Raw genomic sequence first — 246,490 nt, 5'->3', positions numbered from 1 at the left:
GAAACTACACAATATTTGCAGGGGCACACATTTTTTCTGTGCATATCGCACGATCAGAGTCATATTTTATCACAAATTGTGCCAAAAACTGACAGTTTTTCCTGAAATCTTGCAATTTCCTATACCAAAATTACAGTTTTGAAGTGAAGAATCTTCAGGGCTCATTTACTGATTGGATTTTGTTAATTCCTTACATTCTTAATATGATCATTTATACGCAGAAGTGCAAACTAGGGCACATTAATGTTGGAATTGAGCTTTTTCCCACCGAAAATCTGTGTCCCATTTGAGATTAAAAATTTAAAAAACTGCTCCGTATGTGGCCCCTGAAAGAAAATTATAGGTATAAATGGTCTTCAAGCAAAACACCAAGTCCAATGGCCTTGAGTAAACTACCAGAATCAAAGAGAATCCTAGTATAATGAGAGCTAAACGTAATCTATTTACACATATTTACACAGTGTACTTTATTGCCTCAAGTCTGAATTCATGTGACCAATGAAAGTATCTACATGACAATCAAATTATTACCAGGATTACCAGTCAGTAAGGTTAAAACCCCATTTTTTGTTGGTTTAACAATAATCTAGGAACTGATCTTAAAATCACTCGACACATTTTAAAATGACCTGCTGTCTGTGCAGTTCACAGATGATTGGAGCAGACAGACCCTGGGAAACTGTGGGCCGCGACACTTTCAGGGGGCTTCTGTTAGAATGTCTGGAATTCAGCCGTAGTTATCCTGCTCCAGCTGGGGTCATCTTTAGGCTTTGCCCCCTCCACCTCCTCCCCTCTTTAGGTTCACATTACACACCCAACTGTACCCTGACAACAAGGAAAGCAGTGTCCACTTATAGCATGGGAAGCAACTGCCTCCAATCCCTTAACTTATATTTTTGTCCTAATTCAACTCAGCTGACCCCCTGCTCAAGTAAATAGCCGCCTCTCATTAAAAACCACCCCTAATTTGTCCCATTGCCAGGCAGCAGCTGGGCTCCATTTCCCAAACAGCTTTAACTGTATTTACCCACAGATCATGTGTGTTAAAGGGGCTGCTGTCATTTTAGCTCCATACACAACCATATGTTATATGGACTTTATCACTATTAGTAATGATCCACCATGTATCCTCCATGCATGTTTACTTTTGCTGATCCTTTACTGGGATTCTAATGATACCTGCATCCAAGTTGTGTCTATGTAAAAACACAGTAAACTGTAATTTACAGTTTAACTGGATAGAAAAATATAATAACCTAATACCTTCATGTTTACCATTCTATGCCCAGCTGCTTCCGTCTTCCTGTGTGATGGATTAAAACAAATACATATACGGTTAATCTTCTTTATTTAAGAAAATGTTAGGGAATATATTCAAAACATGTGATAAAACACAAGTGAACGGGTACAAAAAACTATAGATCAGTTCAAATATCGGTCAATAAATGATAAAGAAGGAGGCAGTGGTTAGGCTGTCAATAAATAACTTACCTAATGTTTACCTTAACATAGAGCACAATGATATGGGATTTTTAGGGCCAAATCCAATATTGGGAGGTTTAAAAAGATGATTTCTGTATATCTGTCTATAGCCAATATATGAAATAAGAGCTTCGATATACAAATATACGTGTACATAAACACAAATTCTTATCATACCCAAAATATGATTGACAAAGAAGAAAAACTAAGATTGACAAAGAAGAAAAACTACTGAATTAAGATACATAACTTTAATCAGTGAGTCTGTCAACAAAGGATTGTAAACTTATAGATAAAGAAAGGCAATCTGTATTTCCAAAATGCAACGTAAAAAATAATATTCACAAATGAAGTTGACCAAATCTCAAATAGTGAACATGGATCAATTAAAAAAAACGTTAAATATAAACAATGAACCAGTGTAAATCTCCCAGCGTTGTCATTCTGTCATCATTACTGCTGAATCAAAAGTGTCAGCGTATAATGCAGAAAGCATAGCTCAGAGCCACAGAATCTCCACACAGCAAAAAAAAAGTCAATACATCAGTTAAATTACATATTAGAGTCTGATTAACTGATGAATCGACTGTTAGTTATTCAGCGATAGCTAAAATCAGCCGCACCAATTAATCGATTGGGCTCTGCCTTAATATCACATCAAATAACATGTATTTCGATTGGTATGTGGTATCATGTAGTATATTTATTACTGGATTTATTTTTTAATCATCAAGTTGCAACTCTGTATTTGCTATCTTTTTTTTTAGCACAGACTAGTTATCCTATGGTTTACACAGGTATATGATTTACAGTATAGGTGCTAGGGCTGGGCGATATAGACAAGATGCCGATATACGATATAAATCTTTACATTTTTAACTCAAAAAGCCAATTCTTGGTTAAATTTGCTGATACAAAATGCATCACAGGCACATTTATTAACAAATAGCTCCACAATATGAGCCACTTTAGCCTTTTTCTCCTCTAAGGGACAGCATGTGTGAGTGAGTTCTGTAGTTTCACTTTGTTTAGGGGTAAGTCTGGGATAGGAACCACTCAGAAATCTATCTAACTGTGATTTTTATGCTGTTCTCAGAAGTAGCAAAAGCAGTGACTCCTAAAATGAGCAATTTAATGAAAAAATAAGCTAAAAAAATTGTTTAATAGGTAATATTGTAATTTTCTACATTGCCAAAACAAAAATTGCGATATATCTTGACTCGATATATTGCCCAGGCTTAGTTGGTTCCATTTTCTTTATTTGAAATTGCATGTTGGCAACATTATGTCATTTAAAACAATTAATCAAAAATAGTAATGTCAATATTTCTCCATGTTTGCCATAAACCGAGGGGGTTATTTGTTCCTATGATATTATCTGAAGCTGTAATAAACCTTCACTAAAGTTAATTTGTTCTTGAAAATAGTGCAAGGTAAACAGAGGATGCATTAGATATTTGCTTGAATATTTGCTTCAGTGTATTTCAGCTTTTGTGTCTCAGTATATGGAATAAAATTCTGGAATAGATTGCCAATGGGAATTAAAGAGTGTACATATCAAGCAATTTAAAAGAAAATATTAAGAAAATATCTTTATGTTGTATGACAATTTTGAAAGTGTGTAATACGTTTTTTTTTGGTGTCGTTTATTTTAATCAAAATCCTATAAAGATGAGACAAAATTCATTTATTCAAAACAGGATGCTGAAAATCGAATGATTTGTTTAATGTAATGTAGGAAAAGGGGCGGGGCTAATACGTTTACTAATACTTAAACCCACTCTCTACACAAAAAGTATGTGTATGTAATTGTTTGTTTGTTTGTTTTTTTCCTGGAGGGAATCAATCTGCATCAAATCTTTTATTTATTGTACTATTATTTTTCGTTTTATTGCATTCAAATAAAACAGAATGAACATATATATATATATATATATATCAATAAGTATAACAAAAACATATCATATTATTTAAAATATTTTAAGTTTCTCCAGCGATATCGATCTGAAACATTGGACTACAAAACGTTTTGGTCCTTTAATAATGACGTATTTCCTCTCTTCCCCACAGTAGGATTATCTCCCCCTCCTCTTTTACGCACACACCACACGCACAGCAGTGTTTCTGCTCACACTCCGTTCGGCCACTTGGAGATTTCCTCTAACAAACACGCAGGATATTTGCTGCTGTGGACTGTGGGCTGATGCGCGTCTTCTCCGGGCTGAGCTGCTAGAAATGCCCCTGATCCTGGAGGTAGGGTTACACCACTTTAATCGGCTTATTCCGGTGCCCATCTCAGATCCGTCTGACCTTCTATCCGACCAAAGCTTTGTAATCAAACTGCATGTTCTTCTTATCTGTGAGTGGGAGTCCCAGTCTGTGGGAATGGCTCACGTCTGTTAAATTGCAGCACTGGTGATGCTGGTTTAGACCAGAAAACTTGCAGACTCTTAGAGCTGGGTTTACTCCACGCCTCGGGGCTGCTGCAGGGGGTCTGTGTGTGTGTGTGTGTGTGTGTGTGTGTGTGTGTGTCTGTGTGTGTTTGGCTCTGTGTTCAAACAAGCCTCTAAACATCTTTCCCGGCGTGCGGACCAGGGCTTTGTCGGCGCTTGTGCGCACGGACTGAAGGAGGCACCGGGAGTTCACGGATGGGGCTGCAAGTTGCATTGCACCGGCCATAGAAACGCAGCCTCCGCCATGTTTCCATACCAGTCCAGCCTCCACCACAGGGATTTGTTTCCAACTTTTTTCCTACTGTTCTTTACGCGCTGCTGGAAACGCGCCGATGACGCAGCCGCTTTAACGCGTGATCGAACTGTAATGGATGAATGGAGAGATCGGATCATGATTGGCTCATGTCTCCATGCTACCTGGACATCCTTCGGCACAGCACAGCACAGGGTGGACGTGGGCTCTGAGCCGTGGGCGTGTGCTTCCCCACGGATCGGTGCATGTGATCCAATAAAAAAAACCAGAAAAAAAAAAAAAAAACACGACATGTGGAGTAAATGTGTAGATCCACCGCAGCAGCAGCAGCAGCAGGCTGAGGATCTGTGTCTGTGTGCCACACCCCTTCTTTTTTAGAAAGACTATGGCTCCATCCTTTAAAACACGCTGATCACATGATATCCTCAAATGCCTCCTATTAAGCAAGTTTGTGCGCAAAGGATCAGTATCGCCCTTAGCGTGGCAGTGAGTGGAGCCATCAGCAGGTTATGCATTTACAGTGAGTCAGTGCAGCTGGTTAGGAGTCCCAACATGACAGGTCATATGAGAAGGATAGAAGGAAGGTGGTGCAGCAAGAAGAAAGAAAAGCCTGTGATGTGTGATACAGTGAGTTTTTCTGATTGTAGTAGATGTTTCTCCTTTACACACCTGCACACACTCTCTAGAGCTTGAAGATGCATGACCTTATAGGCTCGTGTGTGTTAGAGCTGGGCGATATGGACCAAAACTTATATCTCGATGTTTTTTTATTAAAATGGTGATATACAATATAAATCGGGGCGACCGTGGCTCAGTGGTAGAGTGGGTCGTCCAATAACCGAAGGATTGGACATTCAAATCCTGCTTTATCCAAGTCATTGTCGTTGTGCCTTTGGGCAAGGCGCTTTAAACGCATTGCCTTGTATGAATGTGGCGTGTGAGCGAGTGTTGGTGGTGGTCAGAAGGGCCGATGGTGCACTATCGCAGCTTTGCTTCTGTGGCGGTAAGCTAGAGTGTGTAGAGTGAAAGATTAATACACATCAATGTAAAGTGCTCTGAGAGTCTATGACAGGTGTCACCAACATGGTGCCCGCGGGCACCATGGACTATGTGAGGTGCCCTCAGGGCTGTTCGGGAACTCTCATCACCAATGAGCTCCATCTGAAAGGCTTCAAACCCACACAGATAAATACAGATGACAGATGTAGGCATTGCCTTGGTAGTGTTACACACTGTTTCACTTGACAAGTTTTGGATTCAATTCACTAAATAAATGTTTATTTGCATGTAAAACATTGTGACAAATGTTTTTAGATTTTGGGTTGTGATACGATATGTTTTTTAAAAAACGACAAAGTGTATTTTTGTAAAATATTACATAATGGTTCAACTGTACATGTGACATGTTTTATGATTATTTCAAGTAGTTAGTGAAATAGGAACGTGATGATTTCCTGTGTAGTTGAATAGAAATGAATCAAATGCTTTAATTAAGAGAAATAAAGTGTAGCACGTTAAAACCTAAAGTGAAAACGTGATTATTTAGTGGTTTTTAATAGGGGTGTATTAAGGAATATTTTTCCGTCATTTGTCTACAGTCCCATTTTGTGAAACAAATCGTGAGTGAATCGTATCGTGAACCCAGTATCGTGAATCGAATCATATCGGGAGTTGAGTGAATCGTTACATCCCTAGTATCGGGACGTCCCTAGTTTTAAAATGGATGGCCCTTTGGACTATTCACTAGGTTTGAAGTCGCTCACAGATTCAGAAAGACTTGTGACCCCTGGTCTATGAAAAAGTGCTATATGAAATCTAATGCATCATTATTATTAAATCTTGATCATTTTGATTCAAATGAAGTCTTACCAGAAAGACAATTCAGAGTTAAATTTGCTGATACAAAATGCCACACACACAGGCACAATTATTAACAAACAGAGCCAAAAGTGGCACATATTCTGTGAATTCTTCTTTTATTTATTGTTATTATATTGCAATGTTGTATTAATGTCTCCAGGGTTCACGAGCAGACTTTTGGACCCAAAAACTGAAAAGAGGTACAAGAAGAAGATGATATAAAAATGCATCCGTGTGGATTTATATGGTGATCGTCGCGCAAAGACAATTCACCCACGTTTACGATCACAATAATAACCACTTATTGTTGAAGCTGCTTTTGTGCATGACTTTAGTACCGTCATCTTTTTGCGTGTGAGTGAGTTCTGAGGTGTGGCTTGTTTAATGGTAGATGATCTGGGTTAGGACACAATCACCAAACCATCCAACTGTGCTTCTCATGCTGTTCTGAGAAGTAGAGAAAGTAGCGACTCCTAAAACTGGTATTTTGATGCAAAATAAGATATAAATATATACAGTATATCGATATTGTAATTTTCTATATTGCCAAAATAGAAAACTCGATATATCACCCAGCCCTAGTGTGTGTGTGTGTGTGTGTGTGTGTGTAATGCCTCAGGAGTGGGTCCTATCCTCTGCCTCTTCTTCTTGTTACACACCCCAAAGGTATGTGTGACATCACTCTGTGTGAGTCTCCCTTTGGGCTGGTAAGGATATCACTCCTGGTGTGAACTCTTGGCAGTTATCGAATATGTTCCTCCTAAAATCCATACTTGATAAAGGCGCGAGGAATATTTTAGCTCGAGGAGAATGCCATCACACCTTTTCAAGTTGGCCCGTGTTAAAGTCTGTCCTTTCAAAATGGCAGCGGCGATGTAATGAGCCGAGGCTGTTGTTCTCCTGACGCCGATCAGCTCTGCCTCAGTTTAAATCACAGTGAAATGTCATCTGCCCAATCCTCATGGTGAACTGTCACTATCAGCTGCTGTCTGTGGCTGTTTGGTATGCAGCTCTGCCACTCGCCACACTGCCCAACGTTTTATTAAAGAGCCCAAACTCCATCAAGCTTTCATTACGGAAATCACCAACCTGCTGGGTGTTTATTATATGGTTAACGTGCTGACCTTTTAAAGAAAGTGTTTATGTATCTGATTCATGTAACCCCTGTGTCTATGTTGCTTTATGCTGGTTTCCTAGTACGACAGTATAAAAACATAGATTTAAAAGGTGTATTTGGTTCATAAGTTGAATAAATAATCAGCCATCGTCTATTTTAGTTGTTAGCACTTTGTCAACATAGAGAACATTTGGGATTCATTTGAGAGATTAACTGGTAATTGTCCCGGCATTGAATGTTGACCGAATGGGACCATGTGCAGTGGTAGTTGGGGCAGGGCAATATAACGTTATTAGATATATTACGATTTCTATTTTGGCGATATAGAAAATGACAATATTGCCTATATCGATATATATATATATATATATATATATATATGTTTTTAAACTTTTTTTATTTATACAATCACAGTAAAAATCACATCATAGAAATATTTAATATTATTCATAGAGTACATTGAGTGTCCATTTAGGGCTGGACAAAATAATCGATTAATCAAATTTGTAGATAAAAACAATTTTTATTTTGAAAATTTTATTTTTTTATTTTTTTATTGTTTTTTTTTTAGGACAATCACAGCAATAAAGTTGCACTTTGACAATATATCTGATGCCTGCAGTCATTTTTAAGTGCATTGAAGAAAAAAAAACTCGAATCGAAACTCAATTTTTTCTTTAAAAAATCTGAGATTTTACGATTTTCCCACATTTTTTAGATATACATTTTTATAGCTTATTTTGTATTCAAATACTCATTTTAGAACTCACTCACACATGCTGTCCCTTAGAGAAGTGTCAAACTCAAGCAGAAAGCAAAAGAGTCAGAGAAACCATGAATCATTGTGTAAATGACCAACTGATTCATTTGTAAATACCTCTGCTGGATATTTCCAGAATAATACAGTAATTCAATGAAACTACACAATAGTAGTCACTTTTAATCTCAAATAGTTAAATTAACTCTCAATTTGTCCAGAATCCTGTAATTTTTCCACAAAATCTCCCAAAATTACCTACAAACATGACCACAAAATTTAAAAAATGAATTGAAAGTGAGGATTCTGTGGAAGTGTAAATCAAAGCACAATAATGATTTGTTTATTTGAGCAGTTAAAGTTCTGCTCAAAAGGAGTGGGCCGAAGCAAAAGCTTATAAGCGCCCACCCCCGAAATCATTACAATGAAAATAACATATCACATAGTACAAGGGAACAAATTACAAGGAATAATGTACAAGAGCGTAGGAACACAGTATGCACACAACACACAACAATGAATAAAATTCCTGCCTAAAATCTGAGGCCTACTTAAGATAAACTGCTCCGTATTTGGCCCCTGAACTAAATCGAGTTTGACACCCCTGATAATAAATAAAATAAAGCACCTTTACATTGAGATAAAGGTCAAATGTAGATTTACTCATGTGAACTCGTCCCTTTATTTCCTAATGATCATGTGGTTGGGCTTCCCCTGTCCATTAGCTTAAGTTGATGGTTACACATCAGTCTCACTAATTGGCTGATTTATGGTTTGGGCTTTGTTCTGCATTATAGAAGACCTCGGCTGTCACACGTTACCACAGCAGAGGTAATTAGTAACCTGTACTGTCCTTTTCATTACAGTGGAAGTGCAGTAGGACCTTTGCAATGTTCATGTGTCAACAGTTAGCTCAGTAGAACAAAAAGAGCCAAGTGCCAACATCACCAGGCAATTACCAGTAGTGATCCAACTATAGTTAGCATGTCCCCCTTTCACTTATTCTCATGTCCTCTACAAACCTGCCAGTGTCCATGTAGCTGAGAAAGGAAAACTTATTTAAAAGGTCCCATGTCATGCTATTTTTCACCCATCGCCAATTGTCCTAAGAACCCCAACACCATAGTATTTGAGGTTCATTTTCCCAAATGTGCCTGTTTTCCGGAGTTTTAGTCCTCCTTTCATGACGCTTCTAAAAACAGGCTGTTTTGGGGTCTGCATGCATGAGTGGGCGTGTCTGTAGATGCAGACTTTACACTTCGCTCTTACAGAGGGCTTGGCTTGCACTAATATTATACTGCGTATGTTTGGTATGTGGGATTCCAACAGTTGATCACCATAGAGGTTGTCTTTTGCTATCCACACACTGCACATTACAGTTAAACACATGGCTATGTAAGAGGATATTGTGATTAAATCTGGGTGATTTTGCCTAAAAAAAATGTTGGATTTTTTTGAAAGGAAAATTCAAGTTTCGATTCGATTTTCAATTTTTTTTTTTCAATGCACTTAAAAATGACTGCAGACATCAGTTATATTGTCAAAAGTGCAACTTTATTGCTGTGATTGTCCTCAACAGTTAAAATACATAGAACAATCCCAAAATAAAAAGTAAATGGGGTTCTGTCATTCAACAATTTCAAGCTTTAACTCAGGTTTAAGCAGAAGTGCAACAGTAACTTCACAGTTCTGAGTAAGAAATCAGATAACTACATATTTTATAACATTACAATTAAAAAATAATAAACTCTTCCCTGCACATATATAGCCTACTCACAGGGTAAACAAATGTATACAAAGAGGGGGCTGTTTCACATCGCACTACGGTAACACACAAGGACGGAAAGCAAAAAAGTCCGAAAAAAAAACTGTGGTGGAAAAATAAAATAAAATTTAACAAAATAAATATAATTAAAACTTGAATATTCAAAATAAAAATAGTTTTTATCTACAAAATCGGTAAATCGATTTAATCCGACAAACGCTGCTTCAGGGTGCGTACATTCTCATAAGGTAGGAGGAGCCAGGATTGTCAGGAGGAGGAGGAGTTTCCACCCTATGAGTCCCAAGGTGAGAAAAAATCAACTTGCCCTTTTGCAGCTGACTTTTTACAAAATGTGGAATAACAAAGGAGGAAGGAAACTGAACTTTTTCAACTTTGGCCCTCTGAATGAGGCTAAATGTGTTTTTTTTCTCAAAATACTGCCTCTTTAAAAGCTGTGTATTAAAGAGGCTAGAGTTTGGTTTAAGTATTTGTCAAACGCCATTCTCTTGGGCACAAATTGGAAGAAACCCTCCACCCAACAACTAGCACATGCAAAAGGTAAAATATTTTTTTAGAGATGAAGTTCAAACCAGTTGCTTTCTTATCTTTTTACTGTGCTGCCTTTGATAAAGCTGGTGGTTTCTGTCTGACAGCGTCTGGTTTTGGAAGTGAAGCATACAGTGTATTCCTTATTATAGATGAAATGAGCTTTAGAGTCCTTCGCTCCTTTGCCTTTTCTCTGGGTGCAGTTCCCAGCTGATCATCTGGAACAAATTCTGTGGTTTTAATAAAGCTCAGGGCCTGAAACCTATCTTTGAAAGTAGCTTAGAATCCAGGTGTTAGTTTACAGCTACTTCACTGCTTATATTATTGTTGTTAGTTTTGTTTGAGGGACATTGGCCCAATATGAGAATTTAATTATAGTTTTCCCTGATACTTGAATTTGCTGCCTAAGTAATAAGAATCTAAAATGTTTGGTTATGAGCTTGGGACGGTCATATTTTTATTATAAGTATAGTTATATAACAGCCAAACAGGTTTTCCCAGAGTACCGGTAGTTTAATAATGTTTGCAGTATTCATTTGATATTTCCTTATTTCATCTTCTGTGGCAGCCCTTAGAGCAGTTTTCTGTTAAAGAAATAAAATAAATAAATAAATAAATCATGGTAAAATATACGTGTGCATGTATTTTGTGTGACTGTAACTGTGTTGTATACAAATGACCAGCTTCTCTATTATTGTATTACTGACACGCAGAGATAACTGTCCTATCACGGCCCTCATGCAGTTGGTTCATTACCCGCAAGAAGGTCAAATCTGCTTGGCCAGACTCGGACTATAGATTTGTGAGGCAATATAGCACAACTTAGTGGTAGCTCAGCGGTTTGTAAAAACCCATAAGTCATTGCGTGTTTAGTGTGCTTGCTTCCAGGATCTGAACGGAGGAATGTCGAACCCATAGTTCATGTTAACATTGTTGTAGAATTTCACACTTAGCTGTGACCCAGCCAGGTATCCACAGAGCTCAAACACAAGAGCCAAATCACAGGACTTTCACGGAACGGATATCATCCAACGAGACATTTCTGTGATCTTTTATCATGACTTCTTTCAGATAGGAATCATTTTTATGAAACATCTTTTATTGTCCAAATTGACATTAGAAAAAACTACAACGACAAACACAAACCAATCCGCTACGATGAGGTCACTAACAAGATTCATCCGAGATTTGCTCATACTTGTACCTATTTGTCATCGTGTGTGGTTGGATGGATGGAGCAAAAGCTGCATTCTTTGTACTTCCAATCTACCGTTTTTTTTTCCGCCTCCACCCACTGAGTTCTCATTTGTCGGCCTCCCACTCACTCCACCATCCCATGTAGATTGCATCACAAACTGGAGTTGGTACAGTGTGGTTGCCTGCTGGTCAAACAGGAGGCTATTTCTGTTCAAGTTGGCTATTCCAGTTGGTTGATTTTTAAAGTGAGTTTGATAGTCTTGCACACATTAACTGTCTTTTTAGATTAGCACTCATCAGAACAACTGGTGCGCTGCAGCAATTTCCATACCATCGTGTGTGTGTGTGTGTGTGTGTGTGTGTGTGTGTGTGTGTGTGTGTGTGTGTGTGTGTGTGTGTGTGTGTGTGTGTGTGTGTGTGTGTGTGTGTGTGTGTGTGTGTGTGTGTGTGTGTGTGTGTGTGTGTGTGTGTGTGTGTGTGTGTGTGTGTGTGTTAATGAATAGTCTGCCTCAAAAATACAAATACTCAAGATGCTGGGCAGTTTGCAGCAGCTGTACCACTGTGGTTGTCATAGATACAGAGGATGGATGGTCGTAGTCTTAACTGCTGCTGCTGCTCACATTTTTACCACACATCTGTATATCTGTTCTCAGGTGATAACTATGTAAGTGTATGTATTTCCATCGCTCTACACTTAATTATCCTGATTACAGTCACACCGTGTTTCAGCCCTACATAGCTTATTTAGAGCTGTGTATGTTAATTATGTCATGACTGGAATATCTTTGTCCTGCTGTATGTATTCTATTGTGTTTCGCACATTACCGGAATATTAAAGAAAACCATCAAAATGTTTGGTCAGATGAGAATTCAGCACCATTGTCTATACCAGTGTTTCTCAAATGGGGGTACATGATGCCATTTCAAGGGGTGAGAGAGAACCAAGAACACACAAAAAACGACAACAAAAACACACAAAATAGGAGAAAAATATACTGAGTAATAAAAAGAAACAAATCCAGTGTCAATCTAAATGATAAAATGCATACAGTAGAAATCAATCTATTATATCAGCAGCCTCTAAATCAGTGTTTTTCAACCTTGGGGTCAGGACCCATGTGGGGTCACCTGGAGTTGAAATAGAATCGCCTGAAATTTCTGAAAAACTAAAAGTGATTTTTGAAATTTGAAAATGATTATTCTTTCTTTAAAATGAAAGCGACACAATGTTAAACAACAGTTTTTTTTTTTTTTTTTCTATACTTTCACTTCACAAAGGCAGTTCTGAGCTCAAACATGATAAATTCTAGAATTTATTAAATACTGTTTCTTTCCATTTATTTACAAAATTAGATTCTTTAAAATGTGTGCTGTCGTTCATTCATTGTGGTTTTTTTCACAGAATTCTAAGCAAAATGTGGTGGTCGGACAAATGTGGTGCTTACATTCTGAGGTAGATAAAGGAAACGGATTTATACACACACACACGCACACACACACACACACACACGACACAAAATGTGTTGAGGGAGAAGCAGTAATTTGATGTCCTGTCAAGTTTCGTTTTTTCTTTGTTAAAGCGTTCTCATGAGAAAATGAAATGAAGGCCCAGAAAACTGCTTATCAGGAATCCCTGACGAGTGTGGGAAGAGCTTTCACACATGTGACACCAAACTTAACACCTCTTGTGATGTAACAGGGTGAAGTCTTTCTATTCCAGCACAACACTAAAGTTAATTACAGATGTTTGTGCAGCTGAACTCACAGTTTTTGGCTTCTCTAAAATGTGCATCAAGGGATCTGTTACAGTTGTTGGAGAACGAACATGTAAATCCAAACTATTGATCCAAGTTCATTCTCCAATCAGCATTATTTCTTGATTCGATTCCAATTATTATTATAAGTCCTGATTCAATTACAAACCAATTTCCGATTAATAACAAATATTGATACATTTTCTGGCTGCTGAATTCTTTCAATCAACTTTGAGCAACACTTCACAGCACCTTCAATATTTTAATTAAAATATCACCTGGTTTGTGTTACAGTTTGAAATATGGAAATAATACATTTTTGGAAATTTAAGAATTGATTCATAATTGTAAATAATAAAATAATGATGAATCAATTAGTTTTTTCTCCACACCGAGTTCCTCCAGGGTTGAGCAGTAGATTGCGAAGGCAGAGCGCGTCCATTGCGCGTTGGTGAAACCCTCGCCTATATTTTCACCACTGTTATGTAAATATGCAATCTCTGGGGCACAGTTTGATAAAATATTAACCTTTAAGTAATTCAGTAATAACTGTAATGGTCCAATCTATAATTTAGTAATGGTCATTACTGTGTAAACTCTTTTCATTTAATCTCTTATCACAGTTACATTATCTGTTAACTGAAATGTAAAACCACAATCTATTTAAGCTTCTCCAATCTTTTTAAAGATGTTATCAGTTATTAGTGTAATTTAGGTGAACTGCAGCCTGTAAATATAAATGTTGATCAAAGAAAAGCAGTCATTTCAACACCTGGAGGGAAGCGTATCGGCTCTCATATGTGCTTCAGGTTGCAGTTGAGCTCTTCAGCTGTTACTGGACTGCATCTCTGGCAGAAATCCATGCTTCCATGGTTGCTACCTCGAGGCCCACATCTCTTAGTCACAAGGGCAGAAATGTAACCTAAGCAGGTGCCTGGTGCTACTTGTACATCGGCACAGCGCAATGCGAAAAGTCTGTGTAGAAAAAACAAATTAAAATAAATGTATTAATTCTTGACATTTTAATCTAAGTATTTCAACCTGGCGTATTTCGTTGTAAAAATGTAAGTGACTGTCGTCTTTGGTTTGAAACTCAGCTATTGCAATTAAATTTGGCTATTGGCTGAGAATTGTTGTTTGTGATGTTTTGTAGGCAGTCTTTGTCACAAACCACCACTGTTGGCCCCACCCCTTCTATAAAAACGCTGCACCTGCCGCATACAGTAGTACCGGTAGTTTCCAGTAAAATCCTACATTCTGCTTCTCTGTAGTCCTTTAGGTCTTTTGGTGCCCCCCCCCCCCCCCCCCCACACCCCACTGCCAGCCCTTTTCAGAGCAGCCGACCCCAAATTGCCAGGCGTTTTAGATGATTTTCACTGATTTTTAAAAGACCCACAGAATATTTTGTACTATGACAATCAAAAATCTGAAAAGATCTGAAAGATTAAAGTCTCTAGTTTCATCAGAAAAAAAAATCATTTTGTTTTTAGCTTGTTTCGTTCTTCCATAATCAGCAGTTGGATAGAGGCAAGTTTCATACAAATCACCAGTTTGTGACAAAAAGTTGAGAAAAACGTCTTTTTCTGAAAAAACCTATTAGTGACTTTGAAGTAATTTTTTTTTTTTTGCTTTAGGGTCACCTCAACATTAGTTTCCTTCTATAAAACTACAGAAACACTGAACCTAGGCTTTTGATGGCTAAATTATTATTTTGCTATCTAGGTCAGAGTTGAATGGATTTCTTACTGTATTTTGGTCATCCTCCAAGTCTCTCCCCCGTCATTCTCCACACACTCAACTTCCTCCTCATCCCGGACATGCCGAGTCTCACCACTTGCCCCAGTTTTTGATCGTTTTCCCTCACCATCATGACACTCTCAATAGTCCACTTAGTTCCACACATGCTCTGGTTAAGTGTGCGCTGCTGTGAGCTTTAGCATCAACTCTGGTAGCGCCATTTTCTGTTTCGTAAACTCCTTTCCTCTCTCTCTGAGCTCTGCCCAACATGGGTGATCTCTCATCCAAAGGTGCGCTGCTGCCACCTACATGGCACCAGTTGGTCACTACATCATGGTACAAGCTTGATATTCACAGGAGAGCTTCGTCACACTGTCTCCTAGCAACCCCAGTCGAAAAACACAATTAACATCTTTAGACATCTTTGGCAGGCAATGAGTTAAGTGTAATATCAAGACAAAACAATGCAATTCTTCGACTCAACAAACAATTAAAAAGATGCAACCTTTTTTAAAATTTTAATAATATAGTAAATAATTGTGCAAATGTTGTGAGGGAGCAACAACAACAATGGTGCAAAATGATTTTTAAAATGGGGGATGAACTTATCGTATATGAACTCTACTCTGTGTGTCATCTAGTGTAGGAATTCCCCACCATGCGAGTACAGCTGGCCTGAGGAGTGTTGGCGAGCAGCACTGAGTGAACATCCCGGGATGTCTGAAAGCATACACTGCTACCACCCTTTGCTCCTTAGGCCTCCTGCAGTCTGGGGCTGCTATTCTTGGTTTTCCCATAAGGATACATTCTTGCCACAAATGTTAAGCAGCTAACTTGCATCAGGGACAACCCCCATGCAAAGGGGGGGGGGGGTGATAGCACATCTATCATTAGGGTTTGATGAATCTCTGAGCATTCAGGAATGTTTGTTTTTGACGCTTCTTGTTTGTTTTTTGTGGTACTTGAGTAAAGCGGATTATTCTGGATCAGACTCCAGGTTCCATATATATATATATATATATATCTGTATTTGTACACCATCTGTTAAGCCATGACAAAAGTGAATGTTAAAACTTGATTAGAAAAAAACCCTTTCAAACTTTGCACAGAATAATCCATTCGGTCACTGTGCTGAATAGACCACACACAGGCTTCCTAGCTCTCCAATGCACTGCTTAAACCAGCAGTGTTTTTAATTTGCATCGTCCAATCATCCAAGCAAGGATTACATAAATCCTTCATGGCGTTAGTCATTTTCATGGGGGGTACAATTTTGTCATTGTGCAAGGAACATTATTGTACTTCAGTTTTATAGTTTAATCCTATTTTTTTTTTTTGGAGTTTCCACTTCAACAGCAAAATTAACTTTTTTTATTTTTTTATTCTTTATATTAAACAATGGGCCAACACAATATAGCACAGAAAGCACACAGGTTTGTTTAGCTGTTTAAAGCACAATTATCAACTAATAATATATATTTTTTTAAACTGTGGATCATGTCTCAGTTGTTTTGTTTTAAATGTATTTTTATGGTACTACACTGACCCTGTGGTACTACACTAACCCTGTGGTACTACACTAACCCTGTGGTACTACACTGACCCTGTGGTACTACACTGACCCTGTGGTACTACACTAACCCTGTGGTACTACACTAACCCTGTGGTACTACACTGACCCTGTGGTACTACACTGACCCTGTGGTACTACACTGACCCTGTGGTACTACACTAACCCTGTGTTACTACACTGACCCTGTGGTACTACACTGACCCTGTGGTACTACACTGACCCTGTGGTACTACACTGACCCTGTGGTACTACACTGACCCTGTGGTACTACACTGACCCTGTGGTACTACACTGACCCTGTGGTACTACACTGACCCTGTGGTACTACACTGACCCTGTGGTACTACACTGACCCTGTGGTACTACACTGACCCTGTGGTACTACACTGACCCTGTGGTACTACACTGACCCCACATGCTGTGTTGAGCTGACATGGGATGCCTCTGTGGGGGGTCTGAGTGGTCCTGGCATTTGGTCAACTTTAACATTTATCAAGGGTCAGAGAGGACTCGCTTGTCTTCACTACACTTTCAGTCTGCGGTGTTTAAGCTATGATGTCATCACTTAAGTAAACGCATTCCCACTAGAGCCAATACCCAGTGATGTAAACAAATGAATGAGAAGCGTATTTCCTCCTCTGCGTGATTCATTAGATGTTTTTATTTTATGGCATCAGTAAGAGAGAAGCTGGGATTATTCCCCATTGTTTGCACAAAACACTGGTGGTAATATTTCATTGTAGAGTGGAACAAGTGACTGACTTCAATGTGTGAGGTATCTAACGTCGTCATAATTTATGTGTTTTTTTACTGGTCAAGATGACGGGGAAGGACCAGCATCTCTCCTCACCATATACTGTGGTTATACTGTGGTTTCCTTTTGGTTCAAAGTGCATGTTGATAATAATGGTGTCACAGTTCATGAGTGACATTTTACCACAAGTAGGTAAGGATGTTTTAACCAGGGTAGGGGTCAATTAAAAATTTCAAATACAATTCCATCTTCAATTATTAGAGGTGTCTCCATCCGATATCGGATATTGGTCCGATATTAGCCTGAAAGCGGATATCACATTCAAATTTCCTGATGTTCCAATTTTTATTTCATGTATTTTATTCAATTGTAGAATACTGTAGATATTATGTAACCAATTGGTTAATAATAAATGGGTCAGTTTTTCTCATACCTACAGTTGCTGACTATTGTTTTCTGTTTGAGTAACATCACTTGATCAAGCCTTTTCTAACAATCCACACCACAAAATAAGTATTTTTTTTATTATTAAAGAAAAGAGAAAAAAATAAATAATAAATAAAAAAAAATGTATGATTCATGCTGAAAAAGTAGTATCGGGACATCTCAATCAATTATACATGTTCTGTTCATTTACAACTCAATTATGATTACGGTGACCACCATTTTTTCCAATTAAAATAACAATTATTATTTTCCAGCTCAAAGTCAATTACAATTATGTTCTCAATTACTAAAGTTTAATTACAATTACTGAGCCTTTAATAAATAAGCTTATAAAACGTAACCTTCCTCTTTTGTTAGCTTTCTGTTAGCATCTATTATGATAACGGGTCAGTTGTTACCCAGCTGTAAAATACACTAAAAAAACATTATTTATCATCTAATTTTTTTTCTTCTCTGTGTTATCATAGGCTTTCTAATTCAATACAAATATTGATATTCATATTGTTGGTGTTGTGTCAGTACACTCCTAGATTTTTTTTTTTTTAAATTTGTAATATTAAAATAATCCTCAAGAGAACCGACGCGTAGAGGGAATAGTTGATATGAAACATTATGTAGTTATTGTTAACTACATACAGCATGTGTAAAAACTAGTTCAAATATGATGAGCACACTTAAACTTAGTCTTATGATAGCCTTATCTCAGGAAAAAATAAATCCAAAATGTTTCCATTTTATGCCTTGACACTGGCCTTTTTAATAGAATTTCCATGACAATTACAATTGCAGTCAATTATCTGAGCTCAACAGCGACATATTTTTGACCCCAGCCCTGGTTTTAACACAGGTTATTGCCTGACAAATGTCATATCTCATTCCTCATCAGGGAAAGTTCAGAAATCAATTTTTTTTTAAGCGAATAATTCTTGACATTCATTGAATTCCTCTGATATGCGTGGGATGTTTAGCTCTTTTCAACCTTAGCTTTGTATTGAATGCGTCTCCAGTCTGATGCTGCAAAATAGTGCAGATGGATGGCACCAGAAATAGCCCTTTAAGTGGCTGTTAATGTATGACTGTTACACAATCAGTGCTTCCTGCTCTTGGCTCAAGTCTTTCTCTGTGGATGAGACTTGCTTGCGCTCCCTGTAAAGCCCAAGACGTTTGCTCGTGGACGGTGCAACGTTTGAGTAAAGCTATATAAGGGAAAGCATTCTTTGTTTATTAGTTACGCGAGAGTACATGGGAGTGCTGCCAGGCCTCTTTGTGCAGAAACGAGGGACTCGGTAAAGAAGACGAAACACCACTCAAGCAGGTTGTGCTGGAGGTGCAGCTGTAAACATTGCTTCCATTTCTTTGTGGCGGTGATATGATCAAGGCAGCTGGCTTACATTACACGTGGAAAGCTCAGTGTTAATCAAGTGGCTCAAAATATCCTTTTATCTGTGGCCTAAGTTGCGAGCAGCTCATGGCAGTGTGGCTGTTAATTTATTGGCGTTCAAATGGTCCTGTCGACTGTCCAGGCATACACATTTTTTGTAAATCGGTACCACATCTAGGGCCTCCGATTTTCTGTGATGACTGCAAATGGACGGTTCTGAAACGGAGAAAGTAATATCACCTTTATTTAAAATTGGGCCCCAACATGACACGGAAATGCCTCGCGTTCATTTTTCAGGGCCTTAATGCAGAGCATACACACTATTTTTCACCAGAAAACAGGTGATTTAGTGTCTGGAAAGTGCAACTCCGCCCATAATTCCGTTCAAATTCTTGCGCTATGTGTTACGGTTTGACTAGTAACCATGTTATCTTGTGATTAAAAATGAATGCAGAGTAGAGCTTTATTTGAAGTGCATTTCTACTGTATTGTGATGAAGCTGTTCAGGTTAATATGATCTCATTCAAACCTGAAAATACACGAGTACATAGACAGGTTTAGCTGTTGGTGTATTAGTAGAAATGGTGGTGAGTTTACCTGGTGACACGTCACAGCAGAACCATCTACAAGCGTTCGGCTAAATAGGGTTTTGCGCAAAACATGAGGTTGACACAAGTAATGTTTTTGGACCATACCATGTTATTTTTCTAGCGTGATTTCAGCCCAACCATCCTAGCCCTCTGTAAATCATCTGAAGCTTATAAATGTTAAAAATGATAACAGTACTGTACTCTAATAGCCCTAATGATCATGTTTGGTATGATTTCAGGAAGTTTAATAGTCAGTGAAGTCATCTAAACCAAGAAAGATGAGGTTGATAGGTGCAAACTATCTATTATCTATTACTATCTAACTATGGTATGTATTACACATTGAACATGTATAAAATGTGCTGCAACGTTTGCATCGGCCAGCTATTTATGATGTGAATATTGTCAAATCTAAGATGTAAGTTTGCACTGGATGTTTTGAGCCCCTGTCTATTTTAACCCAAACCCATCTCTTTGGTGTACCAAGATAAATTGGACTTTTCACCGTTAAAGATTCACAAGTCTCACTGTAGCTTTGGAAATCAGTGCTCAAGGTTGTGCAGAGATTTAAGTTGTAATGCTGTTACTTTGCTTTGCTTCCTAATTTGCCCCAACCACTTGTTTTGGAAGAACTCGATATAAACCACATGCTTTCATTTGCCTTCAATTGGTCGGGACTTTTCTTTGAGAGTGTAATAAATAAAAAGAACTGGATTTTCAGCTTCACGGGAACTGTGTACTTTATTTGGTCACTGTTCACATACAGCAGGATAATCACTTCTTAAATTCAAATGATTTAAACCATTACAAGCATTTTCGGCGGTTCCAATACAGATTAATCTTATTTTGCAGTAATCTGCAAGCTTAAAGTTGCGATGCAGTGCATTCCATATCAACATGTTTATGTGGAGCTTCGTGTCCTGCTGGCAAAGATACAATTGTGGTATTGTCACATTCCTCCATTTATACGGACTCAAGCATTTTATCTTTTGCCTTCGGGGTAGAATGACACCCCTTGTCTTCAGCGGGTTACTTTTTTCTCAGAAAGCCAAGAGTAACCTCATGACATTGGCGTTCGGGGCGTCACCATCACCACCCACACAGTCCAATCTGTCAATGTAAATGGATGATTGCTTTTCTGTTAGACTGTACTATTCAAATTAGACGTCAATGTGTTCTACACTTTCCTTTTTGTGCCAGTGACTCTCAGGTAAACATCAGGTAGGGAGCAGCTGTCGGCTCACTTTGATGTAGGGTCTCCATGGTGACAGAAAGTTCAGTGACTGAATACAAATCACAGATGCTAGTAACGGAGACTTCTGACTTTTGTGTTACATCTAAATGTGTGATATTTTGCTTGGATATTGTCAAAGCCTTATATAGTACATATCATTTACACATGGAATAGCAAACTGGGGCACATTATTGTTGAAATGACTCATTTCCCCCACCTATAATCTGTGGTGAACTTAAGATCAAACTGGTCCGTATTTGTTGAGTTTGAGTTAGACATATACACTGTAGAGTTAGTATGATGGAACATGCTTTGAGTTCATATTAACAGAGTAGTTAATCTTTATGGAGGTGGACACAAAGATGCATTCTGCCCCCCCGCTCTGAGGTAACCGTCACCCACACCTTGTTCTCAAATTCTGCGATTATGCTTTTTTGAAAAATAGTGTTGTGTTCATTTTGTATACTCAGGCCTGTGGTTCAACTTCTTCAATTATAGAGGAAATCTGATAGGCTTAGGACCATCCGTGCGCGCCTTGCATTAAAAAAAAAATAGAAATGAGACACAGAGTTTTGTCGTCTTTAGAGGTGCTGCATCTTAAAAACACCGGATTCAGCTTGAGTTAACTTGGACAGACAGATTTTTAAAGCACACCATAGTACAATTGTAATACTGTAAAAGCATTTTGACACTTGGTTCCCTGAAATGGAACACAGCTCTAACAACTGGTCTGGACTTGTAATGATATTTGGTTACAGTCTGCCCAGTCCACCATTAAGTCCACTGTGTATATAAAAATGTGAGAGTGTTGTATAGCTTTTATCACATTTATTGAAGGATGGATATATACATTTATTTATATATATATATATATAATTTAAAAAAAAGTTTATACTCACAAACACATAAAATACTGTAAACCTACATCAATAAATTGGAAAAACATTCCTGGGTCATGGAAATTAGGTTCATTTGAAATAATATCTCAGTGTTGTTCAGTTCTCACTGTATGTGGTAGAAAGGAAATTCAAAATTTTACTTGTCATCAGGGCTGCACAATTGATTTAATTTAATCGTGATCATGATTTGGGATGCCACGATTAAATTAACCTGATCGACGGCAATATTTACAGTTAAAATGTGGGCTCTGCTGCATTAGTCAGCGGCAGCTTTGAGTAATTTGTTGGAATGATGACAGCTGTGAGCTGTAATTGTTTCCAGTAAGTTGCATTCTTTGAACGGAACGCATTCTGTAATAATAGTTTATTTATTTAGTTAGTTAAATGTTAGTTAAATGTCGGTGTATTTTAAATTCTTGGGTTAATTTTTTTTTTTCACTGTAAACTGTTCATATATATATATATATATATATATATATATATATATATATATATATTTTTTTAGTGCAAACTAAATACAGTTTTTTCCCTAACATAATAAATAAATGTGATTATAATTGTGATTACTATATTGATTAAAAAATCATTGTGATTATCATTTTAGCCCAACTTGTCACAGTATTTTTTTTATTATCTTTATTTATAATAGAATTTGCTATCAAGTTGTTGTTTTTTTTTTTTTTTAAGAGAGTAAATCATGCAAATTCTTACAATAACAAGCAGATAATTTATATAGTGTACCTCTAATATTTCTAATGTCGTGTGCACAATGTTATGCTATAGTTACTTGGATAAGTCTAGAATGAGGTTGTAACATTCTGTTGCTTGAGCACATACTGTAAGAGTAACGAAGGATTAATGTGTGACGTTCTGCTCGTCTCTAACCATTTTTTGTATTATAATTTAAAGTTAATGTGTCTTTAAAGATAAGTGGCCGTCTCCAAGTGTTCTACTGCACAGATTGAGTTCACACTGCTGGGGCGCCTCCATCCCCTCCCGTCTCTTGCCTTTGGTGTGGTTGTGGTGTTTCTGCTGAAAGATAAGCCTTCCCTGGAATTGGCCCCAGTCTGCTGACCTAGCAGCACACAGTAGCAGCACCAGCGCTCCTATACTGTCGATCCTCGGCTTCCTCACTTTCCCTCTCTACCTCACATTCTGTTTTTCTGACACCACCACTAAACCCTTCTCTGTATTTATCTCCACCCTGTCTGTGTTCCTCCACCTCGCTCATTCTTTTCTCAACCCTGTGGCTAACAAACATGTCAACACCTCAGCTGCAGCCCAGTCAGATGGATGAAATGACATAGGTTAAGCTTCGCAGGGTGTAAATCAGTGCACACATCTGGTACGTGGATGATTGATGACTGAGATATAGATGGAAGAAATGTTCACATTGTCTGCTGCTATAAATTTAAAATTTTTTTTTTTGTTGTTTAAAAACCAGTCTCTTGTGCTGTTTTGTGTGCTGTGAGGAATGTATTTAAAGCTAAGTTTGGTGTTACTGTCCCTTGTGAATTAAAACATTGATTTATTCAGAGTAGCGTGCATGACTGACATGCGTTCAATCGGTGCACGGTGACCAGACTTGAAGTTTCCTTGTTTGCAACCAAGCATCATCAGATTAAACTAATCGGATGCAAAGTAGTTTGTTTTGACGTGCATTTGTTCGTTCGTGAAGTCACAAGGCTTTAAAACCAGTTTTTGTGACAATAAAAAATTCCTGCTCAAGAACTTGTTTTAGGACAGAGTTCACACAAAGTGAACACATGGTACATGCAAGATATAATAGTGTATGGGTGATTATAGTCAAAACAGGAATTTAGATATTATTGTCATCGTTTAATATTATAAAAACATTTTAGTTTTGGGGAAACAGAAAAGCTGATTCATTTGTCCTTTTCCTCCACCCTTCAATCTCCTCTTTATTAAACACAGTCTTGTTGCTGTCAGACAAGCAGATGAATTGACTGATGACTTTGTCATTTTAAACTTGTTCAATCTGAAATTAAATGGATGGAAGAACTTATTAGAAGATAATTACTGTCATAAGCAGCAGATCTTGAGCACATCCTCTTCTCTACCTCTCATGAGGCAGAATACAAAGACTGTAATACGCTTGAAGCTCCTGCATTCAGGGTTGTGCTCGTAATTATCTTGGGGTTCAGACTTCCCAAACAACTCATGTAATGCAAAATATTTAAAGTCTATTAAATAAAGTGGGGGTCGGCTCTGATTATCTGTTAATATGACTTACAAGTGAATTGACAAACTCTCTTTGCCAACAGAATAGAAAAATTGGGCTGAAATTTGCTAAATTGTTCAACTGACACAGGCAATAACAGCCATGTAAGGCAGTCTACTTCCCATGACATGTTTTTCCCTCTGTTTAATGTCCCTGGGCCTCCCAGCAGCCACTGGCAGGCTTTTTAATTAGTTTTCCTGGTTGTTGGTTGGCTTACCTGTCTGGAATTGTTATCTCTTCACCTTGCCCTAGAATTGCTGTGGACCATTTTAAAAAGGGCTTTAGGATTGTGTCACACCTAGAAAGGCACTCATCCATTTAGAGCGCCATGACTGCAAGAAGCAACTAAATGGAAAAGATAAGGGGTGGCACTACTGTGCTTGTACCAATTAAAATGTGTGTCGATCCAAAGAGCTCTTGATTGTATTGGGTTTTGAAGGCCAAAGCAGCTGGAGCTACAGTAGCAGACTGGTAAATGTCTGCTTGCAGCTGTCCAACCAATGGGAGGATTAAAGGGCTCCAACATTTGTGAGGTTGAGATGCAAAGGCAGTTTAGGACGGCAACTCATGAAGAGGGATGTTCTTACTAGAGATGGGCGACATTATCGGACCACCAATATTTGCCATAAAAATGTAATAAGCCTCAGCAGACGTGTGCTGTTTGAGAAAACACATTAAACACAAATATGACACTTGTTTCTTATTTTGCACAGATGATGGTTATTCGTCGAAATACATTCATTGGGTCAAAGGTTAAAGGTAGCATTTATCTGTAATTTCCTTGGAAATATATTGTATATAGTGTGACCCAAAATTAGGTGGGGGGCGATAGGGTCAATCTTCATGTTTTATTGATGAATAACAAAAATCGGAAATTCAGTGTTGGACATTATCTGCATATTTGACAGCCCAAACAAACTCCAACAAAGATTATCTATATTATGCAAATATTTTAGGCTGTGGAAAATGTACGGTACTACTTATGATAATTAGTAAGGTAAGTAATACCACGTTACAGTTTGTGGCCATACCAGTCTGTCATTGCCCGATCTCGTTAGATCTCGGAAGCTAAGCAGGTCTGGGCCTGGATGGGAGAACACTGAGAATTCCAGGTGCCACAGTGGGGGACAGTCGCCTCAGTGGTATCTGTCATTGTATCCTTGGGCAAGGCACTTCACTCACATTGCCTAGTATGAATGTAGTGTGTGAGTGAGTCTTAGTGGTGGTTGGAGGGGCCGATGGCACACTATGGCAGCTTTGCCTCCGTCAGTCGGCCCCAGGGCAGCTGTGGCTACAATAGTAGCTTACCACCACTGAGTGTGGTGTGATAGAATAATGCCTTAATTCTGTGAAGCGTTTTGAGTGTCTATGATAAAGTGCTATATAAAATCCAATGCATTATTATTATTATTATTTGCAATTTCGAATACCAATACTTTTGTCACACACAGACACACACAAAACTATTAGGCGAAATGCAATGAATTGCAAGACAGATTTTATTTTCTTCTCTGCTCGTTACAACAAACTAGATTTTTTATTTATTTATTTATTTTTTAAAGCAATAAAACTGATATTTCAAGTGAAAAAAAGAAACATTTTCTATGAAATAAGGTCACCCTGTCAACCAGTCCCAAAAAATACAAAGCGAATGACGGGCCACCATTTAAAGCCATAGGATGCAATAGGTATCTGTTCACAAGGATATGTGCTGGAGCTACTTTGAGTGTGAAGTATGAAGCTGTTATTGCAAGCTGTTGTTGCAAATAGGAAGAGCCAAAGCCGAGGGGGGGGGGGTCAAGTCTGGAATGACATTGAAGTGATTTTGAGGAGGAAATTCTGCTAGAGAAGCACCCGTTGGTGCAGCCATTGGCACAGCTAATCGTAACATGATACCATTACTACGAGCATCTAGACTGAGCAAAAGGGAAGCGGCCATATTTCCCTGACGAGCAGGTTTTTTCTATTCCTGGCTGCTGTACAATAACTTTTAAAGACATTTTTTTTCTCTAAACTTCTAGTAATATTTATATATTTATAATCTCTCGATAGATCTTGCGATTAAAATTCACTTGTGGTACCCTTTAATGTAAGCTTACATTGGACACACACACGCGATAAACGCAACATGGTATTCTGTAAAGGTCGTCTGTTAGCATTCCAGGTGGGAAAAGCGCCGTTGATAACAGGAAGCCAGTTTATATAACCTCCTTAGGTGGGTGCAATCAGTGTGGGAGGAGGACTCATGGGTCCCTGAGGACAGAGGCAGATCAAAGGAGAAACGCCCATCGCTTTACATTGCTCCAGGCCGTGACAACAACAGGACAGTCAAAAAAAAAGTAATCAGTGGTTTCAGTAAAATAAAAAAAATGTATATTTAACCTACAACTGTGAAGCCAGCCCCAGTTTAACATTTCTTATCCACATCGGAGTCATGCCTCCAAGTGTTGTACATGGGTTAATAGTACCGTATTTTTCGGACTATAAGGCGCACCGGATTATAAGGCACACTATCAGTGAATGGGTCTGACTGGGTCTGTTTTCGTACATAAGGCACACCGGACTATAAGGCGCACCGGTTTATTATTATTATTATTATTATTATTATTATTATTATTATTAATAAGATGCATTAAGCAAAATAAAATAGTCAGATAAGTCAAACTTTATTCAACTCATTAACAATAACTCTCAACATTGTTCAGGTTTAACACATAAAATACAGAACAATACACTGACTTTTTCAGTTCAGTATGTTGAAGCACAGTAGTTAATTTCATACATAAGGCGCACCTGATTATAAGGCGCACTGTCGATTTTTGAGAAAATAAAGGATTTTAGTCCTTATAGTCCGAAAAATACGGTAGTTAAAGGGACTTGGGGCAGGATCAAGAAATTTTATTAGTGTAGCTGCAGCCATCAGCCAAGCGGGAGAACGCTTAAACTCTTCATAGCAGTGCAGTTGATGCTGTGACACGTGTATTTATTTACTCGCCGTTCACGTGACTGTTTACTGCAAGACTTCCACGCATGCCTCCGTGGAACCAAACGGTTGGTTCACCACGCTTGTCTTCTTTTGGTAGCGCATTTAGCGTTATTCGATGTCACGTCTGCAGGACAGCACGGAAAATTTGGACCATGAATTGCAGTACATCATGCAGCACAGAACCTGTTCAAGGCAATGGGGAGATATGTGTGTTGGTTCATTCTTTTTGGTTTTGAATGCTTCACCATCACCCATTAGCATTAAAAGGCTTCCAATGAATGTTTCTTTTTCAGAAATCCTGCCCTAAGTCCCTTTAACTTGTACTTGATTAAAGTTTTTCTAACTTTGAGTTGTTTAATCCACGCACATGCAAGCTCCTCCCCTTCGCCCCGCCCCTCTCAAAGCTAAAAAGCTAAAGCTAGCCTGCAGGCCAACACAAGGAAAGTTGTTGCTAGTGGTCTTGAAACATGGCAGGAGAAACGCAGCAACAACGCTTGTTTAACAAGTAGCAAGTCAAATTCTCTGATACGGGAACACTGTGGGTTTGATGATGAAGACCTAGAGCAAAGACACATCACGTGCAAGAAGTGTTTTGTTTTGTGCAAAAGTGAACATACTTGATTTTAGTGTTTTTAGAATTTTATTTATGTTTAAAGGATGTTTTTTATGTTTTTTTTTGTACATTAAATAAATAACTTTTTGGTTGACAAATAATCATTTGAATAATCATGATTTCAACTAAAATAATTGTGATTTTTTTTTTCTTTATAATTGAGCAGCCCTATTTTTAAGTAAAATTAGTTCCATGACTGAAATATTTTTAATCGAATCAAAAATCAAATTGAATCAAGCCTTTTTGAATCAAATCAATCTGGGGAATTTTGCTTATTTCTTAAACCTTTAAAGTTGTGCGTTTATCTGTGATCATTTATATAGTATATGTATATTTTTCTACAGGGGAAAACTATCAATGTGCTATGTGATGCTTTGGACAGGTGGCTCTCAGTGAGAAGGGTAATTCATTACTACAATACACCACATCATTCATCAAGCCCACAACCTGCTTTGTTGGGGCCCTGATACTGGTGCGGGGTTGATTGTGAGAGGACTAATTGTCTTACATCTACATCTTGCATCTCAGATTGGGCTGTCCCATTATGCCTCAGTAGCAGCCATCACACTGTCCACACCAGACAAGGAGGCTTGGCTTCTCTCTGGTTCATAAGATGTGATTTACCACCAGACTAAGTAAACAAAGGAGTAAAAGGTGACGTGTCTTTTTTCATCTGCACACATAGCAAGTTGCCGTGTTGATTTAGCATTGGTTAGATTATGCACCGTTCTTCAGTTGTCATGGTCTAATAGCAGGGTTGGTGTGTAAGGCACCATAAATAATGTTGAGGGGGTCACCCAACACTCGTATCCACCAGGGTCGCTAGGTTGCTTTATGTATGACTGTCATTACACATGAAAGTAGGTTTGCTTACTCCAAACTTTAAATGCAAACATAATAGCAAACCATCGCAGGTCTACGGAAAGAAAGCAACAGGACACCCACCACCACTACATGCTTGCTCAAACAGAGGCCTCTCACTAACATTCACTGGCATTAGAAAAAGGCACGTCGTGTAAACCACGTGTAAATCAGTAATGTAAACACATTGGACTTCCCCGCACCCACCGCCGGCACTCTTGGCTCGTGAGATTTGTTGCCTTTCATGGAACTAAGATTCACGTCAACAGGAACGAGGGTCTGTGTTATTGAATTAGTAGTTATGGTCGTCGTCTAGCAGCAGCAGCAGCAGCAGCCATCCCAGCACGCTGTGCAAAGGCAAGACTAATCATTGGGAATCTACCCTCCCAAGAGAGGGTTGAATGGATGCCTTGTATAGAAGAAAGATGAGACGGGGCCCTGTCTTGTGGATATATGTGTGTGTATGCGTGTGGGCTCGCATACCTATTTTTGTCTAAATGTGACCATGTGGTCTTTGATTTCCAGAGATTGTAATGTCCATACATTAGGCAGATAAAATGCTGTATGTGAACACTGGACTCCTGACATTTGATCCTTTTTTCATCGGAAGGCTAAGTAACATGTCTGCATGAGCTCTTGTATATGATACAAAGCGACAGCTGTTGTCCAGATGTCCCTCCTCCCACCAAAAAGGAAAAAAAAAAAGACAATAGTTCAGGCAGGAATGCAATTCTGCCATAATTTAATGTAATATATTTACAGTTTATTGTTGGTCACAGCCCCTTTCACTGACAATCACATGGTTACATCACATAGAAGAAAAGAACCAAAGTTGTCATGACAAAGTAACAATGTTTTAGGCCTAAATACAAGCGCACCAAAGACGTCAGGACTTAAACGCGTCACAAGATTACAAGAGATGGTAAACAAGATGTTCAGACGACATAACTAAAATGTTTCTTAAAATATCTTAGAACAGATCGACGTGACAAAAGGAAGGGAGAACCAGTGGTATGTTTCCACATGATCACAGACGAGCACCAAAAGGACACAGTGTTATTTACAAAGTGAACTGCAGTAATCTCTTCTCATGTTAAGTGTCATTTAGTAGGGCTGGGTAAAAAAAGATAAATCAATATATCTTATTTTTTTGGAATTGCTGTGTTTTTTGAACAATTTTATATTTTGTGATGAGGAGCACTATACGATGACTTATTGTTGTCTTTAGCATTATATAAATAAAGTTTAATTAAACTGATCAATGCCTGATATCGATTCATAAAATCTTAAAATCAATCATTTAATATGTCTTTTCTATAATACACTGCTGTGGGCTCAATTCTTAATGTAAACTTGAATATTTTTGTTTGTGCACCCTATGGTTGGAGTCAATTACATTTTTAAATTACAATAACAATCTTCAATTATCCATGCTCAATTATAATGCAATTACGATTACGCTGACCAGAAATTGTAAGTTTTTTATAGAATTTTCATTCCCGTTACAATTACAAAATCAATTATCTGAACTTAATTACAATTCAGTTACAATCACAACAGCAACAGCTTTTTTTTTCCAAAATATGATTACAAATGTCATCATTGTAATTGATTACCAATTACAATTATAATTGACCAACCCTGGTGCACACAGTTAACTTTCTACTATATACATTATTAGATTTTCAAGAACCTCTTCCATATTCAAGTAAAATTTATGCCATGACTGAAATATTCTTAACCAAATTGAAAATCAAATTGAATTGTTATTCGGATTGAATCGGGCTCTTTAGTGTCAAATCAATCTAGGAAATCTGAATCGGCACCCAGCTCTACGTGTCAGCTTATTTCTTTAACCTTTAAAGCTGTACGTTTTTACGTTTATCAGTAGTCGGGGTTCCATGACAGGTTTCCGCAAAATAAAATTCTCTTAACTCCCTTGAAAACTCATCTTGCCAGACTTTGCTGCAGAAAGACGGACGCTCAGTACCTCCTTATAACACTCCCAGTATTCCTTTGTTGTTTCACATCTACTGTGGCAATAATCATTTATAAGTATAATCCTAAGAAACGTCCCGGTCTCCACTTCTGTTTCCATTGCGCTTTTGCGACACATTTCGATATATCGAAACTTCTGAAATACATCCTCATGAAAGCGTCAAAACCTTTTAGCGATATTTGAATGTTTTTTCAAAATTCAGGTGTTTTTCCATTACCAGTTTTTATTGCGCTATTTAGATATTGCACATTTCCAAGGGTAATGGAAACCCAGCTAGTGATTGCTTCTAGTACAGCATATAGTTTTTTTTTTTCTACAGGAGAAAATGATCAATATACCATGTGATGCTTTGGACAGGTGGCTCTGAGTGAGAGAAGTAATGAGTCCTGCATTACTACAATACACCACAGCATTCATCACGCCCAGATCTGCGAGACCTATTTAGCTAATTGCATGTCAGGATGAACTACTTATCAAACGCAGTGCTGAGAGAAACATGGCTAGCAAGCACTTGTTCTGTTTCTAAAGAAATCAGCCATAACATTATAGTGTGGCAGATTTCTTCCTTCTCTCTGGGGTTTCCAGGAGTTCTCTTCTAACCACACAGGGGCCACTCTGCCTTTCCATTTTAGGACTTTTCACGTTGCAGTGTTGGGTGTCATTGATTCAGTGTTGTGAAGCTAATGGAGGAGAGCTCTGCTGGTGTCGGCGGGGCAAAATGATCTGATTGTCCTTGGTGCTACAATTTAATGCCCCGGGGACGTGGTTGCAGACGGTTATGTTCCATCTAAATGATACCGCAGAGCCCGTTTTAGAAATGATGTGAGAGGCTGTTGGAATCGTTGGATGAAATTCACAGGCTCACTTTAACTGAGAAAAGAAATGTTAATGGTTTGTGGTCGTGGCTCATTAGATTCATGATTTTCCTCACAAAAGAAATTCAATTGAAAGAGTTGGAATATTTGCCTTTGCCCCCACAATTTGTGACATTTGAGGAGGGAGTTGCTCTTTTCACATTTTTATTGCAAAGTTAACAGGGGTTTTGCTTCTTTCGTCTTTGAGCAATTCAAAGTATGAAGTCTCATCTCAATGCTGAATGATTTCTTTTCTTTTTTAGTACAGTTTGAACAAGCCAGCGGTAGAAAAATGTTGATGACAATGAGCAATGCGTGCTCTCAGTGAACAGCTGCCATTGATCTTTAAGGTGGCCTAAAGCAAGGAACCTGGCCCTCATTTGTTTGAATGGAGTTACACAGTGGCAACAACCATGTGCCATGAATCAGGTTTAAATCTAAATTTCTCTACCTGCTTTATGTTAAAAATGGATCGCAAACTGCCAGAATGTGCTTTTATTTGTCCTTGATAAACGTGTTCGCTAATAGATGATAAATGATAAGAGCAGACTCTTTAATCCATGCATGCCCCTGTATGGTTTGATGTATACACATCTTAGTGGGCTCCTTTATTAAAGCTTCATATTTAGGCCTGGAACAAGATGTTTCCCAGGCACCTCATTGTCTGACCTGTCCATACGTCGCCACAGCAATGATTAATGAAACTGCAGCACTGACTGAACAATGGATTCCCGAGTGCTTTTAAAGATTACCAGCAGAGATGTGACCCACTGGAAACCCCTGGGGGACCTGAGGAGTTTCTGCACTCTGGCAATTTTTCATCAGCTTTAGTTCTCATAAATATCTCGAGTTAAGTTTTTTTTTTCTGAGTTGCGGCTTTGGCCTCTGTGAAGACCCACGGGTTGTATTTCCTAAAGAAAGCACCGGGGGTTTTGTTCAAAGCTAATGGCCCTTAGGCCCTGGGGAGAGAATCACAGAATTAGAAATGTCTCCCTAGCAGTGCGAGATATGGTTTCTGTCCAACTTTGGGTAAATGATGAGCTCACATTTATCCTCTGAAGGATTTTCTTGGCTCCATTTATTAACTTTCTTCCATTTGGTTGTTAGTTGATCTATGAGAAGGTTTCTCTATAAACTTCTGCTGTGTTTAAAAAGGCCATGTTCATTGGCAAGGGATTACGTTGGAGAAATATAGTAAAGTAGACATGGGCAACTGGCGACATGGGCCACATAAAATCAGACCAAGGGCCGCATTTTGCCCCCAAGGTACTCGTAAAAATAACTCAGAAAATGGACAAATCCACAGAAAAATACACAAACGGACAACAGTAATTCACAAAATTACTCCAAAAAACACACAAGATGGCTATCAAAACAAATGATAATAATAGAAAGATACACCAAACAACAACAAAAAAACACAAATATGACTCCAAAAATACAATTCTAACAATAATACACAAAATGGCAACACATATACACAAAATAAATCCAAAAAACACCATATTAATGCTCAGCTTGGTCTAAATGCCTATATGAATGTTGCTAATGTGTAACAGTTCTGCGGCCCCCACCATAATAACATTTGCTCGTCCCAATAGTAAAGCATATTTGAAACATACACACAAAAAACAGACATTCACTCAGAACGACAGACGCCTTTTCAAAATGCCAGTAAATGACCTCGAAGTCAAACAATGAACTTCAAAAAGCAGGAGCAAATTCCAAACAAGATATTTTAAAATATTTACTTATTATGTTCATGTACCATCTTTTATTACCTCAGCTGAAGAATTTGCGTCATTGTGGGGAAACGGTTACCTCTGGCAAGCAATCTGAAACCAAAGCAGTAACACTGAAGTGATGGCATTTTAAATGCAGTGTATTTTACCAATAGTAGATCTTTAACTTGTTTTTTCCAAGCCTCCCTTTATATACACACACACACACACACACACACACACACACACACACACACATCAACGGTGTCAAAGCTGCCATCCATAGGTGCTAATTCTCCACTGGGAACAACCCACTGCAGAGTGTCTTGGCCCAAGGACACTTTGACATGATGGACAAACTATGATCTAAGAATGGCCGTCAGTCATGTTATTAGACATCATCTCATTGCTCCACTGCCCCAAGTCATCCCTGCACAGGTTATTGAGCTCGCCCTGCTGACACCACATTTGTTTTTAGTTCTCCACCATCGATTACGGGAAGAAAAATACCTGAAGGAAAACAGAAAGTTGTGTTTTTTTAAAGGGGGGGTGGGGTGGGATCATATTCTTTGGTTTGGCATAGTTTGCTTTGCTGACACACAACTGCTGTGTTCTGGAGTGTTTGTGAACATGCTTGTTCAATATTTATTGAGAGTAAGCACTCCACAGCTGCTTGGCTCTTTCTCCAACCCACCTTTGATGTGTCCTTGATGTGTCCCCCCCATCAGTCCTCCAACCTGCCAGGGCAGCGGCTGCAGCTCCTGGTATTAACTCTGCTAACTTATGGCACTTTACCACAGTGACTGGGACAGGTGTCATAATCCACACTGGTTTATGGGAAATGATCTGATGCAGCAGAAGGCTGCACATGGACTTCAACACTATAAGAAAGGGTCTCTGTTCATGCTGGGTTTATTCATTTTCCACAGTTTTTTTTCCTTTGAAAACTAAAGTAAACGTAAACAGATATTAAAGATATCTGTAACATAGAGTATAATTGTTTCACCCTGATAGTTTCATTTTACAAACAAAATTATGATTATTTTACTTTGTTGCACGCAAACTATTATTAAATGGTTAAAATTAAAAAATTGATGTCATTCTGTCACTGTACTCTGGGGTGGATTCACTAAAGGTTTAGTGGTATTAAAACATGAGCAAATGTCACTCCACGCGCTGATAAGGAGTACAAAGCCCAGAGAATCAGGAGTGTGCCGCCGCTGCGCTTCCCAATCTGCTTTCAATTCATTTAGTGCGTTTTCCCCTAATGAATATGGATAGGAGACTGATCTCCCAGGGGGAGCAAAAATATGGGAGGAGGAAATGCAAATAAATGTATGCAGGGGGAGCAATGCGATTTCATGAAATCTAGAACTATAGCTTTAGTACCAGAGTACAATAGTACGACTGAAAAGCAGGTGCACACTCAGAGATCATGAATGTCATGATATGAAAATATGCCAGAAATATGGAAAAAATGTAAAGAATAATGAATATTAAATATGTGTCAGATGTGATTTGTACTGTGTGACTGTATAAAGAAAAAAAAGACATATCTCGATATAGGCGATATTGTCATTTTCTGTTTCGCTGAAATAGAAAACTCGATATATTGCCCAGCTCTAATTCAAAGTAATGCTTTGTTTTTATTTGTATGATTTTTTATTTTTTTTTCTGATTAGATTAGATAGTGTGTGCGTGCGTGCGTTTGTGTCTTTCAGTTTCTGTTTCTTGGTGCTCATTCTTTAAATTTCTTTAGATCTGATACATATTATTTTCATTCTTTATGGTTTGCTTTCTTGGATTTTTATCTTAATGTGCTGCCAGATGTTGTATGGCTGATATATATATATATATATATATATATATATATATATATATATATATATATATAATTTCAAGCAATAATGTTGCTGTTTGGGATGTAAGCTTTAGTATATTTCCATCACGTCTTAAAAGTGTCCACTGTTTGTTTTTCAGCTGTGAAGATCAGCAGACATCCACGGCTGCGTTTCCCTCGGCAATAAGGTAAGAGATGTCTGCGTGCTGATTGGTCTGTGGTTGCACACGCTGGGAAATGTCATCGCAGATGGTGCGTGAGCACAGCTTACGTATGAAGCGAAAAATGTGTGATTCATTCAGTAGAATTAAAGTGTGAAATGACACGTTTGAGTTAGGGTAGAAGGAGCATTACATTTTGACTTCACGTTGATGACGTGCACATAGTGTTGGTGCTGCTGTAGCTGAAAGAACATTAGTTATTAAACATAGACAACTGATGCACCCACATCCATGGCAGGTTTTTGCATGCATCCAAGAGCGTGATTATCATTTGTTAGTCCTTGTTTAAAATTCATTTAACCCCCTCCCCCCCACCCCCCACAATGTAATTACAACTTACAGATCATTTGTATAACTTTAAATAACACACATGCACATCCAAAATCAAAGTTTGTTTGTTGTCAGTCAAGTGTCTTACTTTGCCACTTTAATAATATATGTATTTTTAAAAATGAATAACAATGTTTATTCTCTTCTTTGCTAAGACTAATTATTAGCAGATGTGTGAATGATCATCGCCTTAACCTTCCTCTTGTGTTAGCTTTCTGTTAGCGTCGTTTATGATAACAGGTCCTAAATCAGCTGTAAAATATACTAAAAACAAATATTTATCATATAATTTCTTTCTTATCTATTGATTACCTTGTTAGGCTCCCTAATCAATGAAAAAATTAGGTTTTAATATTTTTAGTGTGGGTGTCTGAGACTTTTTGTATCAGTATACCACCACGAAATGGTGAAATGTGGGGAAGCTTGATACGAAACATATTTTAATAATTCGTGTGTGTGTAGAACTATACATAGAACAGTAATATGGTTCTCCAGTTTAGCGTTAAATTACAATTGAACTTTTTTATTTTATATAGTATTTTCATCGCAATTACAGTTACAGTCAATTACAGTATCTCAATTCCAATGCAATAACGATTATGACAGCAACAGATCATTTTAAATTAAAATGACAATTATAATGAAGCCATAATTGTAATTAATTATCAATTACAATTATAACTGACCCCAGCCCTCATGTCAAAGCATTCACTCTGATATCACAAGTGTGCAGTGACTTCAGAGACATTTTTTTTCTTTTCTAGAACTAGTTTTTGATTATGTTTATTAAAGCATGTTACAAATACAGAGTAGCCACCACAGATATTTGTGTAATGCATTTTATTTGAACTAGATTTATATTTGACAAACACTGGTTTTGGTGATAACTGGGATGTAGACTACTGATTACGACTGTAGTGTATGTTGTGTTATTCGCTGATTGAATGCATAGAAAGTGTGATTTTATAGATATTTACATAGATAGACATTTAGAATTCACAGGATACAAATGAATTGTTTTAACTGAGGGTTAAAATACAAGCTCAGCTGGAAAAATGATATCAGTGACACCTCATCTTGTGAATGTTTAGTCATTTCTGTGTGGTGCTTACATGGGTTTTCTCAACCTGACTGTTAGGTTGATTGGAGTCTACGTTGCCTGTAGGAGTGAATGGAAGAGTGAGTGTTTGTGTGTCTGTGTGTGTTGCCCTGATATGGACTGGTGCTCTGTCCAGGTTGTACCCCTGCCTAGTGCTCAATGACAGATGGAGATGGGCACCAGCCAGGGGTGGACTGGGACCAAAATTCCGCCCTGGCAATTTGTGTCCAGACCAGCCAGATGCTCAACATGTGGCTCTTTATGTCTTCATTTTGATTATTATCTCCTCAGAAATCATTAAAATAGGGAAACTTGAACCCCTTTTGTGTCAGCTTTGTGTCAGGTGAGTCTGACGTACACACACACACACACACACACACACACACACACACTGACAACAGGAGGTTCTGAGCGTCCGTCTTCCTGCAGCGAAGCCTCGCGGAATGAGATTTCACGGGATTTACGAGGCTTCCGCCCAAAATAACGTTAAATGGAAACGCGTACTTTTGAGTATATTTCTAACGCATTTATGCTTTGTCGAATTTTAGAAATATGGCTTTTATTTTGTGAGAATCTGTAATGGAAACCCAGCTAGAGATGGCTTTCCTTGCTGGAGAGTTAGAAACACTGTTTCAAAGTCAGATGCCTTAAAAAGTATTGAGTTTGGAAGGAGAAATGTACTGAAGGAATAATTTCGCATTGTATTGGAAGGACTTAACGTAATTGACAAACTGTTATTATTCTGGTTCCAATAAAAGTTGTGATAACTTTGCTTTGAATGAGGCAAGTTTGAGCTTTCTTAATTAATTTCTTTGCTTGTTCTCTGATCAGTCTGTGAAGATACAATGGCTTTTGTCTCTTGTCAGTAAATAAATTGAATTGCTTAATCGTGTATGCATAATTTGATTGTTTAATTTCTTTAGATGGGTTTGAAGTTGAAGGGAAAGCTTTTATTCAGTGGGTATTTCACAGTTGCTTCACAACTGCCATTGTTCGCTCTGCTTTCAGAAGCTGCAAATCCAAATGAAAGACATTAATCATCCCGTTGTGCAAATCTTATTTTCCCACAGTAGCTTGAAACACTTTTGTTCAACTTTTGAGGATTTTTTTAAAAAGCGGAGCCTTTTATATTCAGCACAAAGTATAAGCTGGTCTGTATACAAAGTGAACTGCTGGAAGATGGTGATTTTGTTGGTTATTCAGGACCTTTAATAGTAATACCGTACTCTGTTTACAGGCTCTCCTGAAATGTTCACCTTTTTCCTGCCTTGTTCAGTCTGCAAGGTCGGGGTCAATTATAATTGGAATTGCGTAATTGGTGATTGATTACAGTTACGGCATAATTATAATTGTAATTGTAATTTTAAAAATCTGTTGCTGTCGTCATCATTATTGCAATCAATGCATTGTAATTGAGTTCAGATATTAGACTTTGTAATTGTAATTGCCTTGAAAGTTCTGTAAAAATTGTCAATTATAATTTAACGCTAAACTAGGGATCCATGTTACAGTTCTACACATATGTAGTTAACAGTTATTAAAATATGTTTCATATCGAGCTTTCGCACATTTTACCATTTAAAAAAAAAAATAATAATAAATAAATAAATCTAGGGGTACACTGACACAAAAAATGCCCAGACACCCACACCAAAAATATTAAAACCTATATTTTCATTGATTAGGAAGCATAACAAGGTAACCAATGGATATGAAAGAAAGACTTTCATTATGTTATTTATTTCAGGCTCAGTATTTGTGATTAATTGTAATAGAACTTTAGTTATTGAGAACGTAATTGTAATTCAATTGAAATTGGAAAAAATGCTGGTCACTGTAATTGTAATTGAATTGTAATCAAACATGGGTAATTGAAAACATAATTGTAACTGAAAAATGTAGTTGACCTCAACCCTGGGGATAGCCAACAGTCCCATGAAATGTAAATATCTATTGACAAAGTGTGGACGATTCAGTTTATGGAGGACTGCAGTCCTGCCTGTTAAATATTTTCCCCCAAATCCATGCACATATTGAGTTATTTAAGTACTGCAGTCCTAAAGGTAGTCCTAGATTACGTTGTTTTCTCAGTTTTTTTACTCACTTCTGCCTCTCAAAACAGGTCAAATCTTTATCCTGGTCCTTGTGACCATGGCAACCAGTGTTTGAACACATACTTGAGAAGCAGTAGAGGAGCTTAAAGGAACACAAAAGCCATCACTTTCAAAGGAAAACTCTGATGTGGGAGTAAATGATGGCTGTAATAAGTGGTGACTCGGAGATAAAGTCCGACATACTCGTGCTGGTTTTCTAGCAGCCAAGGCTGCTATCTGTGTGACAGATTGTGTCAAATGGTGGGAGGACTGTGGTTTGGTTTCATATTTCAAATTGATTTCCTCTGCCTGGTTAAGAGGCTAAATTGATTCAGGCCCGCTGTTCCAAGTTTTTATTACTCCAGGAAACATTCATCTTGGCTGGGACAGTTTTTCTATATTTTTATTCAGGAAATAAACAACAGCAAACAAGGTAAGAACGCTGAATTATGATGTCAAGGCTTTAAGTCATCTGTATTATGATAATTCAGGCATAGCCAACTGGCCTTGTGATTACATAGTGAGACTGTTTTACTTTGGTCGCGTCTACATGAAAATCAATACTTGCATTGAAGCCATCATCTGCTGGCCTCTGCTATTTACCAAACTCTCTCATGTAAGCATAAATGGGTCCAGGCAGAAAAACAGGCAGGCATGCAGTTTCAAGCCCCATCTATCAGGAGAATGTGTGCACCGTGTTGCCTATCACTAGTTCTTCCTATCCTCAATTGAACATTACAGTCTATTTACTTACTACGTGAACCAGTCATTTTATTCAGAAGTCAGTCAGACTGTTTTTTTTTTTGTTAACTCTGTTTCGTCCCAAAAAATGCGTAAGAATGTTATTATGCCATTAAAGGGTACCTGTAGGGAATTTTAACTGTAAGCTCATAGGATCATACAGTATATAATACCAGAGGTTTAGTCGTCTAACTTTCTTTAAAAAGCCAGGAGGAGAAAACAACCTGGATAAATTGTTTTTTCCAATATCAGCAAAAAACACAGTACATCAGCTTACATCTAAAATCTCCTATATAATAGATATTGTTTTAATTGTATTTATTGAGATACTTTTTTAAGGTTTTCTAATATTTTTCCCCCATTTTCTTCAATTGTAGATTATCCTTATGGTAATGGTTAACATGTATATATTCCCATTGGTTAATATTACATAGGTCAGTTTTTCTCATAACCATTCTCAAAAGTATGTATGATATCATATTAATATCAGTATCATCCAATACCCAAGGGTGCAATATTGATATTGTATTAGAAGTGAAAAAGTGGTATCCAAACACCCATTGGTGCTGCTGGTAGCTCCGAGACGGGTGCTCCTCTAGCAGGTTTTCTTCCTCTTAATCACTTGAATGTCCTCCCAGACTGGTCCCCCAGTAAGTCCACTCTCCTACTCACCCCGCCGCGTGTTGTTTTTAAACACTGGAGCTGACTGCCGGCTGTGGCTGCTACAATGTGCAACACGAGTTCCAAAAACAACTTCATATACGTTAGAAGTAGCTCCAGGCATCCTTGTGCTGTTCGTAGTAACTAATATAGTGATATATAGTGATACTATAAAAACCTAAATAAAGAGGAAATTTAGAGAAATTGGGTGAAATCAGGAGCCAATGTAAACACTGCACCAGAATCAACGACTTTACATCACTTTAAAGGTATTACTTTAGCTTTAGCAAAACCATTCTCCTAGAATGTGCATTTCTTTTTTTTTTTTTGCATGGTTCAGTTTTTTTTATAGTGCCAAATAATTTTAGTCTGTTAACAGTAAATATTACATTAAAAGGTCAAAAGCAACCCTTGTCATGTTAAAGCTTGTCCTTGAATCCAAAAATCAGTAATATTTTAATAAGTTTGGCTTTCAGAAAAGTTTTGGAGGCAATAAGATTACCATCAGTGGTCGTCACACGCATTGTATTAAACAAACATTTCTCTGCGTATTTTAGCTTCCCATCAAAACGAACGTCCGACATGTTTTCAAATGTAAACGCTCGAATACAGTCTGTGTGATTTGGTGTTTAAAAAAAACCAATTCACTCTGCGAGCGCGCGTGAACTTGGTGTCACATGGTGAGTTGAGTGCCAGCTGACTGAGTGAAATGAGTGGTGATATTTACTCCTAGAGCCGCGGCCTGCATTGACGTGTGGGCACTGTTTGACCTCATGGCTTGTCCGCCACCAACCCATCCAACCAGCTGGATGATGACATTGACCTCATTCTGAGAGGTCTTGGCTCAGTGCTGTGTGATTAAATCGCTAAGCTCGAGATCCATTTCAGCCTGATGATTGGTCACAGCAAACGTCGACACGTGTTGCTTTTAGATTCTCGTCGTTACGATGGCGGCAACAAAATAATGGCAGGTGAGGCTCATCAAAGTTCATCTGATCATGAACCATCACATACGGTTTGGGATAGCCAAAACTGTGGTTAACTGGAGCTGCTTTATTGCAGCTAAAGAGAATCAAATCCGAAGCTGGATACAATGGAATTTTCCTGTTTCAATTGTATTTTATGATACTTTTGTTTCTTTGTTTGACTTACTTAAGTTTGTTGTTTTATTGTGTTTTTATTCACTCTGCACAGCACCCTTGAGTACTGAGAAAGACGCTTTTAAAACTGTGTTTTGTTATAAATAAAAACTAAAAGACTAAACGAGCACTCGGAGAGAGCAAACCTCATCCTCTTTGTCAAATATTCACAGTTATCTGGATCAGTGATGGCACCATGTTCATTCACATTTTAAAGTAGTACAGAGTTGTTATTCACCTTATTGGAGGTACAGAACCCTGTAGTGAGAGTTTCATCAGTGCATTCACCAAACCCTTCTTACTTGGAAAAATACACTATGATTTCTTCAAAATATAGGTATATACTTTATTCAGACACACTCAAGCCTGGGGTGATTTTTTTGCTTTTTTGAAAATTATTTGAATTTAATTTATCATTATTGGAAATTAAAATGTAAATATTAATTAAAATTTGAGTGTGTGAGTGTGAGTGTGAGTGTGTGTGTGTGTGTGTGTGTGTGTGTGTGTGTGTGTGTGTGTGTGTGTGTGTGTGTGTGTGTGTGTGTGTGTGTGTGTGTGTGTGTGTGTGTGTGTGTGTGTGTGTGTGTGTGTGTGTGTGTGTGTGTGTGTGTGTGTGTGTGTGTGTGTGTGTGTGTGTGTGACGTTTGTCTTGACCCCTGCCAAACCCCTGAGACTGACTCCACAAACCCATGGGGTTCCACTGAACTCAGCTTAAGAACCACTGGCTCATTAATAACAATACAGTAGGTCCAAATGTATTGGCAGCCCATTTCTTTGAAAAATCCCAATAAAATCTGGAATCTGAATCCAGTCCAGATGAAACTTGTTGGGGCTATTGAGGAACCAATCTAGAGCTTATTTTAGTTTATTCATAATATTTGGCAGAGTACAGCCTGGGCAAGTTACCAGCACGCACTTTCACTTTAGGTCAACACCAATGTGGGCGCAATCACATGACACAGCTTTGAAGTAACCCTGTGCGGTTCATACTAGACCTGCAGTGAATACATTTGTTATGTTGACATGCTGCAAACCTAAAGACACTTTGAAAGAAAAAAAAATAAGTAAAATGACATGGGGCAAACACTAACTTACTGATTTTTATAGTGAAACTGTCCCACTATGTCCTTTTCCTCTAGGTTCAATTAATTTAGCTGCATTATTTAGTACAGATGTGAAAATATTGCTACGTCACAATACACTACCAATATATACAATATCATTTGTGGCAGTATGATATCGGTGAAAGTGACAGTAAACCTTTAAAGAACAATATTAGCAAAATGGTGTTTTATTAATCACAGCATCTGTATTTGCATCAATGGGTACTGGTATCAGTAATTGTTATCCCTAAGTACACAAACTGGAGATTTCATATATCTGCAGTCTTTGTTCTGGAGAAAGATGGCATCGGGCATCCGTGCTTTTTAGTCCATGAACACAAGATCTTACAAAATTAAAGAAAAAGCTACCGAAAGTTAATGAAGCCTGAAAACACATTTTAGCTTGATACACCCAAACACTCAGGGGCGCATTCACTAAAATTTGAAATTCAAGGTGGTAAACAAGGTGCATCCCTAATTCCTTTGGTGGTGCAGTTTTCTCACCTGCTGCGAGCATTTCATTAAGATTGCAGCAATGATTAGTGCTAAAGTGTAAAGATTAATTGTGAGGCAATTAAAAATCGATTCATAGGTGTCACAGTTCATATCAATACTCTGATAATTGAATCACAGTACTTTTATTTTATATATTTATCCTTCTCTTGTTTGAACTACGTCACTCACACGTGACGTGAGCGTCGGTGCCAGGCATGGCCGGCTCCGCCTATACGCAGACTAAGCGGCTGCTTAGGGCCCCCTGGCCACTAGAAGGCCCCCAACCTGGTAACCCCACTTGCACGTAACTGGTACTGCTGTGCATTGCGCGCATCAAAACGGCAGGGCACATTTCCTGGAATCTAGCCAGCCATGCATTTGTTTGTAATTACAAACTGACAACCTAGAGAGTGACGTTGGACCTGACCTTGCCACGATTTATCAGCTCATTGTAAGCAAGTAGCGTGGAAGAAAATGCCTGATACAAACAACAGCACTCCTCATGTCGAAGATACTTCATATAGCGCCATTACCACAAAGTCATCTCAATGCGCTTATCAAAATATAAAATTCATAATAAGAAAGAAAAATCCCAACAAGATCCACATGAACAAGCATTTAGTGACAGTGGGAAGAAACAACTCCCTTTTTACAGGAAGAAATCTCCAGCAGAACCAGGTTCAGAGGTGGCAACCATCTGCTGTGACTGGTTGGGGTTAGTGGACAGAAGGACCAACAGAACCGGATAGAGAGATAGAACATCAGAGTGTTCCAGACTAGTTGAGCCATGAACCACAGATCAGGAACTGCCATCATCAGCTTCACGACACCTGAAACAGAGAAGAGAGAGAAGGACGAGGAGAAGACACTGACTGCAGAAACACATGATACATTATTATCAAGTCAGCCTGCCTTGGCCTTGGGCCTCACTCCCAGTGGCCTAGTCAACACTTATTAGAAAGGTGATGAATCTCTTCCCGTTTATTGGCAAACTAGCAGCAACTCCAAGGTCTGTAAATGCGACAGTTCACAGACGAGCCCATATCCGCTCTAGAACGGACCGCGGTCCGTTTTCATTTTGTTACTGAAAATGCGATCCCTCGGTCGTCTTTCCTTTCGTCGCATTGTGATGCGCAGAAGACATGCAGTCCTGATTCCCTGGGGTTTGTACCTCTTATTAGCATGTGGAGTGATGTTTGCACACGTTTTAATACCCCTAAAACTTTAGTGAATCCGCCCCTCAGTGTCTTTTGTGTTTTCTGTTGATTAGTTTTACAGCATCAATAGTTTTTACAGGTTTTAAAAGCTGTAACTTTTGTTAAATCTCCTGCAGCTTTAGTAGAATAGCTGTCAAAGGTTAAGCATTGTACTAATAGATATATTCAATTGAAGAGGCCTTGCAGTAGCTAATGAAACCAGAAAGCCTTATTCAAATGGAGAAAAAAAAACAGTTTTTTTGGTCCTAACTTGTTTAAATCAGTTCGAATTCAGCCTAGTTACAGACATGCTTCAGCCTAACATTTAAAAATGTAATCATCCAAATCTTGGATTGGCCTGTTTGACTTGTGGGCTGTTCTATATTTGGATTAGAGGCCGTGTTACTGTAATGGGTTGTGGGTATTCCCAGCAGGTGCTGCTGTGCCACTGATCTATTGAACAATAGCAACATGATCCAGGGCTCGGCCTCCTTTTTCTTTTTTATTTCACAAGCTTTTTGTCCGACTCTGAAGGTGAAGCCGCAAGTTCTTGTCTGTGTGCACAAAAGAACTGTATCCTTCTGTCCTCTCACTCATGGCGCTCACTGACCTCCTTTCTTTAACGTCTTTAATGTGTCGAAGCCGATGTGTGGGTTTCTGAGACACAAGCTATGTGGACAGCTCACGTTTTGCAACATCTGTCAGCATTTGTTCTTTTGGCTGTGAAGTTCCTTGCCAGAGCTCAATGGGGCGGAACCAAGAGCTCAGTTCTAACAAGGCTGACATAATTCTTTTGATTAACTGTTTACTGTGTCAGCACCAAACCCATTGCAGGCTTATTTAAGCACTAAATCTGGTGAAGTTTAGTGTTAAAGTTGGATGATTCATCATAGAGAGACACTTTTATTTAAAGATGATGCAAATAGGAGTTTAATTGAGATTCAAAGCAGTCACCCTTAATGCTCACCTTCGTAATGCAGTGAAGACCATATTAGGTAATAGAAGCATATTTGACAGGTTGCTTCGACATCACAGGGTAAACATAGAATGACAGGCACTCTCTCACTTACTTCAACTAAAGTCATCCTAACCGAGGAGTTTGTTTTTTTGTTGGATTCAAATTCTAGTTTTCTAGCTTAGAGTCAGTGTCCAAAAATAAAGATTTATTGAATCCGATCCTATGAATATACCGATTCTGTGCATCTTCTAAAATCAGTACATTATTGTTTATTTTACAATAAACATTTAGAAATGATCCAAAATACAATTAGTAGGAAAATGACAAGGTTCTTGTTTTAGTGATTTGATTTTGATTGATTCGAGTGAGGATGGAGTGGTGGATTAATGCAGGTGTACATCTTATTTTTACCTCAAGGCAGGTAGTAAAACCACACTGTGCACACTTAGGAAAGTATTCTTTTACCCCTTTTGCATGCAAGTTTTCCAACTTCAAGCTCTGTAAACTTAAAGGGTACCTGTAGTGAACTTTAATTGAAATTTCAATCAAAATATCACATATAATACATAGGTTTAGTCAGGTAGGTCCCTGTCGTACATCTGTAATGTTCCTCCTTGGAATCACTATAATATTCTTTCTGTCTCCTCCGCTGGGCTTACTGCAGGTTTTTGCTGCTGGGATGTGCAACCGACATTTGCAACAACAGCTCCAGATATGTAAAAAATAATCAATAACTCTACATTGGTCATTGAATCATTCTAGGAAACATTTATTGTGAAATAAAGGGTGGTAATTTAGTTGTTTCCCAAAATCTTTTAGTGATGCAGTTTCCTCACCTGCTGCAAGGAATTCACTAAGATTGCAGCAATGATTAGTGCACGTGCAGAACTGGTGGGTTTTGTACATGTGCTGAACATGGAGGGCGCGAAAGCAAAAATAAAAATGTGAAGCAGCAGAATTGGAGGTGTTAGTAGAGGAAACGAATACAAAAAATGGATGAATTACAGCAGATAGATAGAAATTCTTTATTCATCCTGCAGTGGAGAAATGTGCATGGATGTGACTGAGAGTGACGGATGGGAGCATGCGCGCGGCCGATCGCGTGCGTGTGTGTGAGACAGTGACCCACGGAGGAGAGATGGACGCTCAAACGGGAGCTTTTTTCATCTCCGCTGTGTTTTCTGTCCACAGTTACTGCAGCGATGATGATCTCTGCGGGTGTGTTTGCACCTGCTTTTCAGTCATGCTATTTTCTGGTATCACCGCAAACAGTTCCAGATTTCATGAATTGCATTGCTCCCCCTGCATGAATGTATTTGCATTTCCTCCTCCCATATTTTTGCTCCCCCTGGGAGATCCGTCTACTATGCATATTCATTAGGGGAAAATGCGCTAAATGGATTGAAATCGGATTGGGAAGCGCAGCGGTGGCACACTTCTGATTCTCTGGGCTTTGTACTCCTTATTAGCGCGTTGAGAGACATTTGCACATGTTTTAATACCACTAAACCTTTAGTGAATCCACCCCAGAGTACAGTGACAGAATGACATCAATTTTCATTTTTTTAACCATTTAATAATAGTTTGCGTGCAACAAAGTAAAATAATCATAATTTTGTTTGTAAAATGAAACTAACAGGGTGAAACAATTATATTCTATCTTACAGATATCTTTAATATCTGTTTATGTTTACTTTAGTTTTCAGGGAAAAGAAAAGCTGTGCTGAAGTCCATGTGCAGCCTTCTGCTGCATCATTTCCCATAAACAAGTGTAGATTATGACACCTGTCCCAGTCACTGTGGTAAAGGGCCATAAGTTAGCAGAGTTAATACCAGGAGCTGCAGCCGCTGCCCTGGCAGGTTGGAGAAACACGCTAAATGGATTGAGGGCGCATTGGGAAGCGCACCGGCGGCACACTCCTGATTTCCTGGGCTTTGTACTCATTATTAGCACCTGGAGTGATGTTTGCTCACATTTTATTACCACTAAACCTTTAGTAAATCCACCCCTGAGTTGTTATATTATTCTCAGTTTAAGAAAGGAAAAAAAACTAGATGAGAAAATGTCTGTTTATTTAAATGAATGTCTGCATGCGAGTGGCTGACAAAATATTGTGTACAAATAATATCCTAATTAAAAAAAAAAAAACTGTTCGAAAACTGTTCATTGCTCTATTTAGCTTTAACATGATGCATAGTACAGTGCAATGATGGGAAATGGTACCTGTGAGGAAGACATCCCTTAGGCTAAACAGGAAGGATATGTTTATGATATATTAGAAACTACTTTACCCAATTTAAGATAAGAAGTGAAAATAAAACTCAATAATTTAGAACGGAAAAGCTCAGTTTTTCCCTTTGATGGCGTAAACGCTTTCATTAAAATAATTTCTTTCTGGGGGATCGGAATAAAAAAAAAAAGCAGTGCTGTAGTCGACAAGAGCTTAGATCTAGCTTACCTTGTGAATTTTGTTAAAATTGAAAAGGTTTTAAAATTTTGAATATTTGATATGTGGTATAAAACGCTCATGGCAAATATATATTGGCAATACACTGATACATTTTGGTGTTTATTTGCGGTAGTCATGTTAAGTTTGGATGATTAGGGGCCCAACAGTGTTTGTCTGTGACTACTATGAAACCTACTGGGTCCTTTCTTTTTTAAATCTACACACACTCACTATCGTTCCTATTTAATGACCTCATGCTTACATATAACATGAAAGAGGGATAGATTACTCCTTCAGGGACCGCTTACGTACTTATGTATAAATGATCTCATTGTTGCTGGTTTTCTTCACAGCACTGCAACTACAAGTCGAGTAAGATTTACACATCCTGATTCCTAAAATGATTTCCTTCTTTTGGCTGTTCACATTAACGATCAGCGCAACCAGTCTGTCATCTGCCCTCATCTCCTTCCATCAGGATGGATTAATATGTTTTTATGTTTTCACACACTTTATCAGTGCGAGTGTACAGTTTCATAGACATTTTTCAGGATTAAATTCTGTTCTGTAATGCTTTGGATCAATGCGTTATATGAATAAAGTTGCTAGTTGTTGAAGGGTTAGGTTTAATTTGATTTTACAGGTTTTATTTGGAACAAATTGCAAATGCAATAATACAAGAAAACAATAATGCAATAAAGAAAAGAAAAAAACTATAATTACACATATTACTCTATACACATACTTTTTTTTTTTTTTGAAAGAGTGCGTGGAAGTACAAACTTAGTCCCACCCCATTTCCTACATTCAATTCAATGTTCAATTCAATTCAACTTTATTTATATAGCGCCAGTTACAACAAAAGTCATTTTGTTGTAACATTGCAGTAAACAAATCAACTAATTTTCAGCATCCTATTGTCTCGTCTTTACATTGATTACAAAACACACAAAAAATATCTAATTTTTTAAAAATTGCTTGATATTTGTACACTTGAATTTCGGCAAACTGTTCCAGTCTAATTCCGCATTCTGAAACTCGAAAGCTTTTCCTTGTTGTCCGCACACTCACAGAAGGTTTTCCAGTAATAATGTATTCATTTCATTTATTTAAATACAACTTGAATTGTTTGCAAAAAACCACTAGGTTTGAATATTCTTTCCCCATTAAAACCTAAATATCACAGAACAATAATAATCCAATTACCCACAGTAGGTTTACCTGCACCTGCTTTCGTATTTTAGTTGACATCGGAGAGCAAACATGAAGGACAGGGAACCGAAACGGTGCTGACTGACACCACCTGTGTGCAGCAGGTGGATGTAGCAGCTAGCCAGGTAAATAACACACAGGCATGAGGCAGATGGAGAGGCGTGAAGACAGGCATAGTAACAGCAGTCATCACTGAACATGCAGCTCATTTATTTCATCTGTGGAGTACAAGACGCTGGTGGAGCTACTTAGGCTGTGCGTGCACAGAAATAAATCTGTCTACATTTACACGTTTTTCCCATGAACCATCATGCATTGTTATTATCAGGCTGTTATTGGAGTGATTTGTGGAGATAGTTTGGGTTCTAGTTTACGGTGCTAATTTTCATTTTAAAGTGGCAGTATTATGAAAAAAACACTTTATAATGGTTTTTCTATAGTGAGATACATCCCTTTAGCCTCATTTAGAAGGTCAACGTTGAAAAAGTTCTGTTTCCTCCTTTGCTATTCCACATTTTGTAAAAAGTCATCTCCAAACAGGCGAGTTGGATTTTTCTCCCAGTATGTGTCATAATGGGGAAACTCCTCCTCCTGACAATCCTGGCTCCTCCTACCCTATAAGAATGTGAGCCCCTTCCTCTCAAACTACCTTGTAGGTAAAACAAACATGGCAGGTTGATATTACAGTTAATATCACAGTTCATAGCTTTACTTTCAGTATGTAGATAATCCAGTATATTGATAAACCAAAGAGCACTCGCATTCCATTTTTAGTAGCAGTTATACCACCTCGTATTGCCTTTATGACAAGATCGACGTGTTTTTCACCCAACTCTACACAGCGGTTGGACAAAACAATGGACTATGGTCTTAAATGGACTATTTTTGCTTTCAGAAGAGGTGTGGAGGAGAAGAAAGACTGTTAAGGATGTATTGTTGCTGTTGATGTGATAAACACACATGACGAAGCAGCGTGTGTGTTTACGCCTACTGATGCGTATTAGGGATAGACCGATATGGATATTTTAGGGCTGATGCCGATAGTAATTTTTTTCTAATCAGCCTTAACCGATGACTGATATGGACTGCAGATTTTCTTGAGCCAATATTTGGAGCCGATACTACTTTTGCTCCCTCAACTTACATCAGAAAAATGACACAATGATGATAAAAAATGGTGTAAATTTTTTTTTAAAAAAAGGAACATTTATTGAAATGAACAAAGGTGAGGTAGAACGACACCAAGTAAAAAAATATTTAACAAATATTAACAACAGGTGATGTAAATATCGGTGAACGCAGCAGCCCGCATCGGCCGATGCCGATATACATAAAAAAATCAGTCGAAAACATTGGCCGGCCGATGTATCGGTCTCTCACTAATGCATATGCATGATGACCCAAAAAACAGCCTGAAAGTGACTGTTCAGAGGGCTAAAACTCAGGAAAACAGGCGATTTTGGGAAAATAAACCTAAAATACTATGTTGTTGGGGTTCTTAGAACAATAGGAGACGGGTGAAAAATAGTATAATGCTAAACCTATAATATAAAATCATATTAACCATATCACAAATGGTTGTATCATAATTTCTACTTTTATAAAAAGTTTTTACAATCATGTTTGATCCCAGCAAATCCTTCCTCATCACAGTGGAGAGAAATCGTAGGATGGATACTGGTAATCCAGCTCAGATGGCTCCTGTTTTGTTTCATGCAGGGTGAGGGAAAGACTTAGTTTTGTTCTTTGAAGATACGCCGAGAAATGAACTCTCAACCATGTTTGCTTTGCATCAGTTGTTTGTTGTTTTGGCCACATGTTTGGTGTGCGTAACTAAGAGAAGAGATTATAGGCTGTGCTTTTGGAGCTAATCAGTCAGAATCGTGTTTTTGTGTGGAGCAAAAATAAATTACAGCTCTCAGAGGATTCACATCACAGCGGATTTAAAGGGTTTAAAGAATGGTAAGTAGAAGACTGTGAGACTTAACTGCATTTTCTCATTACTGATGATTCAAACAGTTTAATCGTAACAAATTGTCTTTGTCATTTTAGGAAATTGGTTTTCCAATCACGCTGTTTGGTTTGAAACCCAAATTAGTTTGTGAAGTAATTGTTTTTGATGTATCACCAGTACCACCAACCTTTTGCGTGTCAGTGCGAGTCTGTCCTGAAAGACAAATGAAGCTTCGTCTAAAATCACAGCATGTTTTGTCTACATCATTCCTCATTGGTTTCCATAAAAAAAGCTTTAAAAACATATAGTTAAGCTTCTCTTATTAATGCAGAGGTAACTATCCTTGTGTTTGTTTACAATAAAATGTCAGGATTCATTTATGTATCAGGTTTAATATGAATAAGAATACATTAACAAGACGTACATTTCAGTGTTTTACGAGAAAAGTAAAAAACCATAGCATAGAGCTCCATCCTTAAAACCTTGTTTGTGTTACAATGCTGTTGATAGGCCGTCTCTGTACTCTGCTGAGCCTATTGGTCCATGCGTTTTATGTTTTATTATTAGTTCATCATGGTCTTATTGCTACCCTTTATCTCAGTGTCTTCCTGTTGTTTGTGTCGGGCCATTCTTCAGCGTTCCAAAGTCTGATATTGCAGTGATAATAGAGACAAATAGGAGGCATGTGTTATTACTTGAAGTATTGTGTTGGTTGTATACCAAAGCAAACAGATATCGAGCCAGATTTGGCCCGATATGGAAGTTAATAATAAAAGACGGGGAAATGATACTAAAACTAAGTCTTACACAGATTTGAGCAATATTTTAGATTTTTTCAATAACCTTCAGCTCAGGTCAACCCTTAGTTTTTTTTTTTTTTTTTTTTTAATCTAACTGTAAATGGCTGTTTTTCCTCAGGTACTTTAATGCTAGACAGAGTGGAATTCCATGGATATCCGATGCTATCAGCTTTTAGGAAAGCGTTTGTTCTTCAAGTTGTTTTATACACTGACTGGGTCACTGAGAGCTGGTTCCAGGGGAAGTGTTTGGCTATGATTCAACCACTTATCAACAGGAGGTTTGAAGGAAGCGCTCGAGTGCCTAAGAGTGAACCCATTACCGAAGGTTTAAAAAGGCTGGACTGAGGAAGTACAATATTTATACATTTACGATGATGAAAAACGTCCTATTTAATGGAACTTGTCAAAAAGTAGAAAATATAGTTTTTCCACCTCAAACCTGGAGAGTAAAAGACGCGATCTGAACATGTCAATGAGAAACAGAACTGGGACGATACCCTGAGATGGTTTCAGAAGGAGATTGGTAGAATAAAAAGGGCTTTTTTCTAATCTATAACTAAAACCACACAGCTGGTCATCATCTCTATGACATTGTTTTGAAAGAATCCACACACTACCTTTGCTGATCTGTGTGGGCAGCAACATGCATCTAGTCTACCAGAAGAACAACAACATTGCACGGTAGAGAGAGTTAGCTTGTCAGAATCTAAAGCTAAAAACAATGCTGCTCCCCAAAACCCCCACACAATATAGCACAGACCACACATGAGAAATGTTGTTAGGTTTTAATGTCGCGCGATATAACGTCCCACCTCTAATTTTGAATATCTACTATGTTTATGGTGCACAGGTGCCGCTAAGCCATATAAAGTTTTAAATCTGCAATGTTGATGTAGAAGTCACAAATTGAAGTTAAAACATGTAGATGAGCTGGTTTACTACACTTGTAAATCTTAAAACAGCATTTTTCAAGACTGGGGTCGCCTGAAATGTGTAGTAATTAAAGGTAGGGTAGGTGATTTTCGAAAGCTAGCATGATTTTGTATGTAGCCTCCTCGATGGCTCCACCTCTACCCCCCTCGCCCCTCCCCTCTGTGCTCCGTCTCACTCACATGCATGCGCACAGCTGCTGCAGAAGAGGAGCTCAGCTCATCGCTTGTATTGTGTAGAAACTTTGTTGTCGTTCAGCAGTAAGTAAACAATAAACTTTATCATTGTACAATCAGAATCAGAATCAGAATCAGAAATGTTTTATTTGCCATGTACAGTTTTGAGGACAGTACAAGGAATTTGACTTGGTGGTTGGTGCACAAAACAAGCAACAAAAAGAAATAAAAGAAATAAAAACAGAACAACAAAGCACAACCCAGCAACAATAATAATAATAATAATGATAAATATAAAGGATGAGGGATAAATAAAGGATAGATAGAGAATAAAGGATAAATAGGATAAATATAAATATAAATATATATATACAAGTTAAAAGAACGAGACCAAAAACTCTGTTTTAACTCTGTCAGCGGTGACACGCTTTCAGTGTGAGCTTGTGCATGCGAGGGGTCGAGAACGAGCAGGGAGACAGGGAGATGTGATTGGTTAAAAAAAAACGGTTCATTTTTTTCAAGTGGTCGAAGTTATTACAGATTTACAGCTGCTACAGTTGACAGATTTTCTTTGTTCCTTTTTCAGAGCACATAAGATCTTAATTTCTGTCAGGACATAAAGACAACTTCAACCAAAAATAAATTTATTATATATAAATGTATTTAGAGAAAATCGCCTACCCTAGCTTTAATAAAAAAAAAATTACCGGTACTGATTTTTAAATTATTATTCTTTTTCAAATTAAAACACAATCTGTATTCTATACTTTTATTTTGTCGAATATGAATGTATTTCTAATTGTATTTAAAATGCAGTAAAAAGAAAAAGAAACATCTGAACTGGCACAACTTGTCACTAATTTGCGCTGCTCATTATTTGTAATACAGCATCGAAAACTAATTCTAGAGAAAAAAAAAAATCTTAAGGGTCGCTAGAAATTCTTGATGTCAAAATGGGGTCCTGAGGTTGGGAACCATTGTCTTAAAGGGAAAATAAGTACCGTAATCCCTACCAGTGTCTATTCTTTTTCTCTCTTACAACACATACCCATCACAACACACACACTTGGGACAAACCATCACAGGCACACACACACGCATTTGATGTCATGATTAGTTTTAAAATGCAAAAATGCAAATGCAAAACCACTTTCCTAAGAAAGCTTAAGTACGAAAGCGTATTGCATTCACTTGAAAAAAATAAATAAAAAATTTCAGAATAATACATTTTTTGGTTTATTTTTTGGGCTATTTTTTCAGTTTTTTGGACAAATTATTTTTTCTCCTGTTTTTCAGACAATTTTCTTTCTGTTTTTCAGGCTAATTTTTTTCTGTTTTTCAGAGGTTTTTTTCTGAATTATCAAGATACTTGGATATCAACTTTCTACCCATGTCAGGTCAATTACAGTATTCCAATATTTTCAGTGGTCTCCTGATCGTATCTTGAGTGACCACGTAGTCAGCCTGAATGCACTTCAAATGCATCATTTTATATCTATGGAAAAATGCCATATCTGTCCAACTGATGCTGAATAAATGTTTACTATGTCCCGCAGATCTGAATGGGCTTTCCTTCTGAACAACCAAACAAAATTAAAAGTACATTTTCACTAAATTAAACGAGCTCGCTCTCAATAAAGAAATAAATGTATCTGTTGTTTCAAATGCACTCTAAGCTCAGAAAAAAAATAATTGTCAGAGAAACAGGGAAAAAAATTAGCACAAAACCAGAAAAAATTAGTACAAAATACAAAACAGTATTCAGAAAAAACAGATTCTTTTATTCTTTCAAGTGAATGCAATACGCTTCCTCATTTAAGTTTTCTAAAAAGCTGAAAAAAAAAAAAGAAACAGTAAAGTTTCTCTTTTCTCTTTAAATAAAGCGTTCGGGTGCTGAAGTGAAGTCTCTCCTTGTTGTGCCAGGAAAACACCTTCCCTCCTGTATGCGAACAAGTCCCACATCGGACCCAGATTCTGAACCTCTTGAGTTAAGGTCAGAGTTCATCAGAGCGGAGGAGAGATCTGTGTCTGTACTTCAGACGTGACCCGGACTGACCTGTGAGTCTCTGACGGTGGTGCACACAGCAGGAGCCCTGTGTTCTTACACAGGAGCAGCTCTGTTCACTGCAATATTCTCCCTTTTTCTTCCTTTATGTCGTAGCAAATTAAAGACATGTCGAATTTGAAAAAGGTTGCCAAACGTGGGACTCTTCGCACATTTGATGGATTATTACCGGTAGTTATATTTCAAAGTGTAGAAGCAACAGACGTCTGCGTTTTGTACTCCACACTCAGCTTGGCGTAAAATTATTGTGAAAATGGTGTCTGTATGCTGTCTTTTCATGATGTTTTTATTAAAATGCATTTTTACAACCTTGATTAAAAATTATTGTGCGGATTGCTGCACAAATTGACAGTTAAGTGTGATATAATTGTCTCATTCTCTCCAGTTTCTTGCACAGAAATGTTCTTGTCTTTGTCCTCAGCAGGGACCAGATGGGTCATTTTGTTAAAAAGGAAAAAAAACAAAAAGTACTTGTCAGCTCTTATTATTTCAGAGAGAGTAGGAATGATTTTACTTTGCACAAATGACAGATTTCTTCATTTTCAAGTAACATTAGAGGTGAAATGTGCAATGAGTAGATTTCAAATACGCAAACCGTCTCTTTGGTGGAGTGAGGTACATATGTGTCTACCATACAACAAACGTAGGGATTAAACTCTCATTCATCCTTCACCATGAATCTTTGCCCTTAAATAACCACCATCCTGTGTTCCTCTCTTTCAGGTGTAGCAACAGTCCGAAGCTCCTCCTCCTGCCAAAATGGTGGTGCTGTCGTTGAAAATCTGTGTGCGACAATGCAACGTCGTCAAAACGATGCAGTTCGAGCCATCTACAGCGGTCTATGATGCATGCAGGATCATCAGAGAGAGAGTCCAAGAGGCTCAATCTGGACAAGGTGAGAATTTTTAGGAACAATCAAAGGTCGCAAACTTCTGTCCTGGAGGTCAGCAGTCCTGCATGTTAACTGGATGATGTTTCCACTTTAACTCATTGTAATAAATACATGTGATTAAAAAGCTCCACAGAAATGTCTGAGAGCAAGGGCAATCCAAACAATCATTGGTGATGGTAAACAAGCTGGCCTGTGGTTAAGATCCCTGAATTAGATTTTCCGGCACTCTTTATACCTTACATTTCACTTAAACAATATATTAAATAATTGATTAATATATTAGTAATTGAAAGAAAGATGTGTATATTTAGATTGTTTCAGTTTTATAGCAGGGTAACTTCATCCCTTTGAATCTGACAGATTATCAATGTCCTGTGGGGTTCCTCAGGGCTCTGTTCTTGGACCTCTTCTGTTTAGCCTTTACATGCTTCCTTTAGGACATTTTTTACAGAACTGTAAGGTTGATTATCAGAGCTACGCAGATGACACACAACTATATCTATCACTGAACCCAGATGACTATGGTCCCATTGAGGTGTTGTGTGACTGCTTAGGAAAAGTAAACTGCTGGATGAGTGAAAACTTCCTTCAACTAAACCATGACAAAATGGAGGTGATTGTCTTTGGTAACAAGGAAAAGAGGACTGCTGTTAACGAGTACCTTGAATCTCGAGCTTTAAAAGCTAAAGACCAAGTCAAAAACCTTAGTGTTCTGTTTGACTCAGATCTAACATTCAGAGTGAAAGGTTTAATGACTCAGAAAGATCAAGAGAAACTGGTCCATGCTTTTATCTCCAGCAGACTGGACTATTGTAATGGTCTTCTGACAGGAATCCCCCAAAAGAGCATCAAACAGCTACAGCTGGTTCAGAACGCTGTAGCTCAGGTCTGAACCAGAACAAAGAGGTCAGAACACAATACTCCAGTTTTAAAGTCTTTACACTGGCTCCCAGTCAGCCTCAGAATAGACTGGGACACTCTGATGGACTGAGCATTGATTCACGGCTCAAGTAGTCTGGGACATTTGGATGGCCTATCCTTTTCTGTTTGCCCTTCTGTTCACTAACCCAACCAGTCAAAGTGGATGGCTGCCACCTCTGAACCTGGTTCCGCTGGAGTTTTTTCTCCCCACTGTTGCTAAATGCTTGTTCATTTGGATTTTGTTGGGGTTTTTCTTTCTTTCTTACTATGGACTATGTTTTTTGTTCAGCGCTTTGAGATGACTCTGTAATCTGCTTTATATAAATAAAGTTGAGTTGAGAATAGACTTTAAAGTTCTGCTGCTGGTGTATAAATCTGTGAATGGGTTTGGTCCAGAATACATCAATGAGATATTAGTCAGGTATGAACCCAGCAGGTCTCTCAGATCTATGGACACAGGTCAGATAGTGGAGCTCAGAGCTCACAGTAAACATAGTGATGCTGCTTTTAATTGTTATGCTGCAAGGAACTGGAACAAACTGCCAGCATCACGTGAACATTTTTAAATCAAAGTTAAAGGCACTTTTTTTCTATACTGCGTATGATTGAGAGGGAGATTTTTGGTCATATTATTGTTGTTTTAATGTTTTTGCTGCTGATTTTAAATGTTTTACTGCTGATTTTTAAGCTGTTGAATGTTTTCTGTTGCATTTTTTGATCATGTAAAGAACATTGACTTGCCTTGTGTATGAAATGCATTATACAAATACATTTGCCTTGCCTTGCCTTTTAGATTTAAAACAATAGGGAAATAACTAGGTAGAAATATTTTTTTTTTTTAAATGAAAAAGCACTTCCAGGTTTTTGAATTATACAATTAAATTGTGTTCCTGAAAGAAAATTGGTTTCTGGTCATATGTTTGAGAGCTAGATTTGTGAATCGTATCTGAGTGACATAAAGATTTGGGTTCCACAAACATAGAAAGAGTTTATTATTTGAATACGCTGATGTTCCTTTATGAATATTAAATTCCGTTTCTAGTTTTTGGAGCGTCGAAATTTGAAATGTATTCATGGAAAGCCCCATGAGATGCAACATCTTGTTTCCAAGGGAGACCAAGAACATATAACATTTCACGTACAGCAAATTACGAAACATGAAACAACCAATACTGACAAAAAGACAACCCACAATCTCCCACCAACCCACATCTCAGGGTAAATATCTAGTACACGTAAATGTTTACAGTATATAGATCCACATACATCATACAACCAAATACAGCAGACATATACAGACATGGCAATACACATACATACTGTAAGCATAAGTTTACACACACAGGCTTGCATTTGTGTGAATTAGTAAACAACAGCTGGGTTCAGATTCTATGGTAGATGTTAGTGATTATGCTTCTGATTAAGCAACACTTCAGCCTCAACGTCGTTGTATTATTATTATTATTATTTTTAATTTTTATTTTTTTCTTCTTTTTTTATTACTTGTCTGCACATGCTGTCAAAGGTCAACACCACAGGAAGTGCAATCATTATGAGACAGCAATGCATATTTTGTTATTGCAATAAAATACCTTGATTTATTTTATTGCTTAATTGTGACCATCACCAGCCCTCCCTAAGGAAGGGTAAGAAATCTTTTATTATAGGGAGGATATAAAAAGGGAGAGCAGTGTTACACCTAAGTGGAGGGGGAAGGGGAGGGGAAAGGGAGCAGGGAGGAGAGACTCAAGGCAGGAAATAGAAAAGGTGGGGAAGAATAGACTGTTTTGCAGTGAGGGTGAGATGTGAGGTTGTAGAATATATTGTGCTTATTATGTTGTGTAATCCACCCAGTATGGTGACAAGTGTGAAGCTTAGCTATAATGGTGGTGGCTGTGAACAGGGGGAAGTCGTTGTATTATTAAACATGAGCCTCTTCATTGGTCTTTGTGTAGACTGTAAAAACACATTCATGTTCCACTATTCATTTACGCTCCATGTTTGATAGAGAGAGCAACTCCTGCGTCTCGTTTGAACCTGATCTGTCAATAACTTCCATCCTGTCTCTCACATGAACTCTTTTCTGTTCACACATTCAGCTTCAGACTACGGCCTGTTTCTGTCAGATGAAGACCCTCGAAAAGGCATTTGGCTGGAAGCTGGAAGAACTTTGGACTATTACATGCTGCGCAATGGGGTAAATACATTAGCCTGTTACTCACACAAACACACAGGTGTAAAGAGTACTGACATATCCTACTAAAGTAGAAAAACTGTTATTTGATTGAAATTGTACTCAAGTAAAAAGTAGCTCAATTTAATGGTTTGCAAAGTGAAGGTTACTAGTTACTTTCAGTAAATATGCCATGTACAGTATGAACTTAAAAAGGAAGAGGTGAGATATTGCTTACTTGGATCTTCATTTATTTTCTACAAATGCATTTGAATAAAATGTACATTTAAAAAAATAAAATAACGCTAATGAAATTATTTAAAAAAAAAAAAATTCTCAGGCTGAAATAACTGATTAATAATAATAATAATAATAATAATAATAATAATAATAATAATAATAATAATACATTCAAATAAATAAATAATATATAAACTAACTATAAAATGTTCTGAAAACAGAACCTATTCAATGCTGTCTTGGTGCGGTGCATTACGTTTAATCTGATTGGTCAACTATGATGAACTATGATGTGATGTATTTGATTGTTGTCTGGTCATTTAATTTTTTGTAGTTTCACAATGTCCGTTGATCATTTTAAAACAAAAGTACCCATAAGAGCAACTCAATTACAGTAACGTGAGTACTTGTAATCCGTTACTTTCACTTCTGCATAGGCACACGGGAAAAACTAGGACAAACTGTTACTATAGAGTGAATGTTTACTGTGAGTTGTTTGCAAAGGCTCCAGTATGCATGCAAAGAAACACACTAACACACACACGCACACACGCACACACACACACACACACACACACTCTCTGTCTTTTTAAACTAACTGTGCTAGTAAATATAAAGTGTATAACCTAAAATGAAAATCTACATAAAATGAATTACTTTTCTTGACTAATAAACATATTTATTGCTGATGTAAGTACACAACCAATACTATAGAGCTGGACTAATTCAGATAAATCATTGCTGTTTGGCTGTTGTTTTTCCATGCTCTAGATCTTGACTTTGTCCTCAGCTAAGTGTGACTTGTGTGAAATGATTATCATTATGTTTACTCACATGTGAGATGATGCTGTGAGTAGAAAAGCACCAGTCCAAGCATACCAGTAGCTTCAAGTTGAGGACTTGACTGTGACCAATGATTCTGAACCAAAATCTCTGGACATTGTTCTGCAGCAGGCTGTGATGGGCAGCCGTTAAATGAGGTTTTCTGGCTTCTATTCTCTGCTCTCTTCATGCATCCGGGATGCATTTGGTCATTTTTGTCAGCGATCTTTTTTTTTATTTCCTCTCCACGTAATTTGTGCATTCCTCTCTACTCGGTTAGACTGTTTCCTGATCTCTGTTTCTCTCTTCACCTTTGTGCTTTGGAGCAGGACGTTCTTGAATACAAGAAAAAACAGAGACCCCAGAAAATCAAAATGTTGGATGGAGCTGTCAAAACCATCATGGTGGACGACTCCAAAACAGTGGGAGAGCTGCTTGTGACGATATGCAGTAGAATAGGTACAACTCAACACTTATTGCTAATGTTCTATAAAAGATGTATTCTGGAGACTCTCTTTACAGTTTCAATATAAAGCTTTAATCTTCTACCAGGGTTGTGTTTGAATTATAATTGTAATCGCGTAATTGATAAATAATTATGGTGTAATTCGAATTTTATTTGTAATTTTAAAAATCTGTTGCTGTCGTAACTGAATTGTAATTGAGTTCAGATAATTGACTTTGTAATTGTAATTGCCATGAAAGTTCTATAAAAATTGTCAATTATAATTTCATTCAAAACTGGGGATATTATTATAATACAATTACAATTAATATATAATTATTGAAATATGTTCCAGATCAAGCTTTCACACATTTTACCATTAAAAAATCTAGTGGTATGCTCACACAAAAAGGGTTCAGACGCCCACACCAAAAATATTAAAACCAATATTTTCATTGATTAGGAAGCCTAACAAGGTAACCAATAGATAGGGAATAAATGAGATAATAAATAATTGTTTTTAGTGTATTTTACAGATGGCTTAGGACCCGTTATCATAAGAGAGTTAAGTTATTTATTTCAGGCTCAGTAATTGTGATTAATTGTAATTGAACTTTAGTTATTGGAAACGTAATTGTTATTGACTTTCTGAGGATGAAAAATGATCGTAATTGAATTGTAATTTGAAAAAAAGTGCTAGTCATTGTAATCATAATTGAACATGGGTAATTGTAAATGTAATTGAAACTGAAAAATGTAATTGACCCCAACCCTGACTACCACTAACAATAACATATTAAGAAGTTTGATAAGTGATTGTGTTTTTCTTGTTTTAAGGCAAAGCGTTTGCACGTTGAATATAAATGTGATATTCAAGAAAAAAAAAGGAAAACTAAAGCCACATGCATGATTTTGATTACTTGGATCAAATAAAACATGAATCCACTCGTACCTGATGGGAATTTCCCTTCTGATCTCAGGCATAACAAATTACGAGGAGTACTCTTTGATCCAGGAGACGGTGGAGGAGAAAAAGGACGATGGGATGGGAACTCTGAAGAAAGAGAGGACGCTGCTGCGAGACGAGAGGAAGATGGAGAAGCTAAAAGCTAAACTACACACAGATGATGAATGTGAGTTCAGGAAGCAGAGGAAAATGTGTGATATTAAAAGAAAAAAGTAGTCATCAACAGAGGTGTGAAGAGTACTGATATAACCTACTTAAGTAGAATTACAGTCACTTGATTGAAATTGTGTACAAGCACAAGTAAGTCATACATGAAATACTTAATTACAAGTAAAAAGTAGCTGACTTAAAAAGTAATCAAAGTAAAAGTTACTAGTTACTTTCTCCCCCTTTGTTTTATTTTTGCTAATACATCTTGCCACAGTTCCCTTACATACAGTAAACATCTCATGTATAAACTTTAAAAGGAAGAGATGCAATCTGACACAATTGGAAGTTAATTTATTTTCCACAAAGGCATCTGTATAAAATTAAAGGTTTGTCAAAATGCACAATTCTTTTTGAAATAAACCAATTAATTCAATTTAAAATTAAAAATGATCAGGCTCTAAGTATAGCGACATTTATTAACTCTAAAACTGAGAAACTAACCTCTATTCAATGCTGTTTTGGTGCCGTGCATTACATTTAATCTGATTGGTCGGCTATGATGTGATGCATTTGATTGTTGTTTAGTCATTTAATTCTTTTTGTGGTTTCACAATGTCCGTTGATCATTTAAAAACACAACACAATAATTTACTCAGTAGCGGTTTAAAATGTACTTAAGGGCACACTGTGTAACTTTTGGCCACTAGGGGTGCTAGACCGGTAACTTTCACACAAGCGCCCCCTAGTGGCCACAAGCGCCGCAGCACCGTTGCAAAAATCAACAAACAGTCAGTCGGGCCAGCCTCCTTTCGTCTTTTGATTGTGTATGCAGACAGTATTTGACCTGTAACTTTAGGATAAGGATTAGCTCTAAGGGCTTGGGTCTCCCCGCCGCTGGAGGCCCGGCGCCACCAACGTGGCAAGGTGGGCCGAGCGGCGGTGGCGGCTGCTCCTCCAGCCCCATAAACTACCATATTGTGCTCTTTTGGCTGTAAACAGAGGCTAAACTCATTACAGCTGCCCACAGCAATGGCGCCGGGTCGGAAAATGCCCGTATGTTGTGACGTCACGTGGGAACTATGTATATCTGTGCCTGTGGTCATGTGACTGCCGTAAAGTGAAACGTTGTCCAGGTATTCTCCAGGTCACATGACCTGGCCAAAGACGGTCCGTCTCTCCAAACTTACAAAGTCGGTATTTCAAGAGGGCATCCCCCCTCCGGAGCATTGATACTGTCAAGCCCTGTATATTGGCCTGAGGAATCATTTAAAATAACTAATATGGGTCAACTCTTTAGGTCAAAAAGCCCATGGTGTGCCTTTAAGTACAAGTAAAATTACTGATTTAGAAATATATCCATAAGAGCTACTCAATTACAATAATATGAGTACTTGTAATCCATTACTTTCACGTCTGGTGATCAAAAAGTCACCAAAGCCTTTTACCTTTCACTAGCATTTATTTATTTATTTATCTATTTAGTCTGTTAGCAGGATTACAACAAAAGTGGAGGGGATTTGGATCAATTTACTGATTCTGGATCAGTTTGAAACATTTTAAAATCCATATTGCACATCATTGGCAATATTTAAAAAATTCATACCTATGTTTGGATCCTGATCGTGCATTTTATCGTGATTTTTTGAAGAATTAAGAGTGTCCATACATTTGTACCTACTGTATTATACTGTGTATATTTGGCAAAGAAGATATTTGGCGCTTGGCGGAGGTTTGTATGTAAGTTTTTAAAGAAACCATCCCTTTTTCAACATTTCTAGATCTTGTTGACTAAATCGATATTTGATCTTTATTTTCAGTGAACTGGTTGGATCACAGCAGAACATTCAGGGAGCAGGGTGTCGAGGAGAGCGAAACTCTTCTGCTCAGGCGCAAGTTCTTCTATTCGGACCAGAATGTTGACTCCAGGGATCCGGTCCAACTCAACCTGCTTTACGTCCAGGTCTGACCTTCATTTCAATGCAAGGCTTCTTTTAGTTGCTGAGATACAATTTGTTTAGTCATTAGCGTGTCGCCCTTTTATTGCACATTGTTAAATCAAATGGAACTTAATGGATATTTAGTAGATAATGACTTTTACAGCAGTAAAGACCACCATTTACATTTACCACCACAGCCTGTCCTAAACATTAATACACTTTAGCACAAGCAAAGAAATCTTTTCGTTAGTATAAACACACCTAATGAGCAACAGAATGAGTCGAGCTGCTATAAACCATTACTATCTTCTTGGACTATTGTCTAAAGATAATCAGCATCAGAAATGGAAACACTCTGAGACAGTTTTATTACCTCAGAACCAGATGATTTGAAGCTAGCACTGAATCAAAGTATCTTTAATACACCCAAGGCTGTAGTTTTTTCACTTAAGAGAGAGCATTGGGATGAACATTCACATAACTGGTTCTCTATTTGATGATTAATTATAGGAAATTCCTCTTTTTCAGGCCCGAGACGATATCCTGAACGGTTCCCACCCGGTGTCGTTTGATAAGGCCTGTGAATTTGGAGGCATTCAAGCCCAAATCCAGTTTGGGCCTCACATAGAGCACAAACACAAGCCGGGATTTTTGGAGTATGTTTCCCTTCTTTCCCCTGACAACTTCGCTGTAATGAAAGAGGATAACAAAATTGTTCACATATTAGTCTATTCAATCTACGGTATCATTTTTAAGTCACGGTTCTCAGTCCTTATTGCTTGTGTTTCTTTTACTTTTAAGTTTGAAGGAGTTTCTACCCAAAGAATATATCAAGCACAGAGGATCTGAGAAGAAAGTATTTCAGGTATTAATGTGTTTATTTATATTTTAGTGAGTTTCACAGATTTTGGTACTCAGATGACAAAACCATTATTTATCCCTACAAAGGATCACAAAAACTGCGGTGAGATGACCGAGATCGAAGCCAAAGTGAAATATGTCAAACTGGCCAGGTCTCTGCGGACATATGGAGTCTCTTTTTTCCTTGTCAAAGTAAGTTGAATATTGATTTGTCTTTGATCTTTGCGCTTTCACCCAGAGGTTATGGCAATGCCTCAGTCCCAACTCATTCAAAGAGGCGTAATGTGAGAAATATATGCCCGAGTTAATTTTCCAACTAGTTTTTTGTTCTTTTATACTTCTGTAGTCTGATCCTTTTATCTGCAGAGTGTGAAATTGGTGCTTTGGGATTGGAGTTGACTGGATAAAGGGTTTGATGGCAGTACCCAGCAGGAGAAAAGTTTCTATCAGTGGAAGTTCTCAAAGCAGCAATTTAGGTTTTTTACACATCTGCCTACAGGGATACTAAAAACTATACTTTCACAATGAATCAAGTAGAAAAAGGCTAAACCATGAGATGAATTCAGTGAAAGTCTAGAACTCTTGGCTCTTTGTAAAACTTCATCTGATGTTATTATTCACAAAAAATAACACCGCTCCAACAGCACAAGCCTTCGCCAAGCACCAAATATCCTCTTTCACATACTGGCAGTTATCTGGATCAGTGATTCTGATCATGGTATCAACAATTTATTTATTTATTTAATTTTTTTCACTTTGTCTGCACATGCTGTCGAAGGTCAACACTACAATAAGTGCTATCTTTTAAAGATAGAAATGCATGTTTTGTTATTGCAATTAAATAAATTGAGTTTTTTATTGTGACCATCACCAGCCCTCCCTAAGGAAGGGTAAGAAACACTTTATTAAAGGGAGGATGTAAAAAGAGAAGGCAGTGTTACATCGAGGTGAGGGGGAAGGGAACAAGGAAGAGGAAGTCAGGGTAGGAAATGGAAAGGGTGAGGAAGAGTTAACTGCTTTAAAGTGAGAGAGATGTGATGTTATAGTTGTGCATATTGTGCTTATTATATTGTGAAATTTGTTCAGCTCGTCTGGTGGCAAGTGTGAAGCGTAGGTATAATGGAGTGAGTGGTTATACCTAAAACTGGTGTTTGGGATCAACGTGTCTAAGGGTAAGCCCAGTACGAGTTTATCCCACAGCCCAAGGCGTGCTAGTGCGTCCATGACCAATGTATGTGCAAGAATCTGGAGGGTGGAGGCAACGGTCGTACCCTCCGTGGGGCGGTGTGTTGAGGTGTGATTAAAATTGGAGGGATTGGTAGGGCAAATTGAGGTGGGAGTGCCGCCTCTGTGCCACTACATTGTAGCTCAAGCGGCGCCCCCCCCCCTACCCTTGGCCCTGCCATTCCGCCCCCCAAGGGTTGGATAGGGGTGTGGTGGACAAAGTGAGTGAGGCAAACCAGCTGGAAGTGAAGTGTGCGGCCCATCCATACAGTGGGTCACCGAAGAGGGTGGATGGAGCAGACTGGCACGCTGTACCGCGGGCCCCAGGGACGCACAGAGCAGCACACCATGGGGGTGCCATCACGCGGTCCCCCCGAACCATGTCGGCCCCATGGAGCACGGCAGCACCCCCACCTGCCCAAGCACTGCGGGGCACAAGCCACACGCCGGCTCCGAGAGGCCCGCCCCACCTTAACAGGGAGCGGCGGCGCCTCAGAGAAGCCCGCACCAGGACCAAAACAGACCCGCACGGCCCCATAATACAACACAGTCCACTCTTGTCGGCCCCCCCGACAAGAGAAGAAGCCATCAACCGCCCAAGCAGGGCCACCCCACCAGTCAAGGACCAATAAGCAGGCGAACCCAAGCACCCCCTGCCAGCGTAGTTCCCCCCCCTGGATCTGTCCAATGATGTGTTAAGCACCAGATTGAATTATTCAATTCAATTTTAAGGCTTGGAAGAAATCCCTATCAACCTTAAAAATGATACAGTAGGTCCAATTCTATGGGCAAAATCACAATGAAAGCGTAAGATCTGTCTTTAAAATGTCTTTAGAATATTCTTTGAGCTCAGAAGAAAAAGCTAATTGGCTATTTTGGTCCATTTAGATTTATAACAGCTGGAGAACCAACCTTTAGGATGTTTATACTTTTTTTTATAATGACAGGCTGGATTTTAAGGGCCAATTTTATGTTGTAACATTTAATGTAAAGTTTAATGAATACTTTTATTGTGTATTTGTGTGCATTTCCACGCAATGGCTGTTGTGAAGTCAAGGAAAAAAAATGCTTATTATTCATATTTTTAGTTTGTTTTGTTTTAGAAAACTCTCATATGTCACTCTTCACACTGTTTGCTATATTTCATTGCTTTTTTTTAAAGCATTAAACCATCTCCTGGTTACTGCTCCCTTTTGTCAGTTCTACATTGTTTCTGTTCACCTTTGCTGGGTGTTGTCATCCTTGAGTAAAATTCAACCAAGCAGAAAGATCTTTAGAATAAGCATGGAAAAAAGTACCGCCTATAGACTCTCACCTATAACCTCCAGAGGGTTTGGAGAGTTTACAGGCCCTTCAGGGTTTTTGCATAACTCACCTCTTTGCCCTCCCGTCTCAGTCCATCACATTCAGTTCATTTGCTCCTGGACTGCCCCTCCTCTGCAAACGCCTGCTCTTTTCATGCAAGAAATGGAAAAGTAGAACATTTGGTTTGTTAACTTGGCAAGGAGGTGGATTATGACATGAAAAGTGTAGTGAAAATGGGAAGAGCTCTATAAGTGTTGACAGTAGGCGAAGTTATGTTTTAACTGATACCTGGGGAACTTTAGATTTTTTAATCACAGTTTTGCTCATCGTATAACATTGTGACACAAGAATTTGGCTTTTAAGTCCATCTGTTAATGAATGTTTTGCTTGATATGTTAATTTGTATGCTGGAGGCCTTTTCCTCATAAAGATAAAAAAAAAGCTCCCGGAGACAAAGAAAAACTAAAATAAATCATGTTTTGTTTGCACAGAAGGTTGTTAATTGACCTTTCATTTATTCAGTCAGTTCTTATTCATTTACTTCTTGGTTCATTTAAATACATCACTTGGCCTTAAAAGAAAATGTGAAAATACGAACAAGAATATTTGGAACATCAAAGCTGAAGCAGTGGTGTCAATAACAACAATAATGATAATATTAAGATTAAAGAATAAAGATAAAGTAAATCTTTTGAATGAAAAGATGGAAATGAAAGTGTTAGAAATGCACATGAAACATGTACAAGTACAACACGAGGAGGTTCAGAAACAACTTTTGTCTTAACTAACAGAAATAAAAACAATAATATTTATTCCATATGCTTGATGGTCCTACAGTGTATCCCAGTTTAAAGTTTACATCTAATTCATTCAATTTCTGTAACCTACACAGTCAGGCTATCTATCACACCTCAACGCTGTAAATGTAGCAACATGCAGAATTGCCAACAATTATTTGACAGAAGTGTTTGAATTACATGTATTTTGTTGTTTTCAATCTTCAAATGAATTAACAGAATGATATAATTTTATTTAGAAAAGTGATCGCTGTGTTACATATCTGTAATGGACCTTTTAGAGCTGCCTTTACACTCACATGGGTTATGTCAAAAAGGTTCTTTGACGCTCATACTCATGGAAACTCATGGAAATTGCAATATTGTTAAAATCCTCCCACTATAACCATCAATGCTGAATAAATCAAAAATGGGAAATTTAATTTTTGACTTTTTTTTTTAATGACAATCTGCTGGTTTGCATGAATATACATATCTTTCAGTCACAACGAAATAATGGACTTTGGTTCCTTTTCGCTGCATCAGTTGATGTAATGTGACGATGACGTGTTATGGCTGCCATGTTGTTTCAGGAGAAGATGAAGAGCAAGAACAAACTGGTGCCAAGGCTCTTGGGAATCACCAAAGAGTCTGTGATGCGAGTGGACGAGAGGACCAAAGATGTGGTTCAGGAGTGGCCACTTACCACCGTCAAGAGGTGGGCGGCGTCACCCAAGAGCTTCACACTGGTGAGACACTTTGTACCATCACTCTGCATTCCCCTCAAACAGCGCTTTCAAAAATCTGAAGCATGTGTCGAAAACATTTCACTGGGTCTAACTTTGTTGTAGTCCTAAATTTATACTTGTGTTTATTGATGATGTCAGAAACCATAGACCAACAGACAAGTGTTCCATCTTATAGCTATGGATGGTGGAGGTTTGCTGTTGAATTAACAGAACTTGTCCCAGCTGGTAATTCTGCTGAGAGCTTTGTTAACTTTTTTATCAGATTTGGAGATATAATGTTAGATTAGTTTTCTGCTACAGGGGCACAGACTGGTGAGATAGAAGATGAAAATTAAATGTTTAAAGCATATTAATGTAAAAGTATGAAAAAATAAACTGGATCCAAGTTAGTTTTCTGTGTACAAGTTTATGAGTAATGTTTCCCTTTTGTGCTTTCTAACAAATGATAGTTCACAGCGAACACAACCACAACTGTGCATATAATAATGAATGTAGATGAATTGAAAATACACAAAATGGTTTTGTGCACACCTAACATTAAAATAATAATAAAAAAAACCCCCAAATTAAATAAAGACTAAGATGAACTAATCATCAAATTTTATTCCAGAAACAGAATAAATAATAATTAGTAGTTTACTGGTAATCACAAAATGGGTATTTTGGCTCAAACTGCTCACAGATGTCCAAAAATGACGAGCATTAAAATTTGAAATAGGATCTACTGTACAAACGCATTTCCAAAGCTGAATACTGAAAGCTTTTTATGCACACATTAAAAAAAAAATTAAAAAAAATTATATATATATATATATATATTTTATTTTATTTATTAAGATAAAAAACTCAATTTAATGTTCTGAAATGCTGAGACCTTTTTCCACAACAATGTGTATGTTTGTTGGAAAACCCTGTGCTATTATTTATACATTAACTTTGTCTCAGTGTTTACCAGTGAGTGGGATAAGATGAGGTCACAGCAAAGAAGGAGCTGCATGTGTGACAACAAAATTACGTTGTAACACCTTTTGTCATTCGCAGTAAACAAACAAAATGTACTTTTTTATAACGAATGAAGATTTATTACTAGGAACCTTCAACTAAGTTATTAGTTATGTATTATTTAATAACAACATCTGCTAGCAGGTACACAAAGGTATCCAGTCTCTCTGATTGGAGAAGTGTTGCCAGGTTACTCATGTTTTGAGGCAGTTTACAGCTCAGTATCATGGCAAAAAAAGATATCAAGGCACATAAACATTTTTGTGTAAAAGTAACTAGTACTGATGTTTGATTTTTTTTTTTTTTGAGTTGAGCTAGATTAACAACTGGTTGAGCAAACGCTACATGCTAACCGCTAATTCTGTTGCGAAGTTGAGGTTTTGTTTTGTCTTATTTTTGAACAGCATGTTAAGTTGAGGTTTCCTTTATTCAGACAAGGTTTGTCAGGAAATGTTTATCAAAATGAATCTTGCTGGAACTATTACATGGAAGTCGAGTGAAAGTTCAAAGGAAACATCAAAGGCGATCAGCACGACTCCTCTGATGAAGACTGGCAGTTGACAGTCGAAACATGTCGGGAGATAAACATTTCCTGAAACACCCTGTCTGAATAAACGCAACGTCAGCTTTAAAAAGGAGGCAAAATTCCTCTCGCTGGCACTAATTCTGTTAAATAGTTAATGACGTCAAAAATAGGCTAATCAAGAGTTGGCGTCACTGACGCACACCAGACGTCCACTGGATTTTCTTCCTCTTTGTTTAACAACATAAAAAAAACTAGTTATAAATGAAAAATGTGTGTGTGTGTGTGTGTGTTTTATACTCGTGTGTGTTTGCATGGGTAGGACTTTGGGGAGTACCAGGAAAGCTACTACTCAGTCCAGACTACTGAGGGGGAACAAATCTCACAGCTCATTGCTGGTTACATCGACATCATTCTGAAAAAGGTGAGTTGTTCATGACTGGATGGATTCTAATGAATTAAGAACCTCGGGTGGCAGACACAATCTCAGTCGCGTTGGCAGCTGACAGAGCCGAGCCGTACTCTCTTTGTCACTCTGAGTTAAATAGAAAGGAGGCAGGAGGAAAACGCACAGGTACGCCGCACACGCGTATGCAGTTAATCACCAGCAGTCAACCTTTAAGTGATGAGGTTAACTCCCAATGAGTCATCAGCATTATGGAGCGTTTAATTAAAAGATGAAAAGAAGCCTTGGGTACGTGTGAGCTTGTTAGCATTTGTTCATCCAGGTTTTGTAGAAATCCTTCTATTCTTCTGGATCAAGAAAACTGACAAATCCTATGCACTGCTATGAATCGAATTGCCTGGTGTAGTGTGTGTGAAACTGTTGGCTGTAAACAGTGATTATCCATGATGAAGAGGTGACGCTTATAACACGGATCACCTCATTTTTATTGCAGCTGCCACTGGGAGGAATAAATCAGGCAGCGAGTGAATTTTTTGACACCACAGAAATGGGAAGTTGGAGTGTTAAGGTCTAAACTCTTTGCTAGAGGACTAACCGTGCATTTCCAACGCTGCATTAGTCCCTATAGCAAAAGTCATGCACAGAAGGATTGTAGGGTTTGGGGTCAATTATACAGTATTTCAATTATCCATGTTCAATTACAATTCAGTTATGATTAATTACAATTACGTTCTCATTTACTAAATTTCAATTACAATAAACAAATTAACAATTAACATTTACTGAGCATTCCTCTTGTGTTAGCTTTCTTTTAGCTTCTCTTATGATAACGGCTCAGTTTTGATCCATGTCTTAAAGCTGGGGTACTCAAATGATTTTCTTTAATTTTAGAAATAGATTCTTATTAGCATCATATATATCATATGTGCCTTATAATGAATTATTTTAGTTAATAAAACCCTGGAAGACAAAGTCTTGGCGGTCACTCCCTCCAGCTCCAATCACGGGATTCAGAGAAAGGAGGGGTGAGCAGAGCCCACGAAGGAGCCTTCTCATTGGCTGCCGCAATAAATAGTGAAGCGCGTGCACAAAAACTTGTTTGTTTAGTCTTGGACTAACTTTGGACTCGCATGTGGCTGTTTTCCTTCTAGACAGGTCATCTAATGTCCCATTTTTCTATGTTTTGTGTGCAGCCTTTTCCGTGGCAACGTGTTTTACCGGTAGTGCACGTTCAGCTCTCGTGCACGTTCAGCTCTCGTGTGCGATTTTATGCACTTCCGTGAGAGGAGGAGACTGGGAGGGATTATCAGAGCGGGGGGGCGGGATTTACGTTTGGAATTCAGCCATCCTCCTCCGTCATTGTTCAAAAATCAGGTAGTGCAGCTTTAAATAAGCTTTAGAAAATACAAAAAAAAAAAAACAATCGAATTTGTTTTTCATCTTTTCTTTTTATCCATGAAAATATAGGTTTTAGAGTTTTTGGTGTTAGCGTTTGAAGCTTTTTTCTGTCACTATAGATATCGGTTCCATTTTTTTTTTAAATGGTAAAAATGTGTAAGCCATAGAACTTTAACATGGCTCTCCATGGTTCTTAAATTATAATTGACAATTTTTATAGGATTTCCATGCCAAATACAATTACAAATTCAATTTTCTGAAGTTATTTACAATTCAATTACGATTACAACAGCAGCAGTTTCTTTCAATTATAAAAACAATTATAATTATGCCACAATTGTAATTAATTATCAATTATGTGATTACAATTATACTTGACCCCAACCCTGGCAATATGCGGCATTGCCATGTCATGTGGTTGATATTTCTACATGTATCTTTCCCTAATTATCTTTTTGAATGGTGGGGGGAAAAACAACTATTTGGGTAATTTTTAATGTTTTCTTGTTCATTATTTCACATTCAAACACGAGTAATTTATTTTACCCTCCTGCAGAAACAAAGTAAGGACCGCTTCGGATTAGAAGGAGATGAAGAGTCAACCATGCTTGAGGAATCTGTGTCACCCAAAAAGTGAGTCAATTAATTGCTGAAAAATAAAGTTGTTTTAACTTGACCGTTTTCTCTTTAACACACAATAGATGCTTCCTACTTAGTTCAGTCTACAGCACACAGAATGTACTGTCTTTGATGTTTTATAATCCTGCTGTAGAAAGTTTAAATAAGTATCTGGAGAAACCCCAAAACGCTAGTTTAAAAAAAAAAAAAAAAAAAGATATAAAATCTAGTGTAAACTTTCCAATGATGAATACCTGAGTGAGTCAAAGAGCAGCACAAAGGAACTTATTATAATCTGAACAAAACGTTAAAATGGCTGCAATTCTTCTCCGTTCCACCTTCTCTCTCTCTCTCTCCATTGACCTCATTTTCCTTAAAGAATTCTTTGTTAGAAACCAGCCTGAAAGATTATCATTTAAATTGGATTTTTTTTTCTCTTCTTCTTCCTTCCACTTTTCACACGTTTCCTGATCGCCGTATTTTACACGACCTTAAAAAAACAACATGTTTTATGTGCAGCCTTTTCAATATTTTTAATTTTTTAATTTTTAATATACCTTCTATTCAGGTGAACTGTGCAGGATTTGTTTTATACATATTTGCTCTTTCTCTTTGTATTTAGGTGTAAACGAGGCGTCCATAGGGCAGCTCATTGGGCTTTACAGTGACACACAACACTGTTCCATAATATCAACTTCTTTTCAGGGAATATATAACTGACTATAACTGATTGACAGATGCTGTGTTTGGTCCTTGTGTTTCTATGAAGGACTTAAAGGCCAAATATAGCTAAAATCTAGAAAACCTCCAGTTTGTACAACCTCTACTTAGTGCACGTGTCAAACTCGAGGTCCGGGGGCCACATCCGGACCTGTAGAGCATCCAAATGTGGTCCACAGGAGATAGTAATTCACATTTTCTCTCTCATTTTTACTGTCTGTAAATTCCCAAATAATTCAGTTGTAGATATCCCAGTCCCTCAAAATAGACATTCTTTTTTAAAAACCTGCAATTAATCAAATAATCACACAATATTCCTTTAAATTACTTGAAAATCAGTCACAAAATCAGATAATTTAGAAGTCAAGATCCTTCAAAGACTGATACGTGTCATTTATTTACATACTGTATAGATCATTTACATGTGGAAGTGCAAACTAGGGCACAGTAATGTTGAAATTACTTTTTCCACCTCAATTCTTTGGCCCACTTGAGATCACACTGCTCCATATTTGGCTTCTGAGTAAAATTAGTTTGACAGCCCCAACTTAGTGTATTGTTGCTGTTTTATGAATTGATGTTTTTCATGAACAAACTCAAAAATGTATGTCGATGGTTTGTAGATCTACAATCCTCCAGCAGCAGTTTAACCGCGTGGGTCGGGTGGAGCACGGCTCTGTGGCGCTACCGGGCGTAATTCGATCCGGCTCCATTGGCACAGAGTCACTGAGCATGGGTAGCATGCCATCTGCTCAGCAGCAGATCACCATGGGTCAAATGCACAGAGGGCACATGCCACCACTGGTAAGACCAGCAGGAGCACAAACCTGCATCAAAGCCTCATCAAGTGTATTCTTTGCTGCATTACCCAACGAAGAACCACCACAGGTTTGTTTATGTCACATGCTGACTGACAGTTTCATCTTTGTTAAGAGTTCAGCTCAGCAGGCTCTAATGGGAACCATCAACACCAGCATGCAAGCTGTACAGAAGGCCCAGATAGACCTGGGAGAGGTTGATAACCTGCCACCTCTGGGACAGGACATGGTACTGTATACTGTTCTGTGTGCTCACTGTGGGCTCTGTAACACTTCCTACAGTAAATATGATCTGTGTTTTTTAGGCTTCTAAGGTGTGGATTCAAAACAAGATGGATGAATCAAAACACGAGATCCACTCGCAGGTCGACGCCATCACAGCAGGAACAGCTTCTGTTGTGAACCTCACAGCGGGTCAGTGGCTGGTTGGCTTTGTGAGGCCGACGTACATTATGAATGGGAAGTGTGCTAATGGTTAATCTGGTCTGCGGAAATGTCTAAAATCATTTGTCTAGATCAGTGGTTCTCAAATTTTTTTTGGCTCAAATACCCCCTTTTCTCTAACTTTTGAATCCAAGTACCCGACTTTGTCCGACTAGAACATTTTGCTCAGAATTCTGTGGAAAAAACCACTATAGAGCATAATGATGGAATTAATGAATGATCACACGCATTTTACAGAATCTCATTTTGTAAATAAGTGAATTAAAGAGTATTTAGTGCCTCCTGAATAGATTTATTTCTCCTTTTTTACCATTTCCAGTCATTTCCCGCCTGGTGTGACACAAACAAAAGCATATTGTCTTTTGTTGGTGTCATTTTGTGTATTTTGTTTTTTTTTATTAATCAGTATGTTTTTCTTTTTTTTGTGTTCTTGTTGAATTTTTTTGTGTGTTGTTGGTATTACTTAAATTATTCATTCTCAGTGTGTGTTTTTGGTGTCGTTTGGTTGTTTCTTAACTTGTTTTGTATGTTTCTCTGTTATTTTTGTGTAATTTGTAGTGATCTTATTTAGTGTGTGCGTTTTGGGCGTAATTTTTTGTATTCTGTTGTTGTTTGTGTGTTTATTTTATTTTTCAGTATATTTTTCTCTTATTGTGTGTTTTTTGTTGTCATTTTGTGAGTTGCTGGTAATATTTAGTATAATTATAATTTTTAACTAAAAAATAATTATAAAACCCCATATTTTTCCTCTCTCTTTCTCAAGTAGTGCCATCACGTACCCCCATTTGAGAAACACTGGTCTAGATTTATAGATTTCTGTCCCTTCTTGTTCCTCAGGCGATCCCATTGACACAGACTACACTGCTGTGGGCTGTGCCATCACCACCATTTCCTCCAACCTGACGGAAATGTCGAAGGGTGTGAAGCTGCTGGCTGCGCTGATGGAGGACGATGTGGGTGGAGGTAACGACCTGATGAAGGCGGCCAGGACACTAGCAGGCGCTGTGTCCGACCTGCTGAAGGCTGTTGAGCCGGCCTCTGGAGAGGTGAGCAAAAACATCAAGACTAAATCACTTCCTACCAAAACATTCATTAGTGTCACTGCATCTCATCTAAAGGTATATTCCAATTAAAGCTGCAGTATGTAAAATTGTGAGACTTGAATAGAAACAAACACGATCCCCCCTCTCCTTCCTGTTTTTAAACCTATCATCCCGGTATCCTCTTGAACGCACACAACTGTGGAACTCTTTGTGACTTTTTTTCTTAATAGAGACAAGTGACAAATGTTGGGACTTCATCTTGTGTTATTGAAGAATATTCTGATGTTTTAGAGACATGAAAGCATGTATCACTCACTGCTGTGAGGACAGTAACTAGACGCTAACATCAAGACGCTCCTGGATTTAAAAAAAAAAAAAAAAAGCTTACATACTGCAGCTTTAAAGACGAAGTGCTCAGGGTTTGACCAGTAAGGCTACGTTCAGACAACACGTCTTATTACACAGTTCATATATCGTTTTTTGGAGAAATCCATTCATATTACACATAACACACAATATAACTTCTGCCAGTTTAGTATGAAGTGAATGCAGGACTGATTCGGAAACCCTTAGATACTGTATGTGAAAGCACTGCTAAAATAATGGATTATAAGGAGCCCAAAGAAATAACGAGTAAAGGGTGTTTCAGGAAATCTCACTGTGGATGGGATTGAATCTAGCGATAAAACTAATTATTCCATCACTTGCGTACCCTGAAATGCCTTATTTTGACTTTCATAGAGATTTTTGTTGTGCCCAAGCAAATGCATTAAAAGGCAGATTGTATTTGTTGCAAAACAAATGCATTATTGTACAGTTGTTTCCTGATGCTAATGAAGCGCCCTCTGCTCCCACTCACTTTACCATCCTCCACTGCTCATCCGAGCTTATTTTAAAGAGAATATCATTTTGCTTACATTTATTTGCTGTCTTGCAAGTGTCTGTTTATTATTTTTTAATACAAAAATTGTCCCTATGCATTCATTTGCAGATTTTATTTATTTATCATTTATAATTGCATCATATTTACAGCAGGTCGGAAGAGTAAAATCAATCTGTTGAGTATAAGGAAACAGTATTTGTGTTAAATAGTGCTCTGTGCCAAATATAGTTGACCGAGTCAAATTCCTCGTGTGTACAACATACACTTGGCCAATAAAGATGATTCTGATTCTGATTCTGATTCTGATTCTGATATTGAATGGCCTAACTTTAATTAAATAGGACCCAGGGATGCAAACTTATTCAGTTAGAGGCCCTGGTTTAGAATGGGAAGTCTGGTTTTATTGTTCTGATGGTTTTCTGTGTGTCTGCAGCCTAGACAGACGGTGCTAACGGCGGCCGGCAGCATCGGCCAGGCCAGCGGAGACTTACTGCGTCAGATCGGCGAGAACGAGACAGATGAGCGGTTCCAGGTAAAGCTGGAGGCTTTTTATTCTTCATTCACACCATTAGGGAAGCACTCTCACTTCATGGAAACCAGATCACTGAACATTATGGCTTGGTGTTATTTTTATGTTGGTCTGAACTTTTTAGTGTGCCTTTAAAAGCTCACTAAAGAGGGCACGTTTTACTATTTTAAAACATAGCAGTAATAAAGAGTGAAGCATAGATATATTGGCTTAGTGTGTTGGGATTGTTTTGTTTAGATTAGATACTGTTGGTAGTGCATATACTAATGATTAGCTTTAATTTGGTATGACCTGAAAACCTAATAAATGTCTTTATTATAAAAACAAACAGTCCGTTTTAATCAGGTCCAATAGTGTAATAAATATGGCAGCTGAATGCCATAAATATGTGAGATTTCCATTTGTAAAGGCTTAACTGTGTATAATAAAATTATATGCTCCATTCACACTCTAATGTAATGTCCTTTTTCATCATTTTGCTATAATATTGTGCCCGTATATTATGTTGCTGATGAGATTCAATCCATTTTCTCCACCGTCTTTGTCTGTTAAAGGATGTTCTGATGAATCTGGCCAAAGCCGTGGCTAATGCTGCAGCTATGTTGGTGCTGAAAGCTAAGAACGTGGCCCAGGTGGCCGAGGACACCGTCCTCCAGAACCGGGTCATTGCTGCCGCCACGCAGTGCGCGCTGTCCACCTCTCAGCTGGTGGCATGTGCCAAGGTACGGAGAATCCTTTCTAATCAAACCTGTTGTCATTTCATATTTCTAGTGGCCATACCAGCCTGTCATTGCCCGATCTCGTGAGATCTCGGAAGCTAAGCAGATCTGGGCCTGGTTAGTAGTTGGATGGGAGACCACTGAGAATTGCCACAGTGGGGGGGGCGTCACCCCAGTGGTATCTGTCATTGTGTCCTTGGCCAAGGCACTTCACCCACATTGCCTAGTATGAATGTAGTGTGTGAGTGAGTGTTGGTGGTGGTCGGCGGGGCCGATGGCACACTATGGCAGCCTTGCTTGTGTCAGTCTGTCCCAGGGCAGCTGTGACTACAATAGTAGCTTACCACCACTAAGTGTGGAGTGAAAGAATAATCCATTAATTATGTAAAGCAACTTTGAGTGTCCAAAAAAGCGCTATATAAAATTGATTTATTATTATTATTATTATTATTATTATTATTATTATTATTATTATTATTATTACTAGTGTTGTGTGAAGCACATTGAAGTGTGATGATGATTCCTATTGATTCCTATTGATTGTTGCAGTACTGTCCACCTTTTTGATCCAGGGACATTTTACAGGGAAGAAAGTTTTTTAATGACCCCCCTCATAATCCTCACGTCGTTTAAACACAATTTACTGCCATTTGTTGCCCGAAATACCGAAGGAATCATCTATTCTTTGAATATTTCAACTATTGACGATGTTTGTAGTAGAAACAAACTCAAAACGTACCATGTACTAGTCTTGTATATAACACAAAACGTGTTATTTAAAAAGAACATTTAAAAAAAAATTTTTTAAATAGCTTTTTTGCATGTTTTAATATTAATTGAGACTACCATCGCATTTCACAGTGATGCAGCAGTGCGTCATGTATGTATATACTAAACATGTAAAGTATGTTTGTTTTATTTTGCATTGTTTCCCATATGTAGTGATACACTTTTGTAATGTAGTGACATGATTTAAAAAAATAAATAAGAATGAACTCAGATCGCACACCCTACCGTGAGGCATGCTTAGCGTCTCCTGTATGCAGCTTGTCGCTTGTGTTTTTGTTTCTCCCTCCACCCACTTTCCAGAATTGCCCAATCAACACACTAATCTGTGGGAACTCTAGAGGGCCAGGATGGCGCACACACACACACACACACAATGTGCACATCTAGGGCAGTGGTGGCTGGCTGCTGTCCGCTTTTGAAAAAGAAAGTGTCTATTTGTACGGTTGCCGTATGGACAACCCCCGGTGCTATTGGTACATTTACCGAAGTACACGTACGTAGTGTCTTAGGGTTAGAGTTAGGTCATATAACCCTATATCGCAACAATTTTTAGGGTTGGGGTTTGGTATACGGTTAGGTTTAGTCTTAGTACGTAACCTAAACTGGCCAATGAGGGGGGCTGTGCACGGATAGAATGTCGGTATATTGATACGGCAACCGTACGGATAGCCAGTGCCTTTGAAAAAACGGGGCAAATTAGCGAGCGCTTGGTTTATTTACACTGTTACGTATCACAGGGCAATTTGTAGTGGGTATAGGAAATTCTGGGGCTTTCTTAGTGGTTATACGGCATATACCTGTGTATCACCTAGACTACACCACTGCATAAAATATACAATAAGAACCTTACAGCACCAACATGGGGCATCAGTCGATCCGACACAAAAAACTGTCACAAATGCTCTTAACACAGGACGCCAAAAACTCACATCTGCTGGTTACAGCTTGCGCTTGTGCCTCATGTTTTACTTAAGGCCTTTTATTTTTACCATTCATTGTAATTATCGTATTTGTTCATCCTTCAGTATAAATCCCACAGAGTTAAATGCCATTTTTGAAAACAAATCCTCACTTCTTTGCATTTTATGCATATAAGCTGCTCATTGATGCTCATTTACCACTGGAATAACCCCTCCCCCCCATCTTTTTGCTTTTGGTTGTTGTAGGTTGTGAGTCCCACCATCAGCTCCCCAGTCTGTCAGGAGCAGCTAATCGAAGCAGGAAAGCTGGTGGACCGCTCAGTGGAGAGCTGTGTACAAGCCTGTCTCTCAGCAACAGAGGATGGAGAGCTTCTCAAACAGGTTGTTACCATGGTTTAGGAAACATCATCTACTGATTAAATGCTTTGGGGACGAGTCTGAATAAAACTTTGTCTTACAAATGACTTTATTCGTCCCGCCTGTGGATGAAGATTTGGGGACTAATTTGAGGTCTTGTGGGTTTTAAGGTGAGTGCAGCAGCCAGCGTGGTCAGCCAGGCTCTGGAGGATCTGCTGCAGCACGTGCGACAGTACACCGCCAGGGGAGAGCCAATCGGACGCTATGATCAGGCAACGGACACTATAATGACCGTCACCGAGAGCATCTTCTGCTCTATGGGAGACGCAGGTGAGTGCAGAGAAGGAAACATTAAACATTATTTACACAATTACAGTAAATACTATTGACTGCATTTGAATGTTATTTTCCTTATTTAGTTACCTGAATCTTAACTATTTTTATTTATTTATGTATTAGTTTATTTAAAAAGGACAGTGTGAAAAATATCAATACAGAAAATTTACCAGATTGAACCAGAAGGCTATTTTTCATCTGTAGTCCCTGGACAGAATGTTCAATTGTTACCCTAAAAGAATACAAATTACAGGAAATATTCAACAAAATATACAGTGAAAATTGCAACTACCTAACAACATATCACACCATTTCCATATTAAAAAACAACAGTATTTGATAAAAGACAATGTATGAATGTTTAACACTGTGTAAATTATTTTGATGCTGCTTAAGTGTCAAATATAAATTCTTACTTTGGTTAAAAGTAAATGTAAGAACCATTTCATATTATCTGTAGATTTTTATCCTTTTTTCTTCTTAGTTCTGTAACAATTTTACTGCATCATAGTTTTACGTATTTACAATTGTTATTTTATTTCACAGCTAGAATTTTTGAATTTCTATTGAACTTATTTGATTTGAGACAGAAGTTTGAAGTAAAAACTTCCACATGTAAGTTTTACATTTAGGTGTGAGGAAACATCATTCTTGAGCACAGATTGTGAGCTGTTTTTTTTTTTTTTTTGTGTGTAAACTGACAGCAGATTTCTAAGGTCCCATTGTGTTTGTAGTCACCGTCCTCTCCTCAGAGACATAACTCGTGCTCGGGCTTGAGTGAGATGACGGCGATGTCTGACAGTAGAAGCACAGGGAACCAGAGGTCAGCTCAGACCAACTGATTGACCCGTCCATCTGGAAGCTGGAAAGAGAATGAAATATAAAATAGTATTTTTCAGAAGTGCAGCCTTATTGAGACTTTTCGCAATCACTTATTAGCCTGAGGGAAAACGTCGAGACTGCTGAGATATTTAAAGGCTCCTGTTCTTGATTTGAAATTAAGATTTATTTGATAAATGTTAAATATTAAAGCTTTTGTGTGTGTGTGTGTGTTGTTGTTTTATTTAAATCCCACCTTGCTTTTGTTATAAAGAAGCCATCGGTCTAAGCACGTTGTGCTCTTTAAACAGTGGGAAATGGAGCATCAGACAGTTTTCTCATTTCAAAGGTCAGAAGGTTTAAGTGAGGTTTTTTTTTCCCCCCGTCAGCTTCAGTTTCAGGCTGTTAGAATCATTGCTAACTCAAAGAAAATCTCTTATTTCTGTCTAAGCTGGAGAGTATGAAGCTGATACTGACTCAACAGTTCACTAAGACCAGTAAGACGTGGAAACACAGAATGGCGATGGAAACTACTTTCACCCTTTTTTTTTCCAGTGACAGGGTGCCAATTTATACATGTATGTTATAATATTCACAAAATATGTTACTTACAAACATCCAGAACTTGCTCATTAGACAGTACTTATTACTGTCAGAGAGGAAGAGGTCTCTTTTTAAAGATTATATTCTCAATTAGTTTTTTTGCATTGTCATCAGGGCCGGCTTTAGGTAATTCGGTACCCTAGGCAAGAGTGGACCTTGACACATAAATAAATAAAAACAGATAACATTTTTCTTTCTGTCTATACACGGTGTGTAAACATTATTATTTATTTTCAGTATCAAACAATGCAGTTGTGTGACACAACAAACCATTGAAAAACAAAATACAACCCATTTTAAAACTTTGAATAATGCACTATAATATAATATAACACCTCCAGGTATAGTGCAAATGTCTCGAGGGAACAATAACAAAAATGGTGCAAAATCCAAAAGCAATGCAAAACAGTGCAATCAAAAGTTAGAATAAGATGTACAAGGAAATTTTTACTTTCCTGTTTGGTTTTACTAGTCAAATATTAAAACCAATGAACACAATGTGCAAACAACACAATAGAATTATATAGAATAGAACAAGAATTGAAACAAAATAAATCTGGGAAGAACATTAGCAAGTATAGTTACAAATTTTTAATATTAATATTCAATTAAGAGAAAACATGTACAGTGATTGTAAAGGGTGTGTTTCACGTTTATTATACCTTTTTAAATTATTATTTAAAAAAAAAAAAGAAATTAGTTGGCGTGCAATTTGGATAGGCGGCCGCCTGTGTTGCCTGTCGGGAAGGCCGGCCCTGGTTGCCATCCCAGGCTCTTCTCTGGCCAAGGATTTTTCTGTGTATTGCAATCTGCACACGCTCTCTTTCTCTTAAAAATGTCCTCTAGGAAAAGGTTTACTGTCAATGAGGTTTTGGAACAGCTCTTTCACAGTGAAATTGACTTAGAGGAGAATGTGTCTGAGACAGGGTATTGTGTTGAGGAGGACCCATGTTACTAAAAAGGAGATAGAAATGGCTAAATAAGAGTCACCAACATAAATCAATATGGTTCATTCTGTTAGTCATGAACGTGCATCCAAAATTAGAAAATATTTGGATGAAAGATTTTCAAGATACACTAAGTCTAAAACTGAAAGTTTGACCTGATGATGGCGCTGCAGGAAATGTCATATCATCACAACAACCAATAGGGTTCATAGTCTTGTGGTCATTCATTTTGTTGATTTGGATGTATACTATTTAAGAGAAATTAATTTTATTTTAAAAGTTTGGCCTGATAGTGGCGCTAGAGAACAGGTCAAGATTTCATTATCAATAGTTATTTATGTATTCAGCAAATAAACAAAGTGCCTGACATGAAAACTTGGTCAAAATTTTTCAGAAAATTAATTTCTGGAGGCAAATATTCCTGGGGTCAGATTGACCCCAAATGGATATTTTAATGTTAACTCCCCTGGCTCTTCTCTGGCCACAAAATTGAATTTTCTGAAGTTTACAAATTTTTTCCTAAAGTTCTCTAATGTTTTTAATTTTTTTTTTTGTATGTTATAACTTTCCCAAAGCTGAGTAAGGGGTGATGGCTGAAAGGTTAAATGCGTACAATATCACTCCTCAGAAAACTTTTTAATCTGTCTTTTTTCCCTTTTTCCTGCATCGTCACAACATGACTGCTTTGTGGTAATCTATGGTTTCTGTATCTTTTCTAAACTTTGTTTTCTTCCCTTTCAATGTCACTCCACAGGAGAGATGGTCCGTCAGGCTCGTGTTCTCGCTCAGGCCACCTCGGACCTGGTAAATGCGATGAGGTCGGACGCAGAAGCTGAGGTGGATGTAGACAACTCTAAGAAGCTGCTGGCGGCGGCTAAGCTGCTGGCTGATGCCACTGCGAGGATGGTGGAGGCAGCAAAGGTGAGCAATGGAACTGAATTTGAATCAGGTTCTCGACATCCTGGGGTTGTATTTCATTATTTTTGAGATTCAGATTATCACCAGAATGGGATCAGGAGTGAGTGAGCTAAGGTCTGCTTTAGTTCATACATGGACATGTTTTCTGAGCATGTGGGTCTAAAGAGTACTGATATATTCTACTCGAGTAGAAGTACTTGTTACTTGATCGAAATTGTACTCAAGTATAAATACAATTAAATACAATTAAATCCTACATAAAATACTCAAAAAGAAGCTCATATAGATAGTATTCAAAGTAAAAGTTACTACTTACTTTCACTGCCCACGTGTTTGGTAATACATTTTGACACAGTTTCCTTGCCATACAGTAAATATCTCATGTATAAACTATTGTACAAAAAAAAATCTTGCACAATTGGAACTTCATTGTTTTTCCACAAATATATCTGTATTAAAAAAATGTTTTTTTTTTTTTGTCAAAATGTAAAATTCTGTTTAAAATAAAATAACACTAATGAATTTAATTCAAAATAAAACAAGTTATCAGGCTCTAAGTATAGCTACATTTATGAACTCTAAAACTGAGAAAATACCCAGTAGTTAATGCTGTTTTGGCGCCATGCGTCACGTTTAATCTGGTTGGTCGGCTATGATGTGATGCAATTGATTGTTGTCTGGTTATTTCATTTTCTGTAGTTTCACAATGTCCGTTGAACATTTTAAAACAAAAAATAATAATGTACTCAGTAACGATTGGGTGTAGAAATGTAATGTGTTACTTCTTTCAAAACGTACTTAAGTAAAATTACTGATTTTGAAATATTGTCAAAAAGTACAAGAAATTCAATTACAGTAATGCTTCCTTTTGCTGTCATTATTGACAATTGTGTTAAATTTTGAATAATATTTAAGATATGAAATGATAATTCAAATTTCTAATGTATGAATATAGCATTATCTATTAAGAATTCAATTTGACCAGATTTCTGAGTGCTGTATTTAGGAGAGCCGTTGCTCTCCAGGCTCCACTGCTCAACTTTTCTCCATCTGCACCACACACTGTTTATCTTCTTCTCCTCTCCACACGTCTCATTATCTGCCCACAGAATCACTCGCTCATATTAATAACTCTTCACTTCCACCATGGAAATGAAACCATGCCCTCCAGCTGCTGGTCGGCGCTGATGCCAGACTCATCACTGTCACAGCTTGACGTTTGTTTGTGTCAATGGAAGTGTGGGTCTTACCTAGCTGTTGCCATGGCAGCTAATTTACCAAATTGATGTATTTTTCTCCTTTCTGAGACCCTTTTTTTCTTTTTTTTTTTTTTTTCAACCAAAAACTTCTGTCAGGTTATAATTTACATGATTTGATGATGATATGTAATGTGTATCCTTCTTCAAAGGACTGTATTTATAATATTTAGTCCTTTATAATGTCCTCATGAAATAATCCTTCTTAGTGTATATTTATTGGTCATAGATAACGCCCATAAATCACTTAACAAATAAAGTGTCAGTTTTGGTCCCACCCTAGGCGTGATATGACCGGTAATGATAAAAACTATAGAAATAAATCTATTCAGAAGCCACGAAATCAGGGTTTATCAAACTTGGGGCCGGAACCCATGTGGGGTCGTCTGAAATCATCCAATAAATTTTTTTAAATTAAGGCAACACAATCTTAAACAACTGTATTTTAATACTTTCAATTTGTGAATTTAGTTCAACTAAAATTCAGTAAAAACAATATATATATATATATATAGATCTTAGCTCAAACATGATCCAGAAACTTATTCTAGAAAAAAATGTCTTTAGGGTAGCAATAAATTCTTGATGGGGACACGATCCAAAAAAAGGTTGGAAACTAAACTAAATAGTGTTTCTTTTTTCTTATTTACAAAATGCGATTCTTTAAAATATGTGTGATCACTTGTTTATTCCATCATTCTGCTCTATAGTTGTTTTTAAATAGTTTCATAAGCTAAATGTTGTATTCAGAAATAAGAGAAAGTGGTACTTGTGCCAAAAAAGTTTGAGAACCACCGACGTATTACACCCCTGTTCTGATTAGATTTTCTAGGCCCATTAGTGTTCTTTTAATAAAAATATATGTATATATATATATATATATATATATATATGTGTGTGTGTGTGTGTGTGTGTGTTTTCAACAGCTATTTTTGGAAAAATTATTATAGTTGGTTAAAGTTGGTCACGATTTAATGACCGTGGCAAAATGTGGGTCCCAGGGTGAGACAATTTGAGAACCCCTGCTATAGAGCATAATGATGGAATGTATGTGTTAACAGACGTTTTTAACATTGTAGATAAGTGGAATGAAATGGTATTTGATGCCTCCAAATAGATTTATTTCTACTTTTTTTTTAATCATTTCCAGTCATCTTCTCTCCTGGTGTGGGACCAACACTGACCCTTGTATTTTCAGTTTATGTTTTAATCAAGAGAATTTCCATCATCATTATTATGATTATTGTTTTTAACAGAAAACACACATTTTAAACCCCCATTTTTTTGTGCTTGTATTTGTTAATTTTCCTCTCTCTCTCTCTCTCTCTCTCTCTCTCTCTCTCTCTCTCTCTCTCTCTCTCTCTCTCTCTCTCTCTCTCTCTCTCTCTCTCTCTATTTTGTACCCCTAGTGGTACACACATTCACAATCGAGAAACACAGATTTAGATCAGTGGTTCTCAAACTTTTTTGGCTTAACACCCCCTTTCTCTTATTTACAGTATGAATCCAAATACCCCCGTTGTCCAACTGCAACATTTTGCTCAAAATTCTATGAAAAAACAACCATAGATCATAATGATGGCCGAATGAGGGATAACACACATTTTAAAGAATCTCATTTCTATAAACTGTATTTAGTGCCTCCTGAATAGATTTATTTCTATAGTTTTTATCATATCTTGTATTTTCATTTTGTGTTCTAATTAAGATCATTTTCATCATCATTATTATGATAATCATTTTGAACTTAAAATAAACAATACAAAACCCCATATTTTTGAATTAATTATAATTAATTATTAATTAATGCTTTCTTAGAAACACTGATTTAGGTTTATTTATTTATTTATTTATTCAGTTTATTTCCGACATGGTTACATTCACTTTTTTTTTTTTTTTACTTTTTTTTTTTTTTTTTTTTGTACATGCCGAAAAAGGAGACGAGAGAAGCAATTTGCTTATCTGGGTCCCGTCCCCTGTTTTACCATCGCAAATTTACATGGGTTTACATGTCTCTCTGGTCAAACATTCTTGAGTTGTTCTGAACAGTCCTTTTTTGTGTATTCTCATCTGTAGTCAGTGTTGTCATACCATATAATTGGAAAATTCTATTTTGTGTTGAGTCTCCAGTCAGACAGTTAGTGTTTTACTTTCAGTGTTCCCCCACCTAATGTTCATTTTAATGGCATTTAGGATAATGATATTTAAATTGATAATATCAGCAGTAGAAGCATTATTTAAATTATATTTATAAATATGCTCTGCGTCTTCAGACATCCACCTTCCATGACAGCTATGGGTAAAGCCCAGTGAGGTCCAGTGTTTGTGTTTGCACACTCCCTGCTTTGTCAGGAGCAGCTCTGGGGTTAAGCATTAACTTCAGCACTGATGTCACAGGTTGCCATGCACACCTTCCTGTCCGTTCAGCTGAAGGTGATCCTTACAATTAACTTAATGGTAGTGGCTTAGCTTTTATCTCAAGCAGCAGGAGGAAGGAGCGTCACAAACCAGTAAGAGGAAAGGTGTCATTTGTTGGTTTTTTTATAGTTTTTTGTGGAGTGGAGACAGGAGGAAGCTTTTCCTTTGCTCTCTTGTGTCCTGTGGGGCTGATCTTTCTGTGTGTGCTTTCAGGGAGCAGCAGCGTATCCAGAGAATGAAGATCAGCAGCAGAGACTGAGGGAGGCTGCAGAGGGCCTACGTGTCGCCACCAACGCTGCCGCTCAAAACGCCATCAAGAAAAAGCTGATCAACAGACTGGAGGTCAGCCATGCAGCAATATATTAACTATAATAATGACAAACTCCAATTAAAATACACTGAATACACATAGTTAGTAATATTATAATATTTAAGAAACAAAGTTGCAAAGGACACAAGGTTTAGGGCTTATAATGTTGATTTGTGAAATTAAAATTAGTTTTAAAGTTGCTTGTAGTTGGTCGAGAAGGTCAGAATATGAATGAAAGATTTTACAGATTTTTATCTATTTAAAGTAAAGTAAAATAAAGGCTTTGGGGCGGATTCACTAAGATCTGAAATAAAGGGTGGTAAACCAGGTGCGTCCCTAAATTCTTTGGTGGCACCGTTTATTCACCTGCTGTAGGGAATTCACTAACATTGCGGCACTAATAGGTGTATGCGTGTATAGACGTGGTTGTGACCGCTCTATTTAAATGAACATTTTGCTCGTTCAATGTGGAGAGGTGAGCACACAGAAGCACAAAATTACATTTGAAGAAGTTCAAGTGGAGGCTGGTGGACTTCTCCGTCTGCTGCATAAACATTTGATAATGTATAAAACAAAATAAACAAATAAAAATGCTGTTTAGTAAACTTTAAAAGCTAATGTTAATTTTTTGCCCCTAACTTATCGTGTGTGCTTCGTCAGGACTGTAACTTTGCTCTTATCAGTCCACGGAAAGCATCATCCAGCAGGTCTGAGCTCCTGTGTCACTCACACTCAACATGTGAACATTGTTCCATCACTGCGTAAATTACACAGCTAATTCTGGCCTGACATCGACGCGACGCGAGAGTTTGACGGTCAAAACATGGAGAGAAAGACACAGGAGCTCACTGGTGCAACATCCATGGAGCTTCGTGCACAGCAACCCTCTGCACCACAGTGGACACACACGTACCGGACTCCGCACGGGCTTCAGGCATCCAGCTGTTTCTCTCCCTCACACACACTTTACTCTGCGTTTTCTCATTCAGTGGCTGTCAATATTGCCTATTGTTTTATTTGAATTATTTTCGTATACTAGAAAGATTAACTGGAGCATTTTTTCCATTTCCGCTGTGCAGCAATGATCTCTGTGTGTGAGTTTGCACCTGCCTGTCAGTCGTACTGTTTTTCAGTGCAAAAACAATCACCTCCTCCCATTTTTTTGCGCCCCTTATGAGCTCCACCCTACTTTACATATTCATCAGAGGGAAACGCGCTAAATGGATTATGGACGCATTGTGACGTGCTCAACACGCACAGTCCTGATTCTTCGGGGTTTGTACTCCTCATTAGCGCGTGGAGTGAAGTTTGCACATGTTTTAATACCCCTAAACCTTTAGTGAATCCACCCCTTTATGTATGACATAGTTGGGTCCACATTGTGCTGTGAAATTATTGAAGCTAGTGAATACTTTCTATACGTTAGTTGGTGATGATTTGTTTTTTTTCACCTCACTCTTTATTTTTGTCAAATTTTTTTTGATCTCATTTTACCTGCAGCTTTATATTCATTTCACTTAATTTGATGGCACCGCAATCACTTGTTTTTTTCAGATGTTTTTGACTATTTTTTCTATCACTTTGTATTAAATCTTATATTTCACTATCAGACATGGACATATTATAAGGGTTATAAAACTTTGCCCTTGTATGAAACCTTGAATAAATGCCATTGTTTAACAATAGTAATTGTTGAACTAATGTTAAACTAGTGTACTAAAACAGTAAAGACTGTGTTTTCTTCATTGTTACCACATTTCTAGTCACTATTGAACAGCAGACCTTTATTTGAGGTTTAATATGTTTTCTTCTATTCCCCACTGTCATTGCTTTATGCACCAATGGATCGAACATTGTAGTGTTTTACTATTTTAGTGTGACCGTGCCAACATAAAGTTCATGTATTTACAAATTATTGTCATTATTATTAAAAAGCAGGTAAAAGATGAAGTTTTGGGATAAAAATACATTTCTGTATTTAATCAGTTTACTGATGCGTTTGCACTGTAACTCACTCCTGCGATGGAAATGACTGTTTGTCCTCTGGACTTTATTCAAATCTGGTCACAGTGACTGATAATGTGGCCTGCATGGCAAACCCAGTCCTGTGATGAGAGACCATCGGCATTTGATTTGTATTCCATCGGCAAACCAAATGCAGATTTGTATATGCTCGTTATCTCCAGGAAGACCATTGGTGCAGCAGGGTTTGAATGACAAATTCCTGTTGCTTAAAGTCAACAAAATAAAATGGATAACAAAAAGAACTTTTCAGGTTAGTTAGGAGGTTGTTAAAGAAATGAAAGGGTGAAATCGTTTCGAATGCAGACAATGTAGAGTGCAATGATTTAAAAAAAAAAAAAAAAAAAAGGACAAATAAAAAGGAAAGATTAAAGTTTCAAAAACTTAACCAAGCTTTTGCATCATTAGAATATGCAGCACAATTGATAGCTGTGTAATTATTTTGTAATTTGCTTAATTTTCTGCAGAATGCAGCCAAGCAGGCCGCAGCTGCAGCAACTCAGACCATCGCCGCTGCACAGAACGCCGCCGCCTCCAACAAGAACACAGCTGCTCACCAGCAGCTGGTGCAGAGCTGCAAGGTGAGGCTCCGTGTTGGCACAGAGGGGCCACTTTACATCCCATTGGGGTGCATTTCCTTTTCTTTCTTCATTTCATCATATGAACCCCATAGTCTGACTGCAATGTACACAATGTCAAAATTTAGATTGACCTGATTTTGGGAATTGGAGAAAATTTCATGGAATAATTTGAGGAAAATTTGCCAGATTTTGGAAAAATTTTAAGTTCTTTCAACAATTTGAGATTAAAAATGACTGCCGTCGTTTATTTTAAGAACTTGATAACTGAGCGCTGCAAATATTGTGGAACTGAATTAGTTGGTAATTTTTTTTAACTTTCTACTAAGCAGGCTGAATTTGATGCTCTAAAGCACAATGTCAAACCCAAGGCCTGTGGGCCAAGTTCAGCCCACTGGGTCATCTGGTCTGGCCCGCAGGAAGGACTTTTTGTAAATTATTTTGTAATTAGTTGTAGATAAAATATGATGGGGGATGCAATATTACACTATTTATAGTAGTATTAAATTGCAAATATTTTTAAAAAAACTGGAGCATTTTCACAAAATATCTTACAGAATTCTGGCAAATTGCATTGCAAATTTCCAGAAAATGTGTTGCAAAGTCAAGGAATTTTGAGCAATTGCTTGACATTCTAGAATTTGTTTGAATTTGTGATTTCCTTCATAAAAACATGCACTTTACCAGTCCGGCCCACTTGAGTCATATGTGACCCTTCAACTAAAATTAGTTTTACACCCTTGCCCTAAAGGGCCTGACTTGGCCCCTGGGCCTTGAGTGTGAGGTAGTCCATGAGGGTTGATTGTGTGTGTGTGTGTTGTGTGTTGTGTGTTCACAGGCAGTAGCAGACCACATCCCACAGCTTGTTCAGGGGGTCCGTGGCAGTCAGGCCAAACCAGAGGATCCAAGTGCCCAGCTCGCCCTCATCATTGCCAGTCAGAACTTCCTACAGGTGCAGCATGTTTTAGCCTCACTGTTTAACACCTAAGCTAGAACAGCAATATTATCTCTCCAAGTAACTTTAGTGCAGCAATAAAAATAGAGTCTCTATCACGTGGACAATCCTTAAAAATAGGCTGTAGCCTCATTTTATTCTAGGCATCTAAAGGAGCAGTGGAGTGGAGTGCAAAGGCTTGTGTAGCTCCAGTGAAATGTTTTATTGTACCTAATGTTAACATCCAGGGGAGAATTAGCCTTTAGGACAGTGGTTTTCAACCACTGTGCAGTGAGAACATGTGGAAGGGGGATATAGGTTTGAGTTCCATCCGTCTGTCCGAGTTAAAGGGGACAGATTTTCTCAGAAACCGTTTAAGATAGGATAACTAAATGTGGTGTGTGACATCAGGGTGTCAATACGTTGATGAAGTTTGTAAATGAGAAGTGCGCAAATATTTTTTCTGGAGTTATTGCCTTTGTGCCAGAACTTATTCTGATAAGTTCTTAGATTTAGTACATTTAGGACAAGGTTGTGAGTTATAACGAGAACCAATCTGGCAGGGGATGTTGATGACTATCTTCTTGTTGTTGTTATTATTATTATTAAGTATATAATATGAATATATAACACAAAACAATATTTATCAGAATAAAGTTCAATTGTAGTTCTAATCATATTTAATGTTTTGTTTTATATTTGTATTCAAGACGCTTTGATAAGAATGACTGCATTTTGTTAATTCCGCTTTTTATTTGAAAAAAATAACTATATCCATTCATCCATCATCTTCTGCCAGAAAAATAAATATAGAAAATATGAATAGATTTTTTTTGCTGTTGTCCATTTGATTCCTATTAAAAACACTTAATGCAGATTGTGCATTGCACTTTTTATTTAGTACAGATGTGAAACATCATAAAAACTCATTTTCTTTGTGTTTATTGGATTCCCATTCACGACACACTTCTATTATAGGATACAAAGTTTCAGTTTTTAACATTTTCGATTGGTGGCATGCACTGGTCTAAGCCACATGTTCCTTTACAACATACTTTGCTGATTTCTCCCATTTTTTTTTTCCCTACAATGTTTTATTTGCAGCCTGGCAGTAAGATGGTGACCTCAGCCAAGTCGTCTGTTCCCACAGTGGCCGATCAGGCTGCAGCCATGCAACTGGGTCAGTGTGCCAAAAACCTGGCTACCTGTCTGGCTGAGCTGAGGATGTCAGTACAGACGGTATGATTCAATTTCACCCGACGGATTTACGTATGCGTCCAACAACCACGTAGATTTATGTGCATGTCAATGTCTTTTTCAATGTTTTCCTCTAGGCCCACGAAGCCTGTGGACCCATGGAGATCGATTCTGCTCTCACTGCCGTCCAGACATTACGAAGCGAGCTGCAGGACGCCAAGCTGGCTGCTATAAACACTCAGCTGAAACCACTCCCCGGAGAAACGGTAAGAAATATACTTCATACTTTTAAGTGAAAACCAAGCACGGTCTAGTACTTTGGACTTTGGTAATCCTGGCTGTTACACACTGGTTTACTTTGTTTCCCTCTGCGTCAGTTGGAGAAGTGCGCTCAGGATTTGGGGAGCACCTCTAAGTCAGTGGGCTCGTCCATGGCTCAGCTGCTTACCTGTGCAGCACAGGGAAATGAACACTACACAGGTTGGTCCTTCAGAGTTAAAGCTTCATTATTATTTTGTTTTTACCGTATGTTTACTTTCTGTATTGCATCTTTTATGAATTTGGGTCAGTTTTGACACATGTCTTAAATCAGCTGTAAAATACACTAAAAAATATTATCTATCATCTCATTTGTTTTTCATCTCTTGGTTTCATTTCTTAGGCTTCCTTATCCATGAAAATATTGGTTTTAATGTTTTTGGTGTGGGCCTTTTTTTCTGTCAGTATACCCCTAGATTTACATTTTTTTTAAATTAAAAAATTATCCTCAAGAGCACTGATATGAAACATATTTTAAAAATTGTTAACTACATACTGTATGTGTAAGCAATAGAACAGTAACATTGTTCCCCAGGTTTGCGTTTAAATTATAAATCAGTTTTAGTAGACTTTCCATGGCAATTACGGTTAAAAAGTCAATTATCTGAACTCAATTGCAGTTCAATTACGATTACAACAGCAACATATTTTACAGTGCAATTATAATTACGCCATCATTGTAAATATCTATCAGTTACACAATTTCAATTCTAATTAACCCCAGCTCTGCCTGTGACCATGTTGATTAACGTCTCCGTCAGTTCTTGTTGGGTTAGTGTTTTCCTGTTTATTAATGTTCAGCTTTTTTATGCATTGACACAACAGCAAAAACAAAGCTTTTCTGAGGTTTTATTACTTTTATACAATTTAAATGAGAACACTATGCATTGTCAAACTCCTGAGAGGAAAAAGTCTTGTCGTTTACTGGTAATTTATTAATACTGATCTTGTTAATCAGATGGTTTTGTCTTTCCTTTTGTTTTTTCTCCTTACATCAATGTGTTGCAAATTATTTTGTGTCGCTGTTACTGTTAATTACACAAACAGAAAAACGCTCCTTTTCTGGTTTTTGATTTTTCTGTTTTGGTTTTAAGTCAGTAAAACAAAATAACCACGCTGTTTATTTGTTATTTTGATTTGGTTTTAAATCGGAATAATCAACGAATTCAGTCATTCCTGTTCTGTCATTTGTTTTTTACATTTAACCTTTTGATCCAATGTTCAGGAATAGCGGCCCGGGAGACGGCCCAGGCCCTGAGAACCCTGGCCCAGGCGGCCCGTGGTGTTGCTGCATCCACCACAGACCCCAAAGCTGCGGCCGCCATGCTGGACTCAGCTCGGGATGTGATGGACGGCTCAGCTCTCCTCATTCACGAGGCCAAGCAGGCTCTCATTTCTCAGGGAGACGCAGACAGTCAGCAGAGGCTGGCACAGGTTAGAGTGAATGATGATTCCTATAACCTTGACTTCTGTTTTAACACAGAGCAGGAGGCAAATAAAGTGTAAAAGCCTTTGTTTTGGGTTTAAGTCATTGAAGCCTATTTGTGCAGGACAAATGTTCCAGCTCATTGTGCAGTTTTTTTCTTTATTGTCCAGGTGGCCAAGGCTGTTTCTCACTCCCTGAATAACTGTGTTAACTGCCTGCCCGGACAGAAGGATGTGGACATGGCTCTAAAGAGCATCGGAGAAGCCAGTAAGAAGCTGCTGATTGAAACAGTGAGTACTACCTGTGATGCACCAAGCTTTGGAAAAGAGAGAATGTGTTATATAACAAAAAATATACTTAATTAAATTGCATGTTGCAAAATAATTTAAGAAAAAATGTTTTGTCTCAGATAATCCCTGAACTTTAAAAGAAAAGACACATACACACACAGATAAACAACTTGAAACAATATGTATATATATATAACCTACTGTATAAAGACATACTTTACTAGGTTGCCAATTTCCACAACACAGTTTAGGAGATTTAGGATATGTATTAAACATTTAGTCTTATAGCGCGACATTCGTGTTTTTGAGGCCAAGTTACCGGACTCAAAACGCCACTTGTTCTTCTTCTTCTTGTTCTTTTTGTTGTTGTGGACACTAGTTAAAATTGCTACTCCTCTATTATTTGTGAACGGATCGTGCTGAAATTTGGTAGGTGTAATCTATGGATGTTTATGCATCGACACTCGGAACCCAATTATTGATTTGGTGCCCAGGAGAAGAAAAAGAAGAAGAAAAAAAAATGTCATTGTTTTGCCAGTTAAATATTACGACGGTTGGTGGTAGCAAATCATTGGCACATACCAATATATAAGTGGGGCCCATTACCCCGTACGTGTCACAGGGGCACCCGGGGGCCCCATTTTTGAAATGACTACTCTTCTGTTAGTTCTCGTTAGATCCCCCACCCCCCATTTCTGGTAATTTCCATATTTATGGGAACATAATTGTGTGATATATTGTTTCAAAGGTAATTCAACATAGATTATTTTTTTTCAATTTCCATTAAAGTCATTTTCTCATTTATTTGTGAGTCAAATATTGCGACAGTTGGTGGTACCAACTCATTGACACATCAATATATAAATGGGGCCCATTACTCCATACTCCATGCTTGTTGAATCGAGCTGTAATTTGACATGGATGTTCTATGAGTGGATGTCAAGAGCCTCTTGGGGACCTTTTTGAGAGGGGAGGACGGGGTCCCACCCCCTTTTCTGGGAATTTCCACATTTATCAGAACATATTTGTGTGATACATCGTTTCAAATGCAATTCAACGTAGATTATGATTTTACGTTGCACAATTTCATATTCTTTTACTCAGTGGAACCGAGTCATTTGACTGAATTCTCTTGAACTTGGTACTTGCTGTTTGGCGTGGAGACGTTCCCCGGGCCAGGCCATAATTCATTTACACATTGCATGTGTAGAGTTTAGTCGCTATTGAACAGCAAACATTTATTTGAGTTTTAATATGTTTTCCCTCTTTCCCACTGTCATTTTTCAATGCACCACTGCAGTCACTTGTGTTTTTTCAGATGTTTTTGACTATGTTTTTTAAGTCAAATGAATTAAATCACTTTGTTTTCAATCTTATATTTCACTATCAGACATGGACATATTATTAAGGTTGATTTAATATATTATAAAACTTTGTCTATGGACGAAACCTTGAATAAATGCCATTGTTTGACAAAAGTAATTGCACAAATTATGTTAAACTAGTGTACTGGAACAGTAAGGACTGTGTTTTCTGCATTGTTATCACATTTCTAGTCACTATTGAACAGCAGACATTTATCTGAGATTTAACGTGTTTTCTCTATTCCCTACTTATTGCTTAATGCACCAAACTGAACCGTTATGAGCTTGATTGATTTATTTATTTATGTATTTATTTGGCCTCTGGCTAAGTGAGTGAAATGAGTCATTCTTTTGGAAAATAAGAGGAACAATAAACTAAGCAGAGAAAAAAAAACTTCAGAACATTTTAGACACAGTAGCGAGAGTTCACTCAGATCATTCATTATGGATCAAACCCGTGGTGTTTGTGTAACCATGCCAACATAAAGCTCATGCATTTACAAATTACTGTCATTACTTAAAAGCAGTTAAAAGATGAAGTTTTGATAGAAAAATACAATCATATTTTCTATTTGCTAATTCATATTGTCTTAAAGAGAAAAAAATGCTTTGAGAGCTATAAATCCTAAAAACTTGTTAAATACATCATCTTTAGAAGTGAAATCCTCGTAGGATGCTTCATAAGAGACAATTGCAACATCAACATGTTTACAGAAGTACATCTTAAAACCAAATCTTGAAATTGATTACATAAATCATGATGTGAAGTGGATTAAAGCCCACGGCTGGAACGCAACATCTGCTCAAACTGTCATAAACAATTATTCATAAGGATGTGAAAATGATGCAAGAATTTATTTGTCCTCGCTTTCAATGTGGATTTCATGCATGTGTCCTATCAGATCCCCCCGGCTTCCAAGACCTTCCAGGAGGCCCAGAGTGAGCTGAACCAAACAGCGGCCGGCCTGAACCAGTCCGCTGGGGACGTGGTTCATGCCTCCAGAGGCTCCAGCCGCCAGCTGGCAGCCGCTTCTGGAAAGTTTAGCGAGGACTTTGATGAGTTCCTAGATGCTGGGATAGAAATGGCCGGTCACACTCAGGTCAGTCCGTCACCTCCTGAATAATGTGGGCATTTTAATAAGCTGCTCAACTGAGGCACATAAAAATATCAGATATTTGTCTAATGGCCTTTCAGAAGACAGACGACCAGGTGCAGGTCATTGGGAACTTAAAGAACATCTCCATGGCTTCGAGCAAACTGCTACTGGCTGCTAAAAGTTTGTCTGTGGATCCAGCAGCAGCTAACGCCAAAAACCTGCTAGCAGCTGCTGCAAGGTAAAACAGAAAAAACACTCACACACACACACACACACACACACGCACACACACACACACACACACACACACGTTTCCAACTAATGTGAATTTTATGGAAATCAAATATTGCACTTGCTGACTTGAAGGCTCCAGTAAATGCTGATGTAAGCATCTCCCCATGTCATATTTCATGGCTGGTTCAGCATGTAATTGGCTTGGAGAAATTGAACAGCTTGAATGTATGATTCCAGTTCTGGATAAGTGCACAGTAAAAAGTAATTTACTGACACAGTGTAGTTACAGTATGTTGGGAATTATCAGGAGGAACAAGGATGATATTAGGAATAGTGTTCACTAGTTGTTGGCACCAAAATGCATGCAGACGTCGGCTCACAGTAAAATAAGATTATGAAGTGAATGAATGAGGCTAATTGTAGATGATTGTATGACATTTCTGTCATACTAATAAAAAAAAATGATGAATAACTAACTGACAATTTGGAAAAGAATGGACACAATTTCTGACACAGAAGAAAGCAAACAAGAAAATTATTGGCCTAAACCAAAAATGATGGAACCAAACTCAAAAACCGAAATCCTGAAAGTCATTATTTTGCCAATTATTACTACAATTACATTTATGGATGTGACTGTATACTTACCTCACTAAAGCATTGCAATCTCATCTTTAATATTAATGCTTCAAAGAAAAAAACAATAAAAAATACATACAAATATTTAGCACTGACATTCAAACAATACACAATATATATTCAATTCAACTTTGTTTGTATAACGCAATTTACAACGAAGTCATCTCAATGCACTTATCAAATATTTATATTAAGAAAGAGAAAACCCAACAAGATTCACATGAACAAGCATTTAGTGACAGTGGGAAGAAACAACTCCCTTTTAACAGGAAGAAATCTCCAGCAGAACCAGGTTCAGAGGTGGCAGCCATCTGCTGTGACTGGTTGGGGTTAGTGGACAGAAGGACCAACAGAACAGGATAGAGAGATAGAACATCAGAGTGTCCCAGACTAGTTGAGCCGTGAACCACAGATCAGGAACTGCCATAATCAGCTTCACGACACCTGAAACAGAGAAGAGAGAGAAGGGTGAGGAGAAGGCACTGACTGCAGAAAAACATGATTTTATCAAGTTAGCCTGCCTTGGCCATGGTCCTCACTCCCAGTGGCCTAGTCAACACTTATTATAAAAGTGACAAATCTCTTTCTGTGTGTTGGTAAGAATTTTTTTATTTTTATTTTCCTTGTGTGCACATGCTGTCAAAGGTCAACACTAAAAGAAGTGCAATCATTATGAGACAGCAACGCATATTTTGTTATTGCAATAAAATTAATTGATTTATTTTATTGCCTAATTGTGACCATCACCAGCCCTCCCTAAGGAAGTGTAAGAAATCTTTTATTATAGGGAGGATATAAAAAGGGAGAGCAGTGTTACACCTAAGTGGTGTATTGGTAAGCTAACAGCTTCTCCAAGGTCTGTAAATGCGACCGTTCACAGACGAGCCCATGTCCGCTCTAGCGGTTAGGTTATGTTGTGATTCAGTCCTGTATATTATTATATATATTATATATTGAGCTTTAGAGTCTGCTCGGACATGTTTTACTGAGATCTGTTCAGATCCTCTGCACATCATCGCGACTGTACTTGATCATTGTTGTAAAGATCATTACTTGAATGTGAAAATAAAGCAGCATGCACAAGAAATGATGCACAATTGAGCAGTGTTTTAATATATATATAATCTATGCTTCTGACACGTAGAGTTATGATTTTTTGGATGTGCACGTCAGTGTACAGTGCGCAGAAACATAGATCGCACTTGAGAGTGAACTTTTTATTGTTTTCACTTCGTGCTCCGTCTCAACCTCTACTTAGAAGAGGCTTTAGTGCTCAGATATACTGAAACACAGCTGCTCCGCGGACAGGTTGGTCCGTTTCCAGACAAGCGCATGCTGGCCACGGTGTTTGCTGTATCATGACAACATCCAGTTTCGGTGGGAAACGTGTTTCAAAATTGACTTTTGGAGCCATTTTCACAGAAAAATTTTCATTGGCCCAATTTTTGGTCCATCAGTAGTACAGTTTTTTTATTCGGAAACATTATAATCGGTCTAAGCCATTATTCTCAGTTACACTTGTGGTCGTTTAGCTCCAAACGCAAGAGTGGGATTTTTAAAGTGTATTTATGTGGGGTTTTTTTCTAAAGTGCATTTCTGTGTTTCAGGGCTGTGACTGACAGCATCAACCAGCTGATCACACTGTGTACACAGCAGGCTCCTGGCCAGAAGGAATGTGACAATGCCCTGCGAGAGCTGGAGGTAAACACAAATGCTTGAAGAGAGTTTCATTTTGGCTCATTTTAGATGAAGAGAAAAAAAATACTCCTGATTATTTAATTTCTAAGAGAAGTGGATAAGTGGTAAATCTCAGACCTTCTAACTTTTCATTCACAGGCAGTCAGAGGCTTGTTGGACAATCCCAATGAACCAGTCAGTGACCTTTCCTATTTCGACTGTATTGAGAGCGTGATGGAGAACTCTAAGGTTAGAACTTCAGACTAAACAAGTCGTCAGAAAAGAAGCATAGTTATTACACACTCTTGTGTAAATGACTATTGTTATTTATCCATTTTTTCTCACTTTGGTTTCTGATGCTCTGACCAGGTCCTTGGAGAATCCATGGCTGGGATTTCTCAGAACTGCAAAACGGGTGACGTGACTTCATTTGGGGGCTGCGTGGGTTCTGCCTCTAAAGCTCTGTGTGGACTCACTGAAGCTGCAGGACAGGTGAGACAGAGCAGAATAGTAGAGACACACCTCACACACACAAGAGTCACTTAGCAACTTGTATCGTCTTTAAATTTCTACATACATTGCCAAGGGGAAAACGACAAGAACCATACATTAATATCATGACAGATGAAAGTGCAAGATTTACTTAAAAATGAATTGCAAATACAGTTGGACATATCTTTATTTTTTTACTTAACAATTTTGGTTTAATTTTTATTTTTTGATATTATTTTGTGTTTACCCCAGTCGTTTTTTAGTACATTTTTTATTAGATTATGTTTATCCGAATTGAAAGCTGTGCAAACATATGTGATGTGTGTGTCTGCATAATGTATGCATAAATGTTGTATGTTTAGGCAAATTTAAAAATAAAAAGCTTGGTGATGTGCATTATTTGTCCACAGGCATCGTACTTGGTGGGTGTGTCCGACCCCAACAGTCAGGCAGGACACCAGGGGCTGGTGGATCCCATTCAGTTTGCAAAGGCCAACCAGGCTATTCAAATGGCCTGTCAGAATCTGGTTGATCCAGAGAGCAGCCCGTCCCAGGTAAACACGCACAGTTCCTTCCCCTTATATGTATGCATATTTTTCATTTGTATTATCCTCAAATATGACTAACACATTTTACCATTGGGATCAAATTGACCCCAGAGCAGGGGTCTGCAACCTTTACTCTCAAAGGAGCCATTTTGCCTCATCTCACCTGGATTAAAGTCCTCCTGGAGCCGGAAAAAAAACCTTCTCAATGAAGACAATACAGTGAATGAAATTCTATACAGTTAAAATGACATAGAATAATGTTTGATTTCATGATTTGATTTATATTAATCACGTAAATGGCAACTTAAAAACAGATTCAAATAAAATGAAATAAATTAACATCAAGAAATAACAACTAAACAGTATCTTGCATCTTCAAATTCTTACACATCTCAGTTTACATGAACACAATGTTATATAAAGATTATTTTTAGTTACTGTAGTGTATTTAAAGGGCCACAAAAAGTAACTTGAAGTTTGATAACACATGATCATGTGGTCAACACATGCTAATTTCTCATTTCTTGCCACACATAAAACATGCATATTTAACCTGCACATTGGTGGTTAAATGAATCTGTCCCTACACTATTAAAATCTCTATTTTCTTCCATAATAGTGTTTTTGTTGGTTTAGTTATTTACCAGGGATTTAAAACTTAGCCACAGGTGCAGGAAAGTTGATGGTCTGTAGATGTTGCAAGAAGTGAAGTAGGAAGGTGCTGAGTCATTGCACAATGTGATTTATTTTTAGGTTAACAAATTGTTATATCTTGATTTTATTTGTCATTAATCAATAATAGCCTCTGTTGGAAAATAACAACTCTTTATTTCAATAGGTTTTTTTTTTAAAGCTATAGGGAGCCATTGCAAAAGAGTCAAAGGGCCACATGAGGCTCCAGAGCCGCAGGTTGCAGACCCCTGCCCCAGAGGAACAGCAATGCATGCAATATGCATTCAGCACGTAATAATTGTATACTTAATCAACTGTACCCATCAAATCAGGAAAAGTCATGAAATATGACTATTATTTTATGAATGAGGTCAAATTGACCCCAAGCATAATGGAAGGGTTTAACAACTTTGTTAATGAAAATACAAAATTACTATTGTAAAAATGCATAATTATGAAGGAATAAATAAAAATGCTGATTCACAATGTTGAGAAGAGCAGCCAATGATGAATTGACAATGTTTAAACGGTATTTTACTTTTACTATGCACTTTTCTATTCCTCAAGCACTTTAAATACTTAATTCAAGAATCTATGCATTTCCTTCTGTGCACCCCTTACTCTAAAATATATAGTGTATTATCTTAAATTAAACATTAAATCCTCAAACACACGCGTTTGTTGATTTTCCATTGTTCAATCTACTGCAGGTGCTTTCCGCCGCCACCATTGTTGCTAAGCACACCTCAGCACTGTGTAATGCCTGCCGTCTGGCCTCCTCTAAGACCACCAACCCTGTTGCCAAGAGGCACTTTGTCCAATCTGCTAAGGAGGTGGCTAACAGCACCGCTAATCTGGTCAAAACCATCAAGGTAAGGACTGGAGCTGTAGTTAGTTAGCATTGGACATGTAGTTTTAGTGTCAAAGTCATTAGTGTTTTATTCTCAATAATCTAAAATGTATCTGTTGGTTCAAAATTCTTTGAGATTTATTTCATAGAGACTGTCCAGTTTCACAGTTTTTTGTTTCCTAATTTGACCTTTTCTAATTTCCAGGCTTTGGACGGGGATTTCTCTGAGGAAAACAGGAACAAGTGTCGAGTAGCTACAGCCCCCCTCATAGAGGCTGTTGAGAACTTGACAATATTTGCCTCCAACCCAGAGTTTGCCAGCATCCCAGCCCAGATAAGCAATGAGGTGTGTGAGCATTTCTATGAAATCTCCAAAGATGGTTAGATATTAGTTATTTTTTAACATGGATTCTGTAATTAAACTATTTCCCTGCAATCTGATCAAAGTTCCTTGTGCTTTTCAAAGGGCTTTGCGGCTCAGGAGCCTATTATCCAGTCAGCACGCTCCATGCTGGACAGTTCTACCTATCTTCTCAAAACTGCACGCTCATTGGTCATCAACCCCAAGGACCCACCCACCTGGTCTGTCCTAGCTGGACACTCTCGCACGGTCTCCGACTCTATTAAGAGTCTGATCACTGCTATTCGGTGAGTAAACAAGATGCATGAAGCAAAAGAAGCATGTTTGTATCATCAGCACGATGTTAATGTTGGTTTTTTAGGCCGGGCTACAGGACTCAAAACGCTGCTCACTTGTTCCTCTTGTTCTTTTTGTTCTTCTTCTTGTTGTGTACACTAGTTAAAATCGCTGTTCCTTTGTTATTCGTGAACGGATCGGGCTGAAATTTGGTCGGTATAATTTATGGATGTGTACGCATTCATGCTCAGAACCCCATTTTTAATTTGGGGCCCCAAAAGAAAAAGAAAAACCAAAGCCGATTTCTCATTTATTTGTGAGTCAAATATTACGACGGTTGGTTGTACCAAATCATTGGCACATAGCAATATATAAATGGGGTCCATTGTCCCGTACGTTACTTCTGGTTAGATCGGAATGTACTTTAATATGAACACTCTATGAATGATAATGATGAGATGCTCTGAGCCCTTTTTTTGAAATGGGGCCCCCATTTTCGGTAATTTCCAAATTTATGTGAACATAGTCGTGTGATATATTGTTTCAAATGTAATTCAACGTAGATTATGATTATGCCTCGCACAATTCGATTAGGGGCCCAAGGAGCCCGGGGGCCCACCCCCCTTTTTTCTGCAAATTCCATTAAAGTCATTTTCTCATTTATTTGTGAGTCAAATATTGCGACAGTTGGTGGTACTGAATCATTAACACATACCAATATATGAATGGGGCCCATTACTCTGTATGTGCCTTGAGGGCGCCAGGGGCCCCCGTTTTTCAAATGACTACTCCTCCATTATTGCTTGTTGAATGGGGCTGTAATTTGACATGGATATTCTATGAGCGGATGTCAAGAGCCTGTTGGAGACCTTTTTGAAAGGGGGGGGGCTCGGGGACGTGGTCCGGTATCGGCTCTGTATTGCTGTAACACGGATACTAAAATCCGACATCGATGTTGCACGTCCAATGCTAGTCTTTTTTTATTTTGTAGAACCGAGTGATTTGATTGAAGTCTAGGGAACGTGGTACGTGCTATTCAGCGCGGAGACGTTCTGCAGGCCCGGCCATAGTTTATTCGAACTTGTTAGCTAAGAAATTACATAGTGACATAAAGAAAGGCTGTTAAACTGCTCAAATGTTGGACTTGAAAAATATTTGTCGATAGGATTATGAGTGCAATTTCCAGTTTTACAGTGAAAGTAGCAGCTAGAAAATGGTTAATAATACTTTTCTTTAACTGTTCAATCCTACGCATACAAGTTTGTATTCCCATTCATGTTGTTTGAAAATGAGTTTTAATGATTAACATTGACTGTTATCAACGGTAAACATTTACACATGGGATCATCTGGATTGAGATTAAACTTGGTATAATATTCTGGTAATTACTTGTCATTTGGTCCAATGTTTATGCTGATACACGTCTAATGAATCCATTGTGTTGCTTATTTCCCATACTTTTATTCTGTGGCTGGTGTAACATAATAGACTCCTTACATTATTCCCATATGATATTTCCATGTTTTTAGCCATTTACTCTACTTAGAAAATACCCCTTGAGTCTAGACTCTTGTCGTTATGTTAGTATTTTATCCACTTTACATATTTAAACATTGCATCATAGAACAGAAAGATATATTTGTACTATTTATTTATCCAGGTGGATTCAAAAACCCTTCTGTGTTGTTAGTTCAGGGTTTGGCCATTGTTATCCCAGTATTTAACTGGATGTGATGTGTGAGGTTGACATATAACCAGGGGCTACAACAGGAAGTGACTGTTATCCTTTAAATCTATTAGACTCCTAAACCTCTGAATTTCATTTCCCAGAGTTAATGCAGTTGTAGGGATTGTCAAAGGCATTCATGTGCAGCTAAAAAAAAAAAAAAGAAAAGCATCAGATACACTACATCTGGTATGTTTTGACCAGGTGTGAATTTACCTCATAACGGTTACATGTTGTCTCTCCTCTTTTCCCCTTTGTTGTGTGTGTTCCTGATCTAATAGTTATGGCTGAAGAAGGACTAATATGCCATGATAATTGCTCTGTATGTGAAGATTTCCTTTTGTCTCTGAACATGTTTCTACTCATTAGCATTTTCACATCACAAGCTTAACATTCACTTCACTTCTTATCACTTAATCTCATTACCACACCTTTTTTTCTTTCAAATTAAATTATTTGAATGCACGTTGGACATGATAGAAATCAGATATATGCGTTAATGCCAAAGAATACAAATTTGCCTCATCCTTCAAAAGCTGACCTGCCGTGTCCTTGGAGACAAAGATCACGATGGGTTTGCATATTGTATGCCACTTTGCATGAGAATAGAGTTTAGTTTTTTTAGCTCGTCTCGCCTATGAAGCCACTGCTTCACTTAGCTTAAAGGGGGGGTATTATGCTTTTTTAAAATCACGTAGTGCCATTCTCTCGCACACTACAATGATGATGCAACCTTATGTTGGTCTGTAAATACACTAAATTAAAATAACTGCCTTGAATGAATTTGCTCTCGCATCATGGCTGTATCAGACGCCTTGAAATAGGCCTTTGTCTCTTTAAGAAGCTCCGACTCTTTCCGACACGCCCCTTCAGCACGCTGTCTGTTGTGTCATCACAACACTACTGTATCTCCTCCACACGCATTGAAGCTACTATTGCTCTTTGGTGCATTTTTAATTTGACTTGGAAAGGAGCTACACTTTATCACTTTGTGAACAATGGCCACACAGGATATTGTGCATCCGTACGAATTTGATCCTGCGTCTGACACGGAAAGGGACTTTGAAGACGAACCTGAGAGACTTCAGAGGCTCTAACAAGACGTGTCTGTTTGGTCATATTCAACCTTCTTGTCATAAGTAAATAAATAAATATACGGGATTTTGAAGCTACATTTTGCAATTCAGTAATATATAATGAAACTATGTTGCGATGAAATCATAACATAAAATGCACAATCTTTTTTTTTATCATAAAAGGCAACTGATAAACGTTTGATTAATAATTTCTTTTATGTTAAAAGCAACATAAATACTTAAGTTTTGGAGTTGGATGTTTGGCTAAGGACAGTTATGTTACATTATGAAGCTACATGTTGCTATAAAGTTGCATACATCATTATGAAGCTATGTTTTGCAATAAAACGCTGTGCTGCTGCCTGCTCGAGACGCGGGGGAGGGGCGCTCTGCTGTGGAGCGGTGGGCGGTGACGAAAGGTCAGAGGCGTTTCCAGGAGGTGGGGGCGTTCCTAGGAGGACTCAGGCGAATCTCCACCTAAAATGGATGCCGTCAGAGTTTTTACAGATGACTCAAACATACATGAATGAGTCAAGGAATCACTCCAGGCATGTTTTTAATGAGGAAAAGACATAGTAACATGATATAAATCTTGAAAAAGTCTATTTTACATAATACCCCCCCACCTTTAAAGCAGTGTTTCTCAAATGTGGGTATGTGATGGCACTACAGTGGATACTTGAGAGAGAGAGAGTGTAAAATTAACAAATTAAGTCTCATTCTTGGTCCCACCTCAAGCGTAAAATGACCGGAGATGATACAACTATTGAAATACATCTATTTAGGAATTAAAATTTTTTTAATTTTTTTTTTAAAACTGTATTTCTGTGCTTTCACTTTGTAAAATATAAATCTAGTTCAACTAAAATGCAGCAAAAAATATATACATATCTGAGCTCAAACATGATCAAAAACTAATTCTAGGAAAAAAAAAATGTCTTTGGGGTCACCATTGGAAAAAAAGGTTGGGAACAACTGAACTAAATACTGTTTTTTTTTTACTTATTTACAAAATGAGATTCTGTAAAATGGGTGTTATCACTCATTCATTCCATCATTATGCTCTATAGTTGATTTTAAATAGTTTTCTAAGAAAAATGTTGCAGTCGTACAAAGGGGGTATACTTGGATTCAGAAATAAGAGAAAGGGGGTACGTGAGCAAAAAGGTTTGAAAACCACTGGCTTAAAGGTTCCAAAGCAGGTTCTTGTGCTAAGTTTTTCCTCTTTGTGTACTGACCAGAGCCCACAGGCCTTGTCTAAGGGGTTCTAAGCTGATTAAAAATGAGTTTAGTTCTTCCTTTCTATCAATTTAACCACTGTCTGTTTCTTCTCTTGTGCTGCTTGCTATGTCTCCTCAGGGATAAGGCCCCGGGCCAGCGAGAGTGCGACTCATCAATTGATAACATCAACAAATGTATCCGGAACATTGAACAGGCCTCTCTGGCAGCCGTCAGCCAAAACTTACCAAGCAGGGATGACATCTCCCTGGAGGTAAGGTACAATTAGATGAGGGCTCAACATTTTCTCCCCACAGCCTTAGGTATTCTACTAAGTGTGTATAAAGTGTCTGTTTGGTCATTCCTGTCAGACGTATGTTAGAATCGAACTCTTGTGTTTACTGCCAGTCGTGCTTTAGTCTCATCATGCTTGTTTTTCTGTCTGACATTGATCTGGAATCTGTGGAATTGATTAAATTTTGGCCATTCTCAGTCACATGATGAAGCCAATAGACAGTCAGGATTTCCAGGCATGTTTTAGAAGATTCTTTCTGTCAGATACAGTATACCAGAGTTACAGTTAGACACTCATTCATTCAGTGGATCCGTCTTTCAGGAAAATTGTATATTTTATTGCAAAACTGACCAGGATTTGAGATCCACTCCAATATGCTGAGACTATGCAGACACTTTAACTAGGAAGAAGTTTCCTTGGTAACACTTTACTTGAAGTTTTATGCATAAGGCTGACATTACGCTGTCATTATTTTAACATGAAACTTGTCATTAGCATGAATAAGGTGTCATGAAGGCTGTCTTTAAGTGTCATTTGTTACCCTAACCTTAACCCTTAACCCCACTAGATCCCTCCACCTAACCCAAAAAAATGCCAACATAGCTCCAAAGGTGTCAAAATTCAGCTTTATGTATGAGTGTAACCATTTTTTTTTCTGATCCCAGACAACTGATTTATATGCATTCTTGTATCAATTTAAAAAAAGAAAAAGTGATGTATTTCTGTCTTTCCCTCTGCAGCCTCTACAGGAGCAGCTAACATCCACAGTGCAGGAAATTGGCCACTTGATTGACCCGGTTTCCACAGCTGCCAGAGGCGAAGCTTCCCAACTAGGACACAAGGTATATAGGGCAGAAAGTTGGTTCATATTATGCTGTAACTGTCGTTTTGCATGTTGGAGTAGAAGTACATGGCATGAACAATACAAACGAAGGGAGGTGATATCTGCATTAGTTAGGTTTTTTTGGGGGTCGTGAGGTTCATCACTATCAGGAGTAAAGGCGTTTATAGCTGTGAAGAAAATGGAAGCACTTTTAGAACAGATTAGATCAGTTCTTGAATGCTAAATGCTAAATAGTTCTTTTTTTGGGGGTTTTAATCTTTTTTAATTAAATACAGTTTTATAAACTTCACTGCATATATTTAGTGGAGTCCAAGCATCAACGCTGATGATCAATAAACTATCACCTAGTGTGTCATTATGATGTCATTGTAATGCAAGTTTAAATGTATTAAGTGTCATTGATATCTTGGAAGTTTCTGGACTTTTAGAAACAGAAGCTAAATTGTATGTTAGACTGAAGAAAAACAATACACAGCATATTATTCTAATAGGTGCCATTTTTTTTTATTTTTGCACGTGTGTGTGTCATTGTTTTTGTTTCCTGTATCTTTTAATTGAAATCCTTCCCACGTCTTCTCAGGTGACACAACTTGCCAAATACTTTGACCCACTGATCCGAGCCTCTGTGGGCGTGGCCTCCAAGCTGAACGACCACCAGCAGCAGATGACTTTCCTGGACCAAACCAAGACCCTGGCTGAGTCTGCCCTTCAGATGCTCTACGCTGCCAAGGAGGGAGGGGGGAACCCAAAGGCAAGCCCACGTTTTATCACTTCACCTTCATCTTTGTGTGCTTGTTTAAAACTAGCGTCTCTGGTGTGTGACAATTTATTCCATGCCTCTCTGTGAGTGTGTTTTTTTTTTTTTTTTTACCAACCTGTGATCTGTGCTTCATCAACTCTCACAGGCCTCCCATACCCATGATGCCATAGCAGAGGCCGCTCAGTTAATGAAAGAGGCTGTTGACGACATCATGGTCACGCTGAACGACGCGGCCACTGAGGTGGGGATGGTGGGAGGAATGGTGGAGTCTATTGCAGAGGCCATCACTAAGGTGGGTGCTGGTGCACAGAGACACTCCAATGGGGGTATGCAATGGCACTACGGGAGGGGTGCTTGAGAGGCAAGAGAGAGGAAAATAAACAAATGAAAGCATTAAAAAATATGGGGTTTCATAATGTTTATTTTTATTTAAGAATAATGATCACACTAGATATTAACCAGCAACTCACAAAACAACAACAAAAACACACAAAATAAGAGAATAATATACTGAATAATAAAAAGAACAGACTAATGACGACAACAAAATACTTACTATTACCAAAACAACAACGAAGACACACTAAATGAGAGAAAAATACCAACCATCACTACAAAATACACAAAAATAACAGAGAAACATACAAAACGACATAAAAAACAACCAAACAACACCTAAAACACACACACTGAGATAGAATATTTTAAATAATACCAGCAGCACACGGAAAAGACAACAAAAACGCACAAAATAAGAGAAAAATATACTGAATAATAACAAGAACAGACAACAACAAAATCATACCTGTCAAGTTTTGGATTTGAAAACAAGGGAAATTTTCTGGCGCCCACTACGAGCCGTCCCACCCCCCCAACCAAGCTCCAGTATTTATTATATTTTAAAATAGTGTACAAGAATTCTAAAGTACCCACATGCAAACCACTTACTAAATACAATTATGTGATTAGAGTCTGGTAGGTCGACCTTTATTAACATTAAAATGCTCTGAACGTTCCTACTAGGGCTATGGACCAAAACTCATATCTCAATATATTTTCTCAAAATGGTGATATAGGAAATAAATCTCGATAATTTTATTAAATAAAGTCTGACCAGAAAGACAATTCTGGGTTAAATTTGCTGATGCTAAATGCTACACAGGGACATTTATTAACAAACAGATGCACAACATGTGACACTCAGAAATCCATCTAACTGAGCTTTACATGTTGTTCTAAGAAGTAAAAGCAGTGACTCCTAAAACTAATATTTTGTTTCATATGATATATGAAATATTAGTTTTCTATATCGCCAAAATAGAAAACTCGATACATCTTGAATCTCGATATATCGCCCAGCCCTAATTCCTAAATTATAAAACAGCCTAAATAAAAATATAAATGTGTATATGAAGCACATGTGTTTATTTAATATACTTACAGTTTATATATAAGTCAACACGTTGCATATTTACTGTTAATGTCACATTGCTTGTCTTTAACTTAGACATTAACATTTTTTTTTCATTATATATTTTCTGATAATTTCTCATGCTCACTCATGTGGTTCTCTGGTATTCACTATTGACTTATTAGACACATTTATTACAGACTTTACATTCTTTGACACTTTTTTAAAGCAGTGTATATTTGTGGCGCTTGTGATTGGCTGATTTTTCATGGTGATTTACGTCGTTCCTTCCCCTGTGGTAGACGTTAAAATCTCAGTTATTAATCTAACAGAACGTGTAACTGTGTCTGGAACGTCTTCATTCATCGTCTCTTTTCTGAGTTGTTTCCGGGTTTGTTGCCGTTATCGGCACTAATCTGGCGAGGACTGACACTCAGGCCATTTCAGGTGTCAGTTCTCGCGAGGCTAGTAACGGCGTTCAGTTTAGTAAGGCATCTTTTAATTATTATTACTTTAAAATACGGGATATTTACATGAAAATACTAATACGGGAAGACTGCGGGAAAGAGCGGTAAAATACGGGAGCTTCCCAGCCAAAACGGGATACTTGACAGGTATGAAAAAAATACACAAAATGACACCAAAAACACACAAAATGATGATAGAAATTAGTTAATTAAAACATGAACTGAAAATACAAAGTTTCAGTCTTGGTCCCATATGTGTAGACTTCTAATGGTTTAGTGAAAAGTTGGCTCTTGATTAAAAAGATGTTTGACTTTAAAGTCGGGTTCTTTACTGCACATACTTTTATAAGTTGGATAATACCCGTCCATGCACTCTTTGCTCAGGGGAGTTCCAAAGGTGTTCCCGGGACAAGGATTTCCAAGGTTGTGGGAAGTCTGGATTACATTTGAACATCATGCCAAACATCAGCTGTTTTACTTTCAGCTGAGCTTAACTGAAGACAGGCGATCCAACCGCAAGTGTTCACATGGTTTAGATTTAATTTTGCGAGCAGCAGCTAAAATTCCAGTTGAGACGTGTAACTAAACCGTGGTTCCTTTGTTCTTTGAGATAATTAAAAGATGATGCCACTTTGCATCACGTAATACAATTATCTCATTTAATTCCCCATAATAATGGACCGTTACCTTCATTTTAGATTGAACAAGATAGCGAAAAGAAATTAATTGGAAATGTCATTTTCTCCTACAAGCCTCCAGATAATGTTTCTCCTTTCATTTTTTTTTTTTTTTTTTTTTTTCCATTACTTCGTGTCTTTCAATGTAGCATTTGAAATGTAATCATAGCTCATCCTGACACTGTGGAAAGGCTGCGATTGCAGCAAAAAAAAAAAAATCTAGACTACGAGCCCCTGACACGGAGAGTAATGGACTGTTAACACAGACATTTTCTCTCAGTGCCAAGTACTTTGGACCATCGTTCCAATTAGCATTCACACTATTGGCAGTAAGAAGGAAGAAATAATCTTTACCTCAAGTGCGACAGAGGAAAGCAGCAGCTAATTAGAATATAACCATCCTTTTTTTTCTTATAGAGGAAACAAAAACAAACATGTCAGGATCTTTGTGTTGTAACCATATCTGTCTCAACTTAGTGTGGATTTACATTAATATGTAATACATTTATTTATGATGTGTTTTTTTCTGGTTATTTTAATTTTCTCATTGCTTTTTCTTTCTATAATTGTTTTCTATATTTGTATAAATCATGAAGTGCTTTGTAAGTATGAGTTTAACATGTTCAGCTGTCTGTTCACTTTCAGCTAAAACATTCAACCTTTTTCAACCTTTTTCAACCTTTTTCAGCCTTTTCAACCCATTTCAACATTTTTAAACCTTATTGCTAATGTTTAGCTAATGCTAGGTTAGTACTAATGCAAAGCTAATATTATTGCTAGGCTAATGCTATTGCTACTACTAAGCTAATGCTAAGCTAATGCTAGGTTAGCGCTAATGCAAGGCTAATATTATTGCTAGGCTATTGTTAATGCTAAGCTAATGCTAGGTTAGTGCTAATGCAAGGCTAATACTATTGTTAGGTGATTGCTATTGCTAATGCTAAGTTAATGCTAGGTTTATGCTAATGCAAAGCTAATATTATTGCTAGGCTAATGTTATTGCTGCTACTAAGCTAATGCTAGGTTAGTGCTAATGCAAGACTATTATTATTACTAGGGTATTGCTAATGCTAAGCTAATGCTTGGTTAGTGCTAATGCAAGGCTAATATTATTGCTAGGCTATTGCTAATGCTAGGATCGTGTTAACGCAAGCTAATACTAAGTTAATGCTAATGCTGGGCTAATGCTATTGCTAATGGTAGGCTAATGTTCGGCTCATGGTAATGCTAACATTAAGCTAATGCTAATGCATGTTTAATGTTATTGCTAAGCTAAGGCAGTGCGACGCGGGCCAGCAGCTGCATACTTATTATTTGCATTTCCTGAAGAAAATGCAAATAATTTAGGTGAAAATTGTATCACTGTGAACAAGCCCATAATAAAATATTTATTTAAGAAAAGGTAATAAATTTGGATCCAAGCTTTGATCAGGCTAATGTGACACTGGTCCCTTAATAGTCCAAGACTGTTGTGTAATTTAATGTGATGTGATTTGATGGAGGAGTTTTAAGGCAGTCAGTCAAAGCCAGAGACTCAGGTGTTACTTCTCCCACAGTGACGTTATGTACTTGTGATGGGAGCGTTTCATTCCAGCACAAGGATTCATTTCATTTCCCATATGGTGTCACCTCTCTTCTCCTCTTTCTTCCTATTACACACATCCAACTCTAATTTAGCTGGAAAAAAAACTGTGTTTGCTGCGTGATTATCGTTGCTAAATTAAATCTGTAATTACAGAGTGGGTTTAGTGGATTATTTTTGATGAGTGTTTCTCTTCCCAAGTTGATTTTTGAATATAAGATTGCATTATTACTGCTGGCTGAACATCTGGGGGAATTGGTGTAATTGAAAGATAAACTGGATTTAATGTGTCATTGCAGCTTATGAGCCGAATGGCTTTAAGTCTTTATGAGTGTTTGCATTTGTGAGGACGAGTTAAGTGCGTGTAAAACAATGGCTGCATTACTATGATGTCACCTGCTCTCTGCAGGTCGATGAAGGAACACCACCTGAACCTGAGGGCTCATTCGTGGATTATCAGACCAACATGGTTAGATATTCCAAGGCTATTGCTGTCACTGCTCAGGAAATGGTAAGCACTGAAAATAATTAAAATGCTCATAAATCATTGAAAAATGGGAAAAATTAGCCATTCATTTTTATTTCACCAATATTTCTAAAATGTTATGAAATTAGTTTGAAACTATTGCTGTTTTTCTATCCTCTATGTCAGGGGTTTTCAACCTTGGGGTCGCCTGGAAAATAAAATGGGGTCGCCTGAAACGTTTAGTAATAATTCAGTTTTTTAAATTGAATTCATTTATTTTTATTTATCTATTTTGCACAATTAAAAAAGCAATACATAATATCACAGAAAATACAGTGCAGGAAGAGGCAGAAAGCTCAGAGTTTAAATATATAATATTGTTTTTCAAATTAAGACACCACCCACAGCAACATTCATACTTTCACTTTCTCAATTATAAATAAAATACAGTAAAAAAAATATCTAAGCTGGCACATATTGTCCATTTGTATTTGTAACACGGTATAACAAATTTGATGTAAAAAAAAAAAAAAAAAAACACATTTTTGAGGAAAAATAGTGTCTAGGGTCGCCAGAAATTTGTGAAAGTTGGAACCTCTGGTCTGTGTCAAATACAATGATTTACAGTTAACGATTTGTGACTAAATGCCTTAGATTAGATTAGATTATCCTTTATTTTATCCCACAGTGGGGAAATTCACTCGCTACAGCAGCCAAAGACACAATGAGCAAGCAAACAAGAAAGCTAAATACAAATACAGAAAGGGAACATTAAGGGAGAAAAAACTAAATAAAAATAAATAAAATATAATTGAAAAAAAAACAAATAATAGGTATTGGTCAAAATAACAATACATATATATATATAAGTATATATATATATATATATATATATATATATATATATATATATATATAAAAGTGTGGTTTTACAATGAGTACTGAGTAATATTGCACATAGTAAGGCTGTGGAGGAACATTATTATTTACAAAAAACACTTCAGGCTATGCTAATGTTATACATTATATGGCTTGTTTGGTTTAGGCTAATATTCAGTGTGTGTTTAAACCCAAAGATGACCAAATCAGTGACGTGTCCAGACGACCTGGGAGCGCTGGCGTCCCAGGTGACAGTGGACTACGGCCAGCTGGCGGTCCAGGGCCGATTGGCTGCTCGTACGGCTGAGCCCGAGGAGGTGAGAGAACAAACAGCTTCTCTATACTGGTCTTCATCCAGCAAAATAGCCACCACAAACATATTCATCTGACTCTTACGCTGTATGTGTGACAGCGATGTTACAGTGGTTTGTCATGTGGACTTTTGGCAGATTGGTCTCCAAATCAAGTCGAGGGTGCAGGAGCTTGGCCATGGCTGCATATACCTGGTCCAGAAAGCCGGAGCTCTGCAGATCACACCCTCAGACGGCTACACCAAGCGAGAGCTCATCGAATGTGCTCGAGCAGTCACAGAGAAGGTATCACACTGCATTTCAGACTTTTTTCATTCTCATTTTTCATTTTTGCTGTTGCACATTTCACTTCCAATTCTTTTTTTTAACCTGGCATCACACATGGCTTCTTTCTTCTGACTAGGGGTGTTGAAAAAAATCGATTCAGCGATATGTCGTGATATTACGTTGTGCGATTTTACCTTTATTTAACCAGGAAAGTCTTTTCCACTGCAGGAGACATTGTAACTGCACAACGGGACGGTCAAGTTTGAGGAGTGGGCTGGTTTTGGCCCGCGGGCCGCCAGTTGAAAAGCCCTGTGCTAGAGCTTTGTATTCAGCCTGTGGGAGAATTTTGTTAAAAATAAAAATGAAAGGGAAAACATTAGTGATGCACCTGTATAGTTCAGTACAAGATATTTTAGTTCCTCTAAATTCCCAATGAATTCCCCTGATATAGCTGGCAATCTTTCTGTGCTCATTAATCACAATTTCAATATTTTGAAATCCCAAATTATTTTGTTACTAAATTTTAGTTTTTACACAAACCCTGTAATTTCTCACAAAAAGTTCATAGAGTTTCCTACAAATTGCTATTTTTAAGAAAACTTCAACAAATTCAACAAATACCAAACATGAATGTTATTTATTTATGCTTAAGGATGTTAGTTTACACAATGACGAGCGACTCTGGGCACAATATTGATCTAATTGCACTTTTTTAGTCAAAGTAATCAGTATTTTTCTGGTTTTGCCTACTTGAGATCAAACAGGGTTGTAAATGGCCTCCGGATTGCAGTGAGTTGGACACCCCTGGTTTAGATCATCTAAAGTGCATACAATCTACATACCATCAACCCAGTGTCAGGTGTCCAGCACAGCTCACTGGTGTATTTATTTACTAGTTGTTCTGTCTGTGTCTGTGTCTGTGTGTGCGTGTGTGTGTGTGTGTGTCGCTAGGTGTCCTTGGTGCTTTCAGCGCTGCAGGCGGGCAACAAGGGCACTCAGGCCTGCATCACAGCAGCCAGCGCTGTGTCTGGCATCATCGCTGACCTGGACACCACCATCATGTTCGCCTCAGCAGGAACACTCAACGCAGAGAATGACGAGTCCTTCGCTGACCACAGGTGAGACTTTCAGCTATAGCAAAGACGCAGTTACAATTTTTTAATGAATGATCAAAAATATTTTTGTACATTATTTAGGTTTTTGGTTAAATGTTGATGAAACAAAATTATCTCAGACTTGGTGTGGGTTTTCAGCAAAATTGTAGTGAAAAGTATGAATTGAAAAAATTGTAGATTTATAATTACTTTCAACAGCACTAACTAGCTGTGCTTCCACGTGAAACTGTTCCTTTTTTGGTCCAAAGCTGGTTTATTACTATTATACTACATAAATGTGATTAAATACTGCTCTGATAAACTGTTAATAATATTAAATATTATTAGATTTGGCACAATCCTTACATACCATGATGGGATATACAACTCTTTTGGAGCTTAACATTTTTTTTTATTTATTTGTTTTTTTTAATGTGATAGGGACAGCGCACATTAATAAACATCTTGTTATTTTCTTTTCTTTTTTTTTTTTTAACAATAGAATTAAATATAAAATATGCCTCATTATAGCGAAACATGTTAGTTTGCATCTGCAGTCTTTAGGCAGGTAAAATACAAATGTAACAATAAGAAAAGAAATAAGACAATCAATCCAAAGAAAACACATTATAGAACATTATACAAAGAATTTAAAGGTCAATAGGACAATAAATTACAATGAACACATGATGAAAAGGTGCACATAGAATTTAAAAGTCAGTAGGACATTAACTCACATTAAAACACATTACAGTAGAATATAATACACAAGTTCAAAGTCAATGGTCACAGGACTGGTTGGCTTTCAGCCACTGTTCGAAGGTTGACAGTGTGGGAAACACTGGAGTTATTTTGTGTGATAGATGTATGGATTTTTTTTTACAAATATATTTGGACATGTATTAATAATTCAGATTTTAATTTTGCTTTTTATAAGGTACATTTATGAAACATTTAATAATACCATTAGCTGCACCTACTTGTATTCTGTGTGTGTGTATAAGCTGCTGCTGTTACATTGCAAATTAGTAGGACCAGGAGTGGCTCAGTCATTTTAAAAGTGAGGGTGTTCTAAGGGTAGGGCAACCATGGACTCCCAATTTAGTTTATTCAATTTTTTTCAGATTTTAGCTCCTTTTGCCAATAAATTATTGTCCATTTTTGCAAGTTCTTTTTGACACTTTTATAAAATTTTTGGTTATTCTTTAACTATATTTTACCACTTTTCATCCAAATAAGCTACCTTTTGCCCAATAAATGACACTTGTTTTCTTTTTTCACTACATTTTGGCTCTTTTTGTTCCACATTTTTGCCCTTTTTCACCATTGTTTGCTGATTTAGACTACCTTTTGCTACCTGTTTCCTTTTTTGTGTCAATTTTTGGCCACTCTCGACTGCTTTTGGCTCATTTTAGTCACTTTTTACTCTTTTCCTGCCACGTTTTTGCCAATTTTGCGCCATTTTAGTTTTTATGAAAGTAAGGGTGTCGCATCCCTCACAGGTGAGACCTGCCTGGGTGGGATGTATAAAGCATTTCTTTTCTTATCATCTTATCTTATCATGCTGTGGAATTTAGTTTATAATCTCTCATTTGTGTGACTTATTTCTTGCTTTTCTTCCTTTCTTTCTCTCGTCTCCTCTCTTTATCTGTCAGGGAAAACATTTTGAAGACTGCCAAAGCTCTGGTTGAAGACACAAAGATGCTGGTGTCAGGTGCAGCTTCAGCTCCAGACAGGTTAGCCCAGGCTGCCCAGTCTTCTGCCAAAACCATCACCCAGCTCACAGATGTAGTCAAACTGGGAGCTGCCAGCATTGGCTCGGACGATCCTGAAACACAGGTTAGCTTATCAAAGCCCACAGATATGTCTGTGCTCTGTGCAATGAGCCTATTATCAAGAGAGGAGAGGGAAGAAGATGTGACCAACAATGACCTTTCAGCATCTTCTTTTCTCCCAGTGCAGTGATTTATTCAGTGTTTTTCCTCCTTTCTGCAGGTGGTTCTGATAAATGCTGTCAAAGATGTGGCCAAAGCCCTTGCTGAGCTCATTAGTGCCACCAAGTGTGCTTCAGGCAAGGCTGCAGATGATCCGTCCATGTTCCAGCTCAAGAGTGCAGCCAAGGTGAGAGCTTTCATTCTGCATTTTAATCTCATATCAAAACACCTCCAACTTAATGTGAATTTGACATTAGAATTCCTAAAATTAGTATGGTCTTCTCTCTTTGTTTTTCAAATATTTTGGATAAAATTAGCACTAAAATTAGCTATCCATCCTATTGGAACAGCTATGGGATAATGTCTTACATGGTGTCATATGCCATCCTTAGTTCACCAAATGTCTAAGACGTTCATGCCAAAGGGAAACTTGGATTTTTTTCTCACGACAAATCAGCAGAAGTTTTCACTTTGCATATGCTGTGCAAAAGTTCACATCCAGAATGTCACTTCAAACTTCTCATTATCACCTCAGGCTGTAGATTTAAAAAAAAAAAATAATGATTACAGTGCCGTAGGTGTGAGGGAGCTGAGAATATAACCACATGCTTCATGCACTATGTGCAGAAAAACCAAAACCTCAGATCCATCTGTGTGATTTGGGGTCTTTTTTGAGTAGAAACTTTACTAATTCTTTTTTGTAGTCTCCTTTACACTAAATTAAATTGAAAGTATTACTCTCAATGTGTGTGTGCGTATATATATATATATATAAAGCCAAAAAAGACCTGCAATTTATATTTTCTGAAGTGTTTTTTTAACCAATCATGATGATGTACCAAATTATTCACTTTTTACTTGGAAAATAATTAGTAAAGGCTAAGTAAATAACTTTTTGCACAGTAATGTTATTCATATCAGTACTGCAGTATCTGGTACTAGTGTAAGTGTCAAGAGTAGAACAAAAATTAGCTTCTCTCAGGATTGGGGTCAATTACATTTTTCAGTTACAATTACATCTTCAGTTATCCATGTTCAATTATGATTACAGAATGTTTGCCATTTGCAATTAAATTACAATTATTTTTATCCTCAGTCAATTACAATTGTGTTCTCAATTACTAAAGTTAATTTACAATTACTGAGCCTGAAATAGATAACCCAATAAAAGTTAACCTTCCTCTTGTGTTAGCTTTCTATTAGCATCTCTTGTGATAACGGGTCCAAAATCAGCTGTAAAATACACTAAAAACAAATATCTATCATCTTAGTTCTTTCCTATCGATTGGTTACTTTGTTAGGTTTCCTAATCAATGAAAATATAGGTTTTTGATATTTGTGATGTGGGCGTCTGAGCCTTTTTTGTGTCAGGATACCGATAGATTTATTTATTTATTTTTTTTTTAAACGGCAAAATGTGGGAAAGCTTGATATAAAACATATTTTAATAATTAACTACATATGTGTAGAACTGTACATAGAACTGTAACATGCTTCTCAGGTTTTGCATTAAATTATAATTGACAATTTTTATCAAATGTTCTTGGCCATTTAAATTTACAAAGTCATTTATCTTCACTCAATTACAATTTCATTATGATTATGACAGCATCAGTAATTACACCATAATTGTAATTAATTATCAATTACTAGATCACAATTGTAATTGACCCCAAACATGGCTTCTCTACATTTGGCTATCATGTATATGTCTACATTAAGAAATGTTCTAATAACACAGTCATGTCTCCATCAGACTATGTTTACTGGTCTTTTCACAGTACCAATGTGAGTGATCCACTCTTGTCATTGGTGTTTAAAAAAAAATGATGTCCTGTCAGGTGATGGTGACCAATGTGACGTCCCTGCTGAAGACGGTCAAAGCTGTGGAGGACGAGGCTACGCGGGGCACCAGAGCACTGGAGGCCACCATCGAGTGCATCAAGCAAGAGATGACGGTAAGGACAGATGAACAGATCAATAGAATAGATGTTTTAACACAACCTTAATGTACCATAAACAAATGAATTTATTTACCTCTTACACATACAGTACGTCTTCTTAGTAAAACTTCCTCCTGACTCTTTTCTACTGCCTCTGTGTCATCTCCAGCTCTTCCAGTCCAAGGACGCTCCAAACAAGACAACCACACCTGAGGAGTTCATTCGCATGACTAAGGGCATCACCATGGCAACAGCCAAAGCAGTAGCTGCGGGGAACTCGGCTCGCCAAGAAGACATCATTCATACAGCTAACATCAGTCGCAAAGCTATTTCAGACATGCTAACCACCTGCAAGGTGATTTTTTTAGTTCTCATTAGTTAAACAACACGTGAATTTGTGATGTCTGAGTTTTATTCTATTAATCCTCCTATTATCCTCAAATATTAATAACACATTTTACCCTTGGGGTCAATCTGAGGATATTTGCCTCCAGAAAATTATTTTCAGAAAATTGTTGACCAAGTTTTTGTGTCAGGCACTTTTTTTATTTGTTGAATACATAAATAACTCCTCGATAATGAAACTTTATTATCTAGCACCATCATCAGGCCTAATTTTAAATTAGAATTTATTTAATCATTTTCATCCAAATCTTCTCAAATTTACTGACATTAATGAGTATGAACCCTATTGGCCATGGTGATGATATGACCTTTCCTGCAGCGCCACCATCAGGTCAAACTTTCAGTTGTAGAGTTAGTGTATCTTGAAAATCTTGGGGTGCACATTCATGACTCTCACAGAATGATGTTGGGTTTTTTTTTTTTTTTTTTCTAACATATTTGGGGTTATTCACTATAAAGTCCTCTGTCTCAGACTCATTCTCCTCTACGTCACTTTCACTGTGAAAGAGCTGTTCCAAAACCTCATTGACGGTAAACCTTTTCCTAGAGGACATTTTCAAGAGAAAGCGAGAGCGTGCAGTTTGCAATACCCAATTTTATTTATCAACTCAGAAGTGTCAAACTAAAACAGCTTGGGTTCAAATTGACCCCAGAGGAACTCCAATGCATGCAATATGCATTCATCACATTGAAAAAATATAATAACAATAATAATAATAATAATGATAATAATAATAGTATTTAAAAGTGCTTTTTGAAACACTTTACAGCATAAAAACAACAACAAGCACAGTGATTAAGGAAAATATGAATCAGAAAAAAGAAATGAGTGAGTGGCTAGTTAAAAACTGGGTGAAACAGGTGAGTTTTGAGAAGTGATTTGAAAGATGGGAGGTAGGTGCAGTTGCGGATGTGAGTAAGGAGGGAGTTCACTCTGTCCCCCCAGGTTTTGTGCTTGGTCCTGGGGACAGTGAGGAGATTTTCATCTGAGGAACGGAGGCTGCAGGAGGGAGTGTAGGGGTGGAGCAGGTCTGTGAAGTAGGAGGGGGCCTGATTATGAAGGGTTTTATGGGTGAGAAGGAGGAGTTTGAATTCAATGCACTGAGGAACGGGGAGCCATTGGAGGTTTTGGAGGACAGGGGTGATATGGTCACGGGTGTGGGTGATGAGGCGGGCGGTTGCGTTTTGGATGTATTGGAGTTTATTTAGAAGTGAGGAGGTTGTACCAAAGAGGATGCTATTGCAGTCGTCGAGGCCGGATGTGATAAAGGCGTGAATGAGAGTTTCAACGGCAGGGAAGGATAGTGAAGGACGGAGACGAGCGATGTTTTTGAGGTGGAAAAAAGTGGTTTACATGATTTGTTTGATGTAGTGGTTGAAGGAAAGGTTATTATCAAAGATGATACCAAGGTTATGGCAGTGAGAGGTGGGACACAGGGTGGAGTTATTATTGGTGAGGTGAAAGTCTGAGGCTGTTTGGGACCAATGAGGAGTATGTCGGATTTGTCTCAGGATCAGGAATTTTTCTTGGAGCCATGCTTTTGATGTCAGAGAGACAGTTTGACAGTGCGGAGTGGGTTTCGGGGGTGATAGACTTGGTGGAGATGCATAATTGGACGTCATTGGCATAGCAGTGAAAACGGAGACCGTGATGATGAATGATTTGGCAGGGGGGAGTAGGTAGGTGGTTAAGAGGAGAAGACCAAGCACAGAGCCGTGGGGGACTCCTTGGGACAGGGGCGCAGTGGAGGAGCAGCAGGTGTTGGTGAAGATAAATTGTTTTCTGTCAGTGAAATAAGACTGTAACCAGGTGAGGGTATTGCTAATGATATTGAGGATGAATTGTAAGCTGGAAAATATCATCATGATAATTTGATGCTTAATCAATTGTACCCATCAAATTAGGAAAAGTATTGAAATAAAAAAAGCAACAAAAAAAAGTATATATTTTTTTTAATTAGGAATTGTAAATGGGGTCAAATTGACCTCAAGGATAATATAAGTGGATATAATAAAATCAACATGTAACACCATCAGAGAGCAGCTGTTTTAAAAGGTTTAGATCTCATTGCTGTTGTGATGTGGATTGAGTGTGTGGATGTGTTACTATTTTCCAGCAAGCGGCCCATCACTCCGAGGTCAGTGAGGAAGTGAAGAACAGGGCACTCCTGTATGGAGCCGAGTGTACAAGTGGATATATTGATCTGCTGGAACAAGTCCTGATGGTAAATTGTATTTTTTGTTTTTATTTGGCAGTTTAAACCCTTTTACCTCTAAGATTATGCAGTCATATCAATGATTTCTTCCTGTGTGTATCTGTGTGTGTTTTGTGTGTATGTAGGTGTTGCAGAGGCCGACTACAGAGCAGAAGCAGCAGCTGGCAGCCTGCTCCAAGCGTGTGGCCGGAGCCGTCACAGAACTCATTCAAAGCGCTGAGGCCATGAAAGGTGACAACTCCCACCCAGTGTTGGGGTCAATTATAATTGTGATCCTGTAATAGATAATTCATTACATGGTGCTGTTGTAATCGTAATTGATAACTGTTATTTACAATATTAACGAAAACCTGGGGAACCACGTTACAGTTCTATGGCTAACATTATATAGTGAATTATTGAAACATGTTTCATATTAAGTTTTCCCTCTACCTGTCAGTTCTCTTGAGGACCATTTTACTATGGAAGCCCATTCTTGCCAGTAAAAAAAAAGGAAGAAAAAAAACAAAAAACGAGAAAAAGCAAAATAATAATTTAAAACTATTTTTTTTAGATTAGATTAAATTAGATCGACTTTATCAATCCCTTGGGAAGGCTCCGTCAGGGAAATTACATTCCCAGCAGCATTACAGAAAAAAAAGAAGCAGCAAACAGGATTGAAATAATATTTAAATACAGAATATATGAGAAGAACTACTGCAGGAATGGGCTTCCATATGTTACTTTTTTTATTTTTATTATTTAAACTTAAACTCGGGGTATACTGACACAAAAAAGCCCACACCAAAAATGTTAATACTAATATTTTCATTTATAAGGAAGCCTAACAAGGTAACAAACAGATCAGAAAAAAATCAGATTATATTTTTTAGTGTATTTTACAGTTGATTTAAGACATTGAAACTGACCCGTTATCATAGGAGATGCTAACAGAAAGCTAACACAAGAGGAAGGTTATGTTTTATGGGGTTATTTATTTCAAGCTCAGTAATTATGATAATTTTGTAATTTAGAACGTAATTTGAATTGACTTTAAAGGGAAAAATAATCATTTTAATTTGAATTGTCATTGTAATTGGAAAAAAATGCTGGTCATCGTAATTGTAATTTAGTTGTAATAATTGATGACATAATTGTAATTGAGAAATGTAACTGACCCCAACCCTGCTTCTCACCTATACATACACAGCATCCTCATTATGGCGCGTTCACACCAAACGCATCGAAAGCGTCAAATTTAAGCGGCAAGTTTACATTCACAATGAATGGTGGACACGCTTCTAGGGAGCGTCGGAGGTCCCGCTGTGCGTCCCGCGCCTCCAGTGCGGGGCGTTTTGAAGCTTTATGTGCAGCGAACGCTTTTGGCGTGCGTCCGGTGCTTCCAACGTGGCCGACGCTGGAGTTGGGATTGTTGAACTTTTAGGGCATATCGCGGCGCGTCGACCAATCAGGAGCGTTCCCCAACCGTGACGTATCAGAATAATGAGAAGAAAGAAAAAAAAAACACTAACCGGAGGCGGAGGCAGATGGACAGGCTCTTCTGCTGGAATAGAGCGCCTGTAGTTGGGGTCCTGGTAGGATATGCGGGTCAGCAGGTCAAACTGGGCACGGGAGGGATGGAAGTAGCGCTGAAAGCGACTCTCGTCCGAGCGCAGCTCTGGTGAATCCAGAAACGGCGCCGAGGCGCAAGTAAAGCCAAGCCACTCTCTGGATAATGTAGAGCCGATGAACGGGGGTTGGAGGTGGCGTGTTCAGCAAGGAACTCCAAACTTTATTCTCCATTCAACCACACTTCTCTATAGCTCTCTGACATCACAGTGCACACACTGAGTCACACCAAAATACATCCGACAGGAAACACTGCCATCTCAACACAATGTTCCCCACCACTTCACAGTCACTGGGTGAATTATGAACGTAACTGATCGCCACAGTATCATCCATTGTATGAACACCACCGGCAACAGAGAAGCCCCTCCCCTCAACTCGCGTTCAGAGCATCTTCGACAAGCGTCTGTATTCAGTGAGCACAAGCGTCCAACTACGAGCGTGAGGCACGATTTTGACGTCCGAAACGCATTTGGTGTGAACGTACCATTAGAGTCTTCAATAATGTTATATTGTAGGAGAGTCACAGCAGTGAGCCATGATAACCAGACAAATGTGTGGTTTCCTTTTTCAAGTGGCGACTTTAGGAAAATACTTAACAAAAATGTCCCATCCAACAGAGAAACAGATACTTTCCCATTAACAGTCTTTTGGTAACACCCCTGTCCTCCTCTTTTTGCCACAGATGGAGGTAAGTTAACACTGTTTTATTTGCTGGTGTTTAATAATTTCACTTATTTGAGGTTTTCGCCACACATCAGTTTCCTCATCGTGTCCAGCTGCTCTCAGGCCTCACTTGCAACCGCTTCATTCATCACGCTCTGTTTTATGACTCTTCATTTGTAGTGAACTGCTTCAACAGAATTGCAGTGAATGGCGGTTTTGTATCTGTCATCACCTGCATGGGATGTCACTTCTTGTGTTCACGGTTTTCTTTGCGATCACAGTTTGAAAGCATGCCTTTATTTTTCTGTCTGCGCCCATGAGTCGAGTGTTGCTGAAGTGTTCACATTTTGACACGGAACGTGGCCTTGTTTGTGTGCATGTATAAACGTAGGTTCTGAGTGGGTGGACCCTGAGGATCCTACAGTGATCGCTGAGACTGAGCTGCTTGGTGCAGCCGCATCTATTGAAGCAGCAGCTAAGAAGCTGGAGCAGCTCAAACCCAGAGCCAAACCAAAGGTGGGTGACATTGGGATGTAGAGGGAAGATAATGACACCACTGCGGTGCGCATTTTAGGACATCCCCAGGTCTCAGAGTGAGGTATCGGGTATCAGGAAAACCTCTGTCATTTGTCAGACCAAATGGACTCATGACTCGGCAAAACCTCCGTCAAATCACACGGCACCACTTATCAAAACAAGCGCCGTCAAATGGCACGACCTCAGACTTCAAAATAAAAGTCATCAGACTCAACGGCCTCAGGCATTTTGTAAGTCGAAAAGCCGTTCTTTCCTTTTATTTTTTGTTTGTTTAAGTTAAGATATATCAACATATTGTTTGATTGTTTGATGAATACATAGTTAAATGAAATATTGATATAGATTAACCTTTAAAAATAAATAGATAAAATAACAGCTTTTAACTTACTCTCGTATCCAAAGCAGCACATATTGATTTCCGGTTTCTTCAAAAATATGACATCATATTTATCATTTATGTTTTAGATACATCTTAACAATAGAAACCACTGAAACCAATTTTAGGAAATGTATCTTAAAGCTGCTATCTACGAAAAATGTTAAATCCATAGTGTATGCCTCATAGATTATTAAATAAATCAATAAAAAGATTAAAAGGTTCAAATTGCCATTTGAACGTTTATTTTGACCTCCATTGTTTAATGACATTGAAGGGAGAGTTTTGAGCTTTGCATTGGAGACGTTTTTACTTCACTCTGATATCATTGGGGAAAACCAGGAACATACTAGAACAAAAATGGTGTCAAGTGCATTACCGCCCTCCTTGTCTGGTGAAGAAACACAAGAAATCACAGTAAAACTGAAGTAAAAACACTTCCATGCATACGTTGACAGGACTTCATATTCCACAATGCAATGCGTGCAAATGTCAAAAAACTGTTTATGGTAGAGATAAATTCAAACTTTCAAGCACTAATTTCAATCTTTTACTTCTTTTTTTTTCTAGGAAATGATCTTCGACTTATTGATATTAGGATTCTGATATGGATTTATCTGACAATAAATATTTGTGTCAAGCAGCTTAAAATAAATAGACAGTGGTGAGCAGAGAGTTCTTTACTTTTTATTTAAATCTTTGGCATAGCATTCTAGACTAAATTGTTTTTACGCTTTATTGGAAGGTGCTTGGAAGCTTCTTCAGGGATATTGGTGCTCAATGATTTGAAAGCACTAGAGTTGTAGAACTTTATATAGTTTGTATTGCTGTCTTGTTCTCAAAGGTGGTCTAAAAAGTTTTGAAAGATTTGAGATTTATGACAGGTTATCCAGCTGCAAGCATTCATCAGACCATAGACATTGCTCAGTAATAATACAGAGAGCCTGTTATTTCTGTGGATTTAAACAATGCCCTGGTACTACAAAGGGACTAAAGCCTGTGCAGTGCCCTGTTCTTTAGTTTAAAGGAGTGAAACCAGGTGTAATCATCATCAGCTGCTGCTGCTATCACAAACCTCGTTCAAAGTTAGTCATGTCAAGTGGTCAATGATGTTCTCTATATTACTTTTTAGGGGTGTTAAAAAAATCAATTCAGCGATATATTTCGATGTTGCGTCGCGCAATTCTCGGATCGATTCAGAATGCATCCATATCATTTTTTTTTTCTAAATTAAAAAAAAAATATATATATAACTAGGTAAGTCTTTTCCACTGCAGGAGACATTGTAACTGCACAAATAAATGCCCTGAAACATGGGCATGTTGACCAGCTTGTGTTTTTTCAATAAAATCTAAAAAGAAAGTACTAACTTTATGCATTTATTTGTTGTTCTAGGCTTTTACCTCAGTTAAGTTGCACTAAAGTCATGTTGGTTTAAAAGCCACAGGCAGATTGTATGTTATTTATTTATTTGAAGTTGTTGGCACATGGCATGTTAAAGCCAATGTTTTGAGTGTAAAATATGCTAATAAAATATATTTCATACATAATGTTCTCATGAAGTTGTACACATTTACACATTTGTTGTTTCTTAAGTCATATATTAAAAAAATTCCAATAATCACCTTATACTTCAATATCGGGATATATCGTATTGTGACCTATGTATCGGGATACAAATCGTATCGCTAGATGCCAGGCAATACACACCCTATTACTTTTATTCCTTGTTCCTTTGCTGAGTTTGATCTTCAACAGGTCATTCTGACCATGTGATTAAATGCAGTGAATTGCTACCATTAAATTGACTGATATTAGCTATTTGCAGTAATATACTGGTAATAAGGTTTACCTAATAACGTGGTGGTTGAGTGTTTTTACATGTGAATCGGAAAAAAAGAATCTATCGCGCTGCTCTAGTTTCAGTTGGATTTCAAAAATTGAATACATTGATGGGAAAATATAACGGAAATGAAATGGTTCTCAACGATTAATGTATTTTAACTACCTTTTGTTTTTTTTTCCAAAAGATATGTTCTTTGTAAAGACAAATTTTCTTAAAAATAATAAGCACAATAATTGTCTGCTTTGCTTAAGATCCATGCAGTTGCATTTTGAGGTTAGCTTGTTGTGATAAAGTGGATCTCTTTTTTCCTTTTTCTTAAACCACACTTTTGATCCAAAAACCAAAATAATCAAACACCTTTCATGTTTAGTCAGTGACATCTTTTCCTGTGTGTTTTCTATTATAAGCTCTAAAAAAAATGGACATTTAGTATCAAAAAAGGACTTTCTTGGTGTGCGGGATTTAAATGTTCTATATGTTTTCGTGTGTCTCCTTACATCTGCAACCTAACTTTGAGTATTTATTAACGTGTGACAGGAGGTTTTAATAGCGTGTCCTACCCTTTGAGTTTGGTCTTTGTAGCTGATCCCTCTCCATCACTACCATGAAAAACTCAGTGTGACTCCAGCCCTTTAACATTCCCGAACCTCCTCCTCTGTACCCACCCCTCACCCAGTCTGAGTCAGTTGTAACTTATGTCTGTCCAAGTCTGTGTCCTCCAGCAACTTAACCCTCGCCCTCCCTCCTTCCTTCCGCCCTGCCCCCACCCCCACCCCACCGGAGGCCTTCTCTGCAGGGCTCTGTCTGATATGTTTGATATATTAGGTTGTTATTCAGCTCCAACTATATATCAAACATATTCCTACAGTGTCCTGCTCTGTCTACAGACTTGTGTTGTGTGTGTTGTTTCTAACTGTGTGTAACCTGTAGGAGTCCTTGTTTCTTGTTGTCACAAAGTGTCATTGTGAGAGGGGGCAAGTAAATAAATCACGTCTTTTGCATCATGAAGCAGTATTTTTTATAAAATCCAACCTCAACATGTTGGGTTAAAGATAGTGTAGTCATATATCGGATTGGAGTTTCATCACAGGATTGTGCAGAGGTGAAAGTAATTGATTACTCATGTTACTGTAATTGTGTTGTTAATATGGGTACTTGTTCTTTTTTGTTAATATTTCTAAATCTGTCATTTTACTTGTACTTAAGTACATTTTAAAAGAAGTAAAGCCATTTGTTATATTTCTACACCCAACCATTACTGAGTAAATTATTATTCTTAAAATGATCAACGGACATTGTGAAACTACAAAAAATGAAATGACCAGACAACAATTAAATGCATCCCATCATAGCCAACCAATCAGATTTAATGTAATGCATGGCACCAAAACAGCATTGAATGGAGGTTATTTTTTTCAGTTTTACAGAATTTATTGGTGTTTTTTAGTTTAAAAAAATCATTTTACATTTTGACACACCTTGTATTTTATACAGATGCCTTTGTGGAAAATAATTTAGGTTCTAATTGTGGTAGATTTGTTTTTTTTCCCTTTTAAGTTTATACAAGACATGTTTACTGTATGCGTGGGAACCGTGGCTAGATTTATTATTAAAAATAAACATGACTAGTAACTTTTACTTTGAGTACTATTTCATTGAGCTACTCTTTACTTGTACTTGATTTTTTTATGTATGACTTACTTGTACTTGAGTACAATTTCAATCAAGTAACACTAACAGTACTTCTACTTGAATAGGACATACAGTAACAGTAGCCATCCACTCTCTAAACAATATACACACACCATAGACACCAGTGTCACTACTAATATAATGGAAAATGAAATACTGTCTCTTTTTTAATTTGTATATTTCATACCCATGCACTTTTATACTGATTAAGTTTTATACTGGTGAACTTTTATTTTCTGACAGACTTTTACCCTACTTTATATTGTTTTTATGATGACTGTGTCTGGCTGTAATCTTTCAAATGTACTTGAATGTTGTTGGGAAAGGCATGTGTAATTTTATTGTATTTTGTGCAATGATAATAAAATGATTCTATTCTTTTCAGTGCTCTAAACCTCTGGAATTGTGGGGGAAAAAAATTATTGATAATAGACTGATTTTTTTTTTTTTCTTCTTTCTTCCATTCTGATCAGCAAGCAGACGAGACGCTGAACTTTGAGGAGCAGATCCTGGAAGCAGCTAAATCCATCGCCGCAGCTACAAGCGCTTTAGTCAAATCAGCCTCAGCTGCCCAGAGAGAACTGGTGGCTCAGGGGAAAGTGGGTTTAATCCCAGCCAATGCAGTGGACGACGGACAGTGGTCTCAGGGGCTCATCTCTGCTGTAAGTGACGGACAAGCACGGTTCCACTAATACAGACACGTGCGTGGGGATTTGCGGCCCCCAAAGCAAATCTGCAAACAATTGTAATTCAACAAGTTGGAAGTAATATAAAGTCCAACAAAATACACCAAATAACTCCCAAAACACACAAATTGAAAGCAAAATACACAAAGTACACGAAAACACACAAAAGATAGACATCAACCACTTAAACAAACAAAATGACCACAACAACATCAACAAATTACAGAAAAGCTCCAAAAACTCACAAACAAACAAGATTACACAAAATGACAGGAAAATACAGAAAACGACAACAAAAATACAGAAAGCGACACCAAAGATGCACAAATCAACAGCTAAAATGCAGAAAATAACAGAAAAATACACAGAATTACAAAAAATAACAAAAACACACATAATGACAAACAACCAAAAAAAGACAAGACCCCACCCACACCTGTATTAATGCTCACATTGGTCATTATTTTAAATGCTGATTTAAATGTTGATAATGTGGCCCTCGGATCAGATGCAATCACATTTTGTGGCCCCTGCTGTGATAGAGTTGCCCATCCCTGCATTAATACATCTAAAACTGTGTTTTTATTTATTATTTGTCATTGTGTCACAGGCACGCATGGTGGCAGCAGCAACCAGCAACCTGTGTGAGGCAGCCAACGCCTCTGTGCAAGGCCAAGCCAGTGAGGAGAAGCTGATCTCATCAGCCAAGCAGGTGGCGGCCTCCACCGCCCAGCTGCTGGTGGCCTGTAAGGTGAAGGCTGACCAGGACTCTGAGGCCATGAGGAGGCTGCAGGTATTACGACACGTGAGAGATCGTCTGGTGTGCCATGGGAAATTAATCAATTGCACCTAATTGTTCTAAAAAAAAAAAAAAAAAAAAAAACATTTTTGAAAACACATTATATCTGCTATATATGCCATTATGCTACTGTGAGCCCCTCCCTATCCCAAAGCGACATAATAAAAATCATATATTTACATTTTATACATTACATAAAAATAATATTAAATTACATAATGTTTTTACTTACTTTTAATCCTCTCACAACATGTATCAAGTATGCAAAATATGAAAGATGATAAAATTCATTGTACTTTTTTTATTACAAAGAAGAAATATGAAAGATCATAAAAACATATTTCTTTGTGTTTATTTAATTCCTATTCAAGACGCTTTGATAAGAAAGACTGCATATTGTTAATATAGGCTACAAAGTTTAATTATTTTATCATTTTTGGTTGGTGGTGTGCCTCTGGTGTTTTTTTTCTTCAATGAAATGATATATTTTGGCTCTAAAAAAAAAAAGTTGAAAAACACTGGTCGAAACAAAGTTATTTCTTCTTTTCACAGTTTGACTTCTGTACTTGTTTATTGATAACTGTCATATATTATTAAGATGTAATGTTTTTGCATGTTGCTGATATAGGTCTGTAAGTATAATATTGTTTTGTTTTGTAGATCGCTGGCAATGCAGTGAAGAAGGCTTCAGACAATTTGGTGCGAGCCGCCCAGAAAGCAGCGTTCGACAAAACGGATGAAGACAATGTGGTGGTCAAGACTAAGTTTGTGGGTGGAATAGCGCAGGTAATTTCATTAATTAATCCTAATATAGAAATAATTTGCTTCCTTTAAAAAAAAAAAAAAAAAGTAGTTTTTTCTGATTTAGTACATTAGCTTTAAAACGGTTCTTAATATGTTTAGGAATATAGTAATCTTTTCACTGTTTGTCCACAATTTAGTCAAAAAAAAAAATGCTTCCTTATGAGATTATTTAGGTTCTAAACCAAAACCTGAGAGAAAAACCTGAGAAATCCTATTTTAGTAACCTTTAAAAAGCCTATGTTTATATTTATCTTTGTGTTTGAATGGTCAGATTTATTTTTCCGCTTTACTTCTAATACAAAAAGATAAAAAAACTGAATTTAATAATGATTACACTTTACTTGAAGTTTCATACATAGGACTGACATTATGTTGTCATTAACCCTTTTACATCTGTAATATTAACATCTCTTTATTTTGCCCATTTTGTCTTTTAAATGGTCAGTAAATGTCCTATGAGGAAGTACGTTTACGTTTTTTTCCAAAAAATATTAGTCTATTATCAGTTTAAAATGAAGAAAAACACAAAAATTAAATAGATTTTTTTAGATTTAGTAGGAAGAAAACAATGAAAGATCACATGAATAACAGATTTTTTTCAACAAATATATACAATTTAGAATGTATAAAACAATTTACAATAAAAATTAAAAAAAATTCTAAATGTGCAAAAACAGGCTATTTTAAGGCAACTATTAGACTTGCAGGCCGAAGCGATTTCTTTGCGAGCTTTCTACAAAGGAGGTAACATGATTACAGTATTATTGTCATTAAAGCGCAACATGTTAGCTTTCAGAAACAGTTGGATTTTTTCCCAATAGAGCGAGTATTAACAGAATTATGGCCATTTTAGGGTGCGCATACCAGGACGTGTCGCCGGCGATGCGGTAGGTGTTAAAGGGTTAAGTGTCCTTTCGCTAAATTATGACACTTTTGATAAATTCTGACACTGTTGGAGCTATGTTGGCATTTTTTTGGGTTAGGTGGAGGGATCTAGTGTGGTTAGGTACGGTTAAGGTTAGGGTAACAAAGGATTAGGGTAACAAACGAGACTTGATGGCAGCCTTCATGACACCTTATTAATACCAATGACATAATGTTATAATAATATTGACAGCGAAATGTCAGCCTTATTTATAACACTTCAAATAAAGTGTTTCCTGAATACTTAACTTTTTTGAGGAACAATTAACCATTTACTTTTGACTTTTATTCTGTCCTAGGTTTGAATATAATTTTTCTTTATAATCTGATTGTTTTAAAAGTTGTGAAGTAACACCTGTGCCCTTGTTTTATCCAGATCATTGCGGCGCAGGAGGAGATGCTGAGGAAAGAAAGGGAGTTGGAAGAAGCCAGGAAGAAGCTGGCCCAGATCAGACAGCAGCAGTACAAGTTCCTGCCCAGCGAACTCCGAGAGGACGACAATTGATTGTCAAAGCTCAGCATCATTCACTGCTGCTGCCTCTGACACGTACAATAAGATCAAACTGGGACAAGTGCGAGGCCTCCAGTGATTATTTACAGCACAGGTCTGCAGTGAACACTGTGGACCCAGAAGATGAACTTTTTGAAGCTACTGCGTGGAACAAATTCCTGAAAGCAACATGAAGAACGCGCTGAGGGGACACTTTCATGTCCTCGCGTCACAATTTCTACTCCTTCACACCAGAATGTGACATGCTGAGGACAACCAGGGAAGCTCTTACAATGCTCTCCCCTTTGACCACAAGCAGCATTTTTTTTTCTTCTTTGGCAATTTGCAGCTAGAAATGAAGATTTGATTGTATCGCTGTCATAGTCGTTTACCTGCAGCATCACTCGGACTGCAAAACACAACAACCTCTAAGTTTGGTACGAATGTTGGCCTTTATGATCCATTTTGGCACCTTAATGCTCGTCTCATTCATGCAAATCTCTTATCGCTTGTTTTGACATTCAGTAGAGACGAGCCCCTGAATATGAAGGAGGGTTGGTTTGACATTTTGGTTTTCTTATTCTTTTTCTTCTAGTTTTATTCAGATTTTGTGGGCTTCACATAAGAAACGAGAACAAAAACAACCTCGTGTGTCTCGCTCTTTGAATCAACTCACACTGAATGTTTTACATTGTGTTTGCACATGACTGTGTGCTCATACTGGACAGAGGGAATATTTATTCTTCTTGAGTATTTTTCTAGCAGGTGGGGGGGTTGCGGGTGCAGAAACATTTAAATGACGTCCTAGTGTTATCCTCCACGTATGTTTGTCCACTCTGCATCTTCCCATGCCGACAAAAGTTGGTCAATATTCAAAAAGGCTGTTGTTCAACATGCAATAACCTTGATGGTGCTTTAGGGGGCAGTGTTGGATGCATTCTCTTGTGCAATTTAAACATCAAGTGACAGAACTTAAAAGGAATAGTATCTGAGTACCCAGTTTATTCTCAGTATAGCGTCAGGTGGTGAATAAGTGTAAGAGATCCTTTTAGATGTAGTGAATCCGTCTACGCAGTGTCACACCTGCATGTGCATCATGTTGAGGATCTACTGCATCTACGTCAGTGTTGTTTTTCCAGCAATATTCAATCATATTGTGGTAGAGAGTTTCCCATTAGTGTTTGTAACTTCAAATTCAGAAAAGAAATTGATCAGATAAAAATGATGGCAATAATAATAATGTCAATGAATGCCCTTTGCATTGTAATCATATATAGTCATTGAATCTACGTGCAGGACTAATCACTGCAGTTTACTAGAAGACCCTTATGTTTACGGAGTTTGATTGCACTGTGTTTGGCTCTTGTCTTACTCAGCCTGCGTGTTTTACTATTTAACTACACTTTAATGTAAGGTTAGGTCCTGCTGTGAAAATGCATGGCTTTGTGCTTCAGAGCTCCCTATAAAGACAATATATAAGACAGCATATAACTAAAGACTGATGTTCGTCATCGGGTTTGTGTTGGAGAGTTGGGTGTGATTTCAATTTTACTGGCATTGTGTTGTGTGTGTGTGTGTGTGTGTGTATGACAGAGAAGGAGGAGGACAGGTCGTCTGCCTGTCAGTCAAGTCTGTAGTGTTATTATTATTATTAGTGCCTTAGTCTGTAGCCCATACAATGATCTGTCTGATAGAGGGACGGCCTCACCTCATTGGTCATTAGAAGTTACTGTTTGTTTGGAAATGTAGGTTCAAGTCTGTGGGTTTGTAGACATTAGTCCGTTAGTAACGATGGTTCTCTAATAGGTGTTGTCCAGACTTGGTCCTATAGCACCTCATTGTGAGAGGGTTGCTGTTGAGCTTTGTGCAGCACTTACATGAGATCAGGCAGTTTGCTGCAGGAAGAACATCTAAATGAATACAGATTACTATAAAACCAGGTCTGGACCACACTGCTCCAAGTGCTGAAACCAAGCGCACACCCTTTATTTCTCTTTTATCCGCCACATGCACGGCCTTCTGGAGATGACAGAGTAACTGTCTGCCTGTCAAAAGAACATGTTGCTGTAACCTACTATCATTCTCAATACTGTACTTCTACATTACATATATGAACACGTTTTTGTACTGCATTCCACGGACTTGTACCGCAGTGCTTCATAACTACGACAGACTGAAGATCTGTTCTAATGTGTGTTGCAAAGTCACTGAAGTTTTACGATGGGTTTCTTTTTTTCTTTTCTTTTTTTTTCTCGTGCTTTTAAGAGTATGATACATACATGTGATAAGAACATTTGGATATATCCGTCGCCCAATAAGATGTTGTGAAGCATTTCACTGACGTGGCGTAATTGAAGTGTTCCTGTCTGTTCCCCTCAAAAATGAATACATTTGAAAGTCGCTACATTTAAGAGAAGTGAGGACGTAACATATGAAAAGATATTTATCTGGCCTTGATAAAACTATTTTTTGTATTCACTGGAAATAAAGCATTTCATTGTAGTGACATTTGATCTAGTGGTTATTTCAAAGTTTTGCGCTGTTTTTTTTTTTGTTTTTTTTGTTAAAGATTTTACAGCAGCCATATATTTGACAAATCTCTACAGCTGTCAGATAACTGTGAAATTGTTACAGCTTCAGGTCAAATGTGTTTGTCCTCCCACTCAACACATTTTTCCCTCTGTCTCCATATGTTGTCAAATGAAGATGTTTTATTCTTTAAAAAAATCAAGAAATACATTTATTGTATTGCTTGGTTGTGACAATCCTCCCTGAGGAAAGGTAAGCTAAACTTTATTAAAGGGAAATATATAAAAACACCCCTGTGAGCGTGGGGGGAAAACAAGGGAGAGGGAGTTAGGGAGCACATTACGTGAGAGCTTTATTATGGTTGTGCTGAAAGTATAATGTGATGTTACTTTTGTGCAGTGGGTTGTAATCTACTGTGCCAGTGTATAGTGACATACTGTATGAAGAGAGATGAAAGAGGGTCAAACGTTACACTGCTTAGGAATAATGAAGGTAGGTGGGTGCTTTCACGCGATATAGAGTTATTATTTTTGATCCAACGTATCTAAAGTTAAGCCCCAGTGAGAGCTTTCTCAAAACCCCAGTGCATCCACAACTGCTGTGCGTGTAAAAGCAGCTATAGTGAACCATGGCACTGCTCCAGAACCACAAGGAAAGCCAGGTAGGCGGCCCCCCGACGAGAAGTGAAGGGGCCCAAACCATTGTCCCCATGAACCCTAACGGCCCACAGACCCCAGGTCTGCCCATCACACCTGAGTGAGCCTACAGAGCCAAGGACCCAACACTCCTAGCCACCACACTAACCCCCCCCACCCCCCCCCCCCCCCCCCCCCCCCCCCCACCAGCACCATCAATACTCAACATTTTTTTAATTTCTGCTAATGCAAAATAAATGTTTTTACTAATATCATGTGAAGCCCAACTAGAACAAGTCAGACTTTGGTAATAAATAATAATTCAAAATGAGTTCAATCCAGTATAAAGTTTATGGCCACTATATTTTTCTATTTGTTCTGTCTGTGAATGCACTTTCATTTAGGATTTTAGAAATCCTGAGTTATTACTAGTCTTTATCAAAGTGCTACAATAAAAGCTTTCAAATGTAGTCAAAATAATGAGGTAAATAATTGAAACAAAAGCAGTGCAATTACTAATGCCTACACTTTTATAAGGCAGAAAAGTCAAGTTTTTTTTTTTTTTTTAAGTTTCTATTAATTATTTAGACCTTTTATAAAGTATCATCTCTGCCTCACAACAAGAAAGACTGGATTAGATTTCCAGGTGCAAAGCTTTCTTAGAACCTTTCTGTGTGGGTTTGTATGTTCTGTATTTGCATGGGTTCTGTCCAGGAATACAGGCTACAACCAGTAATAAAAAAAACGTATGTTAAATTCTTTGGATTTGTTCAAATTGCCCGTAGGAGTGAGAGAGTCTAGGAATGATCATTGTGTCTGTGTTATGTGATGACGGACTAGCGTCCTGTATAGGGTGTACCCCACCTTAAACCCAACGTGAGCTGGAGATAAGCACCAGTAGGTCCCTGGGAACCTGAGAGTGGGAAGATGCAGGAGATGCAGAAGAATGGATATAGTTTTAAAGGAAAAGATAAACCCTTTAAATTGCTCATTATGTAACATAAGGTGATAAGTAAGTTAATGGATATTTTCCCACCATGTTTGTTTATTACCAACACGAAGAAGGTGGATATTTTTCATTATTAGATATATCATTTTCAGTTTAATATTATATCTGCAATAAACACTTCAACTGGACTGGTTATTATTGTATTTTCTACAAAACCTCATTACAACAACCCTTCATTATTTCCTACAAGACACCTTAAATAAAATTTTCACTAATTCTAACATGTTTTTCTGAGGGTTTTTTGTGATAACAGTAACAGTAATCACACTGATGTGATATGTACACGTGAGGTGAGAGTAGTGTGTTGGTTACAGTGTCTCCACTCCCACTGAACAACAGCAGAACTGGTGAGCATACAAGGTCTCCTTAAGGGTCTCTGTCATTTTGGTGTCAGGACAAAATGGTATTTCTGAGTCAGCAATAAACTTGACGCTGTACTGTGTCCATGCTATGAACCGAGACCATTGCTAAATTTGTCCGACACTAAAATTTAAGGAGGCAATGCCAATTACAGTGGAACAGCTGTTCTGGCCACTGCTTTTAACCTGGAATCCCTTTTCTGACATTTCCCCATTAAGTCAACTTTTAATGCAACTAAAAATACATTCATGTCACTGATTTAAAATGTGCTGCTCTGGATTGGTGATTTTTTTTTTTTTTCCCAGATCATTTTTTACTTTCTCGGTAACGAGGAAAATGAGTGCTGCCTCAAAAGACGAGGGGATTACAAGTACTAGAAAAAAGCAACTGAAAGAAGATTCCTAACTCATTATTTTTATACGCTGCTAAACCTAATTATAATAATGTCAAAACTGGGTACAGTTACAGGTGACAGCTGGATGATAAATAGCCAGACCACAGACTTCATCAAGGATGGGTATATTACATTTAAAGTTTCTCTCTCAGACTTTGTGGCACCATGAGTTTACTTCTATTGCTTCAATTTGTTGTTTGTTTGGGTTTCCTCAGATTTCTGAGCTTATGTGATTTTCCGCTGTCAGAAAGTGACCCGCTCTAAAATACTGGAGTCATTACACACACAAACGCCACCGTGAAGCTTTTGTAAGTACTGAATTAGTAGATATGACTGTCTGATTCAGAGCGGCGTTAAAGAATACAAAATGCTTCTGCGTCTTGGTAAAGGTGAAAATCTTCAGTTCAGACATTAAAGAATAACTAAACCCTGAAACCCTGAAACCCTGAAACTAAAATTTCCAGCCTGACATGCGTCTAAGCTGGAAATTTAAAATAAAAAAGTATTTGATTATGAGTGGGGCTCCTAGAGCAGTTGGGACACACCCAGTCTATACTTTTAACATCTCCAAAAAACAGTCTATGATATGCTAACTACCTATTCATTACTCACTATCCTGGCAAGAGCCAGATTGATGTGTAGCCCTCTCTCTCTAACTTGAGTTCTCCACATCGATCTGGGTCTGTGTATGGAGAATCCTTTCGGAACCAGGGAGGGACATGAACAGAATGCTTGAAGCTGATTGGGTGAAGCGCCATGATTTGTTATAGCCAATCACACGGTAACAAATGATAACGTTTTCATCGGCATGCGCAGCAGCGACGCTGCTACAACAACAACAAGGTTCCGCTGGTGAAAACGTTCTTTTTGGATAGTAATGCTGCGGTCATTATGTCGTTGAGTGACTTTTGCTGTTTTTGCAGCACGAGTATGCGAGTTAAGGACACGTTAACCATCCTTCTGTGTTGACATATTTCTATTATGATTTGTAGCTATGCTAATAGCGGTAGCCCAGCTAGTTTTCTCCCCGCAACTGCGCATGCGCATATTTTGCTTTGGCGTTTTTGCTTTCTTCACGCCCGGATATCCCGCCCTAAACCACAATACTGCCTCATGATTGGTTCTAATCGTTTCGGTTAGGATTCTAAAGGCAAAGGCGGGAACCTACACAACACAGATTGCAGTCAACAGGTGCAAGCTTTCATAAAAGGGGCGTGGCCAACAGTGATGTTCATGATGTAAGAAGCCACCAAAATGTCAGAAACCACCATTCTCAGCCAATAGCAAAATGTTATTGTAATTGCCAGGTTTCAACCCATAGAGGGCAGTCACTCTTACATTTTTACAACAAAATTGTTAAGTTTTTATACTTTCACTAAAATGTCAAGAGTTGGACTAGGATCAATGAACAACAATACTTCATACCCAAATACATTTGTTTTCAGCATTAAAAAGTGGTTTTGGGTTTTACTTTAAAATGATATTCAGTTCTCAGGTGAGCGGTTTAAACTGAACCGACTGTTACTGCTGGTTTGACAGCGAGACATGACAACATATTTATCTGACTTAGAATCAGAATCAGACTTTAATGGCCATGTATGTTGCACACACAAGGAATGTTACTTGGTGAACTGTGCTCTCTCCAACAAAGTAAACATTAAATAATAACAATCACCTAGAAAATATAAACAGTAATTAAAGACGAATATGTGCAAAACTAAATAGGATAATATAACAAGATAATAATAATAGGATAATAGTGCAGTAGTGCAGTGATGAGTAGTGCAAAAAGGATGATGAATTAAACATGAGTTAATTCTCTTTCAGTATTTACAATGAAGAGTCTTACATGTTTAGTTCTAGAGTTATTACACAGCATCAGGTCTGACACTCTTTGACTGTTTGGCGTTGATCAGAGTGACAGCCTGGGGGAAGGAACTATTCCTATGAAGGGCTGTTTTGGCGTACAGTGATCTGTAACGTCTTTATCAAATGAGAATAAAGAAGTGACCACAAACCAGAAACCTGCTTCACTGCATTTATTCTTTACAGCAATACATCTAAAAAGCATTACTGGTAAACTTGGGAAATCAATGAGTGGTGTCTAATTCTGTTCTTTGTACATCTTTGTGAACGCCTTCCTGTGTTTTAATATAGGGCTCTGTGTTTTCCTATAGAACAAGGGTGTCAAACTCATTTTAGTTCAGGGGCCAAATACAGTGGTTTGCTCGGGCCACATATTTTAGGTGGGAAAACTACTGGTAGTCATTTCAATTTTAATTTCCCCAAGTTTGCACTTTACACGCCATATAAATGATACATAAATTATATCAGATGATTTACAGGCAATAGGTGACAGATATCATTCCCTGCAGGATTTTGTTTTTTAAATTTCATGTATTTTTTCACCAATTTTAATTTAATTTGGGGCAAATATGTAAAATAATTTCTGGAAAATTTAGTTATTTTAACATTTTGAGATTTAAAATGACCACTGTCAGGTGATAAAGGCATGGGAAATGTCTTTAATTGAATTTGTGTATTTAAAAGGGCTGAGATATCTACAAATGAATTATTTGGTCATTTGGACCATGATTTATCTTTTTCTGTCTTTTTAACTTTCCACTGAGGGGCCAAATTGGGTGATCTAAAGTGCCACTTTTGGCCCCTGGGCCTTGAGTTTGACACATGTACTATAGAACAACAGTCAACTAATAAAAGAACTTAATAAATAAGTTTCTGTTTAACAGAATTTAAATAACCCATCGTGAAAATAATACAAAGAACATCGGCGAACTTCGGAAATGATTTATTTATTTATTTATTTATTTATTTATTTATTTATTTATTTATTTATTTATCAGGCAGGCTTTTTTTTTTACTTCCATACTTCTAACTGAACCTGTTCTATGTTCACAGCATATGGCTAAACTCTTTCAACTACAGTAAAACCATTAAGCGTGGAACAGGTACAATGTGTTGTTGTGCCTGCCTGTTAGTCCAGGGGCTCTAGGATGACATGGATCTCTCCATGAGCCTCTCTGATCTCTGCGTATGGCAGGCATGCCTGGCTGACTGCTGAACAAACCACTAAACACATGGTAGAATGACAACACCGTGACAGCTGACTGGCTTAAAAAAAGCTACACAGGAAGGATGTAAGGCCAGACCACCTAAGATATCAAACACTGGGTAGAGAAACAGAGGAGAAAAGGAGAGGAAATGATGTAAAAAAATAAAAATGAAAAATAAAATAAATTCTGTTAAACATTCAGACAATAATGCTAGGGTTAAGAAATGTCCGAGCACACAGAAACAAGTCCTGTTTAGTTCCTATCAAGTCTGTTGTTCATGTACTTGCTAGAGAAGAATGTCTCCTTCCAAAGTCAGACTGTGATAGGTGTGGCCTCCAGGGCCATGAAGGAGTCCAGCAGGTGCGGTTCATGCTGTGACTTCCAAAAATATACCCTGAACAAAACATGCTACATGCTGCAGGTGCTGCAGGAAAGAATGGACGACAATGACAGTATCCTGCCAGTGTGGCGTTGGAAGGTTTTGTAAATCTGAAGAATAAGGTGAAGCAACCAAACAGCAGCGAAGCTTTGCAGTCTAGACCAGACATGGGCAACAGGCAACCCATGGCCCATAAAGTAAACATACAAAATGAGAGAAAAATGCACACAACAAAAGCAAGGATACATTAAAAGAATTACAACACTGCCGAAAAATGTAGTAAAAGACATGAAAACCAGAAAATACAACAAAAACACACAAAATTATGACAAAAATTACCAATCTGACAACAGTAATACATAAAATGACTCCAAATAACACAAAACGACAACAGAAATACGCAAAATGACTAAAAAAATACACAAAATTGCAGAAAATGACAACAAAAGCACACAAAAAGGACAAGAAAAACACAAAAATGACTCTGCAAAACCCACAGTACTAACAAACAAGCATAACAACAACAGAAAAACACAAAAATGATTCCAAAAAACACAAAATGACAAAATAGATACACAATATGACTCCAAAAAACATACATTTTACAGGATAAATACACAAAAGGAATAATGCAATCATAACAAGCAACAACAAACATACACAGAATCACAGAAAAACACACAAAATTCTCACACAAACTCTACGTTCTTTCCTGTTTTAACACTCAGATTAGTCATTATTCTAAAGGCTGACATGAATGTTGATCATGTGGCCCTTCGATCAAACAAACACATTTGTGTGGCCCCTGCTGTGATAGAAGTTGCCCACCTCTGGTCTAGACTCAGCCTTTGCTTACCTTCAATTTCAGCTTAAATCTCAAGTCTACATAATGAGGTGTGTGGGTTAAAGAAATGGATGACTGTAATCAGTGGTTAAGTATCATCACTCAGGCATCCAGTAGCAGAGATGACAGGTCGCTTGTGACAGCTGTAGCTGTGCTAGTGAGCTCTCGGTGAGGGGCCTGTTGAAATACCAGAGCTTCTGTGTCCTTCCACCACTCACACCAGTCTGTCCCATATGAGATACAACTCTCAGGCATGTATTAGCTGTGAGTGGAGCTGAACAAGCCTGAAGATATCACTACACAGAGCAAAGCCCGTGATTGCTGCCGGGATGTCAAACTATGTTGCAGCGAAAGAGCTGCTGAAATGATCCCTGGAAGAGAAACAAGTCGTCCTGGCTAATGTGACACCACTGAAAGGGAGATGAGCTTTCACAGAGGCTTATCCAATAGATATATTTATTTTGTCTGAATAGTGTTGAAGCATGAGGTGCTGTGGTGATAATTCAACATTAATCTCTTTCTAAGCGATAAAGACTTGGATGGAAGTTTTAAACCTTGTTTCACTAATCAATTTGGAAATTGAAATTTAGGATTAAGATCCGATGCCACATGGACCCTTCACCAACCCTCAGGCTTAGCTGGATAACCTTTTATTAATAAGTGGTACATTATCAACAGGTTTGTCCCAGCTAACTCCCTCTGAAGGCTCCAATCCCTTCTAGTCTTCACACTCTTCCTCTACTTGGAGGGCGTTAGAAGTAGGAGTGACCCTCTTGGTGTGAAGAGGTGAAGAGGGTGTGTCTTCCTGACGTCTGCTCACTCATGAATAGTCACATCAAATGTCTCAGAACAACGAATCAGTGAAGAGTTTCAGGGAAAAGACCGGTCCCTCATTGGCAACCAGCTACAGTTGTTTCCAAAAAGGTATTGGGTCTCTGGATATTAGACTCTGAACACAGTGAGAGAGCTCGCACTCCAGCTTGGCCTTCCGTGTAGTTCAGGCGCTCCTATCCTTTGATACGGTTCCTTTTGTTTTTTGGTTTGCACGGACCTCACAGACACTAACCAGCCATGGATGCCATCAAGAAGAAGATGCAGATGCTCAAGCTCGACAAGGAGAACGCCTTGGACAGAGCTGAGCAGGCAGAGTCAGACAAGAAGGCAGCTGAGGACAGAAGTAAACAGGTCACTATCTGTCCACAACTAATAGATGTGTTTTTATTATCAGAAGCAGACTACAGAAAATACATGATTCAATATTTGTTATGGTGGAGACTATTATTCTGTAAAAACTTTACATTTAAATGGATTTTTTTTTTTGTTGCTGTTCAGTGAAAAGCTAATACCAAACATCATTACCAGCTTTCAGCAAGGCTGTGATGCTTTATGAACTAAGTTACTACATGAAATACCAAGATATTTTGTCGTATCTTGGCGTGTAAAGTTTTATTTACGTAAACAAATCTCTCATTATTTCTCTCTGCGTAACCAGCTGGAGGATGACCTGGTGGCTCTGCAGAAAAAGCTGAAGTCCACTGAGGATGAGTTGGACAAGTACTCTGAAGCCCTGAAGGATGCCCAGGAGAAACTGGAGCTCGCTGAGAAGAAAGCAACAGATGTGAGTTTGGCAATGACACAAGTGTACTCTCATGGTTTGACCTTGAATGACCTCCTTGAGAAAACTGAGGTCCCACCAGACCTCGAAGGAGTTCAATCTGATGCTTCGCATTACTGTATTTGTTTGTGTGAGAATTAGGAGCTGCCTAGAATAAATGATTAGACCGTTAAAAATAGCTTGTATGGTAATGTCACCCCCCAACTGGCTTACTGATACATTCATGTTATTTGGATGAATATTGAGGGCCAGTGTCTGATTTCAATGCAGCATTTTACATGCACATTTTGACCAGTAAAGCTCATGGTCATATTAGCTTGAGGTAGCACTGCACTATGACGTTCAACTCAGAAATACATATTTACATGTTTAATGACTGCGATTGCTTTTACAACAATTAATGTTAAGTGGTTACAGACACATATTTGAATCCTTTATTTAACCAGGAACATCTAAATGAGATTAAGGATCTCTTTTTAAAGAGAGTCCAGGGAGCAGTTAGGTTTGAGGGACTTGCTCAAGGTCCCACAGTGATCCCGCAGCCCCTCGGTTACAAACCCTTGTGCTTTAGGCCACAAGATAACATCAGAAGACTACTGATTGGGATTAAAATGATTCATCTTTGTGAATGACATGTTTAGTATAGTTTAATTTGGTCATCAACAATGCACTTGTAGGCATCACAAAAGAAACAATGATCAAACTGTACAGAATAAAAATAAAGTTTTTCATTTTATGTGTAGAATTTGACCAATGGAAACTTTTTTTTTAATCATTTCATTAAATACATGTCTAAATTAAATTATCTAAAACATTAAACATATGTGACAGGAGCAACATTTTAAAGATATCCCCTCATTTGTTATTCAGACAGAACACTATTATTAAAGTAATGCTCATCTGTAGGCCAACCTGCAGCTCTTGAAAATCTGTGCATGTTTTTGGAAGGTGACCAGAGGACATGAGCTGACTCCATATTCAGCTTTACTGCAGCTCTATACATCAGAAAAGTTTTAACAATTTAACAAATGTCTCTGTTCATCTATCTATCTATCTATCTATCTATCTATCTACTCATTTAAAAAAAAAAAAAAAAAATGTATCCATCCATCCATCCATCCACAATTACATTTTTGGATATTTGAAAGGACGAGGAAAAAAAAAAAAATCAATGCCAGCTGTTCTTCTCTAGTTTTTATTATAAAACGAAGAGTAAATAGTGCTAGATATTAAAATCGCTTTGTAAAGAAAATAAATAAATAAATTGAAAATGTTCCACATTATAGGTGTAAAAAAATGATGGTTTATTATAGATACATAATAAATACATATAGAAAAAAAAAACCCAAAACATTTACACAACTTAACCAAATATAATTATGTCGTTTAGTATCATTTTGCCAACTGAAACACTTTGCAAAACCCGTTCGACAATTTAAAATGTAAACGACTGCATTTGCAAAATATGCAAACAACAAATTAAAATTTTACTCGTCACACAAAGTAGTGTATCTATTTCATTCGTAGATTTAATATTATATTTAAAAAAATAAAAATCTGGATCATTGTTGGTGTTTCAGGTTTGATTGTTGGGGCAGTGATTTTGATAGGGTTAGCTCAATTTAACATCAGGGGATGTCTATATTTTATCCAAACTGCTATCAAAGTGCACTGTCACCAGCAAGAGCTAATCATCAAATAAAATATATTTTTTAAACCCACCACAAATTGTCGAAGTGTGAGTATATTTTTAAGAGGGTGAGTTTATCATTTAACTAGTGAATAAAGTCACTTCCGGGTTTGATGGCACATCCCAATCCTCATCAGCCGTTGATTAAAGGCGGTGGGGGCAGGGATCAAACGAGCCGCATCCTCGAGCGTGTGCGTGCCTGTGCCGAGAGACCTGCACGGATCCGGTACCGAACCAGCCCAGCCCGGGACAAACAGAGGCAAAATGGCCGGAGGCAGCTCGCTGGAAGCCGTCAAGAAGAAAATCAAGTCCCTGCAGGAGCAGGCCGACGTGGCAGAGGACCGGGCAGCGATCCTACAACGGGAACTGAACCAGGAGAGGAGCTCGAGGGAGGCAGTAAGCTGCTAATGATTTAAGGCAATTAGCGCCCCGGCTGCCGACGGCATTAGGCGGAAATCTGGTCAAAAAGCGAGGATGGTAGGCCCACACAGACACGTTCTGTGCTGGTGTTAATGCGGACGAGTTTTAAATGAGCCCGCTGATGTGTTTAGGAGACAGAAGGGTGAGGTCTGGTACATAAAGGATGGTTTACAGAGTCAGACTAGTACCACCTGCTAGCACAGCATCATGGTGGAGCCGCCCTCACGCCCTCCTATGGGCCGTTATACCAGATGGACTCTGCTGTGCTGGGTTTGTCCAAGGTGGAACACACTCCCTCTTTACATTCAGTTAGCATCTCCATTCATCACAGGTCATGTCTATCAAAATCGCGTTTATTCTGAAGTGTTCCCTGGCTCTCATAGTGAAAGAACATAAACAGGCCAAACATGTCATTATGTTCAATGTTATAAAGACTTGCCCATTATTTTAGAGGCAAAAATAAATGGGAATTGTCTAAAATGAACACTGTAGAACATGGGTCACCAAACTTTCTGAAACTGAGCTACTTCATAGTTACTGTATAGTCCAAAGGGCTACCAGTTTAAACATAGCTCATTAAATACTACATTTTCAAGGTTTCACATTAAATAGAGTGAAATAATAAGGACGACTAACAGGAACAAGTTGGAAATGTTTGTTTCAGTATCAAACTATTTTTCCTAATTTATTCAGCTGTTAATTTTCTATATTTCATGCTATACAAACTGCTTTTAACTTACCGTAAAAATCAACTTGGGTTTTAAGAAATACATTATTTATATAATATTATATATAACATACCATGACCTAGCCTAACTTTGTCTTTATTACTATAAACTTCTGTTTATGACCACAGTATTGTAATCTTTCTACTCTATCATGATTGACTGCTGCCAACAAGCTTTCATTGTATTGTTTCCAGTGTAAGGGTAATAAAGCTTCTATATCTACCACAACCCATACACCACATCTGCAGCATTTAAAAACATTTGTCACAATGTTTCTGTGAAAATAAACATTCAAAGATGGTTAACTTAATACTAATACTTTATCACACGCAGCAGGATTTAACTCTGCTAAATATTAACGACATTTGTCATCTGTATTTATCTTTGAGTTTGAATTCTGGAAAGTTATTCAGATTTTAGATTAGCACCATGTGGGTGACCCCTACTGTAGAATGTAGATATCTGATCCTCTATTTTTAAATAAGATGACCATTTCACAATTCTGTAAAATACTAGTCTATCACCCCTGGTGTCTAGTATCCTGCTTTAATCTCCTCTAATTTATTTTAATTGAAGCTACATACCCCATGCTGTGCAGTCCCTGACCCTGCCCAACCTCTGATATCCTACAAAGTCACATACAACCTGCTCTATCAGGTGCACGGGTTTGGTTTTACACTAGCTACTGGATTTGACACTGATTTTACTCGTGCTCTCTCTCAGGCTGAGGGTGATGTGGCTTCCTTGAACAGACGTATTCAGCTGGTGGAGGAGGAATTGGACCGTGCTCAGGAGCGTCTGGCCACGGCGCTGACCAAGCTGGAGGAGGCTGAGAAGGCTGCTGATGAGAGCGAGAGGTGATCACATGACTTATGAGGCGTACCTCATAGATATTCTTTGTGCCAATAGACACTAAAATAACTCACATTTGAACTTCACAACTGCCTTTAATTGTTAGTCTTGAAGGTAAAAAAAAAGACCCATACAGAGATAAAACAGTTTGTGCTAAACGATAATAGTATTTAATATCCCCCGCCACAAATTGGAAGGGGGTTATAGGTTTGGGCTCTGTCTGAGTTAAAGGGACAGCTTTTTTTCAGAAACTGTTTAAGGTAGGATAGCCAAACTCGGTGTGTGGTTTCAGGGTATCAATACCTTGATGGAGTTCAAAACTGAGAAGCGCGCAATTATTTTTTTCCGGAGTTATTGCCCTTGTTCGTTTGTGTGTTTTGACCTACAACTGTTGCCGTAGTAGTCGGAAGTCACCATCTTGAAAGCCCATGGCCTACTGGTCTCTACTAAGTTCTTGTATTTTTGGATTAAAAAAAAATATGCTTGAGTATGTTTAAGTGTACTGATTGATAACACAGTTTGTGAAAGTTAAGCATAAACGGTGTGTTATAATCACTGCCGATCGCAGTAAATGTTAGCATTAGCATATACATGGGTTTTCCCATAGACGGTAGCATGTAGCTAGCTGATATATTTTTTTTTTAATCAAAGTGTGGAAGGGGGATATTGGTTTGAGCTCTGTCTGAGTTAAAGGGGACAGCTTTTCACAAACTGTTAAGATAGGATAACCAAATTCGATGTGTGGGTTCAGGGTAGGGCTGGGCGATATGGAAAAAAAAAAAAATTATCACGATTTATTTTCTCATATCGTCCGATCTCGATTATTATCACGATTTTTTAAATTTGTTTTCAAACTGCCAGTTTTAAAGCATCTGTACTGAAAACTAAAGACACCAGAGATTACTTCAACATTTTATTAACATACGACGTAAATAAAGCAAATTAAATAAGATGAGCGTAGAAAAATATTTTAAAAACATTTTACTGAACAGTATAACAAAGGTAGAAAAATATAAAATAACAGGAACTAGTTTACAGTCCAGACTGTTTTTGCAGGTATGCAAGATCCAAAATAAACATATCGCCCCCTTGGGGATAATGAAAAAATGTAATGGTTAGATAATGTAACCAAATAAAAATGAGCAGCATTGAATACTCCAATCCAATGCTTTAAAAAAAAAAAAAAAAAAAAAATTTCTCATGGTCAATATTTGAAACAGTAAACCAAACATTATATGAACATACAAAGCAATATATATGTATATGTGTGTGTGTGTGTAGAACTATACATATATATAAAAAAGCAATTGCGTGAGTAATAATTTTTTTCTTGGGGTGTTGCTCATATGGACGCAAAAGATGACAGTATTGATTGCTGCTTTGGTTTGGTGGCTGCATCACTAGTCGTGGCTGAACTGCTAATGCTACATGTGCTAGCAGCAGTGGCAGGCTGTGCAGACCCCGCTCAAATTTTCATGCTTTCTGTATAATCACTTGGGTGATGCTTCTTCAAATGATTTAAAAAAATTTGTTGTGACCGCCGACATACGTTGCACATCGGCTTAATTTGTTCCACGTCACTTCGGAGATACCCAAACCACCGCCACACAACCGACGTTGAGTAACTTTTCTTCTCAATAATAGCCTCGTATTCGGAGGATAACTCTAAGTCATGGCTGACATCTGTTTAGCTGCTCTCAGCTCCGCGTTTATCTCCACGTTCGCTCATTCTGTTTACATCTTCGGCAACTTACAAGCGGAAGTGGATCAGGAGAAAGTGGCCTCTGATTGGCTGTTGTCATGCACATGGCCACCGCCTTCTTCTTTAGGGAGTATTATGGTGGTTTGCATCCGAAGCACTGCATTACCGCCATCTATTGGATGTGTCTTGCAACCACACACATTTCCACCATGTGTGATCGAGTCAATATGCTCACAGCTGATCACCGTAATTCACATGAAATTTCTCACGATCATTAATCGCGATCATGTAATCGCCCAGGCCTAGTTCAGGGTATCATTATCTTGATGGAGTTCGGAAAGAATAATTGCGTGCATCTCATTTTCGGAGTTATTACCCTTGTTCCGTTTTTTTTTGGGTAGAGGATGTTGATGACTGTCCTATTTATTTTAGTCTGTAGATTAGTAGAAAAAGAATATATCCACTTAAAGGGATTTGTATTTAATCTGCTTGACTATTACTCTTGTGATTCATGCTTTCATCACTGTCTTTGCACACGATTTCACTTTAATGAAGTGGCAACCACATTTAATGTATTTATTTGAATGAAATAACCATCAAAGTATTCGTTTTTTTTTTTTTAATCCTTCCGTATTATTCCATACTAATTTTAGACTGGTTAAATATTGGTTTATTGGGTATAGTTAGCTAGCATTTCAGGAAGTGCTTCAGCTAAAGACTTTAAATGATTGTAAAAGTACAGTTGCTTTTGATATTTCTAAAGAAATTACTCTCACCGTACTTTTCTAAGGTAATGGTATACATACAATAGTGATTTGGTTTAATTTGATAAAACAATGTTTTCAAAGTTTGAATTTTTCCAAATTATATTTAAATGTTAAAACCGGGCTCAATCCCCTTCATGATCTTTTTGAGGGAAGTGTTTGGTTTGTGATAAATTGTCTTTTTAGTAGAGATACACGTAGCAACATTTTTATTTTTTTGACTTCGAAAAACATTACCATCAAAAGTCAAGCAAAAACCTTAAATAACAGAGCAAACTTACTTTTGTTAGAAAAAGCTTCATTAGGTGATATTACTCAGAGGCCCTCTGCTCCGGAATAGTTTACCTCCCTCGATAAGATCCAAATCCTCCTACTCACTCTTTAAAAGGCAGTTAAGAAACATCTTATCCATTCATGAATCCTCCCACATTACACCAATTTATTTCTTGTTTCCTTTTTCTCTTTTTCAGTTATTAATTTGTTCATTATTTTCATTTGTCTTTTGATATTGGTATTTGTGAAGTCTGTTTATATATTAGTTTCCACTTTTATCAAAGATTCTCCTTATGATCTTCTAAGTGTTTATTAGCCTTTATTGTTTATTGAATGGAGAGGAGCTCTTGTACAAGACCATTGGTGTACTTGCACCTTAAATGTTTGTTTTTTTATGTGTGATAAATAAATGAAATGAAAATAGTCATAACAGTAGGTATGAGAAAAAAACTGACCCATTTATTATTGCCTAATGGATTACATGCATTTTAACCATAAAATAAACAGAATAATTGACCAAAAAAACCAAACTCCATTATAAACAATACATATTTTTTAGATGCAGGCCCATATAATCTGAGACACTTTTTCAGATCAGCTTTACTTTTTTATTTTGAATAAAATCTCTTTAGCCCATTGAAGATTTATTCTGTGGTGGTCTCAGCTATTGATGAGTGAACTCTGTAAACATGATGTCCTTACCTGACATTGTGTGTTTCCCTTCAGAGGAATGAAGGTCATTGAGAACAGGGCAATGAAGGATGAGGAGAAAATGGAGCTGCAGGAGATCCAGTTGAAGGAGGCCAAACACATCGCTGAGGAGGCCGACCGTAAATACGAGGAGGCAAGTTTCTCAGCTGTTCCCTGAACTTTGAGCTGAGTGCTTTTTGCATTCTTCACCTTGGTTGTGACAGCTGCCATCTGTGGCTATGTGTGTATTTTTGTCATGAGTCATAAATTAGTGTTTGAATAGCAGAAGGTCCTGAAAGAAATGCAGGGGTTCTTACAACACGCCTTTTGAGACCATTATACTTGGTGTTGTGATTCCAGGTAGCCCGTAAGCTGGTGATCATTGAGAGTGACTTGGAACGTACAGAGGAGCGCGCTGAGCTCTCTGAGAGGTAAAAGCCTCCCTTTAGTTCTTCTTTAGATTTTCTTTCTATATAAACTACCAAACTCTAATTATTGATAAAAGATATTCTCTGATCTATCATGTGATTTGTTAATGTTTTGTTTACCACATTACTCTTTAGTAAATGCTCAGAGCTTGAAGAGGAGCTGAAAACAGTACAGAACAACCTGAAGTCTCTGGAGGCTCAGGCAGAGAAGGTAGGTCCACTAACAAAGGCTTTCATTATAATAAATAAAAAGGATACATTTTTCCTTCTACATTTTGCTAACTGACTTTTGATTTGTACCATCAGTACTCACAGAAGGAAGACAAATATGAGGAGGAGATCAAGGTTCTCACAGACAAGCTGAAGGAGGTGAGTGCAGCATACCTTAGTCATTGTGCTGACTGTAATTTATCCAGAGTGGGTTTGGTTTCCTGTCTGGTTCTGTAATGTAACTGCTAATGGTTGATTGTGTTTGAACTCTCAGGCTGAGACCCGTGCTGAGTTTGCTGAGAGATCAGTCGCCAAGCTTGAGAAGACCATTGATGACCTTGAAGGTATACTTTTTTTTTTTTTTTTTTTTTTTTTTTTTTTTAAGTGAAGTTGGTTGTGGTAGTTTTGGACAGAGCAGGTGTAAAATGCCATTAATTTGGATTTAAAAAATACTTGACCTGAAATTTTGTTCATCTGTAACAAAGAAATGAAGAAACACTATTCATTGTAAGAACAAGAATATCATCTGCTGTTTAAGTCTTAATCTAACAGATTCACATGGGTGGGGGGTCAGTGTGATATTACTCATGTCAGCAGCAGCATTTCTCACCTTGGTGTAGCCTGGCATTCAGATGTAGCCACTGCTCAAGGCCAGAGCAGCCATCACACCGTCACGGAACATATGAGGTTGTTTCTGACTCCTCAGGAATCTCACACAACTTTAGCAGCTGCTCCTTCCCTCTCCCTATTTCTGTCTCCGTTCCTTTAGAACATTTCATTTGCCTTATTTTATACTTTAAGTTCTTATTAATTTCGTGTCTTTTTATATCCATCACTGATAACACTTGATAATTCCTGCAATAGATGAGCTGTATGCCCAGAAACTGAAGTACAAGGCCATCAGCGAGGAGCTGGACCACGCCCTCAACGACATGACTTCAATGTAATTGATCACGTGCCTGTTTGTGTCCACTGCCTGTGGTCATAGCGATTGCTACTCCCTTTAATTCATCAAGTAGCGCCCCCTTGTGACGTCTCTGGTTGCAGTGTTTTAAGATCTAATCTGAACTAGTTTTCCTCTTTAAAAAAAAAAACTAATCATGGCTAAATGCTAAAATTTTAATATAGCTAATGATTAAGTGGTCCTCAATCCACCTTTGTAGCTTTCGCCCATAGTTGCATGCTTTGCCATCATTCTCCCTGCACATTTTTTCTTTTCGCTTTGCATCTTTCGTCTGCATGTGACGTGAACTTTCATTTATAGTTTTTTTTTTTTTCCCCATCCAACACATCTATGTTCTTTCTTTCACAGCTAAGTTTTTCACCGTTCACTCCAGAAGCTGGCTAAGCCTCATGGTTTCACTCCTGTGCAGCGCAGTCCATCCTTCTGTCTCGTACATGTCTGTGTTTCTTTACTGCCTCACCTCTGCTGCGTCCTGGGCTGCTCCTGCCAACATCTGTTTCTCTTTCTCAAACACACCTTTGAGCCATACTGCTTTGTGTAAAATAAACATTTTTCCATCTGTGTGGGCACTTCCCCTTTCTGTTGCAAACTTCTTTTTTTTGATTTGTCTTCTGTCTTATTTATTTTTGTTGTAGCTTTTGAATAAACACTGAAGCTTCTTCCATTTTACTGCTCCTTTTTCTCCCTAAGAGGACCATCAGTGCTTAACCCAAATAAAGGCCCTAAAGTTACTACAAGAAAAGAATTCAGTGTTACTGTCAGGATTTGTTAGGTATTTTATAGAATTGGCTACATTTGAATATTCATGTTTCTGATTCTCTTTAGGTACAATACAATTCAAAGCAGTAGATCAGACTGGCAACAGTTAAAGTGATGCAGGAGTTTACCTCACATTTGACTTTCAATAAAAAGTATGCTTTAATATCAGTGTTGAATAACACGTTCAAGTACATTTTATTTACTATGATTTAGTGTCAGTTTTCACAGAATTTAACAGACTGAGATGATAAGCTGAGCAAAAAGGATATGAACGTAGTCACATGACCTTTGATCACCAGACAAACCCACAGGACCAACTGTCCTTTCCTCCCTAACTTCTTAACCCTTTTATTCTTCTTCTTTGTTGGTTATTGCGTGTTGAATAGGTGCATATCGCCAACTACTGTAGGTGTTTTATTTCATTACTTTCAATGTCTTTTTTTCTCTCTCCCCTTCTTTTTACATCTATTTTTTTTTTTTTTTTTTTTTTGAAAGTCTAGCCCACCCTTCCTTAGGTAGGGCTGGTGATGGTCAAAATTCTACATTATGGACTTATAATCCATTAGTTCAGTTTGTCAGATGAGTTTTGCTTTTCAAATTATCAAAATATTTTGATATGAAATTTTACAAAATAAGAATGAGCGTCTAGCTAGGGCTAGCTAATCGCTTTAATCTAAGTTTTAAGGAAGTTGTTTGTCTTCAGCACAACTTTGCCCTTTTTGTTTTTAGATGTACCTACAAAGCTCTGCATCTACTGTTCATCTATAAAATATGCTGTATACAGTATGATTTAACATTGCATGGAATATTTTTCTAGTTATAGACCTGGAACTGTAAACCAGATGTGTGTGTATGTATATATATATATATATTATAGACATCATTAAAAGTCTTTAGATTAGTTTGGAGTTGAACACCAACTCAACAACCATTATACTCATCTGTACACATTTAGGAAAGCTGCAAGTAGAAAAATGCATCTCAAAAACATGTTTCTGAAATCTGACCTGGGAAAGGATGCTTGAGCACATTGAACACCTGAGGCATGTGGAAAAGGGAGATGTAGTCATTTGAAATCCAACCTGTAATGAGTTGTAATTCCTCCCTGTCCTCTGTACTAACCTGCTCTGTCTCTTTTCCTTCTCTCCTGCCTTCTGACTGTCAAGATCATCTATACAAGCAGCTTGAGAAAAATCGACTTCTGAGCAATGAACTGAGAGTAGCCCTAAACGATGTGTAACCTGGAAGTCTCTTCTATGCTTAGAAGTTTCTTAACTCAAAATATTCACTATTGCAAATAAGGCACGGAGAGTTCACAGTAATGCATGCCTGTAACTGCTGCAAGTAGACTGGGGTTCAGACGACCTCTGCTTAGAGATTACGAATGGGATTAGTTTTTTCTTTAGTTATTTTCAATCTGTACCAAGGTGCTCCTCATTATTTTGTGAAAAACACTAAATATGAACTAAAAATGCTACAATATTGTACAGTTTATGCACTGAACTTGACTTGCTATTATGCAAATTCCATTTATACACTCAAATGTAATGTTTTTGTAGCATTTCCATTTAATCATGAATGACACTTTTTAAATGTGGGCTCTAGGGCACCTCCTAGTGGTGGGCGTCAAATGGTTCATTTAACAGACCCTGCTTCTGCACATCTGTCTTAAGAGGTTGGAGTCTGAGTTACTAAAAAGGAAGTTTAATACCAATTAAACCATTCAGTAGGTAGTGCTGGCTGTTGAACCAGGAAAGGTGCTGATTTATTAGGTTTGGCCTGTTTGAAATGTAAACATAATCACAAGATTTAGCTAAACTCAAATAAGTTTTAGCTGAGGTTCAAAGGATGATGTCGTCTATTGGCTGTAACAGTACAGTATTTAATCGGATGTGAAACAAGTGTTAGGTGCAGACTCCTAGCTTAAAGGCGATCTTGATTTCCTTGTAATCTTCACTTTTTAACGACGAAAAATTATTGTGCAAACTAACCAAGTCAAATTTTAATAAGTATATTTCTTAAATTGTTTCCGTTCAATGTCACCTTTTGGTCATCAGATGCTAGGTTTCATCCCCAGTGATGCACTAGTCTGCAATACCTTCCACAAATCACTTGCTTGCGTTATCCACTTAGCTCAGAATACTGTTGCAGCGTTGTTCTAGCAGGCTCATTAGACCAACATATACATCATCCTGTGTTTTAATAGACGCAAAAGCCCAAATCTGGATGTAGGAATTTACAAGTTCATTAGGAATAATACGGCTAATATTTCAGAAACCTTTCAAACATTTGCACCTATTACAGATCACATACCGTTATTTGAATAGAAATACATTTATTTAGTTTAAATTCAAGTTCATCATGTAATTTTCCAAGCATCTAAAAGTACCGTACAAAGGGTGGTTCAAATTGTTTGTAAGAACTGATTTAATTCTAGTATGAGGCCCTTAAAACCCTAAAGTTGAAAAAATGGAAACAAGAAAAAAACCCAATACAAAAGTTTTGAATGTAAATAAAATCTATTGAATCCGTACTTTAAATACATAATGTTGGTGCGATTGATGTTATGGATTAATAGTAAATATTATTGCCTCCTTAGGCTGAATAAGTTCGCTGCCACTTTTACATGAACTTCCTATATAAGATTTTCATCATTAGTTAATTTAACACTACTTTGGTAACGCTTGTTATCCAGCACTTGTTTCACTGAAATATTTGTGTGTATGTTTAACTGGTGTACTAACTGCTGTATTAACAGATAAACTTACACGTGCTAAAGAAGACAAGCTGAGTGTAAAGCAGTTACTGGATCAAACACTGATGGAGATGGTTAACATTTGACCTGACTCAGCATCCACATCACATCACCTGTTGTGATCAACGTCTTCCTCCTACATTCAGCTGCTGTGATAACCTGATGCATCTCCTCAGACCTTATGATGACATGAACTCCACATTAGGAAGCAGGATGTTCCACTACACTGTTACACACCATGTTCCATGGTCAGAAACTCAATGTTCACCAAGCTGTTGACGTGTGATTGGAGGAGGCATTAGCACTTATTTTGACTATAGACACTGCACATGATCATGATTGAATCCATCATTTAAGACGAGGTTATATAAGATAGCAGCTTTTATTATGACTTTTTGTAATGTCTGTTTCTTTTGTAATGTAAACATAATTGCTGTGGATGTGGATCTGTTCCAGCTTACCCAGTGAGCGTGACTTTCATATGTGAATGTATTTCAGCAGTGAAACAATTCTGTGTCTGTGACCCGTTTTCTGTCACCCATGTATTTGTTTGGTAATTTTATCTCAAACATACTCCTGAATAAAAGCTGAACCAAATGATTTCCTGTGTTGAGTATATACATTTTGAAATGTGGCTCTTTGTTAACATACTGAGGACTATGTGCACGAGTAAGACTTTCCAGTTGACACCACAATGACTTTTTTCACTGCGTTTTGTCTGTTCGCTGTATTATGTCAAAAGTACTTACAGGATTTTGACCAAAGACAGACCTTATGCAATGGAACATTTCATTAAAGTTTGGAAATGATCCAGATCAACATACTTATTCTGGGTCACTTTCAAAAAATGTAAAAATCCCTCTCTCCACATTGAGGTTTTTTAAAAAACGTATCTTGGGTCATAAATGACCAATCTTTAAAATTTGACTCGGTTGGGTTGGTCCTCAATTATCCTACAGTTTCATTATGTAGAACTGCTTAACTTCAAGATTTATCAATTGGAAACTCAAACGGGTCCATAATTCATGTCTTCCCTAAAAATACAGTGTGGAAGATGTACTATATGTGCCTTTCAGCTTGCAGGTTCATTTTTTATTGAGTAACAAAAGTGAACATTACTTTCCTGTCCAACTCTAAATTACAAAGCAAATGCCCTTATTTTGCTGGAATCAAATCTGTAGTAAATACTGTTGTTTAGGATGAGTAGTTTTTGAAAAAGAGAACACTTCATTTCTAGGCATTGTATAATTTTTCAAGATAACATTCCACATGTCCTAGTTACATTGATGGTTTGACCCTTGCTGTAAATTGATGATTACACCATAATATGACTAGCAAGTGTTAATGCCACATTCACCAGGTGTCTATTAGAACCAGAGGTGACATGTAACAAAGTACAAATATTTTACTGTACGTAAGTTTTTTTTTTTTTTTTTTTCTTGTATCAGAACTTAACTTGAGTATTTATTTTTTGACTTTTTACTTTTACTCCTCACTGTTTTAAGCAAATATCTGAACTTTCTGCTCCTTACATTTTAAAAATAATTGGTTACTTTTAAGACCTTTTAAGTTTGAGCTTTTTTCTGTTAGGCAGGTAATTTTAAGGTTAACATTTTCAAGTTTTTAAACATGTTAAACTCTAAGCTGCTCTAGGTTTAATTGAGCATTTTCATTTTTTTTCCTCTCTTAAAACATTTTATTTACAAATGTAATCTATAATGAGTGATACATTCTCCAGGTGTTCAAAGGTAACAGATTTAACTTATTTCCATGTACCTGTATTCTACAAGTTATTAAAAAAAATATATATGTATATATATATATATATATATATAACTTGCTTGTTTAAAAACCCTGTCTTGTTTATTATTGAAGGGACATTTGTTTTACTTTTTATTTATGTACATTTAGTACTTTTTTACTTTTACTCAAGTAAAGGAGAAACTTCAATACTTTTACTTTTACTATAGCAATTTTGTATTCAAGTATCTATACTTTTGCTTAAGTACTGAAGACTAGTACTTTTACCACCTCTGATTATAACTGTAAAGTTGTTAAATAAGTGCAATCATCGTTCCACTGTGTAAGTGTAGTTACTCCTCCCTACCGCAGGGGGCAATGTGCTGTGTGCTGTGGCAGCGGCCACCAACACACAGTAAAGGTGAAAGTTCACTTGTACCTGACCTGAACTTCCACAACCACACAGATATGAGCGAAAATCAAGATTTTATGGACTGCGTCCTGGGGAACAAGGTGTCATACGTGCTTAGCAATGTTGCCGAAGTGGTGGAAAGGATTTTAACCTTCATACCGACCAAGTCGCTGCTCCGCGTTTCCAGGTAATGAAAGTATGCTAAGTTTCAGACATGGCTAACATGAAATAGAAACTACAGTTAGACACTGAATGGGCTTCATAAACCACCAGGAGGCTAAAGAAGAGCCTCTGATAACTCCATTACTCTAGGTTTAATGTGCTTCTATCATATCTTTGTTACCCTAAGCTAGGGGTGTTAAACTCTTTTTAGTTCATATACGTGCTGTTTGAGCTCAAGTTAGCCACAGATTTTAGTTGGTCGAATAACAACACATTTCAACGTTACTGTGAATAGCACTGGGCGATTTTGCCAAAAAATAATAAAAATAAATATATATATATATATATACACGATTTTTTAAAGAAAAATTCGAGTTTCGATTCGATTTTCAATTTTTTCTTTTCTTTTCCAATGCACTTAAAATGACTGCAGACATCAGTTATATTGTCAAAAGTGCAACTTTATTGCTGTGATTGTCCTAAACAATTAAAATGCATAGAACAATCCCAAAATAAATGAGGCTCTGTCATTCAACAATTTCAAGCTTCAATCCAGGTTTAAGCAAAAGTGCAACAGTAACTTCACAATAGCTTAAATTTTCTGATTAAGAAATCAGATATATTTTATAACATTACAATTAAAAACATTACAAACTCTTTCCGTAGCATCTCAGCATAGTGCAAATAAAAAATTAAACATGCCTGTGGGACACATATAGTCTACTCAAAGGGTAAACACATGTAAACAAAGAGGGGGCTGGCTCTACGGGAACCCACAAGGAACACAAAGAAGTCCGATAAACTGTGGCGGAAAAAAATAGAATAATAATAAAAATTAAAAAAAACTCTAATTTACTGCAGTCACGTGGTAAAAGCACAGGAGGATTACAAATATTTAGTTTCTTTAAAGCTAGTGGGACTCAGATAACTACAACAACTGAATTATTTGATAATTTACACATTGATTCATGTTTTCTGTTATTTTTACTTTCTCCTGTGGGTTAAATGGTATGCTCTGGAGCAGCTTTTCTCAAATGGGGGTACGTGTACCCCAACGGTTATGTGATGGCACTGCTGGGGGTACTTGACATAGAGAAAATGAATAAATGAATAAATGAAAGCATTAAAAGATATAAGGTTTTATAATGTTTAGTAAAAATATTTAATTATAATAACGGTGATAGAAAGTATCCTGAACTGTAAAATATAAATGTCAGTCTTGGTTTGACACCAGGAGGGAGATGACTGAAAATAATGCAAACTATAGAAATAATTCTAGCCAGGAGCCACTAAATACTGTTTCATTCCACTTATTTACAAAATGAGATTCTGTGTTATTGTTATCACTTATTCATTCCATTATTACGCTCTATAGCTTTTTTTTTTTTTTACACTGTTCTGAGTAAATCAAAACAACAGTGTTCACATTAATAGTTTTACTTGGTTTCTTGCTTGCCTGTGTGTTCTGTCCTTTAACTAATGACTGTATTTAACTTAAAATATTGCTTTTCTTTTTGTAATGTTTTGTGCAGTACATAATTCCTCCTTACTTTTTTATTATTTCTGTTACTTTTAACCTTTTTAAAATCCTTGTGTAGACTGTTTTAAATTAGCACATGTGCTAACACACTCAAAACAATACATCTGGGTAACTAATGTAATTGTGTTGTCCATATCAAATAAAGGGAATGTTAATAAATGTTGTCGTCGAACAAAGCGGGTACCTTAGCCCAAAACATTTGAGAACCACTGCTCTGGAGGGCCTTGAATTTGACACGTACCCTATACGGGCTCTGGGTGTCTCTGTGGGGTTAGGTTACCCATGTAGTGTGTGTAACTGTGTATGTTGTGGTTCTGTCAGCGTGTGCAGGCTATGGAGGAACTGTGCCCGCAGAGTGCTGAGGACCCAGCAGCAGCTGGCCTGGGTGTCAGCCAGTGGGGCCTCAGATGCCGACGTCCACGTCCTCCTCAGCGTCCTGACTCAGGAGGTGGAGGTAAACGCTCAGACGCTGCAAATACAGACTAGGCCTGGGAAATACATCCAGATTATTTAACATATATTATGATTTCTATTTTGGTGATATAGAAAATTACAATATCGCCTTTATTGATATATGTTTATTTTGCTTTAAAATACTTGTTTTAGGAGTCGCTGCTTTCTATAATTCTCAGAACAGCATAAAAAGCACAGTTAGATGGATAACTTAGTGCGTCCTAACCCAGACCTTCATCTAAACAAGGCACACTACAGAACTCACTCACACGTGCTGTCCCTTAGAGGAGAAACAGACTAAAGTGGAACATATTGATCAGCTGTTTATTAATAAATGTGCCTGTGTGGCATTTAGCATCAGCAAATTTAACCCAGAATTATCTTTCTGGTCAGACTTTGAGTTAAAAATATTGAGATTTTTATTGTATATTGCCATTTTGAGAAAAAATATTGAGATATTAATTTTGGTCCATATTGCCCAGCTCTAACACAGGCTCGTTTTTAAGGTTTTATATAGAGCTAAATTGGTACACCGCTGATTTGATTTTTTCCTATGTCATTGAAAGCCACGCCTACTTTTTTAAGAGACTAAATATTCATTCCCTTACCATAGAGAAATACTGTAATTGTAGCAGTGATAAATAAGAGCGCTCAGAGAGCTCAAACCTTCACCAAGAGCCAAATCTCCTCTTTAGCAGATATTGGCAGTTATGTGGATCAGTGATCCTGATCATGTTTTCTAGATGTTATAGAAACTTTATTAGTCCCTGAGGGGCAATTCTATCTCAGCCACAGTTTGTATTAATAACAACACAGTAGGTCCATGTATGGGCAGCCCATTTTATTAAGATAATGGTGATGAAATGCACAATCTAGGGCTGATCTGAATGAAACTCAGTGGGATAATCGAGGAAGCAACCCATCATATTTAAGTCAAATTGCATAAAGATCAGGCAATTATGAGCTGAAATATGATTTATTTTTTATATTTTCCCTCCAATGATGAGAGATAGGGGTTTTCAACCCTCCCCAGAATCAGTGTATTGAATTGGATCTTCTCTAAAATATAATGGAACCTTCCATGGTTTAAGGTCTATCATTGGGTAGTAATTTGTCAAAGGCAGTTAAATGCTTCAGATGTAGTCCTGCTAACAGACAAACAAACAGATAAACACAAGGGAAATATTACCACCGTGGCAGATTAAGGAGAGGTAAAATATGAGAAAATAAGGTCACACTTTAGTTTAGGGAACACCTATCAACCATTATTAGTTTTTTATTAGCATTAATAACATATTGTCTCTTAATTAGACGTCATTAATAATGCCTTATTCTTATTAATGCCTCATTATACACTTAATGGCAGTCTCTCAGTCCAAACAGGGTTAGGGTTAGGATTAGGATAAGGGTTAACTTTAACCCTAACCCTAGCACGTTGATCTCGTAATTCATATCCAACAACTTCCTTACTTACTATATAATAAGTAATAATTCTGAGGTTATTGCGGAAAAACTCTTAGTTAATGGCTTACTGGTTGTATAATAAGGCCATGCCGGATAAGACATTAATAAGTACTTATGTTACTGATTTGCATGCTAATAAGCAACTAATTAATGGTTAATAGGTGTTCCCTAAACTGAAGTGTTACCGAAAAGCAAATAAAGCTTGTGCTAAAAGTAAGATCGATCCTGACTCCTGCTTTACAGTCGACTTGTCTTTTTTTCAGAATTATAATGTCTTTTTACCGTTTGAAGTTACAAACAGGGGCTAACTACATTGTACACATTGTATTAACTACATGCATTTATCATGTGGATATTGCATAAAAACTGAAGAAGTCTTCGATAAAAACAACTTAAGAAAGTCCTGTCACTTTTTCTAATTTAAAGGGGACGTATCATGGTTTTAAATCCTTCCTTTTTACATATAAATCATACAGTTGTGGTCTGTATAAAGCGGAACTGCAATGCTTGGTTCTGAATTCCTCATTATTATAGCTCCATAGGCCCCTTTTCTCCCCCTTTTCTGATGTGCTTCTGAGAGCAACTCGTTTTGGTGCGGTCTCTTTAAATGCAAATGAGACACTCCATACCCCGCCCCCTCTTCAGGTGACACTCGGTTTAACTCCACCCTGCTCGGCCATTTTTGTAGTTTGATAGAAGAGATACGGCTATGTAGCGGCGCATAAACTTTTTATTCAGAGGTTATTTACAAAATGTCAACAACGGAAGACTTGTCCATCCAGCCTTACATGTTTGAGCCAGAGTCGGACCTGGTGGAGCGAGATGAAAATGAAGATGATGAACCTGCAGAACCCTAACAAGTGAGCTAACACAAGCACCGAGCTAACGCTAGCGCCAAGCTAACGTCACGAAATGCATTTTAATACAGTCTTTTCGGAGACAAAAACGGCAAAATGAAATGACTAATGAAAACTTTAGACTTAAATTAAATCACGTAGGCCATATCAAGGATCTAAAACGAGCACACAGCGCTAACATATGAAGTCTGAAGACGGTGCAACTGCTAATGCTAACAAAACAATGACAGGGACGTCTTATCATCACACTTTTTAGCGTTATTTACAGCTTACCGAAGTGCTCTGTTCATCGTCTCCAAAGATAGAAGGAATTGAACCCTCAATCAGACAAAGTCTTTCAGACAAATCCTTCTTTATACTGGCGGAGGTTGCAGAAGCAGTCATCCTTGAAGTGATTCGCGCACACAAAAATGACCTTACCCACAGATGTGGTTACATTTCCGTGAAAAAAAAACTCAACCAGGCACTTTGAAAAGGTTCTGATGCTGGGAGACGGTGTAATGAAGCGTGTGGGTTACTACATCCAACAACCAAACATTTTGACTTATCCTCTCGTAACTTCAGCATCCTTGAGCTTGGACTACAAAATAAAAGCAAGAAATAAAAATGGCGGATTGCTCGAAGTGTTGGGCCTGGAGTTGATGTACTAATTTGGCAGTTCCGCTGCAAATACTGTGATAGTTAAAAAAACGTAATAGAGAATAGAAAAATCGAAACAGATTGAAAAATATGAGCAAAACAGAATATAAAGATATCTACGGAGCACCTGAAGAGACTAATTTGATTTTTTCTGTACTTCTAAGCACTCTAAATATACAACAAAATGCATTTAAGGGCTAAAAAAGTGGATTTAGCATGATATGTCCCCTTTAACAAAGTTTCTGTTTATTGTTTCATATGAAAGTATTAATCTTCACTGTGAAGTGTAATTTGATATTTTACTTCTTTGATTTTGAGATATAATATCAAAACATTGATCTGGGCAAGTATAAGATTAAACGACTTTGGTTTTACAATTAAAATCATGTTGTTTCAGAAGGAGATGACTGGGACGAGGCAGAGACAGACTTGGTTGTGCATGTTTCAGTCTAAAATAGTCTACCCAGTGTAGCAAGACTCCTAAACAGACTGAGCGGCTTGTGAATATTAACCAGTCATAAATGAATATTAAAGTATTTTTAACCTTTCTTTGTCTGATCACACACAGAAAGTGTTTCTGCTGCCTAAAACGGTTCTGTGTATGGTGGACTGTGAGGCTTTCAATGGACAGAGCTTTAACTGCAGACAGAGCAAAGGTTGGTATACATGTCATCAGGTGTCTGTGGACACAACTGACGGTGTCAGTAACTCAGAATTTAACAATCATGCACAGCGGTGCACATCAGTAAAACTACTTTTCTTTCTTTATGCCAAAGGAAAAACTAGTCCCCACATTCAGGATCCTGTGGAAGAAATGCGTCTGCTTTTCCCCAAAGGATGTGACATCATGGGCGTTGTTGCACCAGGCATAGTCTGTAAGTCTCTGCATTAATATATATCCTTCTTTCTAATGGCATTAATCTTTCTCTAATCAGACAAATCAAGACCAGGATTTAATAATATAGTTTGTTTTATTAGCATGGATAGCAAACCCACTCAATGAAGGTGTGTAGTGATGTTAATGAGTGCTTTGCTTTGGGTAAATGTGTTGTTTAATATGGCTGAAAGTGATATACAAAGAATTTAAACCAAGAACAAAAGCACTCAGAGCTCAAAGCTCCGCCCAGTGCCAAATCTCCTTTTTGCATATCTGGACCAGTGATTCTGATCATGGTACAATGATCATTCACACTTAAATGCTTGGAAGAAGTTTCTGTCCCCGTTAACAACAAAGTAGGCCCAGATGTGAGGGCACCCGCATTTTTAAAAAAATTTTTTAATCGCAATGAAAAGCGCAATCCTGACCCGTATGGCATCACATTAGTTTAAAAAAAGTCTTACTCATGAAAACAACATCCGTGCTCATAAAACCCATAGTTAGCAAGCCGGCACGCGCTCGCAGTCCCACTATGAGGTTAATTCAGTGACTACTCTCACCCTCGTGTACGCGCACAGTCACTTTATGCTCACTTGAATGTCTTGGAGAGGGTGGAACCTTTGTGTCGCTGCTACTTCTCTTCTTTCTGATTGGTCACCTTAAAACACCTACTGTCTCTAGGCCAGAGCCAATTCAACGCTAAGTAGAGCTGGTGTTGTTCCATTCTACTTCCACCCCATGAATACATGCAGCACCTCTGGCTGCGGTGCTGCATGTATTCATGGAAGGCAGAGCTCTTATTGAATGTATTTACACTGTAATGTGTAATGTGTTTGTTTTTTTTTTAACTAATGTGATGCCATAGATCTGATCCCAGTGAAACTGGGCGAGCTAATTGAAGAACCAATTTGACATAACTGAGTCAAATTACATAAAGGTGGGTCATTTATGAATTGAGATATGACTTTTTGAACTTTGGCCAATGATGACAGGTATTTTTTAAACTAATCCAGAATCGGTATATTTATCCAGATCCCCTCCAAAATGTAATGGAATCTTCCATTGTGTAAGGTCTATCTTTGGTTAAAGTGTTGTCAAAATTTGTAAAGAACTTTCAACGTAATCGTGCTAAAAGACAAACAAACAAACAGATAAATAAATAAGCACCTGTGAATAATACCTCCTTAGCAGCAGTATTTAAAAAGACAAGTAGATGAGACTTTGCCCAAACCCTTCTTGGGTGTCTCCCTGCTCTCTGGTCATGATCCAGTGCTGAAACTGGTCTCAACATCTGAAGCTGGGAGACATGCAGGAGAGTGGTTCTTTATAACTGGAGCCATTTTGCCCTGGATGAGGTATTTCAGGTGCCTCTCAATAGCTCCTCACTTCTATCACACTTACACCTACAACTTAGCTGCAACTTTAGAAATCTACCATAAAGTAGAAAACTCTCCTCTCCATCTATCATGTAACTGAGCATATCATACAAACATAAATATGTAGTTGCGACATGTCAAATGATCTTGGATGTATATTGAAGAAGAAGAAGAGTTGAAGTTTGAGCTGTGAGTTGTGAGCTATAATTCAAAGTGCTGTTGCCTTGCCGACGGCTGGTGTGTCCCTGCCTGGGTTCTGACGGATGGCCCAGTCCGCTTGCTGCCGTGCTTCCCATTCCTCTGTATAATTACAACCCTCAGGAGAAGTGACTCTCCATCAGCCGCCGTTCTTTCCTCTAGATGATTGCTTATCGCAGCGCCATCGTCTGTCATGTTTAACGGCTATTTGTGATAACACACACACACGCTGTGATGTGGCTGCTGAAGGTCAGCACAGGGTCGTCACATGCATCTAATTCAGCTAAATTACATCTGTAATAGGATAGCTTGTATAGATTGCAATAAATTTGCGGAATAGCCCAGGGGACACCTAATCATTTATGCATGATAGTGGAGCAGCTGTATGTATGTCATAAAAAGATGAGCTATGGTATACATAAAAACATTTTCCTTTATGATGTTTTCAGAATGCCATGATTCGTATTTTTTATCTGAACAAATGAGATGGGAACAATATATTTTTGTCATTTCACACAGTGAAGTAGGCTGTGTGGTATTTAAGCACAGTGGTACATGGGTTTAAATTTAAATACAACTTTAATGTTTGAATTTGAAAGATCCATCTCGCTGACTCATGGTTTTTTTGGAGTTGTAGAGTCACGCGCATCGTGTGAAGTTTCCGTTTCCACTTCTTCAGTTCTGAACTGTTCTGATGGTGAAATGTTTGTCACAGCAGATTCACGTCAACACGTTGAGGTGCTGTTCCAGCCGTGAACGCTAGATGGTGACTCGTAAAGGTTAGAGCTGAAATTAAATATCTGTCATATCAACCGTACTCATATTCAAAGTACATGTACTCAATTTTGGTTTATAGTGACTTTACTAGTGAAGCAGAAAGTGGCTTAAAGCTACTAGTTACTCTCATCATAACCAAGTAAAGCTGTGCAGCCTTAAAAACCACTACAGATTCTGGACTGGTTTTCACTTTGAGTTACAGAACATGGTTAATCTTAATGGTTTTTAGTGTGATACTTTACTGTTTATTAGGGATCGACTGATATGGGCTGATGGATTTTTTTCCCATCAGCCTTCGCCGATACCAATACGGATTGCCAATTTTTTTGAGTCGATATTTGGAGCAGATACTACTTTTGCTCCCTCAATTTACATCATAAAAATTACACAATAATGATAACAAATGGTACGAGTCTCAATTTTCTGTTAAAAAAAGGAACATTTATTCAGTTTAAACAATTGAGTGAACGACAACAAGTAAAAAATGTTTAACAAATGTTAAAACAGGTGATGAAGAACAAGTAAAAAATATTTCTGCTCTCTGTAAATAAGGCGAATCGGCTAACGCAGCAGCCCACATTGGCCGATGCACGTTAAAAAGACACAAAAATCGGCCGATGTATCGGTCTATCACTACTGTTTCTACACACCTTTATACCACCTATTAACTGCCTACACTTTCCTAATTTTAACCTGGCAGGACAGGTGTTGAGTGTAAGTACCAAAATAAAGTATTTAGGTCACTTGAAGGAAATGAAAGATAATGATGACATGTACAGGTAATGTTGAATGTTACGGTATATGCCCAGGTCAATATGTTCAATGTGCTCAGAAAACGTTAAAGGACAACTCTCTATACTGCCTCTCCTTGTCAGCTAGCTTTAAAAAGGCTAGCTAACAGGCTAGTTCACACTTTTCAGGCTCTTATGAGAGACTTGATGTTTGCGGTAAATGTTTCTGTGGATTGATGAATTCTCAGATCATCAACCAGCTGTTGACTAATCCACGTCAAAGCTCTTGTGGAGACATTGTTATAGTTGTCATTTATAATAATGGTTTTCATCTGTTTTGTATGTATGTGCTTGTGAATACTAATTGTGTCTATGATCCTAAAATGGACTCCTGTGTCTGAAATAGAGCATGATGATGGTGATGATGATGATGATGTCAGTTAGTTTATTACCATTTTTGACATTTCACTGAACTGCATTGTATTTTTGTAAGTCTTGCAGAAGTCAGTTTTCCTATTCTGTTTAGTATTTGTTTAGTATATTATGAGAAGTCCAAACATATTAGGAAGCAATATGTTAAAATAGTTAAAATTAAGAAATGGGAGTGGGATTCAATAAGTCTTTGTTCCTCCCACTCCTTTTCAAACAAACCTACTATTCATTGCTATTATAAGTGTACATGGATCTCATCAGGGTTGCAGTAAATTATGATCGTAATCGCGTAAGTGATAATTAAATACAACTACGTCGTAATTATAATTGTAATTGTGATTTTAAGAAAATCTGTCTGTGTTTTATCATAATTGAAATGTAATTGAGTTCAGATAATTGACTTTGTAATTGTAATTGGCATGAAAATTTTATAAAATCTGTCAATTATAATTCATTTTCATTTAACGCAAAACTTGGGATGAAAAACAAATTAGGGGATAGATATTTTTTGTGTGTTTTTGTTTTGATTTAAGACACAAGAGATGCTAACACAAGAGGAAGGTTAAGTTTTATGGAGTACTTTATTTCCGACTCAGTAATTGTAATTGAACAATTGAGAATGTAATGGTAATTGACTTTCAGGGGATAAAAAAATATAATAATTTAATTGTAATATGGAAAAATGTCGGTCATTGTAATCGTAACTGAATTGTAATTGAACGTGGATATTTGAAAAGGTAATTGTAACTTATCTCATATTTTGTTCTGAACATTTTTGTGTGTGTTCTCTGTTGGGGTTTCCTTGTACACAAATAGTTTGTTTTTTTTCTGTGTCCCTGCTCGAAACAAATAAATGAATGAAAGTTGCATTCATTTCCTGTGTTTTCTGCTCTTTGTGCAGTGACACCCAGTGGCTCTAGCTCCGGTCCTCCCCAGGAGCACCAGGAGGGCGAGGCCGGCTTTGCTCTCATGTTTCCCAGCACAGAAGGAGTCCAGATCAAACCCTTCCACTTCTGTAAGAAGACCCTTTCTCCTATGGCTCTAAAAGAAGCAGGTAAGTGCAAACGTTTGTTGTCTGTCGAGCTGATGTTTCAGCAAAATGTGTGAAAAGTACAAGTCTGTAGTAAACGATCAGTGCGTGTGGATCTTAAAATGGATCAAATAAATCATACAGTTGGATTTTGTCGTTCTGTTTAGGACTGGTGGACAACCCAGAGTTGCGTGTGGTTCTTTTGTTTGTCTATGAAGTGTATAAATCTGGAGGAGCAAGATTCCTGAGCCAGATACTAGAGCCTCTGAGCAAGACCAAAGCTCTGATTGCTGGAGGGATTGTAGAAAATGTCTTCTCTCCTCCCAGACACTGGTGAGTAACGGTGGAAGAAAAATTGACTCGGCGATACACTACCAGTCAAAAGTTTTAGAACACCCTTATTTTTTCAATTTTTTTATTGCAATTCACGTCGTGCAAGTCCAATGAATAGCTTGAAATGCTACAAAGGTAAGTCCTGAGCAGCCAGAGGTTATATAAAAAGTTTGGTTACCCAAAACTGAAAAATAATGTACATTCCAGAATTATACAAATACGCCTTTTTCAAGGAGTGTGATTTATTTTTCAACTGAAATTGCTTATTTGTTCTTCGCTTTCACTTCAGAGTGCAATGACACAATAAACTGAAACTTTTTCAGTTAAAAAACTGCAAAAAGTGTGGTGTTCTAAAACTTTTGACCAGTAGTGTATATCACAGTATTTCACTGCACGATTATCGGATCAATCCAAAAAATGTCCAAATCGATTTTTTTCTTTTAAATCATGTTTTTTTTAACGAAAAAACATTTAATTGCACTAACATTAGCATAGCATTAGCATAAACACCCAGTCACTAGGTGTCAGTGAACCACGTCACATCCTTTTAAACTACCTCACTGCTCAATGCATTTTAGCTTGGGAGTTGATTGCACTTTATTTTCATATAACATACTGGGCACTTTTATAGATGTACATGGTTACTTTAAAAAAAAAATATATATATATAAATATATATATATATATATAATTATTGATATTGTGATATATCGTATTGTTTAGTACCTTGATATATCGGGATAAATCATATTGTGACATGCAAATCATATGGTATTGTCAGATGCACACCCATACTGGTGAGTGGATGTCATGCTGTAAAAATCCAACATCGTGCTTCAACATTCATGAAAAATGTTATCAAAGAATGAGCATGGCTGTCCTTCTTTGTAATAAAATAAATGTTAAAGTTTAATTCTTAGCAGCACTTTTATTTCCCTTCCGTCTCTGTCGTTGCAGCTGTAGCCAGGGAGCGTGTGGTGTGGTGGGCCTGGCCTTTTGTGGCCCTAAGGTGCAGGGGGCCTCAGTGCTGCTGGACCAAGACGTCAGCAGTGCAACGGCTGCTGAAGCCACCATACGGCGATTAAAAGCAACCAAAATACCCGAGAAGAACACCCTGGGCTTCATGTTTGCCTGCGTGGGGCGGGGCCACAACTACTACAACAACCAGGACAACGTTGAGGCACATGCGTTCCACAAGGTGTTCCCCACCACTCCGCTGTTCGGCCTGTTCGGCAACGGCGAGATCGGCTGCGACCGAATCATTAAAGACGACTACACGCTGTGCGACACTGACTCAGACGGCCTGCAGCACGAGTACACCACTGTCATGACTCTTGTCCATCTAGGCTGACTTTACAATGAGCCCCCAGCACACCCTCACAGGCTGGGACTAACGAGCCACGCCGTTTCTGCTTAAAAAGTAGGAAAAGGATTCAGTGAGCCTATCCATGTGTCAGTGATACATGTAACATAGTGTACAATGGAGTCTTTGACAACACAGTTTCATATTAAACGCTTTCAGGTATGATGGAGCACTCGTAAAATAACAGTTCATATTTTACTGCGGTTCACGATACATTCAAAGCATATCTCCAAGTAGCCCATAAGTGACATGCTGACAAGCTAATAATTATTGTAGTGGATTCAGCAAAGGCACTTTATTTACTAAATGTTAGGATAAGATGTGTGAAATCCTGCAAAATCACACAGTGTTGATCTGGAGTGCTGTGTGGGGTTTTCATATTTGACCAAATAATTGCTCATATTCAAAACTACCTACCGTACGTTAAACTAGTACCCATAGTTAAATGTTGATCTACTGTGAAATACTTCTTAAGAAAACACTTTTTATCTGATTGAAGTGTATTTTTACTAAACTCCGAGCTGCTGCATTGTGCAGAATGTGATTAAAGTGAGTTCACCCATGATCACATTTATTTGAACAATATTAGCGTTATGTCATGGTCAAATCTGAGGACAGATTGTTGCCTTGAGTTAAGGGTGTTTTATCTTTTATCAAACACTGTCAAAATACAAGAACAATTCACAGAAATGCTACAATACTTATTGAATACCTTTTTTTTTTTTTTTTTTTCATTTTCCAGCTCATTGAACACATGCAGTAAGACGTTGTAATTGTGCAGTTAGCTTGTTAGCTAACCTGAACGGCTCTAAAAGCCTTCTTCTGTAAACATTTTGTTTACTGCCAACTATTCCCCACATAACTCTGAATATAGATGACCTTTTCCTGTTCTTTGTGTTTGTTGGTGAAGTTTTTTCTACATCCTAAAAAAAATGCTGATGTTCAATTAATGTTATCTTCTTTAATAACTACAATAGCAAGAATGACTAGTTTAACGAGAACTTGAAAATAATCTAGAGCTGATATTATTTCCTTTCTATTTTCTTGTTCCTTCATGGTTTTTGAAGTGAACGTTGAAATGTTTTTGTGGTTATAGTTAAAATGGCTTTTTAAACAAGGTTGTTTTGCAATTTTCTACACATGCCAAATACTGCCTGTTCTAATAATTTCTCAATAAATTACAGTTATTATAGTTTTGTGATTTTACAGCTGTGAACTGTTGCAAATGAGTGCTCAAGGTGTTTAGGGAAGTACATAAGAAAAGGAAAAAAGGCTTGGAACTCTCTTAAAAGAGAAACTTTATTAATCTCACCCACCCACAGTACCTGAGACTTATTTGTTGGTTAACATTGAAGGCTGTTCAGAAGAACAAGTTACAACTCCTTATAATTTGGATTCTAAAGATTAAAAATTACAATGACAAAAGGAAATTCCTTGATGAAGCCCTTTCATAACATTCCTGCAGTGACACAGACTAAATAACTAGATAGTGGAAGAAAGTGGAAATCCCATTAAAAGTGTGTTATGTAATCACTTCTATCAGTTTAAATCAAGCTGATTGGATTGAATTGTGGCCAGCACTTCTGCCTCAGCAAGTGTGCCCTGTGTTTGACTCCTAGGGTGACTACCTTTCTGTTTGAAACGTGCATGTTCTCGCTATATATGCTTAATTCCCTCAGAAATGCTGGTTTCCTCATGCAGTCAAAAAATAGCACTTGTTCAGGGGTCTGCAACCTTTACTCTACAAGGAACCATTTAACCTCACCTGGTTTAAAGTCCTCCTGGAGCCGAAAAAAAAAAAAAAAACCTTCTCAATAAAGACAATACAGTGAATTCAATTCTATACAGTTAAAATGATATTGAATAATGTTTAATTTAATTTGACTTGATTTTTATTGATCATTTAAATGGCAACTTAAAAACAGTTTAAAATAAAATAAAATAAATTGACATCAAGAAATAAAACAGTATCTTGCATCTTGAAATTCTTATGCATCTCAGTTTACATGAACACAATGTTTTATAAAGAGGATTTTTTTTAGTTAATGTATTTGAAAGGCTACAAAAAGTAACTTTAGGTTTGAAAACACATGATCATGTGATCAACACATGCTAATTGCTCATTTCTTGCCACACATACAGTAAAGCATGCATATTTAACCTGCACATTGGTAGTTAATCTGTTCCCACACATTTAAAATCTCTATTTTCTTCTAGAATAGTGTTTTTGTTGGTTTAATTATCTTACCAGGGATTTAAAACTTACAGTTAGCCCCAAGTATAAGGAAAGTTGATGATCTGTAGATGTTGCAGGAGGTGAAGTTGGAAGGTGCTGAGTCATTTCACAATGTGATTTATTTTTAGGTCAACAAATTGTTATATCTTGATTTTATTTGTCATTGATCATTAATAGCCTCTGTAAAAAAACAAAAAAAACAAAACATTTCTTTCAATATTTTTTTTAAAGCTATAGGGAGCCATTGCATAATAGTCAGAGAGCCACATTAGGCCCCAGAGCCGCAGGTTGCAGACCCCTGCACTAGGTAGTCAAATTCTCTATATTTTCTGTAGGAGTGAGCTTGTGTGGGGATGTTATAGTTAGCTTTAGGTTTTACCCTTCTTTGCACTAATGCACAGTCATGAAACTACAGCCTAATACTTATCTAACACTAGTTTAACTTTTTGTGATGAAACACTTCTTTTATGACAATAATTTTAAGTTTTAGTGAAACCAATCTAACACTAGACGAACTGCATTTCTCAAAGAAAATACATAAACTGAACCTCTCTGAGTCAGAATTACCCCTCTGAGTCAGTATAATCCCTTGTTATCATTAATACAGTGAACAGTACTAATAAGGACTAACAGCAGGGGGTGCTGTTTTCACTGTTCAAATAGGTTTGAAATGGGACATTTTTGTTTAACTTTGCCCTTTAATGAATAACCTTAGTATTCTGTATGCTTGGGAACCCTGGTCAGTAAAATTAGACTAAATTTGGGGGACGAATTATTGGATTATAATCTTCTACAATGATATTAATAAAGTACAACAAAAAGAATAGGATGCTATACATCCTCACTAATAATCCATATGCTACATGCGATACAAAGTCAGGACCATAAATATAGAAACGACTCGTACAGATCATGACTACGTATTCTAGAAACCTGAGCAGGATTGTATAAAGTAGATTATTGTTAATCATACATCAGAATAATTACTAGTCCTGTCTCACAGTGTGGATGTTTTTTTGGTGTGTGCTTTAATGTATGTTCCTTTGTGTAGTTTGTGTGATTATTCTGCAGTTTTCACTGAATAGAAACATGCATCCCTCAGAAGGACTAAGTAAGAAGTGTGTGACTAAATGGTTTTGTTTCCTTTTCCTGACATTTGGGGTCACAGGCCTGAAAATGGCATAATAAACTGTTGTTGTAAAAAAAACAAAAAAACAATCATACGTCGAGCCAGCATGGAGGACAAGGACCACAATGAAATAAATAAATACACCGTTCATTAATTAATTAATTAAATATGTAAACAATTATTTCATTATGTCAAAAATTAATTAAATCCATTTTACATTTTGTTTTCATTCTGTAGTATATATTTTTAACTTTTTATTTATTTATTTATTTATTTATTTATTTATTTATTTATTTATTTATTTAATTAATTTGTGGTGTTGTGTTGCCACAGAATTAATTTTATCTGTCAACCTTGATCGTCAAAGTCTGTGGGGGCGGGTTTAACATCAATCCAGCCAAATCCATTACTTTGGTCTTCAGTCTTTCCAATCATGGCGGCTACAACAATGGAGGCAGTTGGTGAGAGAGATTTTAGACCTTGCTGGGAATGTAGAAGCAGGAATATAGTATTAAACCAACGTACAGATTGTATAGCGTCACCCAGTGTATCGGAATCATGTTTACTAGCTCTGCCTCAATCCATTGTCAGGGATCGATTTAGCTTGACTTCATGTGCAGGTAACCGCCCCCAACAGACTGTGACATGCGTGTTTGACAGATAAAATGTATTCATGAAGAGCTGCAACACCTTGAAATAAATAAATAAATATATAAATAGTGAAATATTTATCTTCATAGTTTTCAGAATGAAAATGAAATGTAAAATTGATTTAATGAATTATTAACACATTGAATTAATTATTGAACGGTGTATTTATTCATGGCACTACTCGTCCTAATATTTCATCGTGCACGTTACACTTATCTTGTTTTGAAATAGTTTCACCAGGCATGATCTCTTTTACCGTAATGCGTGGTGTAAACACGCATGACAGAGCCGCTCTGACCGCAGGGACACTTCGGTGTGCGCCTTGGCCTGTAGTTACGGTAGAAACCCACATCCAGGCGCGTTTAATAAGGCAGAGACGCTTCACGTTGATTGATGTGCGCTTTAACCATCGACTGGCTAATCCCGCTGAATGACAAATGGTGAAGCCAATTGCTGTTAAGGCACTTTAGTATTGCCATGGCAGCCTTCTTTAGGGAAACCATTGAAACGCCCATAACACGGAAAGGGACGGCCAACCAGGCGTGAAGCTAATAAAATCATCCGAGGGCGCTCCAATTTTCCTCCATCACCAACACAGTTGGTTTACTCACGCGCTTCCTTCCTGCATCTCTATCCCTCGCACACACACGCGCGCGCACTTACACACACGCACGCCCGTCCAGCCCCTTGCCATCATTGTGAGGCTCTGCTCTGTCCTGACCGCAGCGATGCAAATGTCACTCCATCCATTGGCTGCTGTCAGTCAGTGTTTGGGTGGCCTGTGTCTGTGTCTGTGGATGGAGGTCTGTACTATGGAGGAAGTGTGTCGGTAGAGCCGCTGCTTCAGCAGCTGGACAGCTCCCTCTCCGCTCCCTGGAACCCCCGCTGTGCTCACTGGGGATACCCTCGGACCTGGACCTGGACCTGGATCTGGACCTGGATCAAACCTCCTCCTCGGTGTCCGCCTGGGGCTATCACGGTTAGAAACGGTCGGTGTTTGATCGCTCTGGTTGCTCTGAAAAGCAATCACGATGACGCCGAGACACGAGGCTTTTTGAACGTGAGCTCCATCCAGCAGCTCCACCGTGGTTTGAGAGAGATCAACCCCAGGGAAGGAACGCTGCAGCCGGCTGCTGCTCATCGAGCCCACCGAGGGAGACATTGGTGTCTGTGCAGCACACACAGGTACAGGTACAGGCACAGGTACAGGTACAGGTACAGGTACAGGTACAGGTACAGGTACAGGTACAGGCACAGGTACAGGTACAGGCACAGGTACAGGCACAGGTACAGGTACAGGTACAGGTACAGGTACACGTAGGTCCTCTACTGCACATTAATCATTCACTCAGTTGTAGAATCATTCAAGTGTGTCTAAGCTGTGGAGAGAGACCATAGTAGGGAGGCTTTGGAACACACTAGTGAATGTTTACTCACCTTGTATTCAACTAAGCATCTTCTACTCTATTATTATTGCTACAGAACAAGTCTTTCACTAGTGTCTTTCTAGTTCAGTGTTTCTCAATCTGTGGTCTGGGGACCTCGAGTAGGCCTGGGCAATATATCAGATTCAAGATATATCAAGTTTTGTGTTTTGGCAATTTAGAAAATTACAATATTGAATATCACGTTTTTATATATATATATGTATCTTATTTTGTATTAAAATACTGGATTTATGAGTCACTACTTTCGTTGCTTCTCAGAACAGCATTAAAAGCACAGTTGGATGCAGTCATAGCATGATGTGGATTTTTTTTCTGATGATCTGCTTATCAGAGCGCTTATATTGGAGATTTTAGATTCAGGCCGATAAAATCCGATATTCTTTTTCTGGCTGATATCGGACCAATATCCGATATCAATGCCGGATCGGGAGTCGGGCACCCCTAAATATAATGATTATTGATTTGTGAAAGGGTGCATTTGTACGGTTGCTGTACGGACAACCCCCAGTGCTATTGGTACGTTTTCCAAAGTTCACGTACATAGCGTCTTAGGTTTAGGGTTAGGTTATAACCCTATATCGCAACAATTTTTAGGGTTATGGGTTAGGTTTAGTCTTAGTCACGTGACCTAAACTGGCCAATGAAGGGCGCTGCGTACGGCTAAAATGTTGGTATATTGATATGGCAAGCGTACGGATAGCCACTGCCTTGATTTATTGGCAAAAGTAAATTTGATTTTTTTTTTTACATTCAAACCTATTGGAAATATGACATTAAGGACATCTAATGATTAATACACATTATATTGACCTCATGGGGGTTATACTGACTCTGAGGAGTTACTCACTTTCATTTTCTTTAGGAAATGCAGTTTGTCTCGGTTTTTTTTTTAACTTGGAGGTCTGTTGATAGTATCTTTACTTTATTGAAAAGCTAAAGAATATACTTAGTAACTTGATAATTTGATTATTTCAGTGAGATGGTGTGAAGTAGCTATTGAATAAAAACAAATCAATATACAGTAAGGGTTGCAGATGGTTTTACAGCAAATGTTTTGCCTTGTAATAAGTTTGTGACTCTCAAAAACAACTGTTCTTGTTAATATTCTAACACAGACATGACATTTTATTAATTGTTCCTTCATCATCAATATTTTAAATTCCCTCCAATTTAATATGGTTAAATAAATATGTTCACTAGCTTTCAGCACATCTTTGACCAAAGGAACTTCTCAGACATTTTGAACCATTTTATGCCCCCGGCTTTGTGGGAGTGGCTTCTGTATTACAATCAGGTCTAAAAAGACATTGATGAGTGAGTTTCTTGTAGATAAACAATGGAGAAATATTCTAATAAACACATCACTGAACCCTGTGGTTTCAATTCAAACGAAACCAGTTTGTGTGCATGTCAAGGCCTTAATGGAGCAGCTTTCTAATCTCCACTGAACGTCTTCCTCAGGTTTGACATGCGTGCAGCATCTTCTAGGCGAGAAGGTGAAATACAGCGCTAAAACTGTTGAAAGTGAGTGGACAGCTTGTGAAAACCACATCCAATCACGACTCTTCTGTCTGCAATTACCAATGGCTAACGCTGAGTAAGTACTGTGCACACACACCATCATATTTTCATCTCCGGTGTCTCTTTAAGGAGCAAAAATCATGTTGAATCCTATCACAGAGTATAAAAAAAGAAAGTGTGCGTCTTGTGAAAAAGAGAAATGATTACCTGGCATTGGAAAGGCAATGAAAAGTCCCCATTGTGTTTTTTGAGCTCCACTTATTTCATCCAGCCCCTGTCGTACATGCTTTGACCTCCTCTTTCACAGATTCCCAGGTTTCCCTTTTCTTTACTTCTACGCCGTAGTGACCTTTTCTCAGTGAGACACTGCTCCTGTTGAGGTGTCCCTGAACCCAACATGGTCTGAATGCACAGGCACATGCTGAGCTGCAGATGCAGGCATGCACCTGCTCAGTGCAAACTGGAGGTTTATTCTCAAAAAAACAACATGAATTTCACAATATTATTCGTCTCAGGGGAAAAGAAACACCCAATCCATTTTTTTTCTTCTTCAGTCCCTTGATCTGTGTTTAGCTGATTCAGTTCTGGGAGCTTGTGCTGAAAAGAAATAGTAGGTTAGGGAGGATGCTAAAAATCATTACTCAGTGTCAACTCACAATTCTGCTACTGTACAATACAACTTGTGCTTTCCTTTATCCAAATAAGCTGCATCTATTCTCCTGAGTCAGGTGAACCGATCCAAATTATTGCTTTATTTGTGCTTTTTTTTACAACAGAAGCAGCTGCTATCGTGATCCCATACGGAGCTCAACAGCTCTGTGTAGCATCAAATGATGAAGCGTTAGGGTGAAAAATATCCTCAAAGTGTAATGGATTTTATTGTTTTGAGTGCTGAAGATGAACATGTGGGTTTATTGGATATTTACGTATACGTTGTGAACCCAACTTTTGCATTTACTATCTTTAAAAAAAAAAAAAACCAAAAGCATTATCAGTGCACATGGGATGAATCAGAATGAAAAGTTGGGCTTGCTTTGAGTTTCACTTGAAGATGTTTTATTAAAATATGGAAATAACTTTTTCTTTGCTCCAAGGCCTTCAGTCAGTCCTAAAACATGCATGTACAAATCATATTTATATATATGTACAGTAGATTGACTGTAGAAGAACATGTAAGTGCTTGTCTCTGTTAGCCCGTAGATCTGCAAAAATAAGAGATTATGAGATAAAAGTGAGGAATAAATATATGTCAGTTGTGAGTTTCTAGTAACATCTGACATTCACAAAGAGCCGACAAGTGGTGCGAGTAACAACTCATTTTAAATTCTGCTTTCATTCCATCCTTGAGGAACTGTGAGCATCTCCAGGCCATTGATAAAGTTACACTTTTAATGTGTGCAAATCAATGAATTCAGAGTTTTTGTCTCCAATATTACACAAGGACACCCAAAATATAAATATCATAGAATGGATTTTAACTAGTTTTCAAAAACATAGCTGGAGCAAATTGCTCAGACATTTTTCAATTTAACATTTGTTACACAATACATTAACTTTAATATATATATATATACTGTATATATATAAAAACATACATCTGTACTCTATCATCGCATTTGTTTCACAAATTTCTTCAACATGCAAACCCTTAACTAAATACATGTGTTGTGTTTTTTCTTAAAAATGCACACATTAAAACACAGCTCTGTGAAACTCATCCAAAGGCTTCTTTAGGCAGTAACCATTCTAGTCTCAAAGTAGAGTGTGATTCACTGAATATACTGGTTTCCAAACGGTCAGATTTTTTCCTCATATAGTTACGACACAAAATGTTTGGATCTTATGAAAATGAAGTTTGTAATAATCAAACACAACATTTATGTAGGTAAGTGTAGTAACTGTTTAAAGAGGAACGAAACCCCAAACCCTCTTTTTTTCTGCTGAATACATACATTTGGGTATTAAGTAGTGCTGTTTATTAATCCTAGTCCCACTCTTCACATTTTGGTAAAAGTCATTTAATTTTGTGTATTTATTTGTAAAATGTCAGCGTTACTGTCCTCTCAGGGTTGAATGCCAGCTATTACAGTTGATTTTGTTATTGGCTGAGACTGATTCTTTGGATTTGCCCTGCGTCATCATCATTCACTATTGGCCCCGCCCCTCCTATAAAAGCTGAGAGGAGGGAGGAGGGTTTCCTCCAATCACAGCGCTCACTGAGCATTGATTGACAGCCTCAATGAGGAAGTCCTCTATGTTCTGTGTGTGGTGATGTTTTTGACTCTGTTCTTCTATAAAGAGCAGATTCTGTGTACAGACACATCATGTGTGTGTGTATAGACACATCATGTGTGTATTTACAGACACATCATGTGTGTATTTACAGACACATCATGTGTGTATTTACAGACACATCATGTGTGTGTGTACAGACACATCGTGTGTGTATTTACAGACACATCACCTGTGTGTGTACAGACACATTATGTGTGTATTTACAGACACATTATGTGTGTATTTACAGACACATCGTGTGTATTCCCTTCTGTCTTTGCGTGTGTGCGTGTGGTGGTAGGAGAGCAGGGCTGTAGGGCGGTGTGTGAGCTTTACGTCGTGATTGTGTGTGTCTGTGATTGTAGTGACAAATCTCAGCTGTTAACTCACTATGTGTGTGTGTGTGTGTGTGTGTACAGACACACCATTGTGTGCATTGCCATCTGTCTCTGTGCACAGCGCTGTGTGCTGCCTAAGTGGGCGTGTCCTAGTGCTACAGCAGTAACGCCCATGATCAAGGCATTTTTTTAAATATCTCCCCTATTGGCAGCTCAGCAGAAAGCAGGGGTTTAGTTACTCTTTAAAGAAGGATGGGATGCAAGTATCTTCACTGTTTGTTTTAAAACTATTTTCATGAATAAGTGTGATAGTATTTTTCTTATTTTGCGCAAGGAATGATTACTGATGATACATCATTTTCATCTTTGCCTTTTGTCTGCGTTTGCCAGCGAGCCAACATGATAATAATTATATATGTTATTTCCACTAGAAAGAAAGACTTAGAAACTTAATGATCTCTGCAATTAGGTGTCAGAAAAAAAAACTTTGTATTGTATTGGTTATCGACCAAATGAGTCGGATATTGACCAAAAATCTGAACACCTCAATTCAAACTGGAGGAATCCCTTTAATTAAAGGCAATAGATATTATTTAGTGACTAAAAAGAGAAGGATCATAAGGTGTATGTGAACACTGTTAGCTGTAATGTGTTTTATGTATTTTAAAGGCTTTGCTCTCAGGTATCATAGTTTGTCTAAAGTCTTGTTAAAGACAGGACAGAACAGGAGGGGACAATCCATAACACTTCTGACTTGCTATGTTTTGATGTCCTAACACATGTGACCCTAGTCATTATAGTGATCTCCTTCAATTGCTTCAGTATACTTTTGTACTAAAGAAAAGTTCAGTTATTTCTGAATGGAATAAATACTAAATGAACATTAAACACTCACAGTCGTCCTGAGGTAAACCAGCTACAACATAACACTGATAAATACTCAGAGCATCCGGTGTCCTGTGGTAATTGCTTCAGTGCAGAGGCGAAGAAAATATGTCAATAGGGTCGTACGGTAAGTCATTTCCTTAATGATGGAATGAATGAGTGTTAACACACATTTTAAATAATTTCATTTTGTAAATGAGTGGAAAGAAACAGTATTTAGTGCCTCCTGAAAAGATTTATTTTTATAGTTTTTATCATTTACGGGCATCTCCATCATGATGTTTGACCAAGACAGACCCTTGTATTTTCAGTGTGTTTTTGATGTCATTTTGTGTATTTTTTGGTGTCATTTTGTGTATTTTTTGGTGTCATTTTGTGTCTTTTGTTTTTGTTTGTCTGTTCTTCTCATTCTTCAGTCCATTGTTCTCTTATTTTGTGTGTTTTCGTTGTCGTTTTGTGAGTTGCTGGTTATATTCATGTGATTATCATTTTTAAGGCACGGCAAAGCAAATGTATTTGTTTAGTGCATTTCATACACGAGGCAACTCAATGTGCTTTACATGATCAAAAAAGTGAAACAACAAAAATAATCATTATAAAACCCCATGTGTTTATTGCTTTCATGAGCTAATTTTCCTCTCTTTCTCTCAAGTATCCCCTGTAGTGCCATCGCATACCCCTAGGGGTACACGTACCTCCATTTGAGAAACGCTGACATAGAAGACCAGTCACACCAAGGCCAGAACAATCCATCACACATTCAGATAATTCATCTGTAATATCATTTTTTTTTTTTAAAAGAGAAGAGAAAAGAAACTAACAAATAAAATACAAGTTGTGAAGGTTCCCCTTCCCTGTTCCCGACTGGTTTGTGGTGATGAGTCTATAACATTAATACATCATGATGTGCAGTGCTCCAAAGTAGTGAACAGCTGCTGGTGGGAGCAGTGAACATCTGTGTTGTCTTCAGTGCTCTGGCCAAGTTTAGGTGTGTTTCACATCCGCTGAGGTTGAGCTCAAATAACCCTATAGAACATGTGTGTGTTAATCCGCTAACACCAGAATGTAAATGTGTATTTTTCTTCATCATCCTGCTCAGAAAGTGTTACTGCAAACACTTTTGTTGGAAGTTGATGGGCAGTGTTTTTACATTTTATTTCCCCTTCCCAACAGATTTAAAGTAGTGGTAGTTACATTTATACAAGAAAAGCTCACCTTTAATGCTGAATGTTATCCTGGGTTTGACCAAAAATAGATATGTTTTTATAATGCTGAGTGTGGACTGATTCTATGATTTATGTGTCTGATAAAAGTTTAGAAATGATATTTGAGCACTTGAGAGCTCTTCAAAGTAAATGTGGTTAAAAGGAAATTGGAGTCTTTGTCAGAATGTCAAAACTGTATTTTTAATTTATCTTTATTTAAAGTGCACAGGACCAGCAGGATGGCATTTTGCCTGTTCCTTCTTAAATACGGCTATACAGAGATTAATTAGTGAAAATATGTATTTACCAGTTACATTGTTATTTAGGTACAACATTCTTACTAGTTGTGATATTTAAATACATTTTGAAAAGAATGAAAGGCATTTAAAAAAAAAAAAAAAAAAATATATATATATATATATATATATATATATATATATTGTTAAATTAAAATGTAATTAGACTGTTTTTGGTCCACTTCACATCCCGTGACATTTTAATTTTGTCACAATGTATTAATTAAACAGCCTTTTTTTTTAGTTTTTGACGCTGAAATAAATACTGTATATCAGGCGTGGGCAACTGGCGGCCTGGGGGCCACATGTGGCCCTTGGTCTAATTTTGTGTGGCCCCCAAAACAAATCCCCCAAAATTGTAGTACAAAGTACACAAACAATTCCCAAAATACACAAAATGACAACAAAGACCAACACAGCAATCGCTTAAACACAATTACTACATAAAACACATCCACAAAAATGACAAGAAAATAGAGAAAACAAGAACAAAAATACAGAAAGTGACCCAAAAAATGCACAAATTGACAACAAAAATTAACAGAAAAATACACACAATTACAACAAGAACACAAAAAATAAGAAAAGCACACAAAAGGACTAAAAACAAAACCCTGTTCCCCCTATTTTAATGCTCTAATTAGTCATTATTCTAAATGCCCACATGAATGTTGATAATGTGGCCCTCAGATCAGATTCAATGGCATTTTAGTGGCCCCCGCTGTGATAAAGTAGCTCATCCCAGCTGTATATACTTGATCCTGTGTCTTAATAGACATTCCTCAGCATCATCCACATGATGACATTTCCCACTAGTTTAAATCCACTATTATTACTGCTGCTGCAGCCTCGGTTTCCTCTTGTATTTTATTTTTTTTATTGTTGCAAATTTTTTGTTTGTAATTTTACGGATGTCTTTTTGTACGAGATAAAAAACAAACCTTACTGGTTCACTGAAAGGTCAACATTTGAGTTAGCAGCTGCAGAATTGGGTTTATTGTAAGTTTCACAGCACAAGCAGGATGTGAGGTGTGCCCCTTAAGGATACTAATGCATTGGTGTAAGGGTGTAAGAAAAAATGGATTCGGCGATATATTGCAATATTTCACCGAGCGATTATCGCATTGATCCAAAAAAACGTCAAAATCTTTTTTTTTTCATCATGTTTTTTGACAAAAAAACAGTTTAATTGTGCTAAAATGTGCATAGCGCGTTAATGCCCAGTCACTAGGTATCAGTGAACCACATTAGACATTGTTAAACTACCGCACTCCTCAATGCATTTTAGCTGGAAGTGTCACTACCTAATCTTTTCACGGACCAAATCCTTTCGCGAAACCCGTCGGGTTGGGCTATTTTACGGCAATGTATAGTGTAATAGTGTAATAGTGTAATAGTGTACTATTTAAAAGTTTCAAACCCTGCTATTTAAAAATCATTAGAAATGTATGTTTTCAGTGAATTCCGACTTATTTTGGTTTTTATCTATATTTACAGTTTGGTTTTTGATTGTCAATGTTGTGTATTGTGTTTGTATTTGTTTTTAATTAACAATTAAAAACACCACTAAACCGTCACATATTTAAATGTGTTCTGTTAGAATGTTTAACAAACGTCGTATGGTCGGTTTACATTCAAATATCACGTCCTAGCAGCTCTGTCGTAAGGACTGCGAGTGAAGGAAGTGACGTAGGATCTGAAAGGATTGGGTCCGTGAAAATGTTAGGTAGTGACCATAGACTGTAAAAAAGATGGACGGGAGAAGTGAAGCTTTTACTTTTAGAGCTCCCCCTGCTGACTGGCTGCTGTATAGGTCATAAACCCCGCCTCCTCAATGATGACAGATGGGATGTGGGTCAAACTGTAAAGTCATAATTTTTTTCCAAACCTAAACTCTGCTGTGATCATTAGTTATTATCACCCTACATTGTGTTCAAGTGCTCATTTTTATTTGAAGTTTGTTTTTGAATAAGTTATTTGAGGTTGAAAAACTGGATTTGACGTCATATATGACGATGATTGACAGCCTCGGGTCTTGCGTAGCTCTCATTGTAAATAGCATAAGCAGTTACGTTGTGAAGGAAAGCCGAGATGCCATCGAACTTTTCCGTTTAGTTTTTTGGTCTTTTTTGAGCGACTCGTACTACTACTGACCTCTATGGTCTACACATCTGAACAAGACGTTGGTAGAATCTCCAGTGGGAAAGATACTTAAGTTCAATGTGTAGCTGGGCTGCATAACTCATCAGGGCAGTACGCTAAATGGGCGGGGCGTGTTACCAGGGCTCCTCCCACCTGAGACTCTGGCTCCAAATTACGTCAAATTTGCAAGATGGCAGTGCCCCTAAGCGCTGTATTTTGGCTTCAAGAACGTTGAGTGGGAACAGCTACAGTGCACGCCCACTGGTAGTGACAAACACAAAATGAAGAAACCCGCAACACAACACGAAAGCTAAAAATCCACATAGAAAAGTGACGTTAACGTTGGTGTCAGTGCTCGATCTTTTCACGGGCCTGATCCTTTCCTCGCTCTTCTTCGTGGGTTTTTACCGGACCGCTTTCGTGTTGTGTTGTGGGATTTGTATTTGTGAGCGCTTTCGTTTTGTGTTGTGTTGTGAGCTTTTACGGCCACCGTAGTTTGCACTTTATTTTCATAAAACATACTGCAAACCTTTATAGATGTGTGTGGTTACTTTAAAAAAAAAAAAAAAAAAACTAAAAAAAAAAGAAGTTAACAGAATCAGAATCTGTTGTAGAAGCAAAGGTTAAACTTGTTTGAAAAACGTATTTTGATAGTTTGATAAACATACCACTTGTTTTTGATATTGCTACTTAAATTACACTTAGTTACCATTTACTTGACGAATATACTAATCAAATTGTATTTTATACCATGTTGTACCTGTAAAGGTAGAATGTGTAATTATTGATATCTCCATATACGTATCACGATGTATATAATTTTTGTTAATATCGGGATATATTGGGATATATCGTGTCGTGAGATGGAAATCGTGAATCGTATCATATCGGCAGGTTCATGGCAATGCACACCCCTACAATAGTGTATTGTAGGGGTGTGTAATACTTGAATTTGTGGTGTAAAACCAATAGATAACCATTTGTAATAAAACTAAAAAACACAGAAAGCTGATTGAAAGCATACATTTCTCTAAAGAACTGGTATAAGAATGTAGTGGGTCAGCACCTATGTTTTTCTGATATCTTGATTGCCATCCAGGCGCTGAGGGCCGGTGGGATGGAGACAGCTTGAGTCTGTCATGAGCAGTTATGTGTAGTGTGCTGATTGTTTGGGAATAGAGCCAGACCGGCTGCTGTGTGGTGGATGAGAGGTGATATGGAGGAGATAGTGTTGGTGAGCAAAGTGAGGAGAAAGCAGCCGCCGTCATGCATCCATGCTGTGACACAGTGCTGCGCGTCTAACGTCTCAGAGTGGGAAACTGGTCCAAGTAAAACAAGTCAGCAGGTAGTCCTCAGAGAGCCGTGCACGCTGAAACCACAGGAGATCCACTGGTGTTGTATGTTATATACCAATCTATCAGCAGGAGCCCATGCACACATGCACAGACTCAACCTATTCACTGTTTAAATGTAGCAGCTAATTTCCATTCACTCACAGTAATGGAACAGATTTGACATTGTTTGGGACTTTGCCATATGAAGATAATTAAACCACCTAAGATTTTACATTTTATAGTTTTCATCCCAATTTCTTATTTCCTCACACACCATAACTCACGCCTTCTGTTCTTTTTATTGTCCTTTTTATTTCCATACTTTATTAAAATCGTGACATGTTCACAAACAGCCACATCAATGGTACTGTTTTTTTTCTCTCTCTTTCTTTTCAGTTCTTTTCCTTCAAACACTAAGTAACATTTGTTAGCAGTAGCAGCAGCAGCATGGGCTCTGGTGAATTTATTTTGGTATATACTGTATAAAAAATGTATTTTAAGAAACACATTGCCCTTATAAGCCAAGGGAAATAATCTGATAGAAATGAAATGAGTATGACCATTTAGGGATAGACTATATTACTTTTTCTATGAAAAACAATGCCAACAATAAAGCTACTTAATTTGAGAATACTTACAGAAACCATAGAGGCATTGGGAACAAAACAAAACAAAGAGGGACGTAAAACCACAGACAATTTTACATTAACTTTAGCAGCGTATTTTTAAACTCTGTAGGGGTTACCTGGGGTGGAAACTTTCACACAAGCTTTGGAAGAAATCACAAACTCTCTCTTTAAAAGGAAGACTGTCAGAGATTTTAAAAAAAAAGAGATAAACCTATGGTGGCTGTGTAGTAACTGCATTATCTCACCACAGTGCATTAGTCACTCCCTAAATATACTCACTGTTACGCCTAAATAATGCAGTTATGCTAACACCTCTAGTTAATTGTTGCTTTGCTATATTAGCTCAGCTCAGGGGTGGACTGGTTATTTGGCATATCGGGGCATCTTCCCGGTGGGCCGTCGACCCGAAGTGGGCCGGTCTGCTAAGTTTTTGGGTTTTTTTGATGAGCGAGTGGAGGAAGGCATGGCAACAGATGTTCAAAAATTGTCCAAAGGTGGCAAAAACGTGGCAAGAAAAGAGTTAAAAGTGACTAAAATGGGCCAAAAGCAGTAACGAGTGGCCAAAAAAAATGGGCAAATAAAGGAGGAACCAGGTAATATGTAAGGGCAAGAGGTAGATTAAATGAGTCAGTTTTTGGAAACTTTCTTCTTCTTTTCTTAAAACAAACTAGCTTTGTGTTCTTTGTGTAACATCTGTCCTGGCAAGCACAATGCATATTTAATAAATGAGAATACAAACACTTCAACTTTAGCATCTGTCTGTCACAATTTAAAATGGTCACACATTGACCTTAATCACTAGCAGCAGCAAAGAGAAGGTGATATATATATATATATATATATATATATATATAGATACAGATACAAAACAGTGGTTATGATGTCATTAGGTTATTGCAGTTGCCTATAAGGTCTAGTAATTGGTAAAAAAAAAAAAAAAAAATTAGGTGAAAACAGATTAAAATTCTATTTTTAAATACTTTTGAACACGAAATATCAGAACACTGTATCCTATATTTTCTCACATATAAATCTAGTTAAAATAAAATGCAGTATAAAAATATCTAAGGTGGCGTCCTTGTCACTTTGTGCACTAATCCCGACTACTCTGTATTTGTAACGCACTTTAATAAACATGATCAGAAACTAATTCTGGAAAAAAAAAATGTCTGTGGGGTCGCCAAAGATGTGTGAAATCAAAATGTGGGAACGACCCAAAAAAGGTTGGGAAGTAAAAAGAAAGCTTTTATAATAATGCAAGAATACTAGCATAGTTTCCAGGCGAAACTTACAGTAGGGGCCCAACAAGATGATTTGTACCCAAATATGCATCTATTTGTAAAATGATTCTAATTATAAAAAGGATGGGCGTCATGTTATAATGTGACTTAATTTGTTCTGAAACATAATGAAATGTAGTCCACGCATGTGTGGTTTATTTAAGGCAGAATTAGGATTTTTTGTTGATAAACAAAAGTCGTTTTTTTAGGAGAATCTGTGTATTTTGAAATAAAACTTACCAGTAACAGAGTTCCACAAAAAGAGCTCCTCCGTGGCTGAAGTTCTGTTCGGTGCACGGGGCTCCGGTCCACTTCCCCTGAATCTGTTCAGACACCCACAGCACCAGGAAGCAATGTTCTCCTCCTCTGACCACTGCTGTGTCTTCTTTGAATCACTTTAGACGCACTGTTATTTATTTTTTTATGTATTAGAGGTTGACAATAACGATGCTAATGGTTAACCCTGACAGACAGCAAAGGTGGAATATAATAATTTCGTTTCTTGATTTGGTCGTTGATGGCGACCAAAAGTGGGGAATGTTATGGGAATTTTTATATTCATCATAATATCGTCAAATGTGTGTTCATGTGTACAATTTGTCATGTTTTAATACATGATGACTCCATTACTCTTTGCACTTTTGAACAGCTGAATCATGTTAGATTAAACAGTACAGATCGTATTGTACTCAGTGCAACACAGAGTCTCTGCTGAAGGCCATACACACGCACACACACACTATCAAGGATAGATAAGAGTGGCGCCCAATCTTCCTCATAATATACACGACTTCATCATCCTCAAATGTTTCCACTGTTGGGCATCTGACTCCCTCCTTCTCCTCACCTCAGGGTGGAACTTTTTCTGTTATCTGTATAAAAGCTTAAGCTGTGAAACTGTTAGTTAGAGTGGGTCTTGCCTTTTTGCTCTGCCACGAGCCTTTTGCCTTTCATTCTTTCAGGATGGAAGCTTCTTTTTTTACTCCTTTTTTATTTAATTTTATAATAAATCTTTTTTATAAAATCATCAATGCCTCGCCTGGACTCCATCATTCAACCAGAGCAATAAATCATGTCTCCAAATGAGGTCAACCGCAAATTTGCCGTAACAAGGTGCAATCGTTCCCAGGAAAAAGGCTAGGGTCCGACTCGGGTTTCAAGCGGCGAAGAGTGATCCCTGGTGTGAAGTGTCTGCTGCAGACATACTGTACATACTCCCTTTTTTTATGGTCCTTCATCCCACTGAACAGCCTGAACCCATTTTTGTCTAGCTTCACCATTAACAGGGAAGGAGTGGAAAGATAGATAAGTCTGCTTTTGGACATTACAAGAACAGCCTGGTACGCTACTGTTGTTTACCTGTTGCCTTGACCGCAACAGGAAGTAGGTTTCCACAACCATTGCGTATTTCCGGGACAAAATACGGAAGTTGTGAGGAAGGTCTATTGTTGGACACAGTTTAAAACACTCTTTTTCTCAACTGTGCATGACTGAGAGGGAGATTTTTAATCATGTTATTGTTTATTTAATGTTTTTACTGCTGATATTAAAGGTTTTTAGTGCTGATTTTGAAGCTGTTGAATGTTTTCTGCTGCACATTTTGATCACGTAAAACACATTGAATTGCCTTGTGTATGAAATGCGCTCTACAATTAAATGTGTTCCTCTTAACCACTCCTTTGAATTCCCTATGTTTTCTTAACTTCCTCTTTGAAGGAGAGTGGGGATCTACTCAGCTGACAAAGGAGAAGTAATGACGTTACAGCGCTGATACACCAGCATCTGCTCTGGTCTAAAAATACACACCACAGGGCACACACACAGTCAGTCTGCAGCTGCACTCAGCATTTGTTTCCACCTCCACGCTCTTATGAGATAGCCCTGCTTTTACACAACTGGGGCTTGTGGGCATGCTGGGTGCTGGAAAAGACCTGAACAGCCGTGATGTGGTCAGATATTTTGGTTTTAGGAGAGTGGGTGGATGGTGGTCGTCCTCTGTTTACATGATTTCTGGTGTGATCGCACATTTTGATATGTGCAACATTGTGTAATAAAAACACTGTCGTCTCACTTCACGGTTCAACTATTCCACACAAATGATGTTTATATCATCAGATTGTGCAATTTTCTCATCTTTGTCACAGTGCATGTGATATATATTTTGTTTATGCATTTTTTTAGGTCTTATTTCTAATTCTATTGTGTGATAAACAATCCAAATTTCAAATTGGGGTGCACTATATATTCCAAATGAACAAACATGGCGTATTTGTATTATGTGTGTATTTTCCTATTTTACAGAACATCTATACCATCTAGTGAGCTCTCAATATATGAAAGACAATACAGTACATATTTTTTTTTTAAAAGCAGTATTCTGGTTTGTAGCTCCTTAGTTGTAAGATCAATTGATTTGATTGTCAATGAATTGATAATAAAGGTTATACAACTTTAAGATCTAGAATTACTCAAGAAGAAATGCATAAGCCTGATTGATTAAAGTAAGTTTTACATTTTAAAAATTTTAAACGTGTGTTACTGTGCAGGTGAGCAAAATATTAGCCAAGTGTATGATCCCTAATAGTGATTTCCTGCTACAGTAATCAGGCTATTAATCAATATAACATTAATAATAAATACATTTCTGTGGTGTAAGGCAGTATCCCCCTTTGTCCGACTACAACATTTTGCTGAGAATACTATGAAAAAACAACTATAGAGCATAGTGATGAATGAACGAGTAATAACATAAGAATCTCATTTTGTTACTAAGTGGAATGAAACAGTGTTTATTGCCTCCTGAATAGATTTTTTTCCTGTCATCTCCCGCCTTGTATTTTCAATTCATTTTTCCATCATTATTATGATTATCATTTAAAACAAAAATAAACGTTTTAAAATCCCATATTTTGAATGCTTTCATTTGTTAATTGTCCAATCTGTCTCTCAAGTACCCCCTGTAGTGCCATTAGTATGCGAACCCCCGTTTGAGAAAGACTGGTGTAAGTCGAAGTCGTGATACCTCATCATATTCACCAATTTCAGACATTTAACATTTGCTTGCAGGTCATTCTACTAATGTGGATAATGTGGATTTTCAAGACATACTGTACCCTACAAACATGTAACGTTATTTATTTTTTTTTTTTGCAGTTATTAAGAACTAATAAGTACTGTAAGCCATGAGTGTTTCACATGCTTTACTTCAGCCTTTTTCTCCACCAAAATGTAGTTTACTGGATCATTTTATATATTGACTATTTGAGCTTCAAAACACTGACTCATTGACTAAAAATGAATGAAAAACTAATAAAGCAGCAGTCTAGCTGTTCTCAGCTGACTATGTTAAGTTTTGTAGGAACTTAATTCATTGGTTTTAATTTAATTCAAATTTGATGTTTCCAAATGTTCTAAATCTTTTTAGAGCAGCATCTTTTCTGTGTGCTTTCATTCTGACAATTACTGTGTGTGTGTGTGTGTGTGTGTGTGTGTGTGAAACAGGGCTATGGAGCAGGCAGGTCCATCTGACTTGGAGATCATCTCCCAGCCGGTGGAGGATGAGAACCAGTGCTTGGCTCCTCCGGTGCAGCTGGTGAGTTTTGGCTACAGAGATTTGCCTCTGGCAGCCCTGGACCTTTCTCTGGCCGGCTCCCAGCTGCTTTCTAACGCCGACGACGATGAAAACAGGGAAGGGTGAGTGAAACCATTATTGGCTCTTTGAGTACGCTGAGTTTGTTGGAGTCACTTTTGGATGCTGGCTGGACTGATGTGATGATTTCAGTTCATTTTGTTTTAGTGTTACAGTGAGGAAACGTAGATATTTTCTTAATTGTATTTTTGAGGGGAAAAAAGTTGTGGCCAAATTCATTTGGAACCAACATATAATATTAGCGATAAAGGACGATGCACTGAGTCATGATACAATATGAATTACAGTAATGGGATACAACAACACTTTCTGGAAAAGAAAAAAAAGACAACAACAACAAAAAATAGCAGTTTGAAAAATAACATGCTTTTATTTGACTTTAACTCCAGACGTACTTACATACTTAATCTGGGTTTGACCTTTTCTACTCAATAGGAATATAAGAAATAAAAACAAACTATAATGTTTAGATTACTTTTCAGTTGTTTGGTCAAACACTTCAATAAATAAAGTAAAAAAAAAAAAATACAGTTGGTGCAAAACAAAGCCGCACGTGTGGCTCTAAAACGTGCTTGCAGAACGAGTGTAGCAAAAAATGCGTGATATAAAATGACCCCAGGAAGAGTCGCTGAAGCAGTATACACTGTTGATGCTGATGGGGATCCTAATAAACATAAACATAAACATAAACATAAACATAAATATTCTGGTGTAGTAGCTCATGTGGAATTTCTTTTTTACGACCCCCGGGTATAGGCTACCACTCGTACCCTCGACGATACATCGTATAATGTTTTGACATCATCCCACCTTTTATAAAAACATATATTTAATAACCATTCACAGAAGATTTAACTACAAGGGAGTGAGGTGAAAAAACCCCCAAAACAATTCAGAATACAACACAAGTCATAACATGTTTTACGTCTGAAAACAATCAGTAGATGCTTTGATGCTTTCCTTATGAAAGACCTTGTAGGGATACATAAAAGGAATCAATAGATGCCTCTGAGGAAGACTGACACTCGGCAATCGAAACATGTCAGAAGATAACATTTCCTGAAAAAAAAATGTTGAATGCTGAATAACTGAAACCTTAACATATCATGTTTTACTTTGTTTAAAACTAGAAGTTTGACATACCCCCAGTTTTAAGTCCACGTTTGTTGCTCTATTAACTTTACATGGAATGAACCATAATAAGGCAGATGGTGGTAACTGTGTTCATATTAAAGCTATTATCTTATAGTACTCACAAGTTTCATTATTTTAATATCTTTGTGGGTGGGTTGCGGCAGTATACAGCTTTTCCCTTATCCCTTCCTTCATACACTGAAATAACAACTATCACATGCTAATAGTTACCTGAATAGCTACTGGAAATTCCACCTTCATTAAAGCATTAACATACTGAAAGTTAAAATCGCACTAACTTTTTTTTTTTTTCCGGGCTTGTGACATTTAATACATTTTGTGCAATCACATACATATCAAATATTCCTATAGCTACTCACATCCAAAAATATATACACCATTTGATGTTAATAAATACAATTATTTATATCTTTGTATAGTTATGCAAAAAAATATATAAACTATGTTTAATTAGACCCACACATACATACATACATGTCTCATATCTGATTAGCATGCCTGAAAAGGAGTAGGAAGAAGTCAATTTATCAAATCCTACCCCTTCTCCAGTATTTAATAGTTATAACTTATATATTATAATTGTCTTTCTGTATTAAAAGTAATATTATATGTGAATATAACAGTGAGACTGTAATCTAAAATACTGTAGATGATTGTATATATACATATATATGTATATATACAATATTCACGCATATACATATTTGTCAGATATATACACACACATATATAAACACAAAATGTCAAGTTTGCATTCATATACATTCATTCACACAGTGCTCCCATTCCCAGCATGCCTGTAAACACCCAAAATCTATATATAAAATTATAGGTGTATTTTGGGTGTATACAGGCATACGCACTAACTATCTTAGTAACTTACTCATGAAAGACATAAACGTTTATCATTATTATCCTTAAGGGCATCTGGATTTAAAAAAAAAAAAAAAAAAAATCAGGCTTCAGAGTAGCTAACCATGGGTCCAAATAAACAGTCTTAGCTCAGAGGGATCCGTTGTTTCGTCTGAAGAGAAAGTGAGTGACTCGATGGCAACAGGGACATCAGATACACATGATATTCCTGTGTACTCGGTCAAAGCTGAGAGGAAACAGAAACACGCTGAGGGAGAACAAGGGTTTAGGGTAAAGGTAATAGAAGCACATTGTGGTTATTTTAAAAGGAGATGAGGGTAGGACTCAAAAAGCTTCTGGTTCGTCCTACTCCTTTTCAGACACATGAAATGATTTATTTATTGGTTGTATGGCATTATTGAATTGTACACCCTTGAAATTGAATTATTGTTTTATTGTTTCATTTCATTTGTCTGAAATATAAATAAATAAATAAATAAATAAATAAATAAATAAATAAATAAATAAATTCATGTGATGCATGTACTTCCCCTGGAGATCTGATAAAAAAAAATAAAAAAAAATAAAAAAAAAAGAAAAAACTTTTTTTTGTTTTTGATAATTGACAACACGTTGTTTTTTTTTTATATTTAAAACTTTGTGAACATTAACCCCTGTCTCTCATCACAGCTACTGTTTTTGAGCTGCAGGTCCAGTGTGACAGTGTAAATTTCCCTTTGGCACGCCACACTTATATGCACTCAACAGTTACGTCTCAATAAGTGGGTATTACGTATGCTGGGATTGTTATTGACAGAAGTAATAGCTCCTTTGTTTAAAGGATTGTTATAGGCTATTGTGAGGTGAGGAGCCAAGGCGGTACAGTACGCTTACAGCTGCTTAAATTGCAAAGTTTTACAGTTCAGTCAAGCAACATTCCCACATTTACATCTACACGCCCCATCAGGCTTGCATAAATGCCACATAGCTTGTAAGATTATCATCCATCACGGGTTGAGTCTCCCACCCAGAGTCCTTGACATACTGTCCCTGTAGCTCTGCATTATGTCCATTTATCATAAAGTGACAAGCTCTGGGTTGTCCTGCTTCCAAATTTGAACAGAGATCAATTCATCATTTCAGACTAAATATCAGTCCTCCCTCTTCTGCTCCTTGGAAATGGCAGCCCTTTATTGTAAGTGACAATTTACTACAGCAAATTACAGTATCACACACTTAAAAGCGTGTAAATCTTTAGTACTGTCCAACTATATGTTGCTGTCACATTCAATTACCTAATGGGGTTTTATCGACTTGATCAAAAGCAGGCAGTTTAAAGTCAAACAGCAGTAAGCTTTTGTTTTACTTTTTTTCTATGTTTAAAGAAATTATTAATTAACAATAATAGATTTCTAGCTGTTTTTAATGGCCTCACTCTTGTGTTAAATCCTATTGTTTGAATGAAAAGAAACACATTTAATAATTGAAAAATGAATACATAAATATCTCCAAACAGGCTCATCAATACATTTATAGACTTATGTGTCAATGCTGACTATTTTAACTTTCACATACTTGTGTGAGATGCACATTTGACATATGGCTATGAAGCTACACCACTGCTGTGATTCTGATTAGTCACAACTTTAACTGCTTTCTTTAACTGTGCTAAAGCTGTTCACTGTCCGGTTTGTCCGTTCAGGCCAGCAATCATGAGTCAACCCTAGCTCCCAGTGTGAGCTCCCACTGGGATGCACACAAACACCAGAAGCTACTGTGTACGATCCAATACACACAGGTGCCAAATTTATACATGCTAACGTTGTCCAAGTGCTCCGTTTGACACAAAATCAGGTCTCACTCCGTTGGTTCCCTTCAGTTTAACTAAGGCACAGATTTGACAGATGCACCGTCACCTGTGGGCAGGGCCGACTCTCACACTGAGCAGGTCTGATAATCACTACGTTCCTTGTGTGTCCTGTTCTATATCAAGGTTAGGTAGCATATGTTTCTTTCTTTGTTTATCATGAATGTCTCACTGCTAGCAGTCTTTGGTTACATTGCTAGGGATCACACTGTAGTTTATTGTGATATATTCTAAATGTTATGTTATGTTAAGTTGAGGTTTCATTATTTCAAAATGAATCTCACTGGAACTGCTATGTTATGTTGTAAATACCTGTAAATAGATTTCCAAAGGTGCACAGTAACTGGTGTAGGACCCTGCTGGTGTCGAGTAATCACAAAACAAGGCCACCAGTTTGTACAAATGAGTTTGAGGGCAAGAGAATACAATTTCTCCTTGTGGTGCAAAGCCCCAATAAGTGCAGGAACCCCTGCTGTAAGAACAGATTTAGCCGACACAGCGGTGAAGGTTATTTTACCAGTGAGCTCAATTTACCCAGAGTGCACCATGTGCGATTGAGTCACTATATTATATTCAAGTCATTAGAGGAAAATGCCTTGTTATCAAAGTGCTGCCACTGGGGTGCTTGTAAAAGTAATCATTCTGTCTTTTACCTTTATGGCATTGAAATTAAATCCACCCGCATGAGCTTCAGAAATGTGCAGGTTACGCCATCTTTGTACCAAAGAAATACAGCGCCAATCAGAGCACGTCAGTGAAAATTACCATGTGCATTTAGCTGCTCTCTCACCTGTTGTTCACGAACTAAGCGGATCCAAGAAATGACTCTTTGTAAGAGCTGACATAAGGTTCAGGTCAATGAGAGACAGGGCATTCATTTCAGTTTTTTGGCACACATTAGCTGTGTTTCCATTACCCTTGGAAATTCACAAAATTTAAGTAGCGCAATAAAAACTGGTAATGGAAACACCTGAATTTCGAAAAAACATTCAAATATTGCTAAAAAGTTTTACGCTTTCATGAGGAGGTATTTCAGAGGTTTCGATATTTAAATGTGTTGCAAAAGCACCACGGAAACACTTTTTACGCAATTACACGTCACAGTACGTGACGTACCTGGTTACATGACCACTTCTCGTCGAGAAAACGTGCGGTACGTGTAAACAGAAGAGGACACTAGGACATTTGTTAGCATTACACTTAAAAATAATTACGTCCACATTAGACGTGTAATAACAATGGAATACAGAGTGTTATAAGGAGGTCTTCCTGCAGCGAAGTCTCACGGATGAGATTTCATGGGAATTACAAGGCTCCTGCCCAAATCAACTTTCAATGGAAACACGTTCAAAGCGTATTTAAACTTTGTGGACATTTAGAAATATCACTTTTATTTTGCAAAAATCTGTAATGGAAACCCAGCTCGTGAAGCTAATTGTATGCTACACCCTGAGTAGGACAGCTCAAGCGCTTCAGACAAGGAAGTGTTAGAAAAATGAATAAAATAATTTACAGAAATCTCTTATACAACGAATTAAACTTTCACTGAAACATAACCAGCAGTGTTTCACTTTAACCCCTTCAATGTTTTACTCAGTTTGCTGTAGTTTAGTGTACATTGTTAATTTTTCTGTATTTTTTTCTGACAGAAATGTCAATGATAAATTGACTTCACATATATAGCACTAAAAAGCCTTTACATTATTGGCCACATTCACACATCCAAGAAGCCATTCCTGTCATACATTTGACAATAATGTAAGGCTCTGTATGAATAGTCATTTAGTTCATATTTATTTGTATAGCACATTTCATACACGAGGCAATTCAATGTGCTTTGCATGATGAAAAAGTGCAACAGAAAACATGTAATGGTTTAAAAATAAATAAGAACATTAAAATCAGCAGTCGATGAACAATAACATGATTATAAATCTCCCTCTCAGTCAAACGCAGTAGAGAAAAACAGTGCCTTTAACTTGGTTTTCAAAATGTTCACATTGAATGCTGACTTTATAGCTCTTGAAACCTAACCGTCTACCATGTTAGCTTGCATTAAAAGTGTAAAATATTAGCAATACTCCTTCCTGTATTGTAATTTAAATGTGCTTACTTCAAATTAATGAACAGACAGGAAACTGGATCAAACAATCTTCTGAGAAGCTGAAGGAAAACAGAGAGTCAGCACAGTTAAATGGGCCAAAGGAAAAGGGAAGTGTATGCTCACTAAACTATGTCATTCATTTACAGTACTTTTTATTGTTTGATAAGCATTGTCAAAATAATTGAAACTCAATTTTCACTTAAAGAAATCATATTATCAGCAATTATCGTAAGATTAATTGAAATTAATTGACTTTTTACCCATAGCTGTCTCATCACCAAGCAAAATACGGACAGTGACTTTTAAAAGTTGCCGGGTTTATCCAGGTAGCAGGTTTCAGGTGTGCAGAATCAGGCCACGCCCACATACACCAAGACTGGGGGGGAAGGAGGAAGGTTTCACCAACAAGGAGGTAATAGTCCACAGAGAGCCGAGCCTTGTGGAATTAATTATTAAACCATTATAGTAGCGTAGCATTAACACAGGTTAAAAAAGAAAGAAAAAACCGTTTTAGATACTTTTTAAATAATACTCATACACTCAACCTTAAATACATTTGATAGAACTCAATTGGAGTACAGGTGATGATGTTACATGCAAAAGGTACTATTATGAAGGTAGATATGTGAGAAAATGTGAGCGCTTGTAGAATGTGATGAGAGCTTGTGTATAAAAAAATCCACACACGTGAAATAAATTTAATGTCACAAATGATGGGAAAAAAATGTAGAGACTGAAATTTACACATAAAGTTACAGCTGCAAACTTGTAATACAACATTTATTCAACATGTTTTTTAATTACTTGCGTAAATGATCGGTAACAACCACAACTTCTCCAATCTACCGCTGCAGATGCACAAACTACTTTTCTCGTGTGAATCTGCGCTGCTTAAGTTTTGCAACACATTTTGCGTGACGTCTGTAGCAAAACTGATTAGTGCGCGTAGAAATGGCCCCTCCCCTCCCCGCTCCCCCATGTGTGGGATTGACCAATCAGAAACAAAGTCATTTTTCTTCACGATCAAGGCAGGATGCTGAAATTTACCTCCACAGATTGTTTGAAAAAGGTTGTTAGAGTCATTTATGAATAAAAATAGTCATGGAGAATGATTCTCCTTGTTTAAATTTAGGTAAACGCTATGTGGAGATGACGATCGAGAGCTGACAGCTGATGGAGTGGCCAAGCGGTTAATGCATTTTGCTAAATCTACAATCTGTATAATGTGACGAAGCAATAAGACAATGAACATGTACCGTATGTGAATTGTCTCAGGAAAATAAAGATTAAATGCATGCTTGATAAATCTTAGAAAAAAACAACAAACTTACAATTGATCATAGAAAACAAAGGAAAACCCAGAAATGAGGTAAACAGAGGAACAGTCAGAAAATCCTGATTTTAGGTCAATCAAAGCCGCAAATACAAGTGAATTGGAACCCCAAATCATTTCTGTGTGTGTGGATGGACCAAATGTTACCAAGGCAGAGAAAGGAAAAATAGAGAGATCTCAATAGACATTAGCCCGGTGGCTCTCTGACAGTTTCTGACACACTCCTCTAACAGCGGATTTGGCCCCTGGGGCCTCAACATCCTTTTTCATGCTGCACAACTTTATATCTGATAGATAATCTATCCTCACTGTTATTCTAATTTTAACCACTGCCATATTTACAGTATTTACTGACAGACTGTCAGATTTGATTGTAATTCTTTTTTACTATAAACTTTGTATAAATGTTTCCCAAACACATGTAAACCTGTCTTGTAAAATGAAAAATGTCTCCTCGCTTTCACGCGTTTTCTTTCTCAATTGTGGCTTTAGAATACTTCTGAGGTGGGGTCAGTGCGTCATTTGTAAATCATCAGGTCCCGGAACACAGGTTGTTCTGGAAGTAAGAGAGAGACAAGAATGTCTAGAAATATATATATATATTTTTTTTTTTACTTTTTTTTTCTTTTTTATCTTGTCTGCACATGTTGTCAAAGGTCAACACCACAGGAAGTGCAATCATTATGAGACAGCAATGCATATTTTGTTATTGCAATAAAATACATTGATTTATTTTATTGCTTAATTGTGACCATCACCAGCCCTCCCTAAGGAAGGGTAAGAAATCTTTTATTATAGGGAGGATATAAAAAGGGAGAGCAGTGTTACACCTAAGTGGAGGGGGAGGGGGAAGGGGAGGGGAAAGGGAGCAGGGAGGAGAGACTCAAGACAGGAAATAGAAAAGGTGGGGAAGAATAGAAGAATAGCATATGTGCAAAAAAAAAAGATGGAAATATTTTTTAAGAGCCTTTTGGTCACTAAATGGGCCAATAATATCACATGAACCACAAACCACCAATTAACCTGAAAGAATGATGAATCAGCGTTAAGGAGCACGGACAATCGCCTGTTAAGGAGCATCCGTCTCTCACTCTGTGAGTGACAGATGTCAAATCTGCCATGTTTCACTGCTAATTTAGCGACTCATCACAAAGGTACACCCGTAAGGCCATAACTCCTCTAATGAATCAGCAGCACAGCACAGCAGAAAATAAAAATAAAATGTGTGCTTACCTTTTATTTGTAAACAACCAAAAAAAACAACCTGCATTAGCACCTCTGTTAAGGTGCTGCTACTCACTACGCTAACTGCTGCTGTGCTACTGCGTTTTCCCCCCGATTTCCACAGAAACAAACTTAGCCTTCAGGCTTAGCTTCACTTATTGGCTTAAAAAAGCTCTTTAAATCCAACTTTGCCATATTCTACCATCTTCCAAGCTGACACAGAGAAACTATTTTTGCGCAAAATCCCTCTTTAGATGTAGCGTGGGCGTGGCCTGACTTTCCCCTCTTTTCCTCACTCACGCTCAGTTTTTACGTTCAGAAATTTCCATTGATTCAATTGACTCAATTAAATACACAATTAGTCCAAATATAATACTTAAAAATGTAGTGAAAACACCTAAAAGCAAATGAGGTGCTAAAAATTTAAAAAAAAAAAAAAAAAAAAAAAAATTATCCAATCAAATAAGTGGAAGTCAAGATCTGGGAGGTTCTGGATCGGCACAAATGAAGCTCTGGGTGGGGTATTGCATGTGTCACTCACCCTTCTGCCTTTTACGACCCAGTTCTGTCCTTATCTGATGGCTTCAGCGCTACTGGACCATGTGTGATTCTTCATGTGCCTCCGTCTTCTCATTAACGTATCGATCTGCCTCACAAGCAGACAGCAGCCATTAGCCTCCTTCAGTGACGTTCACAAATGCTCAACCTGTGCACATTCATCAGGTTTTTTTTAGAGTCGCTCCCCTGCGGTTGGCTCTTTCTCATCTCCGACCCAAGGCTTGACTTTGTTGGGTTGTGACAGCATGTATAAGCACCATTAGGCCCGTGTGGGTGTTTCAGATTGTAAATGGGAAAACCCAGAACACATTTAGATGAGTGACTGATTGCTAAATTTCCTTTTAGGGAAATGCAGAGAAGGGAATAAGTCTTTTTTTTATGACTTTATGAAATGATGAAGTTAAGTCGAGAGGCGGGTAGACAGCAGCGGTGAGATAGAAATCCTCAGACGTCTAACTAAAAATGTACATGTAAGAAAAATGTCTACCTTTAAGAGCGGATTGCCGCGCCACCCCCTGCTCTGCTCTGAGCCCACGTTAGCTGGCTCATTGGTTTTCTGAAATAGTTGGGGGATCGCAATAAAGAAAAGCTGCATGCTATAAAATGTTTAGACAGTGATGTTTGGCAAAACGGGAGCACGCGCTTCTGAAAGTGAGAATGTCACAACCACAGTGGAGGTGTTTCATCAATTTGGTGACGGTTCATTGAGTGAGTGAAAAAAGTTATTTCCGTTGGTAGTTGGGGAATGTGCCGCTGTCAGCAGAAGTGTTCTCATCTTTCCGCCCCCAAAAGGTGGGTTTATATGAAAAATATATAAAAAGTGCTCAGGTTCTATCCTCATTCATAAATCTTATCTATAAAACTAATAAAAACCACATCTAAAGAAAACATTTAAGTACTTTTACTAGCCAGTAGTGTTTTTTTCATTTATCATTATGACATCTTTATTTCTTTATATTTAAATCTGCTACCCACAGTATTTTTTTCATTAGCCGAAATCATAGTCTAAGCCTCATAGATCAATGAATCGAACATCATTTATACCAAGGGCCTGTACTACAAAGCTGGAAAAATAAAAGTGGCATATCTCTCTGTCAGCAGGATTCACCAAACCATACATTCTCAATCCCAGAGCAGCTGTACAATGAAGCTGGCTATCAACACATTAACTTAAACCAGGTGATTTCAACCTGGCTGCGTGTGCGCTCACATAAAAGGGGCGGAGACTGCAGCGTCTGACCAATCGCAAACATTGAGAAATCGTGCAGAGGATCTAACGTCACCATCAGAAGCAATTCATAAAAAGCTGTCAGATCAGATCGGCGCAGCAATGTGGACAGAGAATGATCTGCCCATTATTGGGCGTGAAAATGTGTTTACGGTGGAGATGAAAATTAACTTTCAAGTGGCGATTTGCACCTATTTTTTTTTTAAATCATTTTATTTCAACTTGTAGGAACATACATAGGTACACAAATACAGCTCTGTATGATTATGCATTCTAAATGTTAACGTAGCACTCACAGTACCTAGATACAAAAACTAGTTCAATATATATATTCATTCATAGAGTATTCATACCAAACTGCTTTCCGATCTAACGAGAACTAACGGAGGAGTAGTCATTTGAACAATGGGGCCCCTGGGGTCCTCCTGGCACCCCCGTGACATATACAGGCTAATGGGCCACATTTATATATTGGTATGTGCCGATGATTTGGTACCACCAACCGTGGTAATATTTGACTCACAAATAAAGGAGAAATTGACTTTCTTTTCTTTTTTCTTTTGGGGCCTCAAATCAAAAATCTATGCGTACACATCTATAGATACATATACATACACTCATAAACATACATATGCATACATAAACACATACATGGCATGACTAAGAGAAGAAAAGAAAAAAAGAGAATAAAAAGGAGGGAGGGAGCGAATAATTTTTAATTTTTAATATCTTTCTTTTATTATGGGCTAGTTATTGTTATTGAAGTTAAGTCTATAAAAGGTTGCCAGAGTAAATATAAAATGTTTACCTTTTCTCTCATGGAAGTTTTATTTTCTCCACTTGTAAAAGTTTCATCACTTCCTTCAGTAATGCCAGGTGTGTAGGAGGAGTTTTGGACCTTTTCTTCTTTTTTTTTTTGACACTCTGGATTTATCTAATAAAAAAAATACGGTGTCTAGCAACTTTACACACAAATGAAATGAAGAACTGTTCTTTTATGAGTTAAGAATGAATCAGAGGACGTTTTTCTTCCCCAAATTGGAAGAACAGAGCCTTAGATCATCATGTTTAGCCTGAACTGTAAATTTGCTGTGTTTCACAGCAGGAGGAGATTAATCAAATGAAAAGGCCTCTGTGTCAAGCTGCCACAGTGTGATGAAGCACCCACTGTCGGGCATGTTGGCCTATCACAGCTCATAGCATTGTGAAGGTGGTGCTGACCTTACTGCTGCTGTTCGCTGGCCTCACTTCACATGACGGCAACCCAGTCAGTCACACACTAACCCTCGTCCTACCCCCCCCACCACCTCCCACCCCTCCTCTGACTTACACATACATGTACACATTAGCATGCATGAACACAGAGCATTTCATACAGTGAGAAAGAAAGAAAACAAGGCCAGGCCTGCACTGCTAGTGGTTGTTATCTAATCCTCTCTAACCATGGTTCACTTCATACTTGAGTTTATACTGGGCTGTCACACCTCATTAGGAACAATAGTTCTCTTCCATTGATGCTTCTGCACATGTAGGCTCCTCTTTCTCTCTCTGTCACCACCTCTCTGCTTAGTTCTTTATCTCCATCAGTAGTTATCTCTCCATTCTTCTCTTTCCTCTTACTTCCTGCTTCTATGTTACTCTTCCCTTGTTTTACCTCAATATTCTGTTTTAATGCTCACTATTGTAACTACAGTAACCAGGGGTGGGCTTGCCATCTGGCATACCGGGCATTGTCTTGGTGGGCCGTCGACCCGAAGTGGGCCGGTCTGGTCCGCTATGTTTTTTTTTTTGTTTTTTTTTCCCATGAGTGAGTGGGAGTAGGCATGGTAACAGGTGGCCAATAATGGTCCAAAAGTGGCAAAAACATGGCAAGAAAAAAGTGTAAAGTGACTAAAATGGGCCAAAAGCAGTCAAGAGTGGCCAAAAAATGGGCAAATAAAGAGGAACCAGGTGGTATTTTATGGCAAATAGTAGGGCAAGTGGGCAATGTGTGTCTAACAATAGTGAAAAAGAGGCAAAATGAAAGGAAAATGGGAAAGAAGTGGTATTTATTGTAATTTATAGCTTATTTGGATGAAAAATGGCCCAAAAAATAAAGGACATAAATTAGATACGTGTCAAAAATAACTTACAAAATAGGAAAAAGGGACATTTATTGGCAAAAGGAAGGTAAAATCTGAAAAAAGTGTCAGAACTTTTTGAAAATAGGACAAAAGAAGTTGCAAAACGGCCAAAGAATAGAGATTAGAAAGGGGTTAAAAAGTTCCCCCTTTTAAGGTTAATAATAATAATAAAAATAAAAATGAAGACAGTAGCTTTCTTGATTCAGCCTACTCATTTTGAGCTTTCATTACCATCTAATGATGTAACTTGTGTTTTGTAAAACAATATGAATGTGAATTGCTCAAATAAACAAAAAAAGAGCCACATGTTGAGTTCACTGACTAAATAACACGGTGTCACTGATAATGCAGTGAGCTGGTCTATACACTCAATGCCAGGGCTGATTTTTGTCCCAGTCCACCTCTGACAGCAACTCTTTTGAAGCTTATTTAGCTCAGATGGACTTAACCCAGGGTTGGGATCAATTACATTTTAAAATTGCAATTATGTCTTCAATTATCCATGTTCAATTACAACTCGATTTTGATCAGGCTGACCGTCATTTTTTCCAATTCCTATCCTCAATTACAATTAATCACAATTACTGAGCGTGAAATAAATAAAAACTTGACCTTCCTTTTATGTTAGCTTTCTGTTAGCATCTCTTATGATGATGTCTTACATCAGCTGTGAAATACACTAAAAACATTATCTATCATGTAATTTGTTTTTCTTCTCTTGGTTACCTTGTTAGGCTTCCTTATCGTTGATAATTTGTCACTATATCCCTCGATTTAGAAATTTTAATGGTAAAATGATCCTCAAGAAACCTGACAGGTAAACGTGATATTTAACATATGTTAATAATTTTTAACTGTGTACATTGTGTGTAAGCCATAGAACTCTAACATGGTTGCCCAGGTTTGTGTTTAATTGAGTTGTAAATTCCAGTTTTTATAGAATTTCCATGCCAATTACAATTACAAAGTCAATGTACTGAACTCAATTACAATTACGATTACAACAGCAAAAGATCTTTCCAATGACGAATACAATTATAATTATGTCATCATTGTAATTAATTACCAATTACGCAATTACAATTACAAATGACTCCAACACTGACCTAAATGGTACGTGCATTCTCCTCGAGGCCACTGCCTTCAGTGGTGATGGGTAAGAAAGTTTCAAGCATTTTATCACATCATTGTCTAGCAGAGTATCAGGTGACATTGTGGGAGGCGGTTGTTGTATCTAGCATCAGGGGGCAGTTGCTGTGTTAGCGGTTTTGGCACGATGGTAAGTGGAGTGTAGTTATTATTACAGTTTGGCCCATCCATCTTCCTGTCTAGGGAAAATACTGGGAGGACCAATGTGGCATAGGCTTCTGTTTAGCACCTTCTTGACCGTCAACTTACCCCCCTACTAGTCGTGCTTTTATTTGTGTTACTATTTGGTCATTTTTGAGCAAGTCAACAAAAATAGTAGCACCTTAATGTACTTACCTTAACAAAAATCATACAAAAGCCTTTTTTTCTTAGAGAAAATGTAATAAAACTCAAAATCCAAATTGCAAAATTGTACGGTACGGGCAAATTCCTGTGAACATTATTCAAGTACATGAGGAGAAAGCGCTTCTGTAGGTAAATACAGCATTTCAACTGCTTACAAAAGATTACAAAACAAGTATCACACATTAAGGTAAAGTATCAGAGTGGGACTGTGATGTGCAAGAGAACCGCCTAATACAGCAGCACAACTTCTCACAATCCTGCTACAAACTCCATAATTTCACATTTAATGATAACTTTGACGTGCTGATCTATTAAAAAAAGACAGCGTCCACCCAAATTTACAGAGAGCACCATTGCTAAAAATTCATCCACAGTCTGTGATTCACAACTCCACACAGCAGATACAACAAACGCTTCCATAGATGAGCCCTTTACTCAAAGCACAGAGCACATATACCCCATAAACATTGTGCTCAACAGTACAGAGCAACATGCAATACAAACTAAAGCCCACAATAGAAAAGTTAACAAAAAAAAATCATTAAAACTACGAACAGAACACAAAGCAATGAAAAAACTATTAAATGTGGACTATTAAATATCAGATTGCTTTCGTCTAAATCCCTCTTAGTGAGTGATCTTATAACTGACCATCAACTAGGTTCATTATGCCTCACTGAGACTTGGCTTAAAAATGAAGATTTTGTTGCTCTAAATGAAGCCAGCCCTATCAGTTATGGTAATCACCATATTCCCCGTGAGAGTGGTCGGGGAGGGGGAGTTTTTTCTTCCCACTGTCGCTAAATGCTTGTTCATGTGGATCTTGTTGGGTTCTTTTTCTTACTATGGACTTTATATTTTGTTAAAGATCACTGAGATGACTTTGTTGTAATTTGCGCTATATAAATAAAGTTGAGTTGAGTTGAGTTGAGTTGATACCAGCTCCATGCCAAGACGTCTGATGTGAGAAAAGATCTGATGAAGGACAACCGTAGATAAAATCAGCTTTCATGCTGACACAGATTCTTGGACTTAAATACTGTGAAAATAATGAAATAACTGGAGGTATCCAGACTGACACAGTGGACCTCTCTGAAAGCTGGACTGCAATTAGAAATGCACACCTGAGCATAGGATTGATGCCACCTCCCACCCCTGTGATGAAGACAGGAGCATATGTCAGTGATACTGCTGGTCCAAAATGTGTAAAGAGTCACTGGTTTGGTACCAACACCAGATGGTTGATCCAAATCTGGATCAAACAAGAGGTGGGGGAAGGGGAAAACAAGCCCTGCTATACCCTCTGCCACCCACCAGCTTTAGGCCAAGAGTCCAATTGTTGGTTTTTGTAAAGTGCTGGTCCATTGGCACGGGTGAATCATCAACACATCATCAGATGTAAGGTAAATGTCTATCAAGCTTCACACTTTGATGTAGAATTTGAGACACAGACTTTATTCAGTCACAATTAGGTACGACTTTTCAAGCTTTCGATTCCAAAAAAAGCCAATCAGCCAATCACATTCCAGAAACTGGATTCATTTGTGCAGACACACATATAGTTAAGAAGACTGCTGCTGACATTTACACCAAGCTTCTGAATGATATAATATTTGACACACAAAATCATGCTGTAATATAATGAAGATGAAACTTTGCTATGCTACAGTTCAAAAAGGTTCTATAAACACCATGAAATAAGGTTTCCAGCACTTTATTTAAATCTTAAAAAACCTAAATCTAAAGCTTTAGGTTTTTGCAGGACATTTAAAAAAATGATTTAATTATGGGCAGTTAAAACACAACAAGTCTATGCTATAAAATCTCCAAAGAACAATCTATGCTGTGCTAACTACCTACTCACTACATCTCTCTATTCACAATTCTCTCAATCCAACATATTGACTAATGTTTGCAGAGTAGATAGATGCTAGTTTTTATAGAAGGGGCGGGGCCAGCAATGGTGGTTAGTGATGTGAGACGCCACCAAAATGTCACCAACCACTATTCTCAGCCAATAGCAAAAGAGTTAGACAAGACTCAATCAAGAGCACTACTTCATACCCAAATACATTTGTTTTCAGCAGAAAATGGTGGTTTTTGGGTTTAGTTACTCTTTAAGCTTGGGTCAAGGCAGAAGGGCTATATCTAGTACTAACACACTTTACCTAACAAAGTGGACAGTGTGTTCACCTACTACATGTATATCAAATAAATTAAAGAATGGAATCAATTTTTAGGAGGTGAAAACTTAAATCAACAAGAGCACTAACCTAAAGAGAGCGCAAACCTCTGCCAAGGTGGTGTATCTACAGAACCTTCTGGATCATCTCCAAAATCAAACATGTGTTTCCTTTTGACATTGTCTACCAGCTCAGCAATTTTTTGGTGAATGAAATTCTGTTTCGACCGCATTTGCTTTCAGACGTAACTTTGGATTTGTGCCCATTAGCTTAGCCCATTAGCTTTGCCCATTAGCTTAGCCCACAGATCCTCTGACTTAGTGAAGTTATTTGGCTTAGAGATGTAGAAGAAATGTTTTTGTGGGGTTTTTCTCTTGTTGTTATAGCAACCATAAGCTTAACACTCCGCCATTGTTCAGAAACCGTAGACCGACAGAACACTGTTGCCTAGCAATAACCAACAGGAATCAATGAACGTGCGTCATATCCTGACCAAAATGGCAACTCTCCATACTAGATGCCCCGACGGTATAAAAAAGTTCTAAAAAGTCCTTTTAATGTGTTTTTTATATAAAGGTGCACACATTGTGTTTATTAGCAACACATTTTCACTACAGGTACCCTTCAAATCCATTTAGAACTTTTTGAGACATCCTGCTCAAAAACATGTACATTAGCAGACAGACGGATGGACAGACAAACGACGGTGAAAACATTACCTCAGTTGAGATAAAAATGATTTAAGTCAATGATCACTATGTCACGTGCTTTCATTTTGAGACCACTATTCTGCATGTTAGTGCATCCAATATTTTTATTACACTTCACTTTTAGCCTGTATTTATAGGCTTTGTTAGAAGGAGGTAGAAAGGTTAAATAAATGTTGAAGTATTTTAGAATACCATGTTCTCTGGAATCTTCCACCCAGGTGAATCAGTTTGGCCTTATTTAATTAGAGAGCACAGGAAGTGGTCTCCTGTTATCTCCTGCCTTCTCAATTCATCAGCCACAGTTATGGCCTCGTGCCCACTGTGGAATCTATGCTAAAACGTCATTGTTTGCCTCAGAGATGACTTTGTTAGTCTTGAGGATTAATGGGTGTAACATAAATTGGCTGCGTCTGGTGCCTCCACACATGTACTGTAATGGCCAATTCTTCTTCTTTAAAAGGTTTTTAGTATAAACACGTTGTTAACTCTCCTATCTAGCCATACCTTAAACAGTTTTTTCCAAACAGTTTTTGAGACCTCAAACAAGAAAATATGACATTTTTTAAAAAGGAAAAATAAATGTATACTTCTGCCATTTGGAGCAACATCCAATTATTCACCTTCTATATCCAGTTGTAAAGGTCATGGCTGCTGCAATGAGGAGTTTGTTAGTTTGGGTGGAACGTATAGGATTTAAGTATATTTACAGTGTAACCCACGAACCAATGTTAAAATGTTTTTTAAAAGTTATCTTTTTGTTAATGTGAGGGTGTTGTAACACGCTGAAGCCCCCTCATATGTCATTGTCCATACATGATATTCCTCAAAAAGCAGACTGGCAGTGAGTGAGAAGCGACCATTAAGATGACAACATTTTGTTTTAAGATAAAAAATTAAAAAAGATACAATTATTTATTAATATTTTTTTAGTTTTTCTTTACTTTTTTTTTTTTTTTGCAATTTTACTTTTCATATTCTAAACAAACAATGAATCAATGATTTAAAATAAAACTTTGCACTATTCACAGTGTTTTTCAACCTTGGGATCGTGTGAATAGTGTGGGGTCATCTGGTGTTACCTGAAATATCTAGTAATTACTAAAAAAATACTGATTAAATTTGAATATATAGATATATATTTAACTATTTAATCATTATTCTGCTACACACAATCTCAAACAAATGTATTCTATACTTCACCTATTCAAAATACATCTCAAATATAAATCCAGTTAAAATAAAATGCAGTATAAAAATATCTTGTCACTTTGCCCACTAATTCTGGCTACTCTGTATTTGTAACAGAGAATAACAAATATGTTAAAAAAAATGAAATAAAAATAAAAATGAGAAAAAAATGTCTCTGGGGTCACAAGAAACTTGTGATATAAAAATGGGGTCTGACCTGGAAAAGGTTGGGAACCACGGATTTACAGTGTGTTGTTTCATTTAACATTGACGTCAAAACTTTAGATACCGACGGTCACAGCGGTCCTCATGTTAATGTTTATTGACAGCAATTGAAATTGTATAATAATAATAATAATAATAATAATAATAGAACTACAATTTGCTTATATGAATTCATGTAGAAGATGTAGTAAATTCAATGTAGTAAATTTTTTGTTGTTCAAATCTTATTTGTCAGATCAAATAGTCAATCAAAACTATCAGAAATTATTAGTTGCCCAAATTTAATGGTACCCCATAGTTTTGCACAGGACTGTTGGCTTTAATCAAGACGCCTCTGCGCATGTTATTTTATTCCCGTCAAAAATCAAAAAAACAAAAAACAAACTTCAAATTACAAATATTTCAACAGTGAAGTTAAAATATTGTAGAGTTTTGTTTGATACTTCTTTAATAAGCATCAAAACTCCTGATTTCCTCCCATCTGTGTATTCTGTTACACTTTACTGAATAAAGCTGGATCTGATGCACACATAGTGAGCACGCATGCAGAATACTAAGCACATCTAATGCAGAAACTCCACTCACACTGACCTTTCTGTCCCCTTGTCACATAGAAATGAGTCCTAGCTAAACTGGCTAAACACCAGTTGCCCTTGTTGGTTGTGCTGTGCACACAAGGAGCCTCTCACACAGTGCTTTAGCTGCGGGCTCAGTATAACCAGACATTTCTCTCATAGTGTATGCATCACGTCAAATGATGCCCAACTTTGAAGCTATTTTTGTATCTGCTCTTTGGTCACTCACTTATTTAGACTTCTCTCTGCTGCCGCAGGAGATATGAAGAGCGTTCATACATAACAACTGCAGATATTGGTTAATGCTGTACGGAACAGAGGGCACACATTTAAAAGGAAAATGGTGAGAATGTTGTTTTCTGGTCAAGCAAATTATGTGGAGAGCAAAAAAAGAAAAACCCGAAACAACAACAACCTCTATTTACTCCCATTGTAGCATTGGGTACAGGTACAGTAAGACTAGTACACAGCATTACTGTATGTTGTTTTACACCGTGTTGTGCAGATTTTTAAACAAAAATATCTTGTGTTATTCTGTTAATCACATTTGGATAATGACATTGAGCTTTGTTGGGCTGATGTAGAATAAGTCAATTGTCAATTATTTATAGTAATTTAATGCTAACGTTTGCTTTCTTCATGTTACTGTACACTTTAATCTTGAAAAAAAAAAAAGAAGCTTGCTAACCTCTTTAAAGTGATTACTATTTGTTTTTTTGTTTTTTTTTATATACCTCTCAGAGTAACTGTGTGATGATTTTATAATTCCTGGCTAATGATATCAACCATTGGCCCCTGTTAAATTAGTGAAACATTTTTAACTCAAGTATGCAACAGAAAAAGTGTTTGAATGATCTCATTTAACTTCAGCTTCCACTGTCGCACTTTCCATCCAGGAATAGTTGGCGTCACACATTCAAAGCTGCTTATTGACTAAAAATAGAGACCATGGTCTAAAAAACCTATAAAAACGTCATCAGTTTGGGTAAAAATAAAAATTAATTCGTGAGTACTATTTTTGTGTGGTCCACTTTCAAGCTTGGAAAAAAAATCAGTGTCTATCCACGATACATCAAATGATTCTGGTGGGAATTGATAAAATGTTTATCCAGTTATAGTAATAAGCTCACAGGGCTACCCAAGACAATTTTTTTTAACTTTGCAAATTAAAAACACAGAAATATCTTTAACATTTGAACTTTCCTAAGCTAGCTTTAACATCTGCACTCAGCTGCGGTGCTTTAAACAGACTTAGAACTGTAAACTACAACATGACAGAGCAAAGGAAGTGGTTTGAAAGGTAACCGATGGGGTGAAATGATGTCTTCTTAGTCTGATAGTTGTTTGTTTGACTAAAAGGGAATGAATTATTTTGTAATTCTTTCAGTCCACCGCAGTGAGAGTTTATCTAATGAGACCATCAGGTTCCTGCAGTCCTGACAGCCACTGTAACAGCGTCACGCTCTACTTAGTGTTATTGATTATTTCAGCCTGATTTAATCTGTCACATTTGTTCTCCTACCTATTTCTACTCAGTCTAAAAAAATTAGTGGCTAGAATTAACATCTATATTTATCTGAAAACAAAACAGTAGCATCAACAATGAGAAAAGCAGGATTGTTTTTTTTTTTTTTCACTAATCGTCTTAGAACTAAATAAATTGTTCTGATTCCAAACCTACAAAGCAAGGAAATATAAAAAATAAGAAAAAAACCTTTCAACATAGTCTTGTCCATTCAAAGCACTTGTCTACCAATGACATGTGCCAGGTGGTTTTGTTAGAGCGTCATGGCCGACTGGGTCAAAGAGACAATCCTCCACTGCTGTTCTGGTGCTTTAATAGGACTCATTAATATACTGCATATGTTACAAAGCAGTGTGGGACTGCTTCCCTCTGAGCTGGGCTAGTTTTGGCCCGACATGTAGTAAAAATACACACTTGTACACTAAATCCAGTCTCTAAGTCCTAGGTTCCCACAGTGGGGTACGGGTACGCCCAAGGGTACGCAAACTGTCATAATGGGTACTAGTATTAATGCTAGGCTAATGCTAATGCTAAGTTAATGCTAGATAACGCTGACAATAAACAAATGCTAGTGCTATGTTAATGCTATTGTTAATGTTGATCTAATGCTAGTGCTATGTTAATGCTAATACATTGCTGATGCTATGCTATTGCTAGGTTAATGCTAATGCTAGGCTAATGCTATGCTAATGCTAGGCTAATGCTATGCTATTGCTAGGTTAATGGTAATGCTAGGTGAATGGTAATGCTAGGTTAATGCTAATGCTGGTAAATGCTAATGTTAATACTAGGCTAATGCTTATGTTAAGTAATGCTAGTTAATGCTAATGATAGGCCAATACTAGCTATTTCTAGGGTAATGCTAACAGGGTAATGCTAACAGTAGGCTAATGCTAATGCAGTGTTCAATGACGGGCCACCACCTGCATCCTCACTTGCATTTTCTTCAGGAAATGCAAATATGAAATATATACAATCCCTTAACAGGATAGGTAAAATTCAGGGACAGTTTTTCCTGTAGGGCTACATTGTATATGACATTACATTATTATGTTTTTTAAGTGTGCAAGACTAGGGGGCACATGGCTTCATCTTAAATGTCTGAAGGGGTACAGGACTGTGGAAAGTTTGGGAACCACTGCTCTAAGTCAATGTGTATCTAGATTGAGGCTTTTGAGTTGAGCTTAAAGGTCCAGTATTATGTTATTTTTCACCCATCTTCAATTGTTCTATATGTTTTTGGGGTTTAGTTTCCCGAACTCGTCTGTTTTCTGGAGTCTTAGCTCACTGAAAAGTCACTCTCAGACGGTTACTAAAAACAGGCTGTTTTTTGGGTCTTCATGTATATGCATGAGTAGGTGTAGGTGTTTATCACAGCAGCAGCAACAGCAGCAGTAAATCATGAACAGTTGCCTTCTTCTCCTCCTCACCTCTTCTGACCACATAGTCAATTTAAAGCAATAGTCCATTGTTTTGTCCAACAGCTGCGTCGCATTGGGTCAAAATCAAATTAGTCTCTTCAGGTGCTCCGTAGATATCTTTATATTCTGTTTTGGTCATATTTTTCAATCTGTTTCAATTTTTCTATTCTCTATTACATTTTTTGAACTGTTACATCACAGTATTTGCAGTGGAACTGCCAAATTAGTACATCAACTCCAGGCCCAACACTTCGAGCAATCCGCCATTTTTATTTGTCTCTTTTAGTTTGTAGTCCAAGCTTAAGGATGCCGAAATTACGAGAGGATAAGTCAAAATGTTCGGTTGTTGGATGTAGTAACCCACACGCTTCATTACACCGTCTCCCAGCATCAGAACCTTTTCAAAGTGCCTGGTTGAGTTTTATTTTTCACGGAAATGTACCCACATCTGTGGGTAAGGTCATTTTTGTGTGCGCAAAGCACTTCAAGGATGACTGCTTCTGCAACCTCCGCCAGTATAAAGAAGGATTTGCCGAAAGACTTTGTCTGATTGAGGGTTCAATTCCTTCTATCTTTGGAGACGGCAAACAGAGCACTTCGGTAAGCTGTAAATAACGCTATAAAGTGTGATGAGACGTCCCTGTCATTGTTTTGTTAGCATTAGCAGTTGCACCGTCTTCAGACTTCATATGTTAGCGCTGTGTGCTCGTTTTAGATCCTTGATGATATGGCCTACGTGATTTAATTTAAGTCTAAAGTTTTCATTAGTCATTTCATTTTGCCGTTTTTGTCTTTGAAAAGACTGTATTAAAATGCATTTCGTGACGTTAGCTTGGCGCTAGCGTTAGCTCGGTGCTTGTGTTAGCTCACTTGTTAGGGTTCTGCAGGTTCATCATTTTCATTTTCATCTCGCTCCGCTGGGTCCGACTCTGGCTGGAACATGTAAGGCTGGATGGACAAGTCTTCTGTTGTTGACATTTTGTAAATAACCTCTGAATAAAAAGTTTATGCGCCGCTACATAGCCGTATCTCTTCTATCAAACTACAAAAATGGCCGAGCAGGGTGGAGTTGAACCGAGTGTCACCTGAAGAGGGGGCGGGGTATGAAGTGTCTCATTTGCATTTAAAGAGACCGCACCAAAACGAGTTGCTCTCAGAAGCACATCAGAAAAGGGGTAGAAAAGGGGCTCGTGGAGCTATAATAATGAGGAATTCAGAACCAAGCATTGCAGTTCTGCTTTATATAGACCACAACTGTATGATTTATATGTAAAAAGGAAGGATTTAAAACCATGATATGTCCCCTTTAAAAAAAGGCTTCTAGAAAATCAGACTTGCACTCATGATCAGTAACGGCGTCATGATACCATACCATACCATATCATACCATACCATACCATACCACCACCATACCATACAATAAAGGTGATACGAGGCAATGAAACAGCTGCTAAAAATGAAACTGATTGTGAGTGCTCACGCTGCTCAATGGATTATTTTTCAACTGAACATAAAAACATTAACTGTAATATTAACTGTAATATCAACCTGCCTTCGCTATGTTTGTTTTAGCTGTGACATAGTTTGAGAAGGGAGGAGCTCACATTCTTATTTAGGGTAGGAGGAGCCAGGATTGTCAGGAGGAGGAGTTTCCACATTATGACGCATTAGTGGGGAAAAATCTAACTCGCCCGTTTGCAGCTGACTTTTTACAAAATGTGGAATAATGAGGGAGGAAACAGAACTTTTTCAACTTCGGCCCTCTGAATGAGACTAAAGGGATGTATATAACTGTAGCAAAACCATTATAAATTGTTTTTTTTTTTTTTTTGAAATACTGCCCCTTTAATATTAGGATGAATCCTGAAATGTGATCAAATTTCATTTTTCATTCATCCAACCCAGCAGAATTTTCAAGATCCTAATATTACTAGTATTATTATTATCATATTGTTAGAAAACCAACATGTAGCATCACTTTTTATTAACAAATCAATCTGGGAGACTATTGCATGTGCACTAGCATATTTTATTACTTACTTACCATCTTCGGTATCCTAAGGCTAAAATTCACCCAACGTTCTAAGAACACAGGCCACAGCCTGTAATCAAATGATGCCCAGTGTCCCAACGCTCTCACTGGGACTCTGTTGTATCACCATCTGGAGTTCATCCACTTATGGCACCCTGCACAACGCCAAGAAAGTGATTAGAACCAGCATGACTACGCCTTTATCACATTAGCCGAGCACATATCTGTGTGTCTGATAACACCACAGAACGTCCGAAACCTGTAAGGCTTTGTAGGGGTCAAAGTGGGAGATGCTGGGAGGAGATGCTGGGCTATTATTGGGAACAATTTAACCATTTGTATGTAAATATGTGCAAGTTTGTTTGTTTTCAACTTGATATACCACTACTTGATTTAAACAGCCGACCGAAGAGTGCAATTCACAATAATTAAAAGCTCCTCCTTATGTTCATATGAGACTCTGGGCGTTCTTCCAAGTAGTAAAAAGTAACATATCTGATTTAATGTGTGGAAATCGACTTCATCAAATCATCACAAATGAAAAACTTGGACATTTCTAAAGGCAGTACTTGGACAAAATGTGCAATCAGCTTCCACAGGGACTCACTTCATTGCCTCCTATAAAGAAGTACATCAGTATTCCATCCACACTGCTGATGGTGATGGTCCAGTCCCTACTTCACAATGCTTCACTGTCCATCTCTGCATCAATGCTGCCTCTGAGTCAACGTGGCTCTGGTTTTCACAACCCAACACAGGTTGGTTTGATCAGAAATCAGCTTCTATGAGTGTAAACTAACACCCTCTATTGGCTGTGTCAGGGACTTCACTTATTTAGGTTAGCACGCAGACGCTGAGCTTCGGTTGCAGAAGATTTTTTTAAAAGTTATTTAAAGCAGTGGTTCCCAACACTTGACACCACAAATGTCTGGCAACCACATTTTTTTCTTCTGGAATTACTTTTATGATCATGTTTGTTATTCTGTGTTACAAATACAGAGCAGCCCGGTTTAGTGTTCAAGTTGCGCCAGCTCAGATATTTTTATAGTAGATATATATTTAAGAAAGTGAAAGTATAGAATACAGTTGTTGAAGATTACTTGTGGTGTTTTAGTTTAGGAAAAAATAATAATTTAAAAAATCTCAACATTATGTTTTTACTAATAAATTATAATAATAGTAATACATTTTTATATAAAAATGCTTTTCAAGACACTCAAAGACACTTTATAAGTTAAAACAACTATAGCAAAAACAGTGATTAAAAGTAGTTAAAAAAAGGCAGGAAACAGGTATGAATGAATGAATGGTTAAATGTTAAAAGCACTTTAGGGGACCCCATATAAATTCCATGCGTCTCCACATGGGGTCAAGGTTGAAAAACAGTCATTTAAAGCAGGGGCGTCAAATATGAACAATTTCAATCACAAGTGGGCCACACGTTTTGGGCGGCAAAACAAACAATTTCAACATTCATTACCTTTGATTTTTCTTTTTTTTTTTTTTTTGACCAATTTTTGTGGAATAATGTGAGAAAAATTACAGGATGTTCTTTCAACAACAATTTACAATTGAATTATTTGGTAATCTTCCCAATGATTCATGTTTCCTCTGTCATTTTCACTTTCTCCTGCAGACTGAATCAGATGCTCTGAAGGGCCGGATTTGGCCCCCGGGCCTTGAGTTTGACACATGTGATTTAAAGTATCAAGTGCATCATAATTTTGAGTCTTTTTGTATCTTCTTGTTCAACTTTATCCAAAAAATTATTACCATAACATCACAAAGTTTAACATTAAGTGACATAAAAGTAGCTTTAAATCATTTTATTTAATTTAACTGAATATTGTTCTGATCTCCTTCTGTCTTTGCTCTTCAGGTCCAACTGGCTGAAGCCGTGCTGTGGCCGTCGAGTAGCTCTGTGGCAGGTCTGTCTGCTCAGCGCTGGGTTCAACTGTGTCCTGGTGGCCTGTGTCATCCTCGTGGTGCTTTTCCTCTCCTTGGAGTTGCTCATTGACACCAAACTCTTGCAGTGTAAATAATGTCTTTTTTTTTCCTACTGTGAAACTTAACTTTTTTTTTTCCTAAGAAGAAGCTTGCTGAGCATGCATAACCTTCTCTATTAATACACAGTGTGGCTTTCACAAACACCTGAGGGTGCACCGTGCACAGCTGCAGCTCCATCTGAGCAGCAGGGATATAAACTTCTCTGTGTCCTCTTCCAGTATTTCACTCAATCTCTGGGGACTCTGCTGGTCCCGTTACACTTATATTATTTTCAGGGTTGGGGTCAATTACATTTTTCAGCTACATATACGTCTTCAATTACCTATGTTCAATTACAATTAAATTATTTTTTATCCTCAGAAAGTCAATTACAATTACATTCTTAATGACTAAAGTTCAATTACAATTAAGCACAATTTCTGAATGTGAAATAAATAACCTAATAAAAGTGAACCTTCCTCTTGTGTTAGCTTTCTGTTAGCATCTCTAATGATAACAGGTCCCAAATCAGCTGTAAAATACACTAAAAACAAATATATATCATCTAATTTCTTTCCTATCTATTGGTTACCTTGTTAGGCTTCTTAATCAATGAAAATATAGGTTTTAATATTTATGATGTGGGCGTCTGAGCCTTTTTGTGTCAGTATATTACTAGATTTATATTTTTTTTAAATGGTAAAATGTAAGAAAACTTGATATGAAACTTTCTAATGTTTGTTAACTACATACAGTATGTGTAGAACTGTACATAAAACTGTAACATAGTTCCCCAGTTTCGCGTTGAATTATTATTGACAATTTCTATAGAATTTTCATGGCAATTACAATTAGTCAATTATCTGAATTCAATTACAATTTAATTACAATTTATGACAGCAACACATTTTTAAAATGACAATTACAGTTATAATCACGCCATAATTGTAATGATTTATCAATTACGTGATAACAATTATAATTGACCCCAATCCTGATTACTTTACACATGGCAATTAAATTGTGAATTTGATTACAATCAGCAAACTGACAGAGTGCAAAAATTGTAAATAATACAAATTTACAGATCTGCTCCAAACACCAGATATCAGTCAAATAGACTGATAACAACATTACATATCCTCATATTTACACAATTATGCCACGTGAATTTGATTTAAAAACAGAAAACTGCAACTGCAAATTCCAATACATTTAAAGGGACACATGCTGCTGTGATTGCAGGCTCTCTCTCTCCTGTCACATGGAGGAGCTGCTGGAGTCAGACAGTAAACGGTGGTGATAGGCAGTGATTGAAGGAGGTGATAATGAAGAGAGTCTCTTGTCAGTGGCAGCAGGCACACATCCCCATCGATTACTGGCCTCCATCCAGCTGTGATGATCCTTCAGTCTGACTCCACTTCACTCACTTTTAGATCCATTGTAATCTTGTTCTTCACTCTCTGCCAGTCAAATAAAGGCCACATATTAAGATTAGAGGAGCACGGCTTGGAGTGGCTACAAGTAGTTGATAAAGGAAAGGCCTTTGATGTGAATGATTAAAAAAAAAAAATGTATATATTGCTTCGATGCTTAGAAAACACACAACACACTTTTTAAAACTCATTTTGGAAATCCATGCACATAATAATCACGTTTCATAAGCGGAGTTTGAGATTCTTGCCGGGGGGACCAAATACAAAATAGAATTAATCTCCAGATTCGTGCCAACCACAATGTGTGTAACGTCTATCTGTCTTCTATCTATAAAGCAAGGAACTTCTATCTGTGTTTGTCTGTGTGTGTGTGTTTGTTTTCCTCAAATATCTCTGCGAATCATGCTCAGATTGGCCTGAGACTTTCAACATGGCTGCTGCTTGGTTCACGGGTGTGCAACGTCAGATTTGTTTGGACTGCAATGATACCATTCATGAATTATTTCAAAAAGTTGTCTTAAATGCAGCTTTGCAGAACAGCTCAATGTTGACAGGTAGTCAGAACAGCTCAGTGTTTTTTGTTTTTTTTTTCCCCTTTGTCTGCACATGCTGTCAAGGTCAACACTACAAGAAGTGCAATATTTTTAAGACAGCAATGCATGTTTTGTTATTGCAATTAAATAAATTAATTTATTTTATTGCATAATTGTGACTCAATGATGACAGCTGGTCATGGTAACTCAGGATAGGTTGAGTGACTGCACAAAGGGCTTTTAAAAACGGCTAAAGTGGATCTAATATCCTAAAAAAACACCCCGTAAATATTGACCAGCAGGATTCCTCAGTGAGCAGCATTTGTAACTAAGGTGAGTAATAATAATAATCCAAAATAATGAAATAAAAATAAAAATAGGCTGTCACTATATATATGTAGCCTATATTACAGTGCTAAATATTATGCTCTGCACATTTCATTTAGTCGGCTAGCTACAAATTAGTCTGTTTATACTGCCAGATTTCATCCTATTTGAGATGATGTTAGCTTTGTTCGTTGCAAACTTTTATGTGCTGACTATGACAATGACATGAATAATAGACATAATCAAAACTGTAAGGCCTTTTGTTGCTTTCTCATTTTAAATTCACCAAACCCTTCTGAGCTGTGACTGTGGAGGTAGGACCGATGAGCTTTTGCTGGCTTTGAAGAGTTTGTAGAGCTAAGGATATACTAATTAATTATAGCAGCTTTGTATTCTGTATGTAATTTGTATGCCAAAAAATGTGTTATGGTTTAACCCAAACGTCATTGATAGTCATACGGCCACCTATCGGTAAAAGGAAATCATAGGCATTATATTTGTACAGAACATTGCAGAAAGGTTTGTGATAAAATCCTTGAAAATGGTCAGCTACATCTCAACATTTACATTGTGAAGAAGGTATGTGCAACAGAAGAAGAACCAACCTAAAGTCTCAAAAGTTTGGGACCATTTCACCCAAAAAGTATAGTATTTTTAAAAAAACAACAAATGAATTAAAATATGTTTTGTACAGTCATTGTGTTTTATGGCACTTAAAATATGTGTACATTATGTACATTATATTAAGAATTGTATTTGTTTGAATTAATTTGGGAAAACTGTAATAAAAACTTTAGACCGCTGCAAAATGTGCATATGGTTTTATTGTTGACAAACTTTTCTCTTGTTTTTTGCTGTCCACAGTTTCCAATGCGTTCCAGTTTGCCAGTATTATCCACTGGATCAGCCTTATCATCCTCTCTCTTTTCTTCTCAGAGGTAAGACATGTTCAATATCCTATTAGAACTTTATTTGAACCAGTAATGAATGAGTAATCTCTCTTTCTCATTCTATGTTTGTTATCTGAATCAGAATCAGAAAGTTTTTTATTTGCCATGTATAGTTTAAAACAGTACAAGGAATTTGATTTGGTAGTTGGTGCAAAAAACAAACTTGAAACAATAATAATAATGATAAAAATCAAGGACAAGGGATAAATACATCTGGGATAAATACTGCTATTAGCCATAATTCTATTCATCTTTTTTGTCTTGTTGTTCTTTGCTTTAACCAATATTTTCATTGTGCCCAGTCTGAAGCAATGCTTAGAGAACTAGAAGAGGACGTTACTTTCAATTATTGTCCAGTTTGGATGAATCCTGATGGCCATCTTTCTTCAGGCTTGTGAACATGAATCTTGTAATTGTATTTAGTCCTAATAAAAGTTTAGCCTCTGTTTTATGAAAAGTGTCTTATCAAGCCTCTCGACTTGTGGAAAACAAAAAAATGAAAATGGGAGAATTTGACCCACAAGGCGTGAATCCAGTTCAAACCAATTACCCTGACCATCCCAGCCTCAACGCCCCAAAGCAAACATTAATTAGGAGGCAGCCAGAAGGAGCAGTAATTAAAGCTGGGCCTAATGAGCAGTGGGGATTGGGTTACAGCAATGAGATCCTTTCTAACACACCACCGATATCACGGGGAACAAGCCTTGTGGTGGCGCTGATACACAAATGTGACATTTCATCACCTCATTTTTCTGCACCAATCAGACGACAGCATTCTCGGTCAGAAAGACCAAAGCGTTATAGTGACAGTATAATATTTACCTGGAATCATGCATTCATTAATCCTATGATTTCATGTTTCTACAGCGTTTTACAAGACCATGATTTTAAAAACCCTACAGTCCTTCTTTCATAATGACGAGGGTTGTTGAACGTGATGCTAATTACAAAGCCTTACAGTATAAGCCATCTCACTCCATTCCTTTCTCTCTTCATCTGCCACAGACAGTTTTCAGAATTGTAGTGCTTGGGATCTGGGACTACATAGAAAACAAAGTTGAGGTAAGCAGCATGAGTAAACACAGAACATCATCACTAATGTGAGGTTATTATTTAACCTAAGCATAGACATTTTGCAACGTGGACTCATACATTGTTTAAAATATACATCTTATTGTGAATATTTAGAGCTTAAATGCAAAATAAAATGTTGCTGCTCAAATGAAACTTGAATGCTGATGGTGTTGTTCACAGATAACGCTAAAATATATTTGCCCAGTTGAACACAGAGAGTGTGATTTAGATGCTAAACAATGCAAGCTGGGGACAAAAGTCCAGTGTTATATTTAATCATCAAAGTTGTGGTCATATCCTGCCATATGTCTCTGTTTGCACTTTAAACAAAGAGCTGAAGTGTTACAATTTCATACCGATTTTTCAACCTTGCGGTCGGGACCCCATGTGAATAAAAATTGAGTTGCCTGAAATGTCTAGTAATTGGTAAAAAAAAATATTAAAAAAATAGATAAAAGCAGATAGAAATTCTATTCTATTCAAATATACATGAATAGCGGGGTTTCCATTACAGATTTTTGCAAAAATAAAAGCGATATTTCTAAATATTGACAAAGTATAATTGAGCTTTGAATGTGTTTCCATTGAAGGTTGTTTTGGGCAGGAGCCTCGTAACTCCTGTGAAATCTCATCCTGTGAGATTTCGCTGCAGAAAGATGGACGCTCAGAACCTCCTTAAAACACTCTCTATTCCTTTGTTGTTTCACTTCTAATGTGGCACTAATAATTAGTAGAAAGTGTGTATTTGTACGGTTGCCGTACGGACAACCCCCAGTGCTATTGGTACGTTTACCAAAGTACATGTACGTAGTGTCTTAGGTTTAGGGTTTGGTTATAACCCAAAATCGCAACAATTTTTAGGGTTATGGTTAGGTTTACAGTCAGGTTTAATCTTAGTCACGTGACCTAAACTGGCCAATGAGGGGCGCTGCGTATGAATAGAATGTTGGTATATTGATACGGCAACCGTACGGATAGCCACAGCCTAATTAGTATTAGTATAATGCTAAGAAATACCTCGGTCTCCTCTTCTGCTTACAAGTACCGCGCCATGTTTACTCCGAGATAAATGGCCATGTGTTTCCACAGCGCTTTTGCGACACATTTAAATGTCGAAACCTCTGAAATACCCCCTCATGAAAGCGGAAAAACTTTTTGCCGATATTTGAGTGTTTTTTTTTTCGAAATTCAGGTGTTTCCATCACCAGTTTTTATTGCGCTATTTAGATGTTGCGCATTTCCAAGGGTAATGGAAACCCAGCTACACACAATAAATATCAAATAACTGTATCCTATACTTAAACTTTCTCAAATATAAATCTAGTTGAAATAAAATGCAGTATAAAAATATCTGAGGTGGCGCACTTGTCACTTTGTGCACTATTCCTGGCTAATCTGTATTTGTAACACACTTTAATAAACATGATCAAAAAACTAATTTTAGAAAAAGATGTTTCTGGGGTCTGGTTTTTGTGATATCAAAATGGGGTCACAACCCAAAAAAGGTTGAGAGCCCTTTGGCTTAGAGTTTTACAGGTTTGACAAAATGCAACACCCTCGATGTGGTGCAAAAGAAGACAACAAGTCTTTCCAAAAACATTCAAGAATGCCAAGCACATAGTGACACCCACTCATCAAACATGACAGATGATTAGCTACTTCACCTGTGTACCTTAAATATTATTAACATTTTTATTTCTAGATGTGTGTATAGAATAAATCTAGTAATTACACAGGTGTTTTTGACCCTGAATGTTAAAATCACCAGTTGGACTTGATAACACCAAAGCGTTAGGAAAACTGATGTTATCGTTTGCATATGCGTCAAACTTTGAATGTCCCTGTGTGTGTGGCTCCTGCAGGTGTTCGATGGTGCTGTCATTGTGCTGTCCTTGGCCCCTATGGTGGCCTCCACAGTAGCCAATGGACCCAGCAGCCCCTGGGACGCCATCAGCCTCATCATCACTCTGCGCATTTGGAGGGTCAAGAGAATCATTGACGGTAAGGAAAGATCTGTGTGTCAGAATACTGAAGCATGCATGTGAGCTTAATCCTCCCTGTTGCCATGGCAGCCATAAGAACACCGTTTCTGTCTTAGTTCATGATTGTCACAAACACGCAACAATCAGGTGACCTTGGAGCAGCTGAATGACCGCCCGTCTTCTGGTGATTATACAAATGATTTGCTATTCAGAGCTAGATAGTATTGATCACCTCTCAGGGTACATTTCTGCCACTCTAACTTGTATTGATTTTAAGTGTATGGTTAAGTAGATTCAGAGGAGCCATAATGAATATGTTGGTCGTTCATAAGTATGCTAATACAGGACCGGTCCAATAGAACTGGTCAGAGGTCATCTTCTATAGGGGCCTCTGACTGCTGCATAGAGGATGAGCTGCACATAAAGCACTAAAAGGCTCAGTGTTGCACTTTGTGTTTAACCAGAATATGAACAAGTGAAGCAGTTTCACCTTTATTGTGACGTTCTATCAGTTTAATTTCTATGTCCTGGGTGTCAGGTGGAAGAACAGACAAGACTCAGACGCAGACTCACAGAGTGCAGCTTTTCAGGACTCATAATAGAAGTAATAAACGAGGAGGTCTTAATTTCAATGGCAGTGCCTTAGTTAAGGATAGGCAGGTGGAGAGCTATGGTGTGGGTCAATTATATTAATCAGTTACAATCACGTTTTCAATTACCCATGTTCAATTACAATTCTATTACGATTACAATGACCAGCATTTTCTCAAAATACAATTACATTTCAGTTGTTTTTGATACTCAGAAAGTCAATTACAATTAATCACAATTACTGAGCCTGAAATAAATAACCTAATAAAAGTTAACCTTCCTCTTTTGTTAGCCTTCTGTTAGCATCTCTTATGATAACGGGTCCTAAACCAGCTGTAAAATACATTAAAAAAACAAATATCTATCATCTAATTTCTTTATATCTATTGCCTTGTTAGGATTGTTTTAATATTTTTGGTGTGGACGTCTGAGCCTTATCTGTGTCAGTATACCCCTCTATTTACATTTTTTTAAATGGTAAATGTGGGAAAGCTTGATATGAAACATATTTTAATAAAAATATGTGTAGAACTGTTCATAGAACTGTAACATGGTTCCTAAGTTTTGCGTTAGATTGTAATTTAACATTTTTATAGAATTTTCATGGTAATTACAATTACAAAGTCAATTTTTGGAACTCAGTTACAATTTAATTACGATTACGACAGCAACAGGTTTTTTGTATTAAAATTATAATGAATTATAATTACGCCATAATTGTAATTAATTATCAAATAAGTGATTAAAATTATAATTGACCCCAACCCTGGTACATGTACGTGTTTTTTTTTTACAAGAAAGCTTTGTGTGAAAAGATCTAATCACAACAAACCTGCAGATTTTCACAGTTCTGAAGTGAAACAGACACTTCCAGATGCTCCACCGACCGACGTATAACGAAACTCAATGACTCGCTAGAATATCTGACTGAAATGCAATTTCACCTACAGAGATGTATGAGACAGGAAATAGTTAGCCATATTATGTGTACTTGAGGCTAAAAGTAATGTAAAAGACTCCAAAGGAATATCTTACACCAATTAATGACAAAAGTTTTCTTATTCAGCTTTAGATCTATCATCTAAAGTGCATTCATGTGACGGGTGAGGGTTTCATTGTGCGTGTGCATGGGACAGGCAATTCCAGTGTATTTAAAGCCTTAAAAAAATGGATTATTAGAATATGGATGAAAAACCTTTGGTGCATTTACATTAAGTAACCTGTATTGTAAAAGTTGCACCAAAGCAATACAATGATAAATAGAATATATAATAGAATCAAATAGAATAGAATAGAATAAACCTTTATTGATCCCCATAGGGAAAATTCACAGAATATTAAAAATAAACAGTAAGAACAAAAATAAATACCAACATAGGATAATAATGCAAATATACAACTGTGGGACGGACCTAAATTATATTTAAGAAGCTCAAAATAAATGTTAAGAAAATTTAAAACAAAAACAAAACAACAACTACAACAAAAATGGCATAAAAAACACAACAATGTGGTTAAAATCTGTATCTTATTGTTGGAATGACCTCAAAACAATTGCACAATACCAACAAATTCATAGTGATAAAATGACTTAGTAGAATAGTTAAATAAAATCTGCACTGAATACATAAAGTATTTTTTTCTTCTGATTTATGAAACTAAATTGTCTTTTTTTGAAAATGCTGATACAGCATGAAGGTCATGTAACACTTTCACCTACAGTGTTGCCTTCAAGGGAATGGACTGTTGATTATCCTGCTCACTGCAGCCTTCGACCTGTTGACTTTGATATGTGTGAGTGATTGAGTTTCATTGTTAGTCAGGTGGCAAACACACTGAAGAGGAATAAAAGCTGGCCTCAAAATCAATGCGTGTGCAGCTAAGGGACTGGCTCAACTATCACAGCACAAGAATTGAGTCTCTTGCAGAATAAGCTCGATTTATGGGGCGGGGGGTGGGGTGTGGGGGGTGTGGGGGGTCACTGTCGTCTATTAAAGGAGAAATGTAGAATTACAGTGCAGTTTATGAGGAAAAAGGGGATTACGTTGAATCAGTTGGGTACTCTTGTCAAAGGCTTGGAAGAGAAATATAATTATTAAATAGCTTACTGTTCATTGTAATGATAAAAAAACAAAGTTTTTGCAGATTTTGCAGCACATTAATGATCAGTTAACCTCTAAGATCTCACACTTTTGGTCCTAAACCTTGAGTGGAATTCCTTGCAGACCTGAATCAGCATGATGAGGAGGAACTCAGTATTTCAGGAGTTTTTCCACATTCACTCTAATTGGAGCCATGGAGCCATCCACATGTGACTTACTGACATGATCAAGTGGGAGGACACCTCAGGGTGGGCCCAGGACTCCACTGAGAGATTATATCCATGGGCAGGCCTGGGATGAACTTCATGCCCCCTCTCATTTCAGCTCTGACTTGACTAATTCTAGCTGATGTCTCCTGTAATAATTAGAGTGTGGCTCGTCATTGTTATTAATAGACGAAAGGAGCAAAAGCTTAGCTTGACTCTGGAAGGAAAGCCCTTGTTTTTGACTTATTGCACTTCAAACTGTACACAATTCCAATAGTATCTGCAGTGGTTCAGTCCTTAGGTACATGGGTTGAGAACCAGAGCGTCACCGGTTTAAATTCCTGGTTTGGTCCAAATAAACGGAAGTTGTTCGGGTAGCTAGTGAGGTGCCAGGGCACTGCCAATGTGCCTTTGAGCAATGCACCAAACCCCAACACTGCTCTCATCATTGTAAAGTGACTTTTAGTACCCAGAAAAGCGCTATATAAAATTGATGTATAATATTAATGATATAGGGCAGGAGCAAAAACTCAAATGAATCTTATTTAAAAATTAGATGCTAACAACCCAACAAAAGAAAAAAGAGCAAAACAAGGAATAGAAAAAAAAAAGCAAAAAACAAAACAAAATTTAAAAAAGAAAAAAAAAAAATGACTTAAGAAATAACCCAATTCAATATTAAGAAACATTGGTGAAGAAATTATTCACAACATGCATGTGTTGTCTATTTATCCCTGTTTTCTTTTATTGCTGCACCTTACTGTTTGGCTGCTCCAAAAAAAAAAAGAAAATCTAAAAATAAATAAACCACTCTTTAATCTTTGTGAAACAACTGCTCAATTTCTGTCTTTAATTCTTTTTTTTAATTGTATCCAATTCTAATAAAGTTTCTCCTGCACTGTCACCAGACCATTAGCTCAATGTTTTAAGAATAAAATACAGAATATACACATCCTATTATATTAAGAGCTCACATATTACATTACAGACAAGCACAAACGTGTGATTTACACAATTCATTAACGAGATATGTAGATAAAATATTTATTCCCTGAGTTACAATTTACACAAGTTACACAACAATGGTGCCACAATCACTAGACTAATATAACTTGGCATGAGAAGGAAATCTGGGAAAGGTCCATCAATACATGATCATGTCCTTGAGGTTGCTTTGCTGTTTATGTGCCGTAAGGCATTGTGTTCTGTCCACCATGTGCAACGAATCAGCTTAAAAACAACTCCAGCACCCCCTGAGACCCTAAACAGAAGATGGATGAATGAGTAATGAGTATGAGCTGGTTAGAAATGTGCTTATTATGAGTTAAGGAGTCTTTGTGCTTGAACGTCATCTACTAAACCTGATTGCTTCTTTTTACTTTTGTAGCCTATATTGTTTTGGACAAAATCAAAAGACACTAAACTCAAACCTGATCTAGGGCTGGGATTCTAACGAGTTTCTGTAAATAACAGTGAATTCCTCGGCTCGTATCATTGAGCCTGAAAAAACTTTTTTTTTTCCTCTATTTATCTTTGTTTCAGCTTATGTTCTGCAGGTCAAAGTGGAGATGGAACTGGAGATCCAACAATGTGAGAAGACAAAGGCAGTGAGAGAGGAGCAGCTGGAGCGTCTCACTCAGATCTGTCAGGAACAGGCTGTGAGTAACGTTACAGAACCTGGACTGATTTTTAATGATATATGTTCAAAAGAACATATATAATATTATAGGTGCTGCAATAATAGGCAATTTTAGGCAATTTTAGGCTAAACAAGGCTAAACGAGACAGCAGCTGTTACCGTGTAGAGACAGATTCCAAAGGGCTGTCGAAAATTCAATTATTAAGACAAAAATACACATATTGCATCTGGACAGCATGGAGATTTTGGTCATTTGTTTTTGACAATGATTTATTGGCTACACAAGTAAACAACGGATGTTTAAAAAAAAATGCAATTTTTGCATTGACTCAAATTGTTCACGAGGGCTAAATTCAAAATTCTGTGAAATCAAAATTTAGTTTTTGAGATTAATCTCTGAATTGCATTGAAGAATGCAAGAATTTTTTTTTTTACAGCCTTTGATTCAATGTTTTTGCACTAATTACCTTTGCACTACCTTCTTTTCTCTTTTTGCTGTTCACACTTTTTTACGAGAGCTGCTATTTTTTTTTATTTCGTTATGCTTCTGAAAAAGTAACAATGACAATAAAAGGATTCTGATTCTGAATTTGAATATACAGTATATATATATTTACAAAACTGTTAACAGTCAAATATTCTGATGCACTGAAGTGTAGATTGTTTGTGTATCTGAAGACGTGCTGTAGTGCGTTTGTGTCTATTGAGCAAAAATTGTGCAGATGTGTAAACAGTACTGATATTTTCTACTCAAGTAGAAATACTGTTACTTAACTAAAATTGTACTCAAGTACAAGTAAGTCATACATAAAATACTCAAGTACAAGAAAAAAATAGCTCAATTAAATAGTACTCAAAGTAAAAGTTACTAGTTACTTTTACTCTCTACGTTTATTTTTGGTAATAAATCTTGCCACGGTTTCATTGCATATTCCACAAATGCATCTGTATAAAAAGGTTCGTCATAATGTAAAATTCATTTTTGAATAAAATAACACCAATGAATTCAATTCAAAATTTAAAAATTAAAAGTTAAGACGCTAAGTATAGCTACTGTACATTCATGAACACAAACACTGAGAACATGACCAGCATTTAGTGCTGTTTTGGTGCAGTGCGTTACGTTTAATCTGATTGGTCAGTTATGATGTGATGCATTTGATTGTTGTCTGGTTATTTCATTTTCTGTAGTTTCACAATGTCCGTTGATCATTTTAAAACAAACAAACAAAAATAATAATAATTTACTCAGTAGGGTGGGTGTAGAATTGTAATTAGTTACTGTACTTATTTTAAAACGTACTTAAGTACAAGTAAAATTACAAGCTCTGTTTCAACCTCTGGAGCCCCACTATTGGACTTAGTGGTGTGGGGAGAAGGTTGTGAGTGATGGGGATGTTATACCAAGGAAACCTGGTATACATACAGTACACACTTATCCATGTTGTATGCATTTGTACCTTATACTGCAGGGAGTTTCTAGAAACCCAGAGAACAGACAGAAGATAGAATAAAAACTAATAACCACGACCCTGGACATGATGTCATGTGACATTGACTTTGTCATTTTTTATATTCATCAAACCACTTGTTCTCAATGACTGAAAAAGCAGATTGATGAAAACTGTGATGTATATTTTCTACCAGTAGAGGGCAGCAATGACACACAAGCTGAGCCTTTCTGGCCTTGTCTACGTACATACTTTTGTGTGCTCTTATAACATAACAGGTAGTGTATATTAAGGAATCCACTCTAAATTTTGATTTTTCAACTCTGTCAGGCCTTTAGACTTACTCAAAACAAAAGGAAATTATAATTTTATTAAGATCCTATTGGTCCACTTCATCCACTTTTACTTTCAAAAACAATGCATCTTTTTTGCCTGTTATCTTCACCTTCTCACTCGCTTTTTTATCTATTTTTTTTCCTTTGACCATAACATATATTTTTCATTCGAAGTTCATTCAAATAATTCCCTTTTACCCTCATCAGTTTGAGATCCGACAGCTGAGGGCCCACCTGGCTCAGCAGGACCTGGACCTGGCTGCAGAGCGTGAGGCAGCCATGCAGATTCACCGTGTTTGGGGCAAACAGGGCCGGAGTTTCCAGTTTGCTGAAGGTTTGACTCCTGGGGAGTCTGATGATGAGGTTGGTCACAGAAACCCCAGGGAGGCCCGTGCCATGGCAGGTATGCTACACTTCCTCAGGCAAACAGTTGCACAAAATAACACAATTGAGAGGAAACTGTTATTTTCTCTTCCTTTTTTTTGCTTGAAAGAACATGTTGACAAACCTAGAGAGAAGTGCAACATAAAGTATGTACATAATTCTGTGAGACAAAAAGTGTGTAATTTAGTGACATCAGGTGAACTGAATGCCAGAGCAGTGAACAGTTAATCTGCAGCAGTAACCCTGGAGCATCTTTGAGGCCAAGCTCTTAACCCTTCCATACTCACACACTACACCCGTCTGACCGCAGGCGCTCTGGGATCAATGCAAGGGCAAAAAAAAAAAAAGCTTTTACAATGTGGTGAATCCTGGAGAAAACAAGCATGTTCTCCGACACTACGTCAGAGTGGATGGGCTTCGGTGATGCCCCAACCAGTCCAACCAGCACAAGCCACAGGGCCACTTCAGGTACAGAGCGCTCTGTGCATTGGGCCTTGTTAGGAAAGAGTGGGCTCCTGTCAACATCTGTTCCCCTTCACCTGCAAACCACAATAGGACACCAGAAGGCTACGTGGAGGCCACAGGATTACCCCGAGGGCATAGTGGGAAATCTGGCAAACCGAAACAAGTGGAGCTTTTTGCAGAAACACGGTCACTGGGATGAGTATTTAGGCCACAGGGTGAGGCGAGACAGGAGGACTCCATTTAGGTGGGATTGTGTTTGGATTGGCTTCACTTCCTCCCACCAGCAGGGTCCCTCAAACACACAAGAACCTTTAGGAGTCTAAAACATTTTTTATATTTGAATTTTAAAGAAAAGTCTGGTCACACTTTATTTTGAAGTTTTATACATAAGGCTGACATTACGCTGTCATTATCTGTCATTAGCATGAATGAGTTGTTGTCATTAAGTGTCGTTCGCTTCATTATGACATTTTTGGAGCTATGTTGACATTTTTTGGGTTAGGTGGAAGGCAGGGTTGGGTTCAATTGCATTTTTCAGTTACAATTACATTATCAATTACCCTTGTTCAATTGCAATTCAATTACAATTACCGTTGCTGTTACCAACATTTTTTTCTTCAAATTACAATTCAATTACAATTTTTTTATCCTCACAAAGTCAGTTTATACGTTCTCAATGACTAAAGTTCAATTACAATTAACCACAATTACTGAGCCTGAAATAAACAACCTAATAAAAGTTAACCTTCCTCTTGTGTTAGCTTTCTTTTAGCGTCTCTGCTGATAACGAGTCCTAAATCAGCTGTAAAATACACTAATAATTAATAATTATTACAATTAATATTTTTTGAAATGATAAAATGGGAGTAAACTCGAAATTAAACATATTTAAAAAATTGTTAAATACATATGTGTAGAACTGTAAAATGGTTAAATTATCATTGACATTGACAATTATCATTGATTTTCATGGCAATTACAATTACAAAGTCAATTATTTAAACTTAATTATAATTTAATTACAATTACAACACAGCAACATATTTTTAAAATTACAATTGTAATTATGCCATAATTGTCATCAATTATCAATTACGCTATTACAATTATAATTGAGGTAGAGTTAGAGGTTAGGCAAGGCAAGGCAAATTTATTTGTATAGCACATTTCATATTCAAGGCAACTCAATGTGCTTTACATGATAAAACATTCAATTGTTTAAAATCAATAAGAACATTTAAAATCATCAGTAAAATCAATTAAAATCATCATTAAAATCATCAACAGACACATGACATCAACAACATGACCAAAAATCTCTCTCTCAATCATACGCAGTAGAGAAAAAAAGTGCCTTTAACTTAATTTAAAAATGTTTACATTAGATACTGACTTCAGCTCTGCTGGCAGTTTGTTCCACTTCTTTGCAGCATAACAACTAAAAGCAGCATCACCATGTTTACTGTGAGCTCTGGGCTCCACTATCTGACCTGTGTCCATAGATCTGAGAGACCTGCTGGGTTCATACCTGACTAACATGTCACTGATGTATTCTGGACCAAACTCATTCACAGATTTATACACCAGCAGCAGAACTTTAAAGTCTATTCTGAGGCTGACTGGGAGCCAGTGTAAAGACTTTAAAACTGGAGTAATGTGCTCTGACCTCTTTGTTCTGGTTAAGACCTGAGCTGCAGCGTTCTGAACCAGCTGTAGCTGTTTGATGCTCTTTTGGGGGATTCCTGTCAGAAGACCATTACAATAGTCCAGTCTGCTGGAGATAAAAGCATGGACCAGTTTCTCCTGATCTTTCTGAGCCATTAAACCTTTCACTCTGGAGATGTTCTTTAGGTGGTAGAAGCTGTTTTTGTGATAGATTTGATCTGACTGCTGAATGTAAGATCTGAGTCAATCAGAACACCAAGGTTTTTGACTTGGTCTTTAGCTTTTAAAGATCGAGACTCAAGATAATTGCTGACAGCAGTCCTCTTTTCCTTGTTACCAAAGACAATCACCTCCATCTTGTCATGGTTTAGTTGAAGGAAGTTTTCACTCATCCAGCAGTTTACTTTTTCTAAGCAGTCACACAACACCTCAATAGGACCTTAGTCATCTGGGTTCAGTGATAGATATAGTTGTGTGTCATCTGTGTAGCTCTGATAATCAACCTTACAGTTCTGTAAAATTTGGTTAGGGAAATGAATGACACTTAACGACACTTAATGACAGCCTTCATGACACCTTATTCATGCTAATGACAGGTGTGATGTCATAATAACGACATAATAACGACAGCGTAATGTCAGCCTTTATGTATAAAACTTAAAGTAAAGTGTTACCAAAAGTCTTTCTTTGGTGAAAGGTTTGGATCTTCAAAGTAACCAAACTATTTTATATGCTTATAAAATGAATAGTCATGCATTCATCACTCTAATTGCATGGAGATTTAATCCTTTATCCTGGGTAGGAACTCATGGAGCTGGTATGATCCACCCACAGATATGATAAACTATTTTATTGCATTATAATCACATGCATTTTTTTTCTTCTTTAGATGTTTAACACATTTTGTTGCTTCAACATATTGCAAATAATTATATCATTTAGGGTAAACACTATTAACTGGGATTTTAAGTGGTTGTTTTATTGTTTGAAATTTAGTGTGCCACCATAATCCGAGTCTGTGCCCCTGCTGTACCCCCCCAACCAAGACTTCCTAGACCCGCCCCTGACTGTATGAACACATTGTGAACTTAATCAAAGGTTATTTGCTCTGCCTATAGGCAGTGGCTATCTGTACGGTTGTATTTATATACCAACATTCTATCCATATGCAGCGCCCCTATTTGGCCAGTTTAGGTCATGTGATAGGTCAGTCATTGGTCAGTTTAGGTCACATGACTAAGACTAAACCTAACCCTAAACCTAACCCTAAAATTTTTTGCAATATTGCGTTATAACCTAACCCTAAACCTAAACCTAAACCTAAACCTAAACCCTAAACCTAACCCCTAAACCTAAACCTAAACCTAAACCTAAACCTAAACCCTAAACCTAACCCCTAAACCTAAACTTAAACCTAAATCCTAACCCTTAACCCTACCTCTAAACCTAAACCTAAACCTAAAACGCTACATACGTGTACTTCGGTAACCGTACCAATAGCACCGGGGGTTGTCCGTATGGCAACCGTACAAATAGACACTTTCTTTTAGATATTGGTTAGTCATTTCATTTCATTCTCCTGTGCTGAAGAGTTTCTCTTTCAACCATTAGTACAGTTTAGATTCTAACCACGAGGACCGCTGCATGTCAGTGTCACCTCTCCTTTTCCACAACTGACAGGTCAGTAACCCTACTGTCCCAGAACCAAGAGGAGACTCTTTAATCTTTGCTGGACAACCATTCTTCCTCTCCCTCAGACTCATGTCTTATTAATCGAGGGGTGATTGTCTCAGTCTTGTTTTAGTGAGTGCAATGCCTCCTCTCCAGGGGTGGCTCAGAGATGAATATTTTAGGCTGAAAAATAAATGAAATTACCCATCAGAGTCGGCATCGTGTCCCCAGGGATGGGGGCTACCACTCAGGGTACTCTGGGTTCGCACTCAGCGAGCGGACAGTGAGCTGAAGGCCAATGAAGCGAGCAGAAGAGCGTCGTAGATCACAGAGCCATTCCCCCAACACACACACAGAGGCCAAGCATCACTGCAGGGATCTGAGCTGAACAAAGAGCTGCTTTGGCTCTCCTCGTCTCCCCCTTTTCCTCTCATCCTTAAAAACCAACCCCACCCTGACCCTGCCCCAGTTTAGTCATAGTGCTGCACTATGATGCAGCTTGGGAACCAGACCCTATATTTAAAAGGAGCCTGGAGCACCTCTGCACTTTAAACCTGAGAAATAATTATAATATTCGGACGACAAAATATTTACAGATTATAATCTAAAAGTTATAATAATAATATATATGAAAGTATCATATATTTATTTATTTATTTATATTAGATTTATCATAAAACTGTAATCAAAAAGAAAAAAACCTCATCCACCCCCATTTTGGTGTTGTTCAAGCCATTGATTTTCAACTGGTGGGTCGGGACCCAAAAGTGGGTCGCGGACAGCTTGTCAAAAATAAATAAATACTTAATGTTTCTCATGTTGGACTTGTCTTTTATTTTGAAAGAAACTTTTATTTTGGCAGGAATGCTGTGAAATGCATGTTGCACAGGAAAATATATAGATTTATGATTTAAAAAAGATGATATATGTGTGTTTTCAACAACTGTTTTGGAAAAACTATATTTGGTTGGTTCTAAAAAAACGTGGGTGGCGATTTAATGACCATTGCAAAATGTGGGTCCCAGGGTGAGACCATTTGAGAAACACTCTATACAGGAGTAAGCTGTAAAGCTAATGGTAGAACCAAAATATCAATAGGATGGATGTTGTTCTCATTTTACATCATGGATCCCTAAAGTGTGGCCTGCAGCCGCCCAGTGAGCCGTGATTGACTGTGGGTGGGCCAGCGTGGGTCAATTTCAAAAGTACAGAAATAGTATTCAGTATTGAATCATGCAAGTGCATTTAAAAACACCAAAAAAAGTGATTAAAATGAATTTGAAAGTTAACAAAACGTGAGGATTTAATAAAATGAAAGGTTTCCCCCACTTAGGAAAAACCTGCCACTATCATTTTTATGTAGTTTGCTCTTTTTTGTGTCACTTTTAGTAGCAATAAGTGATTTTCCCCTGACTGTGCATGCTTGAATAGATAAGCATGCTGTTGTAGTGTTTTGACATTCTGCGGTGGTTTAAGACACTAAAGCCAGGGGATCAGCATGGCCATGTGTGCTGGTTTTAGAGATCAAATAAAACCACAAATCTAACTAAAGCTAATTTAAAGCTAACACAGATTATGTTGGTATTGTATCTTACTGAAAGAGCATTAATAATCATCTAATAATGTTTTTGAATGTTTTTTTTTTTTTTTTTTCCGTCTCAGATCCAGTTGTACGAGATGATATGAACAACTACATCAGCCAATACTACAGTGAGGCAAGCAGTGGTAAGTGATTTTATCACTATGGATATGAATGTAAATAGTATTCAAACAGTTCTATTGAAGTCTTGATCAGGGTTGGGGTCAATTTCATTTTTCATTTACAATTACGTCTTAATTTATCCATGTTCAGTTATAACTCAATTATGATTACAGTGACTGACATTTTTTCCAATTACAATCAAAATTTCAATTATTATTTTCCTCCTGAATTTCAAATAAAATTACGTTCTCAATTACTAAAGTACAACTACAATTAATAACAATTACTAATAAATAAGGCCATATAACGTAACCTTCCTCTAGCTTTCTGTTAGCATCTCTAATGATGACGAGTCATTTTGTCTTGGTTACCTTGTTAGGCTTTCTATAATCAATGAAAATATTGGCATTAATATTTTTGTTGTTGGCGTCTGAGCCTTTTTTCTGTTTGTATACCCCTAGATTGATATTTTTTGAAATAGTAAAATTATCCTAAAGAAAACTGACAGGTAGTTGGAAAGGTTGATATGAAACATTATTTTAATAATTGGTAACTATATGTATATGTAAGCCATAGAACTGTACCATGGCTTCACAGGTTTACGTTTAATTAAATTGTAACTGACAGTTTTTATAGAAATTTCATGCCAATTCCAATTACAAAAATCAATGATCTGAACTCAATTACATTTCATATACGATTACAACAGTTTAACTATGATTACAATTATAATTACATCATAACAGTAATTATCAATAATAATTGACGCCAACCCTGGTCTCGATACTTCTTTTTACCATAAATGATAAAAAAGTAAATATTCAGATTTTTTTTCCATTACTTTTGTTACAAATGAACATAAATGATTGTATTGTACATAAAATGTGTTTTTTATGTTGCTCAAATAAATAAACAAACAAAACTTGTTTATTGTAAATTTTAATGTAATACATGAATTTCACAGAATGATTTTTGGCTCCTCTTGTCTATCTTTCTTTCTATTTTCTCTGTATCTTGCCCCACAAGAGTTGTCTTTCTTAATTTCATTGTGCCTTGTGTATAATGACAATAAAATCATTCTATTCTATTCTATATTTCTCAAACCAACAGTCATGTTTTTTTTAATGTGAATGTCCATGTAGATGCTGGAGCTTCTGGTTTTGGTCCCCAGCTCATCACAACCTCAGCCATTGATGTTCACCTCCCCACCTCGTTAAATTCCATCCAGTCCAACCCGTTGCTAGCCATGGAGCGGGTGGGCAGCACAGTGAGTGACACCTCCACCAGCATGTCGCGATCCAGCGGCAGCCTGACGGCTCGCCCCCACAGCCTCAGCAGCCACACTCCGGCTTCATCCCTGACGGACTGCAGCAGCAGCACAGCTCAGGACCTCAGCCTGGGCAACAGCTCCCACCGCTGCTGCCCCCCGTCCATCTCAGGCCACAACCCGTGCAGGGACCCCAGCGTGGTGGTGCAGGAGCTGCTCTCCTCCATCTCGGAGAACTCCTGCCTTGCTCAGAAAGGCCTGGTGGTAGACTCTGTCAACCTTAAGCTTCCCAGTCCAACTGGCTCTGAAACTGCCAGCCCTGAGCTGGACAATAGGATAAACATCTTCAACCGCTGGAACCATGAGGAGCGGCGAGGCCGGGGGGGTCGGGGCTGTGTGCTCCTGCAGACCAAGCCTCTCATCCACCTGCAGGGCAACACGTCTGAGCCGTGTCTGGAGGAGAAATACAGGCTCCTGGGACGTGGTGACTCACCTCTTAGCCACATGTCTGATACATAGGACATATTTACACACAAACAGACGCTCTTTTCTTTCTCTCACCTCTGGTGACAGGTCTGATCTCCTGCTGTTACATCTTTCTGTTGTTATATAAATCTAATCTAAGCCAACTCAAAGCAAGCTGGAGCCTCAGCTTCTAATGCTCCTCTACATGACGTGCTCAGATGGGAAATAACAAATGTATTGCCTTTTGCTATTGTGTCCGACCTGTTCTCCCACAGTGGATCTTTCACCTCAGTAATCTGGTTATAGCATAATGACATTTAATTCCAGGTAAGGGGCAGTTTATTTAATGTGTTTTCAGACACAGTTTTCATCAGGAAATCCCCACATAAAGTAGGTCCTAAATGCACTGAACTTTACATAAAATGAAACCAGCATTGGGCCTTTGTAGCCTTTACCGAACAAACACAGAAAGCAGAGAAAGCAGTGTTATATTGCCACTCAGTGTTCTCTGGCATTTTAACTGAAAAGATGTTTTCTATTGTCTTTTTATTATTATTATTATTATTATTATTATTATTATTATTATTATTATGATCTTCATCTTCGTTAGTTATTTTATATTTGAAAATACCAAGCTTTGCTTTGAAAGCGTAAGCAGGAAGGAGGTCATAAGACAGTCAATGCTTTGGTAAACATCCTGTTTCTCCAACCTGGCACCTCATGGTAATACCTCCCATTGGTGACACGTGTTCCCTATGTTTACAGGGCCCGCCCCTCAGCTCTGCCTTCTCCTTCCTTTTATCTATTTGTTCTTTTTTTTTTGTAACTTCATGGAAATAGATTCAACACAAAGTCGGCTGTATTTGTGTGGGTGAAATGATGAGGTTAAGTGAGTGGACTCTTCACATGAAACCTGACTGGAGTGCTTGTAGCATGAACCTTTAAAAGATATGTGCCATAGAGGGCGAGCAAATTCTTTGCACTTTACTGTTTACACACACTTTTGTAATTTGGAAGACTTTATTGCAAAATGCAAGTGTTTGTCATTTGAATGAAAAGAACAAAATAAAAGTCAGTATTTCCTTAACTACTTTAAGATTACTGGTTAATTTGGTTAATGTTTGTCCTTAAGATGAAGTAAAAGTGACTTAATTAGGATAAAATTGTTTATGATTATAACACTGGACTTATCACAACTGCTGCTATATTTGGGTATAGTCACTGTAAGTGATGATATGTCAAGAAAAACTAAAATCCTAGTCATCCCCTCATCTCATTAAGTCACAGGATAAACAGCTGTTTATTTTTATTGCTCATCAAATGTTTACAAGTATCTAAGAAATCATTTTAATGTTGTATTGAATATTGAAGCCAAAAGTAAGATATCGACCCAACTTTCAAGATATAAGTAAATGAAAAATTAGATATTAGAACTGTCTACAGTTGGAGGGAAGTTGTTTTTTGCACTGACATGTGCATTGTTTAAAAGTCGTATATTTGTCCTACATTGCGGATCGAATGATGATCAAACAGTAAGAACAAATATCTTTATTGCATTTCCTGAATAATCCCACAAATGTTTACCACAGCCACAGTTCTAAATTATTTTCAAAACCCATGGAGACCGATTTGACCATGAAATTATTGAGTGTTGTTTCACGTTATATGATGTTTGGATCTCTCTAGCATTGGCTTTATATGACAATTTTCACAAATACACAAAGAGCACCAACCAACATCTGAATAGTCTGTTAGATAAAACAAATGTTGGAATTCTTGTTGTTTTGCATAAAGTTGTAGCCCAAATTCACCTAAAACAGCCTTATAAATAATGAAAAAGGCTGTGCAATCAGGGAGAACATGTGACGCAAATGGGAAACAATCTTAAGTGATTATAAAAAAAATTAAAAAAAAACATACATGCACCCCTATATTACAGTGTTCTGCAAAGTGCACAACAATAAAATACATTTTTAGTTGAAGAAACGAAGGAAGTTATTGATTTTATTTGGATTAAAAACCTTTATTTGTGATGCTGATTGATTGGTGATCAGGTAAAAGATGCACACACACTCTCCTATTGACCGTAGTTTACAATTGCTGAGGTGACGTAAAGGTGGGTGTAAAAGATTCCTTTGAACCCAGTTTGTCAATATGTATCCAGCAGGTCAGTGTGAGCCGAGTGCTGGGTTTTGACAGGACGGGACATGGAGCAGATCTTCAGGAGACGCACTAAGAGGTAAATTGCTTTTGGGACCTCTCCTATGCAACCAGAGGTATATTGTCCCTGTCACACTCACAGGAAGCAGAATGAAGTAACAGTGACCATTAGACACTTAATAATTGAAATGTTTTAATAACGGCACAAAGGGACTCACTTTACCTGCATTAACATTACATGATCATAGTTAGCATTCTCATTCAACGATTACTCTTCAAGACAATTAGAGATATCGTACAATTTGTATCTACTTACTTACCTGAATATAAAAACCCCCTAAACTGTAAAATAGCCTCTGGTCATTTTAAAGACTGATTAAAAACATTAAGAAACAGCTTTTGATTATTTATCTTTTATTCATCACATAATAGGAACCTTGGAGGTTATAAGATATTAATTACAATGCTAATCTGGTTGAGAGTCCAGTATCGTGACCTATGTATCAGGAATCGTATCGCCAGATGGCAGGCATTACACACCCCTAGTAATTGGTAATACATTGAAAAGAGTGATTGGAAAATGCAGCATACGATTGATTCAACAGAATTAATAATAGATATTTACAAGGATTATATGATTTGTTGGAGTGAAAACGTACATATTTTGTGGGATGTATAGATCACTGAACATTCTAGCAGCACGTTTTCTTTGTGAAAATAACTCAGGCCTGAGAATCAAGTGGAATATGACTTGAAATCAAAGTAAAGGTGAACAGTGTTTCCAAAGAATTGTATCGAGTGTTACAGCACAGTCAAGCCATGAACTGTTACTATCATCACCATAAATAAGCCTAATCAACGCTGTGATATTTTAGAAACTCAAGCATATTATTCGACACATTTGACATTTGATCAACCAAAGAAACTAAAAGAGCTGTGTGATTGTGGTTGTGACCACATTACTGCTGATCTCTGACAGATTCAGAACACGTCTCACCCAGAAGTCAGGACCCTCCTTCAGGACGCTGTGAAGCAGCAGAAAAAAAAATACAAATAAATTATACATCATTCTTTAAAAAGCTTCTCAGGTTCTCTTTTTGAAACATACTTCCTAAGTGCATGGGAACCATGAGGATCGCTTGGTGGAAGAAATCCACTCAGGAGACTGTTGTCATGGAAACAAAGTCTCCTTTTTTTTTTTTTTTTTACATCTATACAGCTTTCTTGCTGTTGCCTCCTGTGGTGATTGTCACATGCTTCTTGGGTTAAAAGTGGGTCAACTACAGAAAAGTGGAAACTGGAAACAAGAACCCATGAGTGACCAAACTCAATCACTTCAGTTCTCTGAGGACGGAGATTAATAATTGAAATAGTTTGTTGTGAATCTTGAGCAAAAACAAATTCATAAAACAAGCATTGTGTCTGATTAGTTTGTAAAGCAATTGATCTTTTAGTCTTTGGGACAAAGAAAACAACACATATACATAGATACTGTACATACACAGCGCCAGCAAAAAGTGCTTTTAAAACTGGAACAACAGGGACAATGTCTCCAAACAGCTGAATTAAATAATCTACTGAACATCAGAATTAATTCAGGGATCTGATGAGTGAATGTGTCTGCTGTATGCATGGCTGGACACGCGGCTGTTAATTCGACCAACGTATCTGAATAAAAAGCCTGGTTCTTTGGGGAAATCTTTGTTACAGTTAAAACACTTTCACAAATGCAGCCTCATGTTAAATGTGCTGCTGCAACAAGAAACACTCAACACAGCCAAATATTATTTATCATGCATGGGTAGAAGACAAGATACATGCATCAAAACTAAATGAACACTCAACACTGGTCACTTTTAACTATTAAATAAACAATTTAAACTCAAAAAAAGTCACGGTCTAAAATTAAAGAAACACAATAAGCCAGTTTGTTTTCATTAAATACAAATATATTTTGTCTTTATATAGCCTTAAATAGTCTGATGAATTAATAACCTATTAATGTGCACTTAAAGATTGCAACTAATGAGACATCTAATGACTACATTAAAACTAAGACTAAAATAAAAGTTTAAAGTCAACACACACACACACACACACACCCCTCAGCCCCCCAAAATAAAACACAAACACAAAAAAAACATTTCTTTAAACTTGTAGATAAGAACATACTGAATGTGTTTTTCACCAGTGGTGAAAGTAACTGATTACAAGGTTGAGTTGTTTTTATAGGTATATTTTTAAATCAGTAATTTTAATTGTACTTAAGCACGTTTTAAAAGAAGTAAAGTAATTTGTTGCACCCAAGGGACACTGAAGTCTTTGCGGCATTTTTTTAGCTTCCGCAGAAACAGTTTTAAACTTTTTGCTTGCCTCGGCTATGACCAGGAGTCGAACAGGCGGAAAAATACTAGCAAAAGCCTTAGACCAATGAGTATATCAGAGCCTTTGGTCACGTGACTGCCGTAAAGTGATACTTCTTCAGGCTTTCTTTAGGTCACATGACCTGACCAAAGACGGTCCGTCTCCTCCAAACTTACATGGTCAGTATTTCAAGAAGGAAGCCCTGCTCGTAGCATTGATACTGTCAAACACTGAGGAATCATTTAAATTAACTCATAGGGTCAACTCTTTTGGTCAAAAAATCTGCGGTGTGCTTTTAAGTAAGCTAAAATAGATTTTTTTTTTATTGGACACTTTCAACAGGTATGTGCGCATGTGAGGCCTCAAGCTAAAATATAAACACAGGGATGTGTCAGTTTTAAACCAAAGAAAAATCTGAGTTTATTTTTATTTTGTGATTGAAAATAAAACATTTGCAGTTGTTTTTTTCTTTTCCTATATTTTTTTTTTTTTACCAACAGCTCATCTGCATATTTTACATTGAGAACCTAAAACAGCCACTTTCCTATGACATTATTTCTGAAGTTGCCAGGTTCTCTGTAGTCCAGCAGAGGAAATCACACACAGACTGTGTGTATTCTGCAGGCTTCAGCTGGGCCAGACTCTTCATCATTGGCTAAATCACAATCACTGTCCCGGGCAGGGCTCTGGGTGTCTGCCTGCGTGTGCTGGGGCCCTGCCACATTTCCATCTGGTCCCATGGGAGTCGCACATCAATTGCTCTCAGCTAAATGCACTCACATATGAATATTTCAGTACAATTTAATGTTTCAGCTACAGCCCCAAAGGAGCAGAGCATCAATTTGTGAACACAGTTCTCTTAGAGTTAAAAGCCAGGCCGGATAATACGGTATGAAAGGCACTGTCAATCCAAAGGGCCTTTTTTCACTGGAGGAGGGGGAACGGTAAAGCACGCCCCTTGGCCTTCAGTGCCCAGCTTATACAGTCATTCTGTCAAAGTTTTCTCTGGAATTAAAAAAAATAAACCCAGCAAAGCCGAAGCTAATAATGCTTTGGCCACCAGTGGATTTGCCAAGCTCGGTCAGCTTTCCCAAAGCTCTGGCTGTCTGCCATTCGGTCCCCAACATGCTCTCACACACACGCACACACACAGCTGGTGGAGACAGCGGTTCAGGGAGTTGTGCACCTGCTGTCCTGTTAATAAAATACCCCAAAGTGAGGCTGAACCTCTTCCTTCACACAGAAATACTTTTGTCAGGTGTGAGAACATGTGCACTGTACAAAACATGCAGGTTATTTCTCAGCTGGTCAGTGAGCAGTGAGCATTAAAGAGCAATGTGGATAATCTACATGTATGTTCTTCATACATCTGACTCACACTCACCTGCAGGTGGAAACCCTAAAGATACTCAAACTATGTTAGAAAGACAACTCATCTGAATGAATATATGCAAACTTTACCAGTAGGAACGAGAGACTTAGATAGAACAGACATGAGCAACTTGCAGCCCGGGGGCCACATGCGGCCCTGGGTCTATTTTTATGTGGCCCTCAAAGTAACAAAACAAACATGACACAAAACAAAAGCAAGAATAAATTCTAAAAAATTAACAAAGAATTACAACATTGCAGGAAAATACAGTAAAAGACAAGAAAAACACTGCAGAAAATACTACAGAAACACACAAAACTACTACAAAAATGAACAAAACAACAGCAGTAAAGCACACAATTATGCGAAATAACACAAAACAACAACAAAAATACATAAAATGACGATAAAAATATACTAAATTACAGAAAATGAAAGCAAAAGTACACAATAAGAAAAAAAAAAAACTAACCCACAGTTCTAACAAAAAAGCAAAAATGACGACACAAATACACAAATTGACTATATATATATAATATATTTTACAGGAAAAATACACAAAAGGACAACAGAAATGGACAAAAAGCACACAAAATGACTATAAGAACCCTCTGTTCTTTCTCGTGTTAACGCTCAGTTTGGTCATTATTCTAAATGCTGACATGAATGATGATAATGTCACCCTTGTGAGATGATTTCAGCCTGGCTACTTGTGTACTCTTGTGACAGAGGAGGAGATTACAGTGTCAGACCAATCACAATCACAGACAAACTGTGTTGAACAATTTACGTCACAATTAAGGAATAATTCTTTAAAAATATGAAGAATTAAAATCTATAATTCAGACCAAAAATAGTGCCATGAAGGAGATAAAATAAACAATACAATAATAGAGGCTATATATAAATAGATATATAAATGGAAAATCTAAATAGAAAAAATAATATCAAAAGTATTAAGAATATAGATATATACACATTTACAGGCGTGGGCAACTACCATACAGCTCACCGTATTTACAGAAATAAATAATCAAAGAATAAATTGTGTTGTTTTGTGTACTTTTAACAACATGATCCTTTTTTTTTTTAATCACTCTGTGGACCGAGGCGTCACACACCTACTAGCAACATTGTTGTGACTGTTCCACCCACAGCAACTTTCTCCATCATTTAAGTGACACAAGCTGCTGATAAGCAACAAGACTGTGATGATGATAATAAAATACAAGATGTGCATTTGTAAAATAAAACAGGCGACTGACAGATACACTAATAAGGTAATAATGGTACAGGTTCCCCAGCCTAACAATGCAGAGCTGCCCTGGAGCACAATCAAAAATTAATACTAATTATCATGTGAATACTGCATTAACTCAGGAGAAATATGAATTATAAATTTGCAACACGGTTCCCCTCTCAGAACGGCCTCGGTTGCATGTGGATGTGATTTTTTTTTTCATTTTCTAAGTACAGGCTTTTTTGAGGGCCTGTCACAAAATAACTGTCTGTGCAGTGAGACATAACATCACTGCGGTAACATTATGAACAATGCAAGAAAATATCAACACAACACAACCAAGCCTTTTAAAAATAACCTACAGTTTGAAGTTTTTGCAAAACAACTTATTTCTTATTGCACAAATTGAACTGATCCCAAAGATTACTCAATTATTCCCTGATTATTCCTGACCACTATCACATGAAGCTCAGAAAACTCTTAAATGTGTGCTTTTCCAAAAAAATGCCTTGCTATAGCCTTACTTTTTATTTTGGGTGATTTTAGTTTTTTGTCATTTTTTGTGCCTAAATGCTTTCTTAGCCATGATTAAGTGTTTGCATTATATTTGCAGTAGTTTTTAGAGTCTAATTATGGTCCTATCTCAATTTTCTTTTTTTTTTTTGAAATTTTCTAAAAAAATGCCTTGCTATAGCCTTACTTTTTATTTTGGATGATTTTAGTTTTTTGTCCTTTTTTGTGCCTTACTGCTTTCTTAGCTCTGTTTTAGTATGTGCATTATTATTGTAGTAGTTTTTAGAGTCTAATTATGGTCCTAACTCATTTTTTTTTTTAAATTTTCAAAAAAAAAATGCCTTGCTATAGCCTTACTTTTTATTTTGGGTGATTTTAGTTTTTTGTCTTTTTTTGTGCCTTACTGCTTTCTTAGCCCTGTTTAGGTATGTGCATTATATTTGCAGTAGTTTTTATTGTGTAATGATGGTCCTATCTCAATTTCTTTTTTTTTTTTGAAATTTTCTAAAAAAATGCCTTGTAATAGCCTTACTTTTTATTTTGGGTGATTTTAGTTTTTTGTCTTTTTTTATGCCTTACTGCTTTCTAAGCCCTGTTTAGGTATGTGCATTATATTTGCAGTAGTTTTTATTGTCTAATGATGGTCCTATCTCAATTTTTTTTTTTTTTTGAAATTTTCTAAAAAAATGCCTTGCTTTAGCCTTACTTTTTATTTTGGGTGATTTTAGTTTTTTGTCATTTTTTGTGCCATACTGCTTTCTTAGCTCTGTTTTAGTATGTGCATTATTATTGTAGTAGTTTTTAGAGTCTAATGATGGTCCTAACTCAATTTTTTTTGTTGTTGAAATTTTCAAAAAAAATGCCTTGTATAGCCTTCCTTTTTATTTTGGGCGATTTTAGTTTTTTGTCAATTATTGTGCCTTACTGATTTCTTATCCATGTTTAAGTTTGTACATTATATTTGCAGTAGTTTTTAGGGTCTAATAATGGTCCTAACTCAATTTTTTTTTTTTGAAATTTTCAAAAATAATGCCTTGCTTTAGCCTTCCTTTTTATTTTGGGTAATTTTAGTTATTTGTCATGTATTGTGCCATACTGATTTCTTAGCCCTGTTTAAGTTTGTGCATTATATTTGCAGTAGTTTTTAGGGTAATGATGGTCCTAACTCAATTTTTTTGTTGTTGTTGAAATTTTCAAAAAATAAGCCTTGCTTTAGCCTTACTTTTTTATTTTTGGTGATTTTAGTTTTTTGTCATTTTTTGTGCCTTATTGCTTTCTTAGCCCTGTTTAGGTATGTGCATTATATTTGCAGTAGTTTTTAGAGTCTAATATTGGTCCTAACTCATTTTTTTTTTTTTTTGAAATTTTTTAAAAAATGCCTTGCTATAGCCTTACTTTTTATTTTGGGTGATTTTAGTTTTTTGTCATGTATATTGTGCCTTACTGCTTTCTTAGCCCTGTTTAGGTATGTGCATTATATTTGCAGTAGTTTTTAGGGTCTAATGATGGTCCTATCTCAATTTTTTTTTTTAAATTTTCAAAAAAAAATGCCTTGTTATAGCCTCTCTTTTTATTTTGGGTGATTTTAGTTTTTTGTCATTTTTTGTGCCATGCTGCTTTCTTAGCCATGTTTAAGTTTGTGCATTATATTTGCAGTAGTTTTTAGGGGTAATGATGGTCCTAACTCAATTTTTTTGTTGTTGTTGAAATTTTCAAAAAATAAGCCTTGCTTTAGCCTTACTTTTTTATTTTGGGTGATTTTAGTTTTTTGTCATTTTTTGTGCCTTATTGCTTTCTTAGCCCTGTTTAGGTATGTGCATTATATTTGCAGTAGTTTTTAGAGTCTAATTATGGTCCTAACTCATTTTTTTTTTTTTTTTTTTAATTTTCAAAAAAAATGCCTTGTAATAGCCTTACTTTTTATTTTGGGTGATTTTAGTTTTTTGTCTTTTTTTGTGCCTTACTGCTTTCTAAGCCCTGTTTAGGTATGTGCATTATATTTGCAGTAGTTTTTATTGTGTAATGATGGTCCTATCTCAATTTCTTTTTTTTTTTTGAAATTTTCTAAATAAATGCCTTGCTATAGCCTTACTTTTTATTTTGGGTGATTTTAGTTTTTTGTGACTTACTGCTTTCTAAGCCCTTTTTAGGTATGTGCATTATATTTGCAGTAGTTTTTAGAGTCTAATTATGGTCCTAACTCATTTTTTTTTTTTTTTAATTTTCAAAAAAAATGCCTTGTATAGCCTTCCTTTTTATTTTGGGCGATTTTAGTTTTTTGTCAATTATTGTGCCTTACTGATTTCTTATCCATGTTTAAGTTTGTACATTATATTTGCAGTAGTTTTTAGGGTCTAATGATGGTCCTAACTGGATTTTTTTTTTTTGAAATTTTCAAAAATAATGCCTTGCTTTAGCCTTCCTTTTTATTTTGGGTAATTTTAGTTATTTGTCATGTATTGTGCCATACTGATTTCTTAGCCCTGTTTAAGTTTGTGCATTATATTTGCAGTAGTTTTTAGGGTAATGATGGTCCTAACTCAATTTTTTTGTTGTTGTTGAAATTTTCAAAAAATAAGCCTTGCTTTA

At 37.4% G+C, this 246,490-nt stretch overlaps 4 protein-coding genes across 14 annotated transcripts; all 4 read left to right on the top strand.

The window, feature by feature from the left end:
• Window positions 1–3,593: 3,593 nt before the first annotated feature.
• On the top strand, window positions 3,594–134,257 carry tln2a (talin 2a). Of its 5 annotated transcripts, XM_028438606.1 has the most exons (59): window positions 3,594–3,735; window positions 35,056–35,103; window positions 55,261–55,432; window positions 58,450–58,547; window positions 59,915–60,044; window positions 61,011–61,163; window positions 62,965–63,107; window positions 63,613–63,740; window positions 63,886–63,949; window positions 64,033–64,137; window positions 67,844–67,999; window positions 69,847–69,948; window positions 71,885–71,961; window positions 73,290–73,470; window positions 73,600–73,713; window positions 73,790–73,898; window positions 74,766–74,974; window positions 76,288–76,386; window positions 76,938–77,105; window positions 79,058–79,192; window positions 79,339–79,498; window positions 82,628–82,794; window positions 86,679–86,807; window positions 89,265–89,378; window positions 90,214–90,327; window positions 91,414–91,548; window positions 91,644–91,772; window positions 91,884–91,986; window positions 93,050–93,258; window positions 93,421–93,540; window positions 95,807–96,004; window positions 96,100–96,239; window positions 98,482–98,575; window positions 98,711–98,800; window positions 98,921–99,043; window positions 99,454–99,597; window positions 100,974–101,135; window positions 101,319–101,459; window positions 101,580–101,761; window positions 105,912–106,044; window positions 106,806–106,907; window positions 107,490–107,660; window positions 107,815–107,961; window positions 112,216–112,317; window positions 113,349–113,468; window positions 113,601–113,747; window positions 114,681–114,847; window positions 116,479–116,662; window positions 116,819–116,944; window positions 118,599–118,715; window positions 118,870–119,055; window positions 121,223–121,330; window positions 121,447–121,552; window positions 123,615–123,620; window positions 123,987–124,111; window positions 128,520–128,708; window positions 129,343–129,525; window positions 130,192–130,317; window positions 131,636–131,764. In XM_028438606.1, exons 3-59 carry the CDS (start codon window positions 55,297–55,299, stop codon window positions 131,762–131,764), a joined length of 7,635 nt encoding a protein of 2,544 aa, XP_028294407.1. In that variant the 5' UTR covers window positions 3,594–3,735; window positions 35,056–35,103; window positions 55,261–55,296. The 5 variants fall into 5 exon arrangements, with proteins under 5 accessions (XP_028294407.1, XP_028294416.1, XP_028294398.1 ...); XM_028438615.1 differs by lacking the exons at window positions 3,594–3,735; window positions 35,056–35,103 and adding an exon at window positions 54,400–54,530; XM_028438597.1 differs by lacking the exons at window positions 3,594–3,735; window positions 35,056–35,103 and having other exon boundaries at window positions 55,297–55,432; window positions 131,636–134,257.
• Window positions 134,258–141,884: 7,627 nt separating this feature from the next.
• LOC114456694 (tropomyosin alpha-1 chain) lies at window positions 141,885–155,423 on the top strand. Of its 6 annotated transcripts, XM_028438636.1 has the most exons (10): window positions 141,886–142,158; window positions 142,466–142,591; window positions 146,150–146,283; window positions 149,744–149,861; window positions 150,068–150,138; window positions 150,271–150,346; window positions 150,442–150,504; window positions 150,620–150,689; window positions 151,210–151,288; window positions 151,658–151,885. In XM_028438636.1, the coding sequence occupies exons 1-10, from the start codon at window positions 142,045–142,047 to the stop codon at window positions 151,659–151,661; spliced, it is 855 nt and encodes a 284-aa protein (XP_028294437.1). In that variant the 5' UTR covers window positions 141,886–142,044; the 3' UTR covers window positions 151,662–151,885. The 6 variants fall into 6 exon arrangements, with proteins under 6 accessions (XP_028294470.1, XP_028294446.1, XP_028294437.1 ...); XM_028438669.1 differs by lacking the exons at window positions 151,210–151,288; window positions 151,658–151,885 and adding an exon at window positions 154,827–155,423 and having other exon boundaries at window positions 141,885–142,158; XM_028438645.1 differs by lacking the exons at window positions 151,210–151,288; window positions 151,658–151,885 and adding an exon at window positions 153,235–155,423 and having other exon boundaries at window positions 141,885–142,158.
• Window positions 155,424–156,976: 1,553 nt separating this feature from the next.
• Window positions 156,977–170,477, top strand: fbxo22 (F-box protein 22). The gene is made up of 7 exons (XM_028439656.1): window positions 156,977–157,162; window positions 158,999–159,131; window positions 162,659–162,746; window positions 162,867–162,965; window positions 167,383–167,535; window positions 167,679–167,844; window positions 168,802–170,477. The coding sequence occupies exons 1-7, from the start codon at window positions 157,032–157,034 to the stop codon at window positions 169,193–169,195; spliced, it is 1,164 nt and encodes a 387-aa protein (XP_028295457.1). The 5' UTR covers window positions 156,977–157,031; the 3' UTR covers window positions 169,196–170,477.
• A 3,114-nt stretch (window positions 170,478–173,591) lies between these two features.
• On the top strand, window positions 173,592–237,158 carry LOC114461337 (transmembrane protein 266-like). 2 transcript variants are annotated; one of them, XM_028443352.1, is made up of 11 exons: window positions 173,592–174,408; window positions 176,133–176,268; window positions 190,077–190,268; window positions 215,901–216,055; window positions 219,168–219,241; window positions 220,259–220,315; window positions 222,190–222,328; window positions 226,751–226,866; window positions 228,841–229,036; window positions 234,481–234,543; window positions 235,663–237,156. In XM_028443352.1, the coding sequence occupies exons 2-11, from the start codon at window positions 176,255–176,257 to the stop codon at window positions 236,304–236,306; spliced, it is 1,650 nt and encodes a 549-aa protein (XP_028299153.1). In that variant the 5' UTR covers window positions 173,592–174,408; window positions 176,133–176,254; the 3' UTR covers window positions 236,307–237,156. The 2 variants fall into 2 exon arrangements, with proteins under 2 accessions (XP_028299153.1, XP_028299154.1); XM_028443353.1 differs by lacking the exons at window positions 173,592–174,408; window positions 176,133–176,268; window positions 190,077–190,268 and adding an exon at window positions 209,296–209,386 and having other exon boundaries at window positions 235,663–237,158.
• Window positions 237,159–246,490: the final 9,332 nt, after the last annotated feature.

The sequence above is a fragment of the Gouania willdenowi genome, chromosome 3, assembly GCF_900634775.1.
Source record: "Gouania willdenowi chromosome 3, fGouWil2.1, whole genome shotgun sequence".
Classification (NCBI taxonomy): Eukaryota; Metazoa; Chordata; class Actinopteri; order Blenniiformes; family Gobiesocidae; genus Gouania; species Gouania willdenowi.
This window is presented reverse-complemented; position numbering and strand designations above follow the sequence as displayed.

Coding starts and splice junctions, on each gene's coding strand:
- tln2a (XM_028438597.1), top strand. CDS start 55,297: ATGGTGGTGCTGTCGTTGAAAATCTGTGTGCGACAATGCAACGTCGTC. Junction 86,808..89,264: donor AGCTGATCAACAGACTGGAG/GTCAGCCATGCA, acceptor AATTTTCTGCAG/AATGCAGCCAAGCAGGCCGC. Junction 89,379..90,213: donor AGCTGGTGCAGAGCTGCAAG/GTGAGGCTCCGT, acceptor GTGTGTTCACAG/GCAGTAGCAGACCACATCCC.
- LOC114456694 (XM_028438669.1), top strand. CDS start 142,045: ATGGATGCCATCAAGAAGAAGATGCAGATGCTCAAGCTCGACAAGGAG. Junction 150,139..150,270: donor CGCGCTGAGCTCTCTGAGAG/GTAAAAGCCTCC, acceptor ATTACTCTTTAG/TAAATGCTCAGAGCTTGAAG. Junction 150,347..150,441: donor TGGAGGCTCAGGCAGAGAAG/GTAGGTCCACTA, acceptor TTGTACCATCAG/TACTCACAGAAGGAAGACAA.
- fbxo22 (XM_028439656.1), top strand. CDS start 157,032: ATGAGCGAAAATCAAGATTTTATGGACTGCGTCCTGGGGAACAAGGTG. Junction 159,132..162,658: donor TCCTGACTCAGGAGGTGGAG/GTAAACGCTCAG, acceptor GATCACACACAG/AAAGTGTTTCTGCTGCCTAA. Junction 167,845..168,801: donor TTCTCTCCTCCCAGACACTG/GTGAGTAACGGT, acceptor CTGTCGTTGCAG/CTGTAGCCAGGGAGCGTGTG.
- LOC114461337 (XM_028443352.1), top strand. Junction 229,037..234,480: donor GGAGGCCCGTGCCATGGCAG/GTATGCTACACT, acceptor TTTCCGTCTCAG/ATCCAGTTGTACGAGATGAT. Junction 234,544..235,662: donor CTACAGTGAGGCAAGCAGTG/GTAAGTGATTTT, acceptor ATGTCCATGTAG/ATGCTGGAGCTTCTGGTTTT.